We start from the raw sequence: 224300 nt of genomic DNA, 5'->3' as shown, positions 1-224300 counted from the left end.
GAGTCTCTATCCCAGGACCCTGGGATCATGACCTGAGCCAGAGGGAGATGCTTAACTTAACGAGCCAAGAAACCCCAAGATTTTCTTTTTTTTTTTTTTTCCAAGATTTTCTTTTTAACTAATGTCTACACTCAATGTGAGGCCCAAACCAACAACCCTGAGGTCAAGAGTCATATGCTCTACCTACTGAGCCAGCCTACTGGGTAAATAATAATAATAATAATAATAATAATAATAATCATTATTATTATTATTAATTTATTTATTTGGGGGGCCAGGGGCAGAGGGAGAAGGAGAGAATCTTAAGCATGCTGAGCATGGAGTCTGATGTTGGCCTCCATTTCACAACCCTGAGATCATGACCTGAGCCAAAATCAAGAGTTGGAAGCTTAACTGACTGAGCCACCCAGGGGGACTCTTTTTTTTTTTTTTTTTTAATTGACACTTGGTTTTATTGTGCCAAGGACATTACAGATGGTGGATCTTGTCAACACCTGTAGGGCACAGGTGTCCCATCTGCTGAGGCTGCGCCCACTCCCCATGCTCAAATCCTGGGCGGTAGCAGCCATGATCCTCAAAGGTGCCCCCCACCCCAAGATTCCAAAGAGACCCAGTGGTAGTAGTGGTAGTGGTGATAGTGGTGGTGGTGGTGGCAGTGGTAGTGGTGGTGGCAGTGGTAGTGGTGTGGAAGCAGTAGGAATGCAGCAAGGTCAGAGTCTCATTGTCCAAAGCCCACAAGACACCTGCCCCCTGCCCCCACCCTGGCTTGCACTCTAGACCCTGCCTACCTCCACAGAGCTGGAGGCAAGAGACATCTTTGTGCCCCCTCCGTCCCCATGGCCTGTCTGCTCCCAAACCAGAGATGCCGCCTTCACAGAACACTTCACATTATAGTGTTCATGGAGACAATCACTACCTGCCTGGATTTTTGCTGGGTTCCAAATTTCAATTCCTTCTTTTTTTTTTTTTAAGATTTTATTTATTTATTCATGAGAGACAGAGAGAGGCAGGGACATAGGCAGAGGGAGAAGCAGGGAGCCAGATGTAAGACTCCATCTGGGGTCTCCGGGATCATGACCTGAGCCAAAGGTCGATGCTCAACCACTGAGCATTCCAGGTGTCCCAAATTTTTCTTTCTTTCTTTCTTTCTTTCTTTCTTTCTTTCTTTCTTTCTTTCTTTCTTTCTTCTTTCTTTCTTTCTTTCTTTCTTTCTTCTTTTTTCTTTTTCTTCTTTTTTCTTTCTTTCTTTCTTTCTTTCTTTCTTTCTTTCTTTCTTTCTTTCTTTCTTTCTTTCTTTCTTTCTTTCTTTCTTTCTTTCTTTCTTTCTTTCTTTCTTCTTTCTTTTTTTTTTTAAGATTTTATTTGTTTATTCATAAGAGACACACAGAGAGAGAGAGAGAGGCAGAGACCCAGGCAGAGGGAGAAGCAGGCTCCCTGCAGGAGTCCAGTGTGGGACTCAATCCCGGATCCTGTGATCACAACCTGAGCTGAAGGCAGATACCCAACTGCTGAGCCACCCAGGTGTTCCGAATAAATAAAATCTTAAAAAAAAAAAAGGCAAATACATAAACATTTAAAAAATAAATCTCTTAATCCTCCTTGGAAAAGAAAAACTTATAAAATTACTTTTGGGGGATCCCTGGGTGGCGCAGCGGTTTGGCGCCTGCCTTTGGCCCAGGGCGCGATCCTGGAGACCCGGGATCGAATCCCACTTCGGGCTCCCAGTGCATGGAGCCTGCTTCTCCCTCTGCCTATGTCTCTGCCTCTGTCTCTCTCTCTCTCTCTGTGACTATCATAAAATAAAAATAAAAAATAAAAAAAAATTACTTTTGGGCAACCATCAGAGTAATAATTGATTCATAGAAGAATCATCAATTGATGCTAAAATTAGTGGGTAAAAGCTGGAGGATTAGCAGGATATTTGCACAGTCTTAAAGTATCTCTCCACAAGATATTTATTAATTTTTCAAAGAGAAAATAATAATTTATTTTATTTTTAATTTTTATTTAAAAAGAAGCAGGCTCCATGCACCGGGAGCCCGATGTGGGATTCGATCCCGGGTCTCCAGGATCGCGCACTGGGCCAAAGGCAGGCGCCAAACCGCTGCGCCACCCAGGGATCCCCGAGAAAATAATAATTTAGCAGTGAAGAAAGCTGGCAGACAAAAAAACTAACCAATGGTCAGTGTCCTTATGATCAGTAAGAGGACAAATTGCTACCATATGCCTCCTGATACGATGCGTTGAGAGTGACAGAGCATTAGTTCTAGAGAATTCTGGCCATAAAATTCACAAACTGAACCTAATCACAAGAAAAGCATTAGATGTACTCAAACTGAGAGACATTTCACAAAATAACCGACTCTTCCAAAATGTTAAGGTTATGAAAGACAAAGTAAAACAGAAAATTTCCCAGATTGAAGAGGAATAGAAAGACACACAAGAGATTGCAACACGTGATTTCGGATTATCTTTTGTCATAAAGGACTTTATCTGGGCAACTGGTAAAATCTGAGAAAAGTCTATTGGTTAGGTAATAGTATTGCATGAGTGTTAATTTTTTTTTTTAATTTTGATCATCTTACTGTGACTATGTTGTCACATAAGCCCTTATTGTTAGGATAAAATAAGCTTAAAATATTTACTACAGTGTGTCTTTAACATACTCTCAAATGTTTCAGGAAAAAAATTAATATCCAGAGAATGATAAAATGAATGCAGTAAGATGTTAACTTCCTTTTTTTTTTTTTAAATGTTAACGTTTGAGAAATGTGGGTAAAGGTTGTAGGGTAACTCCTTGTACTGTTTGTTTGTTTATTTATGAAGGCTCCGCGCCCAACGTGGGGATTAAACTCATGACCCTGAACTCAAGAGTCCACACTGTACTGACAGAGCCTGCTAGGTGCCCCTCCTTGTCCTATTCTTACAATTTATTTCTATGTCTGCAATGATGCCTCCCCACCCTGAAAAAGTTACAGAATTTTTTTTTATGATTTTATTTATTTATTCATGAGAGAGACAGAGACAAGGCAGAGACATCGGTAGAGGGAGTAGGCTCCTGGCAGGGAGTCCGATGTGGGACTCTGGGATTGCACCCTGAGCCAAAGGCAGATGCTCAACCACTGAGCCACCCGGGCATCCCAAAGTTACAGAATGTTAAAATATCTTCTGCCTCTGGACATAAAGGCTATATTATCGCATATCATTTGTGGCATTGAGGGCATCTGGTAAAGCTGTGAAACCTGGTCAAGAGGATTTTGAGTTGTTAGAATGTCTTACCTTTATATCTCTTCTCTCTGCAAGACCTATCCTTTTGCATGGGTCTAAGTAGATTTGATTTATATGCAATATGACTTTATAAACTCCACATGTTAGAATGTCCATTTGGCTTTACATATCTTTCAAAAATAATAGTGGCTTAAATGTGATCGAAGTTTAGCTCCTCCTTGAGTAACAGGACTTGGCAGTCATTCCGGGGCTGGTATGGAGGCCCCTTAATCAATAGACACCAATGGCTCCCCCTAGTCTGACTGCTCTGATGCTTGGTGAGCAGCCTCATGATCCAAGCTAGCGGCTACTTAGGCTCCAGACAACACATTCATATGTTAGTAAGAAGTAGGAAGGCGCGAAGAAGGGTGCCCATGCCTCCCTTTGAGGGTTTTTCTGGATGTTCAACATAGCAGTTCTGTTTTTTTCTTTTTCTTTTTTTTTCTTTTTTATTTATTTATTTATGAGAGACAGAGAGAGAGAGAGACAGAGACAGAGACACAGGCAGAGGGAGAAGCAGGCTCCATGCGGGAAGCCCGATGTGGGACTCGATCCCCGGACCCCAGGATCATGCCCCAGGCCAAAGGCAGGCACTAAACCGCTGAGCCACCCAGGGATTTCCCCCTGTTTTTTTCTTTTAAAGATTTTGATTTATTCATGAGAGACACACAGAGAGAGGCAGAGATGTAGGCAGAGGGAGAAGCAGGCTCTCTGTAGGGAGCCTGATTTGGGACTTGATCCCAGGACTGTGGGATTACGCCCTGAGCCACCCAGGCATCCCAGCCTCTTTGTTCAGGGCAACTTCTAGCTGCAAGAGAGGCTGCTGAATCACAGTCTGGGCAGGCATGTTCCACCCAAAGATCAAGGAGGATGAGAATGGATATTGGGGTGTGTAATAAGCCCGCATTCCAAAGCAAGAAGAAAATCATCACTAAAGAAAACCTAACAACTCTGACTCAAGGAATGGTATAGGGACTGCCTCATGGCATATAGGATGTTAGATTTGGGGGTAGGTGGCCTAGTAAATGTAAGCAAAGACAGGCGATGTTTGGAAAATGGAGAAGGACGCCTGGGTGGTTCCATGGTTGAACGTCTGCCTTTGGCTCAGTTCATGATCCTTGAGTCCTGTGATGGAGTCCTGCATCAGGTTCCCCGCAGGGAGCCTGCTTCTCCCTCTGCCTATGTCTCTGCCTCTCTCTCTGTGTCCCTCATGAATAAATAAATAAAATCTAAAAAAAAAAAAAAAAGGGAAGAAAGAAAAGGGAGAAGAAAATGGAAACAATCCTGAGGATGCTCTGGAAAGTAGGACGAAGGATGGTTAAGATCTCTGGTTAAGAGGTGTGGTATAAGTAAGACTCCAGCTTCACAGTGAGGAAGAGGGAGAAGGAAAACAGGAAGAGGAAAGAGGCAAGAAAGGATGAGAGGGGCTAAGCAAGGGTGAGAGGTCAGGAATAAGAGGGGGGAGAGTTCAGGGGTTGTAATTGGCCCGAGGCTGGCTCCTTGGTCTCTGGGGCAGTGGCTTCTGACCTGTCCGTAAGCAGAGCTCCAGGAAGAACAGCTTTATTTGGTACACCATCTAATTCCAGTGGTCATTTGCGGTGTTGGAGACTCCTGACTTCACATAAAGCCTTTATATAACTAAATCAGCTGATTGGACATGATACAAAGGTCAGGAAAAAAAAAATCAGACCACACTGAAAAATCCAACTTGTGTGCAAGTAATGGAATTTTAGTAATGATTGAGAAAGCAACCTGTGGCCCAGCCGCTGTCTTCTCAGACACCAGGGCTGATTATTATGGGGGGTGGGGCGTGATCGTGGCTCTTTGGGGGTCTGCTGAGTATTGTGAAAGCTGGTTATAAGTCTTCTAGTTCCATAAATTGTTATTTTTCTTTTTTTTTTTTTTATGGCCCATTAAAAAAGCTGCCTTACACCCAATATGCATGTCGTTCCTTTCTTGTGAGAAGAATCACAAGGGTTATTTATCTTTCAGCCAAACCTATGGAGTAAAAAGAGGTGTTTAGGTAAAATTAGGTACTTGAAGTTTCCGAGGGAATGGGCAAGTGTGTTCACAAAACACTTCATTTATAGCAAATGTTTATATTATAGCATCCTACAACTGGAAGGGACCCTTTTCTTTGGGTATAAATATTTCTATAAAAGGCTGCAGGAAAAAAAAAATGGGCTGCAGAGATTGAAGTTTGCTTTGTTTACAGGAATTCACTCTACCCCACTCATGAGTATTTCACGATTGAAGACACTTGCCTGTGCCAGTAATTTCAAAATCTAACACTGGTGACTTTTTGCAAGTTTTGCAAAATATTTTGCAAAGCTGGATGCGAATTCCTTTGAAGAGTTTAGGTCGTGGTCAAGAGCTGCTCTCGGGAAATCACTCTCCTGAGTCCCCCAAATGGTTCTTTAGAAAGGCAGAGGGAAACCAAGATACTAACCAAAGCAGTGACAACACAGTGGGAAAGTTCTGGTGTCTCTGAGTCTAGACCCAAGCATTGTGATCAAACAAACTGCTTGGCCTATTAAAAACACACTGAAGGCAACACATTTTTGTTTCGCAACATATGAGAGGGCAGGTTGCCAAGTACTTGGTTATGAATGTGGAATCCATAAAAAAAAAAAGAAAAATCCCTGCACTTTGTCACTCTCCTCATACTGGATTAACCCTAAAGCATCAGAAATCGCAGAAGAAATTGACTCAAGACATTTGCACAGGGAGCTTGCTTTCTTTGCAGCGACTTTATGTAAAGATGTGAAATCAGTTTCCAGGGATTCTTCTGCATATAACTGGCCTGTAGATAAAAAGTGTGAGGAACCTTGAACCTTCCTACTGAAGAGTTACCTTGCTAAGAGAAAGATTAAAATTAAATAGAACAGAAAAAGCCTAAGGGTTGTTTTTTCCCTTAAAGTGAAATTGGACTTATAATTAAAACACACTGTGTTTTGTTTTTTCTTTAAAAAAGGACCTTAAAAAAATTAAAAAAAAATTTAAAAAGGACCTTAGGTTTTTTTTTTTTTTTTTTTTTCCGGTTGGTTCTTAGCCCAAACCTTCATGACTACTTTTATCTTTTGGTAGCAGTATCGAAAGTGTGGAATCCTTATTCATTGAACTGAAGGGACTTTAAAGATCAATTAGTCCAACACCTTAATTTGAAAAAAAAAGGGACACCTGGGTGGCTCAGTGGTTGAGCATCTGCCTTTGGCCCAGGGTGTGATCCCTGCATGGAGCCTGCTTCTCCCTTTGCCTGTGTCTCTGCCTCTCTCTCTGTCTCTTATGAATAAATAAATAAAATCTTAAGAAAAAAAATTTTTTTTTAATTTTAAATAAAATCCACACCATGTGTGGGGCTCCAACTTACAACCTCAAGATTAAGAGTCAAATGCTCCACTGACTGAGCCAGGCAGGCGCCCCTCCAACACCCCAATTTGATGTGCAGGAAGATCCAGAGAAATGAGTAATCAGTCCAAGATCTCACGGCCTTTCAAGACCTAAGCCATCCATCTCTGAGTCTTCACTTTTCCCAGTACCTCCTAACACTTCTAAAGACAAGGCTTGCCAGGTAAGGATTCATCCCTGAACTGTACATTTCTTGCTGTACCTGCTGAAGGAAAGACTCCACTCTGAACATTCAACTATTAGAATATGCGGTTTGGGCTTGTGACCCTCCATTCCAGTTGCAATAGGATCAAAGATGAACATTTCCTCAGACCTCACTCTATTTGGGTGCCCTTTTCCCTCGGAAGAAATCTTGGTTCCCTCGAAAATGCCAAAAATAGGCCAGCAGGGTTTTTCTGGTTTGTTTCGTTTGTTTGCTCATTTGATATTAATTATTAACTGGAATGGGAGAGATGAAAGGCAGGAAGAAAATAAACGGATATTTTCAAATTTCCTACTTTGAAAATGAAACTTTTTTTTAAATATTTTATTTATTTATTCATGAGAGACACAGAGAGAGAGAGAGAAAGAGAAAGGCAGAGACACAGGCAGAGGGAGAAGCAGGCTCCATGCAGGGAGCCCGATGTGGGACTCAATCCCAGGGCTCCAGGATCACACCCCGGGCTGAAGACAGGCGCTAAACTGTTGAGCCACCCCGGGATCCCGACTTTTTTTTTTTTTTTTTTTTTAAAGATTTTATTTACTTATTCATGAGAGACACAGAGAGAGAGGCAGAGGGAGAAGCAGGACTCAATCCCAGGACCCCAGGATCACAACCTGAGTCAGAGGCAGGTGTTCAACCACTAAGCCACCCAGGTGTCCTGGAAATGAAACATTTGAAAGTAGTAAGAGGTAACCTTATAGACTTACTCTTATCAGAGCTATGGTTTGAGATGCCTATAATCCTCAGGACAATCAGTGGGAAAGGCTTTTTCATCATCCCCATTTTACAGATGGGGAAGCTGCCGCACAGGGAGACAAAGGGCTTGCCCGGGTCATTGGATCATAGGAAAGGGCTCTGCTGGAACCTTGCTCTGGAGTCTGTGCCTCTCTGTGCAGACGATGGGACTCCAGGCGTACCATGCTTTATTCTTCTCTGACCTATCCTTAGAGGTATGGATTTTTGCCTTCAAGTTGTCTTCTTCCTCTTTGACAGTTCTGTGGCCTTTATTTCCTTCCTGCTCTGCTGATTCAGGACCCCAGGAAGCCTGGCTTCCTGTCGTGATCAGTTTGAGGACCGCCTGCAGAAATGCAGACTCAGCAAAGCGGCGCTCACCACGGGAGAGCCTGCAAAAGGTCAGGGGGAAGGGAGGCAAAGGCAGCCCCACAGAGGTGCCCTGCATATTCACACACAGACACGCTGGAAGCATCCGGCACAGAGCAGAAAAGGTGGTAGATCTAAGACTGAAAAGCAAAAGCAACAAGGGTGAGCCCGGAGAACATTATGGTAAGTGAAAAAAGCCAGACATAGACACTGCATAGATACTGCATAGATACTGCATGATCTCACTTTCTACGTGGAATCTAAGAAAGTCATAGGGCCAGAGTAGAATGGTAGTTGCTGGAGATGGCAGGCGGGGTGGGGGCAACGGGGAGATATTTGTCAGAGGGCATACATTTTTATAAGTTTCATAAGATGATGAAGCTCTGGGGATCTGATGTATGGTGTAGTGGCTATAGTTAGTGAGACTAGAGAGTACACTTGAAATTTGCTAATAGAGCAGATCTTAAGCGTTCTCATCACCACCATCCTTCCAAAAAAAGGTAACTATGTAAGGTGATGGATGTATTAATTGACTTGATTATGACATTCATTTCACAATAGATACATATGTTATTATTTAGATTTTATTTATTTATTCATGAGAGACACACACAGAAAGGCAGACACATAGGCAGAGGGAGAAGCAGATTCTCTGCAGGGAGACTGATGTAGGACTCAACTCCAGGACCATGGGATCACACCTTGAGCCCAAGGCAGACACTAGACCACTGAGCCACCCAGGTGCCCTAATATATACATATATTAAGTCCTCATTGTACAGTTAAAAAAATCACCTTGTATAATCCTAAAAAAAGCAACTTGATTGGTTTAGGGGTGCCAGAAAATTTTTTAAAATTATTTTTTCAAAATTTTATTTTATTATTTTTATTTATTTATTTAAAGATTTTTTATTTTTTATTTTTTTTAAGATTTTTTTAAAAAGGGATTTTATTTATTTACTCATGAGACACACACACACACAGAGGCAAAGATACAGGCAGAGGGAGAAGCAGGCTCCATGCAGGGAGCCCGACTCAATCCCGGGTCTCCAGGATCATGCCCTGGCTGAAGGGGGCGCTAAACCGCTGAGCCACTCGGGCTGCCCTGGCTGCCCTATTTTATTTTTATTTTTAAAGAGATTTTATTTATTCATTCATGAGAGACACAGAGAGAGACGCAGAGACATAGGCAGAAAAAGCATGCTCCCTGCAGGGAGCCTGATGTGGGACTCGATCCCCAGACCCAGGGATCATGCCCTGAGCCAAAGGCAGATGCTCAAACGCTGAGCCACCCAGATGCCCCTATTTTATTTTTAAGATTTTATTTATTTATTTGAGAGACAGACTGAGAGAGAGCAAGTACGTGGTGGGGAGGGGCAGAGGGAGAGGGAGAAGCAGATTCCCTCCTGAGTTGGAAGTCTGACATGGGGTTCAATCCTAGTATGTCATGTATGTGACCCAAGCAGACACTTAACCAACTGAGCCACCCAGGCATCCCAAGGTGTTTTTTTTTTTTTTTTTCAGTAATTTCTACACCCAATGTGGGGCTCAAACTCATGACCCTGAGACCAAGAGTTGCATGCTCTTCTGACTGAGACAGCAGGGTTTCCAGAAACTTTAAAAGTCTATTTATTTCCTTTTAGAAAAGAATGTACTCATGAAAAAATGTTTCACGTCACTTGACATCCAGGAAATACAAATCAAAACCACAATGAGATACCACCTTATACCAGTCAGAATGGCAAAAATTAACAAGTCAGGAAACAACAGATCTTGGCGAGGATGCAGAGACCAGCAATTGCACTACAATCCAGTAATTGCACTACTGGGTATTTACTCCAAGGATACAAATGTATCCTGAATCTGAAGGGGCACCTACACTCCAATGTTTATAACAGCAATGTCCATAATAGCCAAACAATGGTAAGAGCCCAGATGTCTGTCAACAGTTGAATGGATAAAGAAGATGTGGTATATACCTATGCAATGGAATATTACTCAGCATCACAAAATGAAATCTTGCCATTTTAAATGACGTGGATGGAACTAGATGGTATTATGCTAAGTGAAATAAGTCAATCAGAGAAAGACAGGTATCATCTGATCTCACTCATATGTGGAATTTAAGAATCAAAACAGAGGATCATAGGGGAGGAAAGGAAAAAATAAAACAAGATGAAATCAGAGAGGGAGACAAACCATAAGAGACTTAATCATAGGAAACAAACTGAGGGGAGTGGGGAGACTGGGTAACTGGGTGATGGGCATTAAGGAGGGCAGGTGATACAATGAGCACTGGGTACTATATAAGACTTTTGAATCATGACTTCTACCTCTGAAACCAACAATACATTATAGGTGAATTAACTGAATTTAAATTATAGAAAAGAAACAAATATTTGCCTTTATTCCAAAGGAAAAATAATCTTTTGCTTGTTTGTTAAAGTTTTACATTTTTATTTATTTTTAAATTGGGATAAAATTCACATAAGATTAACCATTTTAAAATTTTTATTTATTTATTTTAAATATTTATTTATTTTTTTAGAGAGAGGGAGAGCACACAGCAGGGGGAGGGGAAGAGGCAGGGAGAGAATCTCAAGCAGACTCCTGGCTGAATGCAGAGCCTGACACAAGGCTTGATCTCATGACCCCCACTTAACTGATTGAGCCCCATAGGTGCCCCAACCAATATTTTTTAAGATTTTATTTTTTATTTTTATCTTAAATATTTAATTTATTTATTTGACAGATAGAGCGCAAGAAAGCCCAAGCAGGGGGAGTAGCAGAAGGAGAGGGAGAAAGGACGCCATGGTGGGACCCAATCTCAGAACCCCAGGATCATTACTTGAGCTGTAGGCAGGTGATTAACCAACTGAGCCACCCAGGTACTCTTAAATATTTTATTTTTAAATAATCTCTAAACTCACTGTGGGGCTTGAACTTACAACCCTAAGATGAAGAGTCACATGCTCCACTGACTGAGTCAGTCAACAGGTTTTATCCAACGTTTGGCTATTATAAGTTATGCTGCTATGAACATTCTTGTGTATGCCTTTTTTTTTAATTTAAGATTTTATTTATTCATGAGAGACACACAGAGAGAGGCAGACATATAGGCAGAGGGAGAAGCATTCTCCCTGAGGCGAGCCTGATGTGGGACTCAATCCCAAGACCCTGGGATCACACCTTGAGCCAAAGGCAGACACTGAACCACTGAGCCATCCAGGTGCCCTTGTACATTCTTAATTTTACTGTAATTAAATTTAGTGTTTTCCTTTTGGTTAGTATTTTTGTGTGTGTGTGCTATTAAAGAAGTCCTTCTTGGGCAGCCCCGGTGGCTCAGCGGTTTGGTGCTGCCTTCAGCCCGGGGTGTGATCCTGGGGACCTGGAATCGAGTCCCACGTCCGGCTCCCTGCGTGGAGCCTGCTTCTCCCTCTGCCTGTGTCTCTGCCTCTCTCTCTATGTCTCTCATGAATGAATAAATAAAATCTTAAAAAAATTATTAAAAAAAAAAAAGAAGTCCTTCTAATCCTTGGGTTGTAAAGAGAGTTTTGGGGACTATCTCCTGGTTCTGAATTGTCCAATATAGTAGCTACTTGTCACTTTTTTTTTTTAACTTTTATTTATTTATGATAGTCACACACAGAGAGAGAGAGAGGCAGAGACACAGGCAGAGGGAGAAGCAGGCTCCATGCACCGGAAGCCCGACGTGGGATTCGATCCTGGATCCCCAGGATCGCGCCCTGGGCCAAAGGCAGGCGCTAAACCGCTGCGCCACCCAGGGATCCCTACTTGTCACTTTTTTTTTTTTTTTAAATATTTTTTATTTATTCATAGAGACAGAGAGAGAGAGAGGCAGAGACACAGGCAGAAGGAGAAGCAGGCATCATACAGAGAGCCTGATGTGGGACTCGATCCAGGGTCTCCAGGATCACGCCCCGGGCTGCAGGCGGCGCTAAACCACTGCGCCACAGGGGCTGCCCTACTTGTCACTTTTGAAATGAGAATTAAAATGAAATAAAATGAAAAAAATCAGTCTCTTAGTTCTTTAACTACCTGCCCTATTGAACTTCTTGGTGGAGGTGGTGACCTCCTAACTGACACATTCCTTATGGCCTGGTAAATACTATGTCCTTTGAGCCTTTCTGTGAGACACAACAAACATCTAGTGAGTCTTGCAATTCAGTGTTCCTAATACCTTTCAACTCACTTCACCTTCTATCACGGCAATACTGGATCCTTACCCGAACATTAAGTCCTGTATCTCCGCAGAGCACTCTCAAGTCAACAAGACTCCTCTTGGGCAGCCCCGGTGGCCCAGCGGATTGGCACCTGCCTTCAGCCCAGGGCATGATCCTGGAGACCTGGGATCAAGTCCCACATCGGGCTCCCCCCATGGAGCCTGCTTCTCCCTCTGCCTATGTCTCTGTCTCTCATAACTAAATAAAAATCCTTAAAAAAAAAAAACAAGACTCCTCTTTACCCAATTTTATCTTCTCCTCCTCCTTTTAAATTTATTTATTTATTTATTTTTAAAGATTTATTTATTCATGAGAGACACACAGAGAGAGAGGCAGAGACATAGGCAGAGGGAGAAGCAGGCTCCTCACAAGAGCCTGATGTGGGACTCAATCCCCGATTCCAGGATCATGACCCGAGCTGAAGGCAGCTGCCCAACCGCTGAGCCATCCAGGCGTAACTTTTAAATTTATTTATGAGAGAGAAAGAGAGACAGAGAACAAGAATGAGCAGTGGGAGGGGCAGAGGGAGAGAGACAGAGAGAATAAGATTTCCCGGTGAGAAGGAAGCCTGATGGGGAACTTGATTCCAGGACCTGGAAATCACAATCCAAGCCAAAGGCAGACACAACCAATTGAGCCTCTCAGGTGCCCCTGTTCTGGCCCCTTTGATCAAGCACTCATAGAATGCAAGTCTCTGGCTGCTGTCACTGCCTACCGGCAAGGTTGCCACCCTTTTGTGGTGTATGGTCCCTTAGCATATCCCTGGCTGGCATATGTGGTGTTATGCTGGTTATAGGCAAAGTGGCTGAGGAGGGGGCTTCTCAGAGGAGCCTATACTCCCTCACAGGGAGAGGCTTCTGCATGGTGTTCCAGCATGGAGTGCTAGCTCTTGCAGGGAGGTTTGGAGATGACGAGCCACTTCTGCAGCACCAGAAGGTTCACACGAGTCTAGAGAGTCAAAATCTTCAGAGCCATTGTCACATGTTTGTATCTCATCTAGAGTCCAGACACAAAAGACTTTGCCTTTGTTGAGTGCTTAATGTCCTTTGGCTTGGTCCTTAGCTTTTTCTGCCTCGCATGGCAGGCGATGAGAGCTTCATTATATGCAACCAAGGGGGCTGGTTTTCACGCCTGGCTTACTATTGCTTATTACATTCTGCTGTGCGTCATCTTCTTGTAGAACATTCATGATGCTTACCAATGGGCCTCCAAATCTCTTTTCTCTGTAGAAGTCTCAAGTGTCTGATATACCACTTTTGCTAGTGCTTTCCCTTTGACCTGTACTTCTCAGGTACCAATATTAAGGCTTGTGCCAGGGGCTGTCTTAAGACCCACCTACTTAACACCAACTCAACAGAGATGGGGCCCTCCTTGGCAGCCTGTTCCAAATCCATCTCTTTGTCTGCTCTCTCAAACTCCTGGTGTCAGCTGTCATGGGTTAGAGTCTTCTGAAGCAGAGGCAGAGTCAGAGGCAGAGTGTGGGGTGCAGGATGTTTATAGGGATAGGTACTTGGGGGAGGAAGGGGAGGCAGCAAGATCTAGGCAAAGGAAGGAGTCAAAACAGTGATGCCAGCCCAACAAAGCTTCAGTCAATAATGTGGCAGAATGTTGCCTTCAGTCTCAAGGGCTTTGGAATGTCCTGTACGAGGTCTTAATGGCACTTTTATGTTCCTGTCCCATTCAGTTACTGGATGTGTGCTGCCCTGGGAGCCATGTGCCTTGAGGCAAGGCAGCTCTGCACCTGAGACAGATCCTGAAGGAGCTGGAAGCTGGAGGCTGTGTGTGGATCACTGCATGGCTGAGCAGAAAGTCCCTTCTTGAGGGCATCTAGGTGACATTTCCATGTCTGTCACGCAGTTGTCTTTAGATTTGCCTTTCTTTCAATAATGTTTAGTTTTACATAGAAGTCTGGTATATTAGACTTATTACTATGTACTCCGTGACATAGTAATTTGACACTGTGGTATCTTTTTCTTTTTTCTTTCTTTTTTTTTAAATTTATGATAGTCACAGAGAGAGAGAGAGAGAGAGAGAGGCAGAGACACAGGCAGAGGGAGAAGCAGGCCCCATGCACCGGGAGCCCGATGTGGGATTCGATCCCGGGTCTCCAGGATCGCGCCCTGGGCTAAAGGCAGGCGCTAAACTGCTGCACCACCCAGGGATCCCTTTTTTTTTTTTTTTTTTTTAAGATTTTGTTTATTTATTTGAGAGAGAGCGAGAGCGAGAGAGCATGTGTGAGAAGGAGCAGAGGTAGGAAGGGGCAGAGGGAGAGGGAGAAGCAGGGTCCCTGCTGAGCAGGGAGTCTGACATGGGACTCAATCCCAGGATCTTGGCATCATGACCTGAGCCAAAGGCCTCACTGACTGACCCACCCAGGCCCCCTCCCCCCAGTGGTATCTTTTTAAGCTTTTTATAATTTATCCGATTATTGCTTTAAGTAGTATATACTATTATGCAGAAATACATTTTATTTTATTTATTTTCAGAAATACATTTTAATATTGATATTAGCAAGCTTCCTAAACTCACTTATTAATTCTGATTATGTACCTGTGGGTTTTTCTATATACATAATCAGGTCATCTTGTGAACAAGGATAGCTCTTCCTTTTCAGACTTACATGTTTTACTTTTTTCTTGTACTAATCACTGCACTGGTTTGGCCCTTCATTATGATGCTGGGCAGAAGTGGTCAAAGCAGGGGTGCCTGGTTGGCTCAGTCAGGGGAGCAGATGACTCTTGATCTCAGGGTTGTGAGTTCAAGCTCCATGTTGGGTGTACAGATTACTTTATTATTATTTTTTAAAAGATTATTTATTTATTCATTCATTCATTCATTCATTCATTCTTTCATTCATGAGAGACACAGAGACACAGAGGCAGAGGCACAGGCAGAGAGAGAAGCAGGCTCCATACAGGGAGCCCAATGTGGGACTCGATCCAGGGACTCCAGGATCATGCCCTGGGCCCTAGGCAGACACTCAACTGCTGAGCCACCCAGGCGTCCCTAGAGCTTACTTTAAAAGAAAAAAAAAAAAAGAAGTGGTCAAACAGGCATCCTTGTTTCTCTTCTAATCCAACGGGAGAACTTTCAATATTTCACTACTTGGTATAATGCTTGTAGGTTTTCGTACACCTACACTTTGTTGGAGGTTTTGTACAACCTTAGATCAAGTTGAGAAAACTCTTTTCTATTTCCACTTTGCTAGTACACATATTTAAAAAAAATCGTAAGTGGTGTCGAATGTATTCAACACTTTCCTACATCTTTTAACGTGATCATATGATTCTTCCCTTTTTGTCCATTAATACGGTTAAGTACACTGAACGATTTTTGACATGTTAAGCCAAGCTAACATTCCTACCATAAGCCCATGTTGGCAGTGAGGTTTTATCTTCGTATACTGCTGTATTCACTTGGCTGGTTGTTTGTTCTGAAGTTTTGCAATCTAAGTTTATGACTGAGATTAGCCTATTTTCTTTTCTTTTTCTTTCTTTCTTTTTTTTTTTTTTAGTTTTTGGTATCAAGGTTATGTGGGCCTCAGAATGAGTTAAGGATTATTTTTTTTTTCTCTCTTTTTTTTTTTTTTAAATTTTTATTTATTTATGATAGTCACACAGAGAGAGAGAGAGAGAGAGAGGCAGAGACATACGCAGAGGGAGAAGCAGGCTCCATGCACCGGGAGCCCAACGTGGGATTCGATCCCGGGTCTCCAGGATCGGGCCCTGGGCCAAAGGCAGGCGCCAAACCGCTGCGCCACCCAGGGATCCCAAGGATTATTTTCTTTTCCTATTCTCTGAAGGAGTTTGTCTAAGATTGGTGCCATTTTTATTTTTAAGATTAAAAAAAAATTTTTTTAAAGTAATTTCTATACCCAACGTGGAGCTCAAACTCACAATCCCCAGATCAAGAGTTGCATCCTTTACTGACTGAGCCAGCTGGGTGTTCCTAAAGATCTTAAATTATAGATGTAATTTTATTTTATTTTTTATGTTTTTAAATATTTTATTTATTTATTCATGAGAGACACACAAAGAGAGGAAGATATATGAGCAAAGGGAGAAGCATGCTCCATACAGGGAGCCCGATGTGGGACTTGATCCTAGGACCCTGGGATCATGACCTGAGCCAAAGGCAGACACTCAACCAATGAGCCACCCAGGTACCCCTATAGATGTAATTTTAAGCAGTAGAGACTACTTAACTGTTATGTTTCTTATTGTGCCAATTTGGCAAACTGTATTTTAAAGTAATTTGTCTCTTTTAATCACATTTTTAGACTTATTGGCCTAAAGCTGCTCATAGTATTGTCTGTCTCATTATCTTTTTAATGATTGAAAAATCTGTAGAAATGTTCCCTTTTAAATTTTTTGGCATTATTTGTGCTCTTTGAAATTGGTTTCACCAAGGGTTTATTAATTTTATTAGTCTTTCCAAAGAATTAACTTTTGACTATATTTCCATTTATTTGCACTTTTATTGTGCTTAATTAGCTGTTCTTTTTCTAACTTTTCATGAAGAATACTGCTTATTCTTGTCTTATTTTCTATTACATGCATTAAAAAAAAAAACCAAAAAACTACACGTTAGCATGGCTCTTACTACATCTTAATGTGAGGATTTAGTTTTTTTTTTTTAAAGATATATTTATTTATTTTATGATAGACATAGAGAGAGAGAGAGAGAGAGAGGCAGAGACACGGGAGGAGGGAGAAGCAGGCTCCATGCTGGGAGCCTGACGTGGGACTCGATCCTGGCACTCCAGGATCACACCCTGGGCCAAAGGCAGGCGCTAAACCGCTGAGCCACCCAGGGAATCCCCAGGATTTAGTATTTTTAAAAACTTTCAGTTTATTTTCTAATTCCCAGTGTGATTTATTTTTTTAAATTCATGAGTTAATTAGGAATAGTTTTCAAATATGTAGGGTTGTTTTTTTTTTTTTTTTTTTTTTACTTACCTTTTTTCTTCTCATTTTCTAGCTTAATTGCATCATTGTCTGAGAATGTACTCTGTATAATTTAGACCATTTGAAATTTGTTGAGACTTGCTATATTGCCTGGCATTTTCATAAACATTCCATGTTCACTTAAAAAGAATTTGTGACCTGCAGTTATGAGTATAGTATTCTATATATATCTATTAGGTAAAGTTTGCTTATTCAGTTGTCCAAATCGATTGCTTACTACTTTTCATCTGTTCTAATAGTTGCTTATACACATTATCTTCTGCTAGAATTGTAGTTTTGTCTCTAGTTTCTTGCAATCCTGTCCATGCTTTTTCTTTTTCTTTTTAGAAATATTTTATTTAAAAAAAAAAAAGAAATATTTTATTTATTTATTTGAGGCAGAGCGAGTGATGGAGAGCCCAAGCTGGGTGGGGGAGGGTGAGTGGGAGATGGAGAAGCAGACTTCCCTTTGAGCAGGGGGCTTCATGTGGGGCCTGATCTTGGGGATTATGGCCTGAGCTGAAAGCAGACACTTAAAGGACTGAGCCACCCAGGCGCTCCTGCTTTTGCTCTATATTTTGATGATATGTGTATTAGATTCACACAAATTTAGAATTGTTATATCTTCTTGGTGAATTAAGCATATTATCATTATGAGTTGTCCCTCATAAACATTTCTAGTAAAGCTTTATGCCATAAAGCCTACTTTCTTTCTTTCTTTTTTTTTTTTTAAAGCCTATTTTCTTTTGGTTAGTTTTTGCATAGAGTGTCTTTTTAAAATTTGTTTTTATTTAAAAACTTGTGGTAAAATAACATAACATAGAATTTGCCATCTTAACTATGAGAAATGTATTTTTATTTCTTTTTATTGTGGTAAAAAACATGTAAAATTTACCAATTTAATCATTTTTAAAGTGTACAGTTCAGGAGTGTTGTGTATTCACACTGTTTGTGAAATTTCTCCAGAATTCTTTCTCACCAAATTGAAAACTATATCTGTTTAACAATAATTCCCTAATCTCTCCTCCCACTAGCCCCTTGGAATTCCCCACTTTTGAATTTGATTAATTTAGGTATATTATACAAATAGAATCATACATAATTTGCTTTTATGGTATTGGTTTATTTCACTTAGCATAATGTCCACAAGGTCCATCCATGTTGTAGCTTTACTTAGTGAGGCTGGATAGTATTCCATTGCATGCATAGGTCATTTTTTTAATCCATTCATATGTTGGCAGATACTTGGGTGGCTTCTATGTTTTTGGTCTTGTGAATAATGCCCATGTAAACATAGGTGTACAGATACCTGTTTGAGGGGCGCCTGGGTGGCTCAGATGGTTAAACATCCAGGTCTTGGGGCAGCCCTGGTGGCTCAGTGGTTTAGCGTCGCCTTCAGCCCAGGGCGTGGTCCTGGAGACCCAGAATCGAGTCCCCTGTCAGGCTCCCTGCATGGAGCCTGCTTCTCCCTCTGCCTGTGTCTCTGCCTCTCTCTCTCTGTGTGTCTCTCATGAGTAAATAAATAAAATCTTTAAAAAACAAACAAACAAACACCCAGGTCTTGATCTCAGGGTCATGAATTCAAGCCCTGCATTGGGCTCCACACTCTGTGTGGAGCCTATTTACAAAGAAACAATCACAACAAAAAAACCTGTTTAAGTCCTTGCTTTCACTTCTTTGGGTAAGTACCTCATAGTGGAATTGCTGGGTCATATGGTAATTCTGTTTAATCTTTTCAGGAACTGCCATAGTGTTTTCCATAGTGGCTGCACAAATTTATATTCCCACTAGCAAAGCACATGGCTTCTTTCTTTCTTTTTAAAAATATTTTATTTACTTATTCATGAGAGACAGAGAGACCAGAGAGAGAGAGAGAGAGAGAGAGAGAGAGAAAGTGTGTGAGAGAGAGAGGCAGAGACAGAGGCAGAGGGAGAAGCAGGCTCCATGCAGGGAGCCCGATGTGGGACTTGATTCCATGACTCTAGGATCACCCCCTAAGCCAAAGGCAGATGCCCAACTGCTGAGCCACCCAGGCATCCCTCTTTCTTTCTTTTCTTTTTTTTTTTTTTTAAGATTTTATTTATTTATTCATGAGAGACATACAGAGAGAGGCAGAGACACAGGCAGAGGGAGAAGCAGGCTCCATGCAGGGAGCCCGACATGGGACTCGATCCCGGGACTCCAGGATCACACTCTGGGCTGAAGGTTGAGCTAAACTGCTAAGCCACCGGGGCTGCCCTTTTTCTTTCTTCTTAAATTATTTTTTAAAAATTTATTTTTTTTTTTTTTGAAAGAGAGAGTGCAGGCGCACAAGCAGAGGGAGTGGTAGGTAGAGGGAGAAACAGGCTCCCTGCTAAGGAGCCAGATGCAGGACTTAGTCCCAGGATCCTGGGATTATGGACGCTTAACTGACTGAAGTACTCAGTCAGCCATCCCCCCCCACCCCCCACCCCCGCCTTTTGATAACAGTTATCCTAATGGGTTTAAGGTGATACTTACTCTGGACTCCAAGAGCTGTTGTCAGAAGCAAAGGGCTATAGGGTAGCCCCACATTTCAGATTTACCTTTCTGTTCTGTTTACCTGGTTGTTTTTCACTGTTGTTAACCTTTTGCGTATGTTCAAGCAGATGTTTTGAAGAATATATTGTCTGGTTTGTTTGGGTGGTCCTCAATGGGAAGGCAGAAGCAAGAGGGTAAGATACCAATAATTTACTACTTAAAAAAAGATTTATATATTTATTTTAAAGAGAGAAAGCATGAGTTGCAAGGGTGGGGGAGGGGAGAGGGAGAGAATCCTTAAGCAGACTCTCTGCTGAGTGCAGGGTCTGACATAGGGCTCAAACCCAGTACCCTGAGATCATGACCTGAGCTGAAATCAAGTTAGCTGCTCAACTCACTGAGCCACCCAGGCACCCTGGATTTACTATTTACTTTTTTTCTCAATGTTACCTCCCACATTCTCTCTCTCTCTCTCTCTCTTTTTTTTTTTTTTTTTTACAAAAGTTTATTTATTTTAGAGGAGGAGTGGGGGTTAGAGGGAGAGGGCGAGTCACAAGCAGACACTGTGCTGAGTGTGGAGCCCAACTCAGGGCTTGATCTCACAACCCTGAGATCAGGACCTAAGCTGAAATGTAGAGTTGGATGCTTAAGAGACTGAGCCACCCAGTACCCCTCCCACATCTATATTTTAAGGGACTTAAACATCCTACCTGAGCACTCACTGGTTCAAATCAATATAAGTTCATTACTTTTTTTTTAAATTAAATTTTAATTCCAGTATAATTAACATACCACGTTATATCATTTTCAGGTGTACAATATAGTGATTCAACAATTCTATACATTTCTCAGTGCTCATCACGGTAAGCCTATTTTTAATCCGCATCACCCATTTCCCACATCCTCCCACCCACCTACCCTCTGGTAACCATCAGTATGTTCTCTATAGTTAAGAGTCTGTTTCTTTTTTTTTTTTTTTTTTTTTTTTTTTTAAGAGTCTGTTTCTTGATTTGTCTTTTTACTTTGCTTGTTTGTTTTGTTTCTTAAACCCCATATACAAGTGAAACACAGTCTCTTTCTCTGACTTATTTTGCTTAGCATTATACTCTCTAGCTCTATCCATGTTGTTGCAAATGGCAAGATTTCATTTTTATTTTCTTTTTAATTTTTAATTATTTATTTATTTTTTAAATTTTTTTTTAAACTTTTATTTATTTATGATAGGCACACAGTGAGAGAGAGAGAGAGAGAGAGAGAGGCAGAGACACAGGCAGAGGGAGAAGCAGGCTCCATGCACCGGGAGCCCGACGTGGGACTCGATCCCAGATCTCCAGGACCGCGCCCTGGGCCAAAGGCAGGCGCCAAACCGCTGCGCCACCCAGGGATCCCCTAATTATTTATTTTTAAAATATTTTATTTATTTATTCATAGACACAGAGAGAGAGAGGCAGAGAGAGAAGGCTCCACGCAGGGAGCCCGATGTGGGACTCTATCCTGGGTCTCCAGGATCACACCCCTGGCTGCAGGCAGTGCCAAACCGCTGCGCCACCGGGGCTGCCCTTTTTTTTATAATTTCTTTTTATTTAAAAATTTTTTTTAAAGATTTCATTTCTTTAATGGCTGATAATCTTCCACAGCTTATATATAACATCTCTTCTTTATTCAATTATCTATCAATGACACTTGGGCTGATACTGTAATTTGGCTATTGTAAATAATGCTGCAATAAATATATCCCTTTGAAGTAGTGTTTTTGTGATTTTTGGGTAAATACCTAGCAATGCAATTACTGGATCATAGGGTAGTTTTATTTTTAATTTTTTGAGGAACATTGATACTGTTTTCTGCAGTGGCTACACTAGTTTGCATTTCTACCAACAGTGAACGATGGTTTCTTTTTCTTCACATCCTCCCCAACACTTGTTGTTTCTTCTTTTTTTTTAATTTTAGTCACTCACAGATACAAGGCAATATCTTACTAAGGTTTTGATTTGCATTTTCCTGATGAAAGATGTTGAGCATCTTTTCCTGTGTTTCTTGGGCACCCATATGTCTTTGTTGGAGAAATGTCACTTCATATCATTTGCCCACTTTTAAAAAAGATTTATTTTATTTGAGAGAGAGAGTGAGAGAGCAGGAGGAGGGGCAGAGGGAGAGGGAAAGAATCTTAAGCAGACTTCCTGCAAAGTGTGGAACACTTGAGGCTTCATCTCAGGACCCCTGGACCATGACCTGAGTCAAAATCAAGAATTGGATGTTTAACTGACCGAGCCATCAAGGCATCCCACTTTGGCCCATTTTTAAATTGGATTATTTGCGTTTTTTTGGTATTAAGTTGTATCTGTTTATGTATAAATTTTGGGTACTATCTCTTTATCTGATATGTCATTTGCAAATATTTTCTCTTGTTCAGTAGATTGTCTTTTAGTTTTGCTGATTGTTTACTTTGCTGTGCAGACGCTTTTTAGTTTGATGTAGTCTCAACAGTTTATTTTTGCTTTTATTTCACTTGCCTCAGGAGACATCTAGAAAAATGTTGCCATGGCCAACGTCAAAGACATTACTAGTTATGCTCTCTTCTAGGACTTTTAAGGTTTCAGAATAGGCAGTAAATTCTTGTTAGATTAAGTGGGGAAAAAAGAAGAAGAAAATTCATGAAAAAAAATGAAAGGGAAAGAAGGGGAGAATGAAGGAGAACTTGGGTGGAATAGAGATAGAAGGGGTAGAAAAGTGGGAGGAAGAAAAGGGGAAGAAAAAAATGAAAACAGGGAACGACAAAATTAAATGGAACTCTGTAGTTTTACCAAAGCCTTCTAGCCAGTGATTCTTTCAGAACCCAGTTTCTGCTTCTTTAGCAAAAACAAACTGAAATGTCTTTCCCATTATCCTTTCTTTGGAAACCATTCACATACTCATGATTGGTTGTGGAAAAGGGAATTCAGTCCTTCACTCAACAAGTAGTTATTAAGTATTTACTGTAAGCTAGGTTCTGTTGTGGGCAGTAAGGATAGACAATAAATGAACAAAACAGATGTAAATCCTTGCCTTCACTGAATGCGCATGCTAGTGGGCTGTAGTAACCAAGGTGTAGTCATTAGGATGCTAGATTTGCTACAGCAAATCCCAAAGTTGTCAGTGGATTACTGTTATAAAGGTCTATTGTCTGCTCAGCTTAGTGTCTGATGTATGTTTTTTTTTTTCATTGTTGCTTTGTTTTTTAAATGGAGTGAGCGAAAGTGCAAGTGAGCAAGAGCAGGTGAGGGAGAGAGAGAGAGAGAGAGAGAGAGAGAGAGAATCTTAAGCACGCTCCACACTCAGCATGGAGCCCGATGTGGTGCTCAGTCCAATGACCCTGAGATCATGAGCTGAGCCAAAACCAAAAGTCGGACATTTAACTGACTGAGTCAGGTGCCCCCATGGTGCATGTATTTTTGATCAAGCAGATTTCCACAGTCCTACTTTTGCTCTGAGTCCATCTGCAAGAACTAGTCACAAGGCCGCAGCCCAGCCAGCTTCAAGAACATGGCTAGGAAATGTGGTTCTCAGCAGCAAACAGACATCTTTGGTGATCAGCAAGCTGGCACCTCACATGGAGTGACACAGACAAAAAACTGAATAAGCAAATTTCCTACTATGTGAACAGGTAATAAATGCCATGGAAGAAAAGCAAGGAAAGAAAGAGTATGTGTTTGAGGAATACTGAAATTTGAAGCAGGATGGTAAGAAGCAGACTCACTGGGGTGAGCAAAGCCTTGAAGGAGGTAAGGGAATGAGCCATGTGGATGTATTACTGGAGGAGGAGAAACTTTAAAAGGAGGCCATCAAGGCTAAGGCAGAACAAGGGTGAGAGAGGTGGAGAATTAGGTCAAAGAAACGAGAGGAGGCAGATTGTGCTGGACTCTGGTTTCTTTTCTGAATGAGAGCAGTGGAAATCAGAGGGTCGTGTGCAGAGGAGAGAGAAGATTTGATCTGTATTTTATCTAGAGCAGTTGTGGCAGCTACCTTGAGAATACACTGGAAGGCAGGAAAGGAGAGAAGAGGACAGTGGACTGGACCAGAGTAGCAATGATGGTGTGGTGATGAGAAATGGTTGGATTCACTATACATTTTGAAGGCTAGGCAGGATTTACAGATGGATTGAAGGTGGAGTTTGAGAGAAAGGAGGGACTGTGGCCTGAGCAAATTTCAAGGATGGAGTTGTCAAAAATGGAGCCAGGGAAGACTGTGGTGGGGTGTATTTATGGGGTGAGATGACTATGAGAGATCCAAGTGGGGAGGCTAAGAGTCTGAAGCTTAGGAGAAAGTTCTGGACTTGAGCTATAGGTCTGAAGTCCTACTTCGGGATAAAGATGGGATTTAAAGTCTTAAGACTGAGAGATTGGGGACAGGCTGGTCAGGGGAGTGTTGCTGAAGAAGAGAGATCTAAGGACAGAGTTTTGGGGTTGAAAAGAAGGGTTGGCCAGTAAGAGGGATGAGGAGGAAAAGGTGGGGTAGTGGTTGGGGACTTACATGGAACAGTGTGTTTATCAGATCAGAGTCACAGTGGAGTACCATTAATATTGGCCCAAGAGCCTGTTTTCCCCCATTCCATTCCTATTTGCCTGTCTCTAACTGTGTGTGGTCAGAATGGCCTGAAGAGATGGAGGGGCCCAGTCCCTCGTTCCATGCTCCAGCACTCTTTTGCATCACTACTGCCCTAATCTGATAAATGTATGGTCATTGGGGCACCTAGCTGGCTCAGTTGGTAGAGCATGCATCTCTTGATCTTGGGGTTGTGAGTTTGAACCCCATGTTGGGGGCAGAGATTACTTAAAAAAAAGAAAGAAAATAAAATCTTAAAAAAAAAATGTGTAGTCATTCATTCAACAAATATTTTGCTGAGCGTGTATCTATGTGCCAGGCCACAGTCTAGGCATTGAGTGAAAAACCTGGATGAGGCCTGTGTCCTTGTGGAGCTTATACTCTAACGGGATGGGGGCACATAGTAGACAAATATGATCATTTCTAATAGGGTAAGGGAATAGTGAGTGACCTCTTTTGATCAAGAGGATCAGGAAAGTCCTCTTGGAGGAGGTGACATTTGTGTTGAGAGCTGAAAGATGATGGTCATGAGATGTGGGGCAACCAGGTTTTCACTGGATGGAAGTCTGGGGCGTGACAGAAGAAGAAAAGGCCAGTGTGCCAGATCGTGGGGAGGGAGGGAGGCAGTACCCACCTCACACCAGAGATTGTAGGTCACAGTGAGGAAATTTAGATTTTATTCCAATAGTGATGGGGCCACCTTTGATGGGGTTAAGCAGAGAGGACTCCGGTGTTAACATTTTAGGGATGCCACAGGGTTGGTCAGATGGAGAATGTAATAGAAGGCAGAGTGGAGGCAGGGTAAAGAGTGAGGAGGCCATCTAGCTCAGCAAACAGGTGGTGTCTCGGACCAGGACGTACCCTGGAGTAGATGACTGGACCAGCAGTCAGAGATAAAGTGTGCACTTCTCTGGGTCAAGGGCTATGCAAGGCAACAAGTGGTACTTACTAAGGAAGCTTCTAGGAGGCACAATCCTTGTACACCCCCTCCCCCATTCAGTGTTTACTTATAGACAACTCAGACCTCATCTAAAGTGCCATGCAAAAACAAAGCAACCCTTAAATAAGTGATGGGAGTGTCTAAGTGCACTAGGAGAACTGGAAAAGGAGCAATTAGGATACCCTGCGAAAACGAGACTTTGCAGCCTTCTTCAGATGGGAGGGCAATCCATTTTTCAGAGGGCAGCAGCAGGGGGGGGGTCCTCTGAGCCCCCACCCCCTCGGCCACAGGTCCTGCGTGGCTGCTTGTGCTGGAACAGCTAACTGGCTCCAGGCTTCAGTTTTAAACTCGGTTGAAAGGCGGGTGACTCAGGGGAGGTCCCTCCCCAGCACGCCTCGTTTGGGGCCCTGGAGTGACTCATTACCTCGTTCCCTCCCTCACGGCTGACCCCGGGCCAATCCCTTAATGAGTCTACACCTCACTCTACTCATCTGGCCCGGGACAATTGCCTGGTGGATTTTTTATTTTTTATTTTTTTTGCTCCCTGGGGGCAGGGCTCACGTCAGCAACCATCCAGGTTCCTGGAGAGAAAGGCAGCGAGAGAGAAGCTGGTCTTCGGGTCTGGAGGGGAGCAAAACCCTAGGACGGACTCAGGCCCTAGGCGCTCCTCGCGGAGGGGGTTTCATGCCCGCGCATTCTTCAAATTTCTGAGCCCTTCAACCGCATTTAGTGCCGAACAGAGGGTTTCGCAAGCACTGGTGTCCTAGAGGATTTTCCCTTGGACGTCTCTTCGTAAAAGCTTGCTTGGAGGAAGGAAAAAAAAAAAAAAAAAAAAAAAATAAGCAACCACAGCAGGCCCCCCAAAGTCTGAACGTCGAGTACCAGCGTCCCTGGGAAGAGAGAGCTGGGGGACTGACGCCGCGGCTCCTGGGGGCGTGGGATCCCCGAGTGCGCTGCTCGCCCGGCGCCACGGAAGCGGGGGGCGGGGGGCGCCCTGCAAAGAGCCGGCGGGCGGGAGCTCGGGCCAGGGCGGCGTGCGTGGGTTTCGGGGTTGCTCGCCCCGCATCTCTGCGCCCCCCACTTACAGCGCACCCCGTTGCCGCGTGGCCACTCCGAGCATCCCCCCACCCCCACCCCCGCCCCCGCCCCCGAACTCCCGGGACCTCGCCCGGCCTCCGGGGATCGCCTCCACCCTGGGATCCGGCAGGTGGCCCCGGGTGGGCGCACGGTCCCCGCAGCCCCGGACCGCCTCCTCCGCCGAGGGGCGTCGCCAGCCTCCCGGAGCCCCGGGGCGCGCCCCCGTCCCCGCCGGACCCCGCAAGCCCGCGCCCCCGAGTTACCTGCCCCGGGAAGTCCCAGTCCGCACTCCGCCTGGAATGCGACCGGGTGGGCTCGGCAGCGCCCGGAGCCACATTCCTGGGGGAGGGGTCCCCACTCGAGGGTCTCGGGTCACGTTACCGGCCGAGGGGAGGAGACAGCGGGACAGGGAGCAGACGGGGAAAGTTGCGTCTCGCGGTTACTTCTCCCCCAGCCCCCGAACGCGCCTTGTCGCCGGGGGGCTCGGGGACAGTGTCCGCCCAGGCTCTGGAGCCCGACGGCCCCCGGAACGCAGTGTCGGGACGGAGGCACCTCTCGGCCCGCGGCGGCGGCGGGGCTGCGGGGCTGCGGGGCTGCGGGGCTGCGGGGTGCCCGCTCCCGGGCCCGGCCGGCGACCCCCGGCTGCCCCGGGGCACGGAGACGGCCGCCGAAGCCCGCCACCGGGCACCGAGGATCCCGAGCAGTAACAGACGCAGAAATGCGCATAAATAAATCAATGAGCAGCTCCCCGCGCTGCCAGCAGCAGGGAAACCTCGGGCTGATTAAATGCAGACGTGGGGTGTCTGCCAGGGCAGGAGGGCGGCGGGGCAAAGGGAACAGGCGTGGAGGCGAGGGCTGGGGGAAGGGAACCCTAGGGCCGGAGCCAAGAGGAAAACCCAAAGCCACATTTTGAAAATGGGGGTGGATTTTAAATGCAAACAGCCCGGAGGAGGGGAGGGGGCCCGGCAGCAGGCGCCCGGGCCGGCCCGCCCGCCGGGGCAACTTTCCGGGCGGGAGGTGCGGCCGGAGGGGCGGCGCCGGCGGCGGGAGGCGGGAGTCGGGGGCCGAGGGGGGGAGTCACTTTAAAGGCTCTTTCTTACCCATAATGCTTTGTGGGGACGTTGACAAGTGGATCCAAGATGGCGTAGAAAGTAATGACAGGTAAGTCCTGACTTCCCCCTTCTCCGCTGCCGGGACCGCTCCGCGAGCCGCCGGAGCCCTCCGGGGAGGAGACCCGACTCCCCTGCAGTCCCCGGGGCCCCGGGAGGGCCGGCCCTCGGACGGGCTGGGGACGCAGGCGGCCCGCGGCGGGGCCTGGGAAGCGGGGCTCTTCGAGGCGAGGCCCGGACGCTGGGGCTGTTTACAGCTTCTTCCCCTCCTCGGTCCCCTTCCCCTCCGCTGGGGGCCGCGGCGCCCGGGGCCCGGGCGGTGGAGGGGGGCTTCGCACACCCGGGCCGGGAGTCTGCGGGAGGTTTCCCCCGCCGCGGGCACTCGGGTGTGTGTGAGTGTGTGTGTGTGCTGGGGGGGGGGTCGAGCCGCCTTGCACGCTCCCCTCCTCCGGGTCACGGCTGCGGGTGGGGAGCGTGCGGGCCTCCCACGCCCCGCGGGATCGCCCCCTCGGGGCTCGGGCTGGCGGCGGGGGGGGCGGCGGCAGAAGTGGGTCAGGGCTGCGCCCCCTCCCTCCCCCGCCTGGGGGCTGTTGCCTGAGCTTCACCCCCCCCCCCCGCCCCCCGGTTTCTCCGCCCCCTCCTCGGAAATTCTCATTGGCCCACGAGCACATCAACAAAAATAAAAACAGACTATCTTTTCTGGGAGATTGTTTTAAGACTCCCCTTCTCTAGGGCTAAGGGACTGCAGTTTTATTTAGGGAACTTTGGTTCCTCTAGCCCCAGATTATTTGAGCTCTCTGCACCCTCTCCTTCACCGAGGATCCTTCAGACGGGGCTGGGAGCCAGGGGCTTAGGGTTCTTCTTGGATTGGGATCCTCGGGTTTGGTTTGAAACTCGAAATTGTTATTGCTTCTCCCTCACGACTTAGACTTTTCAGGCAAATCGTTAATATGATGTGTATAACTCTAGGGACAGTGGATGGGGGTGTGTGTGGGGGGGAGGGGGAGGAGAAGTTGTCCCGGCTGGTTTGTTCTTAATTTTGCCCTCTCTTTAACTTATATTAATGAGGATTCTTGTCCTTTCTTTCTTTCCTTTCTTTCTTCTTCTTCTTCTTTTTTTGAAAGTAAGATCACTCAGTGCTGAAAGACATGGCTTTTTTTTTTTTTTTTTTTTTTTTTTTTACGTTTTTGGATCTTAACATTTTATAATCTATTCTTACAGCACACAGAAAGGAGATGTTTTTGTTTTAAAGCAAAACGATAATTTGCAGAACTGCATACTGTAGCCTTTTGGTAACTCGTTCCATTTGAAGTTTAGCAGCCTTCTCACTTGAGGCTGATAAAGTATTTGCGGGTCATGTCTATTATTGGTGTTGTACAGACACATTTTACTTTTCTGTTTGCCTCAGGAATTGGATGAAGTAATTGATCACTAAAGAACTACAGTGCTGGTGAGATGTGTAAGGTGAGACTGCAGTTAAGAATGATTTACCTTTTCCCCTTCATTTTAATCAACACTTAAGGGTGAGGCTAAGTAATTTGATGAGACTATCTTTATTTTCCAAATATCTCAATTGATCAAATGGGTATGCAGGCAGGGCTCCCTTTAGAGAGGAATAATGTGTCAAATGTACCCAACTTTTAAGTTGTTGCAACACATCAACCATAGTGGAGCTTATCCAGAGCCAGACGTTATTTGCAGTTATCCTTGATCAGTATCTTCACCAGGAGCAATTATATGTAAATTTCCTTGTGTAACTTTAATTGGATGTCTTAATTTCTTATGTATATTGGTGTCCATCACGTACTCTACATTGAGTGTTAGTGATTGTTTATGTGGATTTTGTGTGTCCACAGTTAATGGGACCCTTGTCAAGAGCACCCCTTCCATTGGAAAAATTTATTTTAGGCATTGGTCACGCCTTTTCTGAATAATGGAATAGTACTTGTCTCTCCCATAGTTATTTTGAAATAAAAACAATAATGTTGAGTTTTGTTTTATTAGGGATAAAAATGGTTTGTCATTATTTTCTGGCCACATGGTGTGTGTGTTGGAAGTGCTGCTTTAACTGCTCTGCTTTGGATTTAAAGGGCATTATTGATAAAGTGTTAGTGAACAGTATTTTATAATGAGGAGGAAAGAAGTTTGCTAATTTTACATTTTTCACAAACAATTTTCTCAATTTTAAAAATATTTTTGATGGTTTATTGAGAAAATGTAAAGTTATTAGGGTCACTGCAGATTTGTGTGTGTGTGTGTGTGTGTGTGTGTTTTCCCAACACATATGGATAGCCTTTGGATTTTGAAATCCTCTCACAAACTTTTCCTGTCTATCACAACATCTGTTTAAGAAGAATAAGCTGTTCTTTATTTTTTTTTTCCAGATTGAGGCATTCTGTTGACATTTTGCCTTACAAACAAAACAAAACAAAACAAAACTTGGGAGAGGAAGGTGGACGTAAATCAAGATCCTTTTGTAAGTGCATACATCACATTTGCTTATGTTTGAAACTCCGTGCTTGTGTGTATTACATATATTTTTATTTTTATTCTTGGCAGAGCAAATATGGATTTTAAAATTTATTTATTTTCAGCTTACAGATGGAGGCATATTCATGCCTTAGACCTTCCAATCAGAACCTTTTCTTTTTATTTATTTATTTGACTTTACAGATTACTTTGTGGAAAGGAGCAAGTAATCTGCTTCTTAGCCTATGGAGATGTTTGTTAGCCTATGGAGTCTAAAAATGGAATATTTAGGGGCATGTGGCTGGCTCAGTTGGAAGACCATAAGATTGAGATTCTTTGGATTGTGAGTTCAAGGCCCATGTTAGATGTAGAGACTACTACAAGAAAAAAACCTTTAAAAATTGAATATTTAGAAATTGGTAATCTCTTGTGACTAGTGTTGTTTGGCCTGAATTGTGTCAAGACATTTTCCACAATTTTCACACACGTAGACCATGTGAAGTGTTAGTAGTCACTTCAAAGCAAAGTTAGTAGCTGGCTATTAAACAAGTTGTTAACAAAGTATTCTAAAATAGGAAATACCGTAATATTAAAGTTTGGAGCTAAGTAGAGGACACTGTCTTGTAGCTGAATAAAGACATAGCTTTTTTAGTCTATCTAAAAACTGAGAAGCTTAGGACATTATTTTTAGGGGAGGCTGTAGTTTTGGAGAGTCATTAAGTACTTCTTCATCAGGTAGTAAACTTGATTTTTGCCCCTGTTAGCAAGATTTTTCATTTTCTAATATCAAAAATATTCAGTCTGTGTTGTAAAGTCTGTATACATTTATGGACTGTCCAGTTTGTTTTTTACTGGGGAAGGGAGTGATGCCAACACAATAGGAGAGATCATTCCTACTTGCAGAGGGCCTTATGTAGTTTAAAAATAAACAGCATATTCATGAAAGGCTAAGAATATTGCAGAGGGACCTACAAATAAGTAGACAATATCTTATACATGCATTCTTTTTATTCCCTGTTTAAGAAGTAGGCTTGGTATTAATATTAAATACAAGTCATTGTATAATTGTCACACTCTATTTAAGATCCAAAATACAGGCTCAGCACAAGAAATAATGTCCTTTGTCTGCTGTTTTAAATGCATAGAAAATTTTGGGCCAAGTTTATCAACTTGTTGATAAACAAGATAGGGTGAGGAGCTACTTAAAAATTATTATTATTATTATTTTGCTACTTAAAAATTATAAGCAAATTATTATGTTTGTTTATCTTCATAAACTTAGATGAGTGTACATTCAGATATAATTTGATTTCTAAGTAATACTTTGAAATGTTTTCTGGGAAAGAACTAGGTTATGTGTGGAGAATGTGGCCACAGCAGCTTACAGTTCATTTAAATTGATGGGTGTAGTCAGGATTTATGTAGCATTGGCTAGAAGCAACATAAAACATAGTGGTTTGTCACTTCAGGAGTTGCTGGGATAATACTTTTGAGTAATCCTGAATTTAATAGAGTTAATATTCCTCTTTTAAAAATAATATTGTAGATGTAACATGAAGATTTTTTATATGTTTTAAATACAGAAGAATATATAATTTTTAAAAGCTATAAATTGTCTAAAATAAATTGAAAGTTCTTCAGCACACTACCAACTTGTTTACTTGTATAAATTGTACTGGGTCATTTTCTCTAAGAGCAGGAAGTTGTTTGGTAAAACCAGAGTTGTATGTTCATCTTGCTTTTGAACCAAAAACCCCCTGATTCATCATTAGATCTTCAAAGAATGCATGGCATATTTTTTGAGTGAACCATTATGAAGTGTGAATGTTTGTGATTTTTGTTATTTCTGTGCCATTTTTTTAGGTGTTCTCAGCACATCTGAATTTGCCTTTTTGCTTTCTTCTGTGGAAATTCTCCTTGTGGTGAAAATATTCCCATAAGGCGAGCTTCCTGGCACTAGGCAATATGTATAACTAATACGGTTTTAAACAATTGTGTGTGTGTGTGTTTTTTTAAGATTTTATTTATTTATTCATGAGAGACAGAGAGAGAGAGAGAGAGAGAGAGAGAGGCAGAGACAAAGGCAGAGGGAGAAGCAGGCTCCTTGCAAGGTGCCGGATGTGGGACTCCATCCTGGATCTTGGGATCACGCCCTGAGCCGAAGGCTGACACTGAACCACTTAGCCACCCAGGCGTCCCTAAACAATTGTTTTTATGCAAAAACTGATGCATGCTATAGTAAACAAAATTGAATGGTACTTAAGTACATACAGTAAAAAAGATTAAAAAAAAAAAAAAGAATTTGTTCCCCTTCCTCCATCTTTAGTTCTGTTCCCATGAGCTGACTGTGGAAAACAGTTGGTGTCATTTGGCTTTCGGAAGACCTCTCTGTTGCTGAGGTACACTAGTAGTAGTGAAAGTGGAGGGAGAAGTCAAGGAAGGCATGGACACTAAACTGGTTTAGGTGTTATACACTGACTATTCTCCTCCGGTTTCCTGTGATGTTAAGTAATAAACCATCAGTTTAAGATAACTATAATTGAATTGTTAGTGAAACACTGAGTTAATTCCACTGTCAGGTTGGTACAGTTTTGATTTGTTGATCTTTTAAGGAAATAAATACTTGTGAATTAAATTCATATAACCTTAGGGGTTGGAGGTAATGGTGGTAATTACCATCTGTAGAATTTTATGATAAACTGCACAGTATGATTACTATAGGCTTTTTATAACTCACTTTCTGTCCTTTAATTCTCATAACAACCCCCAGTTAGTTGTTATTTCCATTTTGCAGAGGAGGAAATTTAGGCCAAATGTCAACTAGCTAACAAATGTCATAAGACAGGTAAGTTGTGGTGCTGGTGTTCTGTCTTGGAGAGCCTATGCTTGTAATGTGCTCAGCTGTACTTCTGTCTAGTCTGTCTTATTTTCCAGATGAGGAAATTTAGGCCTGCAGAATTCAAGTGACTTGCCCAAGGTCACACAGCTAAGTGATAGCAACAATAAACCAAACTTTTATCTTTGTTCTCTTATCTCAGAACTTTGGGTCCTCGTTGGTTATGCTACATTTTACTGAAATACTGTGGACCAAAAGACCATATTCTGTGAATACTGGATACAAATGCTTCACAACTGATACATCAGCAAAGGTGTTTTCTACTATGTATTTAAAAGCTTCCTTTTCTTTCTTTCAGAAATTATAAAGAGCTCTGATGGGCTATTTGGGTGATCCCCAGTGCAGTGAACTGCAGGTGAGTAAGGTTTAGGAGAGCTTTATTTAGAAAACAAGAACTTGGTAATGCCTGAGAAGGCGACAAAGAGAGGCTTAATCTAGAGGGCGAGTCTGTCCAGGAAGAATAAGGTGGGGCCGGGTGGAGTAAGGTTGGGCAGTAGTGAGATAGTGGAAATCTGACAATGCGGATCCCACTGAATTGGCTACTTCTGGAACAGACTGGATGATGATGCACATCCTCTGAAGAAACTGCTTCCACCGTTGTCAGAGTTTGTTTGAAGAGAAGTGAGGGTAGGTTAATCTTCCACTCATGTTCTGAATGAGTAACCACACAGGGGCTCATCCTATCTGCATATGATTGGAGTTTGAGAGGCCCTTCAGTTTTTGTGTCAACATTCTGGAGTGGTAATCACTCTGTGCTCTGATGAACTTGGTTAAGTACTGAATAGTTAGTTTTTCCTGGTTTCTGCTGTGTATGTATTGTCATGAATCATTGTGTGTATATATATATATATATATATCTGCATTTTTAAGCATCTAAATAGTGAGAATGTAGTAATAGAAACAAAAGGTTAAACTTTTTTCCTGATGGTTATATTTATTAGTCCTTCAAATTATTTATCTTTTGCTGAATTGCCCTGCTAAGAAAGGCAATTTAGTCTTTATTACTTCTGATTCACAATAACTGATTTTTTGGGTCCATTATTGTAACTTGGTCTTTCATTATTAAACTTAGATGATGGTGATACTACAGAAAAAACAATTAGAAGCCTTAATATTACCCTTGTGGGGCATCAGTGCAAAAATTATGTTTTGATATATTTTCAATACTAGTCTTTTGTTAGACCTCACCAGCTCAAGAAAGCTTCATCTGTTAATAAAATGACTTGCCATCCCCCCTTATGGACTCTGGCTGGGTGAGATTTATAAGACATTGCCAGCTTCTTTTCACCCATCTGCTTTAAGCTGGAGTTTTTAGTTTTTTGTTCTTTGTGGTTAAAATAACTTTTTCCATTTAACTGTACCTTGGTCTCCTGGCCCTTAGTTCTTTGATTTGTCCATGATTCTGTGCTGCTTTTTAACTGTGATACTGTCTGCTACTGAGTCAGCAAGTTGGCTTTGAGAATCCCAGAAACTTTAGTGTGACAGACAGTACTATATACTTTCAGAGTTTATAATTGAATTTGGGCTTGGCTATTTGCTGATTGCTAAATTAACAACACAGTTGTAGGCATTTTTTGTTTTTGAGTTTATGTTTGTTTTGCATGATTCGGGGGTTCAAAACAGTTGAGGTGATTTGTTGGTCCTTGGAAAGTTGGGGTCTGGGGGTGTCAGAGAGGTCATTGTGGTAAGGAAATTCATGAGCGTTCTCAGATAAGGCTAGAATGAGCAGTGGAAGGGAGGGGTGGACCTCTTCTTGAGGCTGTATCAAGCTTGTATCCTGGAACCCCTCTGTTTCCTTGGTATGGTGGAATTTCTTTTTTTTAAGTTCAGGAGAATGGATATTAAATAAATCGTTGAGGTGCCTGAATGGCTCAGTTGGTTAAGTGTCTGCCTTTAGCTCCGGTCATGATTTCAGGGTCCTGGGATGGAGCCTCCCATTGGGTTCCCTGCTTAGTAGGGAGCCTACTTCTCCCTTTCCGTCTGCTGCTCCCCTTGCTTGTGCTCTCTCTCTGTTAAATAAATAATTGAAATCTTTAAAAAGAATTGTTAAATATTTAGATTATTACCTTAAAATAGTTGACGTTTGTTTTGGTGTTCAATTAAAATATATATTTTTGTGTGTAAGTTTATGCATATTTATATGTAACTATATGCATATATGTATATTTGACTCATGTTTAATTATGGTACATATAATTTGAAATTTTTATACTTACTAGATCATGGAACATTTCCATGTTATACATGTCACAATTTTAATTTACATGCTTACATTTTTAAAAAAGATTTATTTATTTGAGAGAGAGACTGTATGCTTCCATGTGAGTGAGAGGAGGTGCAGAGGAAGAGGGAGAGAAGCAGACTTCCCACTGATCGTGGAGCCTGACCTAGGGCTTGGTCTCACAACCCTGAGATCATGACATGAGCTGAAATGAAGAGTCAGATGCTTAATCAACTGAGCCACCCAGGTGTGCACCTATATACTTACATTTTGGAAGGCTACAAAATATTTTGTCGATATATGCTCCCATAATTTTCCTAAATCTTTTAATATTAGGTATTTATATTGCTCCCCGGTTTTCACTTAATACTTTATTTATTTATTTTTAAAAGATTTTATTTATTTATTTGAGAGAGAGATGGCAAGAGAGTATGAATAGGGGCAAAGGAGAGGGAGAAGCAGGCTCCCTCTCGGGGCTCAGTCCCAGGACCTGAGATCATGACCTGAGCCCCAAGGTAGATGTTTAACTGACTGATAACCAGGTGCCTCTGACTTAATACTTTATCCTACATTAACGTAGATATTATTAATATTATTTTTTGACTAATTATATTTCTGGGATACATTTCTGAGTGTATTGGGTTAAATGAATGTTTTTATGGCTTTTTGTATATTTTGCCATATGATTTTTCAAGAATGTTGTACCAGTTTGTACTACTAACAGTTACATGGATATACCTGTTTTACCATAGCTGGACAGAAATACATTTTTTCCTTAAAAGTTTTTGCTCATTTAGTAGTGTAAAGTAGCATTTGCATTTCTTCTATAATGTTGAATTTTACTCTTCGAGTCTCTTCATGGTGAATTGTTTGTGCACATCCTGTGCTATTTTATGCTATACAGTATTGATGTGAGCTTTGGATGGTAAGGCAAGTATAACCAGCTAATAAACCGGTGATTAATAAAAAGATAGCCAGAACACATTCCGTGAAGCTGTTCAAAGAGGTCTAGATAAGTGATCTTGGAGATAGTGCTTGAAGGGAAATAGGATTATTCTGAGATTCAATGCAGCAAATGTTTATTGAGCATCCACGGTGTACAGTGTGCCACCTTGTGTCCTCTGAGTGCTTCCAAGTCATCATGGTGGTGTCTACCTATTTGAAGGAGGCAGCTACTTGAGAATGCCTGAAACTTGACCAATGGGGACTCAGGCTGCTGAAAAAATCCCTTTGTGGCTGGTTGGAGGGCTGAGGGGATCCCTGTCTGAGAACGTCTTCAACTCATTCATGGCATACCACTGTGCCTTTGCACAGTCTTTGATAATTCTGTTTTGAGGAATACGAAGATGAATAAAACCTATTTCCTCCTGACAAGGAATGAATTATCTAGTAGGGAGAATAGGGGCACCAGAAAATGAAAGGACTAATAGGAGTTTGATAGGTGCTATAAAAGAGTTCAGCAGAGTTCAGCCAAGGTGCTTAGTGGTTAAGTAGAGGGGGTGATACTGCCCCCTTGGGGATATCAAGGAACAGTTCAGCTGAAGAAGTGATACTTAAATGGCACCACCATCAGGATGAGAAGCAATGGAAAGAAGAGGGCATTCTGGAGGGAAGAAAAGCTTGAGCAGAGGCAGAGGAGTATTGTTGGGAATGAGGTGGACGTCAGGAAACTGCATGTCCACACCACTTGGACCGTGGGGGACATAAAGGAACATAGTGGAACATGAGGCTACTGAGGTCAGGACTGGGCTTTGGGGGGGAGGGTGTTAAATGATAGACCAAGGATGATTAGGATGGATTGGCAGAGAGGAGAAACAGAGAGAGGGACTTTTAGTTGCATTCATGGTAATAGTCCACGTGAGGGATGATAGGGGCCTGAATTGAATCGATGGCCTTGGGGATGGAAAGGAGGCAGTGGATTCAGGAGCTATTTTGGAGGTTGAACAGAGAGGTGACTGATTAGGTAGGAGGAGAAGGGAACAGTCAGTTTCCCGTCTCAAGTCAGAGGTGATGTTGAGATTTTTGTGCTTGGATGGTCGGCAGAATAGGCATCAGGAATAGGGAAATCAGGAGGAAGAACAAGTCTTAGGGGTTTGGAATAGAGGCAGGATGAATTTGGTTTTGTTGGTTGAATTCAGGGAGCTAGTAGAAACCTGAAATCAGAATTTTAATCTCAAAGGAGCAGAGGAGGAAGTTTGGGGGCCAGAGGTACTAGAGGAACCAGTGAGGTCTGACATTCAGTAAAGCCAAGCATGGATGAAGCTTCCTGATTCCCAGCCCAGTGTTCTCCTAGCCTCACACTGTGGAGTGCTGATTGGTCTCGTCTGGGGGGTTTTCCTCACACCCATGTATGCTCAGTGGAAAGCTGGAAGAATGGAGTTTATTGTGGGGAATGAGGATTTCATTTTATATATATGTTTATATATTATTTTATATACAATATATAGCATACATATTTGGGAGAGGGCAGAGGGAGAAGCAGGTTCTACACTGAACAGGGAACCTGACACAGGGCTCCATCCCAGGACCCAGGGATCACACTCTGAGCCAAAGGCAGATACTTACTTAACCACTGAGCCACCCCAGTGCCTCAGGACTTTATTTTTTAATCAAAAATTTTTTTATTATGGAATCTTTCAAACATACAGAAAGTAGTAAAAGAGTATAGTCAGTTCCATTGTACCCATTTTCCAACCTGAGCAGTTGTTCAGTTGTTTCTGTGGTGTCTTCTGTTTCTTACCTCCCCATTAGTAACTTTATTATTTTTTTTAAAGATTGAGAGAGAGCACATGCATACAAGCAGGGGAATCAGTAGAGGCAGAGGGAGAAGCAGGCTCCCTGCTTGGGAGCCTGAAATGGGGCTCAATCCCAGGACTGCAGGATCATGACCCCCAACCCCAAGGCAGCCACTTTACGGATAGAGCCTTCCAGACCCCTCCCCCCACCTTATCCTTTGCTTTAAAGCAAATGGGAAGATGAACAGTGTTGGTTATGCTGGGTGCATGTGCAGATAGGGAGAATTTGAACAGTTCAGTAGGGTTTGTTCTGAGCTCTCTGGGTGTGGTCTAGAAGGAAGAGAAGTAGGATTAACTTCCAGAATCCTGTTCTGCCTCAGACTTCGTGTTTTTGAGCAAATCACTTAAGTCTTTTGGAGTCTTAGTTTGTCTCTGATGGAGATAAATAATAGCTTTGCAGATTCACTTGAGACAAGATATGTAAAATCCCTCTGTGAACTCTAAACTTTGAGGCTAAACTATAATGCAGATTTTAGTTGTCAGAAATAACAAAAAGGTAGTGCTATTCAACTTTGGGATTCTGTGTTGCTGGCAAAAAGTTTATCTTACTCTACTAAGTTTTATTTTTCAGCAACCATACTTACGTTAGGAACCTAGGGGCTCCAACAGTGAACAAAATAAACAGAATCCCAGCTCCCATGGAGCTCATATTCTAGATCTGGAGGGTAATAGTGAGCTAATCCTTCTATACCAGTGGGCCAGGCACTGTTGTGAGTACTGCTATAGTTTAACCTATTAATTCTTGTGAGAGTCCTGCAAGGTACTGTTATTATCCATATTTTACAGATTTGGAGATGGAGGCAAATTTTTAGGTGGATTGTCTCAAGTTGCAATGCCAGGATCGAAATTCAGGCAGATCTGGTTTCAAGCCTGTCTATCTACTCTTAATCCTTTTTTTTTTTTTTTTAAATTTTTAAAAAATTTTTATTTATTTATGATAGTCACAGAGAGAGAGAGAGGCAGAGACATAGGCAGAGGGAGAAGCAGGCTCCATGCACCAGGAGCCCGACGTGGGATTCGATCCCGGGTCTCTAGGATCGCGCCCTGGGCCAAAGGCAGGCGCTAAACCGCTGCGCCACCCAGGGATCCCCTCTACTCTTAATCCTTATCCCGTAGACAAACTCACTGTAGCATACTAGTGTCTGATACAAATAAAAAAGGTAGGCCCACACTGAAATTACTCCTAAACAAATGTGTTTTCTTCTTGTAAAAACAAAACAAAAACCAACCAAAAAAATGGCATTAGTGTTTTGGAGATGGCGATATGGTAGTCTTTGGTAGAAAACTATTTTTCCTCCTAACTTTTTGTTGGCTTCATCAGCTTTCTTGGTTTCTTTGGATACACATGGTTGCCTCAATGGAAGGAAGTCATTTTTCGGCTGACACTTAGGCAGACTCTCTTCTTGAATGAACCACCTTATAATTCTCTTTTACCTTTTCCTCCACTTCCCCTCCCTTTCCTTACCCTGGGGGAATTCCCTTCTCTGGTCTCTCCTACTCTGTTATTTCCCTGCTCTCTCCATTGTGCTAGCCTGACCAGTCTCATCAGCTGCCCACGTCCTGAGAGAGTCCCTGCTTTCTGCTTTTGCCTTCTCTTCCCTAGCCTGCCTCTTGCCACCTACTCTGGGTTTAGCCCTGCTTTGGCTTTTCTAAATTTATTTAGTGGGACTAGCTTCCTACCTTTGGCTCTGGCTCTGGCTCTGCAAGCTCTTAGTCCTTCAGGGATAGGGCACACTGGGAAATGGGCAACAAAAGATCCTTAAGTTTGCCTCTGGATTAGGGCATGGGCTTTACTGCTTATAAGAATGGCATCAAGGCTTGTGTACTTGTTTTTTCTAGAAATTTTGGTTAAATAAGCAGAACATAAAATTACCGTTTTTTGCTCTACAGTTCAGTGACAGTAGGTACATTCTCATTGTTGTGGGACTACCCCCGCCATTCATCTCCAAAACTCTTCAATTGCCCTAGACTGAAACTCTGTACCCATGAAACAACTCTCCATTTCTGCCCCCCCCCCAGCCCCTGGCAACCAGCATTCTTTCTGTCTCTATGAATTTCTCTATTCTAGATCCCTCATATAAGTGCAATCATATATTGTCTTTTTTGTGTCTGGCTCTTTTTACTTAGCATAATGTTTTCAAGGTTCACCGACCGATGTAGCATATGTCAGCTTTTCCTTCCTTTTTAAGGCTAAATAATATGCCACTATATGTAAATACCACATTTTTTTTTTAAATTTTTATTTATTTATGATAGTCACAGAGAGAGAGAGAGAGAGAGAGAGAGAGAGGCAGAGACACAGGCAGAGGGAGAAGCAGGCTCCATGCACCGGGAGCCTGATGTGGGATTCGATCCCGGGTCTCCAGGATCGCGCCCTGGGCCAAAGGCAGGCGCCAAACTGCTGCGCCACCCAGGGATCCCTGTAAATACCACATTTTTAATCCATTCATCAGTTGATAGACACTTGCCTTTCGTTTCTTTCTTTCTTTCTTTCTTTCTTTCTTTCTTTCTTTCTTTCTTTCTTTCTCTCTCTCTCTCTCTCTCTCTCCTTTCTTTCTCTTTCTTTTCTTTTTTCTTTTCTTTCTTTTCTTCTTTTTTATTCATGAGAGACACAGACAGAGAGAGAGGCAGAGACCTAGGCAGAGGGAGAAGCAGGCTCTTCACAGGGAGCCTGATGCTGTGCTTGATCCTGGATCTCGGGATCACGACCTGAGCGGAAGTCAGACGCCCAACTGCTGAGCCACCCAGGTGTCCCGACATTTGGGTTTCTTCTTCCTTTTGGCTATTGTGAATAATGCTGCTATGAACATGAGTATACAAATATTTGTTTGAGTCCCTGCTTTTGGTTCTCTTAGATATTAACCCAGAAATGGAATTGCTAGATCCTGTGATAATTCTATGTTCAATTTTTGAACAACCACCATACTGTTTTTCATAGTAGTAGCCCCATTCTTTGTCCCACTAGTAATGTACAAAGCTTCCTGTTTCTCCACATCATCACCAACACTTGTTATTTTCTGGGCTTTTTTTTTTTTTTGAGAGAGAGAGCACCTGTGCTAGTGGGGTAGGGAAGGAGAGGGCTGTAGAGGGAGAGAATCTCCAAGCAGGCTCCACATCCAACACCCAATGTTGGGTGAAACCCAAGAGTTGGATGCTTAACTGACCCAGCTACCAGGCACCCCTGGATTAGTTTGAGTTTCAAAGCACTTTTCACAAAAGATTTATTTTTTATTTTTTATTTTTTTTTAAAGATTTTATTTATTTATTCATGAGAGAGAGGCAGAAGCAGAAGCAGGCTCTCCTGCTCTGCAGGGAGCCTGATGTGGGAATCTATGCTAAGACCCTGGGATCATGACTTGAGCCAAAGGCAGCCGCTTAACCTACTGAGCCATGCAGTCACCCCTCAAACCACTTACTTAAGTTAAAGAAAACCATTTGTTTAATTTATGTTATGAGGGATGCTTGGGTGGCTCAGTGGTTGAGTGTCTGCTTTGGGCTCGGGTCATGATCCTGGAGTCCTGGGATCGAGTCCTGCTTTGAGCTCCCCACAGGGAGCCTGCTTCTCCCTCTGCCTGTGTATCTCTGCCCCTGTCTCTGTCTCTTATGAATAAATAAATAAAATCTAAAAGATAATTATATTATGAAAATGTTTCTGCATATAGGATAGTTGAAAGACTAGTATAATCAACACTACTCTTTTGTTAGCATTTGCCAAAATTTGCTTTCTCTGTCTAAATAGGTTTTTTTCGGGCAGCCCCGGTGGCGCAGTGGTTTAGCACCGCCTGCAGCCTGGGGTCTGATCCTGGAGACCTGGGATCGAGTCCCACATCGGGCTCCCTGTGTGGAGGCTGCTTCTCCCTCTGCCTGTGTCTCTGCCTCTCTGTGTCTCTATGAATAAATAAATAAAATCTTTAAAAAAAAATATATATAGTTTTTATTCAGGGCCAGTTGAAAGTAAGTGGCAGACATATTGGATTGGTACTTAATTTTTTTTTTTTTTTAAGATTTTATTCATTTACTCATGAGAATACACAGAGAGGAGAGAGAGAAGCAGAGACACAGGCAGAGGGAGAAGCAGGCTCCATGCAGGGAGCTCGACGTGGGACTCCATCCTGGTTCTCCAGGATCACGCCCTGGGCCTAAGGCGGCACTAAACCGCTGGGCCACCTGGGCTGCCCGGATTGGTACTTCATTAATACAGATTTGAATTGTGTAGGTCCACTCTTACATGGGGTTTTTACAGTATAGTAAATGTATTTTCTGCTCCTTGTGATTTTTTTTTTTAATTTTTTTAATTTTTATTTATTTATGATAGTCACAGAGAGAGAGAGAGAGGCAGAGACACAGGCAGAGGGAGAAGCAGGCTCCATGCACCGGGAGCCCGACGTGGGATTCGATCCCGGGTCTCCAGGATCGTGCCCCGGGCCAAAGGCAGGCGCCAAACCGCTGCGCCACCCAGGGATCCCGATTTTTTTTTTTTTTAAGTAATCTCTACACCCAACATGGAGCTAGAGATGAGGAATTGCATGCTCTATTGACTGAGCCACGCAGGCACCTCTCTTTAGTTTTTTTAAGATCTAGAATAGTTCCCACCCCTTTTTGTTTTTTATGACAATGAAGCATGGTATAGTGTCGGTGATACAGTGGTCAGTGGTAAGCATAGATGCCTTCCATGACAGTGAAGCATGTTGCTTGTTGAAAAATGCAGATGAGGGACACCTAGGTGGCTCAGCGGTTGTGCATCTGCCTTCCGCTCAGGGCATAATCCCCGGATCCGGGATCGAGTCTCACATTGGGCTTCCTGTGAGGCGCCTGCTTCTCCCTCTTCCTATGTCTCTGACTCTCTCTCTCTGTCTCTCATGAATAAAGAAATATAGATTTAAAAAAAAAAAAGGGATGCCTGGGTGGCTCACCGGTTTAGTGCCTGCCTTTGGCTTAGGGCATGTTCCTGGAATCCCGGGATCGAGTCCCACATCAGGCTCCCTGTGTGGAGCCTGCTTCTCCCTCTGCCTGTGTCTCTGCCTCTCTCTGTGTCGCTCACGAATAAATAAATAAAACCTTAAAAAAAAAAAAGAAAAATGTCGTGAATTAAAAAAAAATCCATAACCCACCACTCAGAGGTATCCACTTTTTAAAATAAACTTTTAATTTTGGAATCATTTTAGATTTACAGAAGAGTTGTAAATGTAGGCTAGAGTTCTCCTGTATTCTTCATCCAGTTTCCCTCGTTGGTTTTGTTGTTGTTGTTGTTGTTGTTTTTAGTTTATACTTGAACAGAGATTTATCTATGCAGCTTATCTAAAATCAGGGTAAATATTCTAATTCACAGACACCATACCTGTTGCTCCTCTTTTGCAAGTCAAAATTTTCCCAAGAAGAGGCTCCTCCATTGTTAATACCTTACACTTCTATGGTATGTTTGTCAAATCTAGGAAACCATCATTGGAACATTAGTGGTAACTAATACCCAGGTTTTATTTGAATTTCCCTAGTGTTTCTAATAAAGCCTTTTCTGTTGAAAGATCTATCCAGGATCCATGTTGAATGTAGTTTTCCTGTTTCCTGAGCCATGACAATTTTTCAGAATTTTATTGTTTTTGTGATAATTTTGAAGAGTCTTGGTCAGGTAGTCATTTATTTAAAGATCTATTTATTTTAGACAGAGTGTGCTAGTGTACGGTGGGGAAGGGCAGAGGAAGCAGAAAAGAGCGAGTCCCAAGTAGACCTGTCGCGGGTCTCCATCTCACAACCCTGAGATCAGGACCCAAGCCCCTGAGATCGGGACCCAAGCCCCTGAGATCGGGACCCAAGCGGAAAGCAAGAGTTGGATACTTAATGGACTTAGTCACCCAGGCACCCCGATCAGGTATTTCATAGAGTACCCCTCAGTTTGGGTTTGTCTGATGTTTTCCTCATGGTCAGACTGGAGTTACAAACCTGGTACAGGTTTTGGGGAGGGAGATACTTTTAATATTTTGTTTCCTATCTTGGCTTTTTATATAATATATTTAATATGTATATATGTTTTACAAAATAAGATTATATACCGTGTCATTGTATAATCTACTTGTTTTTACTTATCAAATGAAAGTAGGAAACTGTATTGAGTTTCAAAGACTGATTTGAAAATATTGTTTTAAAACATAGACTGTTGGTAAATTAAAGACAGCTTTTAAGAGGGATGGTGGTGGTAGTAGTACCATTTTGTTTTAATTATGCAGTTGGCTTTTTAAAAATTGATTTATGTTTTATATAAAAAGCTTAACTGTTTGGGATTATGATGTGTATACAAGTCTCCACAGATAATCCAAAAGGGAAAATGAAGAAATGCAAAGAATAGAAAATTTTTTTTAGTAATATAATTTTCTTGGCAAGCAGCTACCTTTTCTAGAAAGTCAGTCTTTTAATGTAATTTGATTGCTTCATAAATATGGGTTTTTAAATATACATATTTTTATTGATTAGTAGACATGTTAAATGATTTGGGAGGAAGCTCAAACTTTTCAAGAAATAATTTGGAATTATTGAAAGCAGCCTGTCTCCTGAATTGCTGACAGTTCTAAAATACGGGTCAGGAAAAGTCAAACTAAGATGGGAAAAAAAAGAACCCTTTAATTTTAGCTGTTGACATAACTTGTTAAATTTAGTTTTTTTTTGCCTTTATCATTTTAGTTACTACAGAGGGTAAGAAGTCCATTTGGGTATTTCTTTTATGTATTTAAAGCATTTTACACTTTACTATATTGAATTCCATTCATTTTGGAATTTAGGAGAATTTACCTCTTTATGAAAGGGATTATTCAAGATGGAATATGATTGATGATCTTAGTTTCTAGTTTTCTAATTTTCTTCTCAATAGGCTTAGTCTCTCTTCTAATGCTTCTTGCATGCTCAGAGATTTTTATAAGAGTTTTAGAGAAAAATGCAAGTCTGGGCGAATATAAAACACAGTACAATGAATAGAACTTTCTTCACTTTGCAGAATATTTTGCCTGTGTATCCCATAGAACCATCACAGATTCCAGTTTTGGATAAAAGCAGATAAATTTAAAGATAACACAACATTCCTCTTTATGACATGGAATTCTAATGAGTACTGAATTTGGTACAGGACAGTTCTTGGAATGCTTGGCATTCAGGTTATTTTAGGCCATCTCTTTGGGAAATTCAATTAAAGTATTTATTGAATGGCTTTAGTGAACTGAATGGTTGTCTTGGGGATATAAAGGATATAAAATATGACCCCTATTTATAAGATGGTTGTGTTGGGCAGATAAAGGATCTTTTTTTTTTTAAGATTTTATTTGTTAAAAAATTTTTTTATTTGTTTGAGGGAGAGAGAGCACGAATTAGGGGAGGGGGTTAGAGAGAGAGGGAGAGGCAGACTCCCTGCTGAGCAGGGAGCCTGATGCAGGGCAGGGCTGAGACCATGACCTGAGCTGAAGGCAGAGGTGTAACTGACTGAGCCCCTAGAGGCCCCCAGATAAGGCATCTTATATATTTAATTCAAAATAATAGATGATTAAGAGGCTAGATCATTCTATAGGAAGTAGTACTGGTTTGGGGAGGGGATGTGAGAGCATCTTATGGAAGTCTGGAAGGATTCATTTAAAGCTGAATAGGAGTTAGGTTCAGAGAGAGGAGGGAAAGGACATTCAGGCAGTGGAAAGGGCATTATCAAGAGACTCAGAAGCCTGTCCTTGGGGAGTGGTAGGAAAGTTAGGCTGTAGCCAGGCTGTGGGTGGCCTGGATATCTAGTGGTGAGCCTGGACATTATTTTATAGGTGTTTCAGAACCACCATGCCACCTCTCAAGTAATAGTTCTTAACTTTCTGCCTTCCTGAGGAAGCATGACACACGTCTACCAGCGTCACTGTCTCCTCACAGCTGTGCTTAGTCTGGAGAAGGGGGCATACTCTGATATGCTTTTCTTACCCCACTGGGCTAGGTCATGTGGGTTATTTTAATAATGTATCAATCTGGCTTTTCTTCTTTTTTCACAATACATTTACTTCCTAGTAGGGTCTTGTTTTGGGAATAATAGTTTCCACAGGGAAAATAATGCATGAGGCAGATTAAAGCTAAATTACTGACTTTGTAAAAAAAGTGAATCTTTAATTTTTTTTTCAGCAATTCTTCCTTTGTTTAAATTTTTGTTTTGTTAGTTATGTAAGGAAACTTATGGGGGAAACCCCTGGCTGGCTCAGCGGTTTAGCGCCTGCCTTCAGCCCAGGGCCTGATCCTGGAGACCCGGGATTGAGTCCCACATCAGGCTCCCTGCATGGAGCCTGCTTCTCCCACTGCCTGTGTCTCTGCCTCTCTCTCTTTCTCTCTGTGTCTCTCATGAATAAATTAAATCTTAAAAAGAAAAAAAAAAGAAACTTATGTATTTTATTGTATGGGTCTTTTAAGTTTTCCTATGGTTTTATTGTTTATATAGCTTAATAATTAAGGACAACTTGGGGTCTAGTCAAGACCCGATTGTGGCTGTTAGTGATTTCTGTCAGAGTGGATAGTAGTAATGTTCAGCATAACTCATCAGTCTTCTAAAATCTTGACAAATGCAGTGTGATTTCATTCCATTCAAGTTAATTATGAGGAAAATAATTTTTTCATTTCTGATGGAAACAAATGTATAAGTCAGAGATATAGAAATCATCTTCAATTTAGATTGAAGAAATTTTATTTACTACTATTGGCTGCTGCTGATTGATCACAGTTTATTTTTGTTCTTTGAAGTCTGTCTTAATCAAATAAGCTTTAGCTCTTTTGAAATAACGGAGGAATTTTATATTATTAACCAGAAAAGTTAATTTAAGGAAGATAACACTTTTTTTTTTTTTAACAATAAAATACATTTTATGACTTGATTTCATGGTGGTCTGGTGGTTATTCTCATACTGTTATAGAAAGAAATCCACAGTGGGAAAAGAACGATGCTTTTACAAATCTCCTTTCTTTTTTACCATCTGTTACTGAAAATGTCTTAGTCCAGGCCTGTCTACCTACCACCTTTGTAGTGCACTATTGATTTCATTTTTCTTCCAGTATTTACTTTTAGTCCTGGACAAATTACCTAGCGATGATGGAATTCTTCAGAAGTATCCTATATTTTGTGCCAAGTGAACTCAATGATTGCTCTCTTTGGAGACATTCTTTCTGAGACTCCATTTTTGCCTCTAAAGCGTACATACATGGGAAGGGAAATGTATAGGTTTTCTATTTATTAACAATACACAGTGGGGCGCCTGGGTGGCTCAGTGGTTGAGCGTCTGCCTTTGGCTCAGGTTGTGATCCCGGGGTCCTGGGATCGAGTTCTACATCCAGTTCCCTGCAGGGACCCTGCTTCTCCCTCTCTGTGTCTCTGCCTCTCTTCTGTGTCTCTCATGAATAAATAAAATATTAAAACAACAACACACTTATCTTTTTGTATCTATTTCTTCCCAGTTTTTAAAACCTGTGTTGTGACATTGTGATTCATATTTATTTTATTTTTAAAATATTTTATTTATTTATTTGACAGAGAAACAGCACAAGCAGGGGGTGGGGGTGGGGATGGCAGAGGGTGAGGGAGAAGCAGGTTTCCACTGAGCAGGAAGCCCCATATGGGGCTCCACCCCATGGTCCTGGAATCTTGACCTGAGCCAAAGGCAGACACTTAACCAACTGAGCCACCCAGGTGTCCTATGACTCACATTTTAAAAGTAATTTAAAAATTTTATTCTTAAATTATCATAGAGTAAAAGTGGCTTTTTTCTTTTGGTAAGAAAATTTTTTCCAATTTGATACATGTATAGTTTGTGCAGCCATCAACACAGTTAGAATACATAGTATCGCCACCCCGAAAAACTCCTTCCTGCTCTCCTTGAATAGTTACCATCCCCATCCCCTAACCCCAGCAACCACTGATCTTTTTCTATCCCTATAGTTTTGGCTTTTTGGAATGTAATACGAATGGAATCATAGCAATATTAAGCTTTTAAGACTGGGCACTTTTACTCTTTAACATTCATCTAAGGGATCCCTGGGTGGCGCAGCGGTTTAGCGCCTGCCTTTGGCCCAGGGCGCGATCCTGGAGACCCGGGATCGAATCCCACGTCGGGCTCCCGGTACATGGAGCCTGCTTCTCCTTCTGCCTGTGTCTCTGCCTCTCTCTCTCTCTCTGTGACTATCATAAATAAATAAAAATTTAAAAAAAACAATAACATTCATCTAAGATATTCCATATTTTGCAAATTTATTTTTTTATTACTGAGTAGTTCATTAAAGGACATTTGGATTGTTTTCAATTTTTAGCAGTTATGAATAGAGCTGCTACAAACATCTGTGTACAGATTTGTGTGTGAACCTACGTTTTCATTTCTCCAGGGTAGCTGTCTGTGGGCAGAGGGGGATTGCTGGGTCATATAGTGAGTATATGTTTAACTTTTTAAGAAACTGTCAACCCTTTTTCTGGAGCGGCTGTACTATTTTATATTCCTATTAGCAATGTATGAGAGTTCTGGTTATTTCACACCACTGATATTATCAATATTTGTAATGTAGCCATTCTAATAAGTATGTAGTATCTAATCATGGTTTTAATTTGCATTTCTCTGATGATTAAAGCCATTGAACATCTTTTCATGTGCTAATTTGCCATCATTATATCCTCTTTGTGGAGTGTTTTTGGAAATCCTTACCCAACTTAAAATTTAAAAAAATTTTTTATTTAAATCCAATTAATTAACATACAATGTATTATTGGTTTCAGAGGCAGAGGTCAGGATTCATCAGTCTTACAAAATAACCAGTGCTCATTACATCATGTGCCCTCCTTAATGTACATCACCCAGTTACCCATCTCCCCCACCCCAGTTGTTTTCTTATTATTGACATTTGAGAGTTCTTTGTATATCCAGATATACATAGATCCTTTTTCAGATATGTGATTTGCAAATACTTTTCTCTTCATCTTTAGCATTTTTTTCATTCCTTTAACAGTGTCTTTCAAAGAGTAAAAATGTTTAATTTTGATCAGCTTTATCATTTTTTCCTTTGGATTGTACTAAGATCTAAATCTATCTTCGGGATAGATTTTAAAATGTTTCTTTTCTATAAAAGTAGTGAAAGCTAACTTAGTGATAGAAATGTTCTCATAAAGTTGACTTTTGTGGAAGGTGCAAATGTTATCATTTTATGGAAGGGTGATGCTAATTAAAATACTCCTCAGTCTTAGGGACACCTAGGACTTTTGCTTAACCAAAGGAGATGACTGGCTTAGGTTTGTGAGGATTTTCTTGCTTTCTCTTAAATGGTAATCTCTAACATAGTCAAAATACGTATACTTTTATAAAGCAGAATTATGTAGGAAATTAGTAAGACTGTTTTCAGAGTTAAAATGGTGATACTTTACATTCACATTGGATGCCTTTGGAAGTGTTTGGGTTTGAGTTTCTATTCTTTGAACAGCATTGGAGCCTCCATTGTGGGTCTAGAGTCGGTGTCATGGCTGAGGGCATGAACTGGGTTATACTGTTTGGATTTGAATCCTGCCTCTGTTACTTACCTTGTAACTGTGGGTAAGTAACTTTTTTGTGCTTTAGTTTCCTTGTCATAAATGGGAATGGAAAAAATAATAGTATCCACCTTATAAGGTCATCATGGGGATTAAATTAGATTCCATAGAGTATTTTCAACAACATCCAGTACACAGTAAGCATTCCGTAAATGGTTCTTATTGCTGAAGTAGTTTTATGGTGAAGTCATTTAAACAAATGTTTTATTTTATTTTATTTTATTTTTTAATTTTTTAAAGATTTTATTTATTTATTCATGAGAGATGCAGAGAGAGAGAGGCAGAGACATAGGCAGAGGGAGAAGCAGGCTCCATGCAAGAAGCCTGATATGGGATTTGATCCCAGGACTCAGGATCACGCCCTGAGCCAAAGGCAGACGCTCAACCACTGAGCCACCCAGGCACCCACCCAATTCTAAACAAAGGTTTTAGAATTATATTTTCAACAGGCAGAATAACCAGATATTGCACCATGTTTCTCCCATGCCCACCTTTTCCCCTCTTGACACACTTCCTGTTATTAGTAATCAGTAACTCTGGCCAGTGTTATTAGCGATCATGTGTGTAGACAGTGATCAGCCCAGTGTTTCACTTCCTGCGAGGTACTAATTAGAGGTACATATATCTCAGTTAGTTCCAACTGCCTGAAACATCAGCCTGGACTGGCTTAAACTAGAAAGAAATTTCTCAGCTCACCTGACTGCAAAGTCCAGGCATAGCTAGGTGGAGTGAGGGCTCAAGTAGTGACACGAGGACTCAATTTCTCCCCTGAATCCGCTCTGCCGTTTCCTGTACATACTTCAGTTGTAGGCGCTCTTTGTTAGAAATATGGCCGCAGCGGAGTCCACCCCTGGAGCCTGTCAGATTTGGGTTTAGCAAGAAAGAACGCTTGTCTCTTTCCCAGAAGCCTCATCAAAAGTCCCGTGTCTCATTGGTTCTTTTTTTTTTTTTTTTTTAAAGAATTTTATTTATTTATTCATGGAGACACAGAGAGAGAGAGAGAGAGAGAGAGGCAGAGGCACAGGCAGAGGGAGAAGCAGGCTCCACGCAGAGAGCCCGACGTGGGACTCGATCCAGGGTCTCCAGGATCACTCCCTGGGCTGCAGGCGGCGCTAAACCGCTGCGCCACCGGGGCTGCCCTCTCATTGGTTCTTATGGGGTCACATGTCCTACCCCGGGCCAATGTCTGTGTTTGCGGCTGAGGCTTGGATTGGTCGGTCATGGTCACGTGGTAGCACTGGCCTCCCTGGTGTAGTCAGCTCTTGAGGAAACTTACGGGCTGAGAGCGAAGGAGAGGTGACTTCTTTTTTTTTTTATTTTTTTTTATTTTTATTTATTTATGATAGTGTCACACAGAGAGAGAGAGAGAGAGAGGCAGAGACACAGGCAGAGGGAGAAGCAGGCTCCATGCACCGGGAGCCCGATGTGGGACTCGATCCCGGGTCTCCAGGATCGCGCCCTGGGCCAAAGGCAGGCGCCAAACTGCTGCGCCACCCAGGGATCCCGAGAGGTGACTTCTTAAATGGGAAACACGAGCTTTTATCGCCCGGAAGAGGACTGGGTGCTGGGTGGCCCAACACTAATGATCCTAGTCTCTGCTGTAGGTCAGCGGCAGGTTGCAGGAGTTCGTGGATTGGGTTTGGAATCTTGGTTTCTGATTCCCGCCCCTTGGCTGTGGAGTTCTGTACTCCCAAGCTTGTGTTCCCTACAGGGGTCGGAGTTGTAGAAAGTTAGTGTTTTATATTCTTTTTATGAGTGTTGGATATTTTTGACAGGGAGAGAAAGAACCAGGGCTGATAGAGGTAGATCCCACAATGGGCGGCCGTGGAGCTTCTTCCTCTGTTGATGGGATTCGTGTGACTCCGCTCCTTTCCCTGGGCCTCCCTGCCCCCATGGGAGAGGCTCGTCGAGACCCGGCTTGGTCAGCGTCTGCGCGGGGACCCGGCTCTGGGGGCCAGGCTTGTATGCTAGTGACAGGGCCGTGTCCGTGTCCTCGGCAGGAGCGTCTGTCAGCCCCACAGTGGGGCGTGTCTGGGCCAGTAGTTCCACATCCCTTACCGGGCGTTTTCTGGAGTCCACCCTAGCATGGTCTGTGGCATCATCTCGCTTTGATGCTGCGTTGAGAGAGCACTTTAACTTGGTCAGGAGTATGTGCAGGAAGGTCATGCTGTTTTCTGAAAAACCAGAGAAAACGAGTCTAAGACCTGCTTCGTACCAAGACGCACGCTGCAGCAGAGTACCCCAGTGAGGTTCGGGTAGGACCCGATTACCAGCACCGATTAACAAAGGTTAATTGTGAGAGAAACCTTCACATCCTTTTCTGAGGTAGGCACTGGAACCTAAGGAATCAGATGTTAACTCTTTATTAAGTCATTTACCCACAAAGCTCCTGACGTTAATAGTTCTGCTTCTAACCTCTACTTACATATTAACCTTACTGAGATTTCCTTGGCAAATAGGCTTGGGGGCTAATGTTGGCAGGAGTCTGTGATCTCTGTAGCTACTTTTAGGGGTTATCTTGCCTGGATGAGTGAGCTACAAGTATACTTCTCCAATGGCTTTTCTTCCGTAATCATAGAGATAGATAAAAGAGATGAAAATAACTCCTCTGTTAAGTAGAGTGTTATTTTGTTTCCTACAATTATAGTATATGTTGAGATCAGTGAAGTGATTCTACTTTATATAAATAGAAAATTTGGAATTTTAGGGAAATAACAATAGCTAACACTTAACTGAGCACTTACTGTGTGCCAGGCGTTCTTACAAGTGTTCCACGCATGTTATTTCACCTAATCCTGCATTAACCGTAGGAGGTAGGCATTAGTTGTCTTGCCGTTTTAGAGGTAAGTTGAGATACCAGAGGTTAAGTCATTTGCCCCAGGCCATGCAGCTGCTGAGTGTCTGACAGGGCTGATGGTGAGTGAGGGGGGCTTGTGAGTTCTGAATGCAAGCCCTCTGGCTATGAGCCTGTGCTTTGGATCATTGTGCTACATTCCCTCCCTAAAAAAGATTTTAGCTTGTACATTCTTAGTTTCTCTTTTTACTTCTTTTTGTAATATTTTCTAGATGTGGGCTGAGTTTTACAGGAAAGATTTGCTCATTCTGGGGCCTCTGGTATCCGTGGATTTATCTATCTACTGTTGTTATCTGGCAAGCAAACACTGTATGCTTGTTTATATCAGTAGTTTCCAGTAAGGAATGGTTTTACCCCCCAGGGGACGTTTGCTCATGTTTGGAGACCCTTTTAGTTGTCACAGGTTGGGAGATACTACTTGCTTCTAGTGAGTAGAGGCCAGAGATGCTGCTACACATCTTAAAAAGCACAGGACAGCCTCCTGAAACAAAGAACTGTTTGGCCCAAAGTATCAGCATCAGCTGAGGTCTGTGTAATAAGTTAGTGATCATGTAATGCCATTCTTTTTTTTTTTTTTAAGATTTTATTTATTTATTCACAAGAAATTCAGAGAGAGAGAGAGGCAGAGACCTAGGCAGAGGGAGAGGCAGGCTCTCTGTGGGAAGTCCGATGCAGGACTCATCCTAGCACCCAGACCACGCCCTGAGCTGAAGGCAGATGCTCAACCACTGAGCCACCCAGGCATCCCTTATTTATTTTAGAGAAAGGGAGAGAGGGAATCCTCAAGCAGACTGCCTGTTGAGTGTGCAGCCGGCTGTGGGGCTTGATCTGATGACCCTGGGATAACGACCTGAGCTGAAATCAAGATTCAGACCCTCAACCAGCCAAGAGCCACCCAGGTGCCCCTGTTTGTTGAATTATCTTATGAATAGCAGATTTGTTGTTTTTCTTAATAGTTAATTTGCTAAATGTAAATAAACATTTAAAATATCCTGGCAGTGCCTGGGTGGCTCAGTGGTTGAGTGTCTGCCTTTGGGTCAGGTGATGATCCCAAAGTCCTAGGATGGAGCCCCATGTTGGGTTACTTGCTCAGTAGGGAACCTGCTTCTCCCCCACCATCTGTCACTCCTCCTGCTTGTCTTTGTGCTCTCATTCTCTATCAAACAAATAAATAAAATCTTAAAAAAATATATCCTGTAATTTTAAAACCATGTTTTGGTATTTTTAAATTAAAATTAAATTTTAATTTAATTAAAATTTTCAAACTGAAAAAAGTAGATAATATTATACCACATGTGCATACCAGCCATTTTAATAAGTACTAACAAAGGCTGAGGTTCTTTTTGAATTTTTGTTGACATATTCCTTAGAAATTTCTACATTTTTGACATACAATCATCTCGAAGTTGAAGGGGCCTGGACCTCTGTTGATGTCATCCTGCCTCCCTCAATGCCACTGTGTTTTGGGTGCCCATCCACAGGTGTCTGCCCTCAGTTTTTACTGCAGCGCATAGGCAGCACATGGCTAAAGACCAGCTGGAAGAGCATGGGCCAGTTTGTCCTCAAAGCTGGAGGGGCCAGGCAGGAGTGTGGGCTGGAAAGAGGCGAGAGGGCCAGATAAATATCTGGAGCCAGTTGCTAAGTTGGAAGGTAGGGAGGAGCAGGAGAGTGAGTAAGGTAGGAGCAGGCATGAAAAGCAGTCTCCAGCTTGATGGAGCTGGTGACTAGAAGTCAGCAAGAGTGATCCTCTGAAGCAGGATTATGATTGTCAGGTCAGAGGATTTTAGGTCTTCTCTGCCCAGGCTTTGTGCTCTTGATAAGTGAGTGAGCTAGCTGGGGAGAAGCTGTGATTGAATTCTCAGTACCTCTTCCTTGGGCTGCGGTAGTGGTATCTTATTAATGGCAATGCCCGCCTCTCACCAACCAGTACTCCACAGGACTTCTGAACAAGAGATTCCTTACTTTCTTAATTTTTTAATTTTAATTTTAATTTTATTTTTTTAGGATTTTATTTATTTATTCATGAGAGACACAGAGAGAGAGGCAGAAACATAGGCAGAGGGAGAAGCAGGCTCCCCACGTCGAGCCTGATGTGGGATTCGATCCCAGAACTCCAGGATCCTGCCCTCAGCTGAAGGCAGATGCCTAACAACCTAAGCAGAAACCCAAGAGTCGGATGCTTAACCAAATGTGTCACTCAGGTGCCCCAGATTCCTTCCTAATTTAAAATCTGTCATGGCTCATTGTCTGTGGAGTGAAGCTCTCACTTCTTGTGGCACATGAGGCCATTCGTATCTCCTCCTCTTCCCCTGACACAGCTGGAATTGAAGTCACATAGTTTCTCCTCAGTGAGTTCACTTGAACTCTTCTCTCTCAAAAGCCCACATATGCTCTCCCTATCATCTCTGCATGGTGAACTTCTGTTCACCTTTTGAGGCCAGCTCATGCCTTTCGGCAGATGGAATAAGTCTTTGTAACTGTTCATTTGTGCTTTGCTGCTCTTGTTAGAATCGGAGTTTCTTGAAAGCAGTGATGCCATGCTCTGTCTTTGACTTTAGTGCTGCTAGCACAGGCCCCAGCCTCGGGAAATCTTTGTTGAATTATTAGGCAGTTCAAACTTGGATTTTAGTCAGTTTTTTATGTTGGTGGGAAAAAATCCTGCATGGCATAGATTTTGATTCTCTGCAGTCACAGTCACTGAATTACAAGACTGAAATTGGGAAGTTTGGATATGAAACATTTCTGTACCTTCTGGTTTTTTAAAAAAGAAGCTTTCACTGTTACTCTGCCATATTCAAAGTCATGTTTCATTCATACATTTGCCTCATTTATACATTTGATGTGTTGTTTGTATGATACTGACTTAGGGTTGACATTTTGCTTGGATCTTAGTAAGACTTCATAAACTATAAAAGAAAAACAGATTTTGTAGCATCAGTAGCCACTGCTCAGCTGCAACCTTGATCAGAAGTCTGGTTGAGAGTCACTATTCAGATAGATAATTAATCCAGCTGAGTAGGAATTAGGCTAGAGTTTAGTAAGATTTTAAAACCTTCTCTGATTTGTTCTTTCTTCCTGTCTTTAGGATTTTTGTCCCTGAGTCATGGAAGACAGAAGAGCTGAGAAGTCATGTGAACAAGCGTGTGAATCACTTAAGAGGCAGGACTATGAAATGACCCTCAAGCATTGCACAGAGGCCCTCCTTTCTCTTGGCCAGTACTCCATGGCCGATTTCACAGGGCCATGTCCACTGGAGATAGAAAGCATCAAAATTGAGAGTCTTCTTTACAGAATTGCCTCATTTTTGCAACTGGTGAGTAAATACTGTTGAAAACCCATTGCTGAACCATGTAAAATGGACTTTTTCATTGAGTGGGGACAGTTGTTGGTCATAATCACATAATTCTGGGCTGACGAGAGGAGTGATGTGGTTAGTGATTACTGAATATGTTTGATTGTAACAACTGTTTTTAAGCCTTTAAACTTGTACTAATATATAGCATTTTGGGTTAGTCACTCATTCAGCAAATATTTAGTATATATTATGTGCTGGACACTGGCCTAGGTACTTGGTATACATTGGTGAAAAAGAAAAAGCTTCATGGTATTTTTTTCTAGTAGGGGACAGACAATAAATAATTGGTCTTATACATAGGTAGACGCTTTAGACTGTTAGAAAAAAAAAAGTCAGGGCAAGGGAGGTTGAAGATACTGGGGTTAAGGATGTGGTTGTAGTTTTGAATTGAGTGGTCAAGACTGACTTCACTGAACAGGTGATATGAAGGAGGTAAGGGAGTAAGCCATGTCAAAATCTAGAGGAAGAGCATTACAGGCAGTGGAAACAGTCAGTGCAAAGACCCTGAGGCAGAAGCCTACCTGGCATGTTTGAGGCCAGTGTTGTGGCATGTTTGAGAAATAGCTAAGAGGCCAGTGTCCTGGGGGAGGATAATGGCTAGATCCTATGGCCCTCTAGGTCCCTGTAAGGGCCTATTTTTCTTCTACTTAAGATGGGGAGCTCTTGTGGGATTTTGGGCAAAGGAATGGCATGATCTGATTTGGCAGGAATTCTTTGGCTTTTGAGTTGAAAATAGGCTATAGAGGAGTAAGTATAGAGGCGGGGGACTAGTTTGGAGGCTATTGGAATAATCCAAGCCAGAGATGATAATGTCTCAGACAAAATGGTGGTAGTGGAGAGAGTGAGAAGTGGTTTGGTTCTGATTCTAAGTTGAAGGTAGAACTAACTAGTAAGATTTCCTAACACATGAATGCAGAGAGGAAGAAAGAGGGAGTAGTCACAGATTCCTTACTTCAATATTGTTTTGTCTGAGCAATTGGAAAGTGGAGTTTCCTTTAACTGAGATGACAAGGCTGTGGATGGGGGAGCAGGTTTTGTGGGGGAAGATCGGAGTTCAGTTTTGGACATACTGAGTCTGAGATGTCATTTAGATACCCATCTCGAGATGCTGAGTAAGCAGTCAAATATGCAGGTGTGCAGTTTGGAAGAGAGGTCTGGGTCAGAGATACTGACGCAAGAGTTGATGGCCCATAAGTGATATATCTGTAAAGTCTTGAGCCTGGGTCAGATCACCAAAGAAATGAGTGTACGTAGAGAAGAGGAAGGGACTGAGGATTATGGGAATACGGTGTTAGGAGGCTGGGGAGAAGAGGAAGGACCAGAAGAGCAGCCTGGAGTAACCCTTGATGGAAGGGAAAGCCAAGGGAGGGCTGTGTATGGGCAGCCAGGTGAGGAAAGTGGATCCAAGTGAAGGAGTGTTTAGCAGCGTCAGTTGCTGTGCACTGAGTAGTGACAGTTGTGAGTTGACTGGGATGTGACAGTGTATCTGAATGGGAATATGGAAATGTAGTGTGTGTCTACCTGGATACTGTACAGGTCATTGGAGACCTCCGTGAGAACAGCTTCCATGGAGATAAAGGTGAACATCTGACTAAGGAGAGTCATGGGGGGCAGCCCTGGTGGCACAGCGGTTTGGCGCTGCCTGCAGCCTGGGGTGTGATCCTGGAGACCCAGGATCGAGTCCCACATCGGGGTCCCTGCATGGAGCCTGCTTCTCCCTCTGCCTGTGTCTCTGCCTCTCTCTCTCTGTGTCTATGAATAAATAAATAAAATCTTAAAAAATAAAATAAAACCTTTAAAAAAAAAAAAAAAGGAGAGTCATGGGGAAGGAATTGAAATTCACAAGTATAGACAGTTCTTGAGTTTTGTCCCAAAGAAGCACAAAAAAGTGGGAGTGGTAGCTGATGGGAGAAGTGAAGTCAAGAGAAGGATTTCTTTTTTTAAAAGAGTTTACTTATTTTTTCATGATAGACATAAGAGAAAGAGAGAGAGAGGCAGAGACACAGGCAGAGGGAGAAGCAGGCTCCATGCAGGGAGCCCAACATGGGACTTGACCCCGGTACTCCAGATCACACCCTGAGCCAAAGGCAGGCGCTGAACCCGCTGAGCCACCCAGGGATCCCTGAGAAGGATTTTTTTTTAAAGATTTTATTTATTGGGGGATCCCTGGGTGGCTCAGTGTTTAGCGCCTGCCTTTGGCCCAGGGCGTAATCCTGGAGACCCGGGATTGAGTCCCACATTGGGCTCCCTGCATGGAGTCTGCTTCACCCTCTGCCTGTGTCTCTTCCTCTCTCTCTCTCTCTGTCTCTCATGAATAAATAAAATCTTAAGAAAAAAAGATTTTATTTATTTATTTGAGAGAGGGAGAACGAGCGAGGGAAAGCATGAGCTGGTGGAGGGGCAGAGGGAGAAGTAGACTCCCTGTTGAGCAGGGAGCCCGATGCGGGACTCAGTCCCAGGACCCCAGGATCATGACCTGAGCTGAAGGCAGATGCTTAACTGACTGAGTCATCTAGGTGCTCCAAGAGAGGGATTTTTTATTTTTTTATTTTAATTTTAATTTTTAAAGATTTTATTTATTTATGCATTAGAGACACACAGAGAGAGGCAGAGACATAGGCAGAGAGAGAAGCAGGCTCCACGCAGAGAGCCCGACAGGTGGAAAGCCAAGTGTGCTGGGAAGCAGGTAGACATGGTATGACAGTCCACAGAAATTCTTTTCTCAAGGTTTTGGTTTTCTCAGTGAAGTCGTTAGCTGAGGGCGATCATGAAGGAGGAGGTTCTGGTGATTTGGAGCTAGAGAAAGTGAGAAGTAGGAGCAAGTAAATGGACAGAGAAGTACATTGTAATGTTTATTTGTAGAGTACTATGTAATCCTCAGAGCATACATGAATTAGTTTTGCTCTGTGAATATTATATTTGAAGCATTAATAATTAAAGTTTGAAGCAAAGCTGAACCTTTTTTTAAAATTTAATAAAATCTGTTTTAAGCAGCCCTTGAACTACTTACTTTTATCTTGTATTTTTTATTTTGCAGAAAAACTATGGGCAAGCTGATGAAGATTGTAGGCATGGTATGTTTAAAAATGGTATTGTTTTCTGTTTTGAAAATACTGGGTTATTTAATTTAGCAATGTTTAAGATTATGTTTTTTATATGCTAATTTCAAGAGAGATTAAAAACTCTACCTTACTGTGGTGACTGGTAACTAATTTGGATGACAGCTTACTTGTCCTGATGAGTGTACACTTGAATATTGTTCCTAGTCACAGATGGAGAACATTGATAGTGTCCTTTTCAAATTTGTGTGAATATTTTCAGTCAGTAAGAACCAAAATTTAAGAATTGTAACACACAGTGATTAAATGTTAAGCTTGGAAGGATTGAAATGCTTGCCTGTCCCTCCTAAAATGTGTTTTCCTTTCAGTATAGATTTCCCTTAGAGAGGAAAGATTGTCTGGGGTGCTGCTTCGTGCCTTTTCCTGTTTTCTTTGGGCGAGAAATTAATTAAGAAGATTCTTGCTCCTTGGGTACTTATAGAATAGGAATCCTTTTCTTCATGATTGCTGCGAGTTCACTGGAATGAATCTAGGAGTGATTGGGTGAGGGGGTTCAGCGTGCATTCTCACACACTTTTGGTGGGATCTTTGGCACAGCTCAGTGATTTAAATAATATAATGTTTCATTTATCCAGAATTTGGGAAAGGGGTGCTGAAGTGTTAAACAGAAGTTAACCTTATTTATTACACCTTTGTATCAAAACTTTTAGAAGTATTAATGGTTTTTGTTGTAAACCTTACAAAACCGTCTTATTCCTGTGGCATAATGGACCTAATTTAACCATTCACTGAAGAATGTGAACCTCCTTAAATAAAATCTTTTCTATCTGTGGACATTTAAAATTACCAACAAGCCAAAATAAGTAAGTCAAATGATATAGGGGAATATGAAGAAGGGAATGGTTTCCCCTTTTTACCTCATCTGAAGAAGTCATTGTTGCTAGTTTGTTGTATCTTTGGTGCCTTTCTTTATAGTGACTAACACAGATGCTTATCATATGTAGATTGGGGTTTTCCTTTAAAAATTAAGAAGGGGGCAGCCCGGGTGGCTCAGCGGTTTAGCACCGCCTGCAGCCCAGGGCGTGATCCTGGAGACCTGGGATCGAGTCCCACGTCGGGCTCCCTGCATGGAGCCTGCTTCTCCCTCTGCCTGTCTCTCTCTCTCTCTCCGTGTCTTTCATGAATAAATAAAAAAAAAAAAAAAAAATTAGGAAGGATTTATGTGACTAACAGATTTCTTATATACCAACAGATCATGGATATCTTTCTAAGTTCCACCAGTTCCAATTACTGCTTAATATTCCATACTGTATTTCATATTTACTTAAAAATTCTCCCATTGATGGGCATCGGGTGGTTATAGTTTTCTAGTTTGTCAATTATAATCCATCTTGTAATAAAAATTTATTCTTGGGGATCCCTGGGTGGCGCAGCGGTTTGGCGCCTGCCTTTGACCCACGGTGCACTCCTGGAGACCCGGGATCGACTCCCACGTCGGGCTCCCGGTGCATGGAGCCTGCTTCTCCCTCTGCCTATGTCTCTGCCTCTCTCTCTCTCTCTCTCTCTGTGTGACTATCATAAATAAATAAAAAAATTAAAATTTATTCTCAATGTTTGTTTCTGTAGTATATTCTTAAAAGTTGGATGTCTAGGTGAAGGAGTTTTATTTAATTTTTAGAAATTACTTATTTTTAAAAGGTTTTATTTTATTTTTATTTATTTTTAAAAGATTTTGTTTATTCGACACAGAGAGAGCTCAAGCAGGGGGAGCAGCAGAGGGAGAGGGAGAAGCAGGCTAGCCGCTGAGCAAGGAGCTCCATGGGACCCTGGGATCTTGACCTGAGCCAGAGGCAGACACTTAACTAACTGAGCCACCTGGGCACCCCTGTTTTGTTTTCTTTTTTTTTTTTTAAAAACTTACTGATTTTTAGAGAGAGTAAGAGAGAGTGAGGGAGGGGCAAGGACAGGAAGAGGGAGAGAGAATCTTAAGCAGACCCCCTGCTGAGTGACGAACTAGGCGAACTAGGCGTGGGCCAATCTTATCACCCTGGGATCACGACTTGAGCTGAAATGAAGTCAGACACTTAACTGACTGTGTCACCCAGGTGCCCATGGGTAAAGGAGTTTTAAAAATTGAATATCTGGTGGGATGCCTGGGTGGCTCAGCAGTTGAGCACCTGCCTTGGGCCCAAGGCACGATCCTAGAATCTGGGGATCAAGTCCCACATCGGGCTCCCTGGATGGAGCTTGCTTCTCCCTCTGCCTGTATCTCTGCCTCTCTCTCTCTCTCTCTCTCTGTCTCTCATGAATAAATAAATAAAATCTTAAAAAAAAATAATTGGATATCTGGGGCACCTGGCTGGCTCAGTGGTTGAGCGTCTGCCTATGGCTCAGGTCGTGATTCCGGGGTCCTGGGATCAGGTCCCGCATCGGGCTCCCCGCAGCAAGCCTGCTTCTCCCTCTGTCTCTTTGCTTCTCTCTCTTTGTCCCTCATGAATAAATAAAATCTTCAAAAAAATGGATATCTGGGTTAAAATTATATGCTTATAGTTTTAATGGAACACTGTCAGATTTGTTTCCGATGCACACACTTCTACAGCAATACATGAGAATGCCTATGCTGTAATCTTAGTAGCATTGGAACCTGTCAGTCTTGACATTTTGCCAATCTCATGTGAGAGAAACAGATCCTCTTTGTTTAATTTTCACTCCCCTGAGTATTAGTGAGATTGGTACAGTTTTCTCATTTTGGAGACATACAAAGTCCCAGAAGGTTAAATGACTTGTGAAAAGTCACAGATGGGTAAACGCTGCTAGTGAAGGAGCATATGGAAAGTGTTGTATTATTCTGTTGTCTTACTTAGCATTTTAAAGTTAGATACTATTTTACAACTACTGAATTATTAAAGTAAATGTTTAACCAGGAAACTTTTGGAGGTAATGGATATGTTTATTAGCTATATCTTGCTGACAGTGACATGGGTGTGTGTGTATAAATATATACACAGACTTACCAAATTTATACATTGTGTGCTTTTTTTTTTTTTTTTTTTAATACCAATTATACCTCTGTAATGTTGGGGGAAAAAAGTTTAACCAACATCAGGATAAAGTTGTAATGCAATAAGTACACTCTTGTGTTAGTGGAGTGTGAGGGAGAATGCAGCTTGGTAATACATTTATACCCTTTGACCCACTAATCTTATTTCTGGGATGCTATCCCAAGTAAATAATCCAAAAGAAGGAAGAAATTGTATGTGCAATGGTGTTCAATGAAGCGCTGTGTATAAAAGTGAAAAATCATTTAGCTTCCAGTATGGGAGGAGTTCTCTAATTAAATTCAGTGCATTCCTTGTTACCATTTATGTGATATGGAAGAACTTGGAAAATGCTTATCACCTGAGTGAAAAAGCAGCGTATATGAAGTTGTTTATTTGAAATAGATATTTGGTAATATTGGCTAAGTTTATATGTATGGTATTGCTAGTTGTAGGTTCTGTTCTTAGGTGAATTTTTTTTTTCTTTTCAACTTTTGGAAATGTTATATAAGATAAAATACCATGATTAGGCAGTGGGTTAGTAATACAAAGCAAGTCAAGAATTTCAGTCTGTTAATAATGACCCTGTTTTGTAATGCTGGAGAGCTGTGGAATAGCTCCTCTCCTACTGGCCCTAACCTTACGCTTCCCTTTTTTATACCATATTGTTTTGACGTCTGTTCCCTTACTGTCAGGCTGTCAGTTTGCATTCCTTGCAACTCTCAACATGTCTCCTTGTAACTACCTTCCACCTCTTTTCCATTTGCTGCTTCTGACTTTCAGATTTCACTTTGTCGGGCAGGGTTAGGAAATCTGACAGGCAATGTTTGTTACAGAATTAAAAAACATTAGTTGTTTTTTTGTAATGAAGAAATTAAAATATTTTCCTGTAAGAAAATGGAAGTTTATTTATCTATTTTTTAAAGATTTTATTTATTTATTAGAGAGAGAGAGAGAGATCACAGCAGGGGGGAAGGGCAGAGAGAGAAGCAGACTCCCCACTGAGCAGGGAGCCTGATGTGGGACTTGATCCTGGGACCCTGGGATCATGATATTCGAGCCAAAGGCAGATGCTCAACCAACTGGGCCACCCAGGTTCCTGGAAAATAGAAGTTTAATAAACATCCATATTCTCAAAACTTAGAGTGTAACATTATCATATTCCCTTTTTTTCTGAAATATTTGAAAACAATGACAGACATCATGTTATTTACCTCCTAAATACATTAGTACACATCTCCAAAAAATAAGGCCATAATTGTATAACAACAGTTTTATTATGAACCAAATAAGATTGACCGTGATTCCCTAATATTACCTAAAGTCCAGTCTATAATCAGATTTTTTGGGGATCCCTGGGTGGCTCAGTGGTTTAGCACCTGCCTTTGGCCCAGGGTGCGATCCTGGAGTCTCAGGATCGAGTCCCACGTTGGGCTCCCGGCATGGAGCCTGCTTCTCCCTCCTCCTGTGTCTCTGCCCCTCCCCCCCGTCTGTCTATCATGAATAAATAAATAAATAAATCTTTAAAAAAATATAATCAGATTTTTTGGTTATCCCCAAAATGTTTTTTATGGCTGATTTTTTTCAAGCCAGGAACTAATTAGAATAATAAAATTTAAAGTTGGAATTTTACTTCAAAAAGAGTGAATAGAATCTAAGTAAGGACTTGAGGGCCTCTTAAAAATTAACTATATATAGGCTCTATGTTCATGGACCTTAGTTCTGAGTTTGGTGTTGTGTTGTAGATAGAGTTGTCACACTTGTGAACACTGGGTAAATGAGGTGGGCAAGTCTGTTTTCATTTTCGGAACATAAGTTTAACTGGAATTAAAATTAAGACTTAAAAATACCAAAATAGAATGAGAAAAATGGCAAAAGTGAAATAAAAAGAAAATATCAACTAAAGGAGTATTATGCTACATGTAATACATAGATCAAACTCAATCATCATAAACATCAATGAATATTTTTCCTAAGGTGGCCAGATTTTTAAACCCTAGCTGAGAATGTTATTTATTTATTTTTTTTTAATTTTTATTTATTTATGATAGTCACACAGAGAGAAAGAGAGAGAGGCAGAGACACAGGCAGAGGGAGAAGCAGGCTCCACGCACCAGGAGCCCGATGTGGGATTCGATCCCGGGTCTCCAGGATCGCGCCCTGGGCCAAAGGCAGGCGCCAAACCACTGCGCCACCCAGGGATCCCTGTTATTTTTTTTTTAAAGTAATATTTATACCTAGAGTGGAGCTCAAACTCAAAACTCTGAGATCAAGATTTGCATGCTCTACCAATTGAGCCAGCCAGGTGACCAATCATTAATTTGTTTTTAATTGATGTATGGCTGACACAGTGTTAGATTAGTTTCAGGTGTGTATAGCATAGTGCTTCAACAGGTCTATAGGTTATGTTGCTGTGTTTACCACAAGTATAGCCATCATCTGTCACCATACAATGCTGTTACAGTTCCATTGACTATTCCCTATTTCCCTATGCTGTACCTTTCTTTCATCCTCCTGACTTACTCATTCCATAACTGGAAAGCTGTAGTATAGATCACTCTCTTATCACTCCCTTCACCTGTCGTCCCCTCCCCGCCACCATCATCAGTCTGTGCTCTGTATTTATGGTTCTGTTTCTGTCTTTTAAATTTGTTTAGTTTTTTAAATTCCACATTTAAGTGAAATCATATGGTATTTATCTTTATCTGATTCATTTCACTTACTGATACTGTCTAGGTCTATCCATGTTGTCACAAATGGCAAGATCTCATTCTTTTTCATTGCTGAGTAACATTCTATAGTGTGCATATATTTGTGTGTGCCTGCAGTGTTCTGCATCTTCTTTTTTAAAAAAAGATGTTTAGGGCAGCCCCGGTGGCGCAGCGGTTTGGAGCTGCCTGCAGCCTGGGGTGTGATCCTGGAGACCCAGGATTGAGTCCCACGTTGGGCTCCCTGCATGGAGCCTGCTTCTCCCTCTGCCTGTGTCTCTGCCTCTCTCTCTCTGTGTCTATGAATAATAAATAAATAAAATCTTAAAAAAAAAAGATTTTTAAAAATTATTTATTTTACAGTGTGCATGTGCATGGGCACTCAAAGGAGAATAGAGAGAGGGGCAGGAGAGAAAGAGGGAAAGAATCCTGACATGGTCTCAATGACCCTGAAATCAGGACCTGAGCCGAAACCTAAGAGTCAGACACTTAACTGAGTGAGCCACCCAGGAACCCCCGTACTGCATCTTCTTAATCTATTTATTCATCAGTGCACACTTGGGTTGCTTCTATATCTTGGCTGTTGTAAACACTGCTGCAATAAACATAAAAGTGCATATATTTTTTTTAAATTAATGTTTTTGTTTTCGTTGGGTAAATAGCCAGTAATGGAATTACTGGATTGTATGGTATTTCTATTTTTAATTTTTTGAGGAACTTCCACACTGTTTCCCACAGTGGCTGCACCTAATTTGCATTTCTACCAATAGTGCAGAAGGGTTCATTTTTCTCCACATCCTCACAACACTTAGTATTTTTTTTTCTTTTTGATTATAGGCATTCTGACAGGTATGAGGTGATATTTCATTGCAGTTTCAATTTGCATTTCCTGATGATAGTGATGTTTAACACCTTTTCATGTATCTATTGCCCATCTTTATGTCTTCTTTGGTAGAATGCCTACTCAGGTTCTTTGCCCATTTTTTAATCAGGTTGTTTATTTTCTTGGTGTTGAGTTGTATAAGTTCTTTTTATATTTTGGGTGTCAACCCCTTTTTGGATGTATTATATGCAAATATGTTTTGCCATTCAGTAGGTTGCCTTTTCATTTTGTTGATGGTTTCCCTTGCTGTTCAAAAGCTTTTTATTTTGGTGTAGTCCTAGTAGTTTATTTTTGCTTTTGTTTCCCTTGCCTGAGGAGACATATCTAGAAAAATGCTGCTGAGGCTGATGTCAAAGAGATTACTGCCTTTGTTTTCTTCCAAGAGTTTTATGGCTTCAGGTCTTACTTTTAGGTATTTAATCCATTTTGAGCTTATTTTTGCATATAGTGTGTGAAAGTGGTCCAGTTTCATCCTTTTTTTTTTTTTAAGATTTTATTTATTTATTTGAAACAGAGAAACAGAATAAGAGTACACACAAATAGGGGGTGCAGCAGGGAGAGGGAGAAGCCGACTCCCTGCTGAGCAGGGAGCCCAACGTGAGGCTCAATCCCAGAACTCACTGAGCCACCCACGCACCCCTAGTTTTGGAAAAATACCTTTTAAAAAAAAAAGAGGGAAAGAAAAGCTAAGCCTAATCAAGGTATTTTTCCAAAATTTTCAATCTATGACAAAGGAGGGAAGAATATCCAATGGGGAAAAGTCTCTTCAATAAATGGTGCTGGGAAAACTGGAGAACTGCATGCAAAAGAATGAAACTTGAGGTGCCTGGGTGACTCAGTTCGTTAAATATCTGCCTTTGGCTCAGGTCATGATCCCAGGGTCCTGGGATGGAGGCCTACATAGGGCTCTCTGCTCAGCCAGGAGTCAACTTCTCCCTCTCCTTGCAGCGCCCCCTACTTGTGTGCTCATGACCGGAGCCAAAACCAAGAGTTATACACCTAATCGACCAAACCACCCAGGCGACCCAGCCTAGCTTTTCAATGAAAGATTTTAGAAATAACCAAGGGCTTGGTGAAAAAAATAACGTAATATAATGATGTGACTGAAAAACTACAGTCATACTCAACATATACTGTGTTTAAGGCTTATTTTTAATCACTTTTCTCGTTGCATGTAATTCTTTACAAGTAAGGGGAATTACATATATTTTTTAAAATTTTTATTTATTTATTCATGAGAGAGAGAGGGAGAGAGAAAGGCAGAGACACTGGCAGAGGGAGAAGCAGGCTCCTCGCAAGGAGCCCGATGCAGGGATATGGTACTTGATCCCGGACCCTGGGATCACACCCTGAGGCGAAGGCAGATGCTTAACTGCTGAGCCACCCAGGCGGCCCAGGGGAATTATTTTTTTATTTTATTTTATTTTTTTTGGCCCAGGGGAATTATATTTTAACTGTTGATTGTTTTTTTTTTTTTTTTGATAGCCTAAGAGAGGCTATTTTGTTGAAACGGTTGAATGAATATTCCTTTAATATTACTTAGTCTCTAGCCTAAAACATTTCAAATAAGACATATTACAAAGACTAGAGAATGAGAGCAGCCTGGGTGGCTCAGTGTTTTAGTGCTCCCTTCAGCCCAGGGCATGATCCTGGAGACCCAGGATTGAGTCCTATGTCAGGCTACCTACATGGAGCCTGCTTCTCCCTCCGCCTGTGTCTCTGCCTTTCTCCCTCTCTGTGTCTCTCATGAATAAATAAATAAAATCTTAAAAAAAAAAAAAAAAAGACTAGAGAATGAGAAGGGACAGAGAGACCTGAATATAGCAGCAGAGGTAAGGTATTGGGTCTCCTCCTTACTAACTCCTAGTAGACAGGAAGGAGCAGTTCAGTTTGGGAATAGTTGTGTGCTCACAGTAAAATCTCACAGATAGTTGGTGGGAAGAGAATTTTTCTGCAAGGCATTGTAACATTTTTACAGTTGCTCAAGATTAGATTATATTTTTAATGTCCTCTCTTTTGGCAAGTTCAATTATTATAGCTAAGGCAATTTTAATAATACACAAGGCTGTACTGTATTTTCTTTCAAGCTTTTTCAAGATACTACAGATAATAAGGGACCAGGCTGGCAATACCACAATTTAATTTTGTTATATGACAAAATAGCAGGAGAGCTTTTTATCTATAATTGTTCACTATTTTTTTGTGATAGTTCTTCATATGGGATCCTACAAGACAAACTGAATTGTATTTTAGGGCAACAGTTGGCAAAAAGTATTATCAGTATTGATTCTTGTCTAAAGAAGGGAGAGAAGTGGGGATCCCTGGGTGGTGCAGCGGTTTGGCACCTGCCTTTGGCCCAGGGCGCGATCCTGGAGACTCGGGATCAAATCCAACATCGGGCTCCCGGTGCATGGAGCCTGCTTCTCCCTCTGCCTATGTCTCTGCCTCTCTCTCTCTCTGTGACTATCATAAATAAATAAAAATTAAAAAAAAAAAAAAGACTCTTTAAAAAAAAAAAAAAAAGGGAGAGAGGGATGCCTGCGTGGCTCAGTGGTTGAGTGCTGCCTTTGGCTCAGGGCGTGATCCTGGAGTCCTGGGATCGAGTCCTGCATCGGGCTTCCTACAGAGAGCCTGCTTCTCCCTCTGCCTATGTCTCTGCCCCTCTCTCTATGTTTTTCATGAATGAATAAATAAAATCTTAAAAAAAAAGATTAAAAAAAATAAAGAGAGGGAAAAAAGGAAACAGAATTTTGACAAATATTGAGGCCTTCAAACATAAATGTAATGCAAGGACTTTTGCAAAATAAAATTCGTCAATTTTGTACAAAACCAAAGATCTGTGAAAGGTGTTTGTGTAAACTATCATGTGATTTAATACTCTTTAAACATGACATAATCACTTGAGGTTGAAATATTCTTAGATTTTTTTTGTTTCCCTGAAACATTCTTTAACACTTGACAACCAATTTCTTAGTATTTCAATTACTGAAAAGGAATTAGGATATTTCCTTAGCAATTCTCAATACTGCTGTATAGTTTTTAGAAGGAAAAGGTAACATCTAGGGAACTCTTAGGAGGAGACTCTGCTAGATACTTTACATTAATTAACACAGTTGATCTTTACTACAACCCTATTAGGTAGTTTCTGTTACCTCCATTTTACAGGGGAGGAAGTAGACTTTGTGAATAAAGTAGTTCAGCTTTAAGTAGGACGATCGTTTCTTTTTCAAAGCATTTTATTATTTGATCCTTACAACAAATTTATATGTTTCTGTTTTACGGATGACCACACTGAGGGCCAGAGAGATAAAGTGACTTGCCAAAGGTCATATTTGAATAGTTTTAGGGATAGTAAAAAGTGAGGGAGATGTGGGCTTACTGGGGAATTTTGTAAGATGTTCAAGACATTCTTTTTTTTTTTTTTAAGATTTTATTTTATTTATTCATGAGAGATACGGAGCGAGCAAGAGAGGCAGAGGGAGAAGCAGGCTCTACGCAGGGACCCCGACGTGGGACTCAATCCCGGGTCTCTAGGATCAGGCCCTGGGCTGCAGGCAGCGCTAAACCGCTGTGCCACCAGGGCTGCCCCTGTTCAAGACATTCTTTTTTTTTTTTTTTTTTTGTTCAAGGCATTCTTAATGATAATTTTTTGGAGTTAATCACTTACTGGAATTGTCCAGGGATAGTCAAGTAGATCTATAAATGTGGATGGAGTGAGACAACAAGTTGGCACAAGCTAAATAAAAACCTTTTTAAATACAGAGACTGCAACTTTCAATTTAGTAATCTGCTTCAATAAAGGATATATACATAAAGATAATTATTGCATTGTTAGTTTCAATAGTTAAAAATTGGGATTGTTCTGGAACCAGGGAGTAGTTAAATAAGTTGATGTATCTACTTGATGGAACGCCATATGGGCAATAATATGATAAACAAACACTCAGGGAACCATGGAAGATGTTGAATGGGCTGAGGGAAAATAAAGCAGAATACAAACTATTATATTTTATCAGTTACAATCATGTAAAAATTATGTAAATATTGTAAGAGAACATTAATAAGTGAAGACAGTCTGTTTAGTTGAGTGATGAACTTATGGGGAATTTTAAATGTAGAATTTTATTAGTGTTCTTGTAATGTTATTTGTGTAAAGGAAAAATTGAACATAACGAAAGGATATGTTCAGTACAACCAAAATAAATATGAATAGACCCAGTGGACTTTAAATATGCAGTATATATACTGATAGTTAAACGTTTCCTTCGAAATAATTAGGAACAAATGCAATTTCCAAAATATTTTCTTTTAGCAAATTATTTTCTTGCAAAGGAAGCTGAAGTGTGTACAAACTAAAAATAGAATCTTGGACTTAGCAGTGAAGAGAAAGATACAGATTGTTTTACTAGTTGAGCCATTAGCAGTTGCTGGGAGAAATCATCTCAAATGACATGGCATAAAAATGAGTATATTTTGTATTGTTAGAAATATGTGCTCTTGTGATTGTATTAAATCTGTAAACACTTGCAAACAATTAGATTAGCATTCTCTGTGGCCATGTGACAATTAGGTTCTTAGTTAATCTTGCTGGTTTTTATAAAAGCTAATTCTTAACTGCCTAGGAATACCACATGCTGAGATCTGCAGTTTTATTCTTATGTATTTTAATGGCACTAGGTCTCTTGTGTCACTGTTAAAAATGTGGAAGCTTTATTCAGAGAATATTTTTGTCGTTTAATAGCCCTCATTTACCTAGGACTCATAAGCTGAATGGTATTTTTCACCAGAGAGAGACCTTTAAGCTGAACTCTTCTTCCTGTGACTTTGATGTATGTGATCCTACCCGGCTTTAGGCTGTAGTGGGTTAGATATGTGGATTGCCCCAAGTTTTCTCTTGTCTTTATGTATTTCTTAGAATTGAAACATCACTGCTTTTCACTAGTACCTGAAGTTGTTTTAGTGTTTAAGAAGTCATCCTTGTGCTAGTGTGCTAATGTTATAATCAAGAAAAATGTGCATTGAATGTTATGTGATTAATGCTGGCTATTCTTTCCTCACAGTGCTGGGAGAAGGCCTGGCCAAGGGAGATGGGGCCTTTCAGGCAGTGCTTTGCTGCATGCAGCTGAAAGGAAAACTCCAACCTGTGTCCAACATTCTTGCCAAGTCACTGACAGGAGAGTCCCTGGTACGTTGATGAGCTCTAATTCTAAATGTCTGAAAATGGATTCATTCATTGAACTCCTTAAACATGTTGTGAGGGAAAAGTAATTAAGTGTGCGTTTTTCTTCTTACTTCCTATTAGAAATCAAAGTTCACGAGGATCTTTAGATACTCATTTTTCTTCAATAAACTGATGTTTAATCATGGGATTCTTATGGTTTGTGATAATATATATAAGAATAGCAGATCCCTGGGTGGCGCAGCGGTTTGGCGCCTGCCTTTGGCCCAGGGCGCGATCCTGGAGACCCGGGATCGAATCCCACGTCGGGCTCCCGGTGCATGGAGCCTGCTTCTCCCTCTGCCTGTGTCTCTGCCTCTCTCTCTCACTGTGTGCCTATCATAAATAAATAAAAATTTAAAAAATGTTAAAAAAAAAAAAAAAAAAAAAAAAAAAAAGAATAGCAGGTACTTTTTAATATTTTGAAAGTATAGGATAAGTAAATGATTTTCTTTAAAGATATAATTTAATGGAACCTAGGAATATTTTTGGGTTTTATTTATTTATTTTATTTTTTTAAGCAAGCTCTAGGCCCAGTGTGGGGCTTGAACTCACAATCCTGAGATCAAGAGTTATGTGCTCTACTACCTGAGCCAGCCAGGTGCACCCCTTATTTTGGGGGTTTGTTTATCTATTTATTGTTTTTTATTTATTTGAGAGAGAGGGAGCGAGCAAGCATGTGAGAGGGAGAAAGAGAGAGAGGGAGCACGCAGGAAGGGAGCAGGAGGGAAGAGCAGAGGGAGAAGGAGCCCGATGTGGGGCTCAATCCCAGAACCCTGGGATCATTACCTGAGCCAAAGGTGGACACTTAACCCACTGAGCCACCCAGGCACCCCTAGTTTTGGATTTTTTAAAAAAAAGATTTTATTTATTTATTTATTTATTATTATTAAAAAAAATTTTTTTTTAAAATTTATTTATGATAGTCACAGAGAGAGAGAGAGAGAGAGAGAGGCAGAGGGAGAAGCAGGCTCCATGCACCGGGAGCCCGATGTGGGATTCGATCCCAGGTCTCCAGGATCGCGCCCTGGGCCAAAGGCAGGCGCCAAACCGCTGCGCCACCCAGGGATCCCAGATTTTATTTATTTATTCATGAGAGACACACAGAGAGAAAGAGAGGCAGAGGGAGAAGCGGGCCCCCATGCAGGGAGCTCGACGTGGGACTTGATCCCGGGTCCCCAGGATCACGCCCTGGGCTGAAGGTGGCGCTAAACTGCTGAGCCAGCCGGGCTGCCCTCTAGTTTTGGATTTTAAAATGCTCTTGTGGACGTATGATTTTATAGAGTTCTTAAGTTGGATTTATTTTGTAAAATGTTTAAAGTTATGTAAACTAATAATTACTTTTGCTTTTGAAGATGTTATATGTTTGAATTAACACTCCACTCTGACCACTCTGATAGAATGACCTAGTTCTAAATGAATTTTTTTTTTAAAGATTTTATTTATTCATAGAGACAGAGAGAGAGAGAGAGAGAGAGGCAGAGACACAGGCAGAGGGAGAAGCAGGCTCCATGCAGGGAGCCCGATGTGGGACTTGATCATGGGTCCCCAGGATCACACCGCAGGCTGCAGGCGGCGCCAAACTGCTGCGCCACTGGGGCTGCCCTGGGATACGTTTTTTTATGTAGCATTTAATTTTCTAGAGTTTTTGTTTTTTTTTAGGTTGAGTTAATTGAGGGACTACATTTTGGACCTTTTAGAGTTGGCAGTCTATAAAAATGAAAAGAAAAAGATGTTAAAACTTTTTTTCACCAGTTGGTTACTGTTACAAAATTTGTGGCTATTTCTGAGGAATCAATGGAAAACAGTGAAAGGCAGAAACTATCTATATACTTGCTACACAGCATGAATTCCCTGTACCTCACTAAGTCTTCTGAATCAATGTAAACTGTGAAAATCTGGAGCAAAGTTATCTTTTCACTGAAAATAAATATATTTGGTTGGGGAAAAAAAGAAATTAGGAAAATACTTAAGAAAAAAAAAGAAAGTACTTGATATATTGCTGAGGATAATGTAATGACCCACCTCAGGGGATAATTTAGTTATTTTCTGAGGGATTACTGTACAGTGAATTATTTAATTGGTTTAACATTATGGTTTTTTAAAAAAGATTTATTATTTTAAAGATAGAGAAAGCAGGGGGGTCAGAGGGAGAGAAAAGAGAGACTCTTTTTTTTTTTTTTTAAATATTTTATTTATTCATTCATGAGAAACACACAGAGAGAGGCAGAGACATAAGCAGAGGGAGAAGCAGGCTCCATGCAGGGAGCCCCATGTGGGACTCGATCCCAGGACTCCAGGATCACGCCCTGAGCTGAAGGCAGATGCTCAACCACTGAGCCACTCAGGCGTCCCAGAGAGACTCTTAAGTAGACTCCTCTCTGTGCACAGAGTCCCACACCATGCTTGATCTCATGATCCTGAGATCATCATCTGAGCTGAAACTGAGTCGGGCACTTAACTGATTGTGCCACCAGGTGCCCCGGTTTAACATTGATCTTTTTTTTTTTTTTTAAACATTGATCTTTGATTTCACTAAATTTACAAGTGAATATAAAGCCAAACTGTATTACTAATACAGCAAAATTGCATAACTATTTATTTCTAAATAGATGATAAAGAGTATGTCTCATTATTTATTATTATTATTAATTATTAAGATAATTCTATCCTTAAGGAAGTTTTCTGTATAAATTAAGTATATTACACAGTTTCACTTGTTGGGTTTTTGAATTTAAAACTAGGAAGAAGGGATCCCTGGGTGGCGCAGCGGTTTGGCGCCTGCCTTTGGCCCAGGGCGCGATCCTGGAGACCCGGGATCGAATCCCACGTCGGGCTTCCGGTGCATGGAGCCTGCTTCTCCCTCTGCCTATGTCTCTGCCTCTCTCTCTCTCTCACTGTGTGCCTATCATAAATAAATAAAAAATTAAAAAAAAAAAATTTAAAACTAGGAAGAAGTATTTGCTTTTAAATCTCAAGTGAAATTTGAATTTTAAAAGCGTGAATATTTTGCCTGTTTTCCTTCAGCTGTCTTTATTAATGAGCTGTCTTTAAAGTGCAATGGTCAAAAAAAAATAAAGTGCAATGGTTATTTTTTGTGAATCTGAGTCATGGGTAACTGATTGAATTCACCATTTTGTAAATATAAGTCCATTAGTTTTAGGGGAGAGAAAAGCTCAAAAACGTTCAGGTTTATTTTTCTCTTTGCATATCCTATCTTGCTTTTCAGTGAGATCTATTGTGAATATTTTATTGAATTGATTTTAAACTCTTAAACAAGGTGAATAAAGTGCTTTAGGTTACACTGTATATTTTGTCCTGTTTACTTTTTTAACTTTGCTTTTAGATAGTTAGCTTTATCATCACCAGGAATGGTAGTGGGATGGGAGATGAGGATAACATTGTCTTTTTACAGATAAACCTTAGAAATAGTGGAGCAATTAAGTTACGCCCCCATAACAAAGAACTGATATACTGAGTTTTACTTTTTTCATCTACTCTTTTCAGAATGGGATGGTAACAAAAGATTTGACAAGACTAAAAACACTTCTCACAGAAACAGAGGTAAGACTATTTCAGTGGATCTCTTTGGAAAGACTTTAACTCAATCTGGCCAGTAAGTGTTCTGTGTTAAAATGGGAAAATCTTTGGGCATTAGCCAAGAAAGCAAGGCTGGTTAGGTGGGATAATGGAATCTCCTGGCCTTTTTCTGTAACCCATCTTGGTCCCATCCCAGGAACCTTGCTTCTTCTCAGGTCTTCTGTTCCTAATTCTTGTTAGCAGTCTCTGGCCAACAAGTGGAAAGATGATTGGGGAATTTTAGTGTTTAACTACATCTGGCTGTTAGAAAATACTGTCATTAAAAATGAGATACCCCTGAAACCTTTTTTTTAAAGCAATTAAAGAGATCTGTGATTTAAAGACTGTTTTTAGGGAATGGAGTTTAGGAGATGGAAATAATATTTATCAGGGTAAATGGTGGACAAAAGTGTGCTCTGGTGAAGCACTTGAAGGACACGTACAAGGCCAGGGGGACAGCAGTGTCATGGAATAGGATTATAGCTTTCTAAGTTCAAAATTTCTATTCCTCATATAGGCATATAAAAGTATATTTGGATGTCTCATTTTAAAGACAGCTCTTTATGTCAGTTTTTATCATAAATGGGAGCCATGTAGAGTGATTAGTTGGTCTTTCTTTCTTTCTTTCTTTCTTTCTTTCTTTCTTTCTTTCTTTCTTTCTTTCTTTTCTTTCTTTCTTTCGAGTGCAGGAGGTGGGTAGGAGGAGGGCCAGAGAGAGGGAGAGAGAGAATTCTTTTTTTCAGATTTATTTATTTATTTGAGGGGGGTGGCCCATATGCTTGCAAGTGAAGGGAAGGGCAGAGGATATTCAGGTAGACTCCCTGCTGACTGCATAACTCATCTCACAGCCCTGAGATCATGACCTGAGCCGAAACCAAGAGTTAGACACTTAACCCACTGTGCTACCCAGGCAGCTCTCATTGACTTATTTGTTTAAAAAAAACTGGCACATACTGTGTGCTAGGTCGTATGCTTCCTGCTGGGAATATAGCACTGACCAAGACACTTGCTGTCTGGGAAGTTAAAGTCTTGGGGAAAAGATAGACCATAAACAAATAAATTAATTAGGCAACTATAGGTATAATTTACATTGAGGAAAGTGATATGGGGGGGAAAATAAGCTTTCTGTGATGGAAAAATAACTGGATTGAGTGGTCAGAGGCTGAGACAGTTAAGCAAAGAACTAAGGGTTAAGAAGGTGGTAAGTCCCATGGCAAGTGAAATGGAGGGTGCTCCAGCCTGGTGGAGAGCATGAGCTGAAGCCCAGACGTAAAACATGACCTCCTGTAAATTATTTTCCATTTCAGGTCTAATAACATGCCACATATACCAACAAACATTAAGCAAAGAAGACTGTCATCAGGAATTACATGAGCTGAATAAAGATACTATTTGTTTTGCTACAACTACATAGGCTTTTAAAAAATGTTATTTTCTTTGTCTTACTCTGAATTAACTCCTATCAGTAAGCTCTAATTAGCTTTAGAGCCATTTCCTTTCTTGTATATATGTAGTCTTTTTAATTTCTAAGGATTAAAGGAAGACAATTATAAATGTTTTATTTTATTTTTATTTTTTTAAAGATTTTATTCATAAGAGACAGAGAGAGAGAGAGAGAGAGGCAGAGACACTTTTTAGAGGGAGAATCAGGCTCCACGCAGGGTGCCTGGCTTGGGACTCAAACCCGGGTCTCCAGGATCATACCCTGGGCTGAAGGCAGGCACTAAACCGCTGAGCCACCCAGGAATCCCCCAGTTTTAAATGTTTTAGACTTTTAACATGGGATGTAAAATAGATGACCTTTCATTTTATTAAGATTTTTAGCTTTCTTTTTTATTGCCTTAGTGGAATTATTACTTTACATCTGATAATTGCAGAGATATAGATATTATGTTTATATACATATATGTGAATTTTAATTTTTAATACTTATAATGCTGTCACATGTAAGACCGCAGGTATCACTCGACTCCTATTTTGTGAGTGTACTTTTGGAAGAAGTGACTTAAGTTTTGTTTATAATTAACTTTTCTCTGTAACCAAAGTAGTATTCTTTTTGGCTAGTGAACTGATATTATTTATAAAAAAAAATACAACTAGAAAAAGCTAACAAACACTGGTACCCATATTTATTATTGTGCATGACATATTAAAAAATAGAAACAGGGCAGCCCAGGTGGCTCAGCGGTTTAGCGCCGCCTTCAGCCCAGGGCATGATCCTGGAGACCCAGGATCAAGTCCCATGTCTGGCTCTCTGCATGGAGCCTGCTCCCTCTGCCTGTGTCTCTGCCTCTCTCTCTCTCTCTCTCTCTCTCTCATGAATAAATAAAATCTTAAAAAAATAAATAAAAAACAGAAACAATTTGTTATTTAAAGATTGCACTGAGCAGGTATTTAAGTGCTAGTGGATAAGGATAAAGGCATGGAACTCAAGGCTGACTAATGGAAACAAAACAATGTATATTCCAGTAAGACTTAAAATATCAAATCCATACGTTTGTAAATTTATAGAAATTCTAGCAATTAGAAATTTGGCTGTTTTCCCTCAAGGTGTCAGTATAAACTAAAGATCCATCATAAGCTCATTGATCTTGCCCTTCTCTCTTGGATTCTGACCATATAAAAAAGCGTTTAAGAAAACAAAACACAATATCTTAGAACCTAAAAGTCATAGTGGCCAAACACCGAGCCCAGGCCTAGGTTCTCATTTTTACCAGCTCTTCTGGTATGGATGTGTTGTTCTCCAGACCCTGACAGCCTGAGAGCTGCAGTGTCAGCACAGGCGTGCCTGCTCATTTGTACATCATTGTAGATGCTGATTCTTGAAACACACCATGTATTTTTTCCTTCTAAAAATTATGTGCTTTCAGCTTTACTATAGGACGGAAACATTTTCTTCCCATTTTTTACTTGCATATCTTTGATAAATTTTTTAAAGACTTATTTTTTTTTAAAGATTTTATTTATTTATTTGAGAGAGAGAGAGCTAGAAAGAGAGCACAGGCACACACAGAGTGAGCCAGGAGGGAGAAGCAGACTCCCAGCTAACCCTGAGATCATGACCTGAGCTGAAGGCAGATGCTTAACCTACTGGGTCACCCAGGTGCCTTTAGTCTTTTTTTTAAAAAGTTTAAGTAATATGTATATATATTACACACACACACCCCTATTTATTTATTTATTTATTTATGATCTTATTTATTCATGACACACACACACACACACACAGGCAGAGACACAGGCAGAGGGAGAAGTAGGCTCCATGCCGGGAGTCTGATGTGGGACTCGATCCTGGGACTCTAGGATCATGCCCTGGGCTGAAGGTGGCTCTAAACCGGCGCTAAACCACTGAGCCACCCGGGGCTGCCCGTATTTAAGTAATCTTTCTACACAATGCAGGGCTCAAACTCGTGACCCCACCATCAAGAGCCACATGTTCCTCATACCGTCTGAGGCAGCCAGGCATCCCTATTTTGATAAATTTTTTAGAGGAGATACTTTAAAATTCATACTTGAAGTGAGCTTTTAGCTTTTATATTTGTAAATTTGATGAAGATGAAATATTTTTTTAAAAATTTATTTATTAGCAAGAGAACATGGGTGAAGGTGGGCAGGAGCTAAAGGAGAGGGAGAGAAAAACTGAGTGCTGGTGTTGAATGTGGAGCCTGATATGGGGGATCAGTCTCATAACCCCAAGCAGAAAACAAGAGTTGGATGCTTAACTGACTGTGCCACCCAGGTGTCCCTGAAATCATATTTATTTATTTATTTATTTATTTATTTATTTATTTATTTATTTATTTATTTTTAAAAGATTTTATTTATTTATTCATGAGAGACACAGAGAGAGAGGCAGAGGGAGAAGCAGGCTTCACATAGGGAGCCGGACATGGGACTTGATCCCAGGTCTCCAGGATCACATCCTGGGCTAAAGGCAGCGCTAAACCGCTGAGCCACCCGGGCTGCCATGAAATCATATTTTAAAGGCTAGTGTGGGACTATGGCACTTAGACCTTGCTTTAGAAATTTTTTTTTTAAAGATTTTATGTATTTATTCATTCATAAGAGACACACAGAAAGAGAGGCAGAGACACAGGCAGAGGGAGAAGCAGGCTCCATGCAGGGAGCCAGACGTGGGACTCGATCCTGGGGCTCCAGTATCATACCCTGGGCTAAAGGCAGCGCTAAACCGCTGAGCCACCTGGGCTGCCCCTTGCTTTAGAATTTATTTATTTATTTATTTATTTATTTTTAAAAAAGATTTTATTTATTCATTCATGAGAGACAGAGAGAGAGAGAGAGAGAGGCAGAGACACAGGCAGAGGGAGAAGCAGGCTCCATGCAGGGAGCCTGATGTGGGACTCGATCCCGGGTCTCCAGGATCACACCCTGGCTAGAAGGCAGACACTAAACCACTGAGCCACCCAGGGATCCCCTTGCTTTAGAATTTAAAGAGATTTTTTTTAATGTATCTTTTTTGTGAACATAGAATCCTTGTAATGTGAAGTTACTTTTGATTTAGTTTATGTATTCTTATATTCAGTCCTTGTTTTATAGAAAGAATGGGTTGTCTTTAAAAACTTTTTAGTAAGTAGTTTGAGAATCAGAAGACATTTTCTTATAGAAACAGTATTATAGTGATTTAATTCCTTTTTCTCTTACATTTGTTTTTATTTAAGTTTGATTTGCCAACATAGTATAACACCCAGTGCTCATCCCATTAAGTACCCTACTCAGTGCCCATCACCCAGTTACTCCATCCCCCCCCCACCCCCCCCACACCTCCCCTTTCACAACTCTTTGTTTCCCAGAGTTAGGAGTCTCTCTCTCTCTTTTGAGTTAGGAGTCTCTCAAGGTTTTTCTCCCTCTCTGATTTTCCCACTCAGTTCCCCTCCTTTCTCTTATAATCTCTTTCACTATTTTTTATATTCCACGTATGAGAGAAACCATATGATGATTGTCCTTCTCTGATTATATCACTCAGCATAATACCCTCCAGTTCCATGCATTTGTCAAAGCAAATGGTGGGTATTTGACCTTTCTGATGGCTGAGTAATATTCCATTGTATATATACACACCACATTTTCTTTTTCTTTTTTTTTTTTTTTTAATTTTCATTTATTTATGATAGTCACACAGAGAGAGAGAGAGAGAGAGGCAGAGACACAGGCAAAGGGAGAAGCAGGCTCCATGCACCGGGAGCCCGACGTGGGATTCGATCCCGGGTCTCCAGGATCGCGCCCTGGGCCAAAGGCAGGCGCCAAACCGCTGCGCCACCCAGGGATCCCCACATTTTCTTTATTCATTCATCTGTTGAAGGACATCGTGGTTCCTTCCACAGTTTGGCTATTGTGGACATTGCTGCTATGAACATTATAGTGATTTAATTCCAACCCAGCCTAAAAAGTCCAATTTAATTACCGACATGTAAATTAAAATGATATTAACGTTTCAGTCATACACAATTAGTGTTAGACATTCTATGGTACAAGCCATTCCAAATTTCACCTTGGGATAGTATTTCCTCTGATTCAGCTCAAAATTAACTGAGCTCCTGTGCTGTTCAAGGTTCTCTGGGGGTTTTTTAACGCTGAGATAGCTGTGAAAAACAATCTGTGGGCCAGTCCGAGATGCACATAGCTAATGTACCCATGGGGCAGGCTGCCTGTGGTCAGTAAGTGCTGCAGTGGAAGTACAGGCAGGGAAAGGAGAGATTAACAATCTTTGGGGAGACTAGGAAGGCAGGAGGATGGGGGTGCTAGGTAAAGACCCAGAGGTAACTTGGTATAGGGTAACATTTGGGGGTTGTTTGGTTAAGGGGCAGATGAGGGCCTTACCCAGGATAGTGGCAGTGGGAGTAGAGAGTATGAGACAGATATTAGAGACATTCTAGACCTCTTTGAGCAAGGTTTGGAGAATACTCAGAGTGGGACAGAAGAGGGAGAGTTTGTGGTACGCCTGGGTGGCTCAGTGGTTGAGTGTCTGCCTTTGGCTCAGGGCGTGATCCTAGAGTCCTGTGATTGAGTCCCACATCAGGCTCCCTGCATGGAGCCTGCTTCTCCCTCTGCCTATATCTGCCTCTCTCTCTCTCTCTCTGTGTGTCTCTCATGAATGAATGAATGAATGAATGAATGAATAAATAAATAAATAAATAAAATCTTTAAGAAAAAAAAAGTTCTAGATGGCTTTCAGAATTTTAACCTTACTCTCTTTGGGAACATATATCCATTAACTTGAGATAAGGAGCAATTGAAGGAGGATGAGATTTGGGATAAAGATGATGAATTTAATTTTTGACATATTTGTTTGAAGTGCTTAGATGATCACCTGTCCAACCACGCATCCCATCCTAGATGCATTTAACTGGGCACCCATTAGTGCCTGATCTCTCTGAGGTGTGGGAATACAGAAAGGCAGTAAGTCTGTTGGCAGTGGATCTGTACATGACTGAAAATGATCCAGCACATAAAATGCTATCAGTAGTTAAGAAAAATAAGAAAAAGTGCTATGGCTGGCACTCAGTTGAAATGGGGGGGGGGGGTGTGTAGAGTTTAGAGCCAAAGGAGCAGATTGGGGATTTATGTCCACCAAAGGAGTCAAAACCAGGAAGTCAGAGTGAGTGGGTCCTCAGCTCCTCATGGGGGAATGGCTTATCCCAGAATGAGGGAGACCTGGCAGGATGTGCTCCAGGCCCCACAGTGATGGCATTGCACTTAATGCAGGAGAAAAAGTACCTTGTTAGCCGGTCATTCTCTAGGTGTTAGGAAGAGGACAGTGAAATGAATAAGTGATGGAGGCACTACTCCATGGGATTCAGGACTAGGGACTTAGAGTTTTTAATTTTATTACCAGGTAATTTTTATATAGGGAATCTCTCCCATTTTCCTTAATAAGGACCACATAAGTATTTCTTTTCTATATATTTTTTCTTTTCTATATTTAAACATAGTTTAACATAACATGAAACACAGATGGATGCAAAAAATACTGTTTACAGTATTAATGTTCATTAAAATTGCTAAGTATTCAAACTCAACCTTTTAAAAAAATGTTGAAAACGTCCAAGTTTAATTCAGCATTCAATTGGTTATTTCTTATTATAAGAACATTTTCATTTGAAAAATTTCAGACAGCAACTAGTAACGTCCTCTCTGGATATCACGTGGAAGACTTGGAAGGGGGTAAGTACCAAATTCTGTGTTACTTCTCGTAACTGTAATTGCAGGCATCCCTTTGTTATTGATTATTGGGAGGATGTTTATTGAGTTACATATAGTACATGTACGTGGATGTATAAAAGAGAATATACAAATTTAATTTTAAAAGTAGGTGTGGATGAAAGCAGTTTTTTCACTGGCTCCCTTTTGTAGAATAATGGAGGTAGGAGGTATCATTCTCTTGCCTCCATATAGCTCTAAATGGAAACCTTATTGTTAGCAATGTCAAATTGCTTTTGTTGAGGGAAGCCTTTTCTCTTTTCCTGTCCTCAGCTAGTCTAATTATTACTTTTTTGGAAGCTTAAGTTGTTCCTGCCATAATTAAAATCCATGACCTCCTTCCTCTTCTCTTGCTAGAGGAAAGGGAAGAAGGACCAACATTCATTGAGTGCTTGCTGGATACTGTGTACTGTGGTATGGGCTTTCACAAAAACATGTATTGGTTTCTCCATCTTTTTGATAGGTGATGAAACTGATATTTATTAAGGTTCAGTAGTTTTCCTAGTCACACAGCAGGAAAGGGATGAAAAATAGCTTTAAACTCAACCTGGCTGAATATCTATTTTTTGGGTAGCACATGACTTGTGAGGAAATAGAGAATGGCTGTGAGGTCCTTGAAAACTTAGTGCTGCTCAGCCTCTGTTGCTCTAGCCTTTTTCTTTCTCAAGCATTATTTTCCTTGGTTTATTTGGAACTTCTACCGAATCGAATCAAAGCTCATTGTATTCAAAAGTAAACAAATGTTATTCTTTAGCTCCTACCTCAGAATTCAACTTTTTTTAAGTTTTATTTCATTTGTATAAAAGGATTACTTGATACAATGACCTGTGCCAGACAAATCCTAAGGAACATGGGTAATAATGTGGAACTTTTCACTGAATATGCAGTATTGAATTTGTTCTACAAAATTTCCTTCCAGGATACGATAATTTTCTCATTCCTGAAATAATTCCTAATAGAGACACATCTTGTACTTAAGAAATGACAAGCATGCCAACATTTGCCCCTTTAGTTCGTTAGGGAAGAGATTGCATTGGAAAATATGTCCACCAGTTGCTAGAAAAGAGTCAGGGGCATCGACCTGGTTTAGCTGCTGGGTATCTACTTCTGTGGTTAATTGAATTTAACTTCTTTGATTGGTAGATTACTTTTTTGGTAGAGGCAAGTATATCATGTCCTTTTTACATCATCTAGGATGATGTGTGTGGAGGGTTTATAGTATTTCTTACACATTAAAATATCAGAATTCTTAGCAAGCCTCAAATGATAAGACTATATCCTGATTACTCTCTAGGATCTTGTAATGGTTGGCATTTCCGCCCACCACCTAGGGGAATCACAAGCAGCGAGGAATATACTTTGTGTAAAAGGTAACGTGAATTTTTTCTTTAAACCAATGACGTGTCTTTATTCAAAAGGTAGATAATTTTCCTTCACTTTTTGAAAAGTAGTAATGCTAATTTAAAGAAGATAATATGTGAAGGAGGAAATACAATGATCGAGAAAAGTGTTTTATTTTAAACTTGAAATAAAAGCCATAATTAATGGTTGTTATCATTAAATAATAAAAGCCAAAGCCATATCAGTGAGTCTTCTTTTAATTACAAACAACAGTGATCTAAATTAAGATTGTTAAGACTTTGTGTAGAAGTCTTTTATAATACCAGTTGGATAATTATGACTGAATTTAATTCTGGTCTCTAACTTATGTGAAATTTACCTCTAACTGATCGTGATTGAATTGAAATCGTATAAACAGAAGTAAAGCATAAAATAGATGAAGAAATGTTCAATTATTTTAATAACTTTTCTAAAAAGAAAGAATCTGTTACCTTCATGTTATCCTTATGTATAATTTATGAGTAATTTCTATTTCAATGGCAAAGCTTTCAAAATTAAATTGTTATTAAGCTGGAAAGAATTATTAAAGTCACATTTTGAAAGGTGAACTCCGGTTCTTTTTATAAGAACTAGTAACTAGAGGGATTTTAGATATAAAATCTCATTACTATAGATTGTTTTTGATAATGAAGGAAATTGAATATGTAGTGATGATTGAATAGTCAAGAGATCAGATATGATTTTGTAGTAGAAATAAACTGAGTAGTCAATTTCAAAAATCCTGGTGGCGTCATGTTGGAGTAGAGGCAGAACACAATCCTATGCAGAGGAAACATGAGAAAATTTATAGGCCAGATAAGAATATCAACCTTTAATATTTAATTTAAAACAGAGCAATATAAAGACAAATATTTGGCTCATTAAGACATACTTAAGAGAAAAACGAATGATTTTTAAATGTCTTACAAAACATAAAAGAGAACTTAATAAATAGTATAATTTAAGTACTTTGTGTATCATTAAGAAAACCTTTAAATACAGTCATCTTTTCAAATAGGGTGAACCATTTGATAATTTACATTGTGCTGTGATTCGTTTAACGTATGTTTCTTTTGACCATATTTTTTCAGTTGAAAAATTTTCTCTAATATAACACTTCTGATCTCTATTTTGCTATTTATAATTTTCATTTTTTCTCTCAGAAGATCTTTTACTAATTTTTTGATGTTTCAGTTGTTCAAAAAATGGCTAAGCCCATAATTTTGTAGGATATGTAAAACTTAATGATCTAAGTTTTGCATTTTATCAGTTGAATTTTCTGAGTCCCAAACACTGAGAAACCATTAACTATCTTTTTAAAATGAACATTTAGGAATTTACCATTGGAGATTTTAATCTATTGGATTAATTGTGATTCTAATATAAAACTTTTATTCTTAATTTATTCAAAACTTCAAGCAAATGAATATAGTCCAGTATTTTCAATGAAATATAGGTAATAGTTATATAGAAAAGAGTAAAGGCATTATATTCAAAAGTGAAAAGCAGAAGCCTTAAGATGATAATTTAATGATACATTAACATTTTTTTCAGAACGAAATTCCTAGTATATAGAGAATTTTCTTTGGGTCCTATCATTTTGGGAAGTAGGGCATACCTGTGTTTGATGCACCAATCCACTTGATGTCAGTGTTGCTTTAGGAAAATTCTGCTCTAAGAAGAATTGTCTAAATAGAGTTGTTACCTCATGAAGGAAGCTACTTTTTCAGTGTCGGTTTTATGGGTGAGGGGTGGTTATGATTGATTATGCTTTGCTTTAACATCCCCTTATTCCAAAAAAGAGGTCACTGAGTATGGGAAGTTGCTATAGTGATTAACTGTTACAAATGTTCTGGAAACCTCTTCTTCCTTCTTGTGCAAGCAAGTCAGTGTGATAAATATGGCCTTTCAGGAGATGATGTTTTGCTTTTGTTATTGAAGAGTCGGAGGGCAAATGCTGGAAGTTTATCTTTTAAATGGTCCAACAAAGTATATGATAAAACAGTTTTTCCTATTCTACTTAGATTTTTAGAGCAAGGAATCTGTAGGTATGGTGCGCAGTGTACTTCAGCACATTCCCAGGAAGAACTAGCAGAATGGCAGAAAAGATATGCTTCACGCTTGATAAAATTGAAACAGCAAAATGAGAATAAACAGCTCTCAGGCAGTTACATGGAAACCTTGATAGAAAAGTGGATGAATTCATTATCTCCTGAGAAAGTGGTGAGGAAAATAAACTGCATTTTTTTTTTGTTTGTTTGTTTTAAGTGATGACCTTGTTTGAGTCTTGACTTTATTTTGTGCTATATTTTGGTTTATTTCCTTATCTTCTATATGAAGAACTTGATTCTGATAAAACTGTTTTTATAGCAAAAGTAGACCCTTTTGCTAAGATAAAGAGCAGAACTAAGCCATTTGTTTGGAGATTTGCAGGTATTACATTAATCTTCATTCAGGAAGTATTTACTGCCATTTTATTGTTATTAATTTTCTTATGTCTTGTCTAAGCTTTATTATATTTTGTTCTTATAAAATTAATGTATAAAAATATCTTGCTTTGTAAACAGTTCCATCAACATCTTTACCGTTGATATTTATTTACCATGCCAAAAATTTTTGTTTGTGCTTTTGGGACTAAAAGTATAATATTAATTGCTCTCTATTTTCAGCTTAGTGAATGTATAGAAGGAGTAAAAGTAGAGCATAATCCTGATCTGTCGGTTACTGTCAACACCAAAAAATCTCACCAGACATGGACCTTTGCTCTTACTTGTAAGGTATGAATTTTGTGCTAATTAAAGAATGTAGTTTTTAAAAATTTTTCTTCAGGCTTTTTTTGACCTTTAAATCTCTGTGTTAGAGCACTAAAATTTTTTTAATCTAAGTACATCTTAAGTAGGTTCTATATTGTACTAAAGTGTATTTCTGTATTTTGTTCATTAAAGGTACAATATTTTTAGATTTTGAGATAAAAGTTGTGGTAGATACTTAGATGTTTGCTAACTTATTATTTTGATAAAGAGGTTTTTGATATATTGTTTCCTGAAGTTGGAACATAGGATGGGGTTCATGGCTTATAATTAACTACTTAAAAATGGAATTGTTTAATCTGGCAGTTCTAAGATATTTAAACTGTAACAACTTGCTTTTTTTTAAATTACATTTGATGAAATCACATATTCTGTAATAGTGGGTTTTTAATATGAAACATTTTCTGCAGTGCTTCCCATCTTGAATATAACGTTCAAAGTTTAAGAATGAAGCAGAGTCAAACTTTTCTGTGAATACGTGCAGTGGAAAAGTTTTGTGTACTTTTTTTGGTGGCATTTCTTCCACTGTACCATCTGGATCTTGGGATGAAAAATCTGGGAACATTTAGTTTCGGCCTTGAACCCAATCCAGTGCCTTCTGAGGTAACTGCCCTCCTATGAAGACTTCCTACTTGAAGCTAGATAAAACTTTTTTAGGCCAAAGGTTTGGAAAGTTGGAGGTCAGTGGTCTAACAGAGTGATAGCTTTTACCACAAAGAAAGATGAGCATATCATAGAAAGAGCAGGGAGGCTAGAGATGTAGCATAAATATATCATTTAAAAAAATTCAGCTTTACAGAGGTATAAATGACATCATAAATATAATTTTAACAACTGATTTTTTTTTAACCATTCTTTTTTCTAAATGGCTTATGGGCACAATTTGTACTTTTAAAATAGTCTCTTAGAAGCATGGGAAAGTAAAAGTCCCTAATGGGAATATTTTCATTGAAGAGCCCAATTACAATTGGATTTTTCACCCCCTTGTACTCAATGAATTATTTTAACTTCCTTGTAGCCTGCAAGAATGCTGTATCGTGTAGCATTGCTTTATGATGCTCATCGTCCTCATTTTAGTATCATTGCAATATCTGCCGGAGATAGTACTACCCAGGTATCACAAGAAGTCCCAGAAAACTGTCAAGAATGGATAGGAGGAAAGATGGCCCAAAATGGATTAGATCATTACGTGTATAAAGTCGGGATAGCATTTAACACAGAAATATTTGGAACTTTTCGCCAAACCATAGTTTTCGACTTTGGATTGGAACCAGTACTCATGCAAAGAGTAATGATTGATGCAGCTTCTACAGAAGGTAATATTTAGACTTTTTTCCCCTGATACGATGTATTAAAAGGCACTATGATGTCAGCATTAGAAGATATGTATTGGCCCCTAAATATTCCATGGATAGAGAGGGAATAATAGGGAAAAAAATATCCCAAAGCAATCAACTCATTTACTGTGTAATGAGATTAGAATGGTTCACATTGTGCCCTGTTCTCTTTGTATAGGCATCAGACAAACTTGCTTTGAGCTTCCCCAAACTTGTATGAGTATTAGTTTGGGTAGGCTGTTATTTCAGTGGTAATTGTGAGTACACCTCCAATGTCTGTTTCCATGTTTGACTGAGTCTCCAGTTAACTTTGCTGAGATTAGTACATTATCTTTGATTGAAAAGCCCTAAATACAAGGTTTCATAATTTGGTTTTGTACATTCACTAGTAAAGGAGACCAAGATGCCTTTTAATAGGATCTGCTCTGTGTTCCTGGGAAGAAGTCCCTGCTTTCAATATGTAAGCACCTGCAGAAGATGATAATTGTATGTCGTTACATTACTGCCTGTTCCTGAATTTTATGTCAGGATCCAACAGGACAAGGAAAGGGCACATTACCCTGCATTTCTTTGGCTTTTGGTTTGATTATAGGTGCTTTATTTTTTTCTAATGAACACTAAATATTTATTTAACACTTCATGTGAAACTTGATGTTGTATTGACTATAACCAGTGTGGAGGTTGTCTTTCACTATGCACCACCGTGGTCCACTTATGAGAACCCAGAAGTTTTGTTCATGAGCAAATGCTAGGATTTTATTTTTTGGATATAATAAACAGGTGGAAGAACTGGTTCTGTCTCCTTTTCTTTAGCTGCTGGTAAAGTTAAAGCAATATTTAGGCCCAGATTGAACGATTAGGCGTTACCTTCTAGTATGAGTGCTAATATTACCCAGACTTATTTAAGCCTCACTTAAATCTTATTTCTTCCTTACTTTGATCCCTTTTACCTGTTTTTATTCTGTTGTATTCTGTTTTTTCATTTTTTCAGTACTCCTTGAAATCAGAATATATTAATTCTTGAAGTCAGTTAGATACAGCTTACAAGATAATATATAATTTATGTTTGTTAATAGAGGAGTACTTTGACAGTTTTTTCCTGCAAGAGCCAGGTAATGTTTTAAATGTTGTCAGGCAAGTGGTATCCATTGCAATTCCTCTGCTCTACACTGTAATGATAAGGCTGCTATAGACAATGTGTAAACAAATGGGCATGACTGTGTTCCAATAAAACTTTATTTTCAAAAACAGCAGCAGGCTGGAATTACCTTGCATGCTGTGGTTTGTCCACCCCTGTACCAGTAAGTTGCTTTTAGAGACTAGAACTTGACAATTACCAGGACGCATCCAACTTAAGTCACGAAGAAAGACCAACAGGTATTTCCCACTCTCCATGTAACTCTAATAGGATGTTCTTGGCGACATGTGAGTTCTATTTTAAAAGTTAGTGTTTAGATTGGTGGTTTGTAACTCATGACTTATTTTCCCATCAAAATTAAGTTTGTGTTGACATGAATCTGTACTTGATAATGAAAGCCTATTTAGTTAATAATATAAAATGTTACGTGTCTACATGTAAGAGAACATGATACTATTAAGATAGGTGAAGGAAGGAGGTAATGATGAGGATTTCAGGTCACTCTCATGGGCTTGAGAGATTAAGGGTACTTTGTTTTTCCCTCAGGTATGTGATACTTTTCTAGTTGAAGAAAAAGCAGTGAACAGACTTCAGAGTCAAATAGAATTGGATTTGAATCTTGATTTTCTTTTTTCTTTTCTTTTCTTTTTTTTTTTTTTTTTTTAATCTTGCTTTTCTTAATACCTATGTGGCCCTGGATAGGGTACTTGACATTTCTGAACTTCGTGGAAACCTTTGTAAAGTGGGGCTGGAACTATCTCTCTTAGAGGATCATTGTGAGAATGAATAACCTTGTATGGTATCTGGCACAGGGCAGGCATTCAGTTAAATGGTAACTATGATTGGGATAATCCCTAGCTTACAAATAAATAGAATGAAGAAAGTAGGAAGACAGAAGGAGAATTTTTTAGAAAAGGGAGGTCTGGGGCTAGGGTGATGCAGACCGGGAGGGTCAGAGGGGCCAAGAAGCTGAGATAAAGACCTGAGCCCTTAAAGTCATAGTACCTGTGGATCATGGCAAGAAAATGCAAGAGAAGTTGGTGGAAGACAAGTTGTCCAAGATGGCCCCCGTTTTGAGTGTGGTGACTGGAAGAAATAGAGCGTCATTTCTTAGGTTTCTAATATATCAGTTTGAAAGTATAATGAATTTTATATTTCATTCAGATATGGTAGAAGGAGTTGATATAGTAAATGATATCCTCTCATTTGAAACTAATACGATGCCTTCCCCTCTTTTGTAAGACTTCGTTTTTTTTTTTTTTTTTTTTTTAAGATTTTATTTATTTATTCATGAGGGACACAGAAAGACGCAGAGACTTAGGCAGAGGGAGAAGCAGGTTCCTCACAGGGGTCCTGATGAGGGACTCAATTCCCGGACTGGGTTCACGCCTGAGCCAAAGGCAAATGTTCAACCGCTGAGCTACCCAGGCGTCCCTTGTAAGACTTCTTTATGTCCTTTTTTTAGTGACTACTCGTTGTTTTTTTTTTTTTTTAATATTTTATTTATTTATTCATGAGAGACACACAGACAGAGACACAGACAGAGACACAGGCAGAGGGAGAAGGCTCCATGCAAGGAGCCCGATGTGGGGCTTGATCCCGGGTCTCTAGGATCACACCCTGGGCTGCAGGCAGCGCTAAACTGCTGCGCCACTGGGCCTGCCCAACACTCGTAGGTTTTTTTTGTTGTTTATCTTTCTTTAAATGAGGTTTTACATCTAAATAGTTATGTCGAAAATAATTGAAAAATTAAACATTTTCTTGAACTAATTTGGAAACATTAGAACAGTTTCACAAAGTAAAAGTTGTTTTTCAAGGACAGGGAAAATACGTATTACAGGAAGACAATATATAGAATGCACAAAATGTATTTTCTGATAGGAGATTTTGAATATTATAAACAGAAAAACTTAAATCTAGGTTTGGGCAAACTAGGTGACATTTGGCTGACTTTTTTTGATCATTACTGAAATTAGCTGACCTATTGTGCTAATTTTTAGTTCTTTAGTATTTTTCCTACTCTTTTTCTTTTAAGCTTTATTTATTTTAGAGAGAAAGCACGAATGCGAGTGAGGGGAAGGGCAGAGGGAGAAGGAGAGGAGATAGAGAATCTCAATGAGCATGGAGCCCGACTTGGGACTCGGTCCCAGGGCTCTGAGATCATGACTTGAGCAAAATCAGGAGTTGGCTGTTTAACCGACTATGCCACCCAGGTTCCCCTGTATTTTCCATACTCTTAAAATTGATGTCGTTGAATATCTTGACATTTTTGTTCTTAAAATTTTTAATGTATGGCTGTATTTGTTTCATTTGTGACTGTGTGTAGAGTCTCAACAGAATTTTGGAGAAATGAAAGCAGGATATAAACAGTATAATATTTGTTTCCTGCTTCTATCTTAGTGCTATAGTTAGTGTTTTTGATTATTATAGCAGATGTTTGTCAGCAAAAAATTGGGGCAAAAGATTTATGTGAAATCATAATTTTGTAGAAACATTCTGAAATAATAAAAATGTAAAATGTTAGTCTCCTCCTTGTGCCTTTTTCTAGAATACTTGTGTGAATAACATTCAGAGACATTGGGAGCAAGAGAACTTCTTTGTTAAGTTGGTGACTGTGTGACAGGCTGGCTGGGTTCACACCCAGCCTCAGCCAGTTCATTATTTGATAATTCCTTTTTCTACAGTTAGGAAGAAAGTATTATTCCAGGCTTAAGTTCGCCAAATGGAGTTAGTAATTGGGGGATTGAATTAGGTCTAGGTTGTATCTTGTTTCCATACCGTTTTTATTTTTTATTTTTAAAAAAATTTTTTTTTTCATTTATTTATGATAGTCACACAGAGAGAGAGAGAGAGAGGCAGAGACATAGGCAGAGGGAGAAGCAGGCTCCATGCACCGGGAGCCTGACGTGGGATTCGATCCCGGGTCTCCAGGATCGCGCCCTGGGCCAAAGGCAGGCGCTAAACCGCTGCGCCACCCAGGGATCCCCATACCGTTTTTATAACAAAAAATATATCATAATATAATTTGGTTTCTGCACACACAAAGAAATGTAGTAACAATGTGAAGCTGGAATTTGAATAGGAAATAGCTTTATCACTTCTTCTACTTGATTGGCTGTTCATTGTTTAAGCAAGTTTTTGTCCTTAAATTAATGCTGGGAACATAGATTTCTCTTCCATGATGTTATAAATTTAGACCACGCTGGACCATCTATTAGCTTGTTTCCAAAACTGTGATCTACAAATAGGTCTTCTGTTAATAACAGGTAAAGAGTCCCATCTACAAATATGTTTGGAAATGGTGAATGCTTTATTTTCCTTAGAGGTTCTCTTAGTGCACCTTAGTAATTAAAGACTCATTGTCAAACTGATTTGATCCTGGAACTTAGTTATATTAGTGCCTTATTCCTTGAAACTTAAAGTCAAGTTACACAGCAGATACTTATTTCCTTTTCTAACTCATTGTGCAGTATTGAGCTAAAAATTTTACTTTAATTAAATTTGAATTCCTAAAATTTGAATTTTAAAGGTTCATTTATTTGAGAGAGAGAGAGTGTGTGAGAAGCTCATGCCAGCATGTGGGGGGAAGGGGCAGAGGGAGAGGGAGAAAGATTCCAAGCAGACTCCTCACTAAATGTGGAGCCCAATGTGGGGCTCGATCTCACAACCCTGAGATGAACATCTGAGCTGAAATTCAAGAGTTGGATTTAACCAGCTGTGTCACCCAGGCACCTTATTTTTTAAAATACTATTTTCACAATATCTTTGTATGTTTTTATTTTTATTTTTATTTTAAGTAGGCTTCATTTGCAATGTGGGGCTTGAACTCACAGCCCTGAGATTAAGAGTCACATGTTCTACTGACTGAGCCAGCCAGGCACCCCTATTTTCATGATATATAAAGCATCTAAATGTTTTCTACTTATAGGCCATGAGTGAATTTTTTTTCTTTTAGTTGTTAAATGGCAATTCTGTGAACTGTTCAGGAAATAGATAATAACTTTAACTTGGCTTTTTTCAGTGCTTTTCCCTGTTGGTGAGATTTAGGTTCAGCAAGAGACACTGTATGCTCTAAGAACTTGTCTTGGTTTAAAGACATGGCTCTTAAAAATGCGTGGCAAAAGCCATCTACAGAAGAAGGAAGTTAGTGAGTTGTCTTCTTGCTTAGAAAATAAACTGTATATGCTTTATCCCACCACTTTGAGTAATGGAAAATTTTTGCTTGGCAAAATTGATTTGGAATTCTGCTTTGAATATCTGGAAGTTACATGTTGAAAATTAATTCTTTTTAAATTTGAAAACTCGATAGTACACATTTCTCTACTTTGAGTCTAGTAGGGTATATTAACATTTACATTAAAATTTAATATGACTTAAATATTCTCTCCAGCAGCACCTGGGTGGCTCATGGTTGAGCATCTACTTTCGGCCCAGGTCATGGCCCTGGGGTCCTGGGATTGGGTCCTGCACTGGGCTCCCCATGGGGAGTTTGCTTCTCCCTCTGCCTATGTCTCTGCCTCTCTCTATCTTGTGAATAAATAAAATCTTAAAAAAAAAATATTTCCAAATGCCAATGTTGTTGGTAAATTAAGGACAGGATATATATAGATAATATATATATAGATATATATCTATATCAATATATCTAAAAAAAATATATATATCTATATCTATGTAGATACTGATATTATGAAAAGTCATAGAAAAATAGATTTTAAAAAATAGTATATTTTTCAGTAAAAGATATTGTTGAGTAGAAGCATCTAAAAAGTATGAGGTACTTCTATGTTATTTTGCTGTTTTAACTTTTTATTAGTTTCTTTAGTTTATAGAAAATAGGGACAAACAATATGGGTAAGCTAAGAGATGTTTCTATATATCAATTTTTGGGAAAAGAATGATATTGAATGGATAGCTGAAATGATGGTTTGGGATTACTCTTCAGATTTGTAATTTTATTGTTACTTTGGGCAGTCCAGACTTGTAAAGGCATGGACCAAAATGTTTCCTAAGAAAGGGTGTGTACCTCTGATTTTGGAATTGAGAATCAATTCATCTCATTCTCTTTAACTTCCAGATAAATAGAGCTGTTTTTTTCCTTAAGATTTATTTATTCATTCATTCATTCATTCATTCATTCATTCATGAATGAATGAATGATAGAGAGAGAGAGAGAGAGGCAGAGACATAGGAGGAGGGAGAAGCAGGCTCCATGCCGGGAGCCCGATGTGGGACTCGATCCTGGGACTCCAGGATCGCGCCCTGGGCCAAAGGCAGGTGCTAAACCGCTGAGCCACCCAGGGATCCCCATTAGAGCTGTTTTTAATATATTCCATATTTAGCATGCATTTGTTTATTGCATGCTTCTTCTACATCCACCCTTGTACTAGACCTGTACTTTTTCTTATCTACTCTCAGTTCTGTTAAGGATAATTTTCAGATCTGCTATATCATATTCTTCAAGATAAAACTCTTTGCTTCATTAGAATAGTAACTATGTGGTTGAACAAGGAGGGCACTCCTATCTCAGTCAGTGGGGCCAGGGAAGTTGGGATGCATGTCTTGTGTCTGACTAGTTACTCCATCCTTGAATTCTGTTTGTGGCAGTAGCAGCTCTTCCCTTATGTTATCTTCAAAAAATTAGGTATATGCTAATTATCTTTAATTTTTTCTTCTGAATTTCTCTTAAAATATGTTTATGGCTCCTGCCTGCCACATCTCAGGGTAACAAATCCTACAGGTTTATAATTTCTGTTAGATTTGCTTTGAGATTTATTATTGTAGGAGTGGGAGTGGGTTAATAAGTCAGCTCTCCTTGTATGGTTTTATGAGTATTGATCCTTAACCTGTTCACTTTTCATCTTGGCAGAGTATTTTTCATTTTAGCCTAATCTAGGTTGAAGAAAAATGCTTACCAAGGATGAACTGGCTCAGCTGTCCTGAGCAGCATGTATGTGTGGTTTATTTTTTAAAAAAATTTTTAAGACTTTATTCATGAGAGGCAGAGATAGAGAGAGAGAGAGGAAGAGACAGAGACATAAGCAGGCTCCATATTGGGAGCCAAGTGTAGGACTTGATCCTGGGACCGTGATCACACCCTGGGCTGAAGTTAGATGCTCAACCGCTGAGCTACCCAGGCTTCCTGTATGTGTGGTTTAGATGTTAGCAGCTGGTACTGTGGCTGTACTTGGGGCTGAAATGAGGCCCAGGAGTAGTCATGTTCCACATGGGGATCCTCTTCTCCCTCCTCTATTTGAGCAGGGACTCTTAAGGGGCAACTGGGTGGCTCAGTAAGTGTCCAAGTCCCAACTCTTGATTTCAGCTCAGGTCGTGATCTTAGGGTCATGGAATGAGTCCTACATTGGGCTCTGTGTGCGTTGTTTACTTGAGATTCTCTTTCCCCCTCTCCTTTGGCCCCTTCCCCACCCTCCTCTCTCTTTCAAATAAATAAATAAATAAATAAATCTTTTAAGAAAAAAATCTTTGAATAGGAACTCTCAAGACCTAATGACCTTTAAGCACTGTAAGTTAGGTGGGTATTTGAATAGTCTAAATAAGCTTCTTATAAGTGAGAGAATTGGAGGCAGAAGCTTGCTTCAAGTTTAGATGAAGTAGGGATCCCTGGGTGGCGCAGTGGTTTGGTGCCTGCCTTTGGCCCAGGGCGCGATCCTGGAGACCCGGGATCGAATCCCACGTCGGGCTCCCGCTGCATGGAGCCTGCTTCTTCCTCTGCCTATGTCTCTGCCTCTCTCTCTCTCTCTCTCACTGATGATGACTATCATAAATAAATAAAAAAAAACTTAAAAAAAAAAAAAGTTTAGATGAAGTAGGGGAAGAGAAGTAGTTTTGGCAAAATATGTCTTTTGTAGTCACTGCCCACAGTTCATTTTTGATGTCTGAGCTAATCACTGAGATGAGTAATTTGCAGACTTTTTGATGTTGGCACACATGGTTGTTTTTCAGGATTCTTTTTTCCGTTCCTCCAACTCTCTCCTCTCCTGTAGTATGTTTATAGTCATTAGAAAAATAAATGAAATAAATTTTAACATTGTTAAATTTTTATAAAGATTTTATTTATTTATTCATGAGAGACACACACACACAGAGAAAAGCAGAGACACAGGCAGAGGGAGAAGCAGGCTCCATGCAGGGATCCTGGGACTCCAGGATCATGCCCTGGGCTGAAGGCAGGCGCCAAACCACTGAGCCTCCCAGGGATCCCAACATTGTTAAATGTTAAATTGTTTTGAAATTGTGCTACCTGCTGAAAACATTATTTTTAATAATTTCATAAAATCACAGTGGGAGTCATGGCACTGTATAGATAAGACGAGAAAAATAAATACTGTTTCTTATGCCACTTTTCCCAGAAAGCCTGAATACTTGTAGCCCAGAGTAGTATACTTTCTGTATAATTTGCTTTGCATATTAAATAGATGATATAAAAATTTTTTTAAAAAGAATGCTCTATTGTTTTAGGTTTCTTATTATCCTAGTTACTTAAACATCAGTTAAGAATAATTACTGAGTTTTTGAAGAATGTGAAGATAATATTGATCAAGGCATAGTCTAATTCAGTTTCTTATTTAAAATAAAATTATGAAATATAATGGTCCTACCTCCAAAGAATAGACATCCTTTTATTACATATTATTATCTTTGATAGTATGTAGAGTTTAGTGGTTTTTTTTTTTTTTTAAGGGCTGGTTATTGATTTATCACTATACTATTGCTGCTTCTCTTCACTTTTGAATTGAGGAAAAAAATTATGTACATCCTTGTTATTTTATAATGATTATCATCTGATTTTTAGTGATAGTATCATCTGTTTTAGGAATGTTGGCATTTGTGTAATTTAAATGTTTTTTGTAGCTATGATTTAATGAATCAAAAGGCAGAGCCCAACTTTAGGATGATTTAGGAAGAAAATGTGGTTAGTTTACTTTATGAAACTTCTACTTCTGAGGCTATTGCAAAAACAAATCATCCTCATCTCATCCAGAGTATTGACAGATTGCAGGCCATCCTTAAAACTTGATGATGATAGTTGTATTTATTTTACCATTTGAGAAATAATAAAACTGGCATGTAGAAATACCTTTTCAAGGAGTAAGGCAAGAAATCAGGTCCTTTACATTTGAATCTTTATACTTGATCTTAGCCAGAAGGCTGAGAAGCAATTACATTTGAATCTTTAATAAGACATTAGGATAAACTGTTCTCTAGTTTTGAGAAATGTCTTTTGGATGACTATGCTTATATGTTTGTAATTTATATATAACATGTAAATAAAATCTCTCACTAAGCAGTACATGACAATTATGCATTATTCTCTGATTGCAAAGATAGTACAGGGTAACTTATTTTTGTATTTTGAAGACCAGCTGATTTCTGTTTAAGCTTTTTACTACTTCTTCCCAAAATTTTAACCTAAGTTGTGAAGCCGTCTTTTCAGTTATGTTACATTGAAACTGGATCTCGGCCTAATGAGTCAGTCAAGTAACATTTTCCTTGATTAAGCTGCATATTTATAAATAAATATATATTTCACCCAATAGAAAAGTAATATGCACTGCAGATAGAGTGAGGCTACCCAGTGCTCAGAATTTATGTTATAATATATTTTACCCTGTGCTGTGTACTATGCTACATTTTTTTCCCCAGGGATGTCAGAACTTGAACAGTTATTCATTTTGACATTGTGCCCTACTTAACAGTATATTCTAACTGAGGCTAAACTGTATTTTTTGCAATGGCATTTGAATGGTACATCGTATCACATTTTAATGAGGAATTAGCAGTGTTTTTACATGAATATTCTAAAAGATTTTTGTTGTCATAAGTTGACTTTCAGAGAGTTTCACTGTGCTTTACTACACAAGAAAAGACTTAACCTTTCACGGTTTTCTGATTTTCTCTTTCTATAATGGGTGGGTATTGGTAGCAGGAAGAGAAAAGTGATTATTACCTGATAGATTTTATCTTATGGGGAATTTATCCTATTTTCTTCCTGCAGTTCAGATTTCCTTTGACTGAGATTTAAGTTCTAAATGTTAATCTGTAGTTTCAAAATGTTAATAACTATTTTGGTTATGTTCTTATCCTGATGTAAAAAAAAAAGGTGTTTTTTTTTAACATGGGTTCCTATTTATGTTATTTTATTAAGCTAGGCAAAAGATTTCTGATATTGGGAAGATTCTTTGTCAAATGGGTTTTTGTATTGTTTTGTTTTTAAAAATTACCAGCTCTAGCATATAAAATGCTCCTACCAAAATGTTGGAGTGTATTATTTGAGAATTTTAATGTTGTGTTCCTTTATAAATGTGTTTTCTGTTTCCATTTAGATCTTGAATACCTGATGCATGCAAAACAACAGCTAGTAACCACAGCTAAGCGTTGGGATTCTTCTTCTAAGACTATTATAGATTTTGAACCTAATGAAACTACTGATTTGGAGAAGAGCCTTCTTATCAGATACCAAATTCCTCTTTCTGCTGACCAGCTGTTTACCCAGTCTGTTTTAGACAAATCATTGACCAAGACCAACTATCAGTCACGGCTGCATGACCTTCTTTATATCGAGGAGATAGCCCAGTATAAAGAAGTCAGCAAGTAAGTTACTTTAGAAACATTTGGTTGTGAAAAACGTCCCCTTTTGATGATATCTTTCATTTTTAAAATGGAGGTGTGCCTAAGAGAAGACAGGAAGTAAAGACTGTTATTCAGTAGCTGTTGTTCATTTCCATAAGACTCTGCCACATGCTAGGTGTGTAAACATGTACTGGAGGTTTCTGTTAATAGTAGTCAGAGTGAGTACTTAGTAAATATTTGCCGAGTAAGTGTACAAAGGCTGAAAGAGACCACATATTTTAAGAATATAATTTTAAGGGGGATCCCTGGGTGGCTCAGCAGTTTGGCACCTGCCTTTGGCCCAGGGCGTGATCTGGGAGTCCCAGGATCGAGTCTCACATCAGGCTCCTTGCATGGAGCCTGCTTCTCCCTCTCCCTGTGTCTCTGCCTCTCTGTGTGTGTGTCTTTCATGAATAAATAAATAAAATATTTAAAAAATATATAATTTTAAGAATGAAATAATTTAGGGGCTTCTGGGTGGCAGTGAATTAAGTGTCTGCCATTGGCTCAGGTCATGATCTCAGGTCCTTGGGATGGAGCCCTTTGTTGGGCTCCCTGCTTAGTGGGAAGTCTGCTCTTCCCCCTTCCCTTTGCCTCTCTTCTTGCTTGTGCTCTCTTTCTCAAAAATAAATAAAATACTAAAAAGAATGAAATGGTTTAAATCTTCAGGAAAACTATTTGGTAATAGTAAAATACCTTTATAACCACTTATAAATGCTTTAACATATTTTACATTTTATCCATATGCCACAAGTGAAGATCAAGAGTAAATTCAAAAGTCTATTTGAGTCATTATAGGAAGAGTAATCTTAGAAATGAAAGTTTGGGGCAGTTAGTTAAGTGTCTGACTTTTTCAGTTAAGTATCTGACTCTTGATTTCAGCTCTGGTTATGATCTCAGGGTTGTGAGATCAAGCCCTGCATTGGGGAGATTGAGATCCTTTCCCTCTGCCCCTCCCCCTGTTCTCTGCCCTTCCCCCTGTTCTCGTGTTCTCTCTCAAATAAATAAAGTAATTAATATTAAATAGGATTAGCTTTTGGAATATATCTAATTTCAAATTAAATGCTTGTAAAATTTACAGAGTTAGAATATATTTTTCATTGCTCTTAACACTTTGAATTATGGTCATTAATGGTCTCTTACAAGACTTTTATTGATTGTGTCCATATGTGGTTCTAAATAAATAGTTAACTTATTAAATAACAAGGACAGTGGCTTGTATCATGTATATTCATATTAATATGCATATATGTTATTTACATGGTCATAGATTCCTTTTCCTTAGTAAAGAAAACATTGATAAAATCATAAATATTGTGATGAAATAGTGTTTAAAAATTTACTAGAATCTTACAAGACTATTTTGGAGTACTATAATAGAAACTCAGAAAATTTTTTTTTAAGATTTTATGTATTTATTCATGAGAGACACAGAGAAAGAGAGGCAAAGACATAGGAAGAGGGAGAAACAGGCTCCACGCAGGGAGCTTGATGTGGGACTCCATCCCGGAGTGCCGGGATCATGCTCTGAGTCCAAGGCAGGCGCTCAGCCACTGGAGCCACCCAGGGGTCCCAGAAAATACTATGTATTAACTTTTATTTGGTTTTAGATGCCTGAGTGGCTCAGCAATTGAGCATCTGCCTTTGGCTCAGAGTGTGATCCTGGGATCTGGGATTGAGTCCCATATTAGGCTCCTCCCGGGGAGCCTGCCTTTTCCTCTGCCTGTGTCTCTGCTTCTCTCTGTGTGTCTCTCGTGAATAAATAAGTAAAAAAAATCTTTAAAAAAAACCCCAAAACCAAATATATTGTTTGTTCAGGTTTAAAAATCATTCCAGATACATTACCTCAGAACTTATATCTAAAGACCATTAAGCTTATGGATTATTACATTAAAAATGAATTTTTAAAAATGGAAATTTGAGGCCCCTGAGTGATTCAGTGGGTTAACTGTTGGACCCTTAATTTTGGCTCAGGTTATGATCTCAGGGTCATGAGATCGACCCCCCCATCAGGCTCCTTGCTGGGCATGGAGTTGGTGGAGATTCTCTTTCTCTCCCTCTCTGTCCCACGTCCGCACCCCCCTTCCCCGCCCACCACATCCCCCCGCCCAACTCTCAGGCTCTCTCCCTCTCTTAAAAATAAAAGGAAATTGGGGATCTCTGGGGGCTCAGTGGTTTAGTGCCTGCCTTTGGCCCGGGGTGCGATCCTGGGGTCCTGGGATTGAGTCCCACGTCGGGCTCCCGGTATGGAGCCTGCTTCTCCCTCTGCCTGCGTCTCTGCCTCTCTTTCTCTATGTCTATCATGAATAAATAAATAAATAAAATCTTTAAAAAAAAATAAAAGGAAATTTGAACAGATAAAAGAATGATTACTGTAGCCCTACAAAATTATAGAGGTCAGGTTCTTTTTTTTTTTACATTTATTTATTCATTCATTCATTCATTCATTCATTCATTCATTCATTTATGAGAGACGCATAGAGAGAGGCAGAGACACAGGCAGAGGGAGAAACAGGCTCCCCACCAGGAGCCTGATACGGGACTTGATCCTGGACCATGGGATTACACCCTGAGCCAACAGCAGGTGCTCAACTGCTGAGCCACCCAGGTGTCCCTGAAGGTCAGATTCTGATCAAGAAATTAAATGGATGGGCACCTGGGTAGCTTAGTCTGTTGGGTGTCTGTCTTTGGCTTGGGTCATGATTTTGGGGGCCTAGTTCTAGCCCTCCATCGGGCTTCTTGTTGTGGGGAGCCTGCTTCTCTCTTTCTTTTTGCCTGCCTCTCCACCTGCTTGTGTTCTCTCTCTCTCTATCAAATAAATAATAAAATCTTAAAAAAAAATTAAATAGATAAAAAGTTCACTCCAAGAGCACCTTGCAGAGGCTTCTTAAAGGCCATATAAGGGGCACCTAGGTGGCTCAGTGAGTTGAGCTTTTACTCTTGGTTTGGCTCAGATGGAGTTCTCAGGGTCATTGGGTCAAGCCCTGCGTCAGGCTCTGTATCAGGCCCTGTGCTAAATATGGACACTGAGTTCTCTGTTTCTCTCCCTTCCTTTCTTTCCCTCCTCCTTCCCTCTCTCCCCCTCTCCCTCTACCCTTCCTCCTTCTCTGTCTCTTTTTCAAATAAATAAAATCTTAAAAAAACCCATATAAGAGGGACTTGAAAATACCTGCAGCATGAAATGAACACTGGTGACAAACTAAGTTTGTATATTTTTGGAGGAGGGTTATTTGCTAGTTTGTATTAAAGGTATTCAGAAGTTTTGACCCTTTTGATATAGTAATTCTACTTAGGAGGAATCAATCTTGAAGAACTAATCAGAGGTGAAGTTAAAGATGCCTGTAAACAAATTTTATCTTTCATAGAACAGTGAAGAATTAGTAAATTATGATATAGCCATATAATCTGATGTTCCGTAACTACAGTTGTTCCCCCTTATCCATGATTTCATTTTCCCTGGTTTCAGTTAGCTGATATCAACTGTGATCTAGAAGCAGATGATCCTTCTTGAGATCTATCATCAGTGATAATAGCTTAATGCTACGTCACTATGCTTATGTCGTTTACCTCACTTCATCTTATCACCCAGGTATTTTATCATTTCATATCATCACAAGAAAGTGTGGGTACTACACTAAGATATTTTGAGAGAGAGAGAGACGCCCTACATTCACATAGGTTTTTTTTTTTACAGTATATTGTTTTAATTATTTTAAGTTATTGTTGTTAATTTCTTATTGTGCATAATAATAAAACTTCATTAAAGGTATGTATGATTAGGAAAAAATATTATATAATGAGGTTTGGTACTATCCATGGTGCAGTTGCTGGGAGTCTTGGATCATATCCCATGCAGATAAGGTGGACTATTGTATTGAAATTATGTTCTTGAAGACTTTTCAGAACAGTAAAGATACTGATGGTACCATATAAAGAGGAAAATATGCTAGTCATGAAAGTATCTGGTATAATTCTAATTTTGTATGTACATGCACATGTGAATATATTTGTATATAAAAATATTAGAAAACAATAACAATAAAAATAAAAATATTAGAGTTACAGCATTACAAGTTCTAGTTGGTGAAATTATGAGTGATTTTTATGTTTTAATGTGGTTTTCTCTTTTTTTGATGTGTTGTACAATGACCACGTATTACAATTAAAATATGAAAAAGCAAACAAAGAAATAGAAAGGCAGTTAGAACATTATCAGTTGCAGCACTTGATGATCCAGATGTAAAATTGCCCTTAGAGATGAAAAGAAAGATTGTAGTAAGAGAGCGTATAGTAGGAACATCTAAGCTTTCTTTTTTTTTGATCTTTAAAATAATTATTGGCTCAAATAGGGATGTTTACAAATTGAATATAAATCTCTAGGATCACTTTTTATGTGTTATATATGCTAACCACACAAGACTTTGAAGAATCTTAAAGACAGAAAAGAGAATATTGCTAAACGTCTGATGTGACAAGTAGACAGTTACCGCGTCAGAGAATTCTGGAAGTTATCAGTGATTCTCTCATCCAAAGGTAACCCTGGATGTGAATGCTGGTAAATTACACTTCTGAAATTGACTTGTAAAATTCTGTGAAGTACAGCATAGAGTTGGTGCACATACAAAGCAGCAGATCCTCAGTAATTAAATGGAATTCTCAGAGGGTGTCTGTAAGCACATGGACAAGGGACAAATGACAGACATAAAGGATTTTCAAAAATCTTTTACAGAGTTTTATATACTACTTAAAAACTTTTTATTTTTTGTTTTTTCCTTTCCCCTTTAAACTTATTATTTGTATATATTTTAATGTTGCCTTGAATTTATTTCATATTTGATTGTTAATTCTTTAAAAATAACATGAAATATATTTTTAAAATGGATTTGAGAGGGTCTGTATGTAGCTACTAAACTATGCTGTAGTGTAGGAATCAGCAAACTTTTCCTATAAAGGGCTGACTAGAAACTATTAAAGGCTTTGTGGACTTGTTACAGTCTTTGTTGCATAGCTTCTTTGTTTTGTCTTTGTCTTGTTAGTTAAGGATATACAAAAACAGGCTGAAGTTTGGATTTGGTCTTTGGGTCATGCTCTAGTATGTCTGATTGGGTCATTTTACTTGTCTGTTCAGTCACTACCAGTCATCAAAGCAAACCCAAGTCACCATTAGAATGGTGAAGAATGTTTTGTTCCGGATTGAGACTCAATTTAAAGCCGGAGGACAATGGTATGGGTAAATGGACTCCTCCCTCAAATGACCTAGATGCGTGTGTATTGACAGTAAAATGTATTCCGTATGCGCAGGAATGTGCCTCTTTGAGATTTAGTCAGACTTTCCCATGAGTGATAATTTCCTAAGATCAAGAGAATGTATTGGTCAGTTGTGAACTTTGACAATTTAAACAGAATATTGCTAATCTTGAAAGTGGTATCAAGGGAATTTATACTGATTTCTTGCATTTTATTTTATTTTTTAAAATATTTTATTTATTTCAGAGAGAGTGTACATAAACATGGGGGGGGGGGAAGAAGCAGACTCCCTGCTGAGCAGAGAGCCTGATGTGGGGCTCCATTCTAGGACCCTGGGATCATGACCTGAGCTGAAGGCAGATGCTTAATCGATTGAACTACCCAGGCGCCCCTGATTTCTTGCATTTGTAATTGTAAGGTTTGGATTATATTTTTACATGGTCACCTTAGCATGCCTTCCTTGAAAATGGGATTGAGGGGATCCCTGGGTGGCGCAGCGGTTTGGCGCCTGCCTTTGGCCCAGGGCGCGATCCTGGAGACCCAGGATCGAATCCCACGTCGGGCTCCCGGTGCATGGAGCCTGCTTCTCCCTCTGCCTGTGTCTCTGCCTCTCTCTCTCTCTGTGTGACTATCATAAATAAATAAAAAAAAATTAAAAAAAAAAAAAAAAAGAAAATGGGATTGAATGAAGTTCTTAAGATTAGACAAAATATATTTTGGCTTGAGTTTGGATGTAGTAATCAGTTTTATCTCTTTATTTTTTTACTTTAAGCAAAGGGATGATTTTCAAAGCAGTCCAGAAATTAAGATTTCTTTTTATATTAAATTTTAGTGTGAGATCTGTGGAGGTGGTAAGGATAATACTGCATTTCATGTAAGTTTTAGAAAATGCTTCTGAGTTCTTTCAAGATTAAAAGAAAAGTATTTCTCTTGTCTTCAGTTACATGTTGATAAGCATTCAATTATGATTCTACCTTGAAGTGAAATCTATTTGATTCTTAGATGCACATTTTCAAAAGAAATTGACTTTGGCTGAAGCTGTTGTGTCCATTAAACTGTGTATGGACACAGTGGCATGCCTAATCAGGTTGTTGTGGCTTCTCATTGTTGACAGCTGGCATGACAGGCCTGGTATGTGGATGCACATTTCATCATTAAGATGGGTGAGGTGAGGCCTCTGTTGGGTATGCCTCAGTTCTGTTGCTCTGCCTCAATAAACCCAGATATTGGCTTATTACCTTGGTTGATTTTTGTTATCATTCATTTAGTCAGAAATTGTATAAAGTGAAATTCTCTATATAGCTTTGAAATTCTTTTAAAGTTACACTCAAGAGATATAACTATGCCAAGATTGATAGAGCTATATTTCTTTTAGCCAAGTATGATATTAAATTGGTCAAAATTTACTTGGCTGCTATTCCATTTCCCAAAAGGTTAGGAATTACATAAGCTTTAAGGCTGATTTCAAAATGTGACAAGCAATAATGGAAAGATGGTTTTTCTTTTTATTAAGAAATAATCTGTTAATTGTAGGATATATTTTGTAGTCTAGGTATTTCTGAGTTATTAAATCATAAAACTTTACATGTTCTAAATATTTAAGAAATCTTACTAATGTAATTTAGTTTTAGGCTATTAATATTTTAGAAAATTAAATATTCTACTAGCTGTAACTTCTATTGGAAAGTCTATGATGCCTGTTAGGTCTGTATCTTGAACAGATGAGGAATCTTCTGGCGGAAAGCTGTATTTCTTAATACTTTTATTTTCTAGTGCCTCTACCTCAAGAGTTTTGTTCCAAGGCACAACTAAATGTCATAAGAGGATTCTCTTGTTACTTTAAGAGTGAGGTGAATTTTTCATGATTTCCTAGTTGTCATCAGGTGTTTTGGAATGGTAGCTTCTAAAATGGATGTAATAATAAAATTTTAATATATTGCCTTAGTTGAGGAAATATGCAATTTCTAGAGTTTGTTAGGGAATAATATAAAGTAGTTGAAATGGAAATATGTTGCCTGGAAAAAATCAGATTATTACAAAAATGTAAAATTAGTTCAATGAACAAAATTTATTGAGTATATAAAATGTTAGGTTCAGATTAGCCACTACTGATTCTAAGACAAAAATGTTATATTTCCTTCTTCTTCAAAAGTTTGCAATCCATGAAACTGATGTATAACTCTGTATGTTAACTAACTGGAATTAAAATAAAAACTTAGAAAAAAGTTTGTTATCCAGTAGGGGAGACAGACCTATAAATACAGAGTTACAATACAATGTAATTAACACTGCAATAGGAATGCACAAAAGCCCCATAGGAGGACATCTACCCCACATTAGTGGGGAGAAGGAGAAGTGAAGTCAAGGAGGGAATCAAGTCTGCTTTTGGGAACCAGATGGTGTTTAAGCTGAATTTTTATTTATTTATTTTTAAATATTTTATTTGTTTTAAGTAGAGCATGAGAGAGTGTGTGCATGCACACAAGTTAAGGGACAGGCATAGGGAGAGAATCTCAAGTGGCCTTCCTGCTGAACACAGAGCCTATTGTGGAGCTCTGCCTTGCCCCCGCCCTGAGTTCATGACCTGAATCGAAGCCAAGAGTTGGACCCTCAACCAATTGAGCCACCTAGGTGTTCCTTTAAGCTGAATTAAAAACAACAACAACAACAAAACCCAGGTAAAATTGTCAGATGAAGAAATAGGACAAATACATTAGTTGGAAAGAACGGGACATGAGAATAAGAGCATGGAATTTTGGAGGAAATTGCAAGTTGGTCATCCTAGCTGTAATGGAGGGCTCGTGTATGGAGTTGGATAGGATGGTGAGAGAGAAAGTTGGTTAAACCTTACCCTTAGAGCTAGATAAAGCTACTTATCATCAGATTTCGAGTTTGCAAAGATCCTGTGGTGGTGGTTTGGAGTATAGATTTGAAACCAATCATGTTAGGAGTTTGTTATAGTTATCTAAGTTCAAAACATTAAGATGAAGATAAATTAGTAGGAAGAGGAACCAACAGCTTGGTGAAATTATGATGGGGGATTGAAGGATGGTGACAGACAAAAGGTCCAGGGTAACCTGGTTTCTGTCTTGGACACCTAGGTTGCTGAGAGTGCTATTGTCCAAAATGTGTCATACGTGGAAAGACTGGTTTGGGGTGACAGGAGGGGATGTTGGATGCAGATTGTGTTTTGCTTGTACTGAGTTTGAAGAGCATATAAGTGAAGGTGTCTGCTTGACAGTTGGGTTAACAGCCCTGAGCTGAGAGATCTAGGAGAGAGGGTGACCTCCCTTGATGAGAATCTACAGAGCAAGAAGAGGGCAGGGTAGACTTTGAGCTGGTGGCCAGTGCTTGGGTGGAATATGGAGGAGCTGCTAGAAAGGTAAGACAAAAAGTAGGAGAGTATGACTTTCTGGAAGTCAGTAGAAAAGAAAGCGCAAAGTGATTATAAAGTTTAAAAACAAAACAAGACAATACTGTGTATCACCTTAAGCAACAAAGAGACTATTTCTAAATTAAGAATGCGTTATAAGAAATTTCTTTTAGCTCAGAAAACTTTTAATGACCCTAAATCTCATGTGTGTATGTGGAGTAAAAGGAATGTAAAAATTTAACTGTGTTTGAGGTACTGGGGTGGCTCAGTGGCTGAGTGCTTTTGGCTCAGGTTGTGATCCCAGGATCCTGGGATTGAGTACCACATCAGGCTCCTTGCAGGGAGCCTGCTTCTCCCTCTGCCTGTGTCTCTGCCTCTCTTCTCTCTGTCTCCCTCATGAATAAATAAATACAATCTTAAAAAAAAATTTTTAACTGTATTTGAAAATACAGCCATAGGTTCCTGTTCTTTTTAAAAGCATATATTTTATTACAAACAAAAAAGCAGGTGAACATAGATTATATGTAAATTGGGGAGTATAATATATGTAAACTGGGGAGTATAATATACTTTTATTTTCATTTTAAGACTGATTTTTTCAAATGTGAATTTAGTGCACATTCCAGTCTTTAAAGAGTCAAATGTAACTGGTAAGATACAAACTAGTTTGGATCTATGAAATACGAGAATGAGAAAAATATACTGTGATTTTTAATAATTCCACACATATGCAAATTCTGCTGGTATTCATTTAATCCCCATTTGAGCCTCCTTACTAAATATTAACTTTAGTATGTATTTATACATGTTTTTGAAGTCTTACATGTTCTATTTTTAAGGTTGCTAATGGAACTTGTAAACTTTTGTATATTGCATGCATGAATAGCTATTCAGTTATTTTCCTTAAAGAGTTCTGTAACAGTGTTTCTGTATCCTTGTACTTTTCTGACTTTATTTTTTTTTTACTTTGATAATTTAAAGTATGTAAATAGACATATTAATTAACATTTTAATATGATTTTATTTATTCGAGAGAGAGACTGAGAATGAGAGTAGGAGGAGGTGCAAAGGGGAAGGAGAAGCAGATTTCTTGCTCAACAGGGAACCTCATGTGGGGTTCAGTCCCAGGATCATGACCTGAGCCATAGGCAGACATTTAACTGACTGAGCGACCTTCACTGACTGAGCAACCCAGGTGCCCCTTGATATGGTGTTTTTAATTAGATTTGTTTTCCTAATATTGTAAGCAGATGTTAATATTAAGAAAGTTTACAAGGTTTAAAAAAGTTTTTTTTCCTTAAGAATTTGTAAGATATTCTTAGCATCATGTATACAAAAGAAGATTTGAAACCAGACCAGTAGTACCATTAAAAAGTAGCCTTTTCCATAAATGGATGTATAGATTTTAAAACAACTTAATTTTTTTCATTCACATACTTTTAAATCTTCTGAAGAAAAAGTAGATGTTCCCTTTCCTCTTTTACCGCTTTGTCTTTTCTTACAGCATCATTTCAGAATGGCAAAGGAGAAAGGTGTCTGTTACTTTAAATCTTTCTTCCACCTCCTACTTCTTGACCATGTAGATCTTGATTTTCCATACTTGCTTGACACACATTCTCTCACACTCACTGCCTGTGAGTGTGCCAGCCATTTCCTGACAAGTTAGCTCTTAACTTCTCTTCCAGTAATTCCTGCATGAGATCTGTCTCAGGGTAGTCACTAACAAAAGTTTATTCTGGATATTATTTGTTAACAGTATTGAAAGAAAAATTTCACAGTTTGAATCTTTTGGTAAGATATACTTGAAAAGTCTCAGTTTAATGAAGGTTTGTAAAAAAAAAAGAAAATGAAGGGTTGTAGTTTCAACACTGCCTTACCTTCTGGCTTTAGGGGATTTTAAAGTTTTTTTTTTTTTTTTCTTTTAAGATTTTATTTACTTATTTATGAGAGACAGAGAGAGAGAGAGGCAGAGACATAGGCAGAGGGAGAAGCAGGTTACATGCAAGGAGCCCAATGTGGGACACAATCCCGGTACTCCGGGATCACGCCCTGAGCTGAAGGCAGACAATCACTGAGCCACCCAGGTGTCCCGGATTTTAGTTTTAATGATCCCATGGTGTGTTCAAGCAGACTTTTGTATTAAACATGCAATAATATTTTATTTTATCAAAATATCATACTTAGCTTTATTTTAAGTGTTTAGGTTTTAAAAATGTTTTCTTCAGTTCAACTAAGTATGTATCTTTATAGCTTGGGTGAGAATTTATTCACTTAAAAAAAGTTTGGTTGTTTCCAGCTTAAATTAAAGGCAGAAAGGTAGTATATGGTTTATAGTGTGATAGAGCAGAATTGACGATGAAGTTTTAGTTTTTTGCATGTTTAGATTTATTTTGTTCTAATCTATTTTTTTTTTTTATGTTTTTGATGTAAAACATTCAAACTCATTTTCTACTTCTAATTTAGGTTCAACCTTAAAGTGCAGTTGCAGATTCTAGCAAGTTTCATGCTCACTGGAGTTTCTGGAGGTGCAAAGTATGCTCAGAATGGACAACTTTTTGGTCGCTTTAAGCTTACTGAAACACTTTCTGAAGATACTTTGGCTGGACGGCTGGTGATGACCAAAGTCAATGCTGTTTATTTATTACCAGTCCCTAAAGAGAAGTTAGTACAGACCCAGGGAACCAAAGAGAAGGTTTATGAAGCTACTATTGAAGAAAAAACAAAAGAATATATATTTTTAAGGATATCCAGGGAATGCTGTGAGGAACTTAATCTTCGGCCTGATTATGACATACAGGTGTGTTTTGAAGTGAGAAAACTTAATTATGGTTGTCTATAGTATTCTTGTTAGCTGATAAAATTCTTCTGGTTTGGCTTTCCATCTTCTGCCATAACCTGAAGTGCCGTTGACTTTGAACTGTTATGGTGGTGGGTGGAGAATTAGACTCCACTGTCAGAGAAAACCAGTTTGATAATTGACATCTACAAGGTTTCAGTCTTACACGAGGCCAAACTTTCTGATTAGAATTTTAAATCAGTAAATGAACAGATTAAAGGAAACTAAGCCACAACCAGGACAATTCTCATCTGAGGTTGTGTCTGCCTGTGTTCTCTATTTATAGTTCTCCTCTGCCATATGTAACTGGAAAGCCAATGTGTCCTAGGCCTGGTTTTTATCACTTGAGAGATGATATTTCACGATGTTCTACTAATTTCATCAAGTATATTATTCATAGCAATATGGAGGAATCAGATAACCTTTATTTAGATATTAAGTGATTCACAAGTACTTCATTTTCTTTAGATGTAAAATGGGGTTATTAATGATATATACAGCATTGGTACTAGTAAATGAGATAATTTATGTAAAGTGCATATTGCAATGCCTGACACTGTTCTGTTGCTTTTCTCAATACCTTAAGTAAACAAAGCAAAATTAGCCATAATAATTCTTATTAAAATAGGATTGCACTTAAAAGAATCTCTAAACTTGGCTTCCCAAAAAGGTTATCTCCACAAAATCTTCAAGCAAGCTGCAAGCATTGATGTTTGTGTTCATACATTTTTTAAAAAAATGTTTATTTTGTGTTTCAGGTTGAACTTCAGTTTCAGTTAAATCGATTACCCCTCTGTGAAATGCATTATGCGCTAGACAGGATCAAGGACAATGGGGTTTTGTTTCCAGACACCACTATGACTCCAACCATACCTTGGAGTCCCAACAGGTACAGGAAAGGAGATGTCTCACTAAAGGAAGTCATGTTAATGTTAAGTTGAATCTCTATATCAAGTAATGCCAATATGGTTTTATAAGCAAATTTACCATATTCTCCAGGAGCCATGTTTTAGTGAAGAAAGGAAAGTGAAAGAGTCTTAAAAGGAAACCTTTGATGTTCATCATGTACTTTCTTCACTTTTCCTCAGAGTCTAATTGAGTTCTGTTGCTTTTCTCAACACCTTAATTTGATAGAATGCCAAGTGATTCATGTATATTTCTGAGTATAAGTTGAATGGGAAAATTAGGACCTTTTAAAGTGTCTCAAACAGTTAATTTAAAATGATTTTTGAATATAGAAGATGTTTTTGTAATTTAGGAAAATGGAGAAAGTATCATAGAAGATAATATTTCAGAAACTGCTCTCAGGTTAATGGTTGTATAAATATTTTCCTGCTTAAATTCACCTTGGCACAGCTTTATAAGTGTCTTTATAAGGGTACTTCTGATTGTTTCCAAAATAACCATGACAGCTGTATGACTGCATCTTTCTTCTCATCCTTTTTCCTGAGTTTTTATCTTCTTGGCCCTTGCTGCTACCCTGCTCATTCCTCCTTTCCTTTCCTTCCCTTTTCTTCCCTTTCCTTCCCCTTTCCCTTTCCTTCTCTGTTCCCTTTCCCTATCTTCCCTTTCTTTCCTTTCTTTCATCTCAATGGCTCTACACAATAGAAGTTTGTTTATTTACTTATCACCTGTGTAAATCCAGTCCTGGTCAGGGGGCCCTGCTCCACCACTGATGGAGGCCCTAGTATCTTCAGTAAGTGGTTACCACGGTTTCATTCTTTGTGTTGACATGCAGCTGGCAGGCAGGGGAAGAATGAGCACAAGGGATCACATAGGAAATTTTTATGGGCCAGGCCTAGAAGTGGCATATATCTCTTCCCCTCACATTCCATTTCTTCCAGTTCTAAAAGTAGAACAAAGCACAGTATGCCTTACAACACAAAAACCAAATCATTTCTCCCTTATTTTGCTTCCCCTGACTATCCGTTTCCTATTCTTTTTACTGCCAAACTTCTCAAGCAGGAGGAGTTTATATGTTTCCACTTTATACTCATCCTGTAATCTGTTTTCCCACTTCCTCACTCTCCTGAAAGTAATCAGTGATTTACTAATTATAAAAGTCCAGTCTTCTCATTTCCCATTTGATTCACCTTCTCTGCACTCACCCCCCCCTTCTTCCATTTTTACAGCCAGTATGTAATTTAGAGCCGGATTATGTAGGTAGCCTTCTGGTTGGTCTTCTGTCCGGCAGTTTATGTTTCTGCTCTCTGGTCCAATACACATATTTCTTCCACAATTAGTTTGCTAAAATAATCACTTCATTTTAGTGATTATAAATCTCTGAAGGTGTCTCTTTGATATGTGGATAGTCTGAGCAGCTGAACACCATCCTCTTGTTATGTGGTTCCTTTGACAGGGCTTTCCAACAGTAGCTTCAGATTTATTTTATTTTTTTCTAGTTGACTTCCCCCTTACCCCTCTAAATACCCATGCTCTAGTCATATTGAATTACCTTGAAGTTTGTTTAATTGGCCCTATACTTAATTTCTTACAATTTAAAAAAATTGTGGTAAAATTTACATAACACAGAAAGTAGCCTCTAAACTACTTTTAAGTGTATATGCTTCAGTAGTATTAAGTATATTCACATTGTCATGCATCTTCAGAACCTTCTCATCTTATGAAACTGATACCTTATACCCAATAAACTCAGAGAGTCCCCCTATACCATTTTTATCTGTAAATGGTTTTCTCTTCCTGAAGTAATCTTTGCCCAATACTGATCTATTTATCTACCTGTTCTTTAAGATTTAATACAGTCCAAATGTTCTGACCTTCAAGGAGATGAATCTGACTCTTTCATTTCATTATTCCAACAAAAATTTCTCGAGTATCTGCTGTGTGCTAGATTCAGTCACTTTTGTGCTTTTCAAGCACAATTTATCTCAAATGAATTTTTGTCACTTGTGTACATTTCTCCTGTTTTCATTATAGTCTGAGCTTTTTGAAGGAAGAGACCATGTCTCATTTATCTGTAAATCCTTAACAGTCTTACATGTTATTAATATATGACGTATTTAAGTTACTATGAGTTTCAAGTTTAGGAATGCCTGGGTGGCTCAGCAGTTGAGTGTCTGCCTTTGGCTCAGGCATGATCCCAGGGTCTGGGATTGAGTCCCGTATCCAGCTCCCTGTGAGGAGCCTGCTTCACCCTCTGCCTGTGTTTCTGTCTCTCTGTGTGTCTCTAATGAATAGATAAATAAAATGTTAAAAAAAAAAAAGTTTCAAGTTTAAAGAAGGAAATTAGGGTTTCAAATGTGAGAGCATATCAGTAAACTTTTAGGCATGTATTTGATACGTTTACCTCTGAAAATTATATTGTATGTAACAGTATATTCAAATACTACTGACTGCAAGTGTTAACTACAAAAGTAAGTAAGAAAATGTCAAGTAACAAAAAACTTTTGAGCAGGAAGAGATTCCATACCCCCGTAATTTAATGGTAACTAAAAGGTGTCTTTGGAGTATAGGAATATACTGAGAAACTATTAGCCATTTAAAATCTTTTCTGGGATAAGGTGGAATAAAGATAGATAAATGAAGTTGAGAAATTATTCTCGAGCATGTGATCTGTAAATTAATTATGAAAATATATTAGACCAGGGGAAAAAGGGACTTTGAATCAATGTGGTTCAAGGATTAAATAATTTTTATTCAGAATGAGCTTGAAGAGACTATATCATTTTAAACTGTGAAAATCAGGATGTCTTACCAGCATATGTATTATAAGTCGTCTTTCCTTTATTGAGCAGGTGGTACACTAAAGACAACTTGTGCCCATTGGCCTCCCTCATTCATCACCGGAAATTATAGATGGTTTCTGGTCTGCTCTGAAGCACTTATTTACACTGAAGCAATTGATAAGTAGAATGGACTATAAAAATAAAGAGATAATGTATTAGAACTATGCCTATAAATTTGTCATGAATGTCTTAGATTTATACTTTTGTATATAATTGTCTCATAAGTTCTTTGAAGTCACTAAATTTGAAGGATTAGAGTGTTTTTTTTAAACTTTGTTTTTGAAAGTGTGTATTGATGGAGTAATGTGTCATTTTTTTGAGATTCTCAGAGAATGTAGTAATAGAAACTAACATTAATTGAGCACTTATCGCTCAATTATTTTTCTGAACAGCTTCCATATATTGTCTCATTTGACCTTAGAAAGACCATCTGTTGCATGTTGTTATCTCCATGTATAGATAAAGAAGCCACTGGGGTCAAGTATGAATGCAAATAACAGTTTATTGAACTAACTGTGGCTTAAACAAGTAGAGATAGAAGCCCAGAGGCAGATGGTCTAGGACTTGCAAGGGCTCCATAGTACCATCAGGGACTGAAGTCTCTCCTCCTCTCTGCCATGGAGCATGTTGGTTTTATTCTTTTTGTCTGTTACTTCTTGATTATAAGGTGGCTGCTGCAGTTTTGTTTACCAGGATCTCATTCTAGCCAGGTGAAGGAGGAAGGCAGAGGGGCAAGAGGGCTTTCTCCTGTTAAGGCTTTGTGTTTTGTGGATGAACAGAAGCCCTTCTCAGGGACCTCTTTTTTTTCTTTTTTTTAAATTTTTTAATTTATTTATGATAGTCACAGAGAGAGAGAGAGAGGCGCAGAGACACAGGCAGAGGGAGAAGCAGGCTCCGTGCACCGGGAGCCTGATGTGGGATTCGATCCCGGGTGTCCAGGATTGCGCCCTGGGCCAAAGGCAGGTGCCAAACCGCTGCGCCACCCAGGGATCCCTCAGGGACCTCTTCTTATAAGCTCATTGACCAGAGTTGGAGCTCCAGAAGAGGAGGCTGAAAAATGGAGTGTTTTAGCTGTCTAGGCTCAGTAGTAGAGGAAGGCAGAGGAGATGCCATGAATGATTTGAGTTTCTCCAAATACATTATATGTAGACTTAATGATCACTTAATTTCCTCTTTTACAGAAAATGGAACATTGCTAGATGCTGGCAGAGTTATAAGTACATAGGCTCTTTAATGAAGAGAGAGATTCTTTGAAGTAAAAAGCTTGAGTTTTAGTGAATGGTTTCCAGGAAATCTAGTGCAACTGGTCAGAGTACTTTTGTTTTTTACTTAAAAATCTTAAGTTTCAGAGAAATAAGTAATGGTATGTTTATGTAGTCAAAGTTTATTTTCTAAAGTTTTATATTTCCTTGGGGACTTTCATTTGTTTGAAATTATCTGTCAATATATATATAGCATTAGTTATAATTTTTTAAAACTGAAAATATTAAGATTTCCCATGAATGACTAGCTTCTTATTACAGTAGAGGACAGCCTCCAAGAGAAGGGATTTTTCTGGTCTAAACCATGTTCTCTTCATGTAGGATTGTTTTGTAGGCATTTTGAATGTAAATTTTTTAAGCATCCCTTTATACACCCTTCCTATTTTGGATCACATCGCTATCATTTTTACCATAGTTGTTGCAATATTTAGTATTTTAATTGTAGTTGTGAGAAAGAATGCTGTTGATTCTCCACTTGGTTTGATCCCTTTTAGCATCTGCTGTTCGTTTAAATCTTCAAAACTTAGCCAAGTCATAGAAGGGACACTCGTAAGATAGATCCCATTACAGCAGCCATTTGTGCTACTATGACAGGTGTTCTCTATGCTGAAAAATAGAACAGATGTACATTATGTGTATGTGGGAAAATATTAGAAAACATTTCATATTGTTTCGCCTTTGATACTTTTTTTTTAAAAAAGATTTTATTTGTTTATTTGAGAGAGAGATAGTGACAGAGATAGTGAGAGAGCACAGGAGAGAGCAGGAGCTGGGAGAAGAGGGAAAAGCAGGCACTCCACTAAGCAGGGAGCCTGACTCAGGGCTTGATCCCAGGGCTGTGGTATCATGACGTGCGCTGAAGGCAGACTCTTAACCAACTGAGCCACCCAGGCACCCCTCTTTAAAAAAAAGCAAACAAAAAACTTATTTTCTGAATTAAGAATGTTGTGAATGTTTATGTTTTTAACCAGGAACACACAGGTTTTTCTTTGCCTCTTGTTTTATTTTATTTTTTTTTAACTTTTTAAAAAAATTTATTTATTTATTCATGAGACACACACACACACAGAGAGAGAGAGAGAGAGAGAGAGAGATGCATAGACACAGGCGGAGGGAGAAGCAGGCTCCATGCAGGGAGCCCGATGTGGGACTCGATCCCGGGTCTCCAGGATCACACTCCAGGCTGCAGGCAGCGCTAAACCGCTGTGCCACCAAGGCTGCCCTGCCTCTTGTTTTAAATTTCACTAAAGAGAGCTTTCAGGGGACTAGAATTTGAAATTCAATTTGTCTCCTTTTTACATTTTACTGATGGTACAAAGAAACGAATACTGATTTATTAACAGAAAAAAAAAAGTTTTTTGATCTTTTTATGTAACAGAGGGAAATTAATTTTTGAGACTTTGCCATTACTATTTATAGACTTGGTAGTGGCTAGACTAGGAGTGTGTGCTTTAGTTATCAAAATCTCTTTGCACTTAGAATAGGACACAGTAATTAAAGCGAATTTTGATCTACATGGTGAAGCACCCTATACCAACTCTGTTGGGTAATTTTCTGAAAAGAATAAGCATTTGTTTTTGTAGATGCTCTGCTTCTTCAGTATTTTTAAGGGTTCAGTAAAATTTAAGATTCTTTTGTTTTGCTTATTTATAAGATGGATGCGTTTAAAATAAATTTTTATTTTCTATAGACAATGGGATGAACAGCTGGATCCTCGGCTAAATGCAAAACAGAAAGAGGCTGTTCTGGCCATTACAACTCCACTTTCAATACAGCTGCCTCCTGTCCTCATCATTGGACCCTATGGGACGGGCAAAACGTTCACTCTAGCTCAGGCCGTCAAGCACATACTCCAGCAGCAAGAGACGAGGTGAGATGGTGGTATGTGTGCTCCAATTTCATCAGTAGGGCACAACCTCTGTTCTTATTGTGAGTACAAAGCTAAGGATAGCAAGACCGTTTAATTCAGCTTGGGAAAAAAAAAGACCCACACCCAAACCCCAAAGGACTAAAATTTGAATTCTTTTAAAATATACTGTTAAAATATTGGCACTTTTAAATAGCCATTAGAACTCCCAAGTCTGCTACGAAATTGTAATATATGCTAGAGCCAAAGAGTTGGGTGCAGGAAAAAAGTTCTGTGTAATAGATTTAAAAATAATTTGGGGGAGCTTATTTCCTTTACAGCTTAAAGAGTAATACAGTTTTCTGAAAACATCATTGAATAAAACGTTGAAGAATGCTGAGTAGGTTGAGGGAAATGTATGATATTAAGATGGCCACTGCTTTTGTTTGGTATTATACTGCTTGAGTAGTTTTGTGTTTTATCATTCTTTTTATTTGCACCATTTATTTCAGCAGGATCCTCATTTGCACCCATTCTAATAGTGCTGCTGACCTCTACATAAAGGATTATTTACATCCATATGTAGAAGCAGGCAATCCCCAGGCAAGACCTCTCAGGTATTTTTTAAGGCTTATTATGTATCTGTATCATACTTTATTATTCTTAAGAAAAGGTGTCTGTAAAGATTTTAGTACCTTTGAGAACATGAAATCTTTAACTATATTGACATTTGGAGGTGATGCCTTTTGAAGCAGTCATTTAAAATCAAATAAAAATTAAAAAAATCTTTGATCATTTCTTAAACATTAAGTAAAGAGAAAGACATCCTTTTTTAAGTTTTGTATATAAAAATGTTGTTACAATCTGAGCAGATTTTGATGTGTACCTCTAAAAGCTACTATGATGAAATAATATAAAAATGATTTATTTAAATTAAATTTAATTAAAATTCTAGGATATTTTGCATGGCAGACTAGTCATGCAGTAGATATAAAATTTTGACCGTCATCATGCAGGTAATTTCATAGAAGCTACACTTTAGAGGAGCATGAAATACTGAAATGATTACTACAACAAAATGTAATTGGTATTTACAACTTTTTGCTATCATTTAAGAGACAAAGTATCAAAGAAAAGTTTATGTTGATAGAGAAAGGTTGTCTTGAGTGTATATGGATATGAAATGTACTTAAGTACAGATTGTGGGGAATAAATCCTTTTCTTCAGAAAACAATAAAGAATCATTAAATGGTTGTTTATTACACCATTTGCTTTCATTGTTATATGAATTAATGTTTAGTTTTGCCATTTTACAAACTAATATGTCATGCCCTATGTTATTCGAATACAATTACTGCTTACAAATTAATTTCTAACCACACTTTTGAATCATAATCCACTAACTTTTTATTTCTAGTTGAGTCCAGGCATGAAAAAATGAGATTATGCTATCTATTTCTTAATAACCACAACCAAAGCTGTTTGAATGATTTTACAATTGCATTAAAAAGAACAAATGAGAAAAAGGTGGTGTGGCCTGCTACACAGGTTTCTATGCCATACTTTGTTTTCACTCTGGAAGATAAATTAGAGCAGAAATAATTATTTTAAGTAGAATCCAGTTATATTTAATAAGAAAATATCACATATGTACAGTCACTATAAATGAAAATGCATTTTATCAGTGGTTAAATCATAAGTAACTAGTTTGCTTCAGATTCTAATCTTTTTTAGTCTTAAGTAAAAACTCAGGCTAGTAGCAGTTTTGCCATGAGTGTTTTTTAATGGAGGTGTTTGTTTTGTTTGCTTTTATTATTGGTGTGTGTGTTTATGTTTGTGTATGTGTGTGCTATGTAGGAAGTATGACAGCTTCAATTATCATAGTTTGGCTTGGAAGCAGTGGAGTAAAAGCCCCCTCAAATCTTGATTGATTTAGGATTGATTTAGGATTGGTCATTTGATTTTTGGGGCTGAAGAGCTGTTGTTGATAAACATTAACATCTACCATGTGACTAGCATTATGTTTAACTTTTCCCACTTAAAATTATGTTTTGGAGGTTATAATCCAACAGGTTATAATCCAGTGTGTAGAATAAGAAGTTACGTTTTAATAGGGTATATGTATAGTTGTAATGGTCTAGATACAGAAACTTGCTCTCTAGCAGAAAAATCTCACCTCTCCTCAAGCTTGAAGAGTGGTTTATTTAAATATAAGTTTCAAGTTATTCCATTTAGTTAAATGGAATGAAATAAGAAAGGCTTGATTTTTTTTCCTAAGTATTTTCTTTTTGTGGCCCTACATTTTCACCACTGTATATCTCTTTGAGAATGGTGTTAAAAAAAAAAAAAAAAAAGAAAAAGAAAGGAGAATGGTGTTAACTTGTAAGTGTATTCCCTAGGAGGGCAGTGCATTGAATTATTAAAATTTATTAGTGCCATCTGTTATTACATTTACTCAGATTAATTTGTAATTACCCTGAGGGATGACAAACCAGAGGTATGGGAGGGGTGGGATAGAGGAAATTAGCATGGTGCAGTCCTCTAGGGGAGATTAGTTTTATCTGAATTGTCCCAGGATGCAGGGGAAAGAACACAAGGGGGCACTAAGTGTCTACACGTGACCTTGAAGGTGTGCTGTCTGTGGCATAAGACCCATGAAGAGTTTGCCTTCTACATCTTGTAGTCTGGAGTGGGACTGGTAAATGCCGTAAAGTGTGAAAATGGTCATAAACATTTAATACAGTAAATATGTTTAAATATGTACACTTATGGTTTAAATGTATAAAATTCTATTGCTTCCAGGAGTTGAGTTTAAAATGCCAGGATTGGAGGTTTTAGGAACCATTTTAGATTACATTTTGTTTTGGTTTTTACTTCTTATTTCATTAGAATTAGTAGACTTCAAGGTATAGAAGGGCACCTGGTGGCTCAGTCGGTTAAGTGTATGCCTTCTGCTCATGGGATTGAGTCCCCACATCGAGCTTCCTGCTCAGCGGGGAGTCTGTTTTCTACCTCTCCCTCTGCCCTTCCCCCCAGTCATGCGTGCACTCTCTTTCAAATAAATAAAATCTTAAAAAAAAATGTTGGGCCAGAGAGGAAGACACAGTTTCTGTGTATAGTTCTGAAGATTGGTAACTGGTTCTGGCTGACTTACTACTTTATAATTATCTATGGAGAGAGTATATATTTATTGCTTTCTGGGCAAATAGAATATATTTGTTGTTTTCTATAGATTTTCAAAGTAATAGATTATATTCTGGGATATTTCTGATTCTGATTCTGTAGTATCTTAAGTAATAATATTTTGAGGGGTTATTATATATGAATTCAATACATGAATAAAATTTCAGTGAATTAAAATTATGTAATACCAGATAATCTGCTACTTTAACAGTCATAATTCATATTAAAATCTGTGGATGGTTTCTTCCTAGAAATATGTAAATTACTTAATTGGTGTCACATTTCATACTGTGAGCTTGAAGGTGTCACTTATCACTCACTGTTCTCCAGTTTTGAAAAGTGTTGCTTGTGTTTTGAATAGCCTTATAGACAGTGTGTACCTTAAATGTTGCACAAAGTGAAAGTACCAAGAAAGTATTTAAGTCTTTTTGAAGTCAACACTTTTAAGGAATATAGGCTTAATGATTAAACTTTGTCTTACTAGCTTCAACTTGAGGTGACTTTCCAAGGTAATTGCAAAAAAAGGTCAGTAGTGAGACTTTTAGAATTTCAATTTTTATTTTTTATTTATTTATTTTAATTTTATTTATGATAGTCATACAGAGAGAGAGAGAGTGAGAGAGGCAGAGACATAGGCAGAGGGAGAAGCAGGCTCCATGCACCGGGAGCCTGACCTGGGATTCGATCCTGGGTCTCCAGGATCGCGCCCTGGGCCAAAGGCAGGCACAAAACCGCTGCACCACCCAGGGATCCCGAATTTCAATTTTTATTTTTTCTTTGAGGGAGAAGTGGTGCTTGGTATTAGTATTGATAAATAATTTGCAAAACCTTTTTTCCAGCTTTACAATTAAATGTTCATGTAGGAAAGTATGGAAAATATAGAAAAGAACAAGAAGAAAGTAAAAATTATCTATACTCTCAGCACACAGAGATAAATACTACTAACATTTTAGAGTTTAGTTTCTAGTAATTTCTATGTTTAAATGCACATATTTTAGTTAATGGAATCATAATTTGTAAATGATTTTCTTCAGGTAATTGGTAAAATGAGATTTTTCATTTACTTAAGTAAATTCTGCTTTGCTTGTCTAATTAAACTTTTTTTTTTTTTTTTTTAAGGTTTCATTTATTCATGAGAGACAGAGAGAGAGAGACAGACACAGGCAGAGGGAGAAGCAGGCTCCATGTGGGGAGCCTGACGTGGGACTCAATCCCGGGTCCCCAGGATCACAGCCTGGGCTGAAGGTGGTGCTAAACTGCTGAGCCACCCAGGCTGCCCTAATTAAACATTTTTTATTAAGACCTAAAACAGGGATCCCTGGGTGGCGCAGCGGTTTGGCGCCTGCCTTTGGCCCAGGGCGCGATTCCGGAGACCCGGGATCGAATCCCACATCGGGCTCCCGGTGCATGGAGCCTGCTTCTCCCTCTGCCTGTGTCTCTGCCTCTCTTTCTCTCTCTGTGACTATCATAAATAAATAAAAAAAAATTAAAAAAAAAAAAGACCTAAAACATGTTGTTTAATAATTTTACATATTTTATTATTTATTTATTAAAAAAAAAGATTTATTTATTTGTGAGAGAGGAAGAGAGCATGAGCAGGGGGGAGGGCAGAGAGAGAGGGAAAAGCTGACTCCCTGCTGAGCAGAGAGCCAGATGTGGACCTGGACCCCAGAACCCCGGGATCATGACCCCAGCTGAAGGCAGATGCTTAACTTAGTGAGCCACCCAGGTGCCCCCATATTTACATCTTTAGAAGTGATATTGGTTAGTTTTACTAAGGTTACTGTCCTTCCTCTCAGAATAATGTTTTAAAATATATTTCTTAATTTTTCTCTTCTAATTTATATTTAGGTGTATTTATTATTACTGTTATTTTTGCTTTGCTTAAAAGCAGTAACCAGTTTGATGAAGGTGAAAACGCATTTTAGAATATCATAAGGTTAGGTTTTGCACATATTACATTTGAGCTGCCTTTGAAATATCCTAAAGGAGACAAATGTTAAATAAAAAGTTGGATACGCATCCTGGAGCTCAGAGATGAGGTCTTGGCTGGAGGAGAAAAATGTGAATTGCTAGAGTATTGGTAGTGATTGAAGCCACGGGTCTGGTTTAGATGGTCAGGAAAAGAACAGAGCCTGAGAAGAGAAATGTGTGGGAAGCCCTAACCTAGAGAGGAAGACAGAAGGCAAGGAGAAGCTGAGTCACAGAAGCTGAGGGAAGAGAGCATTGCAGGCAGGGAACCACCATGAACCTATATGCTGCTAATAAGTCAAGCACTGTGATGGGCCTAGAGAATATCCCAAAGATTTAATAATGTAGACGTCTATCCCTTGATTGGACCCTACGCTCTCCGAAGTTCTCTTCTACTTTTTTTTTTTTTTTTTTTTTTAATTTATGATAGTCACAGAGAGAGAGAGAGAGGCAGAGACACAGGCAGATGGAGAAGCAGGCTCCATGCACCGGGAGCCGGACGTGGGATTTGATCCCGGGTCTCCAGGATCGTGCCTTGGGCCAAAGGCAGGCGCTAAACCGCTGCGCCACCCAGGGATCCCCTCTTCTACTTCTTTAACTGCTTCTTGCCAATTATCTTTACTGTTTCCCTCTCCTTTTGCCTGCCTCTGAAAGTTGGGGGAGTCATCAGTCACTCTTCCAACTAGTTTCTTCTAGTCCCAAGGCTTAAATACTATCCCATTTGTATACTTCTTGTCTCAGACTTTCTCCTGAACTTCAGATTTACATATACCCCTGCTTATTGAATATCCCCCCTTGGATGTCTGCTGCTCAATTTGTCCACAGTTGAATTCTCAGCCCCCACTTCAGATCTGTTCCTCACTCTCACCATCTTTGTAAATACCATTGTCATTCATCTAGTTTGAAAGGTAAAGAATCATCCTTTTTCTTAAATCTGATTCACCGGTAAATCCCGTCAGCATTACTCTCAAAATATGTAGCGGATCCAGCTACCTTCACATCTTTATTGTTACCATCCTGGTCCAGGCTGTTAGTTTTTCTTGTTCAGAGCCTTACAGCAGCCTCCTAACTTGTCTCCCTGCTTCTGTTCTCTGCCCCTGCCTCTGTTCCAGTCAGTCATGTGTCGCAGCCAAGCTTATAGTAGCTGTGAGGCATAATCATGTACATGGCTTCCCAAGTTTGTGTTCATTAGCATCATGTTGGTGGCTTGAAATTGGCCATGGTAGTAGATTTTATTACACAGTAGTCAGCAGACACTACAGATCAGCTCCACCCCTTTCTTCCAAGCTGATTGTTCAACATTTACCAGCATACCACTGTCCAGCCCTTTCCTACCTCCCTAAACTATATATTCTGTCAGAGAAACAGAGTGGTCCTTTAACAACATAATTCAGATCATGTGACTGCCCTGTCAGAACTCTGATGGCTTTCCATTAAAATTAGAGTAAATCAAAGCCTTTATGAAAGCCTAGAAATCATGTGATTTGCCTTTGTGCTGCAGCATAGTAGACACCCAGTAGATATTTGTTATATGCCAGTGGGTTAGAGATGGGTGGGTGGATGGATGGATGAGTTGTTTTTATACCATTTTAGTAGTCTGTTGCATGAGGCCTATTAATATTTTTCTTTTGCAGTTAGTGGAGGAGATGCTCTTGTTTAAGATTTTTCTGGTTGTCTAAAATTTAACTTTATTTTTAAATTTCCTTCAGATAATTTCCTTTAAATAAATCTCCTTTAGAGGTCTATTTAGATACGAGTATAAAAATATATTCTGAAGTGAAATACAGATAACATTGAAGTTTCTATTGTGGATGTGCAATTCACTATTTTTATTAGCACAGATAATTACAATATGAATTAAGTATATTTTTGTAAGAATATTCTAGGAAAAAAGTAATTCCCAAATGGGAATGTTTTGAACTTGAAAAAAACTATAGTGCTTATGAACTCTTTGTGTGAGCTGTTTGTGTGAACACAGTGTGTTTATGAACACTTAAAAATAATGAGATATTTTATGATGGTGCATATGCTTTCTGTTTGAATCCTTTTTTGGTAGGGCATAGTCACAGTTGTATGTTAAATTCTAATTCGTAGAGTGTTAATGATTACCAGATTTATTTGTTAATTTCTGGATATGGTAGTCTTAAATAATACTGTCAGTTTTTTTATTATATTGGTAACATGTTAATATAAATAGGAAATATTATCTTCTTTTATAGGGTATATTTCAGAAATCGCTGGGTAAAGACTGTCCACCCAGTTGTGCATCAGTACTGTTTGATCTCAAGCGCACATTCCACCTTTCAGATGCCACAGAAAGAAGATATTCTTAAACACCGAGTGGTTGTTGTTACATTGAATACTTCCCAGTACCTCTGTCAGTTGGACCTTGAACCTGGTATGCTGACTCAAGACACAGATAGGGTATCTCTGAATGCATAGGGCTTCTGCATTCGGTTTAGATCAGGGGTTGGCAAACTATATAACCTGTGGGCCAATTCTGGCCTGTTGTCTGTGTTTGTAAATAAAGTTTTATTGGATGGAACATAGCCATGCCCATTTATTTACCTATTTATTATGTATGGGTGCCTTTGTGCCACAGCAGCTGAGTTGAGTAAATGCAACAGAGATTGTATGGCCAACACAACCTAAAATATATACTGTTTGGCCCTTTACCAAAAAAAAAGAAAAAAAAAAAAGAAAAAAGTCCGCCCCTAGTTTAGACATTTGAGTGACCACTATTCTATTTGTTCCCTGATCTGAGGGTATTTACTTACTCTTGGTCAGGTGAAAATTAAAATTTGGATAGTTTTGGTCTTTTTGTTTGTTTTACAATTTTCTCAGGTTTTTGTTTTAAAGTACTTTTGTGTTATACAGTGTAGAGACAGCAATCATAATAGGTTTTTTAGACCTATTATTAAGATTATTTAAGTGTAGGAATTTGTAAAAATCAAACTAATATCGTATGAAGTACAGATATAAAGTGACAGGTAATTCTGATAAGAATAGCAGAACTTAACCATCAAAAAGTGGTACCACTTTAAGATATTTGCTTTGGAAGAGCATTTATTACTGCTGTATTATAATAGTTGACATTGCTCAACACTTTTTTGCTCTCTCCTTTTGGAATTGCTTTCAGAACCAGTGACAGATTCTTTTGAACATTCAAGTCCCTGGAAGGTAGATACTGTTCTCTTCACCTTGAATTCTTGGCACCTGGCCCAGGGTATAGACACCTGGAGGCCCTTGATAAACCTCTGTTTATTTTGAATGAATGAATGGTGACCAAACTTTCTTTTTTGAGGGTAGATTTAATTTTAGAAAAACTTCAAAATCTTTCTGAGACATGTCTGGTAAATAAGGTAGGTGATCCAACTGAGCAGTACCATTAGGGGTAAAAAAAAAAAGAGAGAGAGAGATAGATGTGCCTCTCATGTAATGAGACTTATTTTCTTGTGCATGCAGTTCATAGCTGGCTGGTGAGGCCAGTTATAAAAGCAGAGTTTCAGAAATGTTTTGAACAGTGACTGCATCATTGGAGTGGGTTCTATTTCCTCCCAACTGACTTCTTTGAAGGAACAACACTTATTTGAAATGTAAATTTTGGTATGTTTATTTAACAATCAGTCTGATTACTTCATGGTTATACTCTGCCTATTTGCCACTTAGGTAAAATGCCCAAACCTCCTAAACAGTAAAGTTTTGTGAGAACATAAAAGAATGGCTTTGAAGAGCAAAAAATATAGAATACATAGAAGTTGCCTATGTACTTTGCTCTGGGTGGTGTTTTGTACTTGATTTCATTTAATTCCCGTATCAGTCCTGTGGAAGGAGGTTTATTTTGCCGATAAGAGAATCAAGTCTCAGGCTAAATCAGTTTGATTAATTCGAGTTACCTTTACTAGCTTAAGCAATAGCTTTAACAGTTTCATGATATATCCAATTCCTGATTCAAGCCTCACTCTATTTAATTAAAATGTTATCTAATGAAACCACTAGTTTTCAAGTAATTAGCTTTGTAGAACAAAGTCTCTCCTTAACAGGGAGAAAAATGCAAAAGCCTCTATCATATTTAGGCCACTGTCAGGAAATAGACAACACTTATTGATATGTACAATATCAGTCACAGCCATTTGTATGAATGGATGATGATGGTGGATATTACAGCCAGTCAGTAAGATTTAAAATGTTCCTAACCTAAAAACAGATTGGTTTAGAAAGTTGCATAAGTAGATGGTTTGGAACTTGCTGATATTCATAGGAATAGGGATAGAAAAAGAGGTTTGGTTCTTGGGCCCTCCTCACAGGAGGCTAATTAATCCAGGGAGTTTTATAACTTTGTCATTCTGTTCAGAAACTATTTTGTTTCTTTGGTATGCTAGTAAAAAGAAGGACTCCTTCTTCCTGCCTCGGTGTTTTGGCAGTAAAGGAGAACTTTTTCCTTCTCTACATTGAGACTGAGATTTTTGCCTCTCTTCCCCTCTTAGGGGCAAAAGGACTTTCTCCTCCCTTCTATACACAGAATCCTGTGCCCCAGTGTGAGTGGCAGTAGCAATCAAGACATGGGATGCCTCCTACTACAGATGGTTGATATTTATCTGTCATTTTTTGTACACTGGTGTTTTGTTTTGTTTTGTTTTAGCCAGGGTAGTATTTTAGAATGAATTTATACAAATACAAATACACACACATACACACACACCCCTGAATAATCAATTTAGTGATTCTGCTAATCAGTACCCCCTTTGTTTCAGTCAAGGTTGGATTATAACTTTCTCCCTTATATTAGATTTTAGGTGTGATTTTTTTTTTTATTTTAATGTTTAATAGGCATGGTAAAGCTAAAGTTACTTATAAACTACCACTGTTTTATTTTCAATATTTCACCACATGAATAGTGAATGGACTATCAGGGTTTAGTTGCCAGCCCTTCTTTTTGCTTGAAAAGTTGCTATCTATCATCTATCTATTTATTATCTTGTACTTTAAATCATTTTTATATATACTCAGTCAACTGTTCATTTTGGGGCCCTTAGCACCAGATGCCATTTCGTGTCTATTATTGGGAAAAATAGTTATTTCTTTTCATCTCTGTTCTTTAAATAATGATTTAAATTGACAGTTTTCTAAATTGAAGATTGGCATCACAAGTACTCACAATTCTGAAATTAGCACACTGAATGCTTTCCTTAAGAAAAGGAAAGAAGTACTTCTGCCTTTATTGCTGCTGTGAGATGCTTTACTGTGTTTATACTGTACTTTGTAGGGTTTTTTACACACATTCTATTAGATGAAGCTGCCCAGGCCATGGAGTGTGAAACAATTATGCCTCTAGCATTAGCAACTAAAAACACTCGGATTGTCTTGGCTGGTGACCACATGCAGGTATGTGCCCTCTGAGTCACCATATTGAAGGAACTACTAATTATATCTTGGTGTTTAATATTCTGTGTCCTAAAACCTCTATGAAATTGTGTCATGTATTACAGTTCAATATTTCTGCACAAATAGTGAAAAATATTACTTTCTCTGAAGGAAAATTACTAAAAAAAAAAAATATTACTTTCTCTGAAGGAAAATTACTATCCCACTATTTTTTCCCTTCTTTGGATAGAGAGTGGAATGAAGAATCTATCAGTATTATAATATTCATGTTTTCAATTTGAAGTTTAGCATTCTACAGTGTGAATATTTTTTACTTTTCTTTATTAAATAAATTTAACTTATCCTTCCTATAGTTCCCCAAATTCTTATCCCTAATATATTTTCATGAAGAGTTGACTCTTTTCCATCATAGGAAACAAAGTATACTTAATTCAAAATAATAGCCCACATCTCAAAGAATGTGTCTGATTTTCTGTATTTTAATACCTATGTAAAGAAAGAGAAATAGAGTTTTTCTATTAATCTTTGTTTTACAAAGTTGCAGTTTGAAGTTCTCTCTTTTGCTGTAATCAAGATTGAACCTATATAGTATTGTAACTGTGACAACATCTAGGAAAGAGTTGAATGTGGAGGAAGAAATTCTGCTTTTGTTTCTTTGCCAAAAGTGGTTTAATTTCGTTCTTTAGTGGTCAAAGGTATGATCAAGAATGGCTCCTTATACTTTATGAGATAAAAAGCATTATTTTACTGATTATTAAAAATAAGTTTTTAAGTCATGGCTATTTATCCTTCCAGCTCACCCTTTTAAATATTTGATCAGTTTTAGTGAAATAACTGATTGACTCTCCTAGTAATGCAATGGATTGCATCCCTGAAGTTACTGAAGTAATAACTATTTATTTGTATTAGAGGAGCCCTTTGTTAGCCTATGTGTAGAAACTCTATGCTACTGTCAATATATTGAAACAAAAAGTTAGAAATTGTAGCCTAGTTCTTTATAGTAGTAAAATTGTTCTGAGAAAGTATTTTTGATTCTGCTTATTCCAGCATTCAGCATGTTGAGATTTAGTACATAGAGGTTTCAGTGTAGTGGATTTTTAAATAAGTAAGTTAAAAAAGTGGTACTTGCATATTTAGTTAAATTTTTTCTGTATGTTTGTCTGTTACAGCTCAGTCCTTTTGTTTACAGCGAGTTTGCCAGGGAGAGAAACCTTCATGTTTCATTACTTGATCGACTCTATGAGCATTACCCTGCTGAGTTTCCATGTAGAATTCTCCTATGTGAGAACTACCGCTCCCATGAAGCTATCATCAAGTAGGTGTGAGGTGCTCCTTCTGTATCACACTTCCTGTGTCTGGGGGAGGGAACTCAAACGGCATTGTTATGAGGGATAGACTATTCCCTGCCCAATTGTAGGGTGTCCCTGGCGTTGCAAATTATGTTAAATTTTATTGCTGTAAAAGAGTACCTCAAAAGTCAGCTGTAATTTTTCACAAAATAGGGCAATCCTGGAAACTAAAACTTTAGGTTCTATCAGTTATGATGTTTTTCTGTGACTAAATATGTAAGCATATGTAAAACTGCATGATGTAATAAACAGTTATATTGACAACATGTAGTAGTTTGCTTTTATGTCTGGCTGTGTTATATAAGGAATCTGTTTTTAAAGGAAGGAAGGAAGGAAGGAAGGGAGGAATCAAAAAAGGAAGGAAAAAACCATGAAACTTACTCATAAAGTTTTTAAAGGTTTCTATTAACTGTGGTATGCATCTATAAAAGTAAAAATATCATAAGTGACAGCTCAGTGAATAGTCCCAAACTGAAACTACCCATGCAACTGGCATCCAGATTAAGAAACATTAGCAGCACTCTGGAAAGCCCCTTTGTGCTCCTTTCCAGTCACTACCCCACCAAAAACCTACAGTTTTTTTTAAAGTTTAGTATAATTTAATAATATTGATTATGTTAGAACCATTTTTAGATTTCTATGTAAATGATAAGGTAGATATAAAAATAAATTTGGATTTAAGTATTGCTTCTATCAGTCTCAAAATGTGATTCTCTTTATTGTTGCTAGTAATTTGCTGCAATCAAGTACTTAGTATTTTCATCAGTAAAAAGTGTTCTTTTTGCAGTTGGAAGACTTGAATGGCTTTCAGTTGTGTGTGTTTCAGGGTCTATATATCTTTGTGTTTGCATGTGTAAGTAAATGACCCATATAAATAAAAATATGTGTTAACCAAGAAAATAGCTTGGAATAGTTTCCTCATAGAGCAAGATTCTTATCTGGTATTAAACTATTGTCATTTCTTTTTTTTTTTTCTCTACATTCTGGCTTCATACCTGACCAGATTAACTCATTAGGCAGTGGTATACCAGGAGCGTACTCTGTTGTTATTGCTGTGGTTAATTTTGGGGAAAATCTTGCCCTCATAGGTGTTTAGATGTTTGAATTAAAATTAATCATGGACATAAAGCAGCATTATTAGAATTGACTAATTTTTTTTTTCCTTATAGGCGAAGTTAATTTTAATGATGAATTGCTGTCTATTTATTTATTTGGTCTTTTTTTGTAGTTACACCTCTGAGCTCTTCTATGAGGGCAAACTGATGGCAAGTGGAAAACAACCAGCACACAAGGATTTCTACCCACTAACTTTCTTTACAGCACGAGGGGAAGATGTACAAGAAAAAAATAGCACAGCTTTTTATAACAATGCAGAGGTACCTTAGTTCTTTTGCAGATTGTTGACATTTTCAGTTACATGGTCTGTTCTTGTTGACTGTTTATTTACAGTTTGGGTTGATGTCTTATTGTGTGTCACTTACATGAAAATAGCATGTAAAGTTTATTCTTTGTATAACATTGATTTATTAAGAAGAATTTCCTATGGGAAACAAAAACTTTGATTTACATTTTGATTACATTTGATTTACATTTCTTAAGACAAAATATGAAATACATGACATTGTTTAAAAGAAAAGCCAATATGATTTTCATATAATTATTATTGTTAGTCAACTAAAAGACCATGATTATATTTCATAGTACATATTCAAATGAGTTATCATTTTAGATGATTAAGACTAAAATTCCAGAACCCTGTGCTCCAGAGAGATTACATAGGCCCAGATGACAGTGTTGCTAAGCCATTATGTGCTATAACTAGTATGGTTCTCTTCTAGTTTCTGACTTTTTAAGTTTAGAGAGAATGTGGGTTATATGGTCAGATCAGGCTGTACACTAAAAACTGGTGAAGTCTTTAAGGGCCAGCAGTCCAGAGACTCTAGGGTTAGGTTCTGGCTGTCACAAGGGAGTGGAGTTCTGGACTTCAGGAGGCCCCCAGATTAGGGAGCTGTGCTTGGTTGGTCATTATAGGATAGTTCTTGATCTGTGTTCTCCATTTCCCTTTCTTCACTTGAGTCCCATGCTTTACTCATTTTATTTACAAAGAAATGGGTCTTATTATGTAATAGTAATTCATCTTTCCTTTGAAAAATTGATGAGAGGTCTATAGTTAGAAGGCAGTAAAAGAGAATCAACTGCTTTTAACTGTTCAATATAAGCCTTCTGCAGCATGGAGCTGTGGAAAATGGGATCTGATGCCTACCAGCTGCCAAAACCACCTGGAATAACTTTCATTGCAGGGAACTGGGGGAAATGAGAGCTGCCCCTCAGCTGCTATAGAGCCTTTCTGAAGAGCTGGGGGGGGATGGGTACAGTCCCTAGCTTGAATGCTCTGGTCTCTCCTTACTGAGTTTCTGTTGACTTTGTTGAGTAAATGCTTCTCAGTTTCTATTAAAGTCAGATCAATCTCCAGAGACTTTGTTTTTTTTTTTTTTTTAAATCTCCAGAGACTTTGAATGATTGTCTGCTAATTTTGACCAGCTTAATAGATGTCTGTCTGGGAGAGAAGTTTGCCCAAGCTCCTCATATCACCATCACAAGTCTGTGTATTTTGACTAGTTTTATGCATCCCCTCATAGAGAGGTGAAGTGGGGAAATGGTTCTGTATAACTTAGTGGTGGGAACTCTGTGTGTGTGTTTGGTTGGGGTGGCCAGTAGAGTTGTCTCCCCAACTTTCATCTACCCCCATATTTAACCAAATGGGTGAAGATAGGTTTTTCTTATTCCTTATTGCAGTAGACTCAGGTTCTCTTTTCTTCTTCCTTATAGTGACAGTGCCAGGTGTTCAGTCCAGTTTACTCAAATTATTGTAACAATATACCTACCTCCCTCATTCACTGAGTTTGTATCTAGCAGTGAGAACTGTATCCTAGCCAATTATTCTCAAGGTCTTGAAAGGAATAAAAATACTTTCAAATTTATTAAGTATATTTAATGTTGTAAATTTAAGTAGGTATTATCAACAAATATTAAATAATGTTTTTAAAATGCCATTTAAAAAACTTTCTTCTCAGGGCACCTGGGTGGTTCAGTTGATTGAGCAACTGACTCTTCGTTTTGGCTCAAGGATTGATCTCAGGGTTGTGAGGCCCAACCCTGCATCAGGCTCCATGCATAGTCTGCTTGAAATTCTTTCCCCCTCCTTCCTCTTCCCCCTGCTCTTCCCCCCTGCCTGTGTGCGTGCTCTCTCTCTCGCTCTCTCTCTCTCTCTCAGATAAATAAATGAAATCTTAAAAAAAAAAAAAAGAAAGATAACTTTCTTCTCTATGCCCCCATAGTCTTTCCTGACCCTCTATTGAGCTTGCCATTTCCATATATTTATGGAATCTGTTTTCTGAATATACCGCAATCTCTTAGCAGTCAAGGAACATGTTTTATTAATCATTGTGTCCCCCACTGTGCCAAGCACTGAAATTTTGATCAGTTCATTGTATTAAAATAGATTGAATAAATTGAGTTGGGTAAAATAGGTATTACTTTTTTGCAAGGTTAATGAAATGTCTTGTACTACTAGAAGGCAGTGAATTGTGAAAGTGTCTCCAATCCACATTTGTCTTAGTCCTAGCTGTGGTTTGGTGTTAGCTGTTGGCAGTTTTGCTTAGTTGTGTCAGTGGCGGAAGGCGATAATGCTAGATCTTGTACTGCTGAGACTTAATGGTGGCACTGAGTCTAGTAATCTTTTTAGTTGGCTGTTTATTTCACTGGCCTTATCTGGAGTGAATGGACTTAGAGGGGGAATGTGGGGATTTGCTTCCCTTATTTCCTAGATAGGGTTGCCTGTTTCATGGCCCTATTCCTGGCCTCTTCCCTACAAAGGAAATTAAAACTGTCTGCATTTAAGAATGGACAGTGGCTCAGCAGTTTAGCGCCTGTCTTCGGCCCAGGGTGTGATCTTGGAGTCCCGGGATCGAGTCCCACGTCAGGTTCCCTGCATGGAGCCTGCTTCTCCCTCTGCCTGTGTCTCTGCCTCTCTCTCTGTGTGTCTTTCATGAATAAATAAATAAAAACTTAAAAAAAAAAAAAAAAAGAATGGATGCTGGATGAAGGGTAAGGGCCAATCGCCCATTTACATTGTCTCTGATATTCATCTTTTCACTAGGTGCATTTCACTTAGGTAGAATTTTACAGTTTAAAATGTACATAAAATTTTTCTCACTGTGTTCATATCCGCAAAGCATTACTCGTATTTAGAGGTAGTTTTTAAATGACATTTGCTAAAATGGCATCCTTTATACATCTGTTTCAGTTACCATTTCTTTTCTCCAAACACTTGCATATCTTTAATATGCATATGTATGTTTGTTTAAAGGTATTCGAAGTGGTGGAACGAGTAGAAGAGTTGAGAAGGAAGTGGCCAGTAGCATGGGGGAAGTTGGATGATGGCAGTATTGGTGTGGTGACTCCATATGCTGATCAAGTGTTTAGGATACGTGCTGAACTTCGAAAAAAGAGATTATCTGATGTTAATGTAGAAAGGGTGCTAAATGTTCAAGGTAAGTATTAATTAAGTTATTTAGATGCTTACATCTTAAGTATGTGCACATTTGATTTTTAATTCTCAAGATCTTTTTTCTGGACAAGCAATTGTGTATTCATTTCATACCAAGTTCTTTAATGTCAAATTTGGCAATTACAGATCAGGCTCATTTACATGTTTATTAAATTTTTATATTCAAATAAAAGAAGTAGGAACAAATGGAATTTTTCAGTGACGATTTGTGTGAATGCCACACACTACATCTGCGTGCATTAGTTATAAATCATACTAGTATACAACACCTACTGTCAGTATACTACATCTGAAGACCAGTTTGTTCATAAAGATTTTTAAAAACTTGTACCCATCAAGTATATTCTGTTTAAATGCATTTTTAAAGGCACAGATTGTTTTTTACCTATAGACTTTCCTAAGTGGATAGTTACCAGGAGCTCATTTAAATTGCCTTTATGTAATTAGTTGATTTGAGTTTGTGCTTTTATTTTTATTTTTTATAATTAAAAAAAAAATCTTGGTTATTGAGGGGGAGGGTAGGGCAGAGGGAGAGGGAGAAGGACAAGCAGACTTCCTGCTAATTGTGGAGACCTATACAGGGCTTGATTCCAGGACCCTGAGCTCATGACCTGAACAGAAGTCAGATGCTTAACTGACTGGGCCACCCAGGTGCCCCGAGTTCGTGTTTTTAAATATATGAAGCAACACTATCATGTGAGTGGTGGAAAAGTTTAGTACAATTATATTTTTAGGTTTCATGGGAATATACATAGTAAGAATAATATAATTTCTAGATAATGGGGAGAAAATAGCTCCAATATACCATGTGTTGTCCAGATTCCACAGAATTTGGGCATTTGTTTCAATTTTTATTTAAATTTTAGTTAGTTAAGTATAGTTTAATATTGGTTTCAGGAGTAAAAATGGGTGATTCATCATTTACATACAACACCCAGTGCTCATCACAAGTGCCCTCCTTAGTCCCCATCACCCATCTAGACCATCCCCCATCCACCTCCTGCCATCAACCCTCAGTTTTGTTCTCTGTCATTAAGAGTCTCTTATGATTTGTTTCTCTCTCTTTCCTTTCTGTCTTCCCTTCCCACATGTTCACCTGTTTTGTTTCTTAAATTCCACACTTGAGTGAAGTCATATGATATTTGTCTTTCTGTGATTGGCTTAATTTCACTTAGCATAATATATTCTACTTTTATATCCATGTCATTCCAAATGACATGGAGGAATAATATTTCTCTCTCTCTCTCTCTCCATCCATGTTTATGTATACCACATCTTCTTTATCCACTCCTCAGTTTGATGGGCATTTGGGCTCTCTTCATAGTTTGACTGTTGTTGATAATGTTGCTATAAACATCGGGATGCATGTACCCCCTTCAAATCTGTATTTTTGTATTTCTTTGGGTAAATACCTAGTAGTGCAATTGCTAGATCATTGGGAAGTTTTTTTTTTTGTTTTGTTTTTTTTTAAGGAATCTCCATTCTGTTCTCCAGAGTGGCTGCATCAGTTTGTATTCCTACCAGCAGTTCAAGAGGGTTCCCCTTTCTCTTCATCCTTGCCAATACCTGTTGTTTCTTGTGTTGTTAATTTTAGCCATTCTGACAGATGCGAGGAAGTATCTCATCATGGTTTTGATTTTTTTTTTTTAAGATTTTATTTATTTATTCATGAGAGACACAGAGAGAGAGAGGCAGAGACAAAGACAGAGGGAGAAGCAGGCTCCTTGCAGGGAGCCCAATGTGGGGTTTGATCCTGGGACTCTGGGATAATACCCTGAACCAAAGGCAGATGCTCAACTGCTGAGCCACCTAGGTGTCCCTAGTTTTGATTCTCTTTTTCTTGCTGTTTCTTTTTTTTTTTTTTTTTTAAATTATTTTAGAGAATATGTATGTGCAAGTGGGGAAGAGGGACAGAGGGGGAAGGAGAGGGAAAAGGAGAGAATCTCAAGCAGACTCCATGCTGAGCACAGAGCCCAATGTGGGGCTTGATCCCATGACCCTGTGATCATGACCTTAGCTAAAACCAAGGGTAGAACACTTAACTGGCTGAGCGACCCAGATGCCCCATCATCATGGTTTTTGTTTGTATTTCCCCAATGAGTGATGTTGAGCATCTTTTCATGTGTCTTCTTTAGAAAAGCATCTATTAATGTCTTCTGCCCATTTCTTAACAGGATTATTTGTTTTTTGGGTGTCGAGTTTGATAAGTTCTTTATAGATTTTGGATATTAACCTTGTATCCAGTATGTCATTTTCAAATATCTTTTCCCATTCTATAGGTTGCCTATTAATTTTGTTGTTTTCCTCTGCTGTGCAGAAGCTGTTTATCTTGATTAAGCTCCATTGGTGCATTTTTGTTTTTTGTTTCCCTTTCCTTGGTGACATGTCTAGTAAGAAGTTGCTACAGCCAAGATGAAAGAGGTTGCAGCCTATGTTCTCCTCTAGAATTTTGATGACTTCTTGTCTCACATTTAGGTCTTTCACCCATTTTGAATTTATTTTTGCATCTGGTGGAAGAAAGTAGTCTAGTTTTACTCTTCTACATGTTGCTGTCCAGTTTTCCCAACACCATTTGTTGAAGAGACTCTTTTTTCCATTGGATATTCTTTCCTGCTTTGTCAAAGATTAGTTGACCATAAAGTTTTGGGTCCATTTCTGCCTTTTCTATTCCGTTCCGTTGATCTGTGTCTGTTTTTGTGCTAGCACCATACTGTCTTGATGACTACCACTTTGTAATATAGCTTGAAATCTGGAATTGTGATGCCTCCAGTTTTTTCTTTTTCAGAATTGCTTTGGCTATTTGAGGTCTTTTGTGGTTCCCTATAGATTTTAGGGTTGTTTGTTCTAGCTCTGTGAAAAATGTTGGTAGTATTTTGATAGGGATTGCATTAAATGTGTAGATTGTTTTGGGTAGTATAGACATCTTAACAGTGTTTGTTCTTCTAGTCCATGAGCATGGAATTTTTTCCATTTCTTTGTGTTCTCTTCAGTTTCTTTCATAAGTGCTCTGTAGTTTTCAGAGTACAGATCTTTTACCTCTTTAGTTAGGTTTATTCCTAGATATCTTATGGTTTTTGTTGCAATTGCAAATGGTGTCGATTTTTATTTCTTTTTCTGCTGCTTCATTTTGGTGTATAGAAATGCAACAGATTTCTGCACTTTGATTTTAATTTTATATCCTGTGACATTGCTGAATTCATGTATTCTGGCAATATTTTGGTGGAATCTTTTGAGTTTTGTACATAGAATATCATGTTGTCTGCAAATAGTGAAAGTTTGGGCTCATTCTTGCCGATTTGGATGCCTTTTATTTCTTTTTGTTGTCAGGTTACTGAGGCCAAGACTTCCAGTACTATGTTAAATAGTAGTGGTGAGAGTGGATATTTGGGCTTGCAGTTAGAAGGAATATTACCAGTAAGGTAGGAAACACCCAAAGGAGACCTAGGATAGGTAATTGTCTAAAAACTGCCACATGGAAGTAAGAAATGATTGAAAGAACCTGGGTTGTTTGGCCTAGGGAGAGAAGATGAAAGATTGATACTAAAACTGTATTCAGAAATTTGTAGATTTGTCATAGAATGAGTGAATAGATGTGTTACTATAATAAAGAGCATTAAAAAAATGTGCAAACTAGAATCTCAGCCTTCCCTATGGAATCAGTTGTGTCTACCTTTGTTAGTGAAAGGTTAGATGACTGCTTCAAAGAAGGGTCCTTGTATTGAGCAGGACCTTAGACGAGACAATCACTAAGGCTGGTTCCAGCAATAATATTTTAAGAATTTTAATAAAATTATTTTTAGCGTTTTTATGTGTTCATTCTGAAAGTATCTCTCCAGTTCAAAAATACATAAAATGCCACAGGTCATTGGCATTAAGTACTTTCACATTGTGCAACCATCACCATTGTCCATTTCCAGAAACTCTGTACCCATTAAATTATAAGTCCTTGTTCCACTTCCCTCCTCCCTGCAGCCCCTAGCAACCACCATTCTACTTTCTGCCTATGGATTTGACTACTCTAGGGACCTTATGAAGTGTGGTCCAATGGTATTTGTCCTTTTGTGACTCCCTTATTTTGCCTAATGGTATCAGGGTTCATTCACGTTGTAGCGTGTGTCAGAATGCCCTTCCTTTTTAAGGCTGAGTGATATTCCATGGTATGTATATACCACATTTTGTTTACATTCATCTATTGATGGACACTTGGGTTACTTCTACCTTTTGCCTCTGCGACTAATGCTGTTATAAACATGAGTATATTAGTATCTGTTTGAGATCCTTCTTTCAGTTCTTTTGGGTAGATGCTCGGAAGTGGAATTGCTGGATGCTGTGGTAATTCTGTGTATTAGTTTTATGTGTGATTGTTTTAGGAGCTGCCATACTACTTTTCCATAGTGTTTAACATACCATTTTATATTTCCACCTGCAGGACACAAGAGTTTCAGTTTCTCCACATCCTCACTGACACCCATTACTTAGCAATAACATTTAAAACTGAAATGCTTTTATTATGTGAGTGGTTCAAAATAACAATCTTAAGTCTTTTATTTGTTTTTCTTTTTTAATAGGAAAACAATTCAGAGTTCTATTTCTTAGTACAGTACGTACAAGGCATACTTGTAAACATAAACAGACACCAATTAAAAAGAAAGAGCAACTGCTGGAAGATTCTACAGAGGATTTAGATTATGGTTTTTTATCGAACTATAAACTTCTAAACACTGCCATCACAAGAGCACAATCCCTGGTTGCTGTGGTGGGTGATCCCATTGCTCTGTGCTCTATTGGAAGATGCAGGTAATTGTGTGTTACTGATTAAGACATTAAAGGGAGAAAATGTAGAATGATTTGCATCCTTATGTATATACTTATTTTGTATGACCTGTTGGCTAATTAAAATTGGGTTCAATTTTACCTTATATCCAGTAGGAATACAAAAATATATTGCTCTGGATCTATTCATTATATTCATAATTATGTATTCATTCATTTAGCCATGACTTAACAGATATTTCCTGCGTGTCCACTATGTTCTAAGCACTTTTCTAGCCACTAAATACATAAGTGAACAAAAATGAATAAAATCTCTGCCTTTGTGGGTTTTATATTTACAGAGGAAGATTGAGAATAAATAAAATAAGAATACCCTATAGTCTTATACATGGTAAGTTCAGTGAAAGAGAAATAGAACATTAAGGGGAATTAGGAGTGATGGGGGTGTGGTAGGCTATTTTGTGATTTATGTAGCATGGTCAGAGCATCCCTCACTGAGAAGCTGACTTTGAAGTGAGGGTAGTGAGCTATGCTGATATCTGGGGGAAAAGTGCTCCAGAAAGAGGGAACCACATGTGCAAGGGTCCTCAGGTGGTTTTGTGTACATGTGTATTTTTGATGGAAACTGAATTTTACATTGATAATCTTTCATTTTTTTTCCCCCTTTCATTATTGTTTTAGCTTGTTTTTGGTGAATTTCCTTCTCTACTTATTTTCTCTCAGGGCTTCTCAGTGTAAGTGATTCTTCATGTTTGGTTAATCCAGAAGATCTTAAAATTAAGGAGGTTAGGAGTAGTTATACTTATCTTTGGATCGTGTTGCTAGTAGATTATAGTCATAAGGAGCTATTTCTACTAAAATGTTGATAAAATATCAAAATAAGAAATTACACACTTACGAGTTATACCTCTTAATCAGAGTTTTAATTGTTAAATTTTAGCTATTAGCCAGTAATATAAGACTTGTTCTTTGTAGTGTTGAAAATTATGTTATCATTAGCAAAAAAAAAAAAAACAATTGAACAGAAATTTATAATCTATACTCTTTTACGAAAAAGAAATACACTAGGGATTACTTAAAGTTGTGGAAATATTCTAGGACCTGTCAAAGTGAATTCAGATAGTAATAAGTGATGTAGAGAGTCCTGAATATGCCTTGAATAATTATTTCTTTTTGATATGTTAGAATTAAAGTAGACAGAGCTGTTAGGAAGTGGCCTTTTTAAACCAAATTTTTTATTGCAATATAGATAGGGCAGTATTTTATTGTCTGTTTTCCTGTTTCAGCAGAAAGAAAAATTCTATGGGAAGGGAGACAACTGGGATGTTTAATAATAATAATCTGTATGTATTAGAATTTAAGACTCCAAGAGAAGTTAATATACTTTGTAAGGGGAAAACCATTAACAAAGGAATCAAATATTTTAAATTTATGGTTATGTTATAAAAACAATCTTTTTATTTAAAAGAAAAACCCCACAAAACTTAAATGCACCATGACTTATTTATGCATAGCTGAACAGTCCTATTGTAAAATATCTTTTTTAAAAAAGGATTTTATTAATTATTTGGGGGGGGGGTGGCAGAGGGAGAAACAGACACCACTGAACGGGAGCCTGATGCGGGGCTGAATCCCAGGACCCTGAGATCATGACCTGAGCTGAAGGCAGATGCTTAACTGACTGAGCCACCCAGGTGCCCCAAGATGTGTATAATTTCATACTTACAAGGGAGATTTCTGTTCATCTTTAGCCACTAATGACAAAAAGTTGAGAAAGAGAATATATTAATTCCATGTTCCAAATGAGTAAAACTAGATCTAATAATTTGGCTTCTCTCCTGAGAATTTTACTTTAGATACTTTATAATTCATTGAAAGCATATTTGGTTAGACTATTGCTGTGATATTTTACCATTTTTGTTCATATTTGTCATTTGAAAAATATATACAGTTTGATTAGAATTTAATAGATTAAAACATATAAAATAGAACAACATATTAAAAACTAGGGGGAAAAAAAAACAAATTAGAAACTGTGGAGGAATAAACAGATTGTATAACAGTAGCCTTGAGCCAAACTTGTTTTGGACTCTTTTTTTTTTTGTAAGTGACTCCAAACATTTATCAATATGAATATTTTTTTTAAACCATTATCCCTTTCTGTATAGTTGTATTATGCGATGAATTCCAAGAGATCAGCGTTTTTCACCGCTTCTCTGACATAAATTGCTATTTTCTTAGAGCAAATAGGTGAATAATTCTTTCTGAGGCCATGCTGTCAGAATTATCTGGGGCTAATTTTTAACTCGAAGCCAGGTCTACTGGTTACTTATTTCTTGCTACTAAGCTGGAGTGTATTAAGAGCTGCAAGTTAATTTATAAGCTAGGCAAAATATTTTCAGAGAGGTTAAATATATTGTGTAGGGAGAAAAAATATAACTTAATAGCTAATTTGGATTGCTGATTATCTGTGTTATTTGGACAGTTTAATAATGGCTCTGAGAGCTAATAGTTGAAGTGTATGGATATTTGTACTATAATCTTTCTAATTTTATTAGAAATTAATTTAATCTCATAATACAAGTAAACTTGGGAGGTCATATATGATTCTTAGGTACTATAATAACAGAGGAATGAATTCTTTGTAGTTTGAGTTAATCATCCCCCCACCATGTCCTATTCAATATTTATGAAAAACTAATATGATATTTCTAAATATTAATTAAAATTTCAAGGAATAATTACTGTGTATAGTATACCAGTTTAGAAGGCAACTATTATATAATCTTTTTTGTATTTTTAAACAGAATTTATCTATTAACCTGATGTGAATGTAGTGAACTTCTCTCTCTCCAGCTTACCAAACCAACAAATATTAATATAGTAGCTGATGTTTACTGACAGTTTTCTCTTGCCAGGTGCTTCGTTAAGTGCTTTGCACACTTAGCCTTATTCAGTCATCCCAACAACCCTGCAATGTGGGAATTTTATTTGCATTTTAAATGGGCTGCCTGATTCAAAGAGTTTAAATTACTGCCCACGGTCATATACCTATTGAATGGTTCACTGAAACAGATGTCACATTGACTTTAAAACCTAAGCTCTTCTCTCTGGGTTACTCTGCCTTTCCCAGAAAGTGATGAATGTGTTTGTATAAATCTACACTGAATGGGGAGAGCCAGAGAGGAGTCATAACATTTCTCTAAATCAGTGTTTGGAGGAGGTCTTTCTGTGAACTGAATTTCTTAATAGATGCCATTTGCTCAGTGAGATGTAATCATATTTCATATATATGTAGTGATATATATATAAATGCACGAATAGATACTCACTCTCTAACTTAAACATACCAAGTGATCTTTCATTGTTTTATCAATGATCCTAGAAGCCAGGTTAGCATAGAAACAAAACCAAACTTTGTTCATGCAGTGATTAAAAGTAAGGTTATGTTCTTTGAAATGCTTGTAATTATAGTATGTAGAAACACACTTGGGTTTTCTAGCCCAAGTTGTTATTATCAATAATATATGAAAAATTTAGGGAGGGGCCTGAGAATTGGTCTCGCCTATAAATAATCATAGAAATGAAGGATTATCTTCATTCTCAAGTAATCTTTCAGTTATGTGTTCAGAAATGCCTCATAATGCCATAGATAATATTTTATTAAAGTATTGAGGAGTTCAAGGGCTGTGTGTATGAATAATCTCTGAAAGAGCCATTATGAAGAGAGAAAAGGAGGATTTTTAAGAATTTTTGAAGGGAAAAATATATTTCTCTGAAAGTTTAAAAGTGAGAAAATAATATGAATACTATTGGTGCCTTATTTTACACATGAGGAAATTGAGCTACAAAGAGATTAAGTTATTGAATTGCTTGAAGTTACACAGCTCCTGAATGTCAGAGCCCCTACGAAAACCCCAGAGTGTGTAGTTCTGAATCCACATACTTGACCACCTCACCATACCAGTGGGCCAGTCAGAGGATAAGTGAGATTTAAAATGGAGCTTTCAGAACTAGTTTAACTTATTGTGTTTATTGTTCTGAAATGGTGTCCTTTCAGCTCTAAGTCTGCTGCTTTGAAATTCTTGGGATCTTGTAGACAAAGACTGTCACTGAGCCACTGGCTTCTCCTGAACTGGGGGTTGTTTGAAGGTTCTTCTGAACCCTGTGTTAGTTCAGCTCTTGCTCAGTGCAGTTGAGGTCAGTGAGGGTGGCATGGGAATAGAGCTTCGAGTCAAAAAAGCAGCTTGAACATAGAACAAGTTCTAGCATCTTGGCCACATAAGCTGGAAATGAAAATATGCTATAAAAATCGGTATTAGAAGCTGAGAATAAAAGCCAGTCCATTCTCTCTGTGTTTTGGTGTGTCTTGAATTTCAACCCAAATATGAAATGCCATTTTATGAAATTAATACTTTATCAGACCAAAGAAACTACATTTAAATATAGCACGTGGAATCATGTTGGTAAATATTCACATTGAATATTCAGTTGAATATTGTGGCTTTTTAAATCAAAAGTATGGGAAAGTTTATGGATTTCAGCTCTTGAGTGCTATATTAAAGATAATTCTTTAACTATCAGACTGTGATTTAAAAAGCCTTGATTCCGGGATCCCTGGGTGGCGCAGCGGTTTGGCGCCTGCCTTTGGCCCAGGGCGCGATCCTGGAGACCCAGGATCAAATCCCATGTCAGGCTCCCGGTGCATGGAGCCTGCTTCTCCCTCTGCCTGTGTCTCTGCCTCTCTCTCTCTCTCACTGTGTGCTTATCATAAAAAAAAAAAAAAAAAAAAAAAAAAGCAAAAAGCCTTGATTCCTTCAGAAGGGTTATTTTTTCTTTAAAAGGATTTTATTTATTTGAGAGGGTGTGTGTGTGGTGGGGGGGGTGGGGGGGAGAGGGGCAGCAGGAAGAGGCAGATGGGGAGGGAGAGGGACAAGCAGTCTCTGCACTGAGTGTGGAGATTGTCATGGGGCTCCATCTCATGACCCTGAGATCATGACCTGAGCCAAAACCAAGAATTAGGTGAAACCCAAGAGTCTGACTCTTAACCAACTGAACCATCCAGGCACCCCCAGAAGGGTTCTTAATAAAAATAAAGGGTAGCTTTTAGTGGACATTTCTTAGCAATGCATACTTCCTGTAGCTGAAAGACTGTTGTATCTTATTGTGAGAAATACATATTTAATATTTTATAATACTTTCACTCTTCCTGTTGTTGACATATAAGCCTGAATTTTTTTTGGACATATTTCTTAAACTTTAAAAAAGTAGGAAAGGCATATGTAAGAGAAACAGTTCAAAATTAAACCCTGCAAAGTTTTATGAATATATTAATAACCCAATTCCCATTCATATACTAACTTCTATAATATAAACCTTTTCATTTATGCTTCTTGAAGCTATCTTGATTACTTCTTGTCTACCTGGACACAAGAATACCAATGTGGGAAGAAATCATATCATACATTTTTTTATATTATACCATAATAAAACATTATTTGAATCTCATATTAAAGATAGGCCTATATATTTATAATAGTCATTTAAATTAAAATTATGTTCTTTTGTAATATATATTTAATATTTTTAATATTTGGAGATCAGTTTTTATTTTTATTATTTTTATTTTTTATTTTTATTTTTTTGGAGATCAGTTTTTAAAACTGAAGGAAAATAGCAGCAACTGCAACAAAGTTTTGAATGTATTTTTCTCCTTTAGTATTTATTAATGTGATTAGGAAATAATCAACATTAAAATTGGCATTCCAATTTCCTGTATTTTTCATAATTAATTTAACTCTCTTAGTTAATAAGTTGTGCTTATGACAGGCATCTGTTAAGTAAGAGAAAAAGATAGTTATTTCTTAAGAATCTTCTATGAGGAGGATACATGGGTGACTCAGTTGATTTAAGAGTTTGCCTTCAGCTCAAAGGTCCTAGGATTGAACCCCACTTTGGGCTCCCTGCTCTACAGGGAACCTGCTTCTCCCTCTCCCTCTGCCTGCCCTTCCCCCTGCTTGTGCTCTCTCTTTCTCTCTGTCAAAAAAATAAAATCTTAAAAAAAAGCATCTTCCATGAGGATTATCTACTTTGTGGCTGAGATTTATGTCCTGAGTTGGCTTTTCTTAGTCATCCAGCACCAGACTAATTTGGCCCTATAATTCAAATTAGTCTGTTTTATGTATGTGTGTGTGTGTGTGTGTGTGTGTGTGTATTATATATATATATATATATGTATATATGTCTAGAAATAAAAATCATCTGTAAAATAAGCTAGCATCAGTTTTGAAATCCTTACTTACTATGTGGATAACAAAACTATAATTCTAGATGAGCATTGACCACATTACTTGTATTGATTAGCCCAAATTAATTGAGAACATAGTTTGTATTTTCTACAATATTAGACATAACTATAGTTTCAGAATCAAACTATGGAGTCTTGTGATCTGGTGGAAAGATTATACCTGAATCATGTATAAATGTTTCATCTGAGCATTTGGGGTGGGAAGAGTGAATTTGAAATTATCTATAGTTGCTTATGTTCATTTCTGTGATCTTATCCACTGAAATTGTAAACTGATCTTCTAAATCTTTTCTGTAGGAAATTTTGGGAGCGATTTATTGCCCTGTGTCATGACAATAATAGCCTACACGGAATCACTTTTGAACAGATCAAAGCTCAGCTAGAGGCTTTAGAACTCAAGAAGACATATGTGTTGAATCCACTGGCACCTGAATTTATCCCCCGGGCTCTAAGACTGCAGCATTCAGGAAATACCAACAAACTTCAGCAGTCACCCCCCAAGGTAAAGTCTGCTGATGGAATCGAAGAGGGTAGAGGGAGAGAACAGCACAGAAGGGTCCATGGTTCATTGGGCTGCAAGTTACTTTAAATATTGGAAATGAAGGTTACATTTGGCGGCAAGCAGTTTCAGCAAGGAACTTGCTAGTTTGCACATGTAAGTGAGAATACAGTGTGGTGTGTAGCTATGCTCAATGTCATAATCATCCTCAAAAAGTTTTCAAGTACCTGATTGCTTCTGGTGTCCTTTGTATGATACCTCCCAGTCCCCTCTACTGGTAGACTTTGTTTTAACAAGATGTGGATAAAACAAAGCAGTTGAAAAGACTATCACACTTATTAAAAGCATGCCCTTAGAGTATATTATTATAAGGAATAATATACAATAGTGTTTGTAGAAAGCAGTTCCAATCATGTGTTGATGAACAGTTAATTTCAAGTGGTATTTGACACAGTGATAAAATTTGGTTGACTTCTTGAAGATTACTTTAATTGAGTTGACCTATATTTGTTGTATAAGAAGTAGTCTCATCAGAAGGCGTGGAGGTGGGTCAGTCAGGGCCATGTCTGCTTTTGAACCATAGTTATTTTGGGCAGAGACAGCTGGTTTATTTGCTACAGTGCCTGAAAAAAATATGCTTGCACTTACCATCTAGAAACGAGAGTTATGAGAATGGCATGTTTAGTATTTGTTCTGCTTGTTTTGGTCTATTTATAGTCATCAGCATGGTATTAAATTTATTGACATGAATGAAGTAAAAGAATATGTCAGTTTGGGACTTCATTTTAAAAATGTAAAACCTAATGTGTAAACAATAATTAATGGCTTAATATCTTGAAAATCTTTCAGCTAAATAGGTATTAAGCTGAGAAGAGAATTACTTCTGTGTTAATATACTGTTGTGTATTATTAGTTTAATAAAAGTGGATCAAATGTGTAGGAATGCTTTAAATTGATAATCAACTTATTTATTAAATAGTTAAGTTTCTTCTATGTGCTAGCTGCTATGGGTAGGTGCTAGAGAAACATAGGCAAGCAAATTAGCGTGCGCGCGCGCACACACACACACACACACACACACACACACCTGCCCCGCTTTTGCCACAAGTGTTGAAGGTGATGGTCAGAGGAAGTAGGTAGATTCAAGGCAGTTTCCACCACAGAAATCTTGTTTAGGAGTCCACAGAGTAGATGGGAGGATATGAGGAGACATTTCAGAAACTAGAATATGAGCTCCATTAGGGCAGAGATGTTTGTCTGTATTGTTTACTGCTCTAGTCTCTGTGCCTAGAACAACATCTGGCTCATTGTAGGTGCTTAAAAGTATTTTTTAGATGAATGAATGAAGCTTCAGATAGAGCTTATACAACAGGCTAGAGGTGTGAGAGAATAGGCTCTACAAGGACCAGCAAGAAGTTTAGGGTGTGTGGGGAGTAGGGAACCCAGGTAGAAATATTTATATTTTACTGTTTTTTAAATTAAAAATTGTTTTTTTAATTAAAATGTTGTAAAATCATTATACCCTTTGCATATTCCTAACTACAATAGAGTAAGCTCTTTTTACTGACCTGAGAATGTAAGCATCAATTTATGTACTATAGGTGCAGCTAGATTCAAGCCATGATACCAAATGTGGACTGACCCTAACCAAGATCCTGCAGTTTGCTTTTTGTTTTCATTTTAAAGGTGAAGTAATAAATGTTCAATCCACTTGCTTTTCTAAAACCATAGAAAGTTCTCCCTAAAGACAAAAATCCTGTTCTATATACTTTTTATGGTCCCCACTGCCTTGCCCCACTGTTTGCACGTAGTGGGTGCTCAATAAGTATCTGATAGTGAATAATGGTTATGATACATCCAGTAGAGTGTAGTGTGGCATTTCTCTCCCTCCCACCCTCCTCTTCTCTCTCTGTCATTGGTGGCTTTTCTTTTTTAATGAGAGGATTGTGTAATTAAAGGCCAAAACCGCCATTGCCCCAGTTTTGTTTTTGTTTTTGTTTTTGTTTGCCCCAGTTTTGTTTTTTGACTTTTTAGAAAATATTCTTCTCTGGTGCGACAGATATTGTCTGTTGTTTCTGTGTCACTAATACAGTGGTTCGTCAGATTATACACCTGGCTATTTAAAGTTATTGATTATTTATAGCAAGTATGAGAATAATCAATAATTTTAAATAACTGATGTATAATGAGCAAGAGGTTATTTTTATCACTTCATTGCTTTTCTCTCCCCAGTATTTTATTTTACTTCCATTAAATTGTTTTGAGGTTTGAATTTGTACTGGAGTCTTGTTTATTTAACTTTCTATTGTAGGAAGTTCAAATATATGCATCTAATGAATACCCTGTCATCTAGATTTTTGTTTTTGTTTTTTTTAAGATTTTATTTATTTAAGAGAGAGAGCGTGCACACACACGGTGCACGCACGTGCACCAATGGAGTGGGAGAGTCAGAGGGACAAGCAGATTACCTGCTTAGCAGAGAGCCCAGAATCCTGAGATCATGACCTGAGCCAAAAACCAAGAGTTGGATGCTTAACCAGCTGAGCCACTTGGGCATCCCCCTGTCATCTAGGTTTATTAATTATCAATGTAATCTTGTCTCATCTACAGACACCTCCTTTCCCCCCACCAGATAAACACACTGGAAATTTTTGAAACAAATCCCAGATACTTTATTTCATGTGCTAGAGTCTTTTGATGAAGGAGGATATACTTCATTGCTAGAAAAGGAAGTTACTTCTGAAAATGTGATACTAAACCATATAATTTCCCTTAAGTTTTCCTTAATGTTTAACTTTTAACACAATTCTGTGCATAAGAAATATTAAAAATTAGTATTGTTAATGTTAGACTACAATTTAAATCCCAACCTGATTTCATGTAGATGAAATCTTTAGAAGACTGGCCAATAGTTAAAAATGCTCCAGGACCTGTTTGCACAGGCCTATGTTTGGCAACAGAACATCCCCTGAGCTGTTTAGCAGTCACATAACTTTATTCTAAGAGGTTGGATCTGTGGTGGTGTTAGTGAAGGTACAGAATATTAGGGGGTCCAGGAGCTGGTGGTCTGAGCTGGCCCTTTATTGCCTCACTCTTTGCAGGCATCATTTATTGCCAAGCTCCTGTTTCATGGGTCCCTGCAGAATTAGCATGGAGAAAAGCAATTTGCCTGTCTTCATTCTGCTTTCTCCTAGGGCATTTACTAGGAGCAACATTTGGAAGCTTGCCAAAATAGAACAGATTCATTTGCACATACTCTAAAAACTGGTCAGAGCAAAGATAATATTCAGAAATGGATTATCTGAAAAAACTATAGCATTATTTTATAGATTGTAGCTGTGAGTTATTTTCATCATCTGTTTTCATCATCAGCTGCTTGTGTTGTGTCTCACTGTCCTAGACATTAGAAAACATGTCAGTTTGTGTACTTCAGAAACCTGCCCAGCAAGGGGTGGATATGTGGTAGGCCTCATTAACATTTATTAAGTGAGTAAATGGAAAACAATGTGAAAAAAATAAATATTTGAATAAACAAATGGTGGAGTAAAAAGTCCTTACAAGATATGTGACATGAGCTACATTTGCTTATAAAAATCCTGGCATTCTACCAAAGGTACACATACTTTCTGAGGTCTATTAGCAAACTTTTGGAATTCTCATTGTGGAATGATTTTTACACACAGTGCTAGCCTATTGCTACATTATTTTGTTTATAAGCTACCAATTACCATATGATTTTATATGGACCAAGTACACTTACTACCCTACAGCTACGTGCTGAGTTGAAGCATCCGAGGAAAGCTTTCCTGCCCTGAACTGTACAGAGTGCTGAATTATACTTATAGAGGTGCATATCTTTTTTTTTCTTTTTTTTTTAGGTGCATATCTTTTTACATGATAGGTCCCAGGTTGCTTTTTCATTTAGCATGTCCCACAACTCAGAGTGTTGATGTATATTGTCTGGGCTGCTTCCAGCTTTATAGTATAGGACTATCCAGACTGTGGTTACTCTTTGTATTGGTTTCCTATTGTTGCCGCAACAAATTAGCACAAACTTAGTGACTTAAACAGCACAAATGTATTATCTCACATTTCTCTTGGTCACATGTCCATGTCGCCTTGGTTGGTCTCACTTTTGGGTCTCAGAAGGGCAGGATCAAAATGTTGGCAGACTGACCTCTTATCTGGAGGCTCTGGGAAGAATCTGCTTCTCAGTCCATGCAGAATTCAGTTCATTGTGATTGCAGGACTGAGGTCCTTGTTTCCTTGCCTGCTGGAGTGTTCTTAGCTTCTGGAGGATTCTGTCCCATTCCTGCATTTGGCCCTTAGGTCTCAGAGCCACCAACAACATATTACATTGTTCTCTCCCTTGGAGTCTCTGACTTCCTCTCCTGCCCCATCTGTCTGACTCCAGCTGGGAAAACTTTTCTGCTTTTAGGGCTCATGTTAGAATGGGTCCACCCAGATAACCTAGGATAATCTCCTTATTTTAAATCTACCACTTGATTATATCTGCAGTCCCTTTTGCCACAAAACACGATATAGCAATGGATTCCAGGAATGAGAGTGTGGGTATCTCTGGGAGGCTGTTCTTCATATCACACTCTTGACTATATCACTGTTTTCTCTGCATGCTGCACGATTACCCCTGGTTGTTGGTTCATTAGGGGCTAAGAAATCTAAATGGTTTGATACCCTTTTGGAACAATCTTATCTCTTTGCTTCTGTCATTGTATGGCTCTGGCTGCTCTTGATATCTCTTCTGATTCTTCTGATCTTCCCCCCTATTTCTGCCATCTCTGCTGCCTGCCATGTTCACCTTTTCATGGTTTCTTCTTTCTTCCGCCCTGTGTTTCTTTCCGTTTCTCTGTTCCTCAGAAGTGTGGTTTTTTAATAGCTAGTGCCATTCACTGGGAATATATTCTCTTCTGGTTAATGGACAACTGTGATTCATTGTTTTTTTTTTCTGACTGTTCTAAGAGTTGGAGCTTAGTTGCCCTTCTCTGCTCATAACTAACCTACCTGACTGGACGCCTTTGATATTTAGTGCTGACCTGAATAATTAACATTGCTGACAGGGAGATAAGTGAAACATTACTGTACTTTTGCTTTGGTCAAGAATAAATTTTTCTTCCTGCTATAGATGTTATCCCCCATCCCTGCCTTTAGTTTTCAGATGTTATGTCCAAGTAACAGATTTGTGTGTGTCTAAGTGTAAGTTGTATAACGTGCTACTTGTTGTATCATGGCTTTGTGTATTACATTTAGCCAATAGAACGAGAAAGACATTTTTTAAAATCCAGGAATTCATAACCATTGTCTCTTCAAATATTATTTCTTCCCTAGTTATCCCATTTAATGGTATATGAATCTAGCATTGTTTATTTAATAAATCTTCAGTTCATGGGCATTTAACATGTATAAACAATGCTGTGATGAACATTGGGCCCAAATCCAATCTTATTTCATTTGGATAAATTCCTGGAAGTGCAATTATTGGGTTAAAGTGTATGTACATTTTTGATGCTTCTGGTAATATTGCCAAATTGCTCTCTAGAACATTTGTACATTATTTTAAGCAGATTGTGACAGTGTTTTTTCCTGTTCCTTTAGTAAATTTTACACTTGAAGGTGCCATGAATTATGCTCAAAATACCATTAGTCCCAAACCATATTTATGTTCACAGGGTTATTTTAAGGTTCTCATCCTCAGGAGTTGAAGACTATTGTTTTTCCCTCAAAAAACAACTTTTCTTTTCATCATTTAATGAAAAGAAAATTGGTAGAGAAGCTACAAGGAATAGAATTTAGGTTTCAGTCACATTGATTGTTTATTTCTTTTTATTTAAAAATTCATTTAAAGAATTTTAGATACTCTTAATTTGAAGCTGAGAAAACTAGAGGCCTACCACCATAACTTGATAGTTTAAAAGAAAGTTGGGTCAAAGCAGTCTAATAGTTATTAATTATAGATTCACAGTCTTTCGATTTTAATTGTTGCTGTATGTATTTAATTTGCATAGGATTAGGAAAATGGTTATTGTTCTCCTAATATTAAATGTGTTTAAATTCTTATAATTTTTTTCTGTGAAGGGGAAAAGCCTCCATCATACCCAGAATGATCATTTCCAGAATGATGGAATTGGTAAGTGGAAAATTAATCCTGTGATAACTTTTATCATTTGAGAGATTTGTCATCAAACTTCATTACTAGAAAGAGGAACATCAGGAGAGGGACACACACACACACACACACACACACACTTTGGAACTCCCTTATTAATTCTTTTATTCAATACATCTGGTTTTGTGAATGCTTTGTTACACCGTTTCTGAAAATAGGTGATTTATATCTAGAAGTTTTGAGGAAAAACATATAAGCCTATGCAACAGAAGTTTTTGGAACATATTTATATCCTATAAATGTTAGGTAATTGAAATTTCAAGATGAAGTTTATTTAAATGGTTTAAATTATTACAGAAATGTGCTTTTAAAATAATAATTGGTTAACCTTTATTTTTTCTGTGGCTATATTAAAATTGTAAGCCAAAACCTTATTTTGAAGGATTATATATATTTTCTGAGTCTTAGAAGAATGTTTACTGAGTGTGTGGTTTTCTCTTTTGAAAGACACACCTCTAGCTCCTTGGAAGACATTTACAATTTTACTAGTTTACAAAAGGAATACTTTGTAACCACAAGCTAATTTTAGGGAACATTGTAAAGTGGTTATGTTTTTAAAAATATGCTTTATTCTTCCATATTGGTAATTCTTTTATTATAAGATACCTTATGGGAAACTTGGGAATGTATTTTGCTGTTGGTGATTTAAATTATTCTTGTCTAGGGGAATGTGTTCAGCTACTGAGTGTGTTCTCTCTGTTTATTTTTCAGTTCAACCCAATCCTTCTGTACTTATTGGCAATCCTATTAGAGCATATACTCCTCCACCCCCTCTTGGACCTCACCCAAATTTGGGGAAATCTCCAAGCCCTGTTCAAAGAATAGATCCTCACACTGGGACAAGTATTCTTTACGTACCTGCTGTCTATGGAGGGAATGTAGTTATGTCGGTGCCTTTACCTGTAAGTGAACATTTGAGATCCTTTCTATTGAATAAAATAAAATAGGCTTCACTAAATTAGTAACTATCCCAAATAGTGTTCTACCTTCTATTTTAATTTTTCAATGCCTGTAAGCTTCTTTAGAGCATCTCTTTCTTTAACCTTCAGATTTTGAAGTGACAAGAGAAATACAAATTGTTGCTTATAATTTGTTACTGCATTGTCAGTGGTTATGAAGAAATCTATAAATTGGGTGTTTTAATTGAGAAACTTTTGTATTCTTTTAAATTTTTTTTTTTTTTTTAGATTTTATTTATTTATTCATGAGAGATACAGAGAGAGAGAGAGAGAGAGGGGTAGAGAAGCAGGCTCCATGCAGGGAGCCCGATGTGGGACTCCATCCCCGGTCTCCAGCATCACACCTTGGGCTGAAGATGGCACTAAACCGCTAAGCCACTGGGGCTGCCCTCTTTTAAAATATTTTTACTGGGGAAAAGTGAGCTGAAGGTTTAACAGAGCTAGTAAACTGGTCTCTTGTAAAGTGATGCTTTTATTTTATCTTTTACTTTTTTATCCTTACATAATTCACTAGCTCTTAAGAAATATAGTTTTTTGAAGGAGGCAAAGAAGCTTAGATTAGTCAAGCTCTCTGGATCTGAATTTATCTGAGAAATTTCACTCCTTATGAAATCTTACAGGTACTTAAAAACATTATTAAATCCTTTCTAAGACAATAAGTGTTTAGAGAGCTTCCATCTTGTGTAAAACCCATTTTTACTCCTCTAAGATTCTTCAAATTTTGTTAATTTTGTTAATTTGCTGATATACTAATATTTCCAAATTCAGGAATTTTACCCTATAAAATACTTCTTTTATTGAAGGCAAGTATTATAATTTCAGGCAGAGGTGATTATTGTCGAAGATTTTAGACACCTGCACCCCCCAACCCTCAAATGGAAAAATGCCTAGCTGTAAACCTTTCTCTGCCATATTGATCATGATAGTTTATAATTACAGCAGCCAGTGAGAGTAACTGTCAGTAAGAAATATGTAATTCATGCCCACTCCCCATAGACTTTCAATTTTAGCTGACTTATTTCTTTCCAGACAGCCTGGCAATATTATACATCATTTGCTTTAAATAGTAAGTCCCTTAGGATTTATATTTCACTTTACTAGGTCAAAGAGGCTTTTATTATATAAGAGTTTTTTAAGAGTCTGTATTTAACAGTTATATTACAGTAAGATAGGGCCAATAGCTCAGATGTCATTGTATTTATCCTTTTATGTTAGTATGCAGAGATTATATGTTTAGATACATCTAAAGAAATGTTCTGTTTTTGTGGTTTAAAGGAAGAGTTGGATTAATCAAATGCATTAACTAAACTCATGGCCTATTGGAATTTTACTCACAATAAATGGACATGAAATGATTAGGTTATTCATGTAAAGTTGGAATATGTATATTTTGTGTTGAGATTCCTTAGATGAAATTCTTTCTTAATTTTTTCCCCTGTTCTCTCATTTAGCCTATTAAACTATGTAACTATGCAGTTACAATTTAAAAGATAATTTTCTTACAATCTGTGACATGTGTACATTCATATTGAAGGGAAATGATTCAAGATTACAAAATGATTTAATGCATTAAGGAATAATTATCAATTTTAAGTCCTCAGTTTCCTCCATAACTGAAAAATGATCAATTTTCCCTACACACTGAAGATTCAGGAAACCAATTTTTTTTTAAAAGAAGCCAATTTTTGACCAGTTATGATGTAGCAGTAATTCTTCCCAATTGTTTACAATTAGCATTGACTTTGTAGTTATTCATTTTTGATAAAATTAGCATCTCTCTCTGTGTGTTTGCTTTTTCCTAATCAACAGCACTATAGCAGCTTGCCTTTTGAAATGGACTTAATGCAATTATTTTATTTCTTGTAATAACCTAGGTACCATGGACAGGGTACCAGGGCAGATTTGCAGTCGATCCTCGGATCCTTACACACCAGGCAGCAATGGCCTACAATATGAACCTCTTACAGACACACGGACGGGGGTCTCCCATACCATATGGCCTTGGGCACCACCCACCCGTCAGCATAGGGCAGCCACAAAACCAGCATCAGGAGAAGGAGCAACATGAGCCAAGTCGAAATGGTGAGCTGCTTTGCTATTCTCATGTTCGTAAATTGATGACACACCTACTTATATCAACATGTAAAGATTTTTTTAACAGTATGATTTTTTAAAAAAGACTTTATTTGTTTATTTGAGAGAGAGAGAGAGAGAGAAAGAGAACATGCATGTACATGGGGAAGGACAGAGGGAGAGGGAGAGAATCTCAAGCATACTTCCCCCTGAGCTTATGTCACATTTTTGGTATAGTGTCTCAATTTTTTTTTTGTCTGATCCGAGATCACAAATCTGGTGTTTTCTCCCTAGAAGTTTCATAGTTTTAGCTCTCACATTAAGTCCATTTTGAATTAAGTTTTATATGTGGCATAAGGTAAGAATTATGAGCGTTTTTAAATTTTTGTTTTTGTGTATATTTGTTCTAGCACCATTTGTTGAAAGCACTATCCTCAACTAGTGCCTTTGTTGAAAATCAATTGACCACATATTTGAAATCTCTCTCCTGTTTTGTTGATGCACACTTTCTTTGCTTTTTTTAAAAAAGATTTTATTTATTTATTCATGAGATACAGAAAGAGAGAGGCAGAGACACAGACAGAGGGAGAAGCAGGCTCCATGCAGGGAGTCTGATGTGGGACTCGATCCCGGGTCTCCAGGATCACGCCCTGGGCCCAAGGCAAGCGCTAAAACCACTGAGCCATCCACGGGATCCCCTGCACACTTTCTTTGTATACCAAATGTGCTGTCTTCATTCCTGTAGCTTTATAAACGTCTTGACGTCAGGTACTATGAGTTTTTCTTCTTTTTCAAGACTGTCTATTCCAGGTCCTTTGCATTTCCACATACATTTTAGAATCAGCTCAAAAACAATTTATTGAGACTTGTTTTATGGCCCAGAATATGATGTATCTTTACAAATGTTCCATGTGCACTTGAGAAGAATAGAGTACTCTATAAATGTTACTTAGGTCAAGTTGATTGATAGAATTGTGCACATATACTATATTGCTGATTTTCTGTCAACTTTCAAAGAAAATATGTATTAAGAGGAGAATATGAAATCTCCAAATACAATTGGCATTTGTCAATTTTTCCTTTAAATTTTGCTTGATTAATTTTGAAGCTCTGTTAATAGGAGCATCAACATTTAGGCACAACATATGTGCTTTTTATTAATTAACTCTTGTGATTTTGGAGTGATTTTCTTTGCTCTGAGATCTAACTTTGCTTAATATCTAATGTAATCACTTTAGCTTTCCTTTGATTAGTGATGGTGTGGGATATCTTTTTTGACCCCCCCCCTCCCTTTTTTTTTCTTTTTTGACATTACTTTTAATCTCTTTGTGTCTTGATATTTAAAGTGCATTTCTTGGGACTCCTGTTGACAGCTCAGTCCGTTAAACGTCTGATTCTTTACTTTGGTTCAGGTCATGATCTCATGGTCATGGGATTGAGCCCCATGTCAGGTTCTGCGCTCAGTGCAGAGTCTGCTTGAGATTCTCTCTCTCCCTCTTCATCTGCCCCTCCCACAATATGTACTCTTTCTATCTCTCACAAATAAGTAAATAAAATCTTCAAAGTATATTTATTTTATTTTTTAATATTATTTTTTAAAAAGATTTTATTTATTCATGAGAGACAGAGAGAGAGAGAGAGGCAGGCTCCATGCAGGGAGCCCGATATGGGACTCTATCCCAGGTCTCCGGGATCACATCCTGTGCTGAAGATGGCACTAAACTGCTAAGCCACCCAGGCTGCCCAAAGTGTATTTATTTTAATAATAATAATTATTATTATTTTTAAAGATTTTATTTATTTATTCATGTGAGACACAGAAAGAGAGAGGCAGAGACACAGGTAGAGGGAGAAGCAGGCTCCATGCAGGGAGTGTGACGTGGGACTCCATTCCAGGTCTCCAGGATCACACCCTGGGCTGAAGGTGGCGCTGAACCGCTGAGCCACCTGGTCTGCCCTATTTTAATTATTGTTTAAAAAAAGATTTACTAATTTTTTTAGAGAGACAGAAAGAGAGTAGTTGGGGGAAGCAGCTAAGGGGGAAAGAGAGAGAGAGAAAGGGAGAGAGAAAATCCCAAGCAGACATCCTGCTGAGCCTGGAGCCCTATGTGGGGTTTGATCCCATGATCCTGAGATCTTGAGATGATTACCTGAGCCAAAACCAAGAATTGGGTGCTCACCCAACTGAGCCACCCAGCTACCTGTACAGTACATTTCTTTCAGGTGGCATATGGTTGGCTCCTGATTTTTTTTTTTTTAATTGAATGTGACAATCTCTGCCATTTAATTGGGGGTGTTTAGACTATACTTAATGTGTTTATATAGTTAGGCTTGATTTTATCATCTTGCTATCTATTTTTTTTAAAGATTTTATTTATTTATTCATAGAGACACAGCTAGAGAGAGAGAGGCAGAGGGAGGAGCAGGCTCCATGCAGGGAGCCTGGCGTGGGACCCGATCCCGGGTCTCCAGGATCACGCCCTGAGCTGCAGGCGGCACCAAACCGCTGTGACACTGGGGCTGCCCTTGCTATTTATTTTTAATTTGTCTAATCTGTTCTTTGTTTTCCCTTGACTTTTTTCCTCCTTTCTTTTGGATTAGTCGAATATTTTTTATGATTCCATTTTATCCCTTCTTTTTGATTATTTGCTATGTTACTCTTTATTATTTTAGTATTTGCTTTAGAGTTGATAGTATATACATCTTTAATTTATCATAATCTACTTTATTATTTATATTTTACCACTTCATGTACAGGAAAGAACCTTATAATATTTCAGTTTTTCCTCTCCTGACTTTTATATTATTATCCTGCATTTTACTTTTACATATATTATAAGCCCAAACATTGTTAATTATTTTTGTTTAAACAGCCAAGTATCTTTTTAAAGAGTTTAAATGAGAAAAATAATTTTTTTGTATCTCTCCATGTAGGTAGCATTTCTGGTAATGTTTATTTCTTCTGTATGTTTTCGTTTGATACAATTTTCCTTCAGCCTAAAGGACTTCTTTTAACATTCCTTGTAGTGTGAGTCTGTTGGTGATGAATTCTTTTGGTAGTGTATGCCTGAAAATATTTTTGTTTCATTTTCAGTTTTGAAAGATATTTTTGCAGGGTATAGAATTCTTGGTTTACAGTTTTTAACCTTTCAGTACTTTAATGATGTTATTCTGCTGTTTCTGGCTTGAATTGTTTTAGAGGAGAAATCTGATGTCATCCAACCTTTATTTTTCTATATGTAATGTGACTTTTTTTTCCTCTGACTCCTTGTAAGAGTTTCTTTTTATACTGGTTTTAGTAGATTGATTATGATATTCCCTGGTGTAGTTTTCTTCATGCCTCTTGTGTTTGGAGTTTTGTTGAGCTTCTTGGATCTATGGCTTTATAGTTTTCATCAAGTTTAGAAACCTTTGGCCTATATTTCTTAGGATGTTTTTTATCTTACCTCCTCCTCTTCAGGAATTCCTACTACCCAAATATTAGGTTGATTAAAGTTTCCCCACAGTTTATGGATGCACTTTAACTTCTTTTCTTTTTTTAATTTCCTTTTTCTTCTTGTATTTCATTTTGTGTAGTTTCTGTTGCTGTGCCTCTAGTTCACTAAGTTTTTATTCTGCAATGTCTAATCTGCTAGTTCCATCCGGTGTATTTTTCATCTAAGACATTGTAGTTTCATTTCTTGAAGTAAGCCTATTCTGGCATGAAAATTCATCTTACAAAGTTCCAGTGGCTTTCCTGAAAGAGTGTTTGATTGATTGATTGATTTAGAAGTAGACTCTATGCCCAATGTGGAACATAATATAGGGCTTGAACTCATGACCCTGAGATCAAGACTCTGAACTTGATATCAAGAATCAGGTGTTTAACTGACTGAGCCGCCCAGGTGCTCTCTAGAAGAGTGTTTTTAAATAAGAACCCAAATCTTGGATTTTTTTCAAGGAATTTAAAATATCCAGGATTTAGGGGCATATGGGTGGCTCAGTGGTTGAGTGTCTGCCTTTGTTTTTGAAAGATTTTATTTATTTATTCATGAGAGACACAGAGAGAGAGAGAGGTAGAGACACAGGCAGAGGGAGAAGTAGGCTCCATGCGGGGAGCCTGATGCGGGACTCGATCTCAGGACTCCAGGATCATGCCCTGGGCCAAAGGCAGGTGCTAAACCGCTGAGCTACCCAGGGATCCTCACGTGTCTGCCTTTGATCTCGGGGTCCTGGAATTGAGTTCTGCATCAGGTTCTCCATGGGGAGCCTGCTTCTCCCTATGTCTGTCATGAATAAATAAATAAAATCTTAAAAAAAACGTAGCAGTTAATTCTTATAGATTGAAATCCTTTCACATGTATAGGGTGCCTGAGTGGCTCCATTGTATATGCATTCAACTCTTGATTTCAGCTCAGGTCATGACCTCAGGGTCGTGAGATTGAGCTCCATGTTGGGCTCTGTGCTCAGCTGAGAGTCTGCTTGAGGTTTTGTCTCTCCCTCTCCTCCTCCCTCTCCCTTTCTTCCTCCCTCTCAAATAAATAAATTAAATAAATCTTAAAAAATAAAAATCCTTTCACATATGTGAAATAGCATCATTTAACTCAATTATAATTGTGATTTTTTTTAAACCTCAGTTTTGCTTCCTTTACTATTTATCATCCATTCATATTTAATTTCCCATCTATTACTTTTAAGCAGCATAACTACGTTCCTTTCAGAATATCTTTAATTCAGGGGTGCCTAGGTGGCTCAGTTGGTTAAGTGTCTGCCTGGGATCAATTCCTGTGTCTGGCTCCTTGCTGAGCAGGGAGCCTGCTTCTCCCTCTCCCTCTGCCTGCTGCTCCACTCGCTTGTGCACTCACTCTCTCTGTCAAATAAATAAATAAAATCTTAAAAATATATATCATTAATCAGTTTGATTCCTTTGTTAAATTGGATTGGCATGTTATTTGGATTCTTGCTTAATTGCATTTGTGAATGTCCAAGCACTGAGCATGTATAAATAGGCAAGAATGTTAGTACCTTTTGTATATCTAGTTTAAGAAAACAAACTACAAATTCTGGAGATTGGGCAGTTATCTTTGAAATTATTTCATGTTGTAAGGTTATTCCTTTATTAAGCTTTTGTTTTGACAATGAGGTTTGCTTTAATTATAATTTTCTTTCTTGCAGGTAAACTGCAACTCTGAAACTGTAGAAAAAGCAAAACCCAAGCAGTAGTATAAATCAATATAATGGGTGAAAAATGTTTAAAATATTCTGCTTCTGTCTAATAATTGATAGTCACTGGAAATGTAACATCCATTGGAGACAATTTATAAGAATTTTAAAATATTTTCTTAGGTAAAAGTGATACAAATAATCCTGGACCTGAAATTAATAAGATTCGAACACCAGAGAAAAAGCCTACAGAATCAAAACAGGTATGCTGCTTACATTTGGTGAATGCTTTGTCCTTATGGATTTACTCTGATTTATCATCTTGGAATCTTGACATTTAAAAGAAAATTTTCTATATTTTTATCTATATCTTTTATATCTATTGTTTCATGAGGATCTGGTGGGTTATGTTGTCCTCTCTTTTCTTTGGCTACATTATTTGATATATTTGTATGCTTTTCTCAAATTGTGTGATTCAGTGTTAGGCTTGAATTCAGAGCCTTTCCATGATAAAATACTAAGTGAAAACAGCTATAGATGTGTCACTGAAAAGAAGTTGTTACAGTGAAGAGGGACAACTTAACTTCCATAAATCGCTTACCTTCTTCTCTCCTCACATCTACTATATAAATCCTAAACTTTTTAAATTGAAGTAGTTGGTACACAATGTTACACTAATTTCAGGTGTACACCATAGTGATTCTTGACAAGTCTGTATGATATGCTTGCTCACCACAGTGTAATTACCATCTGTCACTGTACACTGCTATTACAATACCATTAATTATATCCCCTGTGCTGTACCTGTTATCCCCATGACTTATTCATGCCATAACTAATCCTAAACTCTTTATCTGTTCATCTACTCTCTTTGTTTCTGGGCTTATGAATTAGTGAGGGAAAATGAAATCAGTGGTTGAATTAGTGCCACTGGAAATTAATATTTTCTTAAGATTTTATTTACTCATGAGAGACACAGAGAGACAGAGACATAGGTAGAGGAAGAAGCAGGCTCTCTTCAGGGAGCCTGATGCGGGACTGGATCCTAGGACCCCAGGATCATGACCTGAGCCAAAGGCAAATGCTCCACCACTAAGCCACCAGGCATATTTTCTAATCTCAGGGAACCTCAGGGGCTTCTCTGCATTTCTTTTATGTGACCTAGCTCCCTTTGCTCAATTTCTTAGCCGCTCTTCTTATGCCTAATACCTTCCACCTTCTGTTATCCTTATGATCAGGAAATGACCTTGCCTTAGAGTTCCCACATCAAGATGTCACCCTGTTAATTTAAGACCTTAGACTTATCCCTTTTTCTGTGTCCTTGAACATCTTTGTTTCTTATGACCAGATAAGAGTTTGATAGAAGGCTTCAGTCTCAGAGAAGACTAGTCTCTCCTTTTCTGGTCATCTCAAAGACCATGTCCTCTTTCCTCCTCTTTCTAGCTACTAGTCCTTCTTCTCAGCCTGTAAGTAAATTGATAGACTGTTTTGTTTTGTTTGTTTTAAAAACCACTTTGACTTTCATCTCTTTCATAGCTACTCCCTAAGTTTGCCTTTCCCATCTCATCTTTCTTTGCCCTTTACCCAAACAGTCTTGTATTAGACTTTGATGTTTCCCTGAAACTCTTGAGCTTCAAGTGACCAACTTTTATGAACATGCTTCAGCTGTAGTCTTGTCTTTTCTCTGGTATTTGTTACTGTTTTCTTTTTTTTTTTTTTTTTTTTGTTACTGTTTTCTATTTCATTCTTCTTGACCAAGAAACCATCTTGTTTCTTTTGGTTTCTTTGACATACATTTCCATTTTTCATAACCCTAACATGACCTCTTTTTTAAGTTCCCGTCCACCCCCTCCTGTCTGTTCCTAGTCCTTATGTTGGGGTTTCCCAGGGTTCTGTCACCATCCTGCACCTTTCTGCATTCTGTGATTTCTCACTATAAACTAGGTCAGTTCCATGGTTTTAAATCTCTGCTACATGATAATGACTTCCAAATCTACATTTCCAACTTCAGCTTGCTTTAAGCAACTGATCTCTATATTCAGTGACTTATATCCCATAAGCAGCTCTGATTCACAGCTTCTACAACTGGAAGGACTTAGTACCTACTGGAGGAGTACAAATTAGGCAGCCAGTGGAACGTCCTGATTGAGTCCAAGGGGAGTTGCAGTGCGAGTGGAATTCTTTCTGTTTGGAATAAGATGCAGAGAAACAACAAATGGCATCTGAAGATGCTGTGGCAGCCTTTGCAGTCAGAGGCAGCATAGGACACAATCTACCACAAGAATCTTGGGTGCTATGAGAGCAACCGAAGCCAAGATAGCTAAGTGTCTCTTGTGTCCTTATTTTAAAATTTCTCTTATGATCTTTCCTTGTTCAGGAACTAGGCAAACTAATAGACATGTTTCATTTTCTTTCCACTTTGAAGCTTTGTCTTGGGGCCTAGGGGGTGAGACAACTCCTAGCTCTCCTTGACTCAGTGCCTCAGTACCAAGAGGAAAGTGATGGAGGACAACCTAATTCTGGTAATAATTTAATTCTCAGGCTTCTTCAGACCTTAGAGTCCTCCATCCTGCTTAGCTTATTGTAGTATCATATAGTAGCACAGTCTTTATTTTTTTACCTTTTTTTTTTTTTAAGATTTTGTTTATTATTTTAGAGCAGGAGAGAGAGAGAATGCACAGAAAAAGGGGCAAACAGACTTCTGGCTGAGCGGGGAACCCATGGAGGGGCTTCATTCCACAACCCTGAGATCATGACCTAAGCCAGAATCAACAGTTGGCCACTTAACTGACTGAGCCAACTAGCTGAGCTACTCAGGCGCCCTGAGTAGCACAGTCTTTTGTTTGTTTGTTTTAAGATTTGTTTACTTATTTTAATGTGGGAGAGGGAGTGGGACAAACAGACTTCTGGCTAAGCAGGGAACCCAAGGAGGGGCTGCATCCCAGGAGGCTGAGATCATGACCTAAGCCAAAATCAACAGTTGGCCACTTAACTGACTGAGCCACTCAGGCACCCCACTGAGTGGCACAGTCTTGGTTAAGTTTCTATGACTGGCCTAGCTTCTTATCCATGTCAGCGTCAGAAGTGAAGGAGGCAGCTTATCCACCAAACAACCTTGACTTCTAATCATAGTCTCTGTCATGTGACCTGAGCATGAGAATATTTTCAACAGTATCTTATGGAGAAAAGTATATCCCAGCTGAATGTAGCATCAGTCATGGAAAAGATGAAGATTTATGGGGGACAACATTTGTTTATAAAGAATTTGAAGTAGGTTCTGAAACTTTTTAAAATTTTTTAGATAGAGTCTAATGATTTAATATATAGAGCTCAAATCTTGGCTCATTGTAGACAATTAATGACAACTCATTATTGAAGATCCTCCATATTTATAATGCCATTGTAGGTAATAGGTTCTGAGACATCTGAAGAGCAGGCATTGCAGCTGCTTGGGAAGACTCTGGGATGGACTTGTCATTCTTCTCATTTCATTTTCTAGACAATTTATATACACCCAGTAATCTTAAGGATCTTATTGGCCAAAGTCAGTGGCAGTCCATTTGAACTAGTGATGAGAGATGAAAATGCACTTGAGGAGTGATTGGCACTTTGCAACCATTGTAATAGCTTGGTTGCCGGGAGTGTCTCCACTTCAGTTCAGGAATAAGCTGCTTGTTCTGGGTTCCTGAGAATGGTCAGTTCTGTGTTTAACTTGAGACCCTTTGGTGAGGCAAGTACTCAGTGACTATTTTAGCATTGAAGCTTACAAGGAGATTGATACACCAAAGCAGCTTATTGAGTGTTTTGACAGCGATGGTAAAGAAAAATTGCTTCTTTCCATCTTGTATTTCATATTTCAGTTTTCACATTGTCACCACTTATGATCAGACTTGGGTTTCAGAAGGATGTCAGCACTAGAGAACTTACAAATCTTTGGTAGCTTACCACAGTTTACAGGATTAAAAATGTTTATACTCAGTATTTAGTCATTTGGGGTCTTGTGTAATTGGGCTGTTGCAGTTTTATCTGATGTCAGGAATAAACAAGTGAAGATGTAGCTCTGTATACACAAAACTTCTCATGTTCCTCAAATCTGCCATATTTTTCTCCCTTCCTCCCTCCTCAGTTAAGCTGTTAACCTTTACCTAGAATATCCATCCCTCACTGGAAGATTCCAGCTCTTTGTGGAAGATTCAGTTCAAATGTCATAGCCTCTGCCTTTGATTTTCTTAGGCCCTGGGATCTCCTATCACATCCTTTTGTTTAAGACCTCTAATTTTATGTTCTACTGGACTCCAGGCCTGGGCTTAGCAAACTTTTTCAAATACAAGAAGCCAGGTAGTAAATCTTCAGGCTTTGTGGCCGTATGGTTTCTGTTGTAGTCACTCAGCTCTGCCACTGTGGTGAGAAAGTAACTATAGACAATATGTAAACGCATGAGAATGGCTGTGTTCCAGTAAACTGTAATTGCAAGTTTGGTGGGCTGGAAATGGCTTGGGGGCCATAGTGTGCCAACCCTCACTATAAGCTCTTAAGGGTATAGACTAAGTCTTCTTACTGCCTTTTTAATCTCCAGCACAAGGTACAGTGCCTTTGATAGGCTCTCAGTAAATGTATGTTGTAAGAATAAATGTCACTACCTAACAGTAAGAATTGACAAGTAAACTGTCATACAAAGTGATAAACTACTTATTTGTTCACTTCAGAGTTGTTTAAATTGACACAAGTATTTTTTAAATTAATATAGATATGTTTGAAGAAAGAGATCTATAAAAACAATAAAATTGGAAGGAAAGGACACACTTTAATGATTTATATCAGAAGGAAGCAAAGGTTATCTTTCCGAGGAAGAAACTGTGAAATTAAAAATAATATTTTTAAAGGAATTAAAGTGGATATGTTAATAAGATGGTAGTATTTCTCCTTATGACTCAAATTTAATATGCCTTTTTCTGTTTCATCTTTTCTAATTTAAAAGATATTTATTCCCTCATTCGGTTGTCAAAAAGTGATTGGGTGGGTACCCAGTCCTCAGCTGTGACTGATAAGAATGTATCCTATCCTGTAGATTTACTAGGGGTGGGAAAAGGTAGATAGCCACAGGACCCAGATCTTCCATAGTTAAGAAAGACTTCTTATTTTTTTCTAGATTGATTTGGAATCAAATCCACAGAACAGAAGTCCTGAGTCGCGTCCTGGTGTTGTTTATCCCAATGCCAAATTTCATCGCAAAGATAATCTCAACCCGAGACACATAAATCTTCCTCTCCCTGCTCCTCATGCACAGTATGCAATTCCCAATCGTCATTTTCATCCCCTTCCACAGCTACCCAGACCACCGTTTCCAATTCCGCAGCAGCACGCCTTGTTAAATCAGCAGCAGAATAATTTGCCTGAACAACCAAATCAGATGCCACCCCAACCGAATCAGGTAGTCCCACCACAGAATCCGTTGAACCAGCTGACTCAGCAGCCACCTCCTCAACTTTCTCCTGCCTATCAGGCAGGACCCAACAGTGCTTTCTTTAATAGTGCAGTTTCTCACCGACCACAGTCCCCTCCTGCAGAACCTGTGATTCCTGAGCAGCAGCCCCCTCCCATGCTGCAAGAAGGCCACAGTCCTCTGCGAGCCATTGCGCAGCCTGGCCCCCTCCTTCCTTCACATCTGAATAACTTCACTGATGAGAACCCCCCAGGATTGCCTATAGGGGAGGCTTTAGGTAAGTTCTCCTGTCACTGCTGGATGTGACGAATTCAGAGAAAATTTCCTTAAATTGACATGTACTGTGCAATATTAATTTGGGTCAGGATTGATTCATTTCTTCAAATCATGGCAGCAGAATTCAATTGCTTTGTCTAACAGAATCTTGTTCCAAACACTATATAATATTAAGTATCTAGTTGATCCAACTTACAGGATTACATGGGTAAGAAAGAATCATCATCACCATTACCATGACTTTAGTTACTGGCAAATTTAGAAAACATTTGCTTTCTCCAAAACCCAAGTTGTAGGCATGTCTTTTGTCTCTGTGAAGAAAATCTGGTTGAAAAAACTTGATTACTTGAAACCCCAAATTAACCTGAAACCCAAATGCATGAAAACTTAAATTCTTCCCCGATATTTTGCAGATCGTATGCACGGGAGTGTAGCTCTAGAAACACTAAGACAGCAGCAAGTGCGGTTACAGCAGTGGAATGAGCATCACGCCTATCTCAGTCAGGGCAGTATTCCATACCCACACCATCACCATCCTCATCCTCACCTCCAGCATCTTCCTCAGCCACCCATCGGATTACATCAGCCACCAGTGAGAGCAGACTGGAAGCTCCCCAGCAGTGCTGAAGATGAAGCAGAAACAACAGACTCAAGGTATTTCTGCAGGGTAAAAATCACCTTGAAACATGACTCCCTCCCCCTCCCCACACACCCTGTTTTCTTTCTTCAGTGTTGTTCTTTTAGCCTCAAGCTGGAATACTGTCCCAAAGAAATTGGATGCTGGCCTTCCAGGCACATGCTACACAGTTCTATCGATTGACTCTAAAATATAGAGAACCCATTTAGAAGGAACTGGTGCAAATCTGGGCATGGACAATCTGTTGTGGATTGAAAATTAATGTGTCCCCTTGCTTTGTGGCTCTCCTGAAAAAGAAATATACCCTCACTGTGAGCATTTCTTTCATACTCAGTAGTAATACAAGAAATGAATGGACACAGAAGTAAATTATTGGTTGAAAGTTAAAAATTATAGATTTATCATCAATTTTCCCCATTTGCACAGAATTCTATCTTCTTTTAACTACAGATGTTCATGAGTGTTCAGTCCTTATTCTAAACTTGTTTTTATAGCCGTGTCATTTGAATGGAATGAAGTATTTCCTAATCCCTGTGAACAAATTCCACCTTGATGGTGACTTTATAACAGCCATTTATCAAAGACATGTAGAGACAAGGACAATTGTTTTTAATGCCAAGGGAAAAGAAGGAAATCAGGTACTTGGGCATATTTAGTATCTTCAACTCAGCATTTATTGAGTGTTACTGCTCACTTTTTTTTTTTTAAAGATATTTAAATTTTATTTGAGAGAGAGCCCATGCACACAAGTGAGGGGAGAAGCAGAGGGAGAGGGACAAGCAGACTCCTTGCTGAGTATGGAGCCTGACTCGGAGCTTGATCTCCCAACCCTGAGATCCTGAGCTGAAACCAAGAGTTGAATGCCCAACCGACTGAGCCTCCCAGGCACCCTTTAATGCTCACTTTTGGGATTAATTGATATTAGTTCTAAAATGAAATATTCTGATTTTGTCTGTAAAAATTAACACGTAGTTGACTAAAGCTCTCCTTGATATGACAGAGCTTTTGTTTTCTTTTCCTCATATTTCATCATCTTTATGTAGGTTTCAAGACTTAATCAGAGAACTATCTAATCGTGATCAAAGTGAAACACGGGAACTAGCTGAAATGCCACCACCTCAATCAAGACTTTTGCAATATAGACAAATTCAGACTAGGAGCCCACCAGCAGTCCCATCTCCCCCATCCAGCACAGACCACAGTAGCCACTTTTCTAACTTTAATGACAACAGCAGAGACATTGAAGTAGCCAACAACCCAGCATTTCCACAGCGCCTACCGCCCCAGATATTCAGCTCGCCTTTCTCGTTGCCATCTGAACACCTTGCCCCTCCTCCCTTGAAATACCTGGCACCTGATGGAGCATGGACTTTTGCTAACTTACAACAGAATCACCTAATGGGGCCAGGTTTTCCCTATGGCCTACCTCCCTTGCCTCACAGGCCACCGCAGAACCCTTTTGTACAAATACAGAATCATCAACATGCTATTGGTCAAGAGCCATTTCACCCATTGTCATCTCGAACAGTATCTTCTTCTTCGCTCCCTAGCTTAGAAGAGGTAAATGTCTTTCTTTTCCTTTTGGGATTAAATTCTTATGAAAAATACTAGTATTTATTGATTTGATGAGAAGAGAATTAAGTAGTCTTTTGAAGGTAATCTTTTCCTGGAATTTATTTTAATTTCCACTCTTATTGTGGTATTTCAGGCTTTATAGAATGGTCATTATTGTTGAAACATGCCCCTTAGAGTTTTTTATTGCTGTTTTGGAATATTTAACATCTGACTGACCTGAGGGGGCTCTTCCTTCAAGCAGCTTTTTGTTCTATCTAATCTGGGCAAATGGTTTCTAGTGATTCATCTTTTTACTTAAGTTACATTTGTCAGTTATAAATGTGTTAATTAAGCTTTCCATAGATGTTGGCTATCTCAGCCAATGGTGAATTCCTAGTGCTATGCTTCCTCCTGGCATCATCCTGGTGCTTTCTTAGCCTGGGGCAGTTGATACACTGCAATACTGATATCTGAGAGTCAGAATGGACAGTGTATTTAACCTAGAATTGACTCGGCTCAACTAGGCATTTTAAGGTAAACTGGATTTTTATCTTAAAATATGTAGGTATTTCTAAAGAGCATCTCTATGGACCTTCACTGATAAGAAAATCTCCGTAATTCCAGGTTATAAAACTTCCAAAATGGTACCATTGGTGTAAACTATAAAAATGTTGTCTAGCTGGTCCCCTTAAACTTGCAGTGATTAAAGATGAGAATGTAGAAAGTTGATTGTGGTCATTATCAATCACAAATGTCTTTTTATTAAAACAGGATAAACATTTCCAATTTTGATACATGAAAGATATCTTTTTGACATTAGCTTCATTTTGACAGTTCCTTGTTGATTTCTAAAGGCTTTAAAAATGATTCACGTGTTTAGCAAATTTTCTGCTGTACATGCTGATTAAAAAGTCATTTCATAGGGATGGTTCTTTATCTTATTTGTAGAGTTTTGGAGGTAATTTGTTCACATTGTTCCAGTAGACATTGACTGACTCATCTCATATAATAATTCTCATGAAAACAGCTTAATTGCCATCTTAGGCTTCTGATATCAGTTGTAAGCATAAGATGAATTGGTATCTGTATATATGTATTGTAGGGATCTAGAAATTTGGAACCATACTTTTAAAGATTTGACACATATCTGACATTATTTCAAGTTAATAATGGGAGGGCTTAACAGCTAAATAGTAAGGTCATTTTCAGTTAAGTGATGTTTTCTGTGTTTATGTATTTCTGATAAAATTCATATAGCTTCATTATTTCAACCCTTTGAAAGTACTATTTAGTGGGTTTTAATATATGTACAATATTGTGTCACAGTCACCACTCTATAATTCCAAGACATTTTGTCAAACTGAGAGAAATGCCATAACCGTTAAGTAGTTGCTCCCTAATTCTCCCTGCCTCCAGCCCTTGACAACCAATAATCTACTTTCTGTCTCTATGGAGACATTTCATATAACTGGAATCATTCAAAATGTGGCCTTTTGAGTCTGGCTTCTTTCCTTTAGCATAATGTTTTCGAAGCTCACGCACTTTGTAGCATATGTTAGTACTTCATTTCTGTTTATGGCTGAGTAATACTCCATTGTATGGATATACTACAATTTGTTTATCTCTTCATCAATTGATGGATATTTGGGTTGTTTCCATTATTTTGCTGTTATGAATAATGCAGCTGAACAAGTTTTTGTGGGAAAGGATATGTTTTGTTCTCTTGGTTAACTTTGTACCTGAAATGACCTTGAGTCATGTGGTAACTCTATGTTTGACTTTTTGAGGAGCTGCCAAGCTATTTTTCCACAGTGCCTTCTACCATTTTACATTCCCAGTAGTGATGTATGGGGGTTCTAATAACTCCTTTTTTAAAAAAGAAATTGTAGCCATTTAGTGAGTATAGAGTAGTATCTCTTTGTGGTTTTGATAGGCATTTCTCTAGTGAGTAATGATGTTGAGCATTACTTCATGTGGCTATAGGCCACTTGTGTATCTTCTTTGGAGAAATGTCCATTCAGATCCTTTGCCCATTTAAAAAAAAATGGTTGCCTTTCCGTTGCAGAGCTATAAGAGGTTTTAAATATATTCTGGATGCTAGATTCTTATCACATACATGATTTGTCATATTTTCTCCTTCAGTGGGTTGTCTTTTCACCTCCTTAATAAAGTATCCTTTGAGGCACAAAAGTTTCTCATTTGAATAAAGTCCAATTTATCTGTTATTTGTTGTTGTCGCTGCTGTTACTATGCTTTCAGTGTCATACCTGAGAAACTGTTGCCTAATCCAGGGTCATGAGATGTACATTTACCTTTCTCAGTTTTATAGTTTTAGTTTTTACATTGCGTTCTTTGATCCATGCTGAGTTAATTTTTGTGTATTATATGAGATAGTGTGACATTCATTATTTTGCATTTGGTTATCCAGTTTTCTTTCTCCATTGAATGGTCTTGGTGGCATCCTTGTCAAAAATCAATTGACCAGAGATGTATGGGATTATCTGTAGGCTTTCAATTCTATTCAGTATTGTCTATGTCCTTATGCTCTACCACACTATCTTGTATACTGTATCTTTGTAGTGAGTTTGTAATTGGAAGTATGAGTTTTGTAGTTTGTTATTTTTCAAGATTGGCCATTCTAGGTCTTTTGAATTTCCATATGAAATTTAGGATCAGTTTTTCAATTTCTGCAAACAAAAACAAAAAAACTGGAGATTTTAAAAGGGATTGCTTTAAATCTGTAGGTTAATTTGAGGAGTATTATCATCTTAACAATATTAAAGTCTTCTGGCACCTGAACATGAGGTATCTTTACATTTATTTAAGTCCTTTAAAATTTTTAACAGCATTTTATAATTTTCCAAGTACAAGTCTTACACTTCTTTTGTTAAATTTATCCTGAAGTATTTTATTCATTTTCCTGCTGTTGAAATGAAATGAAAAAAATGAAAATTTTTGGACTGTTCATTATTAATGTGCAGAAATACAATTAATTACATATTTATTGTATATCTACAAATTTGCTGACCTATTAGTTAGCTCTAATAGATATTTTTTGTGGATACCATGGGATTTTGTCATATAGAAGAAAATGTTGCGGGCACCCCGGGTGGCTCAGCAGTTTAGTGCTGCCTTCAGCCCAGTACATGATCCTGGAGACCCAGGATCAAGTCCCATGTCAGGCTTCCTGCATGGAGCCTGCTTCTCCCTCTGCCTGTGTCTCTGCCTCTCTCTCTCTCTCTCTCTCTGTCTTTCATGAATTAATAAATAAAATCTTTAAAAAAAAAATGTCTGCAAATACATTTTTGTTCTTCCTTTCCAGTCTGGCTGCCTTTTATTTCTTTTTCTTGCCTAATTGCCCTGGCCAGAACATCTAGTATAATGTTTAGGGAACATATTTGGCAAATTAGAGAAAAGCAAGTGTATCTAGGATGGGTTTTTCAAATTTCCTTGACTTTTCATTCCTGATTTCATTCCATTGTGGTTGGAGAATACACTTTGTATAATATTAATCTTTTAAAATTTATTGAGACTTGTGCCCTAATATATGGTCTTTCTTGGAGAATGTTTCTGGTGCACTGGAGAAGCATAAGTATTTAGTTATTGTTGGGTAAAGTGTTCTTTAGTTATTTTAGGTCTGTTTGGTTTATATTGTTCAAATTTTCTGTTTCCTTTGGATCTCTGTCTAGGTTTTATATCTATTACAAGGTAGGGTATTGAAATCTCTAACTATTAATATTGGATCTTCTATTTCACCTTTTGACTTTTGTCAGTTTATGTTTCATGTATATTGGGGCTCTGTTGTTAGGTTTATATATATTTATAATTGTTATATCTTCTCGATGGATTACATTTTTATCATTATATGATGTCCTCTTCTCTTATAACAATGTTTGTCTTCGAGAATTCTTTTTTCTGATGTTCAAATAGTCATCACAGGGGATTCCTGGGTGGCTCAGTGGTTTAACACCTGCCTTCGGCCCAGGGCATGATCCTGGAGTCCCTAATAGAGTCCCACATCTGGCTCCTTGCATGGAGCCTGCTTCTCCCTTTGCCTGTTTCTGTGACTCACACTCTCTCTCTCTCTCTCTCTCTCTCTCTCATAAATGAATAAAATCTTAAAAAAAAATCACACACACAAATAAGCCACCATAGCTCTTTTTGTTAGTTTGTATGGAATCTCTTTTAACATCCTTTTGCTATTATCATTTGTTTTGTGACTTTTCTTATCTGATTAAAAATAATTTTAAATTAATTTAAAAATTCTGAACTAATTTTTTAAAGTCTATGGTTGCCCTGTGTTTCCTCTGAAGTCTTTATACTGTTAGCTTAATGGTCAACTAATCATGCACAGAGATTTCTTAAGTGCTCAGGACTAAAAACATGGCCCAGTTTTTGCAGAGGCATCTATCTGTATGTGCGTTTAGGCTCACCTTCCGCAGGCGGCCAGGCAGTTTACATCTTTGGTTTAGCCCTAACTTCCTGCTTCTGCAGAGCCTCCAGATCAACCAAAGGTGAGAACTTTCAGGTCTTTTCTGAGCCTGTGTGCAGGATGTTTTCAAAGCCCTTATTCCCTAGAGCATCTCATTCCTCAGCCTTTGCTCCAAAGCTTTTGGTTAATCTGCTGTTTGGTCCAACTGTTGTTATCCATTGCCTCAGGCAGCAGTGACTAAAACATTTGCATATAAATGTTTTTGATACAGCCCTATTAGCACTGATTGAGTTCTTAGACCAGATAGAGCAAGTGTTTTTGTTTATTTGTTTGTTTGTTTTTGATCCAGTCTTCCTGGGACCACCAGATATGTCACAACAAATCTTTACAGGTCTTTGAGAATGAGGCCTGTTCTGCTTCTTCTGGTTCTGATGCTGGAAATGCAAGATATTACTTGTATTCAAGGCCACCACTGAGCTGGAGAATAGGGGGTTGGGACTAGAGTAAGTTAAAATACCACAAGACTCACTAATCTTAGTGAATTTTCCCAGTTTTTCTTGATGAAATGCTCCTTTGGTTGCTGTAAGCTTTAGTTTCCCAAAGTTCAAGAAAGATGATGTTGACAGTTTTGCCAGTTTTTTTTGTTGCTTTTATGGAGCAGTGGACTTAGGACTTACTTACCTCCACCATTTGTACTGATAGCTCTTGTGATTTTTTTTAAAAAGATTTTTATTATTTACTTGAGAGTGCATGTGCACAGGGGGCAGAGGGAGAGGGAGGGAGGCTCCTGCAACGTGGGGTGGGACTTGATCCCAGGACCCTGAGATCATGACGTGAGCCACCCAGACATCCCTCTTGTGATGGGTTCTGTAAAGATTTGTACTTTACTAAATAATACTCAGTAGTGAATAATGTACTTTAATCTTGGATGTAGGGCAGCCCCGGTGGCTCAGCGATTTAGCGCCACCTTCAGCCAGGGGCGTGATCCTGGAGTCCCGGGATCGAATCCCACAGCAGGCTCCCTGCATGGAGCCTGCTTCTCCCTCTGTCCGTGTCTCTGCCTCTTTCTCTATCTCTTTGTCTCTCATCAATCAATAAATAAAATCTTAAAAAAAAATAATCTTGGATCTATTTAAATATTCCTTAGTTTTGGAATTTAAGTTCTTTGTATCTTTTAGCTGTTAACTTTTGATACTACCATTTAGCTGTGTGTGAATAAGTACCTTCAACTGTCACTGAGTCCTTAGAGTGAAATTACTTTTGCAGAAACATTTGGTCACCTTTATCTTGATGCACAAGATTCTCTAACAGTGACTAACCTGCACTGAAAAAATACTTTGACAAGGAAAATATTATTTTTACCACATTGTGGAGTTTGACGTTTTCAAGTGCATTGGGATAATTTTTATGTGTTATGTAGTACAAAATAATTTTGTATGAATCATCTCACAGAATGAAAAGTTGTGTTTGCTGTTTATTTCCAGCCTTTTAAAATAATTTCTTTTACATTAACAATGCAGAAAAATGCCTTATTTCCTTCTGTACTGTGAATTCTTTTATTACTAGAAACCTTGGTAGGTTAATCTTATGTGGGATGAAAGCATCTTGATGTTAGCTTAATGGTTACTTGAACAGAGGTGGTTTTCATATTCTATTTAATTAGTATTTCCTTTTTTATAATAATTTCAGGGTTTTTTGACCAATGAAATACATGGTCAGCATGAAAAATGTAGCAGCTAGAGAAATTATTTCTAATCCCACTATGCAAAGATAGCTACTGTAACGTGGTTTTTCCATAACATTCATAGGGATGAACATGTGATTTCATAGCATTTATAAATATGATCATTTGGTTGATTACTTGTTGGGAAAACTTGAAATAACCTCCCCTCCCCCAATTTCGGGCTCAATTATATCACTCCTTCAAGCCTTTCTATCCACCAGGTTGAGGTGCTTAAATGGGATCTTGATCCTATTCTGTAACAGTTTTTGCTACTTAAAAATTTTTAGAGTATTCTCACTTCTTACTTAGATGTTTAAAGCTTAAATCCATGGGTTTTTCTTCCCTCACTTAAATACAGTAAAGGCCCTTGGCCTTTAGCTGTTGGGATGAGGCTGGGGCACTGTACTGTAGCAGTGGTGTCAGCAACCTCTTCCACTTCTAGTTCTTCTTCTTCTTTCTTTTTTTTTTTTTTTACACTTCTAGTTCTTTTTGATGCTGGGAAGAGGAGGGGAACAGAGGGCAAAGGTCCCATCCTTACCCTGTGCTAGGTTACAGACCATTTCTGGTTGGAAATAGAGTGATTAATTTTTCCGATTTGATTTCAAATTTCAGTGTAAGCTTGGGATTATGATTTATTGTTTTTCTAGATATTTAGCCAGTTGTCTTCATATTTGTTAAATTACTCAAGTCTCACTGAATAGAATAGTAGCTTTCTTATCAAATGCTAAATTCTTTTATAATAGCACTGTATCATACTTGGATTTCAACTAACTGCTGTGGGGGTGGGGAGAGACGAAATGTAAAGGGAAACAATAGAAGTTACTTCTTGACTTTGGAGCTTCCAGGGGTTCAGTTTTTAGAAATTTTGGCATGATTCACAAATTTTTCAAGGGTAATTTTTTCTGTATGAGATTTTCCACTTTGTATGACAACTTTATAATTTAACTTCTGAGTAAGATGCTCTTCTTCAGTATATACTCAGATCTGTTTCCAACTTTCGGATTTTTCTCCTCATCTAGCTATATGTTTCTATACCCGAGTTGCACTATTTTAATTTTTGAGGCTTTGTAGTATTTTTTTTTTAATTTTTATTTATTTATGATAGTCACACAGAGAGAGAGAGAGAGAGAGGCAGAGACATAGGCAGAGGGAGAAGCAGGCTCCATGCACCGGGAGCCCGACGTGGGATTCGATCCTGAGTCTCCAGGATTGCGCCCTGGGCCAAAGGCAGGCGCTAAACCGCTGCGCCACCCAGGGATCCCGGCTTTGTAGTATTTTAATTTGATAGTATAAAGTTTCCCTTACTGCATTTTTTTCCTTCCAGGGGTGGGAAGAAGAGAGAGTTATTTGTTGGTTTTTCTACCACAAGTTGAGTGGTACCTTTGTGAACTCTTCCCCCCGCCCCCCTACTGTCCCCCACTCCCAAAGAAAAACCTGTCTTTGGGGATCCCTGGGTGGCGCAGCGGTTTGGCGCCTGCCTTTGGCCCAGGGCGCGATCCTGGAGACCCGGGATCGAATCCCACGTCAGGCTCCCGGTGCATGAAGCCTGCTTCTCCCTCGGCCTGTGTCTCTGCCTCTCTCTCTCTCTCTCTCTCTCTCTCTGTGACTATCATAAATAAATAAAAATTAAAAAAAAAAAAAAAGAAAAAAAAGAAAAACCTGTCTTTGGTTTTCTTTTTTCTTTTCTTTTTTTGAATTACATCAAATGTGTAACTTAAATTAGGGGAAATTTTTTCTTTACAAATATCTTAAACCTCTCATTTAGGAACCTGGTATTCAGCATTTTAATTTTTCCCCCTACCTCTCTCCCTCCCTTCCTTTTTTTATTTTCTGAATGTTCCTTTGTAAAATTCTTTTTTTTTTTTTTTTAATTTTTTTTTTTTTTTTTTTTTTTTTATTTATGATAGCCACAGAGAGAGAGAGAGAGGGAGGCAGAGGGAGAAGCAGGCTCCATGCACCGGGAGCCCGACGTGGGATTTGATCCCGGGTCTCCAGGATCATGGCCTGGGCCAAAGGCAGGTGCCAAACCGCTGCACCACCCAGGGATCCCTTTTTTTTTTTTTGTTATTGTTTTTTTTTTGTTTGTTTTTGTTTCCTTTGTAAAATTCTGTAGCAGCTTCATTACTGGTTAAATTTATGTTGATTGTTCCTTGTTGTTTTTTTTTTTTTTTTTTTTTAATGAATGGAGCCTTTTTTTCCCCCATTTATACTTTCCAGTTACTTTATCTTGAGAGACAAATCCTCATTATTTTTAAGCAGAAAACTTTCTTTTAACATAGAGCCAGCAATACTGATCCTGATACAGAACAAATGTTGCCAGTTAGGATATGCTTCACCTTAAAGTAGTTTGATTAAAAGCACTTATGAGTAATATGTGGAAAGTTCTTTTTTAAAGCTTCACTGGAAAAGTCTCAGAATTTGAAACTGCATGCTTTTGTGTTGCAGTGGTGGTATTGCTGTGATGGTCTTCCAATTAGATTGGATGCTTAGAGGTCGCTCATCTTGACTGGCTTTCAGTAAACCAACATTTACCAATGCCATCTTAGACATGAAATGTAAGCCTCTGTGATGAATCTGCTTTGAAATATCTTGTCTTATGTGTTGGTTTTTGAACAAAGACACTGTTGACTCATCCAGTAGGTTTCATTTTTTTTTCCTTCAAAGAACTCTAGTTTTGAAGTTAGTTGTCAGTTTTGATTTTAGTGTTGTCTGATTATCCCACACTTCCCAAATTCCCTTCTTTGGTGCAACAGATTGTTCAAATGTAGCTTGAAGATTATATTCTTGGCTGATTGACATATTCTGCCTGTTTTGACTTTAGAAGTGGGTGAGGATAGCTTGTGACTTATGTTGTGTAACCAGGTGGTACTAGTGTGGTCTTCTCAGAGGAATCATTAATGTATGGTATCTAATAAACCATCTGACGCACATAACAGAGACTATGATCAACAGATTAATAAATTAGATCTCTATTCATGCTTAAATTATCAAAGCTAATCATTTAAATGAGATGTTCTATTTTGATGAAAGTTTCTGGCACCATAGTTAATGACACTTGGAATTTTCACTAGAGCATTTAGCTCTTCCTTAGTGATTAGCTTTGATAGTATAATTATAAATAGAGCCCTAATTAACGTACTTGTGACCTTTCCCCCAGTTATTTATTTATACTTATACTTTTGAAATTTTAGCATTATATTTTGATATTTAGAAAGATATGTTAGCACTAGCCTTATTAGAAAATGATGATCATTATGTTTAATGACGTAACAATTTCACAGCTTAGCCTAAAGAATATTTATAAACACAAGCATACATGGATATGATACTGAACCTAGAAGTAAGGATCTCTGACAGAGTAAAATGACCCGTTAAGCAATGAATAATTAAATTATTTTAGACCCGAGGACTCTGAAATGAAACCAGAGTGTCAGACATTGATTGGGCTGCCATCTGAAGTAAAAGAACAATCTGATTGGCAGGACATAGTTGGAGAAGGAAGAGTCTCTTCATGAAAGAAACAGAACTGTGTAAAACAATAGGAAACAAAATGTGATCAAGAAATAAGGACAAAGTATGGTTTATATTTTTAAACAGCCTAGGGGCCCACAGGGCTCACGTATAAGTATAGTAAACACAAAGGGTATTCTCTGTTGGAAATATCTTTCTTTTGCAGACAAGGGACCTTTTTCTGAAATTTATAGTTGTGGGCCCTTGTCTTTCAATGTAAATTTCATAGAAATTTCCCTGTGGGAAAAAAAAATCTGAAATTTTAAACTCATTGCATTTTATTGTTGTTAGCATATACTGTATAGTTTTTTGAATTTAAATAACTTAAATAGGCTTGTATGTGATACCACATTTTAATTGTTTTAGCAGATCAAATTTTTGATGATTGTTAAAGTTGTTAATGGATTATGTTTGGACATTTTAATAAAAAAGAGTTAAGGGGAGCCTGGGTGACTCAGTCAGTTGGGTGTCCAACTCTTGATTCTAGTTTACATCTTGCGTTCAAGCCCCACTGGGCTTCATGCTGAGCATAGAGCCTACTTTAAAAAGAACTTAAAATAAATTTTCATTGACAAAGACTCTGATTTATTGAAAACTCTTCAAAAAACAGAACTTTGAAAGTAGTTGAAACCTTAAGATCATTTATTCTTACTCCTCCTTTTTAAAGGAGCCTGAGGTACCAAGATGTTCAGAGACTTGCAGCTTAAGCAGTTTTACTAATTAAAGTGGAGCTGAGTCTCCCGATTCCCAGTCCTACTATGTTTCACAAAGTTCTCCAGCTTTTTATGCCATCAGTAAGGTTTCTTCCTGGAAAATGAGAAGTGATGGCAATTTGGGGGGTTGGGGATACCAAATTGTGTTCCTGGGACCAAAGAATTAAATCTTCAGATGTATAAAGTTTTCATTTTTGGTGGGAAGAGTTGAGGGGAGGGATGGTTCATTTTAGAATCTTTGATTTGTTTTTAGAATTCTTGATCCTTAAAAGCTGTCTGGTTCCAGCTGCTAAATGTTTGTTCAAATGATTAATTCAGGAATCTCAAATACCAGAAAATTAACTATAAGGAATGTACTTCATATCTTAATGTGTTCTCTCTCTCTCTCTCTCTCTCTCTCTCTTTAGAGAGGGGGGAGAGAGAATATTTTTTTTTAAAGATTTTATTTATTTGAGCGAGAAAGTGGGAGCAAGTAATGGGAAGAGGAAGGAGGGACATGTGGACTCCGTGCTGAGTGCAGAGCCCAACACAGGTCTCAATCCATGACTCTGAGATCATAACCTGAACAGAAATCAAGAGTTGAGATGCTTAACCAACTGAGGCATGCAGGCACCCCAATTTCTCAGTGTCCTTTAAATGTAAAACAAAAATTCTCTGACATTGCCTTGTTTTTTAAAGCTGGAACATTTATTTAATTATGATAATTATGATTCTTAAGAGAAAGTGCAAATAGTTATGAGTTGAAGACAAACCTCACATGTAAAGTACAGAGTGAGACCTACTATTCCCTGCACAGACTTTCATTTAACCCCCCAGTCTTATCCCTTCACTAACCATGGTAGCTGGTGTTTCTGAGGCTTGAGCCTCTGTGGAATTCTGTGGGGTGGAATTCTGTGGGGTGGATTGGTTCCCATCTTAGTTTGTAGTTCTAACTCCACTCTTCTTCCACAGACATCATTCCTCCACTGAGTCTCTGTGTCTTCCAGAAATAATGTCCCTTATTGATGGCTAGTCATTGATCTTGATTGTTGTAGATCTTTTATATTCATTTATTATAATTTTAGTGGAGTCTTGGGCCAGTCTCCACTAGTAACTGGGAATCATGCCTTTCAAAAAATACTGCTTTATCATTTGTCAAGTACTTTTCAGTAGATTACATCACATGAACCCATAGACATTATTGTTGCAAGCTAGCTATAGTTTATCCATCACATTTTGCCTAGTTTGCTAATATTGTTTTTAATCTAACAGGGATACTCCTCTCTTCCCTCCTTTCTAGTTTCTTTCTTTCTGGGTAGCTCTCTACTCTCTATGAAACATTGCTTTAAACATAAGATGATAACCTAAATTGAAGTAAGTTAGTAGAGCCCAAGAGTGCTTTACAGTCACAAATTTCTTCAAATCTTAAGAAAATTAAATAGAAAATATGGTATCAACTTTCAGTACTTTAATTCTTTGTTAGATATTTACTGGCTGTCAAAGAAATGGAATCGGGCAGCCCCGGTGGCTCAGCGGTTTAGCACTGCCTTCAGCCCAGGGCGTGCTCCTGGAGTCCCAGGATCGAGTCCCATGTCGGGCTCCCTGCATGGAGCCTGCTTCTCCCTCTGCCTGTGTCTCTGCCTCTCTCTCTCCCTCCCTCTCTCTCTCTCTCTCTCTGTGTGTGTGTGTGTCTCTCATGAATAAATAAATTTCAAAAAAAAGAACCTAATATATTAAAAAAAAAGAAATGGAATTTGTAGTTTAAAAACCTTCCAAAGAAGAAACCTTCAGGCCTAGCTCACTGTTGAATTCCCCCAAACGTATTAAAAAAAGAAATACCACCAATTTACACAATCTCTTCCAAAAGAATAGAAAAGAAAGGAAGGAACACATTTGATACCAAAACCAGACAAAGATAGTATAAAGACCGATATTTGTGAACATCAACACAAATATCCTCAACAAAACTTTAGCAACTTGAATTCAGCAATATATATATTATATAATGCACTAATGCACTATGATCATGTCAGGTCTTATTCCTGCTCTGGGCCAGTCGGCACATGATGCCTACTTAAATCTCCAGCCAGTGAGTGTGGGGGCCACAGAATGCAAAACTGGTTCGGTATTTGAAAATAAATCAGTATAATCTACCATACTGTCTAAAAAGAACAATCTATCAAGAGATACACTCCCCTCCCAAAGAACCGCACAAAACCACATATATTTGATACAATAGAATATCCATGATGCATAAGAGCTCTTAGAAAACTAGAAATAGAAGGGAAATTCCTCAACCTGTTGAAGAGCACCTATAAAAATCCCACCAGTGCCATCATACTTAATGGCAGAGACTGAATGCTTTCTCAGTAAGACTAGGAATAAGGTAAATTGTTCACTTTCAACACTTCTATTCAACATTATACTGGAAATCTTAGCCAAAGCAGTATGGCAAGAAAAAGGAATAAAAGGCATAGGGTTTGCAAAGGAAGACATAAAACTCCCCCTATTCAAAGATGATATGATTAGCAATGTAGGAAAGCCCAAGGAATCCATCCAGAAAACAAACCAACAAAAATCCTAGGACTAATATGAATATAGCAAAGTTTTAGAATATAGAGACAATACACACAAATCAATTTCATTTTTACATACTAGCATTGTATAATTAGAAACCAAAGTGTACAAGCCAATACCATTTACAGTAGTTCAAGTGAGATACTTAGGCATAAATCTAGCAAGAACTGCACAGATCTGTATGCTGAAAACTACGGAACTGCTAAAATGTAGTTTATTTAGTATATGAACCATTTTTTTTTCCAGTTGTCAAGATTTCTCTGCCTTTGGTCAAATTCCTTTGATTCTAAGGTAGCGAATCATGTTTTCATGCATTACCTTCATCTATGTTGTATGAAATAGATGAGCCTGTAGACCTTTAAAAAGAATTTCAAATTTTCATTCTCTTCCTGACATAAAGGATCAGTCATATTTATGATGTGATTTGAAGTTGAATTTCATATTTCATCTGCACATTCATCTTTGTTAAAGCTGCTTAGGAACTATTATAATAAATATGTTATAAAACACTTCCACAGTTCCTGCTATGCATGTCAACTGTGATTTTTTTTTTTTTTTTTTTTTTGGATTTCAGTTGAACAATACAAATGATATTTTCTAAAAAGCTTTATTGACTATTGAATATCAGCTTTCTGTCACTTCTTGTTTTTAGTTTCCCTCATTTAAACTTGATGGTTTATATATCTATTCATTGTAAAAAGGTATTTGTTTATACTACCAGCATTCCTATGCTTAGTATTTAATGAGAAAAGGTTTATAAAGTTAATGCCTGAAATTTATATGAATATATTTAGTGTTCTGTATCACCAGGGGATTTGATTATCATAACCTGTTCTTTCTGAGGCCTTAACAGATGTTAGTTTTGTACTTTCATATTCACACGTAAAGACTTTAGAATATGATTTCCCGCAGATTGTGACTGGGCTTATTACTAAACACTCAGGGCATGGTAATAAAAAGAAACACTTCATTTTGATTCTAGGAGCTGATGATCTTCATAACAAACCTTGATAAAAAAAGACACACGACACAAGCTCTTGTGATCAGTCATTCAAGGATTGCCTAGCCCTAGAGAATATAAAGCAGTTTAGAAAAGTTGGTTATTTTACTCAACACCATAATTTAATGTCCTAGACAAAGAAATTTTAAATATGCTGATTAAATTCACAGTTGACAGTTAGGATGGCTAATATTCTAGAAAAGCAGAATCAAATTCAGAATGATCTTGATCATTGAAAACATTTTTTTAAAGCAGAGGAAAATTAAAGGTGAATTTTGATATTATACTTAGAGACAGAAGAGCATTAAAAAAAGAACTAGGTAGATGGAAGTATTATCTCTTGCCCTCCTCAACCAGTAACTAAAAGTTTGGAAATGAAGAAACAACCTGAACACTCATTGTTTAATACGGAAAAAATTGCTCTTTTCCCATCCTTTCCTGCCTTTCTGAACAGGGGCAGGCAGTCCAGACCCATTCCCTCCCCTGCTTTATATTACTAGTGGTTCATCTGGGATGACTTTACCTTCACAGTGCTTATACCCACAATTTCCTCTGTTCAGTTGGCCTGACATTTTCAGTTTGTGCTGGGTTTTTTTTAAATGTTTTTTAAAATTTTTTTTAATTTTTTTTTAAATTTATTTATGATAGTCACAGAGAGAGAGAGAGAGGCAGAGACACAGGCAGAGGGAGAAGCAGGCTCCATGCACCGGGAGCCTGATGTGGGATTCGATCCCAGGTCTCCAGGATCGCGCCCTAGGCCAAAGGGAGGCGCCAAACCGCTGCGCCACCCAGGGATCCCAGTTTGTGCTGTTTTATATTCCCAGCAGACATCTTGCTATTAGTGTGCTAATTCCTCTCTCTCTTTCCTTTGTAATCTAATCTCCAGTTCCTGATTTCCAATTATTGCTAACAGCAATGGTAAAAGAAAGATTCCTCAGAATCAAAATGATCACAAACCGAATAGTATATCTGTTATTATTGGGGAGGAGGGAAAGGGGTGCAAAAAAAGGTCTATTTCATTCCATCATTTAAGATCTATGTGGAATCTTATCTTTATATGTTGTATTATAATACTTGTATGACAAACAAACCCTTTCTGTGTGTCAGGAACAGTTCTCAATGCTATACATGCTGAACTCATTTAATTCTTACCACAATCCTAAGAGGTAGGTCCTGTGGATAGTGAAGCTACGCTTTACAAAGCTCCCAAGAGGTTAGGTCAGTTGCCCAGGTGACATTGCAGATTGGTAAAAGGCAGCCTGAAGTCGAACCTGGATAGTCTGGCTCTAGACTGAGGCTGCATACCTAACTGCTCCTTGTACTGCCTTGTTACTAGAACGGAGGCCAAATATCAGTTACAGCAATCAGGCAGGAAGAAATTGGAGAGTATGTAGGGAACAGCAAAAAATCTTGAAGTGGTTGACTGATGGCTCTTGTTGAAAGGATTAAAGGTAGCTGGGGTGTACAGTTTAAGGAGGAGAAAATACAAGAAGTAAGTTAATTGGGTTTCAAATGTATAAAGGATTTTTTTTTTTTTAAAGAGAGAGCAAGAGCGCAACAGGAGGAAAGGAGAGAGAGAGAATCTCCTCTCATGGGGCTCAATCTCATGATCCTAAGATCATGACCTGAGCCGAAACCAAGAGTTGGATGCTGAACCAACTGAGCTACCCCGGTGCTGTAAAGGATTTTTTAAATAAAGATTTTATTTACTTGAGAGAGAGAACGAGAGAACGCACATATATGAGCATGGGGGAGGGACAGAGGGAGAGGAATAAGCAGGCTTCTCATTGAGCAGGGAGTCTGATGGGGCACTTGATCCCAGGAATCGGAGATCATGGTCTGAGCCGAATGTAGATGCTTAACTGATGAATCATCCAGGTGCCCCTAAGAGTTTTTATTTAGCTAGCTAGTTATTTATTTATTTATTTATTTATTTATTTATTTATTTATTTATTTATTTGAAAATAATGTTCTGTGTCAGTTGAAAATTGTGTGAAAGGATGCACTCACAGTGGAGCCCAATTAAGAGCACTTCATGTTGGGCTGAAGGAGTGTCATGTCTTGCCATCAAGTCTAAGGAATAATAAATAGGGAGACTGAAGATTTGGCACAAGAGAGAAGTCAGGAATGGGTTATTGTTCATGGTGGCAGTAGTTCAATTGACTGTGACTGTAATTTCCCCCATTTAATTTTGAGCAGTTATGTTTCTTCATTCTTAATCTGATGTTACCTAAGATGGCAATAGAGTTTTAGAACTGAAGAAAAGTAGTTCAGCTCCGTACCTTACAGACAAGAAAACAGAATTAGAAATTATTATTTTATTTTTTCAGAATCTGAAATTAGACATGTGTTGTCATAGGACTGCCAGCTAAGGGCCAGAACTGAGTTTTGAACCCAGTGTTCAGTTCTCCTGAACACTGTGTCCAGAGCTCAGGCTGCTTTTTGGGGCCAGGTGGTGGGAAGGGGTCATAGTCACAGCAAAGAGTATTTTGAGAATTGCCGTTTAATACAGTGAGATTACTGTGTACCAGAGGGGGAGGGGGTGTAAGTTTCACTGATTTATGAAATGTCATTTTTCTCTGTGTAGTATGAACCCAGAGGACCTGGTCGGCCCTTGTACCAAAGAAGAATCTCATCTAGCTCAGTCCAGCCTTGTTCTGAAGAAGTAAGCACTCCTCAAGACAGTCTTGCTCAGTGTAAAGAACTTCAGGACCATAATAACCCGTCTTCTTTCAACTTTTCATCCCCGGAGTCCTGGGTAAACACCACCTCATCTACCCCCTATCAGAACATTCCGTGTAATGGATCCAGCAGGACAGCTCAGCCCAGAGAGTTGATAGGTAAGACTGAGTTCGTGGGTTATTAAAACTGCAGTTTTAACTACTCAACTCCTAGGTATTTATGGAAGTTTTTCTTCTGCTTTTTCCACCCTCATTTACATTATCATCTTTGAATAATATTTAATGTTCATAGCTCATAGGTGTGTCAGGTATACAGTGTGAATTTAGGACTATATTGAGTCCATAATTATGGTCTGGAAGAGAAGCAGATCTTTCTCTGGGTGCTCATCAATTTGATCATTTTGACCTGTGAATGAATGAAAGAAGTAATGGAATTTAAAGTGTATTTCTAAATAGAATCACCTTTCCTTGGGAAATACTTGTTTTCTGGCTCTTGATTCCCCCTCGCTCCCTACCCCCGGCCCCAGGATTAGGGGTGGGAGGAATTGGTTGGGTCAACATTAGTTTTCAAGAATTTATTGGCAATAAAGCCATTGACAGTTTGCTACACAACAGGGTTTGGCCAGGAGAGAAACCAATAAAGTCCAACATTTTGAGATTTAGAAATCTTGCATTTATTCCTTATTTTCTAATGAACTGTGAAATCCAAGTCTAAAGAGGGAAAAAAAAGGCATAGAAAAGCATTGGAATGGACAGGACCCTATAGTGTATTGTTCAGTGGGAAGTCTAAAGTCTATAGCCTTGAACACAAATAAATGCACTTTTATCTTTTCTCTGTTCCCTCTTTTTTTTTTTTTTTTTTTTTTTTTTCCCTCTTTTTTTATATTAAATGTAAGGAAACAAATGATACTATTTGAGTTCTCCAACCTATAGCCTTCTCTTTGTAGGCTGTAGACATTGATCTGTGTGAACAGGCCTGTGATCTTTGTTGGATGAATTTCTGCCCTGGTGGCATCAACCATTGTATTTGAATTTAATTTTGTTCATCTTTAGAATGTGAATCTATTGTTTCTGTAACTGGCCCATTTTTGAGTATGTGCCATATAAGCATATTTTTAGAACAATAGACATAGTAGGACAAAAGCCTTAAAAAGATTTTGGTTTTGTTTCCTGGCAAAGACATTGTCATTTTAATTTTTAAACATTCATTAATAGCTGCTGAATTTTTCCTGGGATTGCTATGTCATTTTAAAGGTCTGACATACATAGACTCATATTATCATACCTGAATTTCTTGAGAAACATCTCAGTTGCAAATCAGTGATAAGAATTTGTTAATTTTTAGTTGTTTTATTATAATTTATTTTTATTATAATCGATTTATTTTTATTTAGAAATTTTTAAAGATTTAAACCCAATGCAGTTAACATATATTGTATTACTAGTTTCAGGGGTAGAATTCAGTGATTCATCACTTGGATACAACACCCAGTGCTCAGTACATCAAGTGCCCTCCTTAATGCCCATTACCCATTTAGCCCATTCCTCTACCCATCTCCCCTCTAGCAACCCTTGGTTTATTTCCTATAGTTAAAAGTCTCATGGTTTGCCTCCCTCTCTGTTTTTATCTTATTTTATTTTTTTTTCCTTCCCTCATGTTCATCTGCTTTGTTTCTTAAATCAACGTATGAGTGAAATCATATAGTATTTGTCTTTCTCTGCCTTATTTCGCTTAGTATAATACCCTCTAGTTCTATCCATGTTGTTGCAAATGGCAAGATTTTTTTTTGATGGCTGAGTAATTATTATAATTTATTTTAAAGACAATATCCCTTCTTGTATTTTTTCCATCTTAAATTTTAGGATAACTTTTGTCCTTGATAAATCAGTAAAAACCTGATTTGAACTGAAAAGATAGAAAGTTTCTAAATAACTGCCCAAAGCACATGTTAAATTATCTTATCCACAAATATCCAGTTATTATTTTGTCATTACTAGCAGACAAACTGTAGTATTCTTTAGTTTGAAAGTAACAGTTAAAAGTGTTAAAAAAATTTAACTCAAGATGAGTATCCTGAAGCACAACTTCCTGTCTATCAGTATTTATTTATTTACTCATTTTTAGAGGAGTGCAGCCATTGCCAGTGAGGTGAATCAGAGGGAAAATAATCACCACACGGGAAACTTCTTTCTGGAGTTTGGGACTTCTTGAGTTGAAAAAAACCGTTTATATCATATTGATTTGGAATTTAAAAGTGGTCCTTGTGTCTGATGTGGCCATATTTTCTCCGCAATTGAAAGCCTGGGAGCAGAGAACTGTGTCTTTGACCTTTTTGAACTATGTTTCCTGTTTTGTCACTGATCACACTTCAACCTCTCGGTGAATGTCTGCTAAGTGAGGGGATAGGCAGTCTGGTTGCACTGCTCAGCCTTCACACCTGGTGATGCCCACCAGGGGACAATGCATACTTTATCAGACGTTCTCTAATGTACGGATGAAAATTTAAGATTGGATAGAGATACATACTTTGAAAAATATCATTGGGTGTCAGTTTTAAAGGATAATTTCTCTTATCTGGAGAATATGTGATAAGTCATATTGCAAGAGATATCCAATTAGGCATTAGGCTAAACTGCCTCTGGAGTTATTTTGGAAGTATTGATCATTTAGTTAAAAATACTTTAAGCTCTCATTATATTGTCATGAAAATGAGAGCATAGTTAAATAGTAAATCTTAGTAAAGTAAATAAAAACAGTGATTTTTTTTTTTTTAAATCTATTCATTCATGAGAGACACAGAGAGTGAGACAAGGAGGCAGAGACACAGGCAGAGGGAGAAGCAGGTTCCTCGCAGGAAGCCTGACGTGGGACTCGATCCTGGGTCTCCAGGATCAGGCCCTGGACCGAAGGTGGCACTAAACTGCTGAGCCACCTGGGCTGCCCCCAAAATAGTAATTCTTGAACAATCAATAAAATGTTTATGTGTTATATTGGGCAGTACAGGTTACTATTATATGTTGAAATATTTTTTTTTGTTTCAATATAAGTTCTAGTTAACATATAGTATAATATTCATTTCAGGAGTAGAATTAGTGATTAATCATGAAATGTTTGTTAAACTTAATGCTCTTAAAAGTAATTGTTTTGCATGGCACCTGGGTGGCTCAGTTGGTTAAGTGTCTGCCTTTGGCTCAGGTGATGATCCAGAGTCCTGAGATGGAGTACATCGGGCTCCCTGCTCAATGAGGAGTCTATTTCTTCCTCTCCCTCTCCCTCTACCTGCTGTTCTCCTTGCTTGTACTCTCTCTCTCTCTCTCTGTCAAATGAATAAATAAAATCTGTTAAAAAAGAAAAGAAAAGAAAAGAAAAGAAAAAAGTAATTGTTTCACAAAATCAGTGACACTTAGATGGACAAGTGAGAAATGTTCTAGAAAGACATTTAGGTGGTTTAAACTAATTTTGAACAATTTTATGAATGTTTTTTAAAAGATTTTATTTATTTTTAAAGAGAGAGCATGGGCACTCATGAGTGGGGGAGGGGTAGAGAGAGGAAGCTAGAGATTCTCAAGCAGACTCCTGCTGAGCACAGAGCCTAATGTAGGGCTTGATCCCACAACTCTGAGATCATGGCCTGAGCCAAAATAAGGAGTCAGGTATCAAACCAGCGGAGCTGCCTAGGCACCCCTGAACAATTTTATGAATTTTTAAAGTTTTAAAATAGTACTAAGAAATTAGCATGTTCAATTAATGAAATGCTAAGACTAAAAAATGAAATATTTTCACTTTAATATCCCAATCTACAAATAGATAATAAACATAGGAAAAAAAATCTATAAATACTAGTAATCAAAGACAGGCAAATTAGAGCTACAACAAGACATTTATTTATAAAATAGGCTAAAGCTAAAAAAAATTAACACCAGTGTTGTGATTGAATGGGCAAGCATTGTTGGCGGAGTGTATGTAGGCAGTATCTATCTGCAGGGAAATTTGTAGTTATCAAAAGCTTTAATTGTGTATATACCTTATAATTCAAGCATTATACTTCTAGGGGTTTATCCCAAGGGATTAGTCATGAAGATTTAGAAATATTTACCTATCCTATAACAACATTTATCATAGTATTTAAAGGTGAAAAATTGACTATAAATCCAAATTTCTGTGTTTTTAAAAGATTTTATTTATTTGAGAGGGAGAAAGAGACAGCATGAGTTGGGGGGAGGGGCAGAGTGGGAAAAGCAGACATCCTTGCCCAAGCAGGGTGCCCAATGTGGGACTTGATTCCAGGACCATGGGATCATGACCTGAGCTGAAGAAAGATGCTTAACCTACAGAGCCACTCAGGTGCCCCTATAATCCAGATTTCTGAAAATGAGAGGTAACTTAAATAACTTATGAAGTATCTGTGTTATATAATGTCTTTAGGAAAAAGCACACCAACAAGGCTTCTCTCTGGTGTATGGGAATGTGAATGAATGATTTTCTTCTTTGGCCTTCTCAGCAATTTCCAAATTATCCTCGATGAATATTATGATTATAATCGAATACAGCATCACTGAAGGGGAGCAGAATTTACCACCCTCAGATAGGCTTTAAGATTATTTTAGGCTAAAAAAAAAAAGATTATTTTAGGCTGATTATTTTGAAGAAACTATAGAACCTCTGAAAACGGAGTTAAAGTTACCCTTTGGTAAGAAAGATTTACATTTACAAGGGAAATCTCTGTAAGAGAATCTTCCTCACTGTACCAGGAAAAGAAGGATGACTCTAAATTTCTGGAAACTACCCACGGAGAAGACAACAGTTTATCTTTAAGTTAACTTACCCTGTGTAACAACCTTGCCCTATTTCACTGTGCTTTTCCTAGTAACCTTGCATAACTGCCCTCTGCCCCCAACATCTTCTTTTGCCTTTAGCTGGAGATGATATTTTGTTTGCTGGCTGGGCCATTTCAGGGACTTATTCAGTTTCCTTGGATCTCCCTCATGTACACAGAGGGTGTACATATTTATTAAACTTTCATTTGTTTTTCTCCTGTTAATCTGTCTTACTGTAGGGGAGGTCTCAGCCAACAACGTACAAGAGTAGAGGGAAAATTATTTTTCCTCCCCACCCTTCAGTTAAACATTTAAGAGATTGAAAAAGAGCAGTGTTTGAAAACAAGTCACAGTTTGGTGGACAATAAAAATAGGAAGAATGGAGTCAAATCTTAAAGGATTGTTAAGAATCAGGCTTACATGCAGGAAAGGTGAAGAAAAATTTATAGCTGTTTTTCCTCCACCATATTCTGTATTTACTTTCATATTACAAAAAAAGGGAGCATTTTTAAGAAATGGAATTTAATCTTACTATTATTTAGGTTAATAAGAGCTGTTTGACCAGAAGTCCACATATATAGCTCCTTTTTATTTCAGAAAGAACATATATATTCCCATTTTCAAAGCTGAGTAGAGTAGTTAATACAATACATATCAAAGTGTACAATAAGTGTAAAGTAAGTTTTTTTGAAGCAGACCTTTGGCTTTGACCTTTAGTTTTTATATGTTAGCTATTCCAGTTCTCATAGTTAATCATTTTGCTGCAAATATTAATGAGATTGGAAGTTTGATTGGATGTGTTGTGACTTCAGCATTCTGTAGCAGAAATTATCTGTCCTGTGGCTACACTGTCACTGAGTTCCTGGAGATGAGAACCACTTACTTGTAACACCTGAGCTAACGGATTGCATGAATATTGCTGGGTGTGCCCTTAAATGTCTTACTGTTCTCTGCTTTTAGTTCCATCTAAGACCGTCAAACCCCCTGAGGATCAGCTGAAGTCTGAGAACCTCGAGGTGTCCAGTTCCTTCAACTATAATGTGCTGCAGCATCTCGGCCAGTTCCCCCCTCTCATGCCCAACAAGCAGATCGTGGAGTCGGCCAACAGCAGTAGCCAGCAGAGCTCTGGGGGCAGCAAGCCCGCCATGTCCTATGCCAGCGCTTTGCGGGCCCCTCCCAAGCCCAGGCCCCAGCCTGAGCAGGCCAAGAAGAGTAGCGACCCTCTGTCTCTGTTCCAGGAACTTAGCCTGGGGAGCTCATCAGGCAGCAATGGCTTTTACTCATATTTTAAATAATCACTTTTTTTTCCTTCGAGGGAAAATGTTTTAATTTCTGTTTGTATCAGTAGAATTAAGATAGTTGGACTCCATCTATAGATGCACAGTTCCCTTTGTTTTAATATTAAATATGTTCTCACTTAATTGCTTTGCTGCTAGACTTGCAACTAATTTTTTAAAAGTATATTCCATTATTTTGCATTTTTGACGTGTCTTTTGACAGCTTTTATGTAGAATAAAAAATATTTTTAAATTTGTGTATTGTTACATATGTTTGCATCAAGCTAGCAGCTAAGAGGTTAATTGTGCAACTATAAAAAAAGAGAAAAAAACTTTGTCTAAAATGTATTTAAAAAGAAAAAAAATTGTAAGTAGCATTTACATTTATTCAATAATATTACCATATGCTGGGTTTCTGTACCAGAAATGGCCAGTTGATGTACAAATGTATGTTATTTTTGCTTAAATTCATTTAAAATTTTTTAAAATAAAGGGGCAGCATCTTCTAAATACTTTAAGTTTTATCAGCTTTTTTTTTTTTTTGTGACAAGATGCTGCATTCTAAAACTTTTATAGTTTTAGACTATGTATGATGTGCTGTTGTAATCTCCATCCACTGTAGGATAGAGTTAAAGGCATTCTTTGCAGGTGTATTTTATATGCCACTGTTTTTTGTAACATGAAAAAACAGTGGCATATTTAGTTATTTTTTGGACAAGCTATACTTCAAGCTTGTTTTTAACGTTAATTTGATAGTGTGTGTGTGTTTTTTTTTAAACAAATCATGAAGCTGAAAAATTTTTAGGATTGTTGGTGCTTAGTAGACTTGATAACTATTTTAAAAATGCGTGAATTTAGTAAAATCCTTTTTTTCCTCACTATGCATGTGTAAATGTTTGTAATCTGGCTTTCCCCCCCTCTCCAGTGGTATAAAGAATTGTGCCGCTTTAAGGTTTGGTTTTTTTCCCCCCCTTCAGTAAAAATTTTGGTACCTTATTTGATGTTTACATTAAAATGTGACATTATATATGGCAATTCAAATATTTTGCTAACTGTTTTATTTGAGGAACATCATTAAAAAGAAATATAATGTTTGTCCAAGATGTATCAAAATTCATCAAAATCTAGGGCAAAAAAACTACCCTTGTTTTTCATGGTCTTTTGATTCTTATAACCCCACTGAACTTGTATAAAAACATAAAATTTAAATAGCTATCTTAAATATTCTACAGCCTAAAAATTGTTTTGAATGAACTTTGGTAAAATCCAAAGGAAAACATTTACCCTCTTAAAATTTGTGGTCTTGTAACACATTTGAACAATGCATGTCCTTATTTTCCTGATTTGGTAGTACTACTTTTATACTTCAGAGATACCTTGAAACTACAGTATAACCTTTTTTTTTTTTTTTTTTTAATGAGATAAGGTTGGAAAACATTGATGAAACAATGGGTCCTGATGATCCATTCAAAAATAGTTTTTTGGAGGGCTACTTTTGAACAGGCCATCCTGTATTCACAGTACATTTTTAAAATGGGGTTGGAAAGCTGCAGAAGTAAAGAAAACTCCTTTCATCTCTTTTGTGACTGGCGTTTAGTTGCTGTTGGCCAGCTACAACCCCCTGTAATCCCCAGACAGTTTAGGAGAGGAGAATGCCTTTTTAGTTTGAGGGTAGCAAGCCTGCAGGACAAAGAAAGAGCACCACTTTTCTTCCTTCTTTCTGCTCAGAATGGGTGCGCTTCATTTGCCTGTGGCTTTCAGTGACGTGCTGCAAGTCTCCATGTGAGGCAGCAGGTGGAGGCCTGTGGACTGTGGATGAGTTCATGGTTAGTGTGAATCACAGTTGGAACGCAGTGCCAGCAAGGTACAGCACACGTTTTCTCTGTGTGATGTCAGACCGCCACATGGAACTATGTCAGATTTTGCTCAACCTAACTTTAGTCACAAGAAAAGAAGAAAAATGTTTGCCACGTAATTCTGTATTTCTGACTCTATGACGAAACTCAAGACCTAACCCAAATGAAAGTTAGATCTCCCTGATGTGAGGATGTCTGTGAAAAATAATTCCTTTACCAGTGATGATTCTCCTGCCCCACAACACAGATGTTCAAGAGCATTTGACAATATGAAGACAGAACTGGCCTAGTCAGGGCTTTCGATTAATCCCCTGTTATGGAGTGATGGCCTAATTTTCTGTTTTCCATACTTGAAACTTTAAAAAATATCAGTTTGAAGTTATTTGTATTTATATTTAAAGAGGTCAAGTGCACACCCCACCACTTTATATAAATATATTGAAGTTGGAAGCTTTGGATAAAGCAGCTGCTAAGTCGTTATGACAGCCCTTTTCTAAGCAGTTATTTCCAAAAAACTAAAAATAATAGCTACTTCTCAGTCCCCTGCTCTGCTGTGTCCGAGGGTCCCTCATTCCCTTACTGTTTCTGCAGCCGGTCAAGGATTCAGATATTTTCATCTACTACCCTTTTAGCTTCTGCTTCAAATGTGTGTTCTAACACACTTACTCTTCCTCAGCATTACTTAGAGCCATCTTTCCAAACCATCTTTCCAACAGCTTCCAACAGAATTCTAACACACTTACTCTTCCTCAGCAATACTTAGTGCCACCTTTCCAACCATGCTTTGAACCTATTACTTACTCCTAATACCGTGTAATGGTTCTGAGCAAGTCTTACTGTGGGAATCATTTTAAGTTTCTCTTGAAATGAGGACTGTTGATGCTGTCTGGGTGTTTCTTGGGTAGTATTAGCAAGTACCCACAAAACAGATTTGGAAAACAACTTACATACTGGGTTTCATTCAACCTTAGAGTTCAGACGGAACTTTTTTTCTTAAGCCTTGATGTTAGCTCTTGGATGATACCAAGTAATACCAGCTTCCTTTTCTTGCAGAACAGATTTCTTTTAAGTGAAGTTAATTGTTCACACGATGTCATTCTACTTCTTTGTTCTTCGTATCACTCTGAGGTTTTTCCTTTTTCTTGCCAGAACTTTTTTTTTTTTAATTCATCTCACTTTTTAATTTCAGTGCTACTTGAAAGAGTTTCTTTCTTTTTTCTTTTTCTTTTTCTTTTTTTTTTTTTACCTTAAAGAAATTCTTTTGGGTGATAGAATTTGGGAATATCTATGCTAAAAGTTTTTTTCCTGATCTAAAAATGAATTTTTGTTAAGATGTGAATAACCTTCAATATAACATGGGTATTTTCTGGTATATTTTTGAAAGGGGTGTTTTGGTTGCCATTTTGGCACATGCTTTGCCAAATGGTTATAACAGAGCTTTGTTTTTGATTAATCAGTAGTTAATTATTGACCACTTAAACTAACATGACCTTAATTTTCCTTTCCTCAGACAGATATGCTTTCTATCCAGGTCATTTTGTATATATGAAATAAACTGCTTTGTGTGTTTTTTTTCACGAGAGATTCTAGGTTTTTTTACACAAAACCTCTAGAGTTCAGGTTTCGTGTAAACATGAGTTGGTCTTTTCAGTTTGAAGAATTGCAGAATAAGTAAAATAAGCAGAATTCCCACTGAATAAGCATTACCTAATTAAACATAGCAATCTCCAAGACTATTTGCGAAAATAAGTTTCCTTGTTTATGGAGGCATTGAAATTGCTGAGAAAGCTAACTGAATTTCCTCACTTTGAGATAATTAATATATAGTATTATCTTGCTCCAGTGTAGTTACCTGACATGTTTAATATTTTCATGTATATACATCTCAAGAGCAAAACTATAAACATATAAGAATGTACCTTTAGCTACCTTGGCTAGAGAGAGCCACCCTTACTTAAAAGCCAGGGGTGTGAAAAGACAATTTCACGTTAAATTTTATTTTATTTTTTTTCACGTTGAATTTTAGATTTCAGCTCTTGTTATTAAGAAAATTAGATTTACTGAAATAGTCATTTAAAAATAAAAAAGAGACACCTGTTAGCATTGTTTCGTGTCGGAGTTATCTCTAAAATGGTGATCCCAGAAAAAGTATAAAAATGCAAGATTAAAACTTTAAATATATTGAAAGATACAGATTGCTGCCTTAAAATGTTCTTTAGGTTACCATCCATTTTTTTTTCTTCTAGCTCCACAAAGGTAGTGATTTGTCCTTTATGATTTACCAGACATTATTTCTTTCAAGCCATCCCCCCTAACGTTTAAAAACCCTTAATTTCTATCACCACCCTATGTGTCTTCCTAAATCTTGAAAGTAAATGTGTTAATCGGATTTTGCTTCCCCCTCTTTGCTATCTGATCCACAAACTACCCAGAAAGTAGAAATAATGGATAATGTTCTATGATTTCTTGTTCAAATATCACATAGTGATGTCCGTCATATTATAAAGATACGGTCATGAAAGAGTAAGTGGCATGCTAGTCTTCAAAGTTCTCATTATATTAGGCGTCTCGCATTTCCCTTCTTCTTTGAAGTTGGATATTTATTGCTGAGATTTTACTGTAAAGCTGCTAAATTCACACTTACTACTTTCATACATCTGTTTAATTAGCAATTGCAAGACCATTGTTAAAAGGAGTGAATCTGACTAACGTTTAATATTCTTACAAGACACAATCAGAAAATGTATTGTTATTTAAACTAGAATATCAAACATTAAAAATAAGACATTTTTAATGTAACATTTGAAATTTTTGAAATGATGGAAAATATCTACTTTGGAATAAACTTTAAGGAAACAGTCACAGGAGTTTCTAAATTTTTTTGAAGGGAGGTACCTAATAGAAAAATCTAGACTTAGTAATGTGAGCTGTGGTTAAATCCTAAACCCAGTTATACAGTTGTTTAAAGCTTCTAAAACTGGAGCGTGAAGGAAACCCAGAGACATTCATAAACTAATAGTTTCAGTAATCAGTATTAGACCAGCCTTTATTTACAATTTGTTCAACAGAGAGATTTTATTTTGATACAAATATTAAGCATAAAGCATAGTAAGTTTTATATAATTGTTCATTAAACAATATTATGGAACTTTCATTATGTTCTTGGGGTGTCTTTTTAGCTATTTCTACACCTCATATAGGAGGCCTCTTCTGTGTTTTATTTTGCATACTAGCATGTGACTGCCTGCCTTAGAACTATGTCTAGGAGGGGAAATCAATATTACTTTAAAAAATATATTTGTTTTTTTCAAATATATTTTTTCATTAGTACTTTTTTTTGGTGTTTGAGAAGTAAAGGGGGGTAGCAAATTACCTAGCTTCAACAGAGAAGTCATCTAGTAGCATCTGTTTAAAAATCTGTCCTATTTTAAGATTTTAGAAGTTTGAACAGGGTAGGTAGAGCAGTGGTTCTCAAACTTCAGCCAGCATCAGAATTACCTGGTGGTCTTGTTGAAATACAGATCGCTGGGACCCCGCCCCAGAGTTTCTGATCCCAGGCTGAAGCTTGATCATTTGCATTTCCAACAAGTTCTCCCGTGATGCTGCTGCTGGTGGTCCAGGAACCATACTTTGAGAGCTGCTGGTCTAGGGAAAGTCCAAAGGTCTTTCCAACCATGCATTTCTTTACTCAGTGTAAACAACTTACACGTGAGAAATTTTAATAGTTACGATGCCACGAGTGGAACATTTCATGGAGAAAGATCTCTATGGAGTGACAAGAGCATTTGGATTGACTGCCACCCTACCCCCACCCTCACCCCCCACATCTCCGCCACTGCCCACCCTCATTAAGGTCTGTGCTACTCTTTCACATTAGGGTGAGGGAGCTCATTCATTTCTAGGGCAAGATTGGTTTTGTGAACCGTGCAGCCTGGGCTTTGTTCGGGAAACTGCGTTTGTGTGATGTTCTTAGAGGTGGTCTTGACCATATATACGTGGAGATGAGAATTGTGGAAGGGAGCCATCAGAATGTCACGAGAATGCACTTTGCACTTATCGTGGCACTAAGTACAGGATGCCCTGTCCTAAGATGGCAGTGACATGGAGCATCGAAAACAACAGATAATTCCCAAATAATGTATTCCTAGTTTTTATGGCTTTTTTTGGGGGGGGGGTAGTGGGGGATGAAGGCAAAGGATTTGCTTTTTGAATTATGTGTTTCTCAGGTTAACAAAGTTATGTTGGATTCTCTGCCATGCCAGCAATTGTTAGGGGAGCCTGAAGTGTTCAATATGGCAGAAAATTGATAATTGTCTCTGATTACTTTGCTACTTAAAAATCTACATATGTTTGCAAAAACAGTCTAGGGGAATCTACCACCTACCCAGCATGAGTTATTCATAAACTATAGGTGCACATGTATAAGCAAGTTATTTTTGAGAAAGAAACTGCCTATAATATAATAAATCTGACAAGTCTTTGGATATTTTACAATTTCTGTATTACTGTTGTTGTTAATGTCTCCCTGTCCCCCTCCCCCACCCCCCGGGCTGCAGCTTAGAGGGTATTGGTCTCTGCCTCTGGTTTTTAGTTTGGCTTTGAATTTACGGAGATACTAGAAAGAGAAAAAAATATTTTTAAGGTAATAGGTTATAGAATGACTTAGATGTAGAAGAACACATGATAAGCATCCTAGAATGCACAGCTTTAGAATTCTTCACACACAGTACTTCCTCCCTGAAAGGCTTGGTCACCTTCAGTGGGGATTGTTTCTGCATTCAGCACAGGTTCCTTTGTCCATTTCCAACTCACAGGGAGCTTCGGTTTAGTCACATTTTGCTTTGCACGATGCCTTGTATACAGACACCTCTCTCTGTCTTTCCGTAGGTCAGAGGGCTTTTTTTGTCCAGGTTGAATTCCCAACGTGTGGGTTCCACCTGAGAATGTTTCTCAGTCCCCCGCCCTCGTACAGAGGAAGGGTCTTGGATGTGCACATATCCAGACCATGCCTGCTTCCTGTCAATCCATGTATATGACATTGTACTGTATCCGCTTTCTGTGCCAGTCATCTGACCTGACTCTTTAGAACCCATGAAGGTACTGGTTACATGTAGTAGTTTGTATCCTAGGTCAATATGGTGATTAAAATACCTCTCCTCTAAATTATAAAGGTAATGGGTTTTGCATTTTGAAATGGGTCCTGTTATTAGTGACAGGTTTGTGTGTGTGTGTGTGTGCGCGCGCGCGTGTGTGTGTGTGTGTGTGTGGTTTTTTTTTTAAGCTTCAGATTGACAGTTCTTATCTAAACTTGTTCAGCTAATTTCATACAATCAATTACTTAGCAAATTCATACGGGGTCTTATTTTGGCAAGTCTTCCAAAGGGAGGCTTTATAAAACTGAGATGGCCTGTTTCCTCCTCTTTAGGAACCAGTTGTGCAGCCATCTGATAATATTAATTTCTGGCAAAATTATAACAATTATTTTTTTTCTGTGCAGTTAACAATACCTCCTCTGAGAGGTTCTAATACCTAAAGAGTTTCTTCTTAAAAGTAAAAATGACTTTGTACCATAAAATAACCCCAAAGCCACCCTCCAGAGTCTTTATTCTCTTTCCTTTTTTCTTTTGGTCATTTTCTTTTCTAACCAGGTTTTGGAATTACTTTAGCCGCTTTGGTTCCTTAGGACAACTTTTCCATTTGGGGAGGGGAGGGTGTGGGGTCTACAGTTCTTACATTGTGATCATTGTCTCAGTGAAGTTCTTTTGTCTTAAAAGATTCATGGTAACACAAAATGTATTTTACTGCTACAACTAAAATGTATTTATAATAAAATGCCTTTTTAATAACTTGGAGATTTGTTTATTACTTGTGACCCACAATTCTCTGCTTCCTTTTACTTTTGTGATCAAAGGTCTGTTAGAAGTGAGGCTCAGCGCCTTGATTTGATTCATGATACTAATCCGTAAAGCTAGCCAAAGTAACAACTCAGTGTTCGTTTGTAAAATTCTAACTAGTTTCTGGAGATTTGTGACTTGACTTAAATTTCTGAAACTCAGGGGAAGCAACGGCCTTTATGAGGGCTCAAGGTGTGACCTGGAAGTGGTCAGCGAGAAAATGTACCCTTCTCAGGGAAGACGCCGTTCAATACAGATCTGAGGAATTGAGAAAAATCACCAAGGTCCCTTGTTAGAGCTGGGTTTGTGTAGCCCAGAATTTATTTCAGAACTCACAAACCTAGTTTATGTCAGTATACTCTATGGGGATAATAATAAGACACTACACAGTGGCGTGACGAGCGTTAATTCAACTATCCCCCACTCCCACCCCCGGAATGCTGGCTGTGCAAAAAAATCACCCTGAGTCAGGGTCTTCTTTTTGTTGGGGAAATAATTCTTCGCATCTGCCATGATGCGATTTTGAGAAGCATTCACAGGTCACAGAATGCTTTGTGTGCCCTGGCAATTTTATTTTTAACACCCTATTAATGTGGCACCATAACTAACTTGAATATACCTTGCTTGAAGTTTGTAAATGTAAGTGGATGATAGGACCCTCAGCCTTTCCTAAGGACAATTTAGAATCCTTACTCATAGCCGCAAATCAGTTTTTAAGCTAGGTGTCTTGCTTTCTTTGAGTTGAATTGATGGGATACGACATAAATCATCTCTGGATTTCGGAGAGAGAAACACTTCTTTACATATAAATCAGATGGATTTGGAGGACTCCCTGAGAAGTAAGCCTGGCCCCTTTCAGTGGGAAAATGCAAATAAGAGTCTCCAGTGTTAATCCCTATGCCTCTCCGGAGCATTTTTCTGAGAATAATATTAGTGTGAAAGCTGGTGGGAAAATATAATTTCATCAAAACTGCAAGGTGGGAGTGCAGGTCAAACACAAAGATGGAGAGGTTGGCTTAGTGGAGGCTCAGTGCTGGCACACAGAGTTGTTTGCACTTCCCTTAGTTAACCGGCAACATCCAAGCCCCGCCATGGGTGGTTTGAAGCAGCTCAAGGTCCCTGGGTCTGCAATGGGCTTTGCTGCTTGACTCACATAGTGTTGTCCAAACCGACCAATTCCCTAGTGGCTGGAAATCCTTTTCTTCAGGCTTGGAGAACCCCGTCTTGGTTGCACGGCCTCAGCTCCTCTGACCAACTGCAGCCAGAGTTACTTTTCTGAAACAGCCATTCGTGCGGCTCTTTTTCTGAGAAGCCCTTGGTGATTTGCCATCACATCCTGAATTTCTTAGCTTGGCTTTGGAGGCACCCCCACACACACACACGCCCCCACCCGGTCCTCCAAGTTTTGTTCCCAAGCACCACATACAGCCAACCAAATCACACCACTTGCCATTCCCTCCGTGGATGAGCCTTTCTTGCCTCTTTTTACTTTGGAGCATCCCTTGAGCATCCCTTGAGCCCTTGAGCCCTCCTAACCCCAACCCCAGGCTTGCTTTGGGGGGCTCCACGTATTCAAGACTGTCAACTCCGGCAGTTGGAATTAGCTCACTTTTTCTCTCTGCATGCAATCGAGCCTTCTACCCCTGCTCTCATAGTTTGTGTTTTACAGGTTGATGCAATCGAGCCTTCTACCCCTGCTCTCATAGTTTGTGTTTTACAGGTTGGAGTTGGTGAGTTTGTGGGGGGCAGAGATGGTGTCCTACGACCTCCAGACCTCCGGTCCCTATGGCTTTCACGCAGCAGGCCCTGGAACGCGGGCTGAAGCGGCCAGCTCCCAGGCTTGGCTTAGAGAATAATGTAAAGACCCTCTCCCCTCCCCGCTGACGTCCTGTGCCAAGGCAGTGTGACTAGAGGATGGCCAGGTGACGACCAGGCTGGACAGCTGGCCTGAGGGGCAGGAGGTCTGAGCTGTCCTGTGCAGCGACGTCCCCACCCACTCCACACAGCTCCCCAAGCAGTGACAAAGTCTTAGCATTCACCAGTTTTTGTGTCTCACCGGGTATCACCGTGAGCGCCCTTAGTTTGACAGCTTCACCATGGTTACGTCAGTTTTGATGGATGCCGCCTACTTTGGCATGTCCCAGTCTGTGGGCATGTACCTACCATGTGGAGTTGGGGGAAAGTGATGAAATGCCCTTTTGTCTGAAGCCAGCTCTGGTTGACTGTAAACCCACAGAGGGAGGTAATTAAATTGAATAGAAGTTGCAGCTTGCAAAATCCATGGTATTATCCTGCTCTTTGCTCATTAAAACTGGAGCTCTGCAAAATGATTTGAACCACGGTTTCGGGAAACTGCTGCTAATCCCTGAGAAGAAAGTGGCTCTGGGGAGGTGCCCAGAGGAGCCGACGAAGGACCCTGGTCGCTGGGCTGGGCGTGGCTGGCGGGCTCTGGGCGCCCCTGCCAAGGAGACCACAGGGGAAGGTGCTGGGGTGCCGTTTGCTCACTGATTGAACAGGAAGTGTCGTCCGAGGCATCTGATGACAAGCCGTCTGGATAGGAGCGGAGCACCTGCGAGTTTGGAGACCTTGCAAGGGGACCTCGGAAAGGTCCTAATTAGCCTTTAGGGCTTTGTCCCCTTACTGTACAGGAGACACCAGGGGGCCTCGAGGGAAGGGGCTGAAGTCGAAGTGGGTGGCGTGGCTTTGTCTCGGCCCTTGTGGCCCACCTGCCGGTCAGGTCTTTCATCCACTTGGAATCTAGACGCGTCCGTGTCCGTGTTTGTACAAAGCCGAACGGGAGTGGGTGCTCCAGGCGGAGGCTCTTCTAAGGGAAAGTTTTGAGGATTCAATCCTTTTAGCTTCCTGACCAGGCTTAAAGCTGGTTACGTAACCCGGGACAAAAGTAACGAGGAGGAACGGTTGGAAGGTGGGGAAGCAAGCAGGCTTTATCTGATGAATCCAACCTCCTCCTCCCGGTGACCCCACGGGCCTCTGGGGACCCACATAATTCCTGCTGGGCGGGCGGGGTCCGCTAACAGGGCAGAAGATGAAACTATTTTGGAAAAAAAAAAAAAAGTGATGCAGCGTAATTAAAAGTGGTTTCGAGCCTTTCAGCAAAGCTCTCCTGGATGTGTGTGTCCTTCCAGGCCAGAATCCCTCCTCTGGGAGCCCTGCAGCCCTGTGCTCCTGGCGGCGAGTCCAGCCGGCCGGGTCTCGCCAAGGCGACCAGGCTGAGCACGGGGACGAGCCACGCTGGCAGCCGCCACCCACGGCCCGGGAGCAGCTCACCAAGGAGCTCTTTCGGGGCCCTCTTGGCTGCCAGAGGCCTCCTTCCCGCCCCCCACCCCCTGCCCCACGGCGCTCCGGCTCCTGCATGCGCTCCCTGCACCTGCTCCCCGCGCCGGCTCGGTGTCCTGGGCGCCCTGCAGAGGGTTTGGGAGAAAGGACCGCTGAGGGGAAGCTTCTGGCTGCTGGGATCATCCTGGAGAAAATACAGCCCTGCCCTTCAAAGAGTTTAGAGTCCAGCAAGGCACGCAGACACGACGACTCGCTCAGAGCGGGGTAAGTAGGGGGCACCCTGAGGGCGGCGTCAAGGGCACTAGAAGGAGGGAAGCATGAATTCCTTTTTTTTTTTTTTAAACATTTTTTTTATTTATTTATGATAGTCATACGGAGAGAGAGAGAGAGAGGCAGAGACACAACAGGCAGAGGGAGAAGCAGGCTCCATGCACCGGGAGCCTGATGTGGGATTCGATCCCGGGTCTCCAGGATCGCGCCCTGGGCCAAAGGCAGGCGCCAAACCGCTGCGCCACCCAGGGATCCCCTCTTTTTTTTTTTTTTTAAGATTTTATTTATTTACTCATGAGAGTCACAGAAAGAAAGAGACACAGGCAGAGGGAGAAGCAGGCTCCACGCAGGGACCCCGACGTGGGACTCGATCCTGGGCCTCCAGGTTCACACCCTGGGCTGAAGATGGGGCTAAACCGCTGAGCCACCCGGGCTGCCCGGGCAGCATGAATTCTGCATGAGGGGTTGGAGGACGTGTCGCCTCGTGATGTCTGAGCGGGGCCCTGGGGAAGAAATAGGACTTCAGTGGGTTCAGAAAAGGGCAGGCCACCTGCCCCTCGGTGCTGCCAAGACCCGCCCAAACCTCACAGCACTTCAGTTTTTAATCTTCCACCCTTGAACTGTAAACTCCCAAGGACAGGACCGTAACTTCTCCCTCATTATGTCCTGGTTTAACACAGTGCCCGGCACGCGGTGGTGATGCCCGGCGGCGTAGGCAGGTAATGGTCCCCCGAAGATGTCCCACAGCCGAACCTCAGGCCCTGTGACTCACACGCCCTCATCCTAATCCCTGGGACCTGTTACTTTGTGTGGGAAAGGGCACTTTGCAGATGTGATTAAGGTGAGGGTCTCGAGACGGGGAGATTATCTTGGATTATCTTGTGCAATCAGTCACAAAGGTCCTCGCAGGAGGAGGCAGGAGGGTCAGAGCCGGAGAGGTAGATGCGAGGACAGAAGCCGAGGTGGGAAGGAGCCCAGACCGAGGAACGTAGGTGGCCGCCAGCCCCTGGAACTCCCACCTGGAGCCGCCGAAGGAGCCGTCCCTTAGGGCCCCGACTTCAGCCTCGTAAGAGTCATTTCCGACTTCCGACCCCCGATCTGTAAGAGAATAAATTTGTGTTGTTTTTAGCCACTGAATTTATGCGATTTGTTACAGCATCAGAAGAGAAAGAAACCCCCAAACATACCCAAGCACATACTCGTTTAAGTGAAGGACCTCCCTCGGGTGAAAGGGGTGAACGGGCTTGGGCTTTGGAAGGCCTTCTCTCGGCGGCCAGGGCGCAGGACGCGAGGGGCAGAGCCGGGCAGCGGAGCCTGGGGGAGCAAGGCCAGGGGGCGGATGTTTGGGGGGGTTGGGGGCGCTGCAGAAGTAGCATCTGTGAAGCGTGGCTGGCGAGCTAGGAGTCAGCCAAAGGAATGACAGCGATTTGCAGCTTGGGAGATGGGGGCGATAAGGCGCCTTCAAGCAGAAGGAACAAAAAGTGAGGAGTAGGTTTAGGTAAGAAGTCAGCGGTTGGGTCTGGACCTGTGTCCGGGGTCCTCCAGGACACGGGGGTGCAGGTGCAGAGCCACCATGGGAACGGATGCCTGCGAGGGGAGTTGCGGGGGGCAGAGGCTGGGAAGGGGTCACAGGGAGCCTGGGCCCTGGGAAAGGGGGACGGTCCTCAGCAACTGTGAGGTGAGAGGAGGGGCCCCAAGAGGGGAGACTGGGGACCGCCCAAGCTCCAGGGGCGGGTGGGGAAAACAGAGACACTGTAGAAAGGGAATTTTAAGAAGGCACAGCGGCCCGGAGTACAAAACGCTACTGGAAGGTCTACTAGGATGTGGCTGGCAATGCACGGTGGCCTCGAGGGGGGCAGTTTCGGGGGCCACAGGGTGTGGAACACAGGCTGTGTGGCTGGAGAGGTGGACGCAGAGTAAGGCAGTGGCGACGAACAATTATTTCGGGACACGCGTGAGCTGATAGGACATGGACGGTGGCACAGTAGGTAGACCCAGGAGGAGGGACCCTTACCGTCCTATCGCTGGTCAGCCGCTCTCCCCATCTGCCCTTTGCCCCTCAGACCCCTCTCACCTGCGGCCCCGTTAGTTTGCCTTCACCGGAAGGCCTCCTTCCCCCAAATCTTGCCCTCGGCAGTGCATTAGATGAGCCACGTGTCCTTTAAGGAGATCTTTCTTTCTTCCTTGAACTTGTACAAGTTATGACCCCAGGATTTGCTTCGTTGAGTGTAGCTAGAAGGAATCTTAAAGATCATCTAACAAAGACTTCCAAATATTTTTTTATCTATCTATCTATCTATCTATCTATCTATCTATCTATCTATCTAATTTTTAAGAAAGATTTTATCTCTTACAGAGAGAGAGAAAGAGAGAGCACGCACAGGTGGAGGGAGAGGCAGAGGGAGAGGGAGAAGCAGACTCCCCGCAGAGCAGGGAGCCCGATGGACACAGGGTTCCAACCCAGGACCCCACGATCATGACCTGAGCCAAACCACCCAAGTCCGCCAGGTTTCTGAACATTCTAAGCAACAGAATCCTTTTCTCTAACTATTTCTACTGTTAGAATTAAAATAGATAAGGCCTAGATATATAATATGTTAAATGGGTATTTTGTTTAAGATTTTATTTATTTAATCATGAGAGACACACAGAGAGGCAGAGACACAGGCAGAGGGAGAAGCAGGCTCCCTGTGGGAGGCCCGATGTGGGATTCTGGTCTCTGAGCACGGCCTGCCTGACCTCTGCCCTGAGGTCCAGTGGGTGCCCTGCATCCTGAGCCAGACCCAACCAGAGCAAGACGGACCGACTGCCCATTCCGGACATCTCTCCTGGCAAACACAGGTCAGTGGGCTGGGGAGAAAACCAAGTTTTCCTTCACTGGTTTGGTTGGTTTCTTTTTTGGCATCGGGCTCTGTTTTGCTTTGTTGTGGCATATTTTTCTCCACAGCAGAAGCTGGAGCGGATGCGATAATGCTTGGCTCTCTGGCAGCCCTCCCCCCACCGCCCCCCCGCCCCGACGCTTTTGTGTGCAAAGCAGTTTCAGGTGCACCCATGTCTCTCTCGAAAGAGTTCAAATTCTGGGAAACCACATGCACTCTGTTCAGTCGATGTTCGACTCAGAAGGGGTCTTTGGTGCAGAAAATACAGGCACCCACATAGGCCTATAAAATGCACACCAGTCTAATTCTGGTAAAAGTAGTAGTAATAATAATAGTAAAAATAGTAACACTGACTTCCAAATGGAGTTTGTGGGATGAGGTCCAGCTGTCTTTCTTCCTACTCAGAACCCATGGCCCCAATTCCCTGGCTGGCTCAGATGTTCGTTTTCCTATTCTCTTGCCTGGAGCATGTTTGCTCTCGGGTTCCCTCTTTACCTCTTTGGGACAGTGACCTGCTGGTGGCTGTAAGCCACCCTCCCTTCTCTGTGGCTCCCGGGCTTTGGCTTCATGACATTTATGTCCCCTTCTCTCTTTGCCCCTTTTGCTTTCACGATCGTGTGCCAGACATTTGCACTGCCCCTGGTTAGAAAGCAGGCTGTGCTGTCTACCTCTCAGCCACCCCTGCAAGCCCAGCCCAAACCTCTGGGACAACAGAGAGGGATCTCAACAAAGCCCACCGCGGCCACCACCCAGATGCCTCCACGCTCATGCTCCTTCCTTTTAAATTGTTCTCAGCAAGGGACACCCGGGTGGCTCAGCAGTTGAGCACCTGCTTTTGGCCCAGGGTGTGATCCTGGAGTTCCGGGGATTGAGTCCCATATCGGGCTCCCCGCAGGGAGCCTGCTTCTCCCTCTGCCTGTGTCTCTGCCTCTCTCTCTGTGTCTCTCATGAATAAATGAATAAAATCTTTAAAAAAAATAAAAAATTGTTCTCAGCAGAATGAATGAGTCTCTTTGCTCTCACATTACAGACAGGAACAGCAAGGGGTTAGTAAACCTACTGATGAGTATACAGTTACTCCAGAACAGGGGTCAGTAGACTTTTTCCATAAAGGGCCAGATAGGGCGAGCTGGATGGTCTGTCACTGTTTATACTGGATTCTTCCCTACTGCAAGAGTAAATTACTGATTAAAGATTTTATTTATTTATTCATAAGACACACACAGAGAAAGAGAAGCAGAGACAAAGGCAGAGGGAGAAGCAGGTTGAGTGCCCTTACCATTTTAGTGACTTTTTTTTTAAGATTTTATTTATTTATTCATGATAGAGAGAGAGAGGGGGACAGAGACACAGGCAGAGGGAGAAGCAGGCTCCATGCCGGGAGCTCGATCCTGGCTCTCCAGGGTCATGCCCTGGGCTAAAGGCAGGTGCCAAACCGCTGAGCCACCCAGAGATCCCATTTAGTGAGTTTTTTTCTTTGACAGTTCCAATAAAACTTCATTTACGGACATTGAAACTGAAATATTTTTCAGACATCATAAAATATTCTTCTTCTTTTGATTTTTAAAAACCATCTAAAATTGTAAAAACCATTCTTAGCTTGTGGGCTGTGTAACAACAGGTGGTGGGGTCAGGCCTGGCCCACGGTAGTTTGCAAGCCCTGCTGTCGAAGAACGAGGGCTAGACGGGACTTCCGGGGTGTGTTCAGGGCAAGGGACACGTGGATCCTCTCTGCCACCTGCGTCTGGGTGAATACGATGGGGTTTTGGAAGGTGGAAAGTGTAACTTATGACACTCCGTGGGGCCCTAAGTGTCTAACTGCTAAGCCCTGCTTCCTGATGCTCCTTGCATCAAAAATCCAGCGTCTGAAATCAGACACGTGTGGTTGTGCTGCTTGAGTGCTGTGTTAGCACTTGGATGCCAGCACGCTGGGGCTCTGGAAATAACCCCTCCTTATTTTTAACACCCTTGCCTAGTCAGATGGTCTCTGGTTTCTCCCAAAGAAACTCCCAGGGCCCAGCGATCCGGGCTGGAATTCAGAACCCCTAAGTCTTATCGGTAAACAGGACCCCATTACCCGTCATCCCCACACCTCCCTACAAAAGTCCTCGACACAGGCCAGGGGGACATGGTTTTCTTTTTCCTTCGGGGTCGTGGGGCCGCTGGGCTGGCCGATGTCAGGAATCCAAGCAATTTCTATGCAAGGCTCAAGGAAAAAGTAGGTTTTCAAAGAGCTTTTATTTCAAACACAGATTGTACCCAGTTAAAAAATGCTCCTCAGGTGTCTTGGAAACCAAGGAAAGGGTGTATCTTGTCCCAGAGAAGGAGGGAGGGGTTGGCTATTTACACAGGCAACACCCAGAACTGGTGAAGGAGCACAGGGTGTCCCTAGAGGGCTAACAGAGGACAACTGGACCCAGCTTATCAGAGACAGGCTCAGTGAGGGCGGCCTGGAGCTCCAGGGGAAGGTCGGTCCTCACCAATCACCTGTGCACCTGCTGGCCCCACTGCGCCCGCCCGGCGTCAGGTGTGCATCACGTCCACTTGCTGGATCGCCAGGGAGGCCTGTCACGGCCCAGAGCAGGGCTCAGAGAGGGGAGCGGCAGCGGCTGTGGTGGGCTGGTGGGCGTGGGGGAGGGGCAGGCCCCGCCTCCTCTCTAGAACGTTCTGGGCCAGGCCCGGCTTCCTGAGGGCAAAGCCCCGGGGGCGGCTGGGGCTCCGGGAGGGCTAGTGCTCGGGCTCGGCGTCCATGCAGGACTCCCAGGGGTTCTGGGGCATCCGAGGCAGCGAGAAGAGCAGGAGGGCGAGGCCGCCGAGGAAGAGGAGGACGAAGGCGGCGCAGGCGCAGGCGAAGGACCAGGAGTAGTAGTAGTCGATCCACGCCGTGTGCTCGCTGTCGATCATGCGCTTCACCGACTGCCGCGTGACCTCCACCGACACGAAGATGCACAGGCCTGCGGGCCACGCCCCTCAGGGAGCTGCGGAGGGGGCGCCCCGGCCCGGCCCCCGCCCCCGCGCCCCTGCCCGGCCCCCGCCCCTGCGCCCCTTCGCGTCCCGCCCCTGCTCGCCCCGCACCCCGCGCCCCTGCCCGCCCTGCGCCCCGCACCCCGCGCCCCTGCCCGCCCTGCACCCCGCACCCCGCGCCCCTGCCCGCCCTGCGCCCCGCACCCCGGGCCCCTGCCCGCCCCCTGCCCCGCGCCCCGCACCCCCGCCCGCCCCGCGCCAGGTGCACAGCCCCGCCCCAGCCCCCCCCCCCCCCCCCACCTGCGAACGCGTAGAACATGGACGCGGGCCGCAGCAGGTAGTCCCGCTTCCTCCCGCAGGACAGCAGCGCGCACGTGGTCCCCATGATGATGAAGCCGAGGCTGAAGACGGCGATGGCGGCGGCCGAGATGCTGTACTCTGCGGGACGGGCAGGCGCGGCGGCGGCTCAGCCTGTGCCCCGGCCCTGGGGAGCACGCGGAGGGCCGCGACGAACCCCGCACTCGGAGCCACGCAGCGGGGAAGGCGGACCGCGATGGCACCCGGACCCCCTTCCCGCTCCCCGGGGGTGGGGGTCCTGAGCTGCGGGCTCCTTCCCCGGGCCGGGCCGCAGACCTTTCTGGAGCGGAAAGCTTCCTGCGAGCCACGGGGCAGAGGGCGGGCTCGCCGTGAGGGTGGTCTGTCCTGGGTCGTCAAGCAGCCGCTGCAGGGTGGCTTGTTGCAGGGCTGAGTGTGCATGCACCGAAGATTGCCAGGGAGAGTGTGCTCGTGTGCACTGGCGTGTGACCGCTGCAGGGTGGCTTGTTGCAGGGCCCCGTGGGTGATCGTGTGTGTGCATGCACCACTGTGCACATTGCCGGAGAGAGCGTGCTCGTGTGTGCACTGGCATGGAGACTAGTCCTTCTACAGTTGGGGGCCCTGCCGGGCCGGGAAAGGCCTCCCCACAAGCTCCCTCAAGGCCTCGGGATGGCTGGCCACCCAGGGCTGTGGTCTCGGGGCGCCGAGCTGCTTTTCATCGCAATGGTTTGTGCCAAACGATTCTCTGGCTCAGCAGCCTTCACAGAAGTCACTCTTCCTGACCCTCCCTGCTTCCCCCACCAGCTCACCTTTCTGAGTAGTGACTTCGAAGATCTCCGAGGTCTCGCCAGGGTTAAAATGCCTGAAGTAGGAACAGTTTTTCTCTGCAAAGGGGGGAGACAGCCTATGAGTTGAGCCAAAGGGCCTGCAGCCCCAGCAGAAGCTCCACCCAAAGGCGGTGGGTGTGATCCCACTGGACCTGCCCTCATTCTCCTAAACCCGGAATCTGGGCTGAAACAAACCTCTTTCTCTGACCCTTAGACCAACATTTCAGTAGGAGAAGGGGGTTTCATAAGAGGCCAGGAAGCAAAGGCTGACTCAGTCGAGAGGGCACATAGTGCTCTGGGTTCTGAGCCCATTAGGTAGATGGGATAACTGAGGCTCAGCAACTCGTTTGTCACAGGGTGTAGGGAACACCACTAACAAAGGGCCAAATGGTGCTTCTCACCGTTTGGAGCTTATTCTGCCCCCCCCACCCCCACCAGGAGATGGTGGGCAGTGTCTGGAGACAGTTTTGGTGTCACTACTAGCACGTAGTGGACAGAGGCCAGGAATACTGCTAACATCCTACAACGACAGACCAGCCCTGTACAACATAGAATTGACTGGCCCCACTATGTCAGTAGGGCTGAGGATGAGAAAGCCTGGTCAAACCAAAATCTAGGCCCGTCCTGATGCACTGGGTGTGACCCGGAAGCCCGTGATGTTTTTCAAAGGCTTTCCAGAAGATTCTGATGCTCACCCAGTTTGGGAAGCCCTGCTCCAGGTCCCTTAAATGCCCCCACAAAGAGCTTTTCTGAGTGGGCCAAATGGATACTTTTGGGTGCAGGGAGGAGTGCTTCCATTCAAGAGCCAATTGTGACCATGTGTCATTTTATCAGACCTTCGACCCCTGTGGCCATAGAGACGGCCCAGACAAAACCTTTCCTGCCTAGCCAATTGTTCTATCTGATTAGTGTCAGAGAAGCTGTAGAAGATCTGTGAGTGGCAGGACCAAAAATCTGGTTTTTTTGGGGGGGGGCGGGGGGGGGGGGCAGAGGAAGGACTCAGAACAAAGAAATTCATGCGGGTTTTAAACACAATTTCAGGCATAATTTCTCTTCCATTTTTCTCCTTAAAATTTCTCTTGTCACTTGACATACTTCAAAATCAAAGGATATCCTTAAACCTCCCCCCTCAAAAAAACCCAAAGGATATCCTTATTGCTTAATGAATACAGTTTGATATTGTTTACTCCATTTTTAGGAAGTAGGTGAATGGTTTTTAAAAATCATGCTATTTTGCGTTTCTTAAAAAAAAAAAAATTAAATTAGGCTGCTTTTTATTTGTGTAAGGCCCTCCATCGATTTCTTTTTCCCCTGGGCGGGCCCACGACTCTCCACTCCTAGTTCAGATGGCGTCTAGTTTGCACATTCATTTCTTCACTTTCAGGCTCTGTTGAGATTATCACGATTATTGGTGCCTGGTTTCTTTAGGAAATGCACCTGAGGCGGTGCCAGAGTCACAGCTTTCGTGGGGTTGCAGGCCTTCTTCCCTCTGACCTAAATCATCTTATTGCCGCTTAGCCTATGGCCTCCCCCCCCCCCAACCCTGTCCCCCCTCCCCCAAGGTCAGGGTTGCTGGGTTGCTGCTGCTCCCGAGGGGGAGGAAGGAAGTGACCCCTGGAGCCGAGCCTGGTTTAGCCACAGTAAGTGTTCTGAGAGGTAAACAGCTTTCTCTTTGAGCTTCTATATTTAAATCACTTTCCTTTTGAGCAGAGTTACCTGGGGTGTCTGACTGCCGGGGTGATGTCAGAATTAATGCTGCTCTTTTTTTTTCCTCACAGCTTCCGGCGCTATTTTAGAGCCTAATGCAACCCTCTTCTGTTGGTTAGATTATTAGCTCCAGATAATTTTTTTTTTTTTTTTTTAGCTCCAGATTCTCTTGAATCACTGCTTCCGAGTGGCTCGTGCTGGGCCACAAGTCTCCGTGTGTGTCTCCCTCTGGACAAAGGAGCATTTCTGTTTCATTCTTTAAGGGCCAATTTCGGTGATCATTGAAAACCCTCTGAAGAGAATTGACCGGATTCAAGCGTATTTCACGGTCAGCTGCCCCCTGACCACGCGGTCCGCGAGGTAAAAGCCTTTGGAGCCGAGGGCGGCCAGACCAAGGCCCACCAGAGCCCGGCCGCAGCGCAGCGCTTTGGCAGCTCGGGCTGCTGAGCCTCCCTTGTGGCCTTGGGGGGTGCTGTCAGCCCCCGCCAGATGGACGGCACAGCACGCTCCCCCCCACCCGGACACACCGCCGCCTGCGTAAGCCCGTGCTCAGGCCCTAGCGGGAGGCTGCGTGTCTGGGGAAGCCGGCCTGGGGGTTTCCCGGGGGAGAATTTCCCCTTCAGCAGCCCCGGCACACTGTCTCTACCTCCTGTCCTCCCCTGTTTTTTTTTTTTTTTAATTTTTATTTATTTATGATAGTCACAGAGAGATCCCCAAGTAAATAAAATCTTAAAAAATAAAAATAAAAAGAGAGGGCGGGGGGGACGGGGTTGGCCCATCCATTCTCAAGCCCAAGGTTCAGCTACGTCAGGGAAAAGCTGAGACTTCCAGATGTGCAGTGTGGGAGCCACCCCCACCCTCCTGGGGACCCCCCCATCCCACACATGTGACATCATTCAACAGGGGAGGACAGGGGATCCCTGGGTGGCGCACTGGTTTAGCGCCTGCCTTTGGCCCAGGGCACGATTCTGGAGACCCGGGATCGAATCCCACGTCAGGCTCCCGGTGCATGGAGCCTGCTTCTCCCTCTGCCTGTGTCTCTGCCTCTCTCTCTCTCTCTCTCTCTATGTCTATCATAAATAAATAAATAAATAAATAAATAAATAAATAAATAAATAAATAAATCTTTAAAAAAAAGATTTTATTTACTTATTCATGAGAGACAGGGAGAGAGAGAGGCAAGACACAGGCGGAGGGAGAAGCAGGCTCCCTGCAGGGAGCCCCATAGGGGACTGGATCCCAAGACCCTGGGATCACAGCCTGAGCCAAAGGCAGACGCTCAACCACTGAGCCACCCAGGTGCCCCCTCTCCCCTCTCTTAAACGTGAGGAAGGCCGGAGTCTTCTGCCCTGCAAGAGTAACATCTGCTGCAGGGCCGCATGAGCCCCTCTGGAAGACGATAAGCCCCTTTGTGGTCCCTGATGACCCCAGCAGCATGTCAGACCCAGCCGTCATTCCGGACACATCCGGCACCAACAAGACGCTCATTCAGGAAGAATCAAGCTGGGCATCTGCCCGTGTCACTCAAGAGTTGCCTAGGGTCCTGCTCAGGTGGGCAGACCCTGCTTCTGCTTCTTTGTCTGAGGGATTCTGGGTAAACAGAGCATCAAGAGCAACTTAAAAAGGAAGGACATCCGAGTTGGGCTCTGTGTGGACCACTTAGTCACGGGTGAGGGGCTTGGAGGAGAGAGGCAGTGACAGCTCTGTGACAGCTGTGCAGATTCTGAGTCTTCCTGCCTCTGCCTTTCTGAAGTCCTTCCGTTGCCTCTTCCCTGGCTTCCATCACAACTGCACAAAGCTCAGGGCTTATGGCTTAGTCTTGATGGATTATAGCCCCTTCACTGGGCAGAAGCAGCAGGACGTTGATCCTACTCCTGCAAATTTCATGGGGGGCTGGCATTATACACACCAAAACCACCCAGATTGGTTGCTTACTGTGTTTCGAGCCAAATCTGTGCTTTGAATCAAGTCAGTGGAGATACCAATGTCAGGGTGATGACCTGGGACCAATTATTAGGAAGTCTGAAGTTCCTCCAGCCTCCTTTGTCTCTGTGAATGGCTCACAGTGACTCTAATATTTGTATTTCTATTTTTCTATATTTCAGAAATGTCTGTCATGAACAGTCCTAAGACTCAGTGGGTTGTTCCTTAAAAATATAGTGAACTTGGGGGTGCCCGGGTGGATCATGTCGGTTGAGCATGCAACTCTTGGTTTCAGCTCAGGTCATGATCTTGGGGTTGTGAGATGAGCCCCGCATCAAGCTCTGCACTCAGCAAGGAGTCTGCTTAAAACTCTCTCTCCCTCTCCCTCTGCCCCTCCACTCTGCTCTCTCTCTCTCTCTTTCTCATAAATAAAAATAAAACTTTAAAAATAATATGGTGAACTCAGCTATTGAGCTGGCCTGGGGTTGGGTATCATGGCTAACCAAGTATTCGGATTCAGGGAATGCCTGCACAGAACTATATCTAACGAAGTTGGTCCGAGGGTTGTGGGTTATTGTTAAGCTGTTTAACTAATCTAACGGTGCCAATTTCAAAGAATTATAACAGGAGACACATTTAACTACAACCTGAACTTGAGTTAATGCAGGTTTTCTCTGATAGTTGGGATAATTTATATGATTAGGGGATGCTTCTGGGTTATCACTGAGAATGTATCAGTGTACCCAGTGCTGGGGGATGCAGACTTTAATATATTTAAAAAAATACCTTGTTGATTTACACAAAACCAAGGGAACTAACTACTTAGGGGTCGGAAAAAATATTTCACTTACTTGTTACTTGCATCAATGCCAGGGCTGTCTTCACCCTTTTTGTAAAAAAGTTCTTGATGCCTCGACAGTGGTTTCTCTGTGCTCTGTCTCCCCCCACCGCTCTGATTGAGGACTTCTATCAAATGGGTTGCAAAAGTCCCCAGGACCCAATCCCAGAGGGTCAGATCATTGCTGTTATATGGGGGAAAAGTCTGAGCTGGGTCTCTAGCATGGGTTCATGTGGATGGGAAAGGGAGCCCCTGAAATTCTTGGGCTCCATAACACGATGTTCTTCCATATGGCTCCAGTTCCTGCACCAGGTACTGGGAGAGAGGATGGGCCATAAGGGAAATGGGGTATTGGGGCAGTCTGCTGCCTTAGCCTGGAGAGACAGCGCCTGAGAGAAACAACATTCCACCCAACCCACGGGCAGGGAATGATGAATCATCCCTCTGGGGTGATTCACTTGGGCTTTCAGACAGACAGCGTCTCCTGACAGTGGGGGAAGACCCTTCTCTCATTCTGAAGGCATTGGAATTGACCTTAGATGTTAATCTTTGCATGACAGTCCTTCTAAAACCCTTTGGGTCAGTAGGGAAAACCAGATTAGACAGTTTATGTCCTTAGAGCCTCCAACACTCTAAGGCCAAATAGGAACTTAAAAAGTCTCCTCTATTGAACCAGCCCCCGGCTGAGCTTCTAAAGCATGGCCTGCCAAAAGTTGGCCTCTTATGTGTTTGCCTGGATCAGCAGCTTTGAGGAATTGTGTTTGTATGTGCAGTGGGAGTGGGGTATCATATGGGAGTGGGCTGGTGAGGAAAGGAGCTCTGGATTTGAGACTTGGGTGTTGAACCTCTACTTGTAAGAAGGTTAGCTTGGGAAGGCCACTCTGAGCATCAGTTTTCCCACATGTAGAACGAGAACCACCTAAAGAATGACAGCCTCCCCACTGGCTTGTTGTAAAGTAATATAATGCAGCAACCAAGAAGGTGGATTTTAGGGGTATGAGCCCTAGCTGGTCTGCCATGGTAATTGTGTTGACCTCGGTCAAGTTACCCAACTTCTCTGTGCCTCATTTTCTTTATCTGTAAGATGGGATGATGGTAATAGTATGGATCCTGTAGAGGATTTTGTGAGGATTAGATGAGTGTATATATATTTCTGTTTGTCATCCCACTGCCTTCTGGCCTCCATGGTTTCTGGGAAAAGTATCAGCTATAAATCTTACCTTACTAAGGTCTATTGTATGTGGTGAGTCATTTCTTGCTGCTTCCAAGGTTTTGTGTCTTTATCTTTTAACAGTTCTGATTATGATATGTCTAGGTGTGGATTTGTCCTACTAGGATTCATTAAGCTCTATAAATTTTAAGATTAATATTTTTCATCAAATTTGGAAACTTGAGATGCCTGGATGGCTCAGTGGTTGAGTATCTGCTTTTGGCTCAGGGTGTGGTCCCAGAGTCCCAGGATTGATTCCTCACTGGGCTCCCCTTGAGGAGCCTGCTTCTCCCTCTGCCTATGTCTCTGCTTCTCTCTCTGCATCTCTCATGAATAAATAAATACAATCTTTTAAAATTTTTGGAAACTTTTCAGCCATTATTTTTCTGCTTTGCTGCTTCCTGCTCCTTTCTCTCTCTTGTCCTTCTGGGACCACCATTATGTGTATATTAGTGCATTTGATATTATCTCACAGGTCTCTGAGGCTCTGTTCTTTTCTTCTTCTTTTTTTTTCTGTCTATTCCTCACATTAGTTAATCTCAATTGATCTATCTTCAAGTTCACTTATTATTATTATTTTTTGCACCTGCACAGATCTGCTATTTAATCCTTCTAGTGAGTTTTCCATTTCAATTATTATAGTGCTCAACTCCAGCATTTCTCTTAGGCACTTTATTTTCTTTTGTGTGTGTGTGTATGTTTTCTTTTTAAAGATTTGTTTATTTATTTAAGAGAGAGAGAGAGAGCATGAGCAAGAGGGGCAGAGGGAGAGGAAGAGAGAATCTCAAGCAGATTCTGCACTGAGTGCAGAGCCTGAAGTGGGGCTTGATCTCATGACCCTGAGATTACTACCTGAGCCAAAACCAAGAGTCGGACACTTAACCAACTGCACCACCCAGACACCCCAACTGGGTTCCATGCCCAGTGCAGAGTGCAACATGGGTCTTGAACTCACACTATTAGGTCCTTTTACAATAAATTCTATCTCTTCATTGATAATTTGTATTTCATGAGACATCATTCTCATCTTTAGTTGTTTAGACTTTTTTTTTTTTTCTAGTTATTTGAGTGTATCTAAAATAGCTGATTTAGGGCAGCCTGGTTTAGCACCGCCTTCAGCCCAGGGCGTGATCCTGGAGACCCGGGATCGAGTCCCACGTCAGGCTCCCTGCATGGAGACTGCTTCTCCCTCAGCCTGTCTCTGTGTGTGTGTGTGTGCGCGTGTGTGTCTCTCATGAATAAATAAATCAAATCTTAAAAAAAATAAAATAGCTGATTTATAGTCTTTGAGACCAATATCTGGTTTCCTTAAGGATCTATGGACTGGCTTTATCCTCCTTATTTATGGGCCATACTGTTTTACCTCTTTACATGTCTTGTGATTTTTTTCAACTTAAAATTTAAATTTAAAGCTGAAATACTTAAACAATATAATGAGCAACTCTGGAAATCAGAGTCTCACCCTTCCCTAGGATTTGCTCACTGTTTATTATGGTTTGTTTAGTGACCTAATTAATTTTGCAAAGTCTGTTTTCTTTGTTATGTGTGACCTCTGAACTCTGCTCAGTTAGTTTGGTAATCAGCTCACATTTTATAAAATGCTTGGACTAATACACCTCCTAGTCTTTACTGAGGGGCTCTGTGCTAAGCAGAGAGCTAAGTACTCCGCCAAGCAGCCCACATTTCTGCCTTAGCCGCCGCTTTCTGCTTTCCCACAGCCTCAAGATCAGCCTGAGGTGAGAGCTTAGGGCCTTCTTGGGCTTTCCTGTGCACCATACAGCGCTGTGCATGCACATGGCCTTCCAAATTCTCAGGAATATGTTGGAGCTTTTCTTTTCTTTTTCAAAGATTTTATTTATTTATTCATGAGAGACACCCAGTGAGAGGCAGAGACACAGAGAGAGGGTGAAGCAGGCTCCCCCTAGGGAGCCCAATGAGGGACTTGATCCCAGGATCCTGGGATCACACCCTGAGCCGAAGGCAGATGCTCAACCACTGAACCACCCAGGCATCCTTGTTGGAGCTCTTCCAAGCCACCTATGGACATCTAACTCTCTAGCTGTTTTGGTAGCCTATTGTTTGCCCTAACTGTTGTCTACTGCCTCAGGAAATTATGCTATTAAACATTTGTTTCTAATTGTTTTTGCCAAATGCCCCCTGAGAAAAAGACTGTTTCCACTGAGTGAGCTCAGCATCAGGTCAAATAAAGACAACCTTACAAGTGGGGACTTCCAGGGAACCACCAGGCAGATCAAATAATGACAGTTCTCTGGGAATGAGGCTTTGAATGAGATCCAGCCCCATCTGTCCCCTTTGGGGGCTAAATTTACACTGTTTGCAGGCTATTGGTTTTCAAGGCTCTAATAGACTTGGGGAGTGGGGAACAGAAATAGAGCAAGTTAAAGCACCACAAAACTCACCATTCTGACTCAGATTCACCTGTTTTTCTTGAATAAGCACTCGCTGGATTGCTGCAAGATTCGTTAGTGTCCAGGGTTCTGAAAAGGTTTGTTCTGACCGTGTTTTGCTAGAGTTCTCATTGTCTTTATGGAGAAGACATTTAGGGGGATTCTTACCCTGCCATTTCTTCTGATGTCATTCAAAGTTAAAAGATGGGAGGCACTGAAAACAATATTTGGCAGATTTGTGTTTGCGGTCCCTATTACTGCTATTAATAATAAGCGAGAGAACATGTATGCACTCTCTTCCTCCCTCTAGAAAAAAGTAACCCCACAGAGCACAGGAAAGGTGGGTGGGGAAGGTGTCCATCTGCAGAGAAAGGAGAGGGGAGATTGCTGGCACATACTTCAGAAGCTTGTCAAGGGTAGGGCTGGGCTCACAAGCGTGGGAGGTATGATTCACTCTGGAGCGGGGCAAGAAGGCGTAGAGATAGACTCTGGTCAGGGTCAGGACCAAACCATGCCTGTCGGGCCTGTGCAGCTAACCTCTTGCTAGTTTGTCCCTTCCTTGTATGGACTTGCCTCGCCTCCTTGCTCATCTGCTCTATAAACTCAGCAGACTTTAAAAGGTGGGTGCCTCTGAGGACAGGTGGACGGGACCATGGCAGGGCACTCCCATGCGTGGTCCGTGGAGAATCTGCCTCCCCCTGCCCTGCCCCACCCATGGGAATTGGCTGGATGATGCATCTGTTTACGGCTGTGCTGGGCCGGGGCTGAAGAGCGCGGACATGTGAGCTACGTGATACCCTTCAAGCACATGTCCACGTCTGTTAAAGCCCTCGGCCCGGGGACGCAGTGTTTCTAAGACAGCTGGGTATTTACGAGTCTTCTGTGTGTCCAGGGGGAATGAGCGAGGCAGGGGTTTTCTAGAGCCAGCAGGAGGGAAAAGAGGAGGAAAAGGAGAAGTAGAGGAATGGGGTTTGGGCTCCTTTGTCCCATGCACAGACTGCAAGATCTCTGGGGACTTAGCCCTGACTTCCTTGAAAGTTCAAGGAACTGGGTTCAAGGAACACCCAGTCTGATAACAGAGGGAATAATTCTGCAAGGCAGGTGGGTCCCTGTACTCGCCTTGGCCCACTGCCACCTTACGGTGCCATTTGTAAAGGCTGAAAGGGGCTTTGCAGAGCCCGAACACTGTATTTTACAGGGGGAAGCAGAGGCCGCAATGGGCATGGTGGACCCCAGAGTCATTGGAGTGTCGTGGGCAATGCACGCAGAGCCCAGTCCTCTGGTTCTCCACGCAGGGCTCTTTCCCCAGCGTGTGCTCTGTTCGCTATGAGTGTGGAGGGCTCCGCATTTGTAGCATAGACTGGTCACCCTAATACCACCCTGATCCTTCACGAGGAGCTCACCTCGGATGTGCGGTTCGGTCACAGGGTAGGAAATTGGGGAACGCACTGAAATCAGAGCAGGAGGACACGCATCCCAGCTCCGAGGGGTCTGAGCTAAGAGAGGATGTGCAGGTGTGACAGTTCTGACAAAAGGCGGGAGGCTCGTCTACGACCGGGCCCTGCTTTACAGATGTGTGGCTTCTGCGGTCAACCAAGGCCCTGCACACAGAAGGGACCCACACTCGGCTCCGTGCGTCACTGTTACCATCTCGAAATCCTTAAAAATATTCACAAAGAGCCCTGCGTTTTCATTTTGCGCTATGCTGTGCAAATCTGGTGGCTGACCCTGGGGAGTGACCGTGCCAGCCGCACATGTCCCTGCAGCCTGAGGACTTAGGGCCACTGAACCTGTCTGTGCAGGGAGAAAGGAAAGCGGGGTCACCCAGAAGGGTGGCCACTGCGGGGGCCAGGGCCTCAGGCCTGTTAGGCCCAGGTGGGTAGCCCCCTGCTCAGGGTGAAGGCCGGGAGCCTCTGCGGGACAGAAAGAGGGACAGACGCCCTGGCTTTACAAGCGGCCCTGGCCAGTAGGACAGAGGCCGTTCGGATCCTCTTCCCTGGGCACCGAGGCTGGGCACGATCTCTGCTCTGAGGCAGGGAAACCTGCCCTCTTTCCCAGCGGCACCTTTTCCAGGGGCAGGAAGCAGGGCAGGAGGCAGGGATGGGGTCAGAGGGTGGGTACGTTACCCCCAGGCAGGGTGATGGGTCCGCACGTCTTGTCCTTGCTGTCAGTCATGACAATGCGCTTGGTGCAAATCCGCCAGAGGCCGAAGTGGGCCGCCTCGCAGGTGGCATTGTGGTGCTTCACCTCGGGGCTCAGCACGGCCCAGTGGTCGGTCACCACGGCCACCAAGGCCAGCACGATGCCCACCAGGATGCAGAAGAGGGTCGCGCGGACCTTCGGCGCTTTGGTCTGGGACATGGTGGTGGCGGAGGAGTGGGTGCCCTGGGCACAGTCTGGTGGCAGTGTGTCCCGCGCAGGTGGCAGCCAGGCTGGGGAGGTGGCGGTGATTATCGAGCTGGGGGTGGAAGCTAAGTTTAGTGCGTCCGGCTGAGCCAGAGTGGGCTGGCCTCGGGGCTGAGGGACACCAGACGGGGCTGAGCAGCTGCCCAGACGTGTCAGGGGCCTGAGGGAGGCTTCTATTAATGCACATCCCAGGCGTGTCACCGAGGATAGCTTCTCCTCGGGTTTCAGGACTTTGTTTCCCTCCTGAGACCTAAAATACCTCAAGGAGGGGCAGGGAGAGAAGGCTCTAGATGGTGACTTGGGATCTCCACGATTAGCAGCTCAGGATACCTGAGTTGGAGGCAGTGAGGGATAGGCCACAGGGATACTAGATGTGTGGGAATGTGCTTGCTCTGGGCTGCAGGAGGAGGCGATACAGCTGGGTGACGGCAGGGGACCCTGCGGGACACAGGTACCACAGCCCAGCTCCCACACTGGGCAGGCCGGTCACCAGTGCAAAGGGGTGTGAGTGGGTCCTTGTCCTGGGGGTCTGGGGAATGCAGGAGCCTGCGTGGGGACATCTTGGGGCTCCTCCACCAGAACCACCAGGGGCCCACCTCCCTGGCTTTAGCCTCAAGTCCTAGCACAACCCTAAACTGCGGGAAGATTCCTGGTGGTTCCTGGGCCTGGCATTACCCAGCACTGTGCCTGGCGTGGGAATGCTTTTTCCTTTTCAATTCTCCTCCCACCCCTTCAACTGGGTCCAGAAGGAAAGGAAGTCTTTAGCTAACCTTTCTGATGCTTGCGAATCAAAGACTAGCTTGGAGAGGACAAGGAATCTAGCTGGACCTGACTGTCGTTCTGTTTTTATTTTACTGTTTGAGTTTTACTTCTATTAACGTTTCACCAGTTCTGTTTTCATTTACAAAATAAATATATTTAAGTTAAAAACAACAGAAGTGGGTTGGTCGGCAGGGAACTGTGAAGAGGCTGATGGTGTGTGGACACAGCAGAGGACAGAGGACAGTTTGGGATGGCCCCCAGAGAGTCCTGCGAGCCCGTGTGCCCCCCACCCCAGGCTCGAGCCCCTGGATCCCTCCTGGGTTCTGCATCTCTCTCTCTCTTTCTTTTTAAGATTTTATTTATTCATGAGAGACACAAAGAGAGAAGCAGAGACATAGGCAGAGGGAGAAGCAGGCTCCACGCAGGGAGCCTGATGTAGGACTCGATCCCAGGACCCTGAGATCATGACCTGAGACGAAGGAAGATGCTTAACAGACTGAGCCACCCAGGCGCCCCTCTGCATCTCTTCTTTATCAATTGACCAGTTGCCTCTTCTAGGGTCTATCCAAGAGGCTAGTGTGTGGCCAAGAATAGACCCCTGAGCTGGGCAGGGTTTTGACTTCAAAATCCCAGCCTCAGGCTGACACAGCTCACAGAAATACTCTGCCTGTGGGCGGAGAAGCACTCAGGCGTCCAGCCTTGGAGTCACAGACTGTTAATAATAACGATAATCATAGGAACCGCGCATCTTGTGTATCTATTGTATATCACGTGTTGTGGTAAACCTTTCCACATCATTGCCCCCCCGCCCCTTTTTTAAGATTTTATTTATTCATGAGAGACACAGAGAGAGGGGCCGAGACATAAGCAGAGGGAGAAGCAGGCTCCCTGCAGGAAGCCTGATGTGGGACTCCATCCTGGGACCCCGGGAACACAACCCGAGCTGAAGGAGCCCCTCAACCACTGAACCACCGAGGCTTCCCTCCACACCATTGCCTTTAAGCTTCATACCAATCCGTGAGGTGAGTGTGACTATTACGTCCGTTTTACAGGTAAGGATACAGAGGCCCAGACACACGAAGCAACTTGTCCGAGGTCACCCAGCAAGGAGATAGATGGTGAAGCCAGGCTTCAGAACCCAGAGCCCGAACTCTAAAGCAATGCTTGGAGCTGGGAGGAGAGGTCAGGATCTACTGTGGCTACGGGGAGCAAAAGTATCCGTTTCCTCTGCCCTTCTAAGTCCTCAGCGTAGGCTCCCATCACTAGAGAAACACATCCAAACTTATTCCCTGTAAGTTTTCCATGGCACGGAAGCCTTGGCACGGGAAACAAAGACCCAGAGGAAGGGTTAAATCTGAGTGTTTTTATGCCAGTGGGATGAAGAGAGGAAAGTTGGTGGAAAATCTGATAGGAAAACAAGAAGCTATGAACTAAGTGCCCTAAGTTGGGGAAATGAGGTCTGTTCTGACCTCTCTTGGGGTGGGGGAGTCCTGAGTGCTCCATCCCAGTGAGCAGAGCATTAAAGACGGTTGGCCTCTTCCTTTGAAGTCGTCTTTGTGTAAATCTGCCATGATGGAGATTGCAGGGGGTTGCAGGTGATCACCCCCTACCCCTACCCTCCAACCCCCCCTACCCCTTGTTTGCAAAATTTCTCCAATCAGACCTTTTTTGCTCATTGAGGCCATTGTCAGACCCCCTGTGCACCTCTCCAGCACCTTGCTGGGCCAGGGCAGGGGCTCTGTGGAAGCTGGCGTTTGCTGGGAGCCAGGGCTGGGAGACATCTGCACCTGCTGGGTGGGCTCTCCCCTTTCCAGGGCAGGGGGAAGGAGGGCGTCCTGGGAGTGGGAACCAGCCTGCCAGGGATGGAGCAGCCACCTGGGCATCAGAGCCCCTCTCTGCCCTCTGGGATTCCCTCAGGTCATGGGCCTCCCTAAGCTGCCCTCCTGCGTCTCTAAATAAAGGCAGTGCTGGCCGGCTGGGGTGCTGGCCAGCATCACAGATAATGCTGTTTACCAGCTTAGCCTGGGCGAGGGGCTACGGACAGAATTATGTTGAAGCCCAAACCCCAATGTGATGGTGTTTGGAGGGGGGGAGGTCTCTGGGAGGTGATTAGGTTAGAATGAGGTCATGAGGGTGGGCCCCTCGTGATAGGACTCCTGTGCTTAAGAGGAGAGATACCAGAAGCTTGTTCTTTTTCCCTGCCACGTGAGGACTCAGTGAGGTGAGCCCAGGAAGAGGGCTCTTACCAGAACCCAACCGTACTGGCACCCTGATCTGAGACCTCCAGCCTCCAGAACCAGGAGAAAGTACATTTCTGTTGTTTAAGTGTTGTTTAAGTTTAAGTATTTTGTGTTCTGAGCTACTAGAGTAGGCAGTCATCCAGGATGGCTAGTGATATTATTTACAGGCCACAGATAGATCAGCTTTCTCTGATGGGTGATAAACCTCTGGACGGTAGAGACAATGAGGCCATATGACCTACTCCTTCTGGGTGCCCTCAGAGAACACCCCCAGATCGGAGCCCAGGGTGGGATCTTCATAGATGTTTGTTGAATGACTGAGGGATGGCTGGATGGACAGATGCACTAAAAGAAGGGGACGGAATCAAATAATTTATCCCACCAGATGATCCAGAGGACTTTTTAAAATTTTTTTTATTTATTCATGAGAGACACACAGAGAGGCAGAGGCATAGGCAGCAGGAGAAGCAGGTTCCCAGTGGGAAGCCGATGCAGGGCTTGATCTTAGGACTCCGGGATCACGACCTGAGCCAAAGGCAGATGCTCAACCACTGAGCCATTCAGGCGCCCCCCAGAGGACTTTTCTATGTGGTTTGAGGCCATAGGGACATTAGAAATGGTAGCTTGGACCAATGGCTAGTTCGCCTCAAGGTACTGAGGGACACCCCCGGAGGGCATCTTCATTATCCCTGAGGTCAAATTCAAAAGGAAGCAGCCTCCTGAGAGCCAAAATTTTTTACAATCTTTAGATATGGCCCAATCAGCTAAATGGGAGTTGTCTGTGTTTTATTTGTCTAGATGAACCAGTTTTCTTTTTTTTTTTTTTTTTTTTTTTTTAGGATTTTATTTATTTATTCATGAGAGACATAGAGAGAGAGAGAGGCAGAGACACAGGCAGAGGGAGAAGCAGGCTCCATGCAGGGAGCCCGACGTGGGACTCGATCCTAGGTCTCTGGGATCACGCCCTGGGCTGAAGACGGCGCTAAACCACTGAGCCACCCAGGCTGCCCGATGAACCAGTTTTCAATGGTCCCAAATGACTGTTCTTTTTCCAAGAAGGACCAGACATAAGTAGGGGAAAGAAAACGTCTCCCAGAGGTGGACCTCATTCCGAGCTGGGGCTACAGCCCACCTGGGAGGGTGCTGACTAAATCTTCCTTGGCAACATGCTGATCTAATTTTGAGCTCAGCCTTAATTAGGCTGCGCCATGGCCTTGGGCGTTTGATCTTAAGATACTCTAAAAAAGCACAGTGCCACCAGTTGGTCCAACCTCTTTACACCACTTCATCTGCCTCCCTACACTGTTCAGCTCAGACCTTCTGTTGCGTCGGGCTTGCTGCCCCCAATTCCATCCTCTGAGTCCAGGGGACCAGGAGCTCTTCCATCTTCAAAGCCCAAGATGGTGCCACTCTGACCTCTGCTTCTGTCATCATGTCTCTTTCTCTGACTGCTGCTTCCCTCTTTCCCTTAGATGGACTCTTGTGATGACACTGGGTGCCCCCCAGACAGTCCAGGAAAAGCTCCCCATCTCAAGATCCTCATTTTAATCATATCTGTGAAGTTCCCTTTGCCACATAGAGTGACATCTTTGCAGATTCCAGGGATTGGGACTTGGACATCCTTGGAGGCCACTGTCTGTGGGCACACGTGTTGATTAACAATTTGCTTGATTTTCTCTGGCCTCCAATTGCAGCTCAGATGCAGGAGAGGATGGAAGGTGAGATGAAGAGGGTTGGGGTTTTCCAGGAGGGAAAAGCAAGAAGGAAAAGAGGTCAAAGGAATGGGAGGCATTGGCAAGGATGAGTTTAAATGATGATTTTTGATGGCCCTGCTACCAGGAAGGTCAATGTATTGGGGGAATATGGAGCAGTCAAGGCCCCCGGAGGACTTGAGAGGTTGGAGAACAGGTAGGGGGTGGTAAGGGAAAGAAGGGGTGGTCAGAGAGGAGACACTGTCCCAGAAGATTATGGGGCAGATGGGGGGCAGACAGGGGTGCTACCAAGATCCAGGTGGGAGACAAAAGTCATTGGGCTAGAAGGAAGGAGTGGGACCAGGGAGTTGGGGTGGTTGGCCCCATGGATATTGATGATGGCAGGACGTGGGCTGCAAAGGTGAAGCCTCTGATGAACGTGAAGGAGTGGCCAGGAAGGCATTTGAGAGATGATGATGATGAGAGGGGGCTCAGGGTGGTTTACCCCAGGACCTCAGAGAAGGCTTTCTCCCAGGAGGGTGGAGGAATAATGGCCTGGAGGTATCAGCATCCCCACACTTCCCTCTCCTGCTATTACAAGTCCAAGGACATGAGTTCATAACCTTCTCTGACCACAGACTTCTGTTCCTGAGGTTGTCCTGGCAGTTTTGTTGGAAGTTGCAAGTTTAAAAATATCTGTGTCAGGTATATGAGCCCCAGTCTTCCTCTGGACCCTAAGGTCCCTTGGATTCCCTTTCTCCCTTTGCAGCCTCACATCTCTCAGGACTGAGGATGGGGCTGAGCAGTCAGGAATGTCATGTTGGGAACCTGGGCAGGGAGCCCCAGCAGAAGGGACAGCTATCACCAGGAGGACAGGGAGGAGGGTGTCCTTGGAAGGGAGGGTGGTTTCATGTGCCCCCAGAGGTGGAGCTGCAGGGAGCTCCAGAGGACACAGTGGGGACAGAGGCCAGAAGGGAGGATTGGTGGGTGGAGAAGAAGCCTAGGGCAGGCAGGGTACCGGAGGGATGGTGGTAGGGGACGGGAGATTGCATCTTCCAAAAAATGGCCACGGAAGTATTTCTGTGCCCACATGTTCTTCTAGAACCTTGTCACTCCTTGCCAAGAGTGCAGATCATTTCCTCTCTCCTTCAATTCCAGTGGGTCTTCACCCTTAAAGTGCAATGGAAGTGACTTCTGAGACTTCCACCTTTCTCTCTTGCTCTGGAGACATTGGCACTTGGACCCAGCCGCCATGCTGTGAGGAACCTCAGGCCACACAAGAAGCCGGGTGTAGACAGGCTGAAAGCTGCAAGTTGAGTGTTTGCCAATAGTCAGCGTCAACTGCCAGACCTGTGAGCAAATAAACCTCTAGATGATTCCAGCCCTCAACCATTGAGTCTTCCAGCCTAGGCCCCAGACACTGCGGAGCAGAGATATGCCATCCTGATCCTGTCTCTATCAAGCATCCATGACCATATTTAATGGTTGTTCAATGCCACTAAGTTCTGGGGTAATTTGTTACACGGCACTACTAATGCATACGGTCGGAGAGAGGAAGGAATTACATTTAGCCTGGCTGAGGATAGCTAACTGTGAGGCGTGGTGGAATGAAGCAGCCCCAGCCTTTCGAGAGAAACTTGGCACAAAGCTGCTTCCTAGCCACTGGGGAGGGGAGGCTGTTATCCACCCCCAGCCCACACACCCAGGTGTATGTGTATAGACAAGATCCTGAGTGTATTTCGGCGTGGACAAGGAGCCTGACCTTTTCATCGGCCTCTAGGATAAGACTGAGCCAGAAGTCCATAGTGAGAACTCACCAGATCTTAACAAAATGCATCCTGAGAATCCCAGCTTCAGCCCCATTCAGCCAACATTTAAGATCTAGGGGGCAAATAGGTCACGTCCAGCAATAGGACACCAGTTAAATCAATGGCAGCACCTCTGTTTTATGTGGACATTAAAGATCATGG

The 224300-nt window shown here is 40.1% G+C and overlaps 2 protein-coding genes and 2 long non-coding RNA genes across 8 annotated transcripts; 2 read left to right on the top strand and 2 right to left on the bottom strand.

Moving 5' to 3' along the window:
- Positions 1-7913: 7913 nt before the first annotated feature.
- LOC140606952 (uncharacterized) lies at positions 7914-21366 on the top strand. Its single transcript, XR_012009165.1, has 4 exons — positions 7914-8161; positions 13906-14052; positions 20478-20529; positions 20891-21366. It is a non-coding gene; the product is annotated as an uncharacterized lncRNA (long non-coding RNA).
- A 1483-nt stretch (positions 21367-22849) lies between these two features.
- Positions 22850-26857, bottom strand: LOC140606953 (uncharacterized). The gene is made up of 2 exons (XR_012009166.1): positions 26528-26857; positions 22850-25990 (listed from the first exon to the last, which is right to left on the bottom strand). It is a non-coding gene; the product is annotated as an uncharacterized lncRNA (long non-coding RNA).
- Positions 26858-27333: 476 nt separating this feature from the next.
- HELZ (helicase with zinc finger) lies at positions 27334-189944 on the top strand. 5 transcript variants are annotated; one of them, XM_072781084.1, is made up of 35 exons: positions 27334-27425; positions 28782-28837; positions 29758-29849; positions 33037-33093; positions 48123-48163; positions 55251-55478; positions 58558-58594; positions 70269-70393; positions 73934-73990; positions 81136-81187; positions 82518-82593; positions 84628-84826; positions 85273-85380; positions 86432-86729; positions 97233-97500; positions 108602-108935; positions 109733-109863; positions 115673-115852; positions 116341-116445; positions 123202-123380; positions 126249-126367; positions 127537-127682; positions 128945-129092; positions 132086-132269; positions 136855-137083; positions 143664-143868; positions 149959-150010; positions 150761-150951; positions 152883-153090; positions 158407-158486; positions 163373-163943; positions 164356-164596; positions 165623-166139; positions 182655-182907; positions 188527-189944. In XM_072781084.1, the coding sequence occupies exons 6-35, from the start codon at positions 55269-55271 to the stop codon at positions 188859-188861; spliced, it is 5838 nt and encodes a 1945-aa protein (XP_072637185.1). In that variant the 5' UTR covers positions 27334-27425; positions 28782-28837; positions 29758-29849; positions 33037-33093; positions 48123-48163; positions 55251-55268; the 3' UTR covers positions 188862-189944. The 5 variants fall into 5 exon arrangements, with proteins under 5 accessions (XP_072637185.1, XP_072637186.1, XP_072637188.1 ...); XM_072781085.1 differs by lacking the exon at positions 48123-48163 and adding an exon at positions 43084-43167; XM_072781087.1 differs by lacking the exon at positions 48123-48163 and having other exon boundaries at positions 116344-116445.
- A 15314-nt stretch (positions 189945-205258) lies between these two features.
- Positions 205259-217760, bottom strand: CACNG1 (calcium voltage-gated channel auxiliary subunit gamma 1). The gene is made up of 4 exons (XM_072781081.1): positions 217358-217760; positions 207128-207202; positions 206304-206441; positions 205259-205993 (listed from the first exon to the last, which is right to left on the bottom strand). Exons 1-4 carry the CDS (start codon positions 217590-217592, stop codon positions 205767-205769), a joined length of 675 nt encoding a protein of 224 aa, XP_072637182.1. The 5' UTR covers positions 217593-217760; the 3' UTR covers positions 205259-205766.
- Between the last annotated feature and the right edge of the window lie 6540 nt (positions 217761-224300).

The sequence above is a fragment of the Canis lupus genome, chromosome 16 (genome assembly GCF_048164855.1).
Source record: "Canis lupus baileyi chromosome 16, mCanLup2.hap1, whole genome shotgun sequence".
Lineage (NCBI taxonomy): Eukaryota > Metazoa > Chordata > Mammalia > Carnivora > Canidae > Canis > Canis lupus.
Note: the sequence above shows the minus strand (reverse complement) of the source record. Positions and strands in the feature narration are given on the sequence as shown.

What these genes read in the sequence shown, in the direction of transcription:
- CACNG1 (XM_072781081.1), bottom strand. Translation starts at nt 217,592, where the DNA reads ATGTCCCAGACCAAAGCGCCGAAGGTCCGCGCGACCCTCTTCTGCATC. An exon ending in ACCCATCACCCTGCCTGGGG is followed by an intron (nt 207,203 to 217,357) that starts GTAACGTACCCA and finishes CCCCCTTTGCAG; the next exon opens with AGAAAAACTGTTCCTACTTC. An exon ending in CGAAGTCACTACTCAGAAAG is followed by an intron (nt 206,442 to 207,127) that starts GTGAGCTGGTGG and finishes CCCGTCCCGCAG; the next exon opens with AGTACAGCATCTCGGCCGCC.
- HELZ (XM_072781083.1), top strand. Translation starts at nt 55,269, where the DNA reads ATGGAAGACAGAAGAGCTGAGAAGTCATGTGAACAAGCGTGTGAATCA. An exon ending in CGTGGAAGACTTGGAAGGGG is followed by an intron (nt 81,188 to 82,517) that starts GTAAGTACCAAA and finishes ATTACTCTCTAG; the next exon opens with GATCTTGTAATGGTTGGCAT. An exon ending in CATTATCTCCTGAGAAAGTG is followed by an intron (nt 84,827 to 85,272) that starts GTGAGGAAAATA and finishes CTCTATTTTCAG; the next exon opens with CTTAGTGAATGTATAGAAGG.